The 243,090-nt window shown below is 36.6% G+C and overlaps 3 protein-coding genes across 4 annotated transcripts in view; 2 read left to right on the forward strand and 1 right to left on the reverse strand.

The window, feature by feature from the left end:
• The window catches only part of LOC121370664, a 25,256-nt gene extending 24,928 nt beyond the window's left edge, over window positions 1-328 (forward strand). Inside the window, exon 9 of the mRNA XM_041496051.1 lies at window positions 1-328. This exon is cut by the window's left edge and continues 1,791 nt beyond it. The gene's annotated coding sequence lies outside the window, so the exon portion shown is untranslated.
• A 550-nt stretch (window positions 329-878) lies between these two features.
• LOC121370665 (LYR motif-containing protein 2-like) lies at window positions 879-4,071 on the reverse strand. Its single transcript, XM_041496052.1, has 3 exons — window positions 3,997-4,071; window positions 3,341-3,481; window positions 879-1,238 (listed from the first exon to the last, which is right to left on the reverse strand). Exons 1-3 carry the CDS (start codon window positions 4,033-4,035, stop codon window positions 1,161-1,163), a joined length of 258 nt encoding a protein of 85 aa, XP_041351986.1. The 5' UTR covers window positions 4,036-4,071; the 3' UTR covers window positions 879-1,160.
• Window positions 4,072-18,251: 14,180 nt separating this feature from the next.
• Window positions 18,252-164,667, forward strand: LOC121370666 (inactive tyrosine-protein kinase 7-like). Of its 2 annotated transcripts, none has more exons than XM_041496053.1 (17): window positions 18,252-18,414; window positions 36,642-36,944; window positions 85,372-85,507; window positions 109,187-109,341; window positions 118,611-118,758; window positions 120,103-120,233; window positions 141,709-141,838; window positions 148,153-148,319; window positions 148,578-148,717; window positions 149,537-149,684; window positions 150,464-150,730; window positions 151,461-151,612; window positions 153,856-153,976; window positions 154,813-154,959; window positions 155,588-155,818; window positions 156,759-156,991; window positions 163,939-164,667. In XM_041496053.1, the coding sequence occupies exons 1-17, from the start codon at window positions 18,381-18,383 to the stop codon at window positions 164,518-164,520; spliced, it is 3,225 nt and encodes a 1,074-aa protein (XP_041351987.1). In that variant the 5' UTR covers window positions 18,252-18,380; the 3' UTR covers window positions 164,521-164,667. The 2 variants fall into 2 exon arrangements, with proteins under 2 accessions (XP_041351987.1, XP_041351989.1); XM_041496055.1 differs by having other exon boundaries at window positions 155,609-155,818.
• Window positions 164,668-243,090: the final 78,423 nt, after the last annotated feature.

The following is a 243,090-nucleotide window of genomic DNA, read 5'->3' on the forward strand; positions in this document are numbered from 1 at the left end:
GGGGGGGGGGGGGGGCTGTTGACAGCAAAACACAAAATGCGTTGTAAACTTATGAGCATGTTGTCAATAATTGTACACACCTCATTAATAATCGGGATCGTGTTGAACAACAAAACAAAAAGTATTAACTGCATTTAGTATTTTACAGGGTATTTCAGAAATAATCACAGAAGGAACTCTGCTTTATTTGTTTAACTGTTGGGGTTCTGCTGATTTATTTATTATTATTATTATTATTTTTTATTTTAGGAACTCTATTAACGTGCATGTATCCAGCCAATATTCAGACACATCCATATTACTGAATAAACATTTTTGAAACACCAAACTACATGTTATTATTAATTTATATTTAGGAACTCTATTAACGTGCATGTATCCAGCCAATATTCAGACACATCCATTCCAGGCAGTCTTTGACTGTGTGTGTGACGCGTAATATAACCCAGCACTCTGCCGTGACAATTTCTGGAAGTCCTAATTGCAACTGGATTAACAACGGGTTATTTTTATATGTACCTTCTTGTACATGTAATACATCCATCCATGCATTTGATCATTGTAGTCCATATTAATGTAGCATGATCTCTAAGCACATATTACTGAATAAACATTTTTGAAACACCAAACTACATGTTATTTATGAAAAGGTTCAGCTGTTTTTCGTTTATTAAACAGTGCTACATATTTTCGAAGCTATCTTAGCGCTAGGATATCGTAAAACTGTCGCAAGCTATGACGTCACCACGATTCATGCCATACCCTACGTCGATTTTACGATGCCGTAGCGCTAAGATAGTTTCATAAATTTGGGCCCTGGACTCTCCGGGGTCAGACTCGATGAACGGGTCCATGAAGGAGCAACAACAAGTATCCACTATTTTTAAGATGCAAAACACTACGTGTTTTTTTATTTATTACACCTATACATTGCATACACTTTATATCAGTCGTGCAAGCGAACTCGGTACAGCAATGGTAAAGTATTTGGCTTTTAGGTGTTGTATTGCCTCGTATCCCAGTACCGGCTCTTTGCAACTCCCGAGTGCATACATTCAATGGAACGTCCTGTCTTCACTTAATAATGTTGGAGGAAATGTCTCTGTGTGCAAGACATTGTCTGTTGTTTACACAGTGTCAAAGCTATCAGATGTTCAAATCTACCTGGACAGTTGGAGAGTTCGTGTTAGTTCCTTCAGCTGCATTCTGCCCTTAGTAAGTAGCATCTTGATAGCTTCCTAAAACAAAAAATCAACTTCAGTGATATGTTGGAGACTGGCATCAAAATGAGTGGCGATGGGTGGTTGTCTCAACTCTCCAATATAAGACTGTAATGTAGTCAAACCTTTATATGGCCATACAAATAACACCAGAACCGTTAACATACATGCACAATAAGACAACAAAGTGTGGTAAATGTTATTAAATAAAAAGAAAACTCGTTATTTTCAAAGCCGAAAACAGACACTCGATTTAATTGATGCATCATTTGTCAGTATAATTGACAAGATATTTTCAATACAAAATTAAATGCATATCTGTCACGTCACTGAACGAAGCTTGTATTTTAAAGTAATGTGCAGTACAATCTAATTAAAATTATCTCCACTAGTTAATTACTATTACATGTGGTAGACCAGTAGAGCTAATTGTAATCAGATTGTGTGCAGTAGTACCAAATATCAGCTACGAAACTTGTTTCGGTGAGTGATACGTTTAGTGGAATAGCTTACAGCAAAAACTTTCCAACACAAAATTGTTCAGTGTTTTATCAAAACATGTATGTTGTTCAATAAAACATGCACTTATAATAATTTATTTTAAAAAAACATATTTTAAAGATTTTAAGGGAAATTAAAAAATGGGTCCTCGAGAACCAATGTTAACATTTTAGGAAAACGAATATAATAATTTTGATGTCTTGCAATCGTGTTATAAGTTGAGCAAATGAATGGTTAAAATGATAAATTGTTTGGTTTAAAAATATAAGCTGCATTCTGAGTTTTAATAAATATAAAAACAGATATCCAGAAAGATATTTATATTAAAACATATAAGTACCATATATTTTTGGCAAGTAACTGTAAAGAGTTTTACCAGCAGACGCCGTGACAATCATGTGTCTTCAATAACCAGATACCAGTACAGCGGAGAACACGCAGAAATAGTTTTTAAAATTAAGTTTTCTTTCAAATTACAGTGTTTGAAAATCATAGAAAAAAGGTATTAAGAATTGTGCCGTGTTTATGAGTGGGTAAAATTCAATCTTGTTTTCTTTGCTCGTTTTAACTTTATTTTTACGAACATGTTTGTGAATATGACAGACATGTTTACTTTCCCCGTGCAAAAGTCATATTCGTCAAAACTATTCAAAAGGTATGTAACGTTGCGCACAAACGACGCAACCACCGAAACAGGAACCTCACCAAAACAGGACAACGGACGATACTGGCTATTGCTTTTTTACTGCCCACTTCAGGAGATCTTTTAGACTAGATGGGACACTGACACTAATGAAAAACCATACATGTTTCAAATCATTAGTTATCGTTAATGCTAAGGATGGAAGAGCTAGCTGCAGGTATAATCACCCCACCCCATCTTTATTAACCACAAAATTGTTGTTTGCTATTACAGTCGGACCTCGTTACAACGACCGTCGTTACGGCGACATTTACACCATCCGACCACAAATTGTCGGGAACAAACGTACATCAGTGTTATTCTGTTCATTACATCGGAATTCACACCTTCCAACTCCGACAGGGCAAATTAGGAACAAACGGGCATCAGACGTCTGAAAACAACTCTTTACAACGGCATTACATAATCACAGATACAGTAGCATGTTGGCAGTACACACACAGCCACTTAGAATCCTTGATCTGGTAGTGAGCCGACTGTGTCGCATGCTGTCCGAGCTACCGATGTCTGCGAAATCTGTAGACCTGTATTGCTTTTGCAAATAAGCCTTTAGTTAACCAATTAAAGGATTAACTTCGAACAATAAAATCTTCTATTTTCATGATATTTTGTAAACGAAACAGGTACCAATCGTAGATGTCTGTAACCAAGCAATGATTAGACTGACGATATTTAATGCCTTGTTTAATATAATTAATGATGTTTTTAAAAAACATATTTAATGTATGTACGTGTATTTGTTGTTTTTAATAATAATTGCAATACATTAATTAGTTAAATGCTATCCAGTCATCAGTTAATATTAATTAGTATTTTTTGTTACGTTATTTTGATATACGGTAACGAAAAAGCGACCTAGGGACGAATATGGCCGTAACGAGGTCTGACTATATTTTGTTATCCAATGTAGACCGACCTCGTCATCTTGATGTCTGCTATTTTCAAAATCGCGTCTCGCCCATTTCTTCAGTTCCTGGCGGTATTCCTCGTTGGAGACCTGTTTGAGAGTTCTCAGAATATCTCTGTAGAGTTTTAAAACCTCTGACCGTCGAATAAACTGCCAAATAGATACAGGGCAAAATCTATACATGGTCGTTCTGAACTTGTTCCAGGTATAAACTTGTTCAAATGTTCAAATATACGCATACATTTTCCAACATATTTATATAATACATATTAATAACTTTGGCTTTTAAAACATTTTTAATATGCCAACTTCATTACATTATTCGCTTTCGAAAACTTGAGAGGTCGAATTTACAAAGCTTGTTTTAATCTTCCACGCGTATAACTACATACGTTTACAATGCTTAAAGACCTACGTTTAAGAAAAACAGGCTTCGTAAATTCAGCCCGGTGTGATTGTCAAAAAAGGTATATTGCCGTCCGTCCTTTAGATGCAACCACAAAAGAGTTATCTTTCTTAGGCATTCTACGAAATCGCATTGACCGATATTACTTTTTCAAGTTAATTTGTTACAGTTTATCTTAATAGTAAAATGAATGCCGTTTTAGTTTTATAATAATTAATTTAAAGTCATTATAAAGTGCCATAATAACAGCCAAACTTACCCGTTTTAAACTCATCGACCGAAATTTCCCTGCCGACATTTCTAAGGAAGAACGAGAAAGATTTGCATTGGACTCGCCCCGTAAAGACTTTTTGATTGGATAAAAGTAATTGATAGTTAATATGGAGAGCTTTTTTTTTTCACCACTGTTCTTGGTATTATAAAAATAAAAATAGTATATTTTAAAACAAATAAACATTAAAATAACGTGACTGATTTAGCAAATTACCAACAGGATAAATTTGTCATAAATAAAGCCACAAGTGCAAGTTAAATGTTCAGGGGAAATTACTTTTGCTGAATTATTTTTGATGACTTCAGAGTTGTTCCCAATGGAATATGCACACTTTTTAACAAAGACTTCAATACTGCTATCTAGTTATTGAAGTCACATGAGTGTCATGGTGTCTGCTGGCAAAACTACAGATACTTGCCAAAAATATATGGTCCTTATATGTTTTAACATAAATATCTTTCTGGATATCTGTTTATATATTTATTAGAACTCAGAATTGTTATATTTGTTTTCCTAAAATGTCTGTTAACATTGGTTCTTGAAGACATCCATTTTGTAATTTGCCTTAAAAAAATTAATAAATTATTATTAGTTCATGTTTTGTTGAACAACATATATGTTTTGATAGAACACTGAAAAGTTTTTGTTAGAAAGTTTTTGCTATAAGCTATACCACTAAACGTTTCACTCACCGAAATAGGTTTACATACTTAACAGTATTTACTGCTGATGTATACTACAGTTTTTAACGCATGTGCGGTAAACTTTGCTGCACAGCAGCCAGTTTAGTGCTACTTTGAAGCGTAATAATACTAATAAAAAGGTAGCTATTGGGATAACAACTGTCTGTTTATAATTTTGATATGCTTTAGACCGAATGCTTATGCTCACCGAAACTGAAGAAGGTGGAATGTTTTATATAACGACACACTCAGCACATTTTATTTACGGTTATATGGCGTTGAACATATGGTTTAGGACTACACAGGTATTGAGGGAGGAAATCCGCTGTCGCCACTTCATTGGCTACTTTTTTCGATTAACAGCAAGGGATCTTTTATATGCACCATCTCACAGACAGGGTAGCACATACCACGGCCTTTGATATACCAGTCGTGGTGCACTGGCTGGAACTAGAAATAGCCCAATGGGTCCACCGATGGGGATCGATCCCAAATCGACTGCGCATCAGGCGAACACTTTACCACTAGGCTACGCTATGACAATGACAGCAGTTCCATTGATTTATCAATCAACGTTAGAAATAAAAGGTTAACAACAGAAAGTAATCCTGTTAGGTCAGGTCTCATTCAGAACAAGCTGCTGTAGCACATGCACGTCATGGGGACAGGTGTCAACATTCGCCGACTCCTTCGTCCAGGATAGGAAAAGGTTTGGATTGGCTGGGAGAGGGGGCTGCTCGTGCTGCCATGTGTAATGGAGCACAAGCAGCCCGATAAGGGTCGGTAGTGAGCGAGGGTTGGTTTCGGTGCTCTTGAATTTGCAAATGTCCCGTAGGATTAAGGCCAATTACAAAAAGTTGCGTACTTTCTTGAAGGTAATTTTCAAGTATTTCAAAATGTTTTATGGCCAACATGTAGATGCCAATTTGATGATATGACGCATCAGTGACAAAAATGAAATGGGATGCAATCCTTATGCAATACCTTTTGCTGAAAACGTTTGAGGACTACACCTGTACTCTTGACAGGGGCTGCATGTGTTGGCAGTGATTGGTGATGATACAATTTTTATGAACGTAATGTGTTTCGTTTTTTTTTAATATAAATATGTTCATTATTAAAGGAACTGATCATAGTTCTGAGGCAAGCGCGAAAAGGTTTTTCCAAACGCATATGCTTGAACGCAATTAGAAACTAACACGCTTTCCTGTTTACTGGAAGGTGTTACACTTTTGTTTATTAGAATCGATTCGTTTTACATACACGTTGTTAACATTTTTGAATTAATTGATTGAAATATATTTTATGTCGTATATCGTAACTGAAAAAAAAAATAGAACAGTGGCGTAGGAAGGTGCCAAAAAGTGAGTGTGGGGGGGGGGGGAGGGGGCACACACATATATTATATAATAAATATCGCTGCTGCTACTAGATCAAGAAAAGTGGAGGGCACATGCCCACCCTTGCCCCCCTCCCCCTCCCCCCTCGCTTCCAACGCCAGTATAGAATATTATACATGTAGTATAGTATTCGTGTGTTTTCGTTAGCCGAACGCAGTTTGGGACGTCGATTATAGATGAATATGTGTTACGTTTGGGCGGGACATAGCCCAGTGGTAAAGCGCTCGCTTGATGCGCGATCGGTTTGGGATCGATCCCCATCGGTGAGCCCATTGGGCTATTTCTCGTTCCAGCCAGTGCACCATGACTGGTATATCAAAGGCTGTGGTATGTATTATCATGTCTGTGGGATGGTGCATATAAAAGAGCCCTTGCTACTAATGAAAAACAGTAGCGGGTTTCCTCTCTATGACAGGCGCATCCTGGACTTTGCTTAAATTTCAGTAAACAGTATAATGTACTATGTAACACGTACTACGCTCGGGGCAGCTTAAATGGGGCGCAGTGGTCTTTCTCTCAAAATATTAGCCAGCAGCCCTCATTAGCCAAGGCTTAATAAACGGCCGCCGTGTATATAGCCACGTTTGTGTTAAGTAACACAGATGGCGACCTCCATTACGGTTTTATTTATGAAATCCATCTTTGTACGCAATATTTAGCACGATATGGGTTCAATATTCGACTGGACCTGTGTGCAAAAAGATCCTTGCGAAATGTGGTGTCGAGTAAGTACAAATAAAAAGGGGAGAAGCGGTCAGAAGGATGGAAATCGAAATTAATACTGTTAAAAAGGTCTTGCATATTATATATTATTATAGAGTATATAATTATGCTTTTAAAAAAAAAAAAAACCCATACCACCATACTACCACCCATACACCAGGGTTCAAGCAAGGCTAGAAAAAACAGGTAGAAGTGACTTCTCTTTCTAGACACATTAGGGAGAAGTCAGACCATGCACTTCCACTTGAACAAAGCCATCTTTGAAAAAACCCATATAACCAAGCCGTTGTCACGAACAAAATTTTAAACATCTATAGTCCTTCCCACAGGCAACGCCTTTTTTCATACTATGAAATTTACTAAGGTTATTTATTTTTGTGCCACTTGTTTTTATTTCCAAAACGCTTTTACTTTTCTTTTTACGGCAAACCAAACTAAAAATATTTACAATAAAAACATTTTGGTAGGAAGATGGGACGAACTATACATCGATATTCAGTTTGTAATAAAACAGCGTCTTTAACAAAATATGTCTTTCTGGTGTATTCAGCTTGATATGTCTACAACAGTGTAATATTTGGTGATTATACATGCGATGGCGGGCCTTGCGTCTGTTCATTCACCATTTCTGAAAATATAAAACAAAATGTTATTGGAATGATATAAACCCGTCAACCTACATCATAGAGGTTGATTTAATACACGGAATATAGATTTATTTTAATATACAGTTTTTCTGAATTATTGCGTACTTCACTATCATGCAAGAACACTTCAAGTGCCGTCAAAGTTTAATTCATCGTATGGTTCGATTTACGCACTGTTAAAATGTTATTAAACGCTACATCAACAACACGGAAAAACGACCACTAGACCGCTTTAAATGCTGCAGTCCCTGGAATATTTTTTATTATTTAAGCATATAGATTAGATGATTCAGTTCTGTTTGGTACATACAAGGTCCACCACATCGCTATAGTTTCGCAAATGCTCGCTTATCTACATTATCTAGGTCAACTACAAACGCAATGGCCAGCTTTGTTTTTCTTCGTTTAGCGGGACGCCAGTAGGAATGGGACTTTACGTGATTTGCGCAGGCGCTGAGCTTCTCGCGTGATTTTGAACAAATTTAGCTGTCTTGATTGAGGGGTCGTCTCATATCTCAAAAAAAAAATTGTATCCATAGAGGTATGGTACAACACTTTCCCAGGGGTCGGTGGGGGGTTTGCCTTGAAATTTCGACAGTGGCCGGCGGTTGGCATACGCATTACATATAAGGGGGTGTTAATAATTACGTTCATTGTCTACTTTAGTATATTTTATTTAAAAAAAAATATACATGATCAATGTATTACTAGTATACAAACTAAACTTTGAAAGTTCTACTAACACTTTATAAAATATTAATTCTAAAATAGGAAGGTACGATTGTCGACAATGCGTTGTCAAGATCAAACCGGTTTTAACGAAAAACTCTAGTACCGTATCCTCAACCGAACGTTCTTCGTACAGCGCAAGATTTCTCATTTAATTTTTTGAGACGAACCCTACAATTTGACATCGGCAAACGCACGTGTTAACTGAAAATGACAACAGACTGACTGTCGTTTGTGCTTTGCCGAGTAATGGCGGCACAGCCGACGAATCGAGCGTATACTTTTGACGATCTCCGTTCATAGCGAACACACAAAAGTTTTTTAAAAGTGTATTTGAGATTGTATTTCACATTTGTACATGATGTTATAATATGGTAACCAGAGACTGTAACTTTAAGCTCTTCACGTTAAACCAAATGGCCACGTCGGGAACCAATCAAATAGTTCGCCAACGTTAGCGAAACGATCGCTGACTGAACTTAGGGCAGGCATCGGAAGCGAGAGGGTGGGAATGGGCATTCCCTACCAACTCTGAAAACCGAAGTGGTCAGAATACGTGTCATCCTCAATTTAAAAGGCGATTTAATCATTACCCCCCACCCCCCACCCCCCCACCCCACCCCACCCCTCCCCCCTCAGCTGCTGGCATTTTCCTATGATTATGATTCTCTAATGTAAAATGCTTCTATTAATCTGTGTAGTTGTGTGAGTGTGCCCTACTCCACTTTCCGTTACTACTATTTGGAAACACTGAGTAAAACTACTAAGTATTTCCTTGGACCAATTTTAACACACACTCACAGGTAATGATAATGTGTGTTTGATCTATTTATTTTTAATATTGTGCGCACTCCAGTTCCCACATTTTCACAACTATCTGGGGTTGAGTAAATCAAGGGCGGATACAGGACATATTTTAGGGAGGAGACCAAAGCAAGAGACTGTTTTAACCAGATACGTTATAAACGAGTTACCAGGTACACATGTATATCCCGAATGACATAATGTTCTTTTGTCACGAGCCCATTGGGCTATTTCTCGTTCCAGCCAGTGCACCACGACTGGTATACCAAAGGCCGTGGTATGTACTACCCTGTCTGTGGGATGGTGCATATAAACGATCCCTTGCTGCTAATCGAAAAGAGTAGCCCATGAAGTGGCGACAGCGGGTTTCCTATCTCAATCTGTGTGGTCCATAACCATATGTCTGACGCCATATAACCGTAAATAAAATGTGTTGAGTGCGTCGTTAAATAAAACATTTCCTTCCTTCCTTCCTTCTTGTCACGAGCTTTAGCTATAACTTAGTATTTTAGTCACGTTCACAGCATAGAAAGGCTCCGGACTGAAGGGGGTTGGGGGAACCAACACCATGAGTGTCATCTGGGTGATTGGCTCATAGATCATTTCAAAAACCAAAGTTATGTTTATTGTGTTTAAAAAATCTACAGAGACTTATAATAAAGTAACATTTTATGACAAAAATTAATCATAAAAACAGAGAGGTGTAATGTTGTTGGTTTGTAGGCGCACACATCGCCCAATAATGTCACTGATGTATAATAATTTCGCAGTTAGAAATTATGATTTTTATTTCCCCGGTTATGAGTGCCAGCTGGGGTAATAATAGACATTACTATAGTCCTGTTTAAAAAAAAAAAAGGACTATAGTTATAGTTTTGATTTGTGATAATACTTTATCACTGAAATACACTCCTTTTTGACATTAACGTAACATAATCGTTTAAATCCTTTCCCAAAGCCGAGTTAACATTTTCATTTAATGACACACCGCAGAGCTGTGTTGGCAGACTTAAATGTCACAAAATACCAAGAACTTGATATGTTTATTCATTAGAGATTAAATGTCAAAGAATACAAAATTTATACTAAATAGTTATTTTCTACAAATACTTGTTTACCCTGATGTTTCCATATTCCATATAAAAGACATTACGCGCGAGTGCTGTCCAAGTACACGTGAAGTATTCTCGTAGATGAAGGGAAAAGTATGTTTGACGACGCCTCAGTACATTGTTTAATCAGAAGCTATTAGGGTTGTATCATATGGCAATTGTGATATTTGCCCAGGAGAATTGAAGGAGAAACCGACTGCTGCCACATGATTGCTTTTGTTATTGTTTAGCAGAACGGGTAGGCGCATGTAAAGGGGGAGTTTTTCGGGGGTCGAAACCCCTCCCCTGCTCAAGAAATGTGTCTCTCCCCCCCCCCCCCCCCCCCCCAAATATACTTGGATTGACACAGGGTAGACCCTCAATGCTAAAAGTCCTGCACATGCACCAGATGGGACCTTTTTCAGGACAGAACATAGTACGGCCTTTAATATATCATTCGTGGAAAACTGATTGCAACTGGAAAAACCTGAGTGTTCACTGACGGGTTTTGATCCTACTACCCGTCGTTCTTCACGCCAGTGTCTAATGTTGAGCTAAACCTCCCTCCCTCTAGATAAGAATATGTATACAGCATTATGGAAAAATACTACGTATTTTGACAAGTTGATTATTCCATTGCCGTCACCGATCGTTCTCATTAGGATTAGTCGAAATTAAATTAAATTCTAAAGAAAAACAAGAAATCGACCTTTCACAACTTAATTCTAATTAGGACAAAGTTCATTTACAACATATATCGTAACGGATCTGATTCAAGCGCGTAACATTAATAGGAAGCACGTTGACTTGGTATTCGTGCGCCACTCTGAATCAACAGTGTACAACAGCAATGAAGCTATCAGTATCCAGTATTGGTGATACAGCTGTCTGCCAGTGACAGGCCCAGTAGGGGAGTTTGTTGAAAACTTCCTCATGTACATGTTTAAGAAATTACACCATAATGATGAAATGCAAAGGGTGTTTTATAACTGTTACTGTGGTCGCGACTATATCCCACAATAACTGGTGGTAATCGTAACTTGGCATTGCTGATGTTGGTGAAGGTATCTCACCTCGCTGGCTTTGTGCTGCTAGGTTCTGGGTAATTGCATGGAACTTTGATAATTTATTCAGTACACTTAGACCGTCATGGGACAGTATATGAGGAAATATTATAGCGTACACGTATCACTGGCGTAGGAAGCGGCGTGTGTGTGTTGGGGGGGGGGGGGGGGGGGCAGAGCGATAGACAAACCTAACCTAACCAAAAGGTACAAAGACTTATTACAAATTAAGAAATTAAAAAGAAAAGTATATATAATTCATGGCGTTATGAAAAGAATGTCTATCCAATCAAAATATGCTCCCTAGATAAGAAACCAGAGAGAAGATCAAATTTTTATAGCCTAAAGGAGAAGGACTATGAAAAAAGACAAAAAGTTAAAAATTAGTACAATCATCGTCAAAAACTAATAACAATATTTGTAACAATTTTAAATATATTTTTGTCTCGTATAAAAAAGAAACCCTGCATGTACCTACAAATAAAACAGGTAATTAATATTTATAATTCGTACATCTTTACATATTTTTCTTCATGTTGGTGTAATATTCGTGTTGATAATCGTGTGCTGCAACATTTGACATTACATCATCATATGCATGCACCATCCCACAGACAAGATAGCACAACCCACGGCCTTTGATATACCAGTCGTAGTGCACTGGCTGGAACGAGAAATAGCCCAATGGGGCCCACCGACATGGAGAGATCGGTCCCAAGTCCCCAGGAACGATTTTTTATAGGATGGGGCATAAGCACTTTATATGTATAAACATTACGACATTTTGTTTTATTTAAATTATAATGTTTCGGGAGCACAAGACTCCGCACTCCTACTTCCATATCCCCCACCCCGGTTTTTACGGGCTTGGTAACATATATCCATATATAGGTGCATGGATGTTACACGAGGTAATGTGGACTGTTCGAACGTATGGTTTTGGTTTTAAAGTGGCAACGGAGGTATTAAATTAAGCAACAGAATTTTATGTGCGAAACATATTAGTGGCATTGATGTATTTGCCCCCGGGGAGGTGTTCAACATGATCTAAAACACTTTTCTGCCTGTGTGCAGATTACCGCAGTAAATGTATATCTTTTCCGAGAGTTCTGGGGGGCTTAAATGGTAGTTGCTCGTTTCGCTGATCATTACCATAACGTCTAGACTCCGTATTGACTAGTCTATCACAAGGCTTGATATAGTAGTGCAATACACTTCATGTTATCGTTTGTCGCTATCTCTTGTTGTTATTTGTATTCCAGTGTGCAGATTCAGGGCTGGTCCGGATATCATCACAAGGAGTTATGGCGGGTGTGTGGGGGCAGGGGGGGGGGGGGGGGGCGGCAGTAGTGGGATTAAAGTAACGATATTTTGTGTGTACTTTTAAAAACAGTTACAAATATTTATGGTTTCACTGGATTTTGTTTTAATACAAATATTTGTGCCCATTTCCAATTAAAGTTCAAACACGTTGTCCTGGGCATGAAGAATCAGCGATCTGGACAGTCTGCTTGTGTTATAATGTCCTGGGTTAGTTTGACAGACAGAAGATCCCCGCTATAGCTACTTGTACCCTACTCTTGTTACATGTTATCAGTGAGGGAACGTCGCGTTCCTACAAACCATGGCTTAAAATTAAAATTTAAAAAACCCCAGCAAACTAAACAAACAAAACAAAAACACGACCAAAGTAATGTTTTATATACATCCATGCATGCATCCGTCCATCCAGCCATGCATGCATCCGTCCATGCATCCGTCCATCCATCCATTCATCTATCCATGCATGCATCCGTCCATCCATCCATCCATATATACATTCATAATTATATAAATGCGTTGATTATATGTAGAGGACTGCCACTACATAGAGTAATATTTCAAGAAAGAAACTAAGTATTTTACAAAAATATTGCTTTAATACAATGTAGTTAGGTAGCGTTAATAAACACGATTCCTCACTTTATACAAACGCCAAATTAATTACAAAAATTGCTTCTGGTTTGGGTTTTTTTTGTGGGGGTTTTGTTTTAGATTTTAACAAGTTGCTGGGGATATTAAAACGGGCACCGCTCGTCCGGAGCATAACTCCAAAGCTTTTCAAGATCAGTTCATGAAACTGTGTACACATACTAATCTAGTGGTATAGTACTGCCTTTTGCTATTCATGAGGGAGTTTTCATTTTCAGTATTTTTTGTTACCATAGAAACAAGTAAAATAACCAATTTCACCTTTTCCGGAGAACACCTCCAAAATCGTTGAAGATCATTTAATGTAACTTTGTACTCAGCATAGTTTTCATTTTCCATATTTTTTCAGTTACCATGGAAACAAATAGCCAGAATGACCAAATCCATTCAAGATAACTTTACATAATGAAACTTTGTACACATATCAATCTATAGTCTTTCCCACGGGGAACGTCTTTTTCATGCTATAGAATTTACTACAAATTATTTATTTCTTAGCCGATATTTATCTAAATTGGTCACAAAAATAGTATTGTTTTTGTTCTTGTCAAAACACATTTACTTTTCTTCTTACGTCAAACCAAACTGAAATTATTTACAAAAAAAACCAACAACAAACAAACCAAAAACCCACACACACATTGTAGATGATGTGACGGACTATATTTGTTTAGTAGTGCCTTTTGCTATAGAGAGTTTTCATTTTGTATTTTTCTTTCTCTTATACCGTGAAAACAAATAGCCATAATGACCAAATTCACTGTTTCCAAATTCATTCAAGATCACTTTGTACACGTATCAGTCTAGTGGTCTAACAGTGCCGTTTGCTATGAGGGAGTTTTCGTTTTCGATATGTATCAGTTATCACGGAAACAAATAGTCAAATTAATATTTTCATTCACTGTTTCCGGAGCCAAAACTCCAAAACCGTTCACGATAACCCCCCGGAGCTTTGCCGTCAGTCTCGTGGTCTAATAATATGAGGGAGTTTTTATTTTAAGTGTTTTTCTGTTACGACCCAAATCAGTGTGGTTTCCAAATTCCATTTCATTAGTAACGATTTTTGTTTCTTTGTGTAAACTTTGTTAGTTATATTTTATTTTATCTTCTAACACATTTAAAATTACTAATAAAAAATACAAACGTGTTTTATCGCTACCAACAGTAATTGTCAACTTCTTTCAAACAACACAATTATTATTATTATTATTTTAATATTATGTAACACGAAACAGTTTCTGAATGTTAAAATGGAGCACATAATTATTTGCTACACTTTTGTGACTATAACCAAAGGATATCGAAGAACGGCGAATGAAGGTAATAAAAACAGCTTGGACGTTGTGTTCTAAATGATTAAATAATCAACATATACTCGAGATTGCAGCTTTAAAAAACCCCAAAAACATACGAGTAATGAAAATAAATGATCTTGGAATGCTCCCTTGCCCCCATTATGCGTATTTTCATAGTACTATCATTCTGAATGTTGCGGATGCGTGAAATCTGCGCCAGGAAAAAGATTACCGTTCGGAATATCAGCCATGTTGGAACTCGGCGTACCTATGTTTCATGTCATATCATAATATTTACTCAGTCAGGCGAACTGTCTGCCAAACACTGGCTGCGCTATGTTACTTACACGCATAATCAATGAGCAATGTGCAACAGGAGAAGACGCGATTACATTTTATGCTTTGTTTGTTGAATGGTTTAGGTTTACGGAGCACTTGTTCTTGATCAATAACTACTTACCAAGTGGAATTACTTATAGAAAATCATATTGCAGCGCCTAGAGCTGACTTTTCTTGTTAAGCAGTCGCTGAGCAGAAAATCTTAAACACCCTGTGAACTTAAAACTGGATTTGAGTTCTAATTCCCAGGGCCGTACCTACCCGAAACATAAGCGGGGTTATTTTTTGTAGTAGGGCAGGCTAGTTTTTTCCCGAATTAAACGAAAATGCCCGAATCTGAATAACAACATTTATTCGTTTTAGCATTGCTACTAAATAGCTATATAGGGCTGCAAACGAATCACTACGCAGTTTTACATGGATTACAACTAATTTTGAGGGTAGAATTATGAAAATACATGGTAAAAAGGTCTCAGGTTAGCACATTTTTCTCCCGAATATATATTTTTTTTTTTGGCGGAATTTGAGGTTTTGCTCCAGCACTAGGGGGAAGTTGCCCCACTCCAACCCTGCCCCCTGCCCCCTGTCTCGTACGCTTATGAACGGGGTGGGTACAACAAGAATTAAGACATGACAATAGAGGACACTTTTAAACTACACCTTTTCGTATTTTTCGGGGGGGGGGGGGTGGTTACAGCTGACACCCATTCACCTTTCCCAATCTAGGCACGTCTCTGGTTTTCCATACTCACAAAGTGAAATTGTGATTTGACTGTACAATACGAGAGAAGGAAAAGTGAAATGAGGTGGTGGATCAATTTATGACGGATAAATATAATGAATTTGTCTCTTTTTAGTGGTGTAATATATTGTTCGGTACCAAACGTTTGACATCCAATGGCCGATGATTATTAAGTCAATGTGCTTTAATGGTGTTGTTAAACAAAACTAATTTAGTTTATATTGTTCGGCTGTGTGCTTCTCGAAAACAGTGTCTGGGTGTAAAATGTGTGTTAAATGTACTGTGGAATACTGTAGGTGTCATTTAAAAAAAATTCACCGTCATTAAATTAATTCTTACATCCATCCCAAAGCGCGGATCCAATGGAGGCCACCGGGGGACTTGTCATTCCCCCTCAAAACAAGTTCAAGTGACCCCTTTTTGGAACAATTTGTTTTCAATTTTCGTTTCACAAATGCCAAACTTTATAAAGTGCCTTTTTTCAGGAGTTGATCTATTTATCTTTTACCCCTGGCACCATCCCTAAAATATTTTCTGGGTCCGTTCTTGACCCCAGCAAAAACACCAAGCATCAACATGTACAAAGGCAGACACACACATAGTACTAAGTAGGATAGTATACAACTTTAAATTTTGCAGTAGGATTCATATACCTGTAGAGGTTGTTTTAATGCTATTTATCAAATATAATGTTTGTCAATAAGAGCTGTATAAAGATCAATAATGAAACAGTGAGTCAAAGTACTGGTTTTTTTTTTTTTTATTCACACACGTCGAGTAGACATAGAAAATATATAATCTTCTTGCAATACATTTATTAAAATATGGCCGTAACTAGCGGGAGAGGGTGGTAGGGATAAGCAACTTTGTTTTAAAATGTGTGCTTTTGTCTTATATTAATTGTGATTTATTTTATTTTATTTTATTTTATTTTATTTTATTTTATTTTTTTTATTATTATTATTATTATTATTATTATTATTATTACTATTACTACTACTGACCCTGTAGTTATTTTAGGCTAGGTACAGACCTGTAAATGCATGTTCCTTAACTGTTGCTTAGAACGTTCGCCGAAATAAAATTAGTAATTTTTGTATTATGTTGATATGCGTCATTGTGTCTTTCATGAACATGACTCATTCGCAGCTGTCTACCCTGTGCTTTACTAATAATTAAAATTTACTTATTGATGTTGATAGTCATTTACATCTGGTTAACACTCCATTATCGACGTATCTTTGGTGCTGGGGAGTCGTTACATATTTATTCATTCATTCATTTTTTTTCTATATTGTGAAACGTTGCTCGTCATAAACGTCATAAAGATGTAACAGGGACAAGCATTTATTTATTTATTTATTTATTTATTTTACCAGATGGTGAAGCTGCAGTATTTTCTCTTCGGTATGTGACTTATTGAGAGTGCCGTAGCTCCACGTTTACAATCATCTGAGCTACCTCGGTATTATTACCCAAACCCCGGGTATAACTAAATATTATCACCTCGAGGTAATATACTTGAGACTTTTCATGATGCGAGTGAAACTGAAAATAAGGGTAGTGGGGAAATGTGTCAGACTGTTGATCATTAGTAACGTTATGTGCTAGTTTGCAGGGCTCGGTAGTGGGTAAATGTGTCAGACTGTTGATCATTAGTAACGTTATGTGCTAGTTTGCAGGGCTCGGTAGTGGGTAAATGTGTCAGACTGTTGATCATTAGTAACGTTATGTGCTAGTTTGCAGGGCTCGGTAGTGGGGAAACATGAGTCTGTGACTTTGGAATGGTGAAATACCCTCTAAAAATAGACTAAAACTCGACTCCATAACTGTTATTTATTAGACGCATGTGCGTTTTTAAAAATATGAGAAATGCATTTTGTGATATTAAAAACGCAAGGATGACCAAAAACACTTCGAATGTACTGAAATTGATAATCTAAACTATAAAATCTAAGTAAAGTATGATTTCAGTTATCAAAAACGGTTCTAATAGTCAAAAATATGCCTTAGTGTTTAAAAACTAGGGTATGTCATTTTAATAATACCTGAATAAATACTAGTATTGAAGGTTTTACAAATATATACATATATAATGAATTTTTTGACGATTACACAAAATAAATTAAAATACCACACAATTGAAAAGTGATAATAGAACAAGCTTACATATTATGTAGGCCTAATAAAAACATGATTTACTATTAAGTTACCTTTGTGTTTTGGAACAGATTTTGTGACTTCAAAATTCACAATATCTAAATCTGATAGGGTCTGTTTCATGTCTGTTATTGAAAAATGCTAAGTAAGCAATCACCATTAATGTATATTTTCAATGTGCTGTCTCAGCTTGTATGGTGCTAGATTAATCATCTTGTTCTGCTTTGCAATCAGTCCAAACCACAATTCTATTTTTAACTATCTTGTAGGTAATCAAGCTTTTCATTAATAAGTCGTAGTCCTTCCCACGAAGCGCCTGAGGCAACCTTCTGATTGGCTAGGACTGTATGAAGGGACGACCCCGATTGACAGGTGTTATCATGCAATTGTGACGCATATTAATTGTCACAACACTTGTGATAAGCCAATATAATAACAATATACTGTAATTATGTAAATAATATACGTTTGAACTGATTAGATCGAATAAGCTTAAAAGCAACCGACGCATCACGGACTATATTTTAGCGTGCGCAACGTGGTAGCAAATCGGCACGTTGAGGCGGCCAGTTTGACAGCCGGAGAGAAACTGTTTATCTGTGTGGTGTGCAAGTGTTTGGGAGTCTTTTGCTCGACGGAAACCAATAACTGATAATAAGGTTATGAATTCCGGCGATATCGGACACGTGAAATTTTCTTGAAAAAATAAGACAAGCGCAAAATGGTGCCGTACCTGAGGTTATTCATTCTGACCGGTAAGTTTTATAACTGAATGGGATTGGAAAGTTCAACAAACGTCTCGTACTGTGTGTGTAAGGCTTTGGGCCGCAGTTGGGTGTCAAATGATAGGTTTGAAACAGTCGAGTACCTGGGGGAGCCCTTTTACACAGATACTTAACCGTCTGTTGAGAGCCGGGCTGCCATTAACTCCCTCCATGTGGCGTATCTGTTACATGAGAGACTAAATGCTAGCTTTTCTCACCAAGAAGACGTTGAAATACCTTATTCGATGCAAATACAAAGACATGTATTACAGTATTAATTATGCACATATTTAATCAATGCAAGATGTAATGTACATGTTAAGTAAATTAATAATAGATAAAAAATTAGTCGGACTAGAAAGAAAAGTATTGATTTAAGGTGGCCCGTGCACTAATAAAAAAAATATGCCATGTAATATTTAGTTAATATATTAATGTAAAACTTAATTTGAAACAAGTATTACTATTTTTTTTTCTGTTAAACAGTGTTAAACAATATTTTACTTTTAAACCAAAAATAGGAATATAGATATAATGTAATCAATAGATTTTCTAAATGTTTTTGAAGTATAATGTTACAATGATTTAATTTCATTGGACTATGAAGATATAGTGTGGTGAAATATATATATATATATATATATATATATATATATATATATATATGTTTTACTGCATAACAATTATATACATTGTTTAAAACATTGGATAATAATAATATCAAACTTGCTACTATTTCATATCAAGTTATTTCATTTGGAACATAAATTTGATACAGTGCTTGTTTAATATCCTATAATATATATATATATATATATATATATATATTATTTCATTAGAAAATCTCTTTATTGATAATCATAATGTCAAGTTTGTTATACTGTATAGTTTTCATTACCTCTGATTTTAGTAGACATATATCTTACAAATGTATTGAATTTGGATTTGAGTGTCTTAATCCTTTTCATATACAGCTATTTTTCACCACACATAAAATGTAAGCCAAAGCAAAAATTGATATGTATTGAAAATGACATACACAGTAATCAGTGAACATTTTGTTTTCAAAATCTCGATTAGCCAAATTTCTAGAGAATTGAAAATTGATTAGCTACTACTGTTTAATGTTTTAAAATTGTGCAGTGATATCTGAAACTTGCATGCGAATCGTGACTCGATAATGAACAAAATGGTCCCTGCATGGTTTAATGTTTTAAAATTGTGTAGCAATCTCTTAACTTGCATCGCAAAAATGTAGTATTAATAAATTCCCTGGTAAATACAGATGCTCAACAACTTTACCATTGTTGAACACTACAGTCCATATATACATATATATACATTCATATACCATTAATGTAATATTGTAGCAGTTGAAATTTAGTAACAAAAGTAACAACACAACATAAAACCAAAGCAACATGTATGTAGCATAATATACATGTTCATATTAGAACATGCATGAATATTAAAAATATAGATATTCTGTCTGTAGAGGAATACAATTTCCTATCACTGATTGCAGTTTCTACTTCTAAAGTTACATCTTCCCGATGCTCCATAAATAACATTTCTTGGATGTTAAAATATGTTATTTATTTTATTATTAATATTATTATTCAAACTTTGATATTTCATTGGTCCACCAGTTGAAAGTTAAATTAATATATAGCTGGTCCCGCTAGTTTCTGGCATCTTCTAGATTTCCTGTCATAAAAATACAACCATTCATGTCTTTATTAGATGCAAAACTTATATTTATAAATATATATGTTTGCATGTAACAAGATCTAATTTAATAGTACTATTTAAACAAAGTTATAATAATTTGTCCTGACAGTAAGTACAAAGTGTGTGTGCAGTTATACATATTACATAATATATATTACAAGCATAAAAATGGAATGCTTACCATTGTTCTGAAATTAAAATGCTGGAAAACAGATGTAACAACTGATCATGGTAAATGTAACTGTCATGAACAAACCTTCTTGTATTTGCCATTACAGCTACAGATGTATATATTGATACCATTTTGAACATGGTATACACTCCACCTAAAACTACATATTATTTTTTAAATGTTCCCCAGCTTCCCCCTCCTCTCCCCAAGCACTTAAATATGTTGACCACTAAATTCCAGTTTAATTAAAGTAATAAGAAAAATACTTAAGAAAACATAAGTAATACTTATTCTCTGACATTTTGATCTACTAACTTGAACATGTATATGAAATTAGTTGGAATTTGAGTATTTATATATATGTATGCACCTGCATGCCTAGTTAACTAAATACTTCACACCAACCATCGTACTGGTTATGCAATTTTAAAATCACACAAACTGCCAGTCATTTGCATGGTTAACCATTATACACACTCAGAAACTAAAATTTGTAAACTTCAGAAGATAACTAGTTTCAATGTAAGTTTGAGGTAATTGATTAGGTTACACATGTAAAACTTGCACAACCAAACAATCGGTTATCTAGATAACAATCATGTGAACCACCTTCTGGTTAACAAAAGTTTTGAAATATTGTCCCCTATTTATGCATTCAAAGGTTGATGAGATGGTGCAACTGATAACTAGTAGAACCATTGATTAATACTGAATTTCCAACTTACTAAATATACATTAATTATAATTATGATATTATAATGTAGATGTTCACACATGTATATATAATTATGTACATGTCATTGCCCGTTACAGATTGTAAACTTTTTTCTCTATTTGTTAGATCTATAATTCATATCTTTTTAATTAACATAATGTACATATGATAATATTTGTTCCTGTGGTGACACTCTAATGCCTGATGTGAGGACAACAGGACATCCATTCAAATCAAAGCCCAGTGAGCTGATACTAATGACATATGTAGTTTAATGTGAAATTATTAAACATGATACATTGTATTGATGTGTGTGTATTATCTGTCACAGGCATGTGTTTTACACCATACAAAGACTGACTTGGAAGTGTTTTAAAATCGGCTAAACAGTTTGTTTTGTTTAATGACACTGCTAGAACACATTGGTTATTTAATCAGTCTAATGGATATATCAAACAGTCTTCAAAGGATACCCATAGTCTTAACTCTTCGGAAAAAAACCTACAGTTAGCAGTAAGAAATCTGTTATATACACTTTTTCACATTCATGGCAGCACATACCATGACCTTTGACAAATCATGGAATCAGCTAGTACAGTAAATGATTTCTTTTCTTTAAAGTTTCTAGTTAGAGGTGGGTAATTAGACCACTTTAAGTCATTTGTAATTAGACCACTTTAAGTCATTTCTAATTAGACCACTTTAAGTCATTTGTTTTCATTGTTCAGGATCCCATCTGCTTTTCTTTAATAAAAAAAATCTATTGTAAAATGTATACACATGTAGGTACTTAATTAAGCTTATGAAACATACACATGGAATATTAATGTGAAACATTTCTTTAAAAATAAATACCGGTATTCACAGTACATTACATTAGTGACTAACCTTTCTTGTTTTTACAAATGAATTTTATTTGCATGGATGTCATGATTTTCATTTGTTTAAACAGTAAACAATGTATAATTTTTTTTAAAGGAAAAGGATATAAATTTGTTTATTGATACCTCATCACATTTAAAAATACAGCTTGGTCTTACACTTCTTCACTATTAAACTGGGTTATGGGATATGCATGTAGCTCGGTGGTAAATACAGCTTGGTCTTACACTTCTTCACTGTTAAACTGGGGTATGGGATATACATGTAGCTCGGTGGTAAATACAGCTTGGTCGTACACTTCTTCACTGTTAAACTGGGGTATGGGATATACATGTAGCTCGGTGGTAAATACAGCTTGGTCTTACACTTCTTCACTGTTAAACTGGGGTATGGGATATACATGTAGCTCTGTGGTAAATACAGCTTGGTCTTACACTTCTTCACTGTTAAACTGGGGTATGGGATATACATGTAGCTCGGTGGTAAATACAGCTTGGTCGTACACTTCACTGTTAAACTGGGGTATGGGATATACATGTAGCTCGGTGGTAAATACAGCTTGGTCTTACACTTCTTCACTGTTAAACTGGGGTATGGGATATACATGTAGCTCGGTGGTAAATACAGCTTGGTCGTACACTTCACTGTTAAACTGGGGTATGGGATATGCATGTAGCTCGGTGGTAAATACAGCTTGGTCTTACACTTCTTTACTGTTAAACTGGGGTATGGGATATACATGTAGCTCGGTGGTAAATACAGCTTGGTCTTACACATCTTTACTGTTAAACTGGGGTATGGGATATGCATGTAGCTCGGTGGTAAATACAGCTTGGTCTTACACTTCTTCACTGTTAAACTGGGGTATGGGATATGCATGTAGCTCGGTGGTAAATACAGCTTGGTCTTACACTTCTTCACTGTTAAACTGGGGTATGGGATATGCATGTAGCTCGGTGGTAAATACAGCTTGGTCGTACACTTCTTCACTGTTAAACTGGGGTATGGGATATGCATGTAGCTCGGTGGTAAATACAGCTTGGTCTTACACTTCTTCACTGTTAAACTGGGGTATGGGATATACATGTATCTCGGTGGTAAATACAGCTTGGTCTTACACTTCTTCACTGTTAAACTGGGGTATGGGATATACATGTAGCTCGGTGGTAAATACAGCTTGGTCTTACACTTCTTCACTGTTAAACTGGGGTATGGGATATACATGTAGCTCGGTGGTAAATACAGCTTGGTCTTACACTTCTTCACTGTTAAACTGGGGTATGGGATATACATGTAGCTCGGTGGTAAATACAGCTTGGTCTTACACTTCTTCACTGTTAAACTGGGGTATGGGATATACATGTAGCTCGGTGGTAAATACAGCTTGGTCTTACACTTCTTCACTGTTAAACTGGGGTATGGGATATACATGTAGCTCGGTGGTAAATACAGCTTGGTCTTACACTTCTTCACTGTTAAACTGGGGTATGGGATATACATGTAGCTCGGTGGTAAATACAGCTTGGTCTTACACATCTTTACTGTTAAACTGGGGTATGGGATATACATGTAGCTCGGTGGTAAATACAGCTTGGTCGTACACTTCTTCACTGTTAAACTGGGGTATGGGATATGCATGTAGCTCGGTGGTAAATACAGCTTGGTCGTACACTTCTTCACTGTTAAACGGGTATGGGATATACATGTAGCTCGGTGGTAAATACAGCTTGGTCTTACACTTCTTCACTGTTAAACTGGGGTATGGGATATACATGTAGCTCGGTGGTAAATACAGCTTGGTCTTACACTTCTTCACTGTTAAACTGGGGTATGAGATATACATGTACATGTAGCTTGGTGGTAAATACAGCTTGGTCTTACACTTCTTCACTGTTAAACTGGGGTATGGGATATACATGTAGCTCGGTGGTAAATACAGCTTGGTCTTACACTTCTTCACTGTTAAATTGGGGTATGGGATATACATGTAGCTCGGTGGTAAATACAGCTTGGTCGTACACTTCTTCACTGTTAAACTGGGGTATGGGATATACATGTAGCTCGGTGGTAAATACAGCTTGGTCTTACACTTCTTCACTGTTAAACTGGGGTATGGGATATACATGTAGCTCGGTGGTAAATACAGCTTGGTCTTACACATCTTTACTATCTTGGGTATGGGATATTATAGCTCGGTGATAAAGCATTTTCCTAAGGCACAAAAGGTCACAGGATCAACTGCCCTTAGATGATTCAGTCTTTTGTGTTCCCACCAATGAACACTGACTGGTATGTGTGGTGTGGAAAAGTGGATATACAAATATTCTTTGTTGTTTCCCTGTTTCTCAAGACCACATTTTAATAGAACTATATATAATTTGTTTAGACACCAAATAGATATAGAACTATATATAATATGTTTAGACACCAAATAGATATAGAACTTTATATAATATGTTTAGACACCAAATAGATATAGAGCTATATATAATATGTTTAGACACCAAACAGATATAGAACTATATATATGTTTAGACACCAAACAGATATAGAACTATATATAATATGTTTAGACACCAAACAGATATAGAACTATATATAATATGTTTAGACACCAAACAGATATAGAACTATATATAATATGTAGACACCAAATAGATATAGAGCTATATATAATATGTTTAGACCACAAATAGATATAGAACTATATATAATATGTTTAGACACCAAATAGATATAGAACTATATATAATATGTAGACACCAAATAGATATAGAGCTATATATAATATGTTTAGACACCAAATAGATATAGAACTATATATAATATGTAGACACCAAATAGATATAGAACTATATATAATATGTTTAGACACCAAATAGATATAGAACTATATATAATATGTTTAGACACCAAATAGATATAGAACTATATATAATATGTTTAGACACCAAATAGATATAGAACTATATATAATATGTAGACACCAAATAGATATAGAACTATATATAATATGTTTAGACACCAAATAGATATAGAACTATATATAATATGTTTAGACCACAAATAGATATAGAACTATATATAATATGTTTAGACACCAAATAGATATAGAACTATATATAATATGTAGACACCAAATAGATATAGAGCTATATATAATATGTTTAGACACCAAATAGATATAGAACTATATATAATATGTTTAGACACCAAATATATAGAACTATATATAATATGTAGACACCAAATAGATATAGAACTATATATAATATGTTTAGACACCAAATAGATATAGAACTATATATAATATGTTTAGACACCAAATAGATATAGAACTTTTAAAATGTGCTGAGGTATTATTAAATAAATATTCCTTTCCTTTCTCTGAATTATGCACATTCACTGGGTGTATAAAACTGCTACTGTAATGTGAATCCCAAGGATCTTTATGTACATGTACCAGCTTGAAACCCATTGAATTTAACCAAGTGCTGTGCTGCCATTAAGAAGAGTCCAAAATTGAAGGTGCCGGTTCCATTTTATGAAGTGTCAATTAGAATTTTAATTAATCATAAACCCAAACGTTTAAATCATAGTTAATTTCTCTGCAGTATATACACACTGGGTTCTGCAGTGTACGTGTCATTGTTGCCGACTGTTTGACTGTTGGTTTATTGGTTTCTTGTGTAAACAGATGAATGCAGTCTCTCAGATGAAGAGGAATGCAGAGCTTCCAACGAGTCAAGAAGGCGGTTGAAAGTCTCTTGTACTTTGTGGATCCCGTTTCATAATACACACAAGTTAGCAATGTAATGTTAATTGGTTTCAGATGGTGCACCATGCCATTTTGTTCTGCAGCTGATCGTTCACATATTGAACACATTACAGGCTTCTCTGTGGCACGGGTATTGGTTACCGGGTTTATATCTATCATGTCTTTGCAAGATCATTGCGAAAAGCATGTTTTCTCTTTGCAGTATGAATGGAAAGATCAAAGGCAATGAGTCTGTCTTAACTGTTTGGCTTCTGATCACTTATCTTACTAGGCTCATTTCACGCTAGTATGAACCTAAGTTAAAATTTACAAAGTGTAATACCAGGTTGCTGTTATTATAGGAAATATTACAAAACAAATAATGCATGTCCATTTGAATGTTAGTATTGTTATATTATTTATGTTCTTAATAAGTAATAAATTTTATATTAAAAGTTGTTATAGTGCATGTACCATATACAATGTATGCAAAAAGGTATATCAGTGTGTTATAAAATTACTACATTCATATTATTAATGTTCGTAAATTATGCCTATGCATTTACAAAAATATTTCATGTTTATATTGGTGGCTATTAGGGATGTAACAAATATACGTGGTGGCGAATATGATACACATCACAAATAGGAGGTAATGAATACAAAAATGAAAAGGTTTTGCAGAAAGACAGAACAGTCTTTGTTTTGTTTTTAAAGTAAAAGTAATTAAATTTTCTTTGCGTCTATACACTTTACGGCAATCTGATTGGTCCAGAGGTGCTTTTATTTTTCGTTCATATCTCGATGAACCCCCAAAAATTAAGCCATGCCTACTACCCCCCACCCCCCCGACTCGCACTACTTTAGTGCAACAAGCCAGATTATTCTGGCAATCATATTTAGATATTTTGAAGAAAACGTGTGAAAGCCACAAAAAATGTATACGATAAATTAATGGAAAATGCTATAGCAGAGTAGACATATGGATCTATATGCATTGATTAAAAAAAAACACAACAAAAAAACCTCTTCGCTAATCATGACATGAGACTGTCGTTGGCCAAAGAAATCATGTAGGAAACTTCACGTCTGTAACTTACTTGTAAGCGATGTTCAACAGCTGTTGGCAAAAATTAAATGGTTCCACCGACAGCATAAATGTTAGACACGTTCCCTTCATTCACTTTCATAAAAGATATACTAAACACGAATAGGACAATTCCTTCCAATATAGGCCTAACTATATGATCTGTAAAAATGCACAGCAGCTAGAGAAAATGACATCATTTACAAAAAAAATCTCCTGATTCAAATAATAGTGAATGAACGTTCGCATTCTTACGCAACATAAGTATCAATGAAGTTTACACAAACAATACTACAGGCATATTTAAAGCTAAACAAAATAAATTCAGTTATGTATTGTTAAAGTTTGCATATAAATTTAATTATAAGATTATAACCACAATTATTTTTTGGTTCATGCAAGTATGAACCGAAAAAACGATGTGCACACTTTTGTATGACCCTCTACGCAGGATCATTACAGTGTGCAAATCGTTTTTCGGTTCATACTTGCATGAACCAAAAAATAATTACGGTCAATTCTTAAATGATTAATAATAATAATTTAAAACAAATTGACAGAAGTGAAATCAAGGTACAAGGCATTGAATAAAAAAAGGATGGGTCTATGCACTTGATCTACTACAAAATCGGTCCGCACATTTATCAAAACAATCTACAAACATAAATTGTACAGTTAGCATTACATATTATGTATTCGTGTATTCGGTTCAGCTAGTGACGAATATACAAATACAACTATGATATAGATAATTGTTTGCACCAAATATTCGAGTATATCGTTATACCCCTAGTGGCAATTACTACAGATGTACACATATAAATAGATTTTTCTGTTTTAATAAACAGTATTGTATTTAATAATAAACTTATTACTAAATATTTTCATTTCATTCATTGCTCTGTATCTATTAAAATATGTGCTATCATGTCTCTGGAAAAGTACATGAATATGTATATATATGAAATACACAATGCTGTCATTAAGGAGAAGCATGTACATACACCTGTATGCAATAGGTTTAGAAGTTTTCAAACAACAATTCATTTGTGTTAAAAAAACAAAACAACTTATTTGCTACTTTTACATGTAAATTTATACATGCAATTGGAGTGTGAAGGAGATTTAAGTATAAATACATTTAATTAGATAAAAAGAAGCAAAATGCAAGTATTTCATCTAGCTTTCAGAAAAGAAAGTTACTGAGATGTTTTGCCGAGATATTATATTTAGCATTGCAGTGAGTGTTGCTAAAAATACTTACATAGGAAGTATCCACTAAATCTATTAACACATTGTTCTGGAAAGAAGATTTGTGTGTGTTACTGGCTCCATTGTGTAAAACATCTACTGCAGTAACCCTTCACAGTGAATACATAATTGTATGTACTAGTTATTCCAAAACTTGAGTGATCTTTGTCTATCATTTCCTCAAAATTGACAAATACAATGTACGGCATTGTGCTGGACTCTGAGGTTAGGATACTGCTACTTTGGATCTACCATAGGTGTGGTGTTTTTGTTATGCACTAGTTAGTCCAGGGAAGCCAGGCATTTGATATTAGGCGAAACAATAACTTATTTGGACCTCCATTTTTATATATAATGACATTCTAGTATTAGTGATAACATTTATTTAGTGTTTATTGATAACAACAAAACATAAATGAAAGTAACCCTACTATACATACATATATGTGTTATTGTGTCAGTTTTCTAAGAGGTGGGATCTAGCTCAGTTGTCGCCTGAGGTGCTTTGATCATAGGTATGTGCTGTCCTCTATGTTGGTAAATGCATTTAAAATACCTCTTTCTGGAAAAACATAGCAGGTTTAATTCCTCTAAGACTACATGTATGTGCCATAATTATCAAATGTTCAATTAAAAATCATTTTGAACTAGTGGTGTAGTTAAACACACTATACTTTAGCTTGTTCTGTCAGTGTGGAGGTGAGAAGAGTAGCCCAGTAGTAGAGGACTTGCCTGCATCAGCTTTGATGTTTCATAGGGTCAGTTCGTCATCCTCCCTCAGGGCATTTTTCTGGTTTTCCTCAATCCTAACAAGTGCTCCATACACTGATACATCAAAAACTGGTATGTGTTGCCCTGTCTGTGGGAAAGTAATAATAAAGGATCCCTTTCAGCGTTTTGGTTTGAATAGCCTTAGCCATGGAAGAAGAGGTTTTTCTCACTATATCACTTTCTATAAACCAATTGTCAAAATAACCATATGTTAGACACCAAATAGGCGTATAGTTTAAAATGTGCCAGATGAAGTGTCATTAAAACAAATATTCCTTTCCTCTCCTGTCAGTTTCCATTACCACCAGCCTCATCAGAACTACTTTTTTTATCTTCTTTGTTTGAATTCCATACTGGCCAAAGAGCAAAATGTTTGCCTTCTTTTTGACATTTGTGAAAGCTTGGAGGCCAGTGTTCCTCCGATTAATTGGACAAGACGGTTTACACCTGATTATCTGTGTACAAGATTAGATGCTCTCCTCAGATAGTCTGCAAGGCAACTGGAGCTGCTGTCAGTATTTTTAGACAAACAACATCTTCCTGTTTGTGTACATGGGATTCTCCTGGAAACCCACACTGCTTGTGCAATAGCCATGATTATTTTTGTACTCTTTGCTTTCAAGAAGTCTTCTTTGATTTTTGACATTAAACAAGAACTGTGTTTGTTATATAAGATTATTTGCTAGTTTTTTCTTTCCGGAATAGAAATAAATATGTATTTTGCAGAATGTTGATGCTTTGTGAGGGTTTATTTTGTGTGTATCTGATGTGATGCACATTAACAGTTTTGTTATGTTTTAGGGCACCATTTATAATGGAATGTTTTCCTTTGTAAAGTCTAAAACCAGTAACATTTAAAACAATATTACAACACTGGTGACAAATTTCTCCTGAAACAAAAACAGATGTTGCACAGAGAAAGAAAAAACCCAGATACATGAATTAATAATTGTTCACTAATGTTTATGTTTATGACTGAAATAAAATGTAAAAAATGTGACATATTCATTGGAATTGCTGGGGGGAGGGAAATATTGTTAATGATGACCAGGTAAGATGAAATCAACTACCAATAAAATATGATTAAATAATTTGGTAATTAAAATAATGCTCTAAAGGAACACTACCCATAAATGGGTTGTCTTGTACTTCAATTCATGAACCCCCATCCATTTGTACTTTAATTTTGTGTGCTCAGCTAAATGGATTTACCTTCTATCACTCATCCCTTGATACTTGTTTGGGGCAGTATAGGTAGACGCATCTTTACTTGTTACACCTACAGGTAAATGGATTTACCTTCTATCACTCATCCCTTGATACTTGTTTGGGGCAGTATAGGTAGACGCATCTTTACTTGTTACACCTACAGGTAAATGGATTTACCTTCTATCACTCATCCCTTGATACTTGTTTGGGGCAGTATAGGTAGACGCATCTTTACTTGTTACACCTACAGGTAAATGATGGATACTGTCATGATGTCTGGACAGTTGCACTTTACCATTTGATTTAGAGTTTCAAATATTTACTTTGTCTGGATCAACTGAGCTGTTTTGTGAGTGGGCTGAGACACATGTTCATGGATTGTCAAATATTTAGTATAATAGGTACACTTGGTGTATTTGAGATGTAGCCCTGTGGTAAAATGCTTGCCTGATGGGTGTTTCGTCTAGGGACAATCGCCGTTTGTGGGTCCATTAGGCTATATCTCGTTCCAGCCAGTACATCACAATTGGTTTATCAAAGGTCATGGTATGTGGAGTTCCTGTGATGGTGCATTTAAAAGATCCCTTGCTACCAATGGAAAAATGTAGCAGGTTTCTTCTCTAAGACTATATGTCAAAATTGTCAAATGTTTAACATCCAATAGCAGATGATTAATAAAATAATATGCTCTAGTGGTGTCGTTAAACAAAACAAAACTTTTGTTCATGTTCTGATGGATTTATTTCCAGGGAATTATGTTATGACTGTTAGAGAATTAAACAAGATGGTTCCATTGTTTTTAACCCAGCTTTAAATTCAATAAAGATTACTACATCAGTCAGTATTTTCATTGTTCAGAAAAGTGCTAAAATATGTTAGCATTGTTACCAAAAACTCCCACAACAAATGTATTATATATGTCATGTACCATTGATCGATTGTGCTGCACCATTAGTAAAAAGGTATTTAAGCTTTTTTTTAAAATAAATTGTAAAAATTATTTATTTATGAATTTATATAATAAATAAAAATAATGTACCAAACCATTATTAAATATCTGCAATATACATATAATAAATCTTGTAATTATAAAAATTTGGGCTATTTAATAGATGCTTACAAATATTTATTGTATCTTTTAAATATTTTAACAATAGAAGCATAATGGCAGTGGTCATGAAGCATAATGGTAGGCATCATGAAGCATAATGGTAGTGATCATGAAGCATAATGGTAGTGGTCATGAAGCATAATGGTAGTGATCATGAAGCATAATGGTAGGCATCATGAAGCATAATGGTAGTGATCATGAAGCATAATGGTAGTGGTCATGAAGCATAATGGTAGGCATCATGAAGCATAATGGTAGGCATCATGAAGCATAATGGTAGTGGTCATGAAGCATAATGGTAGGCATCATGAAGCATAATGGTAGTGATCATGAAGCATAATGGTAGTGGTCATGAAGCATAATGGTAGGCATCATGAAGCATAATGGTAGTGATCGTTGACTTCATAATGGCTGGGACAGGTACCAGCAGTTTCAACCAGCTGAAGACAAGATTGCTACATCCGGGTTCTGCACTTGCATCACTGAACTGCCACAGCAATGAACACTGCTGGATGCATATCTGGTTTGAGAAGGGTGTCTGCACAAATCATTCAGAACCGACTTCGAGAAGCTGGTTTACGGGCTAGGAGACCGTATGTTGGCCCCGTCCTGCGATGTCAACATAGACATTTACGTGTTCACTGGTGCACGAATGTACAGGGGTGGAACTTGGGGAGACTGGTGGCAAGTATGGTTCAGCGACGAGTCACGTTTCCTTCTACAGCGACGTGATAGATGACAACGTGTTTACAGATGCCGCAATGAATGTTTTGCCAACAACTGCATTGCCCAAGTTGACAGATTCGGTGGAGGGAGTGTCATGATGTGGGGAGCCATCTCATACACCAGCAGAAGTGAACTTGTGTTCGTACATGGCAACCTGACAGCTGTACGCTACCGGGATGAAATTCTTCGCCGTCACATGCTTCCCATTTTAGATTAACAGAGAATTCTTTCAGCAGGACAATGCCAGGCCGCATATGGCACGTGTAACAATGGATTTCCTACAGAATGAGAACATTAATGTGCTGTCATGGCCATCAAGATTGCCAGATCTCAACCCCATTGAACATCTATGGGACGAACTGGACAGATGTGGTGCCAGCATGACCCAGAGCCTCACTCTTCTGCAACTGTCAAATGCACTGCAGGAAGAATGGGCTAGGATTCCACGTGTCCGGATTCAGAGACGCATTCAGTCTATGCCAAGTAGATGTCGCCTAGTGATTGCTGCTGCTGGTGGCCACAAAAGGTACTGATTTCAGCGTCCTCATGCAACGCTGTTTGGTGACCGAAAATGCCTCCACTGCCGTCATTTCATAGCAAGAACATTGTCACATACTCGTGTCAAATTTGACTGTGATATGATCATAAATAACAAAATTATGCCACTTTGTATTAAAAAGATAATTCCATGAATATTTCGCCAATGCGTTTCTTTTTTGACAGAGTATACATTGATCTAATGATGTAGGTACATTCATAGCATGTGTGTTTGCATGCACATCTGTGTATGTGTGCATCTGTATATATATATATTATGTATGTGCTGTAATAAGGTCATGCATTTGTATGTTTGGTTTGTTATCAGAGATAAAAATTGGAATTCAAGAGTTCAGTGGAACATCTATGTACATTGTAACCTTTCAAGACCTGCACATTTTTCATGATTTTTTTACCCAATGTCAGTTTTTTAACTGTTGCATATACATGTACATAGCATCATCAAGAAGACATGGGAAACTAGTACCTGATAGACTTGTGGCATGTTGTTTGCTTCATCTACAAACCTTCCATTGCAGTGGCTGCTGATGAGAGCCCTGTTCATTTACATTCTTGTGGTGGTGTGTTTGTAAATAGGCTTGCCTATCAATGCAATATATTGAGGTGATGACTGATTGACCAGCAACAAACTGTAAATGTGGAATCCATCATTCACTTGTGTCTGCAATCATCTGGCACAAGCTACTATAATTAGGCCTCATTTCTGGTTTTCATACATTCTGAAGTTACAACTGATTGAGAAAGAGCTTGCTTCTCCTTGGATTTGAGGAAACCTGCTGCCCTCCTCCTTTGTTTTGTCTGTCTAAAAGTACACATTTATGTATGTGGTACTGTCTGGCATACCTGAAACTGTAGTGTGTTCCATGCAATTGACTTTTGGCACATTATTTAATCACATCGTTCTTGCTGGTGCACCACGACTGGTATATCAAAGGCTGTGGTATGTGCTGTCCTGTTTGTGGGATGGTGAATATAAAATATCCCTTGCTACTAATGGAAAAATATTGTGGGTTTCCTCCCAAGACTGTCGAAATGACCAAATGTTTGACCTCCAATAGCTGATGATTAATAAATCAATGTGTTGTAGTGTCATGAAACAAAACACTTATTTAATCACAGGCTATTAGGTGCCTTAAATAGTCTTATCTAATTTGAATAATGACCAAACGTATATATTAATTTTTGTTCTGAAATGTGAAGATTATACCTTGAACTACATGTTTATATGCACATAAAATATAATTATCAAATAATTAACTTTACTAGTATAGTGAAACCTCTCTAAACTGGACACCAAGTATAAAGTTTGGTTTTAAGTGGTTTGCAGTTTAAAGAGATATGTTCAGTTTTGGGGAAATGCCGGTTTCAGAGAGTCCAGTTTTGGGTGGTTTCACTGTACTTTATTCAAAAAAGGCATAGGTCTACAGGCTGGTAGGTACTGGGTTCGGATCCACGTCGAGGCATGGGATTTTTCGATCCAGATACCGACTCCAAACCCTGAGTGAGTGCTCCGCAAGTCTCAATGGGTAGGTGTAAACCACTTGCACCGACCAGTGAACTATAACTGGTTCAACAAAGGCCATGGTTTGTGCTATCCTGCCTGTGGGAAGCGCAAATAAAAGATTCCTTGCTGCTAATTGGAAAGAGTAGCCCATGTAGTGGTGACAGCGGGTTTCCTCTAAAAATCAGTGGGGTCCTTAACCATATGTCTGACGCCATATAACCGTAAATAAATGTGTTGAGTGCATCGTTAAATAAAACATTTCTTTCTTTATTCAAAAAGAAAAAGTTGATCTGAAAAGTCAAGTTTGTTTTGTTTAACAACACCACTAGAGTACATTGATACAGGTATATTAATAATCAGCTGCTAGATTTCAAACATTTGATAATTGTGACATGTAGGTTAAATGCCTAATGCCACAGATTGGTTCCACCAAGTTACATATATGAAGTAGTGCTTCCCCACATGTTAATGACCAACCACTCTTCAATACCGTTGCCTTAGTTTGTACTCCGTCACCCTATGTATTCTTGGTTAACTTTTTCATTTATTTATAAGACACTGAATTGTGCATCTAAAGACTATATAGCAAATTTCTTTATATATATTATCTTACAATTTTTATACTGAATTGTAGAATATCATTTTTATCAGCTGCATTTTACATGTGATTCAAGTTGTTTAATATAACCCTGTGTTTAATTTTGTATCCAATATATACTTATCTGTCATTGGTGTAGCATTAATGTCATGATTTTCAAAAGACAAAATCTAACGATAATAATCTGCTAATAGTGTTAAAAACTAATATATTTCAAACACAGAAGTTAAGCCAAATTGCAGTCATGTGGTTTTCCAGTGGTACATCTTTGTTAATTCCATTTTATTTTTAGTGGTAAATTTTGTAAGCTAATATTTGATTGTAATAAAAATAAAAGGAAAAAAATGTTTATGAAATATTTTATTGAAATATATATTATTTACGTGTATATTTTCTATTTTCCTTTTTTGTTTGAAAGTATTTTTACATGTATAAATTTATTGTTCTATATTTGATTTGTTTGAACATTTTGTTTTACATGTATAAATTTGCATATCTATTGCACTCGTGTGTCTTTAATATTTATGATTTGACATTTGTCTCATTTGAAATTATACCCTAGAGTAAAATTGCATCATAGAAGATGAATAAATAAACTGCACTGTTCTGTCATGCAAGGATTGTTCATGAATATGTTCAGTTGAAGAAACTAGATGTACATTCGTGACTGGCATACAGGGTTCAGATAGTTTACACATGTTTATTTTCATACTGTTCAAAACACTCCAAACCCAATGCATAATGCAGGAATGTGTGCCAAATGCTGATGAGCGTATCTAATTGGTGATTTCAAAAGTGCTTCTCCTGACAGGAACAAAAAATAAAAACATGAATTATTGTTACTTGCAAGTTGCAGTGGACCAATAAAGATGAGAAAAAGCTGTTGAATTGCTCACAATAGCACATATTGTGGTATATTAGGCAACTTTTAGAACCTGCTAAAGTACGATGGCTTTACATGTTAATTTATGTGCTCAGAGTAGGATATGCTATGGTTTGAAACATGTTTTAGAACATCTTGCATCAATTAGTAAAATATACACAACAAAAGATACATTTTAGTTCAAAAGAATCATTAATGCAATGCTTTCCATTTTTAAACGATATTGATAAATGAAATAACAAATGTGCAGTTTTTTGTTTTGTGTTTCATATTTGTGCTTATTAGTATCAAACTCTTTACACTAAGGTTAAGGGATATTTGTTATGGGTACTTGGGTACAGACTTTGGTCTTTTAATACATAAGTTCCTAAATTGTGGTTTTGTTATGGAATACATTTTATGTAATTTAATATTAAATAATTTGCATATATCCCATGGTATATTAGTTACAGCACTGATTAGTTGTATTAGACGTAGCATTAATGGCACTACAGTCTATAAAGTTTTTAAGTAACTTTATGTCTTATATATTATTTATATCCCATAAATACATTCCAGCATTAAATTTAAAATATTGACAAATTCACCAAGACCATAAGATAATTATTTTTGTCATTTTGCTAAGAACAAAATGCTAAAGGAATCCATACAACAGAACAATACTTTGACATGGTTATATATTTAGTTTAAAATGTACTGCATTTTCCTTTTCCTTTGTGTTTTTTACATTCCTTTTATACATTGAGATCTTTTGCAGTCTTCAACAAATGTTTAAGAAAGTCACTAGCCCTCAAAGATGCTTTTCCTAGTGCCCTATGTATAATACAGTTGATAATATCCACTAGAACAAAAATTCACTAGCCGAGACCGAGGGTTAGTGGATTTGTCAAACCCTGTCTTTTCACTACTTCAGTAAGTCATGTTTCATTTTCTTTCAGTGTTTATCACTTGCCATTTTCAGGACACGTTTTACTTCAGTAAGTCCTGTTTCATTCTCTTTCAGTGTTTATCACGTGCCGTGCTCAGGACACGTTTTACTTCAGTAAGTCCTGTTTCATTCTCTTTCAGTGTTTATCACGTGCCGTGCTCAGGACACGTTTTACTTCAGTAAATCATGTTTCATTCTGTTTCAGTGTTTATCACGTGCCATTCTCAGGACACGTTTTACTTTAGTAAGTCCTGTTTTATTCTCTTTCAGTGTTTATCACGTGCCGTGCTCGGAACACGTTTTACTTCAGTAAGTCATGTTTCATTCTCTTTCAGTGTTTTTCACATGCCATGCTCAGGACACGTTTTACTTCAGCACGAAGCCAGCGGACATGGATGTGGTGGATGGGACTGAGACGAAGCTCCGCTGTGATGTGTCGAACCGCCGCCACATCATCTTCCAGTGGGTGCAGCACGGCAAGCCCGTGGAGAACACCACACGCAGGTTCCAGGAGGACAGCAACCTAAGGATTTTACGCGTATCCCGCGACGACGACCAGGGACCATTCCAGTGCATCGCTACCAATGTCACAACGGGATTCTCACTGCAGAGCTTCGAAGCAAGACTGAACATACAATGTAAGTGTGGTTCTAGTTGCCTTGTATTAGTGTATGCTAGTTTAATAATTCACATTTCAGATGTATTTGAGTCCTGATGTTCAACAGCAGTGGTTATCTTTCAAACTTTAGATTGCAGATCTATGCTTATCACAAAAGAACCATTTTTTGCAAAGGAGAAGGAAAAGAAGATGTTTTGTGGATTACCATTGCTCGAGTCAGTTTGAAAGATATAATGTTATGTTAACCTCCCCCATCCCTGTATACCACCATACACAGACCAAGTCAGAATCTAATTAATATATCTGTTCCATTGGCTAATATATGTATTTGTACACTTCCTCTTTTTCTCTCACACAGATACAAACAGGTGAATCGAGTTGTAAGACATTTAACAAACCATTTCTTGAATATCAAGTTTTATTGCTGTATCTGTATTTTTCGGCATTCACCTGTTCATGCAACAATTTAAACAGATATATAACACTGATAACAAACTCCACAGTGACATTCACTAGAATATAGTTGCTGAATTGCATCCCATGCAGCTGTGCAATTGAGTCATGTTAGCACTGATCAACATGTTCTTTTATGACTGCCAAATGTATGTTCTTCTAAATGCGATTGTACACACATGTACATTTACTACTTCCTTCAAGTGGCTTAGCATCCACCATTGCTTCGGTGTCTGCTGGAAATCCATGGTCATAATATTATCGCTGCTGTTTTCTGTTGTTGCCATCACACATTTTCATTTTTTGTTGACAAACCTGAAGGCAGATTTAGTCGATTTATGGTGTAATTTGTGTTGCAGAGCGGCATTAGCAAGCTGTAAGGTTGTGGAACATCTGGTAGGAGCATAGAGAGCTAGTTAGGAGGTCTATTCAGTTCATGTGTTACAACCGGCAAGTCTTCTCTTGCAGTCATCCACAGTTTCTTTTGATCTGGAAAATGAGTTTCCTATCATTTTAGGACAATTGTCATCATTAATGGTTTGTTATGCCTCTACACAATTCCGTTCAAAGCAACTGTTCTGGCAGAGTTGTTATTGTTGACTTTGTGGTATTTGTTTTTGCTAGAGACTAATTTAATACAGCATCCATGGTTGTTTTCTTTCTCTAGTCCATCTCACAGGGTTTCTCTTATTCCGCTGTTAATTAAATTGAATTTAAACACTGCTGTCTAGGAATTTCTTCAGATTATTTTAACACATTTTTAAAAAATATGGAATATATAACAAATAAATTCATGACTGACAAATTGAGTTTAAAGTGGAAGAGCTACAGATATACATTTAGGATTTATAACACAAGTTATACAGTTTGTTTTAAGTATCTATCATTGCACATACTATATGTAGCATATCTGACCTAGAAGCACTGATGGCTTTAGGAGTGGGGTGTCCACTGCACATGTAGTTCAGTTACTGAGCTCCTTGGCCTTTCTTCCACCTTTGGCAGGCAGTCACACTCACAGGATCAATTCTCCTCAGCAGATCTACTGGATTATGTCCCGTTATAACCAGTACTTAATGGCTGGTAAATAAAAAGTTAAAGTGTATACTATTCTGTCTGAAAAATGTATACATGTATGTGGTGTACCTGTATACCTGTATGTGGTGTACTTGTATACCTATATGTGGTGTACCTGTATACCTGTATGTGGTGTACCTGTATACCTATATATGATGTACCTGTTAAAGTGTATACCTGTATGTGGTGAACCTGTATACCTATATGTGGTGTACCTGTTACAGTGTATACCTGCATGTGGTGTATCTGTATACATGTATGTGGTGTACTTGTATACATGTATGTGGTGTACTTGTATATTTGTATGTGGTGTACCTGTATGTGGTGTACCTGTATACAACATACATGTATGTGGTGTACCTGTATATATGTATGCCATGTACCTGTATACATGTATGTGGTGTACCTGTATACATGTATGTGGTGTACCTGTTTGTATACCTGTATGTGGTGTACCTGTATACATGTCTGAGGTGTATGTGGGTTTCATTTCTCAGTTTATGAACCATGGGATTGTCATTTAGACAGCTAGTAATTAACCACTGATTAAACAATGTGCTGGGGTGCTGTTGAATAAATAGTTGTGTCCATTTTGTTTTTAACCATAAGGATTTCACTCTGAAAGTTTTTTCTTGTTTTTTAATGATCAGTCATGTTAAAGCATTCATATATATATATATGACCGGCCTCGGTGGTGTCATGGTTAGGCCATCGGTCTACAGACTGGTAGGTACTGGGATTGGATCCCTAGTATAGTGAAACCTCTCTAAACTGGACACCAAGTATAAAGTTTGCTTTTAAGTGGTATCCAGTTTAAAGAGATATGTTCAGTTTGGGGGAAATGCCGGTTTCACTGTACTTTATTCAAAAAAGGCATCGGTCTACAGGCTGGTAGGTACTGGGTTCGGATCCCAGTCGAGGCATGGGATTTTTAATCCTGATACCAATTCCAAACCCTGAGTGAGTGCCCCGCAAGGCTCAGTGGGTAGGTGTAAACCACTTGCACCGACCAGTGATCCATAACTGGTTCAACAAAGGCATTGGTTTGTATTATCCTGCCTGTGGGAAATGCAAATAAAAGATCCCTTGCTGCCTGTCATAAAAAGAGTAGCCTATGTGGCGACAGCGGGTTTCCTCTAAAAAACAGTGTCAGAATAACCATATGTTTGACGTTCAATAGCCGATGATAAGATAAAAAATCAATGTGCTCTAGTGACGTCGTTAAATAAAACAAACATTACTTTCATATATATATGACACTTGCATACCATTTGTCTAGAATATGATTGGCTTACTTTAAAACTTCCTAAACTCATTTTATTTCTATAAAACAAAATGTAATACCCACTGCCCTATTTACAGATTGTTGTACATGTATGCCAGATAAAATGCCACGTCCTAAATATGACTACAATTTCAACTGTATGTCTTATAGCAGGCATGTACATCATCCCAGCTATTAGGACATTGTTTACGATTGATCTGGAATTGAACAACTTGAGCTATGTAATCATATAGTACCTAAATAAACTAAAATCATGCATCGGTATGTTATGCTAGTTAAAAACAAGTTTTTTCCCTCTTGTTTGGATTCTATTTAATTTCCCCCAGTCTGATTGTATTGAGGTAAGATTACCATCCTTTGTAAAATATTGGTTTATGGTATGTAAACTTAATTATAACTGTCAAGTGTCAACATGACCACAAAGGCCTAGCTCCTCGTGATACAAATAAGACATATATCCTTTAACAATCTGGATAACTGGTTTTTCAACAATAAAAGGTAGCAGCAGTATATTGAATGCCATGGATTGCTCTAGCCCACCAGATAAGGTCTCTTTCCCCATCCAGTCTTGTTTAGTGTTTTTATGTAACCAGTAAATATTGTTTGATTGCCAAAGGGCTCGTGTTTTGTTCACAGTGTTATGAAACTGGTTAAATGAACTGAGTTCTATTATTGCATCTAATTCAATGGAAGAAGATGTATTGGCCTTAATACGAAACTCAAACACATGGAGCCCTGTGGTAATGTCTCAGACCTCATGATCCTGTCCCGACTTCCTGGACAAGTCTGCAGTCCTTTGTCTGTGTGAAAGCTGGTGTTTACACCGGTCAGGTGGATTGTGTGAGTGTGCTCTACCGTGGCTGATTGCTTCCTACACGTCTCCATCTCCTGCCAAAACAAGTGTGTCTACCCTACACAACTGATGCTGGCATCTTACTAACTCTGTATAATGGGTTAATTATTTCAGTAATCCATCGCTTAATTTGTTTTTCAACCTCAAACCACATTGAGAACCACCATTGTGATTTCTGCATGGTGCGTTCTGGTTCTATAGTACTTAAGAAGATTTTGTTTTTATTAAGCTCATGTTTGCATGATGATGTTAATTCAGAAGGAGTACTGACTGATGTGCTGAATTAAAGGCTGAATGAGACTGTATTCATTAAATACAGGTATTAAAATACATGTTCACGTTCATTTGGGGTGTTTTGGTACAATACATTTTGTCTGATTGATTGTATGACAGAGCACAATATTTCACATGCACAATTATTATGTTCGCATGTTGTTTACCCAAATGTAAATTCATGTGAACCAGTAATCGGTTACATGATGAATTGTTAAATGTTCTAACAGTTAGTTAATCCAGTAATAAAAACATTATGTATTAAAGATTTGCACCAAATTATTTGTATCATTAGGAAATGCTCATCAATGCAAGTTTTGAGGTAATTGCCAAATATGTTATACAAATATAATTCACGTAACCGAACAAGTGGTTACCTGGGTAAAAGTCATGTGAACTGAGTTCTGGTTAACTAAGACCTGGAAATATTGTCTGCAGCGTGATACTGCTGTTACTAGGTATGTTTTTGTATGTTTTCCATTCCATACATGTACATGATTAATTATGTACAAGTCAGAACTCTGCAGATGCATGGAACCCTCTTTTTCAACTGTCCAGTTACCTGCGTGAGACACTTCCAGTGTACTAGTATCACAATTTATAGTTAATCAGAGGTCATCTTCAGATTGGTGAATGTATTTTAGGCATATACATGTACCTGGGGCTGGTGGTGATAGGTGCATATAGGTGTTCATTAAGAAAATCCATGTTGTCTAGATACAGTAATTTTATTAATATTCACTCAGGAGTGTTCTTCATATCTGAAACTAGTTTTGATGGCAAATGGCCAAATGAATGAATGAATGAATGATTCAATGTTTAACAGCATGCGGCACAAAGAAAGAAAAGCCAGTTGGCTGTCAAACAAAGTTATATGAGTTGATGAATAAATTATATTTACTAGTATACAGTGTGCATGGAGTTGTGGTGAATAAAAGTATCATTGTCTTATACTTGAAAACAAATAGCCAATGACACATGTATGCAAACATAAAACAATTTTTAAAATTAAACTAAAACAGTTACGGTCAAACCGGGAAAACAGTTTACATAGCTGTGGTAAACAAAACATTAAACTATAATTAAGTAATACAAGCATCTGTACAGGATGGAACAAATTATCACATATCAGTATATTAAATCTAACAGATACTTTTGTGGTGTATTTGTCATTCCCATGGAAACAGCTCCTGAGAATGTTGGCTCCACTGCAAGGAAGAGCACTCAGGTAGGTTGAACAGATGTATGATTCCATGAATGTATGAATCTGAAAATATTTTGATTAGATATGTACTCGCTCATTCACTTGACATGTTGCAGTGTTTCCTATCAGCAGCTGATAATGTTTTCATCATTGAAATTGCATACAAGTCTCTTCCTGTTGAGTGCGGCTTGTTGCTATCATCTTACTACAAAACTCAAGGAGAGTGCAGTCATATATATGATTTACATGTGCGGGTACCTGTAATAATATATTCTCTACCTACAGTAAGAAACCACCTGTTAATATTGGGGGCAGTCTCTGTCCTAAATAAATGAAACTTGATTCTTGAATAAATCAAACAAGATTGGCCATATTAAGCACATTCACACTGTTATTCATGTTAAACTTACAAATATTACATACACCTACTCAGTTAAGATATATATCAGTGGGTGCATGTGGAGTGCAAATAGACCTCCTTTTGGCCAGTTTATTTTTTAAATTATTTCATTTATACATTGGTTGATGGTGATTGATGTTCATGAATCAAACTAAACTGAAGTATATGCATTTTTCTCATCAAGGTGTGCATGCATATACCTGTACATGCATGATTTTTCAAGGGACTTCAAAATATTTAAGAAACAATGAAAAACCAAAACCAGATGAGAAATCTAAAAATTACTGTAATGTTGTATGGTCATTATACTATTTATAGTACAATTTCATTGGGTAAACTGGTATGCAGGGTATATAAAAGAGTCGTTGTTGATCAGAGGACAGGCGAACTTCTAGCAGCCTATATACATGTACATATAGTATACATGCATATTTGTCTAAAATGTCTGTGGGCTCCCAAAGTGTCACCAGATCATAGCTTCCTGCTGTAGGACTCTTTAAAAATGGGTTTTCATCGGTGGGTGAACTCATTGTGTAGAGGTGTTGGGTGTCCTGTCATTTCTCACCATTGTCAGATACTCCCAGCTTTTGTGCACTTTGATCTTTACCTGTAAATAGAATTATGGTGCAGTGAAAGGTAAAATGGCTGTGATATTCGCATCAATAAAGATGTTTTTATATGGGAGGAATGACACTCTGATTTATTGTAGAATGATATGCTTTGTAGCCAAAGGCTGTGCTTCCATGTATAGTGTTTGTGAACAGCGTGTTGAATAGCTTGCATTACTTCGATGATAGGCTCTGATGATTGACTGCTTATGTAGGTGATAATCATAGCTTTAAACGTTCTTCAAAAGCCACCAGGCTTTGGTGACAGGTGGTGATTTTTAAATCTTCATAACATTGAAAATGTATCCAGCATACATATTACAGAGACATTTAACATGCACAATACACATTATGATCTCTACTGCACATACCAGATACATACATGTAATATATCAGTGTCACTGCATATGGTATTGCAGGAGTATGTGCTGCAATTTATGCATGGTGAGTCTAGACTGATGAACAAAGTTTCTAGAGAGAGTTTGATATATGATGCCATGGAAAATTTGTTTTAAAAAGAAAATTTGCTACAGTTTAACCTGCCAGCACACACATCTGTATTGAAAACTTTGTCTAGCATACTATTAATAGAAGAATTTAACATTAAAAAATTCTGCTGCATTTGCACATTGAATATGAACATTGAAAACGGGGGAAACTTTGTCAGTAATATTTCAATTCTTTAACCAGCTCTACTGTATCAATGGCCATTGGTCATGCTGCTGTGAGAAGTACTTATAAAAGGCATCATGCTGTTTGTAGCATAACTTTCCTGTCCTGGATGGAGGAGCCGGCTGAGGCAGGCACCAGTGCTCATGACAGGCGTGCACTAAAACAGCTTACTCTGAATGTGCACGTTAATCCCTATAACCATACAGTGTTCAAAATAAGCACCTGTCCATAGTGAAAATGTATTCAGACAAACAAAATGTGCCTCTGTGGTTGTTCATTGGACAGGTATAAATGTTCAGTGCAGTTTCATTTTTAGCAATCACAAACATCATCTGGATACTTGAATAAAATAAACCATTTATTTGGACAAGTGGAAAATATTGGCGGACAAGTAGATTTTTAGATGTATTTGTCTGATGGACTAGTAAAAAATTCTGCTTATTTCTATCAGTGCCATACCATAGTATTGTAGCATAAATGTAATTGGCAGTAACTAGTTTCTTTTCTCCCTCTCTCATCAGGTGTTGCAATAAACCTGCATTACATACTGTACAGCCATTGACTAAAACTATGGCAGGCTGTCAGTAAACAAATACATTCCTGTCTGGTCTTCTGTCACTGCTGAACTGATTACCACTTGTTGGGGAGTTAACAAATCACTGAATCTGATAATCAAAGCCACTGGCCTCATGGTCAAGCCACCAGCCTGTAAGACTAGTAGGTATACTGGGTTTGCATCCCAGTACCGGCTCCCACCCAGAACAGCTCAATAGGGACATTTGAGGTTCTTTCTCAAGAACCATTAACACAACTAATCAATAACCACTACCACAATTAACCATTAACCCACTGTCCTGAAAAGACGCTCAGGTAGGTGTAGATGACATATTTATTTTTTCATTTTGAGCACCTCTGGACAAGCCAAGTTCCCCATTTATTTCAGTTTGTTCCTAGCTATTTACAGTAACCAGGTTCTCAATGTGAAAAAAATATATATGCATGCACATTTAAAAGTTTCATTGCTTGTACATGTAATATGTGGTCTTTGTTATCTTTTAAAATTTAGTGTATGCATTTAAAATTAATTTAAAAATCCTAACTCATTTGGCAGGCCTGGCCTCCCAAGCTGATCAAAGTGAGTATGCTTGAACCTTAATTGGATTTATAAGTATGAAAATGCGATTAAAATGATAATGAATCTCTGTTGCAGTCATTCATTTTAATAAGTGACCCTGATCATTTCTGACTTTCATGGACTGCAGGAGGGGGAGATTTAGCTAGGTTGGTTGAGTGCTTACTTGAAGTGCTTGCATCGCAGGATCGAACCACCTCAGTGGATCCATTCAGCTGATTGGGTTTTTACTCATTCCAACCAGTGCATCACATTGGTCAACGGTCGTGGTGTGTGCTTTCCTGTCTGTTGGAAAGTGCATGTAAAAGACCCCTTGCTGCAATAGGAAAAATGTAGCGGGTTTCCTCTGATGACTACGCGTTAGAATTACCATATATTTGACATCCAGTAGCCGATGATTAATTAATCAATGTGCTCTAATGGTGGTGTTAAGCAAAACAACCTTTTTTTCATGGACTGTTAAAACAGAATAATATTTTACATTGTAAACAACATACATACAGTACAATTTGCCATACTGCTAATTCAAACCGGCATAAGTCTGCTAAATTAAGTCTTAACAAGCTGTAAATAATTACTGATTTATTTCCCCTCACCAAATGTCTTCTGAAGAGATTTATAAAATTACTATTTCACTATAGAACAATTAGTACATGTCTATCACAGTCATTGCTAAAGATTCTCCCATTCAGTAACAGATTACACATTTATTTGAACCATGCAACAATGGAAGTCGTAGTAATAGTGATACAGTCTTGGTTTCCTAGTTCACAGTGGCAGTGTCAAAGTACATATTAACCTTAAAGGGACATACCCTAGTTTTTAAACACTAAGGCATATGTTTTACTATTAGAGCCATTTTTGATAACTGAAATCATACTTTACTTAGATTTTATTGTTTGGAGTATTCATTTCTGTACATTCGAAGTGTTTTGGTCATCGTGATGTTTTTAATATCACAAAATGCATTTCTCATATTTTTAAAAACGCACGTGCATCTGAGAAGTAACAGTTATGGAGTCGAGTTTTAGTCTATTTTTAAGAGGATATTTCACAATTTCAAAGTCACAGACTCATGTTTCACTCAAATGCAACTTTATCCAAAGGTGTTACAAGTTTGTAGATTAACCAAACTTAGTGTGCATTTTCATGGTCTGTCCCTTTAATTGTGTTTTTTTTGTGTGTCAGGTAATCAGCGAACCAGTGACACTAAAGGCAATGTCACATGATATACAAGTGTACAAGAATAGCCAAATGTGACAAGACAAGATTTCATTTCATCTAAATCATCAGTTGCTATGCAATCGACTATTTTCATATCGTGTGGTATTACTTTAATCTGACTTTAATTGCAGATGTATTTACCGTTTTCTTAATATTAAAACAATGAAATGTTACTGAAACATTTTCTGCATACTGATATATAAATAGACCTGTATAAAACAGCCACCTGTGTTAAGGTGACTGTACTACCAAATAATGTAATATGTACATCATTCAGTACACAATTTTGTGATCATTCATAACACTTTGACCAAACAAATGTTGAACAATTATCTCTTGTGCCTTACTATCAGTGTATAAATGGCAGGACTATTTCAGTGTGTTAAATGTCAAGTATGTAATTACCATAAACAACCACTGCAATTACCATTGACAATCGGCAATGCCGTGGAGATTGCCATGTAAAATATTTTATCCTCCATGATACATGTACCTACTGTAGCTTTTTGCTGTGGACTATATATATATTTTTTTTCCACAGGATGTTTTTTGCCATAGACATTTTCTTAATTGCAGGACTTGATAAAGCAAATGTAAGACACATCAGACATGAATGTTAAACAAATAAGAGAATCTGGAATCATTTTTGTGAGTAGGAAGATTGTTTAAATATTAGTAGTTATTGACCTGAATTAAGCATCCACTTTAAAATACTGCCACGGAAACTGTGGTCAGTATATAAAGTGGTACAAAGCAGCTACCTAAGATTTTTTTCCCTTTTAGTGTACTTATTTACTGTAACAGTTCTTAGGATTCTTCTTTCATTACCTGCATGTTTTCGAGGTTGTTCATCATGTGCAGAAGAGACAGTTGCACTGTCCATGCCACCAGATGTCATCACCTTTCCATTAGCTGTGCACTCTCGCTCTCCCTGTTTAAGACAGAAAGTGTATCTTTTCATCTGAAATATTTGCAGAGGTACTTCAGTTTATTTACACTCCCTACCTTGGAAGTAAAGGCTACAAATATCAAGCTGATAGCACCACAATCTGCAGAGTGGCTTCTAATGCAACCAACTCCAGGTTGAAGAGTTCAAATCTTGCTGTATCCTTGCATACATACATGTCCACCGACAGGTTCGGAAACATGTGATATAATTCACTGTTAGAAAGGACCTGAAGTATGATGGGTTGCAGGATCAATTGCCCGTGGTGAACTTGTTGCTATAGTCAGGGGGTGAAATTGACTGAAATTTCTTCTGGACATTAGGTTCAGCAAAGCTACAAAATTTGACTCTCCGAATCTAAACCTGTTAGACCAAACGTGATCATAAACTGTAACCACAAAATAATTGCCGGTCCGATGGGATGGCAGGCAGAGAAACCTCTCAGCCTGTGGTGATGTTGGCAGTATTTCGACCACTGCTAGTATATCAAAAGCTGTGGCATATGTACCTTTTCGTATAGCATATAGTTATCTTGCATATAAAAGATCTCTTGTTGCTATTTGGTAAGAATATGCTTATGTGGTAGCAGTTGGTTTCCTCTTTCACTATCTAGACTGATGGTCAAACTAATCAAGTATAGGCACCTATATAGTCCATCCCATTCTCCTACAAAAAAAAATTGGGGTAAATAATTTCAGTCTGGTTTGACGTAAAAAGAAAAGTAAAAGTATTTTGGAAATAACAAAAATATACATGTACTATTTTTGTGTGCAATTTAGAAAACATTCAGCTCAGAAATCAATAACTTAGTTTTGAAATGTGCTAAGCTGTTATTAAACAAAAAAATTATTTTCCTTTTCTCAGAGGTTGTGAGATACCTAGCCCAATTTCAGCTGTTAAGACCCCCAACTATAATAAGAAATAGTTGTGAAATTTAACAATTCTTTATTTGTTTGTTTTATTTAACAAATTGATTTATTAATCATTGGCTGTTGGATGTCAAACATTTGGTAATTTTGACATTTAGTCTTAGAAAGGAAACCTGGTACATTTTTTCATTAGTAGCAAGAGATTTGTTATACGCACCATGTGTGGGATCACAGACAGGATAGCACATACTACAGCCTTTGATATACCAGTTGTGGTGCACTGACTGCAGTGAGAAATAACCTAATGGGCGAACGTTTTACCACTGGGCTATGTCCCGACCCCTGAAACTTAACAAGTGCCAGTTGTTTTATGTGTGTGTTTCAATCTGAGACACAGTTTGACTTGATGGTCCTGTACACAAGTCGTTTTCCTCACAACCCCTGCTCACTGTATTCATGTCTGACCAATCCTTTTGTATAAGTTGTACAATTTTCACATTCTTTTCACGGGATATTTATCCATAGCTTTAAAGGACAAGTGAAACATGATTCAGTTTTTATTTATTGTAGATTTCATGGATTTTATATAGTAAAACAAAAAAACATAATAGAAACTGTCTGGTAAATACCAAAAACCGTGATAAAATCAGTTATGTCTGCTACTTTCTAAATTCACCAGTTGTCAGTTTTGCTAAAATATTTACAAAAAAATATCGTATGTGAAAAAAGTTAGAAGTAATAATGATCCCTTTTGGTTTTACTTATTTGTTAAATGTAACATCCTTTATGAAATATTTAAACAATAAAATGTTGGCCAGTATTGCTCAGAACCAATAATCATCATTCTGGGCCTATGATACACAATGTATCATAGGTATAAGCTATTAGTCTTTGTATACAGTTTACTCATGAATTCCCATGAATTTCAAAATGTTATTTAGTCTTGAAGGAAGGAATGAGTATAACAGATGCACGTGAAGTACATGCACTTTTGACTTGGACTTAATAAAATATATTCATCATTTTTCTTTTTTTATTATAAAGGAATACTTTACCTGGAGGTAGTAAACAGATGTTCAATTATTTAAAAAGAAATATCCATCCATCCATCCATCCATCCATCCATCCATCCATCCATCCATCCATCCAGTCACCCTTTGGTTTCCTTTCACATTAACCCTACCCCTCCCCCACCAGTTTTCAGTACTCTACAATGAAAGTTTAAATTTATTCTTCCCTGGTCAGTACAGAATAATATTTAGTAGCCAGACAAACTAAACTAGTATACTTCATATTATGTATTTGTCTAAACAAAAATAGGTTTAAAAAAAATAAAATAAACACCATTAGCTGTTCTCTATTCTTGTCTTTATTTATTATGTTTATATCTATACATTAATCAATGTTGTTATTAGTATCAGAACCATGTTCGAATGAATGGGGAAACAAGACATAGCAATATAGTGTTCTAGAGGTATTTATTACAATACAAACTTTAATATTTTCTATTTCAAAGTCTTATCTTAACATTCCTTCCTTCCTTCCTTCCTTCCTTTCTTCTTTCTTAACCTCACCGTGGTGCAGGGGTGTAACATTCTCTTTGAGAATGGCCAGTGCAGCACAAAATTGAAGTTTTGAGTAAAATTCAGTATCCGTAAAATTCTGTGATATTTGTGTTTTTGCAGTTCTTTACACTGTTTTTGTTTAAACCTTGAATTTTTATATTGATGTTGATCATCACTTTATTTATTTTCATTACCATTGTATGACACCCAATAGCCGATATATTATTTGTGCTGGGGTGTCGTTAAACATCCATTCAATTCATTCAATTCAATTCTTTCTTTCTTTCTATTTTTCCTCAAAACCTTTTTCTTTCTTTACTTCAAAATCCACTGTTAACCCCATATATTACATAATTATTTTATGTATCCCTGTTTAATTATACTGTTGTAATGTACCATATGTATTGATATTTTGTTTATATTAGTGCAACTGTAAGGTAGTGATATCGGGGTCCTGACACTACCATTATGTTTCTGGGGTTAATAAACTATTTTAAAAAACACACACAAAAAACAAAAAACCCCTCTTAATAACGACTTGTTTTGAAAATTGTAAAACAATTGATGTTCATGCAGCTATGAATATTGTTTGTATTCATTTTTAAAGTCACTTGATATCATTGGACCTATATCCAAGCATTTATCACAAAATAGTATTTACAGACTGGAATTATAATAAATTGTTGTTCCATTATGTAATATGTTGAAACTCAAATCTAGGAAAGTTATGCCTCGGTCTTCTGATGCCATGTCCAGTTTTGTTCACTTTACAGATTAAAGGAAAAATATCATACAGTTGCCAACACTGATTTTATATTTTATATATCTGAGAAAATAATGTTGTTGCCATGGTGAGTAGTTTACTTGAATTGTAGAGTACTGGTTTTAAAATGATCTAAAATCTCATTCAGGCACCTAACATCCTTTCATTATCATCATCACCTGATGATCATTCTGTCTTGGATGGGTTTTAACTTGTAGCTGCTTAATAAAGATGGCTGTTAAGACAAGGTTGACTGTAAATTCTGATTTCCATGAATTTAAAGCGAAGGCATCAACACTTTGGAGTGGTTGTTTTTTGCTGTGTGGCTAATGTGAGTTTAGTAACTTTGAAACATTTCATGTGTGTTTGGAGCTGCCAAGTGGCTCTTCACTCCTCTCAACAGGAACTGTAAACTTGATCTTGTCCTGTCTGTTTTCATTTACCAAGATCAGAGGACAGAGAAACTATTTTATGTGTACTGCTTCCAGTAGGGAGGCACTTCCAGCACATGGGCCATACAGGAACTACACCAAGAAGACAGGAGATCAAAGGCCCTCATTCTTGCTGGCTTAAAACATGTCCTTATAAAATAATAGAATACTTGCTTCTTTATCGGCCAGGCACCATCACTGTTAGATAAACGCTAGTCTTCCTGTTTAACCCTCAAGCAGTACGGCAAGCATATTTCCCCCTGCATATGTTTATTTATGGAAGTGCTTATAGAGGAAGAGAATTTCATGTATTACATGTATAACAGGAACCTGTTCAGTGGGTTGATGGAAGTGCTGACATATCAGATGATTCCCCCACTTGAGCCTGATAGTACAATCATCATTTATTGATTTTATTTTTAAGAACCAATGGTTTTAAGCTGATCTCAGAATGAATTTATGGACTTGGTCGGGAGATGGATGTGGCATATACATGTACATGTAGTGGAATCATCATTTATTGATTTTATTTTTAAGAACAATGGTTTTAAGCTGATCTCAGAATAAATTTATGGACTTGGTCGGGAGATGGATGTGGCATATACATGTACATGTAGTGGATGGAGAATTTGCCTGAAGTATGACAGATTGTTGGGTTGATCCACAGAATGCATTTCTACCGGTATTCATTTCTGCTCCATGGCCAATATATCAAATGCTAACGTATCCTCTCTATATGATTAAAATGTGCTTAGATGTTGTTAAATATTCCATTTCCTTCATGTGAGAAAGTGCATATACATGTACATTTGCTGACAATGGTAATAAAAATACATTACCGATATATAGTGGTAACAGGTTTCTTCTTTTGTTTGTAGATCATATATTGCAATTACCAAATATTACATGCCCAATTGCCACTAAGGCCAAATATTTGTATTCTATATTTCGATGATCCACTAACATCAATTTTCTCAAGTTAAAATAAATTTGAAAAAAGTGTTGACGACAACACCTTCAATTCATCAACTACACATGTTAAATAAAATTGTTTAATAAGTATAAATTATTTCAACTCTTATATTATGTGACATTGCTATTTCATTGTTTTTTAATTTAATTTTTATTTTGATTCCCAACAATGTTTTGTATAAGAATTAGCCCATAAAACTTAAAATAGAAACCATCTGGCCTAACTAAACATTCGTTTCATACATAAATATGTGTGGTTTGCACAAACTTGCATGATAATGCATTCAAGATGAAACTCATTGTACTATCTTTTGTGGTGCAGTTAATTACCTACAACTGTGATTGTCAGTTTGACATATCTGTCAATATTGCATGCACCAAGTGAATTGAAACTGCCTTCAACGCTGATGCATGAGCAGCTCACAGTGAGCATGCCGGTTCTCATGCAGTCTGTATGCTCATGTGATTGATGGCACCTCAAAACAAGAAGCAGCATTGTACAGTCATGCAAGAAAGCTGGTCTCCCTACATGAGAGACAGAGAGAGATAGAGAGAGAGAGAGAGAGAGAGAGAGAGACAGACAGACAGACAGACAGACAGAGAGATAGACAGATAGACAGAGCGATAGACAGACAGACACACACACACACACAGAGAGAGGCACACACACAGAGAGATGGACAGAGATAGAGAGAGAGTGAGTGGGAGGGAGGGAGGTGGGAGACAGAAAGAGAGATGGGGATAGGGAACACAGAGAATCATATAAGATACAATGAGAATACTATATGAGTGGCTGTTGGATACCAGTTATCTTATAATGAGTTGTGTCAAAACGTATCTTAAGAAACAAAAACAAGTTGGATATGTTTCAAACAATCTGTTGTAACATAGATGCTATCTAAAGGACATGAATATAATATTCTGCATCGTCAAAAACCAGGTTTAAAAAAAAAAAAAAAATCTTTATTTACATTAACCTACTTGTGCATATATTATGCGTCACAGAGTAATCGGTTTCAGGTTAACCTATACATGTATGTCACAAAGCTATCAATTTCAACTATTCTTATCAGACTGACTGTGACAGCTGGATCATCACCTAGGAACAGCCAGTTATTTGTCTTTAAATTGTCCTGTTGGTATGTATTATCATAAAGAACAAATGATGTTCTCACCTCTTCAATTCAATTCAATTTATTGCCAAATACCAAACAATCTGGTGTCAACAAAGATAGGAATTATATAACATCTACATGTGTAACAACAACAACAAACATTTAATAATAATAACAATATGAATGTACGAAAAAAATGTAATGGGCTTATTAAATATGCTAATTCTCTAATTAGCTACTTGGTGATTTCACTAGATAAAGATAAGATAAAATCTATTGCATTTAAACATTCCACGTGGGAACAGAGTGCACAAAATAACATTAGAAAGTTGCAATATCAACAAACAATTAATGACTATATTTTTACATACATATATACACATACATGTATGTCACTACTACAGTCTATTCATTATATTGGAAAACTAACTTGCAAATAACTATGAAATGTATATGTGAGTAATTCAGATTTGTATTGCAGTACAAGCTCTAACCTAGAGCCATTTCACAGCTTGGTGAGAAAGAGTTATTTAGTCACTTCTCTTCCATTAACAGCAGAGGTATCTGCTGAGGACAAAATGCTTGAACCTCAATTGGATATAAGAATAAAAATAGCTTAAAACAAAGACTGAAAAGAAAGAACATGGATAAATAGCATATGTGGTGGCAGTGATGGATTTTTTTAGATGTGGTGTAAAAGATGTTTACTATACAATGTACATGTATGTTCTTGACACCTAATGTACATGTATATATTTCCTGTTTGATTGATAGGGCTAGACATGCATGAAGCAGCTTTTTATAACCCACACAGTTATATTTGTACATGTAAAGCAGACACAGATGGCTGCACGGGGACAAGTTACAAAGACACTATAATGATTTCATTACAGTATCGGTTTCTCAACATTTGTCATCCTTTTGTTTTGAAAGTTGAATGTTTCTTTTCTCCAGGAGATTGCTGGATTTATGTTTTATGTTTCAACAAGGCACGTGTTGTATTTCTCTTGAAATACTAACCAAGATATAGGCTTGAAAATTAAGTTGTTTGGTTTTTTCAGTCAGTGGGTCTAAGGTTAATCCCACTTGTGATGGGTTCTGCTTGTCACCTGCAACAATGACACACGCTACTGCAAACCCATTATATGGCACAACCAACAAGGTTCTTCGGTTGTAATTTAATCAGTGTGTGCCTCACTGGGCTTAACAACATATAATAACTGCTAGAAGCCATAGTTGACCTTTGACCATACGGTTGGGCCAGAGAGAGACAGCTATTTGGTATTGCACCAAAGGCACTATGTTGCTGTCAAAGAATCTGATGAGTTTGTGTCAAGAAATGCTTACATATATTTTTCTGCTGTTCTCAGTATGGTCTCCTGCTGGGACCCTAATATACTGTTTTGTCAGTTGTAAGCGATACTGCACCTCATAGAGCAAAGCAACCAGTGAAAACTTTAGCTGTGCAGGTCTGAGGGATGTGTGGTGAGACTCCACACTAACTAATAGAGGACTTCCCAGTCAGGAATAGTTGTTTAATCACATATACACCCCCAGCACATTCTTTTCCTGGGTGTCAAACACCAGGGAACATTTTGTTCAGTACACCGCTTCATGATTCGCTGTGCAAGTTTCACAGATTGCCAAAATGTTAAACAGTAGTTGCCAATTGATTTTCAATCAATTAACAACTGTTGCTAATCAAAGTTTTGAACATATGGTGTTTGTAATAAATGTTCTCAAGCAGTGTTTTGCAACTGGTGTGCTGTACAATAGCTTTTTAAAGATGAAATTGTTTTACAATACTGTAACACATTTAAATTACAGTTAAATTTGTGTTAACATGATTATTGCAACACTAGTGAGAAAAGAGAGAGACAGAAAGAGAGACACACAGACAGACGGAGAATGAGAAAGGAGAAAAGAGAGAGGCAGAGGGGAGTGAGTGAGGGAAAAGAGGGAAAGGGAGAGGGGGTAAATCTGCTGTTGTCCACATAAGTTACTACTATCAAATAGCAGCAAGTGAAGTTTGATATGCATGTAACCGAGACAAAAAGCACTAGCAATGGCCTTTGATATACCAGTTTTCCCCATGCATGGTGCTAATGATGATTTATATTTTGTGTTTATATTAAATATTTCTTTATGTTTTAAGTATGAAGTCCTGGACATACTGCCTGCCCAGGACAGATGTTAGTGGGTTAATTAGTCCAAGAGAAAACCTGCTGCTGCTACCAGATGAGCAGCAAGGGATCTTTATAATGTGCAGTAACAGGAGAGCTGGCTTGTACTCCCCCTGATATGCATTATATCACATACTTTGATACTATACTACAATGTACTGGCTACAGTAAATATATATATATATATATATATGTGTGTATGTCCCCAATGTTCACACATCTAAGTTTAAAATACTAGTAAACCTAAGTAAAGGTAAACAGGTAGACATCAGTATATTTTTTCACATCACCTGAAATGTTTTGCAGTTACCTATACTATACCTATACATTTAGATATTATGCATATTAAAAGAAATGGATAGTTTATATATGTTTAAAAAAAAAGTGATGGAAACTCCTGAGAGTATTGTTTAAACCGGTTCTAAAAAAGTGTACTGCAATATATTGTTTTGAGACTTATATTGCAATAAGTCGGTAAACTGGTATTAATAATTATTGCCTACCCCTACCAAGTGCTAATTGAACTCGGTGTTTTATAACTGTTAACATCAGAGAGATATCCAGTTTGATCACTGTTTAGCTGTAGTAATTATTATTGGGGCTTATAGTACTTTTATTTCAGTGTATTTGTCTGTTTACATCTACTTAAGGTTCAAGGATGCTCACATGGGTACACATATCAGCCTTTTTGGGCAAAGGTTAATGATCAGTCTGTTAGTGATTAGTGAGAGAGAAGTCTGTGTAGTGGTCTTAATTACATCTGCCCAGTGAGCTATTAAAACATATTCAAGGTTGGAGCTGGGATGTGAAGCCAACACCTGCCAGCCTGAAGGCTAATGGGCCAACCACCACACCACTGAGACCAGGAACAAGGAAGGAAGGAAGGGATCTTTTATTTAAAGACACACTCAGTGCATGTTAGGAAGAAGGAAGAAATGTTTCTTTAACAACATACTCAACACATTTTAATTATTAGGTAATATGGCATGGGATTATGGTTAAGGACCATACAGATAATGCGGCTATGCCATGGGCTATTCTTTTCAATTAGCATCAAATAGTATTTTATGTGCAGTGTACATCCCACAGACAGGACAGTATTTGTTACATCAGTTGTGGAGCACTGGCTTGAATGAGAAATAGCCCAACAGGCCCATCAATGGGGTTCGATCCAAGACTGATCACACATCAGTTAACCACTTTACCACTGGGATAAGTCCTACCCCTCCACTGAGAACACGAGTTTTGACGACTTAAGAACATATTTGTCTTCTTTGCACATTTCTATTTCAATTAGTGGCTCTGTTTTCCACATTTAAAATATATATATATTTTTTTTTAACTTGAAATGTTTTTTAATATTTAAGAGTTTACTTACATGTATACATGTATGACACCAAAACTGGTGACTGGTTTTCTTTAATAACACCAATTCAGGGCACAATATTTCACAAGAACCGTTGTTCTGTTTGCGTGTTGGTTATGATAGTTTAAATTCATGAGAACCGCCAATCAGTTATGTGGTGAAATAACTACATTCTAAAATTAAAAGTACCATATATCAGTAATGAAAGAGAAAATCAGTTTATGTTTTTAAACACATTTGAACCACCAGTGTAGCACAGAATCCTAGTTCAAATGTTTTAGGATTAGGTAGGCCTAACTCATCGTTTACGAGAACTATATTCACTAAACCGAGCAATCGGTTACCCAAGTAAATTTCATGTGAACTGACTTCAGTTACCTTAGATTTTGAAATATTGTCCCCTGCAATTGACATTCTACTTTAAAAACAGTATACATATGTTAGCCTGAAACCAGCCAGTGTGATATTCAGACAGTCGGCTCTTTAATAATCACATGAAAGCAAAAAACATGGAAACACGCGTTTAGTAAATCAGGTCTCAACAAACGACTTTGATTGTATCAGCAAACAGCGAAAACTGACATTCTTTACATGCATGAACATAAATTAAATGTGGACATTAATTGGAAGTACTATCAAAGGTAAATGAAATGCATTAATCTTCTGATTCTTTGTTGCAGTACAACCATGCTGCTTGACAAATGACAATAACATTATTTGCAGTGTACTCACTTGAAAATGTTTACCACACATTGGCCATAAATTGCCAAAATTGCTTGTTCACAGGCTTTGATCTAATCTTAAAACACAGAGACTTGAATGAAGTGTATAAATTTGCCAATAATGGAAATTAAGATTGCAAATCATTCAGTGTCTTTATAATAGTAATATATAGTGCTAAAGCAGGTTGTTAGGCTACCATGAAATCCAGCTAGTGCTTAATGTTAAATATTTTCTTTTTCCTTGACTGACATTGCATGCTCTAAAAATAGATGTACTGTACTGTCTGAATTAGTGCCCTTTTAAAATACTTTATGGATGGTTTTACATTCATCTTCTACCATATACATGTATATACAACATTAAATTGCCATGAAAATACATCTCTGAGCATCTTTATTTAAAACTTTTGGGGGGACATTCCTCCAAACCCCACAACAGATCACGTTCCCTTTGGGATCTCAGCACATTTGCCTTTGACAAACTTAAATTACCCTTTTCAGAATTTTATAACCCCCCACCCCTGCACCCCACTTTACAACATGCTGGATCCACACCATGTGCTTGCTTGTGACTGCAGTGGGTTTCATCTCTATAATTGGAGACCAAGTTTGACAACTGCAGTGTTTGACAAGTGATAATTTCTGATCAAAGATCTGCTCCTTATTTTCATCAGAATATATGTTTGTTTTTGCATGTTGCAGGTGTATAAATTTATATCATTCTTTAAACTACAACGTCACTCCAAATTTTCAATGTTGCTTTACGGACCTGTTAACCTCCTTTTTCATGATTATCAATAAAATTTCAAAGTTGAAAAAGTTAAAAAGGCAGAGTTTATTTATAATGAACAAATAATTTTAACACTGGTGGCAAACAAAAGGATAAATAAAACGTTTGTTTTATATGCAAATTATTTGTGTACCTTTCATGTTAAAAAATAAGACAGGTCAGTACAAGACAATAATATATATTTTTTTTTTTTCAGCTTGTTATTTTCTTAGTAAAAAAGAAAACATTGAATAGCGTACACCCACCCAAAAATATGGGATGGGGAACAGTATATCTGTACCCGTTTGTTAAATAAACTCTGACACCCTTTACAAACGTTGACCTGAATGAAGACCTATCTTTTTTTTTATCCATATACACTGTTTTTCAGATTCTACGTGATTAGTGTTTGTTTAAACTGCAGTTCATCCTTTACATTTCACCGGACACTCACTGTCTACACAGCCGTGATATGACTGTTGTTGAAACATTTTTATCTCCCATTCATGCGCATTTAGTGGCAATGATGCATACTGTTTATGATAATGCATTTCTAAAAAAAAAGGTGAAGTAATAGCAGCTATGATTCATTCGTGAGCAGGCAATTAGAAATTGATATGCCGTAGTATTTATACTATCAGTGGGTCACACATTTCGCATGTCACATCCTTAGCCACCAAATAAAATGTTTATACTGGTTAAGTACAATTAAAGGCACACAGTCCTTTAAACATTGTATAGCATTTGTGTTTATAATACTCAGTTTATTGCTTGAAATAGTGAAAACAATGTCAGAATTTGTAAGTATTTTTGAATGTTAAAGTTTGTTTTGTTTAATGACACGACTAGACCACATTGATTTATTAATGATCAGTTCTAGGATGTCAAACATTTGGTAATTCTGACAATTAGTCTTAGCGTTAAAGTTTGTTTTGTTTAGAGACACCACTAGAGCACATTGATTTATTAATGATCAGCTATTGGATATCAAATATTTTGTAATTGTAACAATTAGTCTTAGGGGGTGGGATGTAGCCCAGTGGTAAAGTGCTCACTAGATGCGCGGTCAGTCTGGGATTGATCCCCATCAGTGGGCCCATTGGGCTATTTCTTGCTTCATCCAGTGCACCACGACTGGTACACCAGTGGCCATGGTATCCTGTCTGTGGGATGGTGCATATAAAAGATCCCTTGCTGCTAATCGAAAAGAGTAGCCCATGAAGTGGCGACAGTGGGTTTCTTCTCTCAATATATGTGTGGTCCATAACCATATGTCTGACACCATATAACCATAAATAAAATGTGTTGAGTGCGTCATTAAGTAAAACATTTCCAATTAGTCTTAGAGAGCAAACCTGCTCCAATTTTCCATTAGTAGCAAGGGATTCTTTATATGCACCATTCCACAGACAGGACAGCCTTTGATATACATGTACCAGTCTGGTTCTCTGCTTGGAATGAGAAATAGTCCAATGGGCCTACCAATCGGGATCGATCCTAGACTGATCATGCATCAGGCGAGTGCTTTACTACTGGGCTAAGCCCTTCCCTAGTTTTGAGTTTATAATTAGTTTAGCAAGGCACAACCCTAAGTTTCAAGTGTTTTCTGAAAGTCATTTGAAAACCTGATTTGTCAGACACTGACAGTTTGTTATAGAGGATGCATTTGTAAAAGATACAAAACCTACAGGTAACATGTAGTATTAACAAAATTGTGGTATGCACCAAACACCCATTGGGCTTTTTCTCGTTCCAGCCAGTGCACCACGACTGGTATATCAAAGGCCATGGTATGTGCTATCCTGTCTATAGGATGGTGCATATAAAAGATCCCTTGCTACTAATGGAAAAATGTAGCAGGTTTCCTCTCTAAGACTATATGTCAAAATTACCAAATGTTTGACATCCAATAGCCGATGATTAATATTTCAGTGTGCTTTAGTGGTGTCGTTAAACAAAACAAACTCCTTTGTTTTTGCATCAAACACTCACTTTAAGACACTGTCCTGAGCTGCTGTAGACATTGTACATCATGTAAGACAACCAATAACAAATGCAGGGAACATTTTGTTTTTAACAATTTTGATTATTAACAGTTTGTGATCAGTTGAAAATTGAGTAGCAGGAACTATTTGAAAATTGAGTAGCAGGAACTATTAAATGTTGAAAGTTGCGTGGTGATCTGTAAAATTAGCGTAACGAATCATGAAGCAATACTGAGCAAAATATTCTCCGACCAGATGCACAGAAATGAATATAGTATCCAAGAAACTGTAGAAGTATGTTTTTAGAAGACTATTTACCTTTACTGAATTGATACTATTTACAGTCGCCCACAGATCTGTACAAACGTTAATAAATATTTGTTATGTAAGTTATATTCCTTGATGCATGAGAAACAAATCCATCAAAATGACAATCTTTTATTCTTTTATTTTCCTTTTCAGGCACTTTTATATAGTGATACTGAGATATTATTAGAATTATGACCAACCTGAATATGTACTAAATAGTGTAATAAAATAGTCAATAAGTAGATATGTATTAGAGATGTTTTGATCGCACATGGTTTGAGTGATAACTACAAAAAGATGCTATATGTATTTTGTTTATTTGATCATTATAATAATTCTATAAAGCTCCTAAAAAGATATATTCAGTCTTTTGTTACAAAATTGATACAGTGATAAGTTTCTTTTCTTTTTTCTTCTTCTTTGTTTTCAGTTATTTTTTATTTTTATCTTTGGAAAAGCATGGATTGGACAGAATATGTGTGTGTGTGTGTGTGTGTGTGTGTGTGTGTGTGTGTGTGTGTATATATATATATATATATAAAAAATATATATATATATATATATATATATATACTAAACAAAAAAAGAAACTTCCGATTTGTACATATAGTATTTGTTGTGTTAAAGAATTCATTGTGTAATGAAATTATATAGGTAGTATTAGCCTTGAGCTATATTATCAGGATTCGTGAATTTTATAGATTATTTTTGCACTGTTCATCGTCGACAACGTGAAATTCAATTTGCACGTGCATGCATGGTTCAACAAGTCCCGTGTAGTATTCGGTCAATTTGTTTTACTTGTCTTACTGACATTGTTGTCAAGTGAACGAAAACGCTTCAAAATTTGTAAAAAAAAACGTTTTTTTACATTGTAGCATTTTTAGTATACCAAGAATACCCAATGATTTACGTGAACGGGCGATTGGCATGCTTGATGCTGGCATGTTGACAGAAGACATTGCAAGGCAAGTTGGGAGTTCTAGTCGAGCGATACGAAATCTTCGCGTAAGATTTCGAACAACAGGAAGCACCAACGACTGTCCACGTCGTGGATGTCCACGTGTTACAATGCATGGTCAAGACTGCTATATCATGAACACGCATTTGCGCAATCGATTCCAAACTGCCACTGCTACTGCTGCTTACACACCTGGGCTTCATAATAACCGAATCAGTGGGCAAACTGTTCGTAATTGTCTGCGGGAGAACGGTTTACATACACGACCTCCTTATGTCGGATGCGTTTTAACGCAACGTCATCATCTTAATTGGGCACGTGTACACACTTGTTGGATACGGCGACGCTGGAAGACCGTTCTTTTTTCAGATGAATCAAAATTTTCTTTACAACGTGGTGATGGCAGAGTGCGTGTCTACCGTACGAGAAATGAACGCTATGCTGACTGTTGTGTTCTTGAACGAGATCATTTTGGGGGTGGGGGTTGTGTCATGGTCTGGGCAGCCATTGCCCATGGTTATCGTTCACCACTAGTCGTCATTGATGGCAATTTAAATGCTCAACGTTACCGCGATGACATTCTCGCTCATCACGTCATTCCTCTGTTCCATAACAACGCCAACATCTCGATTTTTCAGCATGATAATGCCACCTCTCATACAGCTAGAGACACTGTAAATTTTCCTAGGACAAATAACATTGATTTCATTGATGACTGGCCCGCTAAAAGTCCTGATCTCAACCCTATCGAGCATGTCTGGGATAGTCTGGACAGATGATTGAGGCGTCGCCCCAACCCACCCGCTAACGTCAACGAACTTCGTCAAGCGCTCATTCAGGAATGGAACAATATTCCACAGGCAGAAATCAACACTTTAGTCAATTCTATGTGCCTGCGATGCACTGCAGTGGTCAATTCAAGAGGTGGTCATACCCGTTATTAAGTGGGTTTTTTTTTTTTTAACCCCTACCACACTTGGTCAAAATTTCTCCAGTTTCTGTTAACCTATGGCCATGATTTTTGCACCAAACGATGCATCATGGAACACTCTTTAAACGCATATATAACAATTATTCCCCTGGTTTGTTTTCATCAAGTTATGTTCAAGCAAAGTTAGCGGAACTTTCTTATTTTGTTCAGTATATATATATATATATATATATATATATATATATATATATATATATATATATATATATATATATATATATATATATATATATATATACTCTTCAAAAGAAGAAACGCAAAACCACATTGTCGTAACATTTGGAGAATTGATTTAATTATTGAATGGTGAGTCCGATAATTACCAAATGTTGGAGGATTGTTCACAATTCACTCTAGTCCATTGTGAGTAAGTGATAGGACACACCACCAAGGTCAAGGTCATCTGGAGTCAATACCGGGTGTGGCCTCCGCGTGTGTTGACAACTGCCTGGCACCGCCTGCCCATTGAAGCAACCAGAGTACGGATGACATCCCGGGGGATGGTGGCCCACTCGGTCTGCAAGGCTGCTGCCAGCTCGGGCAGGGTCTGGGGCTGTGGTTGTCGCTGTCGGAGGCGTCGGTCCAACTCGTCCCATAGATGCTCAATTGGGTTCAAATCCGGTGATATCGATGGCCAAGGAAGGACATTAATGTTGTTGTTCTGTAGGAAAGCCGTTGTGAGACGTGCTGTGTGAGGCCTGGCGTTGTCATGTTGGAACACTGCATTGGCGTTGGCCATAACTGGAACGATGTGTGGCCGGAGGATCTGGTCAATGTAGCCCTGTGCATTCAGGTTGCCCTGCACGTGGACCAGGTCAGTTCTGCCAGTGTGTGAGATGGCTGCCCACACCATGACACTACCCCCGCCGAATCTGTCCACTTCCTGCACGCAGTTTGCCGCATAACGTTCACCACGATGCCTATACACGCGACATCTTCCATCATGACGTCGGAGCAGAAATCGGGACTTGTCACTGAACCACACCTGTCTCCATTGCAGTTGAGGCCATTGTCGATGAATCTGGCACCACTGCAGTCGGAGTCGACGGTGTTGTGGTGTTAAGATGACACCTCGAACTGGACGTCTGGCACGAATTCCTACCTCACGTAGGCGGTTCCGTACGGTCTGGTCGGATATCCTGTGAAAACCTGGTATTGCTGCGGCTGTGGAGGTGGCAGTAGTCAATCGTTCCCGAAGGTGGCGTACCCGGATGTAGCGGTCCTGCCCGGGGGTAGTGACCCGTGGTCGACCGGATCTAGGGAGGTCACGTGTTGATCCATGTTGCTGGTAACGGTCCCACAGTCTGGAGATGGTGCTTGGGGACACATGGAATGCCCTGGCAACGGCCGTTCTGGATTCGCCTGCGTCTAGTCGGCCGATGGCATTGTTTCTCTGCGGTTCACTGAGCTGTGGCATGTCCTGGATTGTCAACTGTCGGCCAGATACAGAGGCCAGGCAAGCGAACACCCTGCACTTTTATACTGTCGGTGTTCATGTGTGGTGACATGGTTTGCACGTGGCTGCGTTTTTGCGAATATTCACATTTTGGAACTTTATTGTACAGTAGCTGCGTTTTATCGAATGTAACCGTGGGAATGTGTTTGGGACATGCAATGACCTTATATTCACAAAGCATGAACCGGTAGGAAACATAAAATCGGAGTTATAACCCATTTGTACCCTTTTGCGTTTCTTTTTTTGAAGAGTATATATATATATATATTATTTTTTTAATTTTATTTTTTATGTCGTCTTCATCTGCCTTGGTACCCTAAATGTTTTCCATCACATCACCATATAGCCAAGGCAACTTTAATGATTTTGACCTCATTTAAAGACCCAAAATGTCATGGTGCTTCACATTGTTATTAGTTAGGCAGCCCAGCATTATTGCTGGTATTTATGGCAGTTATAACTACCACATTAAATATGACTCCTCCCACTCCCCAAAAAAAAAAAAAAAAAAAAACAACGACGAACAAAGAAATCAACAAAAAACCCACAACCAAACAACAACAAGATGCATGCACACATGCGCGCACACACACACACACCTACACAGAGTAAAACAAACAACACACATACAAATGTATATCCCTGATAATTACTTCTAATGTTGAAATCAGCAGTAATTACCCAATAGGTCTATTGGGGGTGGAGGGATGTTTAAAAAATGAGAGGAGAAACATGCACTGTTTGTGACACCACTAATTTTGTGTATGCACTTTCTCATGCAGGGACAGGAAAACCCCAAGTGGTGTGTTCAGTGAGATAAATATTCTGTGTGTGATGTATCAGCAATTTTGTATGCAAATTTCTTGCTTACAATTATTTGATTGTTTACGGTATTTGAGAAGCGGTGTAACTTGCAGTGTCATACTAATTTGTAAAGTGGTTACTGGGGTAGGCCATCCATATAATTGATATGATTTGTAAGTTGCGGATTGTGAACGCCTATAAACAGGTTTGTCACGCATGGGCTTTCCGGCAGTATGCGAGATCATGTGATGATTAGCACTTGATGACAATAAATAGATCAAACTGACTTAATTGTAAAACAATCCTTCAAAATTTCAGCAGAGGTGGATCCAAGTAGGGGCTCCAGGGGTCCTGTCTCATCCTAAAAAATTTCAAATGCCCCTTTTCTCCTCTTAATTTTTTTTTGCATTTGATGCATATATGTGCCCTTTACTCCATTAATAGTCCACTCAAAAATAGTTCCTGGATCAGCCCCTACTAGCTGTTACAGTGTACCCATATACAGGTAAATATGTACTAGCAGGATCATGTGCCTTTTAAATCTATAAAATCTCTATAAGACATTCCCTTTTATTTTAAAAAGGTGACATTCTGATTGAGCTAACAAAGTGTATACTGTATGTACATCATGCTGGACCTTCATGTAGCTCGTGTGTATGGACCTTCGTGTAGCTCGTGTGTATGGACCTTCGTGTAGCTCGTGTGTATGGACCTTCGTGTAGCTCGTGTGTATGGACCTTCGTGTAGCTCGTGTGTATGGACCTTCGTGTAGCTCGTGTGTATGGACCTTCGTGTATCTTGTGTGTATGGACCTTCATGTAGCTCGTGTGTATGGACCTTCATGTATCTTGTGTGTATGGACCTTCATGTATCCTTCATGTATCTTGTGTGTATGGACCTTCGTGTAGCTCGTGTGTATGGACCTTCATGTATCTTGTGTGTATGTACCTTCATGTAGCTCGTGTGTATGGACCTTCATGTAACTCGTGTGTATGGACCTTCATGTAGCTCGTGTGTATGGACCTTCATGTAGCTCGTGTGTATGGACCTTCATGTAACTCGTGTGTATGGACCTTCATGTAACTCGTGTGTATGGACCTTCATGTAGCTTTGTGTATGGACCTTCATGTAACTCGTGTGTATGGACCTTCATGTAGCTCGTGTGTATGGACCTTCATGTAACTCGTGTGTATGGACCTTCATGTAGCTCGTGTGTATCGACCTTCATGTAGCTCGTGTGTATGGACCTTCGTGTAGCTCGTGTGTATTTGGACCTTCATGTAGCTCGTGTGTATGGACCTTCGTGTAGCTCGTGTGTATTTGGACCTTCATGTAGCTCGTGTGTATGGACCTTCGTGTAGCTCGTGTGTATGGACCTTCATGTAGCTCGTGTGTATGGACCTTCATGTAGCTCATGTGTATGGACTTTCATGTAGCTCGTGTGTATGGACCTTCATGTAACTCGTGTGTATGGACCTTCATGTAGCTCGTGTGTATGGACCTTTATGCAGCCTGTGTGTATGGACCTTTATGCAGCCTGTGTGTATGGACCTTCATGCATCTTGTGTATGGACCTTCATGTACCTCGTGTGTATGGACCTTCATGTACCTCGTGTGTATGGACCTTCGTGTTGCTCATGTGTATGGACTTTCATGTAGCTTGTGTGTATGGACCTTCATGTAGCTCGTGTGTATGGACCTTCATGTAACTCGTGTGTATGGACCTTCATGTAGCTTGTGTGTATGGACCTTCATGTAGCTCGTGTGTATGGACCTTCATGTAACTCGTGTGTATGGACCTTCATGTAGCTCGTGTGTGTGGACCTTCATGTAGCTTGTGTGTATGGACCTTCATGTATCTTGTGTGTATGGACCTTCATGTAGCTTGTGTGTATGGACCTTCATGTATCTTGTGTGTATGGACCTTCATGTAGCTTGTGTGTATGGACCTTCATGTATCTTGTGTGTATGGACCTTCATGTAGCTTGTGTGTATGGACCTTCATGCAGCCTGTATGTATGGACCTTCATGCAGCCTGTGTGTATAGACCTTCATGCAGCCTGTGTGTATAGACCTTCATGTAGCTTCATGTACGTATCTGTTGATTAATCAAACTCAAGATGCGAAAGAAACCAATATTTATAAGTGTGCAATCTTTAGGCGAGACCAGGAGCCTGCTACTCACAAAAATTACATCGGCCTCGCTTTTATTGCACTGGAGTCCGACAGTCTCCTGTATAATGTCTGATGGAAATATGTATTTAATCATTTTAATGTGTTATTTTTTAAAGATGCTCTCATTGAAATAATGGAGTGAAAAACACAGGCAGTAGAGAACATTATTGTTTTACAAGATTATATTATGTCATTTTAAATTTTTGAGGTTTGAATGAAAGACAATATAATGATTGATATATATATTTAATGGGTTTTTTTTGGGTTTTTTTAAAGATGCTCTCTTTTAAATAACAGATGGAAAAACACAGACAGTATATAGAGAACTTTGTTTTACCAGATTATATTATGTCATTTTTAATTTTTGAGGTTTGAATGAAAGACATTTTGTAACTTTAGTTTATCACTATCTTATTACATGTTGACATGATAAAAATGCAAGATTTGTGATAAAATTACTAAATCGATGACAGTAATATGAGGAACTTTAAAACTGAAAATATCAATGGCATATGGTTGGTCTCGCTAGATTGGTGCTTCACTTTCTATATCTACCAACAATGTCCAAATATAGCATTTTTTTTGTACACCTCAACATATTTTAAACTGTTATTTTGACACTTAGTAGAGAGAGAAAAATAGGGGGAGCTACTGCAAGGAATCTTTTTATATGCACTTTCATGGTAGACACTGGCTGAGATAGGTGAAAAAAAGAGTTTTCCTGATTTCAGTTTCTAGCCCTCCAGCCTAATGCTGCCAGTGATTGTCTGACATATATTTTACAAAATGTAAGTTAATGTTTTTGTATGATTGATATATGAAAACTAAGTGATTGATTAGTTGATTGATTGTGCCACCTGTAAGGCAGTGGGGATGTTTCCTCCAGTATCTAGCTGCTCCAGCCAAATGCTGCCTGGGAGGGACGACCAATTAGAGAGTAAGATTGATCACTATCGGGAACAAAAAACATTATTTTGCATTCTAAATATATGTACATGAAATGTGCAGACATTACACTAAGTTTGACTTTCATATAGCTTATAGACTTTTTCTGTCACATGAATCACAGAAGTACCCACACAGACTTTAAAAAGTAAAGTATTGTAAAGTATATATTTTAAAACTTTATAACTACTCTATTGATTTTTGGCAGTGAAGCATATTCAACATTTTTGTGAAAGTTAGATCGATTGATTAAAAGTCGATGATGAAAAGGTGCACCATTAAAATATGATGTTTATGACTAATTACTGTTATGGAATGTGGCTATGTGTGCATGTGGTTCAATATAGCCAATTAAACATTAGGATCAATATACCTTTTGCATTATTGGGGGTGTGGGTTTTTTCAAAACATAATGAATAGGTCATTAGTTGAAGTACATGTATATCCATATCTCATTATAAAAAAACTCTGAAATGTTTGTTTATTTTTACTTCTGTTTTTTTCTTTCTTAGTGTGTTTGTAATTAGTGTGATTTTTTTTGGGTGTATAATTGTCTGGCAGACGAGAGGAAAACTGATATAACATGTGCACCTGATCCGGAGTTCCATCTAATAAATTACTTGTAATTTGTTTAGCAGATCGGCTGCCACATATTTCCGACTGCTAGCAAAATTGCTGCTGTACCTATCATTCCAATCTTTTTGTCTTGCATAGAGTATTTCTTTGTCAGGTGAAGAAGCCATTGCAGCAAATTCCCCATCCATCACACATCTAACCCAACTCCAAAGACGCAGCCAAAATGTGTCTTGTCTTTGGAGCATGACACGAGAAGCTTGTATACACAGCCGAAAACAAGCCACACCGTGACTAACACATAAATTGTGATTTTGATTTGCCTGCCATAACACCACAGAGTTAATGTAAAAACAGTTGTGTGCCTGTGAAAAAAAAAGACAAGAAAAGCGAAACAAAAAACGAAGTTGATCTGTCTGAAAAAAAGGGTTAAATTATTAGCTATGTCATCAGCTGAAGGGAGTCCACATTTTCCTGGAGGTTATCATTACAGCTTGTATTCGGCAGCGGCAGGGGGTCTCGCTTAATGACCCATGCAAGCCAGGCAAAAGATGGATGTTGTTTTGAAGTTTACATTGCTAGAGTTTCAGATTGATAGTGTCTTGTTGTGCTGTATGTGTTCACAGGTTCACACAATTCAGCTTCCAAGTCTGTAGGGAGTTGTCAGAATTCATGCTTAAGGCAAAGAGAGTAATGTCTTCTTTGCATGTGAATATGTATCATCTATCAACAACTTGGTGTGATGTTCAAAATTAAACTACAAAATATATTGCTTACAAAACGATCAGACCGGTTATATGTTTTGAATAATCGTATATACATGTATAGTACTTCAGGTCAAACACACATCCCCAAACAAAAAACCCATCTCAAATCAATTGCCAATCCTCTTCTGCCAGAATTAGGTGTATCAAATTCAAAATAATTCATTGTTAATTTTCCCAACCGGTAAGTTAAAGCTTTTGTTAATTAAAAATTATTTCATTCATGATATAAAAGTGAAAATAACTAATTTATTATCCTCTGTTAATTGTCATGAATTTGCAGACTTGTACAGGTACTGTATATGCAAACATCAAATACATCTTATGGTCTAAAATGTATCCTGCCTTTTACATGGTATGTTCTGTAATCCTAGGTGTGTTTGGAAGACTGTATTTTAATCAGTGTCACAGGAGTAGAGAATATGAACACAGATGTACACATGTACATCTACCTGTATATTGCAGTCTGTAGGAGTAATACCATACATACATGTATGTACACATGTACATCTACCTGTATATTGCAGTCTGTAGGAGTAATACCATACATACATGTATGTACACATGTACATCTACTTGTATATTGCAGTCTGTAGGAGTAATACCATACATACATGTATGTACACATGTACATCTACCTGTATATTGCAGTCTGTAGGAGTAATACCATACATGTATGTACACATGTACATCTACTTGTATATTGCAGTCTGTAGGAGTAATACCATACATACATGTATGTACACATGTACATCTACTTGTATATTGCAGTCTGTAGGAGTAATACCATACATACATGTATGTACACATGTACATCTACTTGTATATTGCAGTCTGTAGGAGTAATACCATACATACATGTATGTACACATGTACATCTCCCTGTATATTGCAGTCTGTAGGTGTAATACCATACATGTATGTACACATGTACATCTACTTGTATATTGCAGTCTGTAGGAGTAATACCATACATGTATGTACACATGTACATCTACTTGTATATTGCAGTCTGTAGGAGTAATACCATACATACATGTATGTACACATGTACATCTACCTGTATATTGCAGTCTGTAGGAGTAATACCATACATGTATGTACACATGTACATCTCCCTGTATATTGCAGTCTGTAGGAGTAATACCATACGTGTATGTACACATGTACATCTACTTGTATATTGCAGTCTGTAGGAGTAATACCATACATACATGTATGTACACATGTACATCTACCTGTATATTGCAGTCTGTAGGAGTAATACCATACATGTATGTACACATGTACATCTACTTGTATATTGCAGTCTGTAGGAGTAATACCATACATGTATGTACACATGTACATCTCCCTGTATATTGCAGTCTGTAGGAGTAATACCATACATGTATGTACACATGTACATCTACTTGTATATTGCAGTCTGTAGGAGTAATACCATACATACATGTATGTATCTTGTAAAGTTATAAGCGTCTTTGGAAGACTGTATTTTAATCAGTGTCACAGGATCAGAAAATAACACAGCAGCCTGTATGATTAATATTTCTACTCATGTTTTGACAAACACTTTTTGCCTAGAACATATAGCTGTTCCTGTGTATATACTTAATGTGATAAGAAGAGAAAAACCCCACAGATTTGGCCAAAGGATCAAATATCTGATGATATTTCCATCCACACATACAAATATTCACAACTTTTTTTCAAATAAACTATTTGCATGTAAGAGTGATGTGGCAATATATACTTGCCGGTTTTGAAAGAAAAGAAAAATTTAACAGGAAAATGTACAAGTCTATAAGTGGATTGAAGTTTTTCTTGGCCTGTTATTATTCACACTTTTCATTGTTAGGATCAAGTCACTACTGACTCACAGTAGTTTAATAAAATCAAACAGTTAGTTCATTTTCACCGACTTTTAATTGAATTGTAATTAGGCTTACAAAAACAAAGGCACACAATAAACATCCACTTGTTAAAAATGTATAATTTTTTATTGATCAGTCAAATGTTATTTGATTTTTCACCGCTTTCATTTTACTAAAGCAAAAAAAAGAAACCCTGATTATTATATTGTCCAAGAACATCAACCTATTAACAGTTACTCAGCACTTTGCATTTTAATAGAATATTCAGCTGTTTTAATATAATATTCAATGACAAAATTTTACGACAGACTGAATATGCAATTCAGAAAATTTCCGAATGAACATAGAACCTGACAACAAAATAATGATGCTGACGACTGAACTATATTACCATATTAATACTACAAAATGTTTTTAATAGTTATTATTCCAAAACTTAAAGCAATAAATAATGTATATATATATACAAATGATTAATTATTGAATTTTGTTCTTAAAGCCGCACACCCTAGTTCCATCCAGCGAAAATAAATTATAATTTGGTTAATCTGCAAACCTGTAACACACTTAGATCACGTTTTTATCAAATGGAGTGAAAAAGCAGGTTTTATATCAATAAATACCATGGGAATCCCCATGTCCCAATTGCTTGAAATAATTTTGAAAGTTTGTATTCTGATGTCACCGGTAGATTTCGCTTGAAGCACAACAATGCCTACGTCACGACAAATTTCACAGACTTGGGGTGCGTTCTTTTCACCTCTCCTGGACATGTTCCAACTGTTCTGTCCTGGTTGTATCCCCTCTCCAAATATCGTAGGACTTAGCAAAATTATTGCTTTTAAGGGTTTGTAATGTTTTGTATTGAGATACTTACTTGTCTGAACTTTATTGTTACTGAAAATGTTCACGAACTGTGAAGAAAAATCTCACAAATGAACAACAACAAATCAGATGTTGATTGTGCGAACCGTGCACGAGAAAACAAACCGAACCAAAATGATAACGGTCACGTGGTATACCAACGTCTGTGACATTGAAATGGAAATATCCCCTCTAAAAATAGATTAGACCTTGTCTGCTCAACATTTTTTTTCTCAGACGCGCGTGAGTTTTTCAGAAATACGAAAAATGCATTTTGTGGTATTACAAACACCAGGATTACCAAAAAACACTTCAGGTGAATGGAAATATATATTCTAAATAATAAACGGTAAGTAAAGTACAATTTTATTTGTGAAAAAATGAGTTTAATAGCGAAAAACAACGCCGTAATGGTTAACAACTAGCCGTAACTAGGGTGTGTCCCTTTAATATAAACTATTAAAATGCACATTTGGCTTGAAGTCATTGCATAATGATCTTTGTCATTTTGTTCGCTCTAAATTGCAGTTTAAATTATTACGTTTAATAAAATGCCACAACACTGACACCTTATAAAGGGTGAAGATCATGCATGTATTTATTAAATTAAGTAATTTTGTTGAAATAAAAATTTATTTATTCATTTTAATTTTATATTTTATTATTATATTAATTTTTCATTATTAAACCACATAAAAAAGAGTTGGTATTGAGTTCATTATAACACATTTCTTTCTTTCCTTATTTAATTTTTGAACCAGTTTTGAATTATGAAAATCACAGAGCTCAAACCATGATCATATACATATTATTTTGGCCTTTATTTTCTTGAATATACATGTACAGGTATATTTGCAATAACACTTAGTTATGATAATCAAGAAGTCTTTTTCATTTTTGGTTACAAATTACTCATTGGAAATATTGATGTGTTACAACTACACATTATCCAGTTCACATTACTTAATCATGTCAAATCTTGATAATTGTGTCAGAGAAAGCTGACTACATTTTCCCATTAGCAGCAAGTGATCTTATACATGCAGTTTCCCACATAGAGGATAGCACATACCACAGCCTTTGATATACAAATTTGTGTTCTATTCCATTTAAGAGTTTTTGATTTTTTAATATATAAATGTACATGTATTTGGATTTAATTAAACATTATTATAATTACAAATGTCTGCCTAAGTTTACATATTAATATTAGTTTGGGGGAGAATTTAAATAATTTATGAAATTATTACAAATTAAACATTTCTGACTGGCACATCCTAATTAAACTATATTAATCCTTGTTTTGTTAGGTGTGGATACATTTAACTAATTTTCATTAACCCTCAAATCTTTGAATATCCCAGGTACATAGTTTAAAATTCAACCTTACTTTGCTGCAGTTTTATACCTGATCCAAAAATTTATCTCCTGGAGCAAAAATTGATTTTTCAATCATGCCAGGCTGCTTTATTTTGGGATCTGTAACTATAAAAAAAAATTCCTTCACATTATGTAACTACATGCAGTTTACTTTGCTATGCTATACCAAGTATACAGTTATAAAATGAAAAATTAAGTTTTTATTGTAATTCTGTAAGTGTGTACAATGAATTCTGTTAATTAACGGTTACACTTCCAGACTTGTTCACGTTGTTACGAGTGTTGGTTTAGCCTGTTGCATAAAAATGTCAGTCATCTTAATTACCACGGAGCGCTCATATTGCTAGTAAATTATGGCTGTATAAATCTTGTTATTGAGACATAAAAAGTGACCCATTGCCCTAACGGATTTTCAGCTTGATCATCCCAGTGTGAAATTTGCCCCATGTTGACTGACTGTATCTGTAAATCTTGTTTTTTCTTCCCTTGATTCACGTTTAACTATACTTACTGTAGCAGATCAGATAAGGGTATATGAAAACCTTTACTCTCTTGACTGGTATTAAGTAGTGGGAGGAAAAGAAAGAGGGGGAAACGTGTTGAGGAAATAATAAATGTTTGAGGTTGCGGTGCAAGTAGTGTTTTATTTGCTCACCGTTGTGCTTACTGCCTGGGAAATGGCTTTCCCTCTGTATCACATTCAGCAAGCCAGACCTCTTAGCAGCTTTCCCCGAACATTTATTACCTTGGATTTACAATTATATCACCATAACATATGGTTTTATGGCATTATGATCATAGTGGATAGCCCTTCACACTTACTGTTACCGTCGACAACATGCGGCTTGAATTATGACAATTGCTCAGCCGAGTGACAATATAGCTGTTACCTGTTGACAGAAATAGACCATTATTTAACTATTACAAACAAGGCTTCATTTAGGGCTTATATCTGTATTGTGCATAAGTGCCTTTAACTGTTAAGGTAGTTAACAGCAATTTAACAGAAATAGAAAATCTATGCATTCTTTTCAGTACTATAGTTTGTATATGACATTTCCATGATATGTTGTTTAATAAATTTTGACCAATAATTAACTCCATTCCCATTCATTTTTGGTTTCTGTACTGTGGTATTTATTTCTCATTTCTCTCTTCTCTTTTCCTTTCTTTCTTTCTTTCTTTCATTGATCCATTCATTCATCCATTTCTGCTTTTAAATATTAACTTCTGAATCCCATAATTGTCAATCCATCTTTAACCCTTCCAATTTATTTGTCTAATCATACAACCCTGTAAACAAGAAATAATAGACATTCAATGTAATTAGATTTTTTTTGTTATTAACACAATTTGTATATATTTAGATTCTTAGAATGCTTTTTTTGGGGTGAAGATCATAATGAAGAGATTATGAGTAAAATATTATCCCCCAAAATTAATTTTTGTCAAAAAATGTTTATTCATACTCATCAATTATATGTGACATATAACGCTTTTTAAATTATGTTCATATTAATCTTAAATTCAAGAGTTGTTCAGTTTTTAGCTTCTGTAATGATATGATAAAATAGAAATTTAACTATGTACTGATCAGTATTTAACTAGAAATTTTAACAAATACCATCCAAATGAAATTCTGTTTTAAATTTCAACAAATTACAAAATGGCATCAACAAGCACACATGCATACATACAGTTTGAAACTAAGTGTTATGAAATAACCATTAATTACAAACCATGGCAGCTGTCTGGACCATTGGAGAAGACAGAGAGAGAGAGAGAGAAAGTAAACATGGCTAAGTGAGAGTGTGGCTGGCTGATGGAGGAATAATGAGTGCTGTCAAGTGCAGGTTATTTCAGTGACACACCTGAGCCCGCCATCATCACCGGGGCCTGCCGCGACTACCACATCACAGCGCCTGCACCATGCTGTGCCGCTGCCCAGTCTGATGGCAGTACCACAGATGTGCACTCGGGTTGGGTAACGCAACACCAAGCTGCACAAGTAGTCACATAAATAATCCACTTTGATTGCATACACAGGCATGACTTATTCCATCCTGGAGAAATTTCCACTGAATTAAATTATTTATTTCATAAACAGGCAAATAGGTCTTCAATATCTTTATTCAAGATGACAAGTACATACAGTGGAATACATCCCTCCCAGGACCTGAAACTGCCAGTCGCCAGATCGCCATGTCACCATATGTGACCAGAATCCCGTTTAAGTGACTTTAAATATTAAAATTTAATAGCATTAGTCACTAAAAAAATATTATTTGGGTGATCTTCTTTCTATAACATATGAGCCACTATAATAATTGTATTGCATATATTTATTTCACATTAAACTCTTGCTCGTGGTTCGCAAAACTGAATGCATCGGCTTACCATAATTTGCCAACATCCATTATTTATAAACATGGATTTTGTAGACTGTATGTAGTTGGGTGTAGTCATGATAAAACAAAGACTTCCTTGTCCAGTTTGTAACCATGCATTCAGAACATCTCATTTCAATATCATGTATATTGATATCTTTGCCATCTAGAAGTGGTTCTTCAAATCAATATTACTTTATTGAAGCATATTTCATATGCTTACTTTAAAAAATTGATAATTAAATGTTTTTAATTATTTTAAAACCCCCTGAAATATGAATTTTTTGTGTTTGGGTTACCTAAAACATATTAAGAAGGAAGGCTGCTTTAATAGAGGTGTCCTTTTGAAGAGGTTTGACTAAATGTACATGTTGATGTATGTTTGTATACTAGTACTCGTATATGTACTAGTAGAACATTTTGTCAGCCCATCCAGGAGACTACCTTTTGAGGACCAATTGGTTGTATATATAATGCACTAGCTTGTGCTTAAGGATATGATATTTTATAGGCAGGTGGTTTTTATACAAGGTGCCCTTTAAGGGAATTAGTTGGTCAGTTTCTGAGGTAAAGAACAGCAAGAGATCTTTTGACACCAGCAGTACCAGTGGTAATTAGGAAGGGCACAGTGACATGATCATGGGGAAACCATTCAAGCTGCGAGTTGCCATACTCATATGATTTGAATACATTTTATTTAGAATGCAATTGATTCTATAAATGCTGTCAAGTTTTTGTATTTTATAATAAATTATTTCAACTTGGTGGTTTTATTTGAATTGAAGAACTACACAGGAAGACGTTTGAAAGCTTAATGACAATGGCATTTGACAAATCATTTCATAAAAATCTTGTATAGGGACCATTCCCAATAGAAGGTGAATTTTTATATGTTAAAAATAAACACTTTCTAATACAAGTGATGAATAATTTTGTCATTTGGAGTCGGCTTGCATAATAACTTATACAGTTGTAATCGTAAATGTGAGATGGTGAAAGGAAATTGTGGAGAATGCTATTGAGACCGATGATCACTTTTCAAAAGGTAGATTGATTTATTTTCTGCAGATTTGGCATATCTGAAGCCATTTTCTCATGGATGCCAGTTTTACACAAAAGTCTTATTTTGCTAGATTATGCTAACGGCTCATTACACATGCAGCTGCACAATGGTGCCCAAAAAGAATTCTATCTTTTTTTGCCACTGTCATATGGGTCAGAAAGTGAATATTTGTTTTCAGCTGATGGCATATAATCAATTGTTATTTGCCAAAGTTAATGACTCGTGTTGAAATCGTTGAGCACCTGAATTATAATGACAATCTACAGGCTTGATCATCTAAAGAATGGATAGCATAATATGTTTTGTCTGCTTATTAAATGTACATTATAAACACATTATATAACACTGGCTTTTCTTCACAAGAACTGGTTCACAGTATAAAGCCATGCTTAAAAGACAGAGTTCGCTGTAATTTGGCCTGTATATAAAAGCAGTGAATCCAATGGTGGAAAGAACCGGTGATGTGATGTGGTTCGCATCCCAGTACTGGCTGTCACGAAAAGAGCCAGGAAGATAAAATTAAAACCCCAAAATACGGCTTCAAACAAGAAAGTATATTGGGTTAATGTATACCAGACAGAACAGGGGTTTCAGGAAGTAATGTTTTTGCTGTGTTTTTCTCAATCACTATTGATTAAACAGTCCTTAAACAGACATTCCTTGTCTTTCCAGTGACCTAAGTACTGAATATGGTTATCTGTGCAAAACTGACACAAAGTGTTCACAAAGAAAAAACTTTACCTTTATGTCCCTCCAAAACATAAATTGAATTTACTTTGTCATCAATGAACATTTCATCAGTCAGAATATATGACATAGTATGACTAAAAATGATGACTTTGTATATAATACAACACTAAACAAAACAAAATTAAAAAACCACAACCCCCCCCCCCCCACCCAACCCTATGGTACCATACTGTTTTATTGATTTCAAAACAATATACATCAGCATTCAACATGCCTTTGCCACCTCTCCAACCCCCCCCCCCCCTCCCCCCAAGAAAAAACATGTTTCTAAAATCATACAAGCCCTAACACATGTAGGATTGTTTTAAAAATTATAAAAATAGAAAATAACCATTTGAACTCTGCCCTAAACATTGAAGTTCAGACTCTAATACAGTGATTGGTAACATGTAAATTGTATATTTAGCCATATCCAAAACGAAACTAGTAACATTGCCAGGTGTCAAGATGTATCAAGTGAAATTTTGTTTTAGCAAGCCCAAAATTTTAACTCTATTTTTACATTAATTTAAATTTAGTTTTTCTTACCAGTTTATTTTGGATATATTTTTGACATGAGTCTTGATTATCTATATATCCACAGTGGTTCATTAATTCTTATTCATCACTGATGACCGGGTCTGTTTCTGTATAGACTACAGATGTAAATAAAACAATAATTAAATGACTTGGCCAGTCAATACAGGCCCTGCTTCGTTGATGGATTACACACCCCTCGAGGGCTTGGCTGAGTCCAGACCTGGAATATTGTACAACTTTACAGTTTGAGGCTGTCCCACGAATGATTACCTTGGGCTTGTGAGAGACACTAACATTTTTTTATCACTGTTTAGGCCAAATTAAAACAACTTTTTAATTATTAGTTTATCATAAGCAGATCCATTGCCCTTTTATCTTTTTTTGTACAAGATATGTGTAGGCCTACGTTTTTGGGTTATAAACAAATAAATAAATAAATAAATATAAAAATAAATAAATTAATTAATAAAGAGGTTACAAAACACCCTCCCCCCCCCCCCCAAAAAAAAAACCCAAACAAACAACAACAACAACCACAAAAAAACCCTAAAATCACTGCTTGTTATACAGACATTTAGATGTTGGTGAGTTAGGCTATATTCCAAAATACAAAAGCATTTGGGTCAAGTGGTTGATGGGTTTACTGCCCTGAGCTAGCAGTGGCAGGTGCTATAGATGTGTACTGTTGAAAAGATTACCATCCATAATACTACTTGTACAGGATTCGAATATTTACTGCTCAAGGGAAAGACAAAATGAAAGGTTTAAGTATGCCTGTCTTGGGCATGTCTGTGGGAAAGTGCATATAACAGATCCCTTGGCAATGGAAAAATGTAGCAGGGGTCCTTTGAAAGCTATGTGTTAGAATTACAAAATATTTGATATCCAACTAATGATGATTAACATGCACAAGTGGTGTGTTAAACCAAACAAACTGTTTAACTTATCTGTAGCCCATTAAAATGCAGGTCATCAGATTGTGCCTGGGAAAAAATAGTTAAAGTTTTTATAATCACCAATCATTAAACTGTTTACAGTATAACCATCTGTTGACTGACTGACCTCAGTCAGTGACTACATTCAGAACATGAATGTATGCACGTGTGTGCATGTACACACATATACCACACATTAAATAATTGTCATTTGTCTCTTAAACACATGACATTTTAATTGGCACAATCACTTGATCACTGTAGATGGGTGGATGGATGGGTAGATAGGTGGATGGATGTATAGCTGGATGCCTGATGGACATTTAATCGACACCCCAATGCAAATCACTGATTCAAATATAAATTTATACATGTAAAAATACAGTAAACATAACATAAAATTATTTTATCAATAATTGTCATTTTCCATTACATGTACTATTTTGTCTTTATTTAATAGCAAATGTGTTCATTACCAATCTTGATATCCCCGCCGCTAGTTTCAGTATCTGTCATCATTAATGCTTGTGGGGTAAAGCAGTAACTGGCACCTGCTGATTATCACACATAAACTCTGACATTACTTACTTGTTAGTGCGACTTGTTAGTGCAATTTGAACAACAGGCCATAATTAGTTTGGCTGTTGGTTCAGTAACCTGTGTGTTTTCTGCATTATTTCAAAGTTTCACCAGTCAGTGACGGCAGTCAGAAGCAACCTAATGATACCACATAAAGGGTTTGTGGCCTGTTACAAACTTTCCCCATTAAAAGTGATTTCAATTCAGGTTGTTAGCAGTAGAAAAGCTCACAAGAACCTGATTTATAGGCATTGTGGCATCCTGTCTGTCAGAGGCCACGACTTAGTAATAGGAGGAGCAAAGTTAACAGTGCACCGTGGGTAGACTGGAGCTTATCAAACAAGCAACTGGCAGCACAGGGGCCCGCAGCAGACATGACCTTTTTAACATTAGGCAACGTTTGGTCACCAGGAGTGTTGGCCCGAACGGCGAAGTTAATATGTCCCAAAGTGAACATTATGTCTGGTCATGTTTGTTGCCAGTCCAGGATGGTGGTTTGGCTGACATGGGATGGTGATTTATGGTGGAGTCTGGCGGGCATGTTGCATTAGCAATCATGAGCTGTGTCAGCAGACCGGCATAATGTATGGCCAGACATGAAAGGCAGGTGAACCAACACCAAATACCACATGTCAGGTTAGCATGTACATGTCTCAAATGCATGCTCACATACAAGAGAAACATTTGTACTGGGCATAGTTTTACTTGTAATGTGACTTGTCGTCCCTGCCACCTCTGTGGCTCTTCTGAAGGCTTCTCTTGGTGTTCTCTGACTGTGTGTACACCAATCTCCATGTAAACTCCAGGATACATCATACCTCATTGGATAACAAGTTTAGAATAGACTTTTATCTTATGAAAAAAAGATGTGTTTTATTTAACAGTGCATTCAACACATTGTAATTGCGGTTAAATGGCGTTGGACATATGGTTAAGGACCACAGAGATGATTAGAGAGGAAACTCACTAACACCACTCCATTGGCTACTCTTTTTGATAAATTAGCTGCAAGGGATCTTTTATGTATGCATTATCCCACCATTAGGATGGTACATAGCATGACCTTTGTTACACCAGCTGTGGAATACTGGCCGAAATGAGAAATAGCCCGATGGGGATCGATCCTAAACCAAGTGAGCAGCAGGTGAGCACGTTACTACTGGGCTATGTCCCACCCACCCTGTTTATGGTATAAAGTGACTACTACCTTTACTACTGGGCTATGTCCCACCCTGTTTATGGTATAAAGTGACTACTACCTTTACTACTGGGCTATATCCCACCCTGTTTATGGTATAAAGTGACTACTACCTTTACTACTGGGCTATGTTCCCCACCCTGTTTATGGTATAAAGTGACTACTACCTTTACTACTGGGCTATATCCCACCCTGTTTATGGTATAAAGTGACTACTACCTTTACTACTGGGCTATGTCCCACCCACCCTGTTTATGGTATAAAGTGACTACTACCTTTACTACTGGGCTATGTCCCACCCACCCTGTTTATGGTATAAAGTGACTACTACCTTTACTACTGGGCTATATCCCACCCTGTTTATGGTATAAAGTGACTACTACCTTTACTACTGGGCTATGTCCCACCCACCCTGTTTATGGTATAAAGTGACTACTACCTTTACAACTGGGCTATGTCCCACCCTGTTTATGGTATAAAGTGACTACTACCTTTACTACTGGGCTATGTCCCACCCTGTTTATGGTATAAAGTGACTACTACTGTTACTACTGGGCTATGTCCCACCCACCCTGTTTATGGTATAAAGTGACTACTACCTTTACAACTGGGCTATGTCCCACCCTGTTTATGGTATAAAGTGACTACTACCTTTACTACTGGGCTATATCCCACCCTGTTTATGGTATAAAGTGACTACTACCTTTACTACTGGGCTATATCCCACCCTGTTTATGGTATAAAGTGACTACTACCTTTACTACTGGGCTATGTTCCCCACCCTGTTTATGGTATAAAGTGACTACCACCTTTACTACTGGGCTATATCCCACCCTGTTTATGGTATAAAGTGACTACTAACTTTACGACTGGGCTATGTCCCACCCTGTTTATGGTATAAAGTGACTACTACCTTTACTACTGGGCTATGTCCCACCCTGTTTATGGTATAAAGTGACTACTACCTTTACTACTGGGCTATGTCCCACCCACCCTGTTTATGGTATAAAGTGACTACTACCTTTACAACTGGGCTATGTCCCACCCTGTTTATGGTATAAAGTGACTACTACCTTTACTACTGGGCTATATCCCACCCTGTTTATGGTATAAAGTGACTACTACCTTTACTACTGGGCTATGTTCCCCACCCTGTTTATGGTATAAAGTGACTACCACCTTTACTACTGGGCTATATCCCACCCTGTTTATGGTATAAAGTGACTACTACCTTTACTACTGGGCTATATCCCACCCTGTTTATGGTATAAAGTGACTACTACCTTTACTACTGGGCTATGTCCCACCCACCCTGTTTATGGTATAAAGTGACTACTACCTTTACTACTGGGCTATGTCCCACCCACCCTGTTTATGGTATAAAGTGACTACTACCTTTACTACTGGGCTATATCCCACCCTGTTTATGGTATAAAGTGACTACTACCTTTACTACTGGGCTATGTCCCACCCACCCTGTTTATGGTATAAAGTGACTACTACCTTTACAACTGGGCTATGTCCCACCCTGTTTATGGTATAAAGTGACTACTACCTTTACTACTGGGCTATGTCCCACCCACCCTGTTTATGGTATAAAGTGACTACTACCTTTACAACTGGGCTATGTCCCACCCTGTTTATGGTATAAAGTGACTACTACCGTTACTACTGGGCTATGTCCCACCCACCCTGTTTATGGTATAAAGTGACTACTACCTTTACAACTAGGCTATGTCCCACCCTGTTTATGGTATAAAGTGACTACTACCTTTACTACTGGGCTATATCCCACCCTGTTTATGGTATAAAGTGACTACTACCTTTACTACTGGGCTATATCCCACCCTGTTTATGGTATAAAGTGACTACTACCTTTACTACTGGGCTATGTTCCCCACCCTGTTTATGGTATAAAGTGACTACCACCTTTACTACTGGGCTATATCCCACCCTGTTTATGGTATAAAGTGACTACTACCTTTACTACTGGGCTATGTCCCACCCTGTTTATGGTATAAAGTGACTACTACCTTTACTACTGGGCTATGTCCCACCCACCCTGTTTATGGTATAAAGTGACTACTACCTTTACAACTGGGCTATGTCCCACCCTGTTTATGGTATAAAGTGACTACTACCTTTACTACTGGGCTATATCCCACCCTGTTTATGGTATAAAGTGACTACTACCTTTACTACTGGGCTATGTCCCACCCTGTTTATGGTATAAAGTGACTACTACCTTTACTACTGGGCTATGTTCCCCACCCTGTTTATGGTATAAAATGACTACCACCTTTACTACTGGGCTATATCCCACCCTGTTTATGGTATAAAGTGGCTACTACCTTTACTACTGGGCTATGTCCCACCCACCCTGTTTATGGTATAAAGTGACTACTACCTTTACTACTGGGCTATATCCCACCCTGTTTATGGTATAAAGTGACTACTACCTTTACTACTGGGCTATGTCCCACCCACCCTGTTTATGGTATAAAGTGACTACTACCTTTACTACTGGGCTATATCCCACCCTGTTTATGGTATAAAGTGACTACTACCTTTACTACTGGGCTATGTCCCACCCACCCTGTTTATGGTATAAAGTGACTACTACCTTTACTACTGGGCTATATCCCACCCTGTTTATGGTATAAAGTGACTACTACCTTTACTACTGGGCTATATCCCACCCTGTTTATGGTATAAAGTGACTACTACCTTTACTACTGGGCTATGTCCCACCCACCCTGTTTATGGTATAAAGTGACTACTACCTTTACTACTGGGCTATATCCCACCCTGTTTATGGTATAAAGTGACTACTACCTTTACTACTGGGCTATGTCCCCCCCCCCCCCCCCCCTGTTTATGGTATAAAGTGACTACCCTGTTTATGGTATAAAGTGACTACCACCTTTACTACTGGGCTATATCCCACCCTGTTTATGGTATAAAGTGACTACTACCGTTACTACTGGGCTATGTCCCACCCACCCTGTTTATGGTATAAAGTGACTACTACCATTACTACTGGGCTATATCCCACCCTGTTTATGGTATAAAGTGACTACTACCTTTACAACTGGGCTATGTCCCACCCTGTTTATGGTATAAAGTGTCTACTACCTTTACAACTGGGCTATGTCCCACCCTGTTTATGGTATAAAGTGACTACCACCTTTACTACTGGGCTATGTCCCACCCTGTTTATGGTATAAAGTGACTACTACCGTTACTACTGGGCTATGTCCCACCCACCCTGTTTATGGTATAAAGTGACTACTACTTTTACTACTGGGCTATATCCCACCCACCCTGTTTATGGTATAAAGTGACTACTACCTTTACTACTGGGCTATGTCCCACCCACCCTGTTTATGGTATAAAGTGACTACTACCTTTACAACTGGGCTATGTCCCACCCTGTTTATGGTATAAAGTGTCTACTACCTTTACAACTGGGCTATGTCCCACCCTGTTTATGGTATAAAGTGTCTACTACCTTTACAACTGGGCTATGTCCCACCCTGTTTATGGTATAAAGTGACTACCACCTTTACAACTGGGCTATGTCCCACCCTGTTTATGGTATAAAGTGTCTACTACCTTTACAACTGGGCTATGTCCCACCCTGTTTATGGTATAAAGTGACTACTACCTTTACTACTGGGCTATGTCCCACCCTGTTTATGGTATAAAGTGTCTACTACCTTTACAACTGGGCTATGTCCCACCCACCCTGTTTATGGTATAAAGTGACTACTACCTTTACTACTGGGCTATGTCCCACCCTGTTTATGGTATAAAGTGACTACTAACTTTACAACTGGGCTATGTCCCACCCTGTTTATGGTATAAAGTGACTACTACCTTTACAACTGGGCTATGTCCCACCCTGTTTATGGTATAAAGTGACTACTACCTTTACTACTGGGCTATGTCCCACCCACCCTGTTTATGGTATAAAGTGACTACTACCTTTACTACTGGGCTATGTCCCACCCACCCTGTTTATGGTATAAAGTGACTACTACCTTTACTACTGGGCTATGTCCCACCCACCCTGTTTATGGTATAAAGTGACTACTACCTGTCAAACAAATGTAGAAACCTTCACACAGCAAATGTGTGAGCTAGCTATATGCTGAGTTGATAATTCCATCCATCCATCCATCCATCCATCCATGATTAATTCATTTGAAAAGGTGTGGTTCATTCAGTCACAGATATTCAGTATACCGTGACTTATTATATTTATTCTATAACCTATAACACATGGCCATCCTAAATATCACCTTCCATTGAAATATATTCTTTATCTGGTGGTCATTATTACAGGTTGTTTATCTGATTTGTAGTTGTAGCATCATTATACCTCCTCACAGAATACAGATCTAGCTATAATGCAAATCATTTTCCTATAAATCCTGTGGTAAATGATATATTATACAACCTGTGAAATAAGTGTCAAGTAACATAACCTTACATTTATTAACTTCAGTTATGTGTATCATAGTCAGCAGTGAACATGTTGACATTTGTTCAGTATGGTGTTATATTAATTAATTTTAGCTGATAATTAAAATTAAAAGTTCTCTTAGTAGATTACATATGTAAATGTTTTAAGTAGTTTTAAGTATAGCTACTGAATGTAAATTGTAATACTGTGAAATCACTTTTGTTTGGTGGTCTAAAGTTTGTGTATTCGTGGACTATATTGCACTCAACAAATCTAAGATATAATACATGTATACATATAAAACAAATTTATAGTACTACCTTTTAGATCCATGAATTTAAATACATAACCAAATGTCTTTTGACAAAACCATGAAGGGTTTTTTGACAAAAATAAATTGTATTTTAACTTTAATACAACATAAGGGAAGTTGCTAATAAGCAGAACTAAAAGTTGTACTTACTGTGAAGGTCTTTGTAACTATAATATATTGTGATTGCTACAGTCAGCATATGTTTTAATAATCTGTATTACTAAACTGTACACATGAAGTTTAATACTAAAGTTTGTTCTCAATTTGACAGGGATTGAAGATGTAGCCGATGTGGAGTTGAGAAGACCTCAGCCCGAGGGTGTCACTGCTGGTGTGGACGTGACGCTCAGGTGTGAGATTACTGGCAACCCAGAACCATCCATCCTGTGGTACCACAACAAGTTCAGGTATGACCAATACACTGTATAGGTCGCAATCACCAGTAACATGTACCACAACAACTTCAGGTACGACCAGTAACATGTACCACAACAAGTTCAGGTACGACCAGTAAACTGTATAGGTCGCAATCACCAGTAACATGTACCACAACAAGTTCAGGTACGACCAGTACACTGTATAGGTCGCAATCACCAGTAACATGGACCACAACCAGTTCAGGTACGACCAGCACACTGTATAGGTCGCAATCACCAGTAACATGTACCACAACAAGTTCAGGTCCGACCAGCACACTGTATAGGTCACAATCACTGGTAACATGTACCACAACAAGTTCAGGTACGACTAGCAACTGTATAGGTCACAATCACCAGTAACATGTACCACAACAAGTTCAGGTACGACCAGCAACAAGTTCAGGTACGACCAGTACACTGTATAGCTCTCATTCACCAGTAACATGTACCACAACAAGTTCAGGTACGACCAGTAAACTGTATAGGTCGCAATCACCAGTAACATGTACCACAACAAGTTAGGTACGACCAGTACACTGTATAGGTCACAATCACCAGTAACATGTACCACAACAAGTTCAGGTACGACCAGTACACTGTATAGGTCGCAATCACCAGTAACATGGACCACAACAAGTTAGGTACGACCAGTACACGGTATAGGTCGCAATCACCAGTAACATGTACCACAACAAGTTAGGTACGACCAGTACACTGTATAGGTCGCAATCACCAGTAACATGTACCACAACAAGTTGAGGTACGACCAGTAAACTGTATAGGTCGCAATCACCAGTAACATGTACCACAACAAGTTAGGTACGACCAGTACACTGTATAGGTCGCAATCACCAGTAACATGTACCATAACAAGTTCAGGTACGACCAGCAACTGTATAGGTCACAATCACCAGTAACATGTACCACAACAAGTTCAGGTACGACCAGCAACAAGTTCAGGTATGACCAGTACACTGTATAGCTCTCAATCACCAGTAACATGTACCACAACAAGTTCAGGTACGACCAGTAAACTGTATAGGTCGCAATCACCAGTAACATGTACCACAACAAGTTAGGTACGACCAGTACACTGTATAGGTCGCAATCACCAGTAACATGTACCACAACAAGTTCAGGTACGACCAGTAAACTGTATAGGTCGCAATCACCAGTAAAATGTACCACAACAAGTTAGGTACGACCAGTACACTGTATAGGTCGCAATCACCAGTAACATGTGTTATAACAAGTTCAGGTACGACCAGTACACTGTATAGGTCACAATCACCAGTAACATGTACCACAACAAGTCCAGGTATGACCAGTACACTGTATAGGTCGCAATCACCAGTAACATGTACCACAACAAGTTAAGGTACGACAAGTAACATGTACCACAACAAGTTCAGGTACGACCAGTAACATGTACCACAACAAGTTCAGGTACGACCAGTACACTGTATAGGTGGCAATCACCAGTAACATGTACCACAACAAGTTCAGGTACGACCAGTACACTGTATAGGTGGCAATCACCAGTAACATGTACCACAACAAGTTCAGGTACGACAAGTAACATGTACCACAACAAGTTCAGGTACGACCAGTAACATGTACCACAACAAGTTCAGGTACGACCAGTACACTGTATAGGTGGCAATCACCAGTAACATGTACCACAACAAGTTCAGGTACGACCAGTACACTGTATAGGTGGCAATCACCAGTAACATGTACCACAACAAGTTCAGGTACGACCAGTAACATGTACCACAACAAGTTCAGGTACGACCAGTACACTGTATAGGTGGCAATCACCAGTAACATGTACCACAACAAGTTCAGGTACGACCAGTACACTGTATAGGTGGCAATCACCAGTAACATGTACCACAACAAGTCCAGGTACGACCAGTACACTGTATAGGTCGCAATCACCAGTAACATGTACCACAACAAGTTAGGTACGACCAGTACACTGTATAGGTCGCAATCACCAGTAACATGTACCACAACAAGTTCAGGTACGACCAGTAAACTGTATAGGTCGCAATCACCAGTAACATGTACCACAACAAGTTCAGGTACGACCAGTACACTGTATAGGTCGCAATCACCAGTAACATGTACCACAACAAGTTCAGGTACGACCAGTACACTGTATAGGTTGCAATCACCAGTAACATGTACCATAACAAGTTCAGGTATGACCAGTACACTGTATAGGTCGCAATCACCAGTAACATGTACCACAACAAGTTCAGGTACGACAAGTAACATGTACCACAACAAGTTCAGGTACGACCAGTAACATGCACCACAACAAGTTCAGGTACGACCAGTACACTGTATAGGTGGCAATCACCAGTAACATGTACCACAACAAGTTCAGGTACGACCAGTACACTGTATAGGGCACAATCACCAGTAACATGTACCACAACAAGTTCAGGTACGACCAGTACACTGTATAGGGCGCAATCACCAGTAACATGTACCACAACAAGTACAGGTACGACCAGTACACTGTATAGGGTGCAATCACCAGTAACATTTACCACAACAAGTCCAGGTACGACCAGTACACTGTATAGGTTGCAATCACCAGTAACATGTACCACAACAAGTTAGGTACGACCAGTACACTGTATAGGTTGCATTCACCAGTAACATGTACCACAACAAGTTCAGGTACGACCAGTAAACTGTATAGGTCGCAATCACCAGTAACATGTACCACAACAAGTCCAGGTACGACCAGTACACTGTATAGGTCAGAATCACCAGTAACATGTACCACAACAAGTTCAGGTACGACCAGTACACTGTATAGGTCGCAATCACCAGTAACATGTACCACAACAAGTTCAGGTACGACAAGTAACATGTACCACAACAAGTTCAGGTACAACCAGTAACATGTACCACAACAAGTTCAGGTACGACCAGTAACATGTACCACAACAAGTTCAGGTACGACCAGTACACTGTATAGGTGGCAATCACCAGTAACATGTACCACAACAAGTTCAGGTACGACCAGTACACTGTATAGGTGGCAATCACCAGTAACATGTACCACAAGTTCAGGTACGACCAGTACACTGTATAGGTGGCAATCACCAGTAACATGTACCACAACAAGTTCAGGTACGACCAGTACACTGTATAGGTCGCAATCACCAGTAACATGTACCACAACAAGTTCAGGTACGACCAGTACACTGTATAGGTCGCAATCACCAGTAACATGTACCACAACAAGTTCAGGTACGACAAGTAACATGTACCACAACAAGTACAGGTATGACCAGTAACATGTACCACAACAAGTTCAGGTACGACCAGTACACTGTATAGGTCGCAATCACCAGTAACATGTACCACAAGTTCAGGTACGACCAGTACACTGTATAGGGTGCAATCACCAGTAACATGTACCACAACAAGTTCAGGTACGACCAGTACACAGTACACTGTATAGGTCGCAATCACCGGTAACATGGACCACAACAAGTACAGGTCCGACCAGCACACTGTATAGGTCGCAATCACCGGTAACATGTACCACAACAAGTTCAGGTCCGACCAGCACACTGTATAGGTCGCAATCACCGGTAACATGTACTACAACAAGTTCAGGTATGACCAGCACACTGTATAGGTCGCAATGACCGGTAACATGTACCACAACAAGTTCAGGTACGACCAGTACACTGTATAGTTCGCAATCACCGGTAACATGTACCACAACAAGTTCAGATACGACCAGTAACATGTACCACAACAAGTTCAGGTACGACCAGTACACTGTATAGGTCGCAATCACCAGTAACATGTACCACAACAAGTTCAGGTATGACCAGTACACTGTATACGTAGCAATCACCAGTAACATGTACCACAACAAGTTCAGGTACGACCAGTACACTGTATAGGTCGCAATCACCAGTAACATGTACCACAACAAGTTCAGGTACGACCAGTACACTGTATAGGTCGCAATCACCAGTAACATGTACCACAACAAGTTCAGGTATGACCAGTACACTGTATAGGTCGCAATCACTGGTAACATGGACCACAACAAGTTCAGGTACGCCCAGTACACTGTATAGCTCTCAACCAGTAACATGTACCACAACAAGTTCAGGTACGACCAGTACACTGTATAGGTGTGGTATATACCATTCTGATTACGGAAAAGTGCATGTGAAAGACCCTTTAGTAGAAGTAACCTGCTCTCAATCACCAGTAACTGTGAAAGACCCTTTAGTAGAAGTAACCTGCTCTCAATCACCAGTAACATGTGAAAGACCCTTTAGTAGAACTAACCTGTGGTGACAGAGAGTTTTCTTGATTTTGTCCAAGTGTCAGTATATCCATACATATTGGACACTGGAGTTTAAAATGCGCTGAGGTGTTGTTTAAGAAATGTTCCTTTCCTTTCATGGAAAATTGTGATCAGTTCAGGTAAACATGCTACCAGTGTCTTTGCCCTTGTTACAGTCAAACCTAGAGACTATGTCTATATATAAATAAAGGTAATGTACCTTTATGCAGTACATGTACAAAAAGGGACATAAATTAAATACACTTTGTAAACAGATGATTATGCCCATTGTGAGCAGGCTGGAACGCACCTGTATGTATCTTATCTTAACACCTTGTAAATGTGTGTCCATTATCTTGAACGACTGGTAAATTTATGTCCATTATCGTGAAGAACTTGTAAATTTATGCCATAGAACTTAGCTGTGAGTTGAGTGCTCTTGTCATAGTCACCCTGGTGCTCGACTACGATAGGTAAATACTTAACATTGTCATCTTGATATCATAGGGTTGTTTGTCACACGGGAAACCGATACGTTTACAAATCGGTTATCAGCTGTGTTGTTATAGACTGAAATTTGCAGACTACCTGTAGTATCCTATCTGGTGGCATTGTGTTTTAATTGCAGCACATCAAACTAAGAGTCAAAGTTATCATATAGATAGATGTACATCAGATACCTAATACTGCTAATTAAAGGGACTGTATCCTGAGTTAGCTGCCATTGTAGCATGTTTCTGATTAAGTCTTCTTAACAACTGTAAATCTAAATACTAAACATGTTTTGTTGTTCAATATATCAGTGTACTTGTAGTCAGCCTAATGTTTGTTGTTTAGAATATCAATATCAGTATCAGTATATCAGTGTACTTGTAGTCAGCCAAATGTTTGTTGTAGCTCAAATCTAATTTTACTTCTTTGGATATATTTTTTGTTTGTATGAACTTATTTGGATGTAAAATCAAAGTTGGGATAGTAGAAACATTAGAATGACAAGACACACAGTATAGACACTGGTATTCTAAACATGAAAATGTATTTATTTGTAAGTTTAGTTGTTAAAAATACTGTTAGCTGGAAACATGTTACGATAGTTACTTTAAAACCTGCATTTCTTTTCCAAAAATAATGTGAATAGCATTTAACCAAAACCTGTATTAAATACAATACCATGTGTTATTCTTTGTATAAGAGAGTTTTTTTTCATAACATTCTGGACTATAATTATCTTATAGTTATGATGATAGCACATTTCTATTTGTATAACCCATCGTGACCGTGTACATGTAAATGATGTCTTGAATGTAATACACAAATGAAAAATGGGTTAATCAAAATTTGACTTGTACAAGTGATGCACAAATGTAACAATCATGCTTGCAATTTTTAAAAACCTGCATTTGCAACACTGCTGTAGGTAACATATATAGATATATTATGTGCCAAAGATTACACAGATTCTAAGACGATTCATTGACTTTAATGACTGTTCATCTTTGAAATATAATTTTCCTGACAACTCTTGCTCTTCATCACTCTTCTGGTTTGAAAGATATTTCTTGTTTAGCTTATTGCACAACCGATTGGTTTGACCTGGTACCTGCATGATTGGTTTGACCTGGTACCTGCATGATTGGTTTGACCTGGTACCTGCATGATGTTCCTGCTTATTGATTGGTTAGACCTAGTACCTGTACTTGCGTACCTGCTTATCGCCCTGTTGATGGGAGTGCACTTGCTGCAGAGTTAACTGGTGCTTGAGCTGTGTGATCTGACCCACAGCTATCGCACTGCCAGTGCTGTTTTGAATCACCAGTGTTTGAGTATTGGACAGCAATGCTGTGTTAACCACACAGGCACATGCAGGTACACCAGTTTTTGCGGCTGACAACCCTGAGCTAACCAGGCATGCAGATTATAGTTCATCCTCCTGTACATGTAGCTGGTTTTCTCAGATCACCTTCAAACACCGGTGGCTAGCTCAGCAGTCTGGTGTTTTTGGTTTTGTTTTCTAGCTTATATAATCCAGTCAGTAAACCTTTGGCTATTTAATAAATAACTATTCCAAGTTCAGTCACTTTTCCAACTGTAACTCCCACCCCCACTTCTGTCCTAAATAAGGTTCTTGAACTGTTTAAAAGCAAGATTAGGGATAGATGTGTCTTATCCAATGTGGATGTAGGTACAATTGATTCCATTTGATTTGATTCCAAGAGCAGTTTAATTGTATTGTAGCTTAGTGGTACAGCACTTAGACATGTGCTTGTATTTGAGGTGTAACAGTGTATGGAATTGATATCTCTAGATACATAACAACAAGGTTTATTTCCCATCTTACTAAATTCTGAGGCATTCATAGCAAAAATAAAGTTGGAAGTTTTGGGTCCTTAATTTTGTGTTTTAAAAAACCCCCACAATTTGATCAAATGTCAAAAATCACAATTTGTTATTTTAACTTTGAAACAAAGATAGTTAACCTTATTTTATATTATGAATGTTAATTAAACTGAAAATTCCTAAGTATGTAAAGTGATGGTAAAACAGTGTTTTTTTTGTTGTTGTTTTTTATGTATATGTCAAGCGATGGTAAAACATGGGCCTCAAGCCAGATTTGAGAAATACATATCCTGCCAGTCTGCTGATGAGGATTGATCCCATGACCCCTCAAATAGCTCAAGTAGGTGCTCTACCAAAGATGTACCTCCCATTTCTCACCTGCAACAGATAAACGTGTTAAAACTGCTAACTGGATTTGGCACAGAGTACATAGGGAAAGCAAGATCACCATAAATTGCCACGGTATGTTCATCAAGTCTTCATGTGGGTCTGTTTCTGGTTCGGGTGCACTCTTCTGAAATCACAGACAACATTTCTGAGCTGACCACTGGCCATGTTGTGCCATTACCAATGCACTTGCCATGACACGACATTAATAAGAATTGTGTTCCCTTTCAGCAACATTCCCCCACACTTTGTCTTCACATTGTGTTGCAGTTTTCCAGCCTCCCAGCCGCTGACAGGTCGGAACTTAGCCGACATCACTGCAATCCATTAGTACTAGCTGCCACCAGCCCAAACAAATTTCACTTTTTGCTTGCTACCCACTAGCGTGGTCCGTGTTAGATTAGTGGCTTGGCACGTTTTGCCAAGACATCCATTAGTTGCTTGCTTCCATGATGGGTTCCTAATCTGACAGGCTTTTCTCTACTTTTATTATCGTATGCAGAATTGTTTGACATGCTACATTTCATAATCTTTTAAAAGAAACAAACATTCACTGAAAACACTCGGGCCACTAATTGGTTGTCTATTAGAATGTTTTTTTTAATAATACAATATTTATATTCACAAATAACATACATATATATATACATGTAGATGGATGTAATACTAACTTATCTAATTGGTTGTACAGTAGGCCAAATTAAAATAGTTCGTGATAAAGCCTGCCCACTCAGATAAAAAAGACCCACCCAAGATTTTAAATTGAAAACATAGAAATAAATTTAATGAAACATTTCCTGTTTGGTTTGTACAGCATATTTCACTTCATTAAAAAAAATCCCTCCCATATTTGGGATAAAAAAACTTTGGTTTTAAAATTTAAAATACAAAAAAACAAACAAAAAACCCCACCCATTCCTTCAATCTAATAGGATATTAATCGACTGTATATATTTTTATGTCTTTATGTCTTGGGAAAAACTAAAAAAAATTCAACACTTGTTTTTGTTTTAAATCTAAAAAAAACCAAAGCAATCTTGTCTGAATTCCCAAATATTTTGAATCACACACAGCTAAAGTTAGATGTAAACAGTGTGTTTTTCAAACAAAACTAATTCATTAACAGAAAGTGTAGATATTTATTTAAGCTAGTTTACAAGACAAACTCAATCTGTTACCTCAAGCTCCATGTACTGATATGTGATACAGACTTTGTCATTGAGGATGAGATACAGTTCTTTATCACAGACTGGAGAAGGATTGGATATAGATTTCATAGACTGGAGCCAGATGGATGTAGACTTCACCATAGACTGAGGCAGGATGAGGTACAGTGCTTCATTATTGGCCGAGGCGAAATGAGATGCAACTTGTTCATCATTGACTGAGGCAGGATTGGATACAGTTGTCATCATTGACTGAGGCAGGATGAAATACAGTTGTCATCATTGACTGAGGCAGGATGAAATACAGTTGTCATCATTGACTGAGGCAGGATGAAATACAGTTGTCATCATTGACTGAGGCAGGATGAAATACAGTTGTCATCATTGACTGAGGCAGGATGAAATACAGTTGTCATCATTGACTGAGGCAGGATTGGATACAGACTTCATCATTGAATGAGGCAGGATGAAATACAGTTGTCATCATTGACTGAGGCAGGATGAAATACAGTTGTCATCATTGACTGAGGCAGGATGAAATACAGTTGTCATCATTGACTGAGGCAGGATTGGATACAGACTTCATCATTGACTGAGGCAGGATGAAATACAGTTGTCATCATTGACTGAGGCAGGATGAAATACAGTTGTCATCATTGACTGAGGCAGGATGAAATACAGTTGTCATCATTGACTGAGGCAGGATTGGATACAGACTTCATTGACTGAGGCAGGATGAAATACAGTTGTCATCATTGACTGAGGCAGGATGAAATACAGTTGTCATCATTGACTGAGGCAAGATTGGATACAGACTTCATCATAGACTGAGGCAGGATGAGATACATGTGTTTGTCATCAACTGAGGTAGAATATGGTACAGTTCTTTATCACCAATCAAGGAAGGATGGGATACAGTGTCTTATCACTAATTGAGGCAGGATGATTTACAGTTCTTTACCAATGGCTGACACAGTGACAGAGTGCTCACATGAGATTTTTCCAATACCCGTTGTCATTAAAATAAAATATGACTTGTGCATACTTTTTCATCTCTTTTATTTGGTAAAACTCTTGCTCATATTTTTAAAAAAATTTTTTAGATTGAGTAATGGACTTCAGTGCTGTGGTGGTAGTACTTATGTTGGTCAGGATATTCTCACCTTTCATAAAACCCTGATATCGTCTCTGTTTTGACAGTGATTCATAAGTGCTCATAATCACAACTATATTTATTCCAATGAGCTCTGTCTTGTGCTGGTTTTGATTTAGTAAACTATTCTGGAAGTGACAGTCCTCATTTGAGCGGTGCAGGAAGAGTGTATTGTCCAGTAAGGAATCTCCTTGGGAGTAGCTGTCCTTTAGACAAGGCACTAAATAGATTCATGGTATCAACCACTATTTTGCCAAACGCAGCAGGCAAGCACTTTACCACTAGGCTATGTTGCTTGCATACCTAATGGTGTGCATTTTTTGTCACATCCCCAATTGAGTGATAATTTCTGAAATGGCCTTTATCACAAAATTGTACATATCAGCTGATATTTGTATGAAGAATATGCCTGATATTTCTGTCCATAATGTTTTGATTGACAAAAAGTCTATTTACTAATAAATACAATACATACATTTAATGTGTGAATAATGTTTAACACATGGTAAAATGTTTTCACATGAGCAAATACATAGTACACATGGTGACAAAGGACAATGGGTTTCGTACTGAGAATACGTATACAGTGACCAAGTAAGTAAATGGATATACAAACAACTGGTGTTGAATATATAAACATTGCAGTAAAAGATCTTTATTTTTCTCATTTCGTGCAATGCTTTCCAGTACCTCTTACATTTCCTGTTAACAAAAGAAACATACATGGTTGTTTTTCTTTTGAAACTGGAATATGTATACTTTTGTTTTAAAAAAGTTAAAAGAAAGTGTTATTTATCTGAAAATGAATTGTGCCACATAAATATCATACAAACAGACATGCCATAATAATAAAAGCTTATTGCATGATGTATATATAATCAAGTACCTGTGAAGTAATGCAGACATCTGGCTCAGTAGCAAAGTACACTTGAGATACAAAGGTTGTGATATGTACTGAGCTAGAAAAGTGCATATATAAAGGACACCTGGCTACTTCTACCAATATGTACACATAGCCTATTTGACAGCAGTAATTTGTATCCCCTCAACTCTTTCTCCTTCCTGTCTCTTGACCAAGTGTCAAAATGTTAGATCAAATCATTATAATTTATTAGTTGCTGAGGTGTCGTTATAAACAGATTCTCCTTCCCTATCTGTCTGTTGAATGATGGGCTGCAGGATTAAACCCTGTCAGATCCAGCAACATGTTGGGTTTTATCCATTCCAACCAGTGCTTCACGACTGGTACATGATACTGAAAGGCAATGGTCCATGTTTCCCTGTCTGTGAGAAAGTGCATATAAAACATTCTTGCTAATCAAAAAACAAAAGTATTCTCATAGCCTATATGCATAATATGGAATCATTCTTTTAATCTAGATAAAGTGTCATGGTCAACATACCAAGTACTAATAGCAGGGAATGGCATATAAACAATGTTAAACATCCATGTTGTTGTTGTTGTTTTTGACATTCTACTCTAGGACCTTTTGGTCTTTGAAAGAAAGAAATGTTTTATTTAATGACACACTCAACACATTTTATTTACGGTTATATGGCGTCAGACATATGGTTAATAACCACACAGATTTTGAGAGGAAACCCGCTGTCGCCACTACATGGGCTACTCTTCCGATTAGCAGCAAGGGATCTTTTATTTGCGCTTCCCACAGGCAGGATAGCACAAACCATGGCCTTTGTTGAACCAGTTATGGATCACTGGTCGGTGCAAGTGGTTTACACCTACCCACTGAGCACTCACTCAGGGTTTGGAGTCGGTATCTGGATTAAAAATCCCATGCCTCGACTGGGATCCGAACCCAGTACCTACCAGCCTGTAGACTGATGGCCTGCCACGATGCCACTGAGGCCGGTTTTTGGTCTTTGAAGACTTTCACAGTAAAAATGTTTTTGCTCGCACATTGTTGTTCTGTGGACTATAAAAAAAAAAAGAGTCTTAAATATAAAAAAAAAAATTTGATCTCATAAGCCCCACTCATTTATACTAAAACCTGTCTCTACAAATAGATAATATTGATAACTCTTTCAAGCTCTTCCCATACATTCTTTGTTGCATAGGTAAACATTTATAATAAAATTATCATTTGTATTATGATAAAAGACATCTGTATTGTGTAGGCTAAAGTCCAAGACTCTAGGGAAATAAATAAATTGCCTTCATTCCCCTCTTTTAAAGGAAAAGTTTGTCTTGGGGTCCTAATTTCTGTTAAGGCAACACTTGTCGAACCTCTCAAAAATTAAACTTCAACCCCAATTTTATATTGTTTTCAACAATAATTTCTTTTTATTCCTTTTTTTCTATAATAAATACATTTGGGTTTTTTTTAGTATCTATATTTTAACTAGACAGAATGTTAAGGAATGGCATTTTCCGAATGATTTAATTTGTTTTATTTTTGCCAAAGTAAATTGTCACAAAAATGTTCTCTGATAGACTCAATGGGAGTTTTTTGCTGATTATTGGCTAATGTTGAGATTTGCTAGCAGCGTGGTATGTGAACCCTGGTGTTGTATTGCTGCAGAACTATCTGATAAAGCCCCACACAGCAAGATTCCACAGATTCACTGGGTGTTCTGAGCTGAAGTCGTTTCCCAACAATTTGATTCCCAAGTATTAGTTAATCTCTTATCACTTGTTGGGCCTTGTTTATGGTGAAAAAGTCATGTTGTGTTTATATGAAGTTCTGAGATTGCAGAAAATATATTACTCATGTTACATGCTTTCGTGTAACAGTGCGATCTGGGAATAGTAAAATAGCTTGTAACATATTTGACGGTATGTAGCAATTAGTGTCTAAGATATAAAAATATTTTATCAAAAGTAACTTTACACCATCAGAATTACTTTGTATTCATTTTTCTGGGTTAATGGCATTTCACTTGAAACCGTTAAAGTCTTTGGCCATTATATATCAGAGTTGCCAATTAATTTTGCTATGTACATATATATTGTAAATTAAAACACTTTGAAGAATTGGTTGCACATTTTTTGTTTGTCCTTGTATTGTTGTAAATTGATTCAACACCAGTGTTGACACCTTCATTTTTTCAACTGTTTTTGATGTAATTGGCTATACAGCGACTGACTGGTTTCCTGTTGTGGACCTTTAAATGATTTAAATAATAGCTTACAGGTTGTAAAAACTTTTATGCAAAATTACTATTAACTATCCAATTACATGTGCATGCATACTGGTAAGGCAGTTCTATTTTATTTGTTGGATTTAATACCCATAGTTTTTCCCATTCCAACTAGAGCACCTTGGCTGTTATATAAAAAGGCTGTGGTATGTGCTATCCTGCCTGTGGGAAAGTACATGTAAAAGATTCCTTGTCACTAATGGGAAAATGTAGCAGGTTTTCTCTGAAGACCAATTGTCAAAATGACCACACATATACGTTAAACACCAAGTCGCCACAATTAAATCAATTTAAAAACAAATATTCCTTATCATTGTACAATGGTTACAAATTGTATAAACTTAGTGAAGTTATTTTATACCAAATTTTTGACAGTTATACATGGATAAATTCACCAAAAATTACAAACAAATTTTATAACTATGATCTGTTTTTTGTAATGACATACCATTTGATGTGATGACATCATTGCCTGAGTTTTTTCTTAGGATAATATTCAATTTTTGTAGTGACACCACGACTGGTATATCAAAGGCTGTGGTATGTGCTACCCTGTCTGTGGGATGGTGCACATAAAAGATCCCTTGCTGCTTATCGAAAAGAGTAGCCCATGAAATGGCAACAGCGGGTTTCCTCTCTCAATATCTGTGTGGTCCTTAACCATATGTCTGATGCCATATAACCCTAAATAAAATGTGTTGAGTGCATCATTAAATAAAACATTTCCTTCCTTCATCCAATCAGAATTGGAGCACATCATATGACAGTGGAAAGTTTGTAATTATAATGAAATATATATGCACCCACATATAAAAGTAGGTTTCATTACATTGATATGTAAACGTATCCACCTACATGTAGATTTCATTATAATGAAATAAGCATTCACCAACATAGACTTCTAGATGGTAATTGCTGTGCGTTTATACTTTTCACCGCTGTAGCCATTCTATTTTTGTCTAATTTGGCTTATCGTTGTGGATTTAGAATATTTAGCTATCGTGTAAACCGAGCCACCATTATCAACCTGCTCTAACCCTACATGTGGTCAGTCAGAAGATTGAGGTAAATTTTCACATCAAACCAATGGTAAAGTGAAGAGGCAAATGTTCATAAATAGCTAAATTTAACTTCTTTTCTGATGGCAAGATCAAGTTCTGATTGAAAGATTGTCTCAAGTAGAACTAGAGCTGGATTCAAAACATTGTTGCATTATGACTCATTTTATTTGAAAATGCATGTTTAGACAAAAAAAAAATATCGGCTCAAATGTTTGGGATTTTTTTTTACCTTTTTTCAAGTTTTTCTTGTTAACAGAATAAAGGCTATTTACTCAGTGGTTCTTGAATGAGCTTATTAAAAAAAATTATAGTCAAAAATATTTAACAATTTCAACTGCAGTTAATTTTCATACCAATATTTAGTGATACATGTCACATTGTCCTGCAGTTGATGTATCTCCTTTGCTCCCAATATTTAGTGATACATGTCACATTGTCCTGCAGTTGATGTATCTCCTTTGCTCCCAATATTTAGTGATACATGTCACATTGTCCTGCAGTTGATGTATCTCCTTTGCTCCCAATATTTAGTGATACATGTCACATTGTCCTGCAGTTGATGTATCTGCTTTGCTCCCAATATTTAGTGATACATGTCACATTGTCCTGCAGTTGATGTATCTCCTTTGCTCCCAATATTTAGTGATACATGTCACATTGTCCTGCAGTTGATGTATCTCCTTTGCTCCCAATATTTAGTGATACATGTCACATTGTCCTGCAGTTGATGTATCTCCTTTGCTCCCAATATTTAGTGATACATGTCACATTGTCCTGCAGTTGATGTATCTCCTTTGCTCCCAATATTTAGTGATACATGTCACATTGTCCTGCAGTTGATGTATCTCCTTTGCTCCCAATATTTAGTGATACATGTCACATTGTCCTGCAGTTGATGTATCTCCTTTGCTCCCAATATTTAGTGATACATGTCACATTGTCCTGCAGTTGATGTATCTCCTTTGCTTCCAATATTTAGTGATACATGTCACATTGTCCTGCAGTTGATGTATCTCCTTTGCTCCCAATATTTAGTGATACATGTCACATTGTCCTGCAGTTGATGTATCTCCTTTGCTCCCAATATTTAGTGATACATGTCACATTGTCCTGCAGTTGATGTATCTCCTTTGCTCCCAATATTTAGTGATACATGTCACATTGTCCTGCAGTTGATGTATCTCCTTTGCTCCCAATATTTAGTGATACATGTCACATTGTCCTGCAGTTGATGTATCTCCTTTGCTCCCAATATTTAGTGATACATGTCACATTGTCCTGCAGTTGATGTATCTCCTTTGCTCCCAATATTTAGTGATACATGTCACATTGTCCTGCAGTTGATGTATCTCCTTTGCTCCCAATATTTAGTGATACATGTCACATTGTCCTGCAGTTGATGTATCTCCTTTGCTCCCAATATTTAGTGATACATGTCACATTGTCCTGCAGTTGATGTATCTCCTTTGCTCCCAATATTTAGTGATACATGTCACATTGTCCTGCAGTTGATGTATCTCCTTTGCTCCCAATATTTAGTGATACATGTCACATTGTCCTGCAGTTGATGTATCTCCTTTGCTCCCAAGCAAATTGAGGGGGGAGGGGGTGGCAGGATGTAGCCCAGTGGTAAAGCGCTCGCTAGATGCGCGGTTGGTCTGGGATCGATCCCTGTCAGTGGGCCCATTGCGCTATTTCTCGCTCCATCCAGTGCACCACAACTGGTACATCAAAGGCGGTGGTATGTGCTATCCTGTCTATGGGATGGTGCATATAAAAGATACCTTCCTCCCTCAATATCTGTGTGGTCCTTAACCATATGTCCGATGCCATATAACTGTAAATAAAATGTGTTGAGTGCATCGTTAAATAAAACATTTCCTTCCTTCCTTCCCAAGCAAATTTGTGTTGTGTAGATTGTTAACAAGACTGAGGCACATAGCAAGACTTACTCTGTCTGTAAACTATTAAGATGCCTATATCCAATTAAGATTTAGGCACATCCATCCCATGCTCCATCTCTGGCAATAAGTCTCAATACAAAGAATAAAATTATTAATAATATTAATTTCATAAAAAGTTTGGGATTTAAAACATTTTTTAAATCTTATTATTGGCCCATCACTGGACTCCATGGAATGATTTTTCATTATATGTGATCAAGATCATTTTGACTTTCCCGATTTTGATATATAATTTTAAGATATCATGTTATGTTGATAAACATACATGTGCATAGCTAGTACACATGGTTTAAAGGCTTGGTTTCAGACTAAGAGAAACAATGTTTCTTGAAGTTTAATTTTCTAATAAATTTTGTTTTATAATCAGTGTCAACTGATTTTGAAGATGAAGTTAGAAAATATATTTAAAGATCATTTGAGTTTTTTCAAACAAAATTTCCTGGTAATATCTTTTATTTTTTAATTTTAATACCACAAAAAAGAGCTTAAAAGAATTCATTGAGCTTTAATTTAACACGTAAAATAAAGGTTAAATCCGAGGAGTTTTGATGAGTTGTTTTTGTTATGTACCATATGTCTATAATACAAGCAGTTAAAGAAAATGGTAGCACCTATCAGTTTGTGTCTGTTAAGATATGTCGGTCCATGAAATCCAAATGGTTTGAATCATGATAAAACTACAAGTATCAGTCTTACCGTGTGGCGTATAAAAACCTGTGACCCAGCAGACCACTCTTGCTTGTACATGTATCAGCTGTATTAAAGATAGGTTTCTTTTTCATCTGAGTAACTCAATAAACATACCTCACAGATAAGTTATGACTCCCCTGTTGAGATGTTGAAACCCACAACACACATAACACGGGTTAAACACGGTTTTTCTGCATTATACTGCTTATGTATAACAGTATTAAACATGATTATACTTTATACGTTGTAGGTATATGTATTTTTCATTATTTTCTATTTAATGTGATGAAGTTTGGCGCTTATTGGAGATTTTTTTTTTATTTCATCTAAACATACAGTTATGTGATTGGCTAAAAAGGTTTCATAAACCTTAATCTTTCAGGATTGGACTTCTGTCATGAATCTTGACACAAGTCGTGTGTGCAATAAAGTGACATGTGATAATATCATCTTTTTGTACATTATGCTTAGCTGAGCTACATGTAATCAATCACATTATATAGTGGGAATTTAATGTGTGTACACAAGGCTGAATAGAGGCTGAATGGTGAAACTTTACTCTTTTGAAACATAAATTTATAATTAATTGCTGTAATATTTATAAACAATTTTAAAAAGAAGAGAAAAACCACTTAAGACTATTTCAGTGTGTATAGACATAAATGTCAAGAAGGCTGGCATGGATATGGCAAATATCATCAATTTGCATTCAATCGATTTTTCTGGAGATGTTTCATGACCGAACACACAAACCACTGTTTGCAAACTCTTCAAATAAACTACAAGTTGACAGCATTTCAGCTTCAAGGACTGTGTTTGTCTGATGATGTTCAAGTGCATTTGAATGACGGCCCTCAGATATCGGAACCACCAACCATTGTCTGTTGCTTCCATGATTGTTTTCTTTAGCCCATACAAAAACAGATTGGTGAAAAAAGAGAATCATGTTTGGCCTAAATTGAAAATACTAAGCTGGAAAGTATCTTTGTTCAGCATCTGCAAAACGCTTTGTTCATTGTAAAAAGATGTTTATGATGTTAGAACAGATGCAAAGAAAAACAGTTTATGGACAAAGAATCCGGTATTTTAGAATTAGTCGGGGTTTTTTGCAGTCCATAATCTGATGGGCTAAAACACTGAATGGTTAGATGTCTTCTGTTAGTACTGTGTTGGTCTGATCAGTGACAGCAAGCATGTTTGATCTGAAGCTATGTCTTGTTATTACTGGATTATTTGTAATAACAATTACTGTAACCTTTTAAGAACAAGTATGGGATATAGTGCTCACTGGTGGACCTCACCAGACGAGTTAGAGAGATCTTAAAGTCAATGCCCCTTATAGAACAGACTTACTATGAGGTAGTAGGATATAGTGCTTGGTGATAGACCTCTCACCAGAGGAGTTAGAGGTCTTAAGGTCAATTCCCCTTAAAAGACTGACTTACTATAAGGTTTTTAGTGATCCTGACCTGTGTGTCAATTAAAGACCATGGCATGTGTTATTAATCAGTGGGAAAAAATATTTAAACGATCCCTTCCTGGGCTTTTTCCCATAAAAATATACCTGCATGTAATGATGCCTGATGGTTTCTTCTTTTATTCTGTATATACACCTGTAGCAGTATCAGAATTAATATATATGTTGGACATGCATCACATATATAGAAAGTGAGCAATGTGCTGTGATGTCATGAGTAAACATTCCTTTCAGTTCTTAGAAAGAACAGTATTGGTTGTATTTAAAATGACCCCCCCCCCCAAAAAAAAAAAAAAAAAAAAAAAAAAAAAACAACAACAACAACAAAAAACACAAAACCCCAACCCTACTATGAAAAACATTTGTTCAGTAATAATAAGATGATTCACCTTTTCCCCAGCAAAAGAATTGAAGAACAATATATATAATATGTATATATTTTTTATTTTTTTAATTAAACAGATTAATTTCATAATTTGGTTTTCATCTATAGCAAGTGTTATTTTTGGTTGTTAATTGTCTGTAATGTTGTTATATGGTCTGTAGTGTGGTTATGGTCTGTAACCTCAAACTTGTTTTAAGACTTATAACTTGGGCATGGTCTATATGGCTTGGTCATTCTTTGTAACCATGGTGAGGTCTATAATGTGATCTGTAACTTTGACTTAGCCAGTAGCTTGGTTTTGGAGGTGAAAGGGTTGTTGATGTTTTGTTTGTTTGTTTGGGGGTTGGGGTGTGGTGGAGGGTTTTTTTGTGGGGGGTTTTTTGTTGTTGTTACTTTGTATTTGTCCATAACATGGTTCGGTCTCTGCATGTGCATACAAGTTGGTTTTAGTGTAACTTCTGCTCAAACTTGCTGACCAATTTTTGCACTTGCCAGTAGAATGAATGATGGAACAAGGTGCCAGCTGCCAAACAAACTGCAAAGATCAGTGGCACCAGCCGGTTTAGGAGGCTTGTAATTGTTTACCATTCACTTGAACAACTTGCATCAGATACATTGAGATAACTGCTTGAAATTGGCCCAGTTTACGAGATAAAGGCTTGCTGACAGGAGCTGGTGAGAACATGAGGTGTTGCAGGGCTACCTGCAGTATCTGGTCTCCTTCCCAGATGTAAACGAGCACCAAAATATTGCTGCTGTGTGGGTATGGCAGCACAGTGGCACATCCCATCAAGCACTTTAATGCAGACCTGCTGAATGATGCCTATGTGACTATTTCTGGTCAGAATTACTGTAAACAAGGAAGTCTGTTGTATACAGTGCACCTGGCATGAAGCACTTCTTCTTGAGACTACGAGCCATGTTCTGATCTGTTACTTTTACACCTGTCCAATTGAGGTAAGATTGATTCCCATCCATATCGATACCATTTCAATGCAGTAGGTATGAATCTTGCCTTGTATGCCAATAGGCCGAATGTACAAAGTCTGTTTATGTCTTAAACCTATGTAACTACATACATTTACAATGCTTAAACACATTGTGTTTAAGAAAAACAGGCTTCATAAGTTCAGCTCTTTGTGTTTTTATATATTAATTGTATATCTATTATATATATATGTATGTTTTCATATATGTATGTAGTCCTACACACCACCCCTTGGATCACAGAGGATACCTTGGTGCTAGTCAATAGCAGTATCTATCCTCATGGTGATGGTCGGTTTCTTCTCTTTGGAGAACATTTTAATGTTGAGCAAACATTCCTTTCCTTTTGATTCTCCCAGCTGGAGGATGACCTATCAATAAACCTGCTAATTAAGGCTACAGGGATATACGCTTCATACTAACCAGTTGCTATCCCTCAGTTAACTTACCACTTGATTAAGCAAGATTGGTGAAATTAAAGGTTGTGTTTCCAAACAAGCCTGCTGATAGAGGAACAGATGGTGACCGATAGCAGGGTGGAGAGCAGCAGGTGCCATGTGCAGGTGACACCCAGATAGCTGGCTCCACTGACGGCAGTGTGAGGTCTATATTATAGAGGTCTCTGGTGTATGAAGCTGTACACAGCCAGGCACTGAACTGTCAAAGTGGACCCAGGTGCCACTGACAACATGTGTGATTTATACTGTGTGTATTTAACCTGGGGGTAATTAGTCCTAGGGGTGGGGTAAGTTGGACTTTTTTAAAGAGTTTGTAAGGCATTTGTTATCAATGTTTAATATTAAAAAAGCAAGACAAAAACACAGCATTGCATCTCAAAGTGGATTAAAAAAACAAAACAAATAATTTCAATCATACATGTAGATATTTTTATATGAAAAGTATCACTTATCATGTGTGTTTATCATATGTATGTCCTTACTCAGTTACCATTAACCAATAGATTGAATATTTTTACAATAAAATAAAAATAAAATGTAAGCTTCCAGATGGGTTTTTTTCATATTTGTCTTTTTTATAGAGGACAGGAGTTGATGCCATGTTGTTGGTGATCTCAAGGATAAATACCACTATTTAGATATTTTTGTGAGCATACATACATGCATGTAGATGTATTATTGTTTTATACTCTTTTACCACCACAAACCATTTTACAAACATTTAAACAACTAAACAAATATACGACTTAAGTATATTATTTATTATTTTAGTTACAGCTTTAACGCTGTTTTTGCTATAGGTTTTATGTGCATATTTTCATTTTTGTCGACAGATTTCCCTGATGAAACCTGAGCAGGCAAAAATTAAATTAAATTTTTTGCCTATTCAGGCTTCACATCAGGGAAATCTGTTGACAAAAAATATATATATTAGGTAATCTTTTGTTTGTCATTTAGTAGGTCAGCTGTCCATGCTACTATAATTATACAATGATGTCTTTAATCCGCTATGTGAGGAAATACAAAAAGTGATATCACAAGTTTGTTGGCTGCTTACGTGCAGGTTAATTGCAATATGGTGGACCATATGTTAGATACCCACAAGATTTGACCACGAAGAATGAATTTATACACAACACTGATCCTTATAACCAGGTGAAGTACACATACAAACCACTGAACATGGATGACAGAGTACCTAGTTAGCTGTGAGTGGATTGAATGTCAACAGTGCCTAATATAGCTAGAAAGTGCACAGAGTCGAGATTAACAAAGAGAATCCATCAAAGGTACAACGGTTGGCTTTCCTTACCAATGTAATGCTCCATCACCTATAATTGGATTTAGGAACATAAACTGCAAATACTGGGTCTGCTCCTACACGTTATCTTAGAGCTGATTTATGAATTTCTCTTTTTGTCTTTGCTGTGTATGACAGCTATGTACAGGAGATAAAATTAGTGTGTTATGATCTTCTTTATGTGACTGCTGGCTGGGTTATCTCTGTTACACATACGCCAGTAGGATCAAATGGATTTTAAAAATGTGAAAGGTATCACAGGATTTTATTTACATAACTTGTACATAATTTGTTTTATATTGGAATACTTCTGTTTTTGCTCTTTGCTCATGATATACCAATATGCCGTAAAGGCTTAACATATGTCAAAGATATGTCAAGCACTTTCTGATATAGCTAATTGAATATTAAATGTATTTTATAATGGAATATTAATTAATTGGCTTTGCTCTGTTTCATCTTGTGGCAGATATCGATGTCAGTGATTAAGGTACATGTACTGCTATAGTGAAAGTCACATTACTAGTGCTTTATAGACTTGTATCATGAACCATGTATCACTGGTGTTCCCAGTAAACACTGGTCTTTGATTAACACATTTCAGCAGAAAAGAAGCACTACTTCTACTGGAAACACCACACAACTATTACAGTTGTATTTGGAAGATTTCATCTGTCTGTGGCAAAACAATAGGATGATATTCTGGCACTTAATTACCCAAATTATGTAACTGATCAGTTTTTATTTGATAATTAACATAAAGCATGAATTCAGAACAGAAACAAACCCAGGGATGCTGGGAGAAAAAAGTTGCTTAATTGCTTTGTCCAACTCATTGCACTTATTGGGTTGCTTCTCATTTCAACCAGTGCTCCACAACTTGTATATCAAAGGTTTTGCTCTGTGCTGTCCAGTCCATGGGAAAGTAAAAATAATATACACATCTTACTGCTAATTAATAAGAATAGTCCAAGCAGTGTTTTTTGCCCCTAATTATCTAAAATTAGCATGTCTTAAATTAATGATCATGTTACACATGCATGAAATTATAGCCACTGATTAAACAGATTGCTCAGGTGTAATTAAATCAACATTCCTATCGTTTTCTTCATGTGCTTGTACAATTCTGAGAATCTTGCATGCAGTCTTCCAGCTTGTTAGCTGTGGGGAGTCTATTGAATTCATCAACACAAAAAACAACTATGCCAGAGTTGTGGAATCTGTATGTTTTGCTTTTCCTCTGTGGTAAAGTTCTGATGCTGTCAATGTGGAAGGAATGAAAAACAATAACCGCTCATTAGTGGCATAAGAAGGATGAAGCTGCCAGTGGTGATGTAACGCAGACGGTGCGTAAACAGCCGAGTTAATGATGCCATTCTGATGTGTGATGTATTAACACCAGACTGTTTTCTTAAACTACACCTTCCTGGGAAGGAAAAATAAACTAATGTACACCAGTTTATCAAATAGTCTGTGGCTCAGTGTAAACAAGTGAAAATTGTCTCCAGACTTTTTTGCATTTCACTTTTAGCTTCTCCAGTTATAATTACATAACCAAACCTAGCTCTCTGGGCTTATCTTGCTTCATGGCGGTCTTTAGTCTTAAAGTGTTGTTTCTAAACTTTTGTTTCACAGTGATTGTAGAATAATGTAAATAAGTGCTGCCTGGTTAAATTCCATTATAGATTTAGATTCGATGTTTCATTATTGTTTATGACTTTTCACATAATGTTTACACATAATAATAATTATGTTAACTACACAATGTTTGCGTCATGTTAATTTGAATATTTCCTGCCAACCTGTTTTTGATTTATCGATGCATGTCAACATAGTTTGTAATCTTTAATATTGTTTGCTTATTGGCATTGTTTAATCAGCTATGCAGTGCTTCACAACTAGTGTACCAAAGGTTATGATATATGATATTCTCTCTGTGGGATGGTGCATATAAAGGATCCCTTGCTGCTAATAAATAAAAAAATAGCCCATGGAGTGGTGGCAGGTTTCTTATCTCATCTGTATGGTCCTTAGCCATATATCCAACACCATATAACTATAAATAAAATTAGTTGAGTGCATCATTAAATGAAATATTTCTTTTTTCTCTCTACTATAGATGCATATGTATTTCTAAGATTTGGTAATAATGAGTAGTTTAAAGAATGAGTGAAGAGACTGCATAGTCCAATCTGATCAAGCAGTCACATCTGTTAAACAGTTTGTTTTCTTTAACAACAACACTAAATCACTTTGATATTAATCATAGGTATATTGGAGGTCAAACATTTGGTAAATCTGACTTATAGTCTAAGAGAGAAAACCTACTACATTTTTCAATTAATAGCAAGGGATCTTTAATATTTGCCCTATCCCACAGACAGGATAGAACATATAATGATCTTTGATATACCAGTTGCTGGCTGGAATGAGAAATAGCCCAACCAACGGGGATCGATCCCAGATTGACTGCACATCAAGTGATTGCTTTACCACTGGGCTTCGCCCCGCCCTCACATCTGTTAAACAGAAACCTGTGTCAAGAAAGCTACACATTGTTTTCCCCAGTATATTACTAATTTAAACTGATCTGTATTGTCAAAATGTCCATAAGAGACTGACTTTTCTGTTGTCCCCAAACATCAAATATAATATTATAGTTCTAACTGTATTGAGGAGACAAGTTTTCACATTTCTACAGGTGGCTGCATAGCACAGGTTTGGTTCTATTCTAATTCTTGAAATGTGATCCAGTGTTAAATTTTATACATTATGGTTCAGACTTTTTTTAAAATTTCTTTCAGACTGTTTAATACGGAGCGTGTGAAGATTTTAGATGGTGGCGTACGACTGAAGCTTACGAATATCACATCATCTGATAACGGCATTTATTCATGCCGGGCCGAGAACGTGGCAGGAGCTGTGGACAGTAGAACCAATTTCTTGCTCAATGTTAGGGGTAAGTTGTTGTAGAACTCATTTCTTACTCAATGTTAGGGGTAAATTGTAGAACTCATTTCTTACTCAGTGTTAGGGGTAAGTTGTTGTAGAACTCATTTCTTACTCAATGTTAGGGGTAAGTTGTAGAACTCATTTCTTACTCAATGTTAGGGGTAAATTGTAGAACTCATTTCTTACTCAATGTTAGGGGTAAGTTGTAGAACTCATTTCTTACTCAGTGTTAGGGGTAAGTTGTTGTAGAACTTAATTTCTTACTCAATGTTAGGGTAAGTTCTAGAATTAATTTCTTTCTCATTGTTAGGGGCAAGTTGTAGAACTAATTTCTTACTCAATGTTAGGGGTAAGCTGTTATAGAACTAATGTATTACAAAATGTTAGGGGTAGTAAATTGCAGAACTACTTTCTTACTCAATGTTAGGGATAACTTTTTGTAGAACTAATTTCTTACTCAGTTTTAGGGGTAAGCTGTTGTAGAACTAATTTCTTACTCAATGTTAGGGTTAAGTTGTAGAACTAATTTCTTACTCAATGTTAGGGTTAAGTTGTAGAACTAATTTCTTACTCAATGTTTGGAAATTCATTAATTCAATCATTATTCAATCATTATTCATTCATTCATTCATTCATTCATTCATTCATTCATTCATTCCAGTCCTGGACAGACAACCCAGATAGTTTATATTTTGGGAGGACATACCCCATAGGCTGACAATAATAAGTGAAATACACATTAGCAAACTAAAAAATTGTGACTAACTATATCTAGTGATAAATAATTATATCCAGTTGTACCAGTTTCTTTTTATATTTTGTATTCTGTCAACTCTGATTAAAGTTTTGTCAGTCTTGTTGTTCCTGAATATCCCTGTAGTATTATCTCCCCGAAAGCCTGCAAGTCATCCGTGAGGTATTCGAGATGGTTTTCATGTTATGTATTGGCTGATAGTTTTTAGCTCTGTTTGATGTACTACCATTTAGAGTCAGTTAAGTCTGAAGAGGTTGGCAGCCAATCACCCAAATGAAAGTGTGTTGTTCCACTGACAATTGGAAGAATTCTGCAGTGAAAAGAAAGTGGTGGTTTTATTTGATTAGCATCAAGACGAATGGCAAATTGACTGCAACAAGCAGCACTTAATCTGTGAATGAAGGGATGTAAAGCACCGCCAAGACTGGCCGTCTCTGTGGTGTTGTCCTGACCACCTAGCAGCTGGCTGGCTGCTCTCCGACTTGCCCAGATCACTTTATGGCAGTTTAGTAGTCTAATGTCCGTATTTTATATCGGCCAGACCGAGGCCTGCCAGACTGCAAGACACAGCCAGTCTGTGTGAGTCATTCCTTGGGTAATGTTCGCACACTCGTAAAGCACACAAATTGAAAATTATCCATTTCCTAGATGATTTGGCGATAATTGAAAATATTCCTGTGTGTTTGTTGTGGTACTTCATTGGGTAGAACTAATAGATAGTTAATTGTTAAGGAAACTAATTACACGGTCCTGACAGTAATGTTGATAGAAGATTCTCGGTTGCAAATTCTATGATAAAACTCAATTTTGTCTTGTTTTTGTTGGTGACTAATTTAGTGTTTTTTAATTACAGTTTTTAAATAAAAGGATGTAAAGACTTTTTTTAAATGATCAAAATTTAAAAAAAAATCTAAATCATATGTATATTGCTGCGCATGTAGTATTTATAAATTCTGCTGGCATGAAAATAAATTGATGTCAAAATAAAATATAAGACTATACTACATCTATATGAGACATACATTGTACATACACAAGAGAGAGATTGTGTGAGTGAGTAAGTGAGAATAATAATATTTGATGATGGAAATACTGTCGATACAGTTAAGATGTTAACAAGTGTAATGTATATATACATCATGCCACACAAGTTAAGACATTCCTTTGATGTAATACTGCAAGATTTTGAAAGAGAAAAAAACCTTTAGATTTCACTGCCAAGTGTTTATAAATGAGCATGCACAAATAAACTTGCAGCCTACCCTAGTATCTCCTGCACTTGTCTCTGTTTGATATCAATCTTTGTTTTTCATTTTCAACCAATGAACTCTCATGCAGGCACCTTTTTTTCCTAAATTTACCTTCCTTATGCTAATTTATGATATTCAAGAAAGGTGTTGTGATTTCTGATAAGAGAATAAATTGGTGTTTTATTGAAGCAATTTGTGTTAATTGACTAGCAAGCACTGTGCTGGCCTTTCCTCGTTTATCTGATGTAAATAAACTGGAGATGATTATTGGTTCGCTCTGGAAGACATGAGGCGGTGCTTCTCACCGGCGCCGTGCATTGTGTGTAATCCTGCACAGGTAATCGGCACCTGGTTTCATTTCCACTCGCTCAGCTGCCTTTGATGTCCAGCTCACTCTGACGTTTGTTCACCCTTTTATGTTTTCCTTCTGCAGCTCACCATTTCACCCACTGGTGTTTAATCAGAGACCACTGTCAATTGAATTTTTCTCATTACTTTCCAACACCCATTGCTAGGCCTATAGCCTGCTCAAAGTTAGTCAAAGAGTGCATTTATGTCATTTAACTTTTTTTCTTCTTTTTCTTTTGTAAGTACAGATGACTTTTTGTCATTGTTGGGCGTCTTTACCATATTTATTTTGTAATCCCAACAGTGCAGTTTATGTAGACTGCATGTCTTGCACAGAGTTGGGTCAGTATATTGGTTTGAGTGCTTGTCTGGTAGCATTCAGTTCTTGGTCAGTATATTATCTAAGGGCTGTCCCAGACTTTTATTTAAGCCGAGTATACATAGAGAAAAAATAACAGCAGATCCACCAAACATAAAATAATTATCACGGTGTTTCATGTCTCCCACATCAGGTCTTGACATTAACTATACACTTTAAAAAACTACATTTTAGCCTCAATGGACAATAACGTTTTTGGTTTAACTCATTAAACAGAATCCGGGAGGTATTGCCAATTTATTATTAAATAGTGGATAAGTATATTTTTAAATGTACTTGTCTGGTGGACAAGTGAACAATTCTTTTTTCTATCACTGATTAATAATGTTTAGGAAGAGTTAAAACCTGATTTAAAAAAGAGATATCCAGAAATATTCAAAACTACGACATTAGTATGTGACATAATGAAGTGTCTCATATTTGGCATTTATATGGAAATCATTTATTTTATTCTTGCCAAAATATGTATGGTACAAAAAAAAAGATAATAAAAAATCCCTACCTATACCTACACACATTTCAAACTACTGGTCGGAAATGGACAAAACTAAATATTTTTAGGGATGGCCACCAGAACCCCTCCGCGAAACCTATTCTACCTGCAGTAACTTGTTTGGTACAATTCCAGAAACATACAGTAGTCCTCTTTTTCATTATTATTATTTAAAAAAAAATCTTTTGGCCTAATGTTGTAATGAAAGCTTACAAAATATTATTAAAACAGTTTTCACATATACAACTGTCTGCTAATCATACAATTCTGAAGATCAATATCACATATTTTAATACTTAAAATGGCTGTAATAATTTTTGATAGGTGTCATTTTGAAGAATCTTAACAAAATTTGCCTTTATTCCACCACAATAGCAGTTTTTATTGATGAAAATAGAATTGTAAATGCTGTAACCAATTATCCCAGCCAGGGGATCGCCATGCATGTGTGTGTTTGTGTTATCACATGACATGGTCAGATATCATTTTGAGTGAGGTTATCATGCAAAGCTATGGTAGCAGTATACAGTTAGCTCCCTTGTGTATCTGGGCACGCAGAGTTCACTTTTTGGTTTTGCACAGATCCATGTTTGAAGGCTAATTATTTGGAATAGAAAGTAAATTCTTAAGCTTAGTGATAGCCAAGGAGTTATTTTTTAAAATGACAATTGGTTTGTGACCAGCAGTGCAAACGGTTTAGCTGTAATGAGGCTTGGTATTCATACACTGGGTTTCCTTGTGAGAAAAGTGGGGCATTATCATTTTGGGTAATTTTCAAACAAGCTGATTTTGTTGATGAGAAAAGTTTCCATAAATATATGTGTGATATCCACCAACTCTCGCTTGGGTGTGGTTTGTATGGATGTGAACATAGCTAAAAATACACCCATAATCATGCAGTTTGAACACATTATGATGAAAGTAACACAAACATTTAACTAAAAGTATTGAAAATAAGTCTCCTTTATAATTATAACCCTTTTAGTAATTTTCTTGAGACTAAAAATACCTGTATCTTTTTTTTTTTTTATACCATAGTATTTAGGATGCCATGGGCTGGTATGCATCAATGTTAGCTGAAGATTCACAAATAACTGTTGTCTGCTACCTATAGTAAATGATGAGAGATTTAATAAAAAAATAATTTGTAAGAAAGAGTAACATTTTTATCATTAAAAATACTTATATTTTTATACATTTCTTTAACATAATATTAGATATTAATTTTGTAAATAATAATCTGACAATTTGCATAGGTAGCCTAGAAGGAAATAAACCATGATTGAGTTATGGTTTAGTTTAGACTTCAGCTGGCGGCAATTAGTCTTGATCATACAAGGCATTAGTTATAAGTAGGTGTCAAAACGGGCCATGTTGTTGATTGTCATAAATGACTGAATAGATAACCCATGACCCAAATGAAAATTCCATGACTTTCCATGACCCTTACGAACCCTGTATATCTGGCCACTGAATTACATCAAATTACATCAAATTATTTGTATTAATCCGCTATGTTAAAAAAATCATACCACTGGCAAATATACTCCTTTATTTCACTAAATCATATTGCACAATCACCACTTGTAGGTCAGACAAGGGGACAAGACAATTAATAGTTACAGCGACTCGTGGCAACAGAAAGGTGCAGTTGCACATGGAAGGTGGAATTTCACACACCCATGAATTAAATGTCTTGTTGAAAATCAATCAGATTGTAGAGTAACTGGACATGCCAAATAATTTAGGAGCTCGGCGGACTACTGGGTTTAGACAACTGGTAGTCGGAGTGAGAAATCGATAGCCAAAACACCCTGGGCTATCGCTAAGGTCAAGCCCTGCCCATGGAAGAACCCAGAGTATTGTACAGTACAACCGAGTTGCGTATCTTTCAGTACTGTTCAGTATCACTGGATTGTGATTCAGTATGTTATTTGATGGGGGGGTTTTCAATATCAGTAAGTTGTAGCTTATTTATAGCATTTGAGTATTGAGTTGTATGGTTCATATATATATATATATATATTACTGTTACGATTTATGATATCAAAATGTGGTGGGAATCACTGAGATAGAGTTAAAATTAAGTTAAGTTTATGGTGCACATGCAGTTTAAAACTAATTTATATTATATGTGGAACAGTCAATGCAAAACAAAAGTTTATTTATTTATTTATTTATTTTTATTTTATTTTAATTTTTTTTAATTTTTATTATAATTATTTTATTTTTTGTGTGGTAGGCATTGTTCCATGGACTTCATGATTTCCTTTGAAATACAATATATATAATAAACTACAATGCTGGGTTTGAGCTTACGAAAACCAAACATTTCTCAGCATGGCCTGCAGTGTTTTCTGGTTGGCTGTGGCTTCTTCCATTTATATTAAACCATATAGTATCGCCGAGTTAATGACCAACATGTCACAAGATGAGCAGCTCTTTACATATGTGAATAATGGTTGTGTGGTTAGTGGATAATACACATGCCATACAAAAGGGACAGTGGATTCCACATCTTTTAGCATTACATATTTATAGTTTAAGATGTATATCACTTTGCTAACAATTTGAATAACTGAAATCAGACTAATACAAATTTAATCGTTTTAGAGCACTGGTGCTGGACTATATTAGCCATTTTGTCAGCTACACATACTTGTAGGTTCACAAAGCCAATGTAGTATTTGTAGTGATATCAAGGGCTGTTTGAGAACAAAAACTCTTTGTGCAAGAGAAACTTAACGTCTACTTGAACTAGTGTTTCAAACAATATTGTTTGTATTCATTATTTTGATGTACAGGATAGCTCAACATGAACACCAAATAGCTAAAAACATATTTCCATATTTTTCTCTTAGTGTGCTTTTTATCATTCCATTTGAGAAACATATAACTATTTTCCTGTTCTAGTGACAATGCCAGCATTTGATTTTTGAATTGTGTTTTCATAGTTTGATATTGGTCTGTGGTTTCTCATTTTAATCAATGCTTTTCAGCTGGTAGATCTTTTTCTTTGATCATCATGAAATGTCTATTTTATCTTGTAGTCTTCCAAACAGTGACAGGAATATGTGTCATGAAATGTCTATTTTATCGTATAGTCTTCCAAACAGTGACAGGAATATGTGTCATGAAATGTCTATTTTACCTTGTAGTCTACCAAACAGTGACAGGAATATGTGTCATGAAATGTCTATTTTACCGTATAGTCTTCCAAACAGTGACAGGAATATATGTCATGAAATGTCTATTTTACCTTATAGTCTTCCAAACAGTGACAGGAATATGTGTCATGAAATGTTTATTTTACCTTGTAGTCTTCCAAACAGTGACAGGAATATGTGTCATGAAATGTCTATTTTACCATATAGTCTTCCAAACAGTGACAGGAATGTGTGAAGCAAACTGATATGAAACAGTTTCTCTAATGTTGGTAAATGCAGCCCCTGTCAGATCTTTTCTACTGTAACTCTTAACTGTTGTCCCTAGTGAACTGTGTGAAAGTTTATGAAAACAGTTTGGACACATTACGTATTAGCAGTATGTAGCTACATGCTGTTGAGTGTCGGTCCATGCGTGTAATTCGAGAAATAAGTTAATGGTGCAGAAAAATGATTAAATGTAATCTGCAAATGGCTGGCGAGGTGATCTCTCCCAAGCGTTGGGACTAATTCTTAAACAGAGGCAAATGCATTCATATGAATCGAGCTCGTGTGTCTGTCCGTGTCTATAGCAAGGCGAGCAGTTTGAAACATATTGATTCAGAATGGGTTCTACTGCCTAGTTGGTCCTCGCGAAGCAATTGAGAATTTGACAAAAGTGATTTGTAGGGTTATGAGTTTACACTCGGATGGTTGATTCTGAGGTGGTGGTAAATAGTCGAATCACGCAAGGCGAAATTGATCTGGAGAGATTCGTCCTCAAGATTCTTCCCACCATCAGACACATGTCAGAACAGCGAGATTGGACCAAGTTTTTATGGCTAAATAAGACAATTTTCATTCTGACCTTGACGATAAGTTGAATATAACTTACAAAGTGTGTGCAGTCTGCAAGCCATAAACACCTCCCATCGGATGAATCATGTGCTGTGTTGTACATTGCCACATCCAGTGCAATCAAAGGGTCCCTCTTGTGGCTGATAGATGCTTGTTACATGCTTTATAGCAGTGACACTTTTAGAATATTCATTGAAGCTTGATGCAGTTTTTCTCAGTTTTGTTGCATTATTCATGTAGTAAAGGGCCTGTTAACAAAAATAGATATGATTTATAATTCTTTTTTCCACCCTTGTAGTGGATATTGGCACAAATATGAATTTAGAATGAAATGAAATGGAATTTATATTCATTTTCTCATAGCACTAAATGTAACACCATCAATGTCAGTTAGGACAAGTAATCTGCATAAGCCTTGTTTTAGATCCACTTTGGACCAGTTGGTCACTTTGTATATTGTTGGATATATGACTGAATATTTATAATGTAAAACCCACTGCATCATACATGTATATGATATGGTTCCAAAATTAGGCACAAATTAATACATTTATTTTGGGGTGGGGTGGGGGATCTTTCATTGTTTATATACATTTTTCACCAAATGTTATGGGTTTGTTGTTTTTTATCACAATTGGGGTTAATTTTTTTGAAAGGAAAGCAAACAATTACTGAAGAAAAACCCTATAATATATATATTTTTTAATAATTAGATTTTTCTGCACTGAAAAAGTTGGCAGGAATAGATTAAATGTAGAAGGTGCCTATTTCAAAATGGGTATCAGGTGTAATTCTGTCATAAACATGGAGCACTTCAAAGAAGACAGTCTTACTTCAGAGATTCTTAACCATAATATGAGTAAGCAAACAGCTAGGAAAAAAAAACAAGTAGAAAGCTAATCACCCTCAACAGAGCAATATCAAAAAATTTTGTTTGTTGTACAGAATCTTGTATGTTTATCGGTGAAAAACTCCCAAGTTAAATTAATACTTGCATGTTTAACATGTATTTGTTGTGTTTGCTGAGATTCATGTAATTAAGCACAGTAGAACATCAACTGATATGCTTTCAAAAGTAGGAAATCCCTCTACCCTATCATTGCATGTTCATTAAGTTACATATCACAGGCAACATTTTGTTCAGTATTGTCGTGATTTGCTACACAAAATTCAGAGATTGCTACACAATTTTAAAATGTTAAATAGTATAGTTGTTACTTTTTTTTTTTTTTTTTACACAAATTGTTCCCCGTTTTAAGTAATGCCTCTCCATTTTGAAATGGAGATAGCAGTTCAATGCATAATAATTCCAGATTAATAAATTTAACTATAAAGAGAACATTTCCATATTTCTTAAAGCAGAACAATGAAAGGCAAGAGTGAAAACTTCTACAGGAAAGACTAGAAAGGAATAGTTGTTAAGTTATCACCTGCACACCATTAATTAGGTGTCGAACATGCCATATATCACACTATGGAACATGTTGTTTTAAAATTGATTAGCAACAGTAAGTGATCAGTTGAAAATTGATTAGCATCTAAGCGCTCGCTTGATGTGCGGTCAGTTTAGGATCGATCCTTATCGGTGGCCCTATTGGGCTATTTTTCATTCCAGCCAGTGCCCCATAACTGGTGTACGTAACAAAGGCCGTGGTAAATAAAATGTGTTGAGCGCATTGTTAAATAAAACTTTTCTTTCTTTTTTGATTAGCAACTACTATTTAACATTTCAAAATTGTGAGTGATCTCTGAAATTTGCTTAGCACATCGTGATGCGATATTGAACAAAATGTTCCCTGTACATGGTAATTATGACAGTTTGAAGTTTTAATTTAAAAACCCTGCCACATACATGTATGATAAACAGGTGCATGCAGACATCAGTGATAAAGAAAACAGGTCTGTGAGACAATGCATCGCATACTTCCTCATCACCATCTCCATTTCCAATAAATGTTGTCATCCTCATTTGCATGCCTCTTTAACACCAATTTCCATTTATTTTGTACAGAAGTGTTTTAATTGTGAATATGTAAATTTGTGTTTTTAAGCTCCTAACACCCCACACTTGAGAGAGGACAGATTCACTGCTCACAAGTTGGTGTTAAAGAACTCCCCAGCTCGACTAGACTGCTACTTCGTTGGTGCTGCCAGGATTGACTGGTTTTCAAACTACGAGAAGCTGTCCAATACTTCCAGGTGGATGTTGTTTTATAATCTTGATGATATCTTAGTCCAATAAGGACAAACAGTTACAACATATAAAGTTGAAATTATTAACTGAGCCAAATACTGTCAAATTCAACAATGTACTTGCCCATGCAGATGACTTAAAAGGTAGCTCATTGGTAAACTATTTGAGTGAGGTGTGATTGCTTGTAAGTATATATAAGCTTGATCCATTTCTTTATTTGGGCAGGACATAGCTCAGTGGTAAAGCACTTGCCTGATGCATGGTCGGTAAGGGATCGTTCCCCATCTGTGAGCCCATTGGCCTATTTCTTATTCCAGCCAATGCATCATGACTGGTGTATCAAAGGCTGTGGTATGTGCTGTCATGTCTGTGGGATAGTGCATATTATAAAAAGATCCCTTGCTACTAATGAAAAAATGTAGCGAGTTTCTTCTTTAAGACTATATTTCAAAATTACCAAACGTGTGTCATCCAATAGCTGAATAAATCAATGTGCTCTAGTGGTGTTGTTAAACAAAATAAACTTTAACTCTTTTTTTTTTCTTCATAGTTTTTCTCCTTTGTGAATAAAGCCATTGGGTTTCTCTTACTCCAGCCAGTGCTTTAAGGCTGGTATATTAAGAAATACTGGAATGTCATGCAATCTGCAAATACCACTTTCCATGAAAATCATGGAATTTTTAGTTTATCCTGCAAACTGAAAAATGGTTCAGATTTAATAATTGTTCTTATTAAAAATAACACTAGAAAAGATTAGCAATTCATTTCAAGACGTAGTAATATTATTAAATTAATTATGCCAATATTATTTGAAACTGAATATTCTTTAAAAGGTCATAGAAAATGTATCTTTAAAAAGTCGAGTAAAATACCTTAAAATGTCATAGGAAATAACTTTAAAAAGTCATGGAGAATACCTTAAAAAGCCATGAAAAATTATTTGAAAAAGTAATTGAATTTGGTTGATAACAGTGTGAATTCAGTATAATATCAAAGTGTGTGAATCCAATATAATATCAAAGTGTGTGAATCCAATATAATATCAAAGTGTGTGATATGCAGCATATTTTCACACAGTAGTTATGTGGATAAAAGTATGGAAACAAGGCTCATCATTATAATTTCATCGTCAAACAATATGTGTAACAGTATTTGATAAAGTTGCCTTTGAATTATTGTGTATTTTGTGGAATGGTTGTTTTTACACATTTACAAAGCAATTAATTAAAACCACTTACAACAGTGAGTGTAAGAGATGTTAACCGTGATGTCATAAAGCAATCAATTAAAACGGGGTACAGCAGTGAGTGTGAGAGTTGTTAAATGTGATGTTGTCACTCTCCCAACAGGCACACTATATTTGCCAATGGTTCTCTGTACTTCCCACGGGTGAGATCAGCTGACGAGGGAAGCTACAGGTGTGAAGGTCTCAGTGAAAACAGCCCGGCCCAGACCTTTACCTCCGAGCTTGAGTTAGTCAGTGAGTATTACACACATACACAGTCAAACCTCATGGAATGGCCACTCTCATCAGGCATCTAGAGTCTTTAACATTGAGTTAGTCAGTGAGTATTACACACATACACAGTCAAACCTCATGGAATGGCCACTCTCATCAGGCATCTAGAGTCTTTAACATTGAGTTAGTCAGTGAGTATTACACACATACACAGTCAAACCTCATGGAATGGCCACTCTCATCAGGCGTCTAGAGTCTTTAACATTGAGTTAGTCAGTGAGTATTACACACATACACAGTCAAACCTCATGGAATGGCCACTCTCATCAGGCGTCTAGAGTCTTTAACATTGAGTTAGTCAGTGAGTATTACACACATACACAGTCAAACCTCATGGAATGGCCACTCTCATCAGGCGTCTAGAGTCTTTAACATTGAGTTAGTCAGTGAGTATTACAAACATACACAGTCAAACCTCATGGAATGGCCACTCTCATCAGGCATCTAGAGTCTTTAACATTGAGTTAGTCAGTGAGTATTACACACATACACAGTCAAACCTCATGGAATGGCCACTCATCAGGCGTCTAGAGTCTTTAACATTGAGTTAGTCAGTGAGTATTACACACATACACAGTCAAACCTCATGGAATGGCCACTCTCATCGGGCATCTAGAGTCTTTAACATTGAGTTAGTCAGTGAGTATTACACACATACACAGTCAAACCTCATGGAATGGCCACTCTCATTAGGCGTCTAGAGTCTTTAACATTGAGTTAGTCAGTGAGTATTACACACATACACAGTCAAACCTCATGGAATGGCCACTCTCATCGGGCATCTAGAGTCTTTAACATTGAGAATGTCCAAATTTGTCATTGTATTCAGAAAAATCAAGTATTAACATGTAAAAAATTCAGAAAAATTGTAAAAAGATATTTTTTTCTCTTAAATTTACATGATTCCTATCATATGTATGTGCCCCGAAAAAAACACCCATTTCAAAATAAAAGTAGAAGTCTCCTCATTTTCACAAAGAGTTGGTATAACTAGTCTAACCGTCATCTCTCCATACCTGTATATCATACAAGTAGACCAGAACTGTAGCCTCCATGTCCCGCTTAGCTACAGGTTTGAAGTGGACCTGTATATAGCGACCATCCTTCTCCCAGTTATCTACATGTAAATACATGCTGTGTTTGTATACTACTCAAAAGAATTTAAGGGTCAGACGATATTTTCGACATTATTTTCTGAATGTCAATTATATTAGCTAGACCATAATGCCACGCATGGTATTGTTCCATTTTGACGAAAGTGGGTCTAAGCAACCCATAAATGAATTAAAATCCACTGTCATTGACACTGTCGACTAGTTCTAATGGCGAAAACATGCTTACATTTGCAAGTAAATTAGGGCGAAAGCAAAAGGTCTGCTAAGTGCCCATAACTTGCATTTTCACAAAGCGCTTCATTTGCACGCTTTGCACGTGTATTCCATGTTCCCAATGCTGAATTTCCGTATAATTGGAGCTTGCGTTCGTGTATGGTGCACACTCCAAATTCGACAATGGTACGACTTCTACTGACTATCGAAGATCGAGGAAGGGCCATTGCTTGGCTTCAGGATGACAATACGCAAAGAAATGTTGCTCTGAGACTTGGTGTCAGTCAGAGTGTCGTTGGCCGACTGTGGCAACGGTACCAAGCAACGAATTCTGTTCGAAATCGTCCACGTTCGGGAAGACCCCGAAGCACTACAAATAGAGAGGACCGCTACATCACCAATATGGCTCTACGTCAACGCACAACCACTGCACGCCAATTACGTGACAATCTGCGGACTGCGACTGGAACTCGAGTGTCTGATTAAACCATATGCAATCGTCTGAGAGCCAATAATCTACGCTGCCGTCGCCAGGCTGTTCGACCACCACTCCTACCACGTCACAGAATGGCCAGACGTCACTGGTGCACGCTTCATCTGCAGTGGCAACGTGTTCAGTGGGGTCGAGTGATGTTCACTGATGAGTCCAGGTTTAGTCTCCAGTTCAACGACTGTCGGGTTCGTGTCTACAGACGTCCTGGGGAGCGCTTCGCTGACGTTAACGTTAGACAACGTCACCGGTTCGGTGGTGGCAGCGTCATGGTGTGGGGCGGCATCTCTATCCACCACAGGACCCCCCTCTATGTGGTGGATGGCAATCTGAATGGAATCTGCTATCTGAATGAGATTATCCGGCCGTTGGTTCTCCCAGGCCTTCAGCAGATTGGCGGCGGGGCAGTTCTGCAGGATGACAATGCCAGACCCCACCGCGCCAGGGTGGTAACAGACTTTCTCAGACAACAAGGTATCGCCAGGATGGATTGGCCAGCATATTCGCCTGACTTGGCCCCAATAGAGTACGCCTGGGACGAATTAGGCAGGAGAGTTCGGGATAACCATGCCCCTCCGGCCAACCTTCATGATCTGGGTCAACTTCTTATGGCAGAGTGGCAGGCCATTCTCCAAGAGTTCTTCAGACGTCTGATCAACAGCATGAGGCAACGATGTGTCGAGTGTATTCACGCCAGGGGTGGATTCACACACTATTAAACGAATGTTCTAATGTGTAAAATCCATGTTTGACAACCTTCAACTTTGACAGCATGTCATGTGACTTTCTTGTATACAGTGACGTTTATTTGTGTTTTTTTGTAAATATGGAACAATAAATATAAATGTTGGTGTAGTTTACATCATCAATCTAATACACTCTGAAACTTATTTGGTTATAAATGTTTGACCCTTAAATTCTTTTGAGTAGTATATGTTAAGCAGCCTGATTTTAAGAATTTAACAGTCCACCTTACTGTTCTTGCAAATTTTCTATAATATACTCGGAGGGTACTATAAGTTTCTGTCTGTCTGTCTGTACATCTGTCCCACATATAGTTTTCTGGATATTTTCTCACAATTACTCAACATATCGAGCTGAAATTTTGTGTAGCCTATATAACTTTATCATTCATGAATGTTTACAGATCATGTTTGAGTTTCATTGCAATTTACTCATGGCTCTTGAAATTAGGAGATACAAAAATTTGTTTTTCAGGACACCCCCCCCCCCCCCCCCCCCAATGCCTCAAGATATGGATCTGAAATTTTGTGTATAGCTTTATCATATTCTGTTACAGATCAAGTTCGACTTTCATAGCAATTGACCCAGTTTTCACAGAGTTATGTCCCTTGAACTTAGAAGATATGAACATATTTTTTTCCCTCAATACCTGAAGATATTGAGATGAAATATTGTATATAGCTTTATCAGGTACTTTATCTGGCAATTTACCCATTTGGAAATACAAAAGTCTGATGGGCCCAGTAAGGGACATGCATGCATTGCTTTAACAGTACTCTCAGAATGCTTGTTACTATAAAATTCCTTCAAAGACACATTGATACATACACAATTGCAATATATATACACAACTGCGCCAAGTCTCTCCTGGGTTGTCATGCCACGATCAGAAGTGAGCAGGCCCTTTCTAAGGCCCTATGGGCAACCAAGTGAGACACTTCATTATCCACAGATCTTAACTAAGAGCTACTCTTGGCCTACTAAATTCCAAACCCATACGTAGCTCCCTACCTTTTATTTTTTAGAACGACCATCAAAATTGCGCAAAACTTCCTTTATTAAAATGCACACCATTTCCCTTTGGCTTAATCCTATGGGACATTCTAAATTATACTACTCAAAAGAATTTAAGGGTCAGACGATATTTTCGACATTATTTTCTGAATGTCAATTATATTAGCTAGACCATAATGTCACGCATGGTATTGTTCCATTTTGACGAAAGTGGGTCTAAGCAACCCATAAATGAATTAAAATCCACTGTCATTGACACTGTCGACTAGTTCTAATGGCGAAAACATGCTTACATTTGCAAGTAAATTAGGGCGAAAGCAAAAGGTCTGCTAAGTGCCCATAACTTGCTTTTTCACAAAGCGCTTCATTTGCACGCTTTGCACGTGTATTCCATGTTCCCAATGCTGAATTTCCGTATAATTGGAGCTTGCGTTCGTGTACGGTGCACACTCCAAATTCAACAATGGTACAACTTCAACTGACTATCGAAGATCAAGGAAGGGCTATTGCTTGGCTTCAGGATGGCAATACGCAAAGAAATGTTGCTCTGAGACTTGGTGTCAGTCAGAGTGTCGTTGGCCGACTGTGGCAACGGTACCAAGCAACGAATTCTGTTCGAAATCGTCCACGTTCGGGAAGACCCCGAAGCACTACAAATAGAGAGGACCGCTACATCACCAATATGGCTCTACGTCAACGCACAACCACTGCACGCCGATTATGTGACAATCTGCGGACTGCGACTGGAACTCGAGTGTCTGATTAAACCATATGCAATCGTCTGAGAGCCAATAATCTACGCTGCCATCGCCATGCTGTTCGACCACCACTCCTACCACGTCACAGAATGGCCAGACGTCACTGGTGCACGCTTCATCTGCGGTGGCAACGTGTTCAGTGGGGTCGAGTGATGTTCACTGATGAGTCCAGGTTTAGTCTCCAGTTCAACGACGGTCAGGTTCGTGTCTACAGACGTCCTGGGGAGCGCTACACTCATGTTAACGTTAGACAACGTCACCGGTTCGGTGGTGGCAGCGTCATGATGTGGGGGGGCATCTCTATCCACCACAGGACCCCCCTCTATGTGGTGGATGGCAATCTGAATGGAATCTGCTATCTGAATGAGATTATCCGGCCGTTGGTTCTCCCAGGCCTTCAGCAGATTGGCGGCGGGGCAGTTCTGCAGGATGACAATGCCAGACCCCACCGCGCCAGGGTGGTAACAGACTTTCTCAGACAACAAGGTATTGCCAGGATGGATTGGCCAGCATATTCGCCTGACTTGGCCCCAATAGAGAACGCCTGGGACGAATTAGGCAGGAGAGTTCGGGATAACCATGCCCCTCCGGCCAACCTTCATGATCTGGGTCAACTTCTTATGGCAGAGTGGCAGGCCATTCCCCAAGAGTTCTTCAGACGTCTGATCAACAGCATGAGGCAACGATGTGTCGAGTGTATTCGTGCCAGGGGTGGATTCACACACTATTAGCTTGCTCTGAATGTGCACGTTAAACAATTTTCCATTCCTATTCCATTGATACTTGACTAGATTAATTCATATAATTATTCCTGTTGTAATGTTTCTTGTGTGCATCTTATATTAAGATAGCACTAAGTTTAGGTAGTGGTGATTTTGTTTTCTAAGACTTGTGGAGAATAAACTATCATTCTCAACTTTCTTGGCATGTGGTAACCTCCTGGTTTTCTGAATGACTCATATAGCCTTGTTTTGATGTCATTTTGTTGTAACCATGGGAACTAATAATTGAAATCTGTTATACATATATGACCATCATGCAGGTGTCCACGTTTCATTTCATATGCAAAGACCAAGTCATGGTTATTTTTGTCATGGCAGTGAAGCGTGAAAAATGGCTATCCTAATGAATTTTGTCATGAATGACTGGTATACATAATAATATATAGTTTATGTATTACAAAACCTTAAAATGACTGGTATACATAATAATATATAGTTTATGTATTACAAAACCGTAAAATGACTGGTATACATAATAATATATAGTTTATGTATTACAAAACCTTAAAATGACTGGTATACATAATAATATATAGTTTATGTATTACAAAACCTTAAAATGACTGGTATACATAATAATATAGTTTATGTATTACAAAACCTTAAAATGACTGGTATACATAATAATATATAGTTTATGTATTACAAAACTGTAAAATTTCTTTAAAACAAAACATATGATGCACAAGAAATTTCAGAAATGTAAAACAAATTTAATTCAATAATCTATGAATTGTGTGTGTAAGTTGTTTTAGAGATTATCACCATAGAAAACAAGTTAATTAAAAAGTATTTCTTCTATAGCAAGTTAAAAAAATAATTTCTATACCAAATTTGTTTGTACCATAATTTATTTTCTTTTTCTTCTTCACCTTTTTTCAATATAATATTTAAAACAGAACAATATGCTGATTGTCTGTAATTAAACTTTACAGCAAATCTATATAGTTATTTATATCTTCTTTTTTCCATAATTCCATAAATTCCTAGGTGCAAAATAAGTTTGTACTACAAATATAGTATGTATTTTTGAAGATTTACAAACATATGGTTAATGTTTTTGACACTGGAAGAAGTGGTGATCCAGGAAAGTGGTTGCTATCAGTTTTCACCCCACCTTCTGGTCCCATTGTGTTTGTTATGCATGTGGTGGGCTGTTCTCTGCTAAATCTGCCTGACTTTGAAAACCTTTAATTACACTGACATGTTTGAGCCCCACACTGAATCCATTCTGCTATCTAATAGTTAAAATGATTAGTGGTAATCTCTTATTTCTATCTATTTTGTAAGTGGGATTTACCGGGATCTCCAAGTGGGACAAACCTGGGTGAAATGACACCCAATTGGCAACTGTCTGTCAGTCTGGCTAATCTTCACATACTGGGGTCTGAAATGTGAGCCCTATGAATGTTGAGCACCTTGGAGTTTCTTTGATTCTTTTTATTCACCAATATGGCAACTTACACAATAGAGTATTTTTGAAACACAATATCCATGAATGCTTAAAAAGCTGTAAATAACATAGATTAAGTGATGAGAAGTAATATTAAAATTGATTTTTCTTTTCTTTTCTTTTTTTTCTTCTTTTGGCCCCATTATTATGCATATTGGGATTATTTCTGTGTGCTATTATGTTACAAAGCTTGAAGCTGCTTGTCTTTAGTTATAAATGGTAATATTCATTAGATTTGTACAAATATAGTGCAGTGCCTCCAAAAAGTGTGTGTCTGTGTGTGTGTGTGTGTGTGTGTGTGTGTGTGTGTGTGTGTGTGTGTGTGTGTGTGTGTGTGTGTGTGTGTGTGTGTGTGTTTATAATTTAAAAAACCCAATTTATTGTAAAAATTGGCTGTTTATTGCTGGATAGGTTTTACATCAGTATGTTTTCTTTTTGAAAACAGTTGACATATGGTCAACCTGAATGGACTTTGATAGTATCTGTTTCCATATGGTATATCTGTAGTGTCTGGTTACTAGCTGCTAGCTCATTGTATCAGGTTTATAAAGTGCAAATGTAAATCTATTTGCAAATATTTTAGCCTTGTGGATATATACAAATGTAAAAAAAACTTTTTTGGCTTGAAAACCATATACAATGTACTTTTAAAAAAACAAGTCAAATTTACTTCGATTTCAAATCACAATTGTCAACATTTTATTAAGTGTACTAAAGTTCTCTTTGTTGTTACACCCATTTCCCTAAATGGGTATATTAAAAATGTAGATTTTGTGAAGACTATATATAATAATAATTATATATATTTTAAATGTATTTCAAAAACATTTACCAACAACAGGATATGGTTTATATATTCCTGAGAATTGTGAATGTCTCGTATAATTATATTGATTTCATGTACATGTACGTATGTTCAGCTACATACAGATACCATTAAATATATTATTATTAAATATATAAAGCAAAGATGGAATAGAACAATACTGATGGTTCATTCCAGAGGTGAAGCTATTATTACTGCAGATATTCAACAAATGGAATGGAACATTATTATTGCTGACCATTGTTTGGTTTCTCCAGAGTAACATATATCTTTATTACTAAAGAGTATTGATTTGGGGATATAAAGGTCACAATAACATCATTAAGAAATAGTTTTCATGTGATAACCTTACTTTCATATCACTTACCTACCTTTGCCAAACATTATAGCTAAATCTTGGATAGATAACTTGAACCATACTGATTTAGGGGTGAAAAGGTCAAATACATGTTTCAATGCCAGTTTTGGAAACTTTATGCATTATGACTAGTTTATTCATAATCCAGGTTATATTCCATAGCCCAGGTTATATTGTGTACATCCAGTCAAAATGTCTTATAGAAGTTGATCATTATAGGCAATGAAATCAAGAGAAGGGTGACTTGAAAATTCGATTTTTGTAAAATAATGACAATTCAGCATCAAATACTTTTCTTAAAACTTGTTGATCTGAGGTGGTTAAAAGTCAAAACTACTTTGTATGTTTTAAAGAATATGGTTTAATCATAGTAACAAGCATAATTATATGAATAGTTTATTTAGTAATTTTACACATCTAGACATTAAAGTCAAGATCCATTTCACGTCATCTTAGCTAGTGCCCTATCAGTCAAACCAGAGGGGACTGTAGGTTTTGTCTCTGCCCTTTGATCTGTCTGTCTGTCTGTCTGTCTGTCCATCTATCATATAATTAGTTTTCCGGGCTTTTTTTTTTGCAATGCCTCAAAATATTGAGCTGAAATTTTGTGTATAGCTGAACTTATCAATTTACCAATTTTTCATTGAGTTATGGCCCTTGATCTTAGGAGATATGAATGTTTGAGTTTTTTAAACTTTTTTTTTTTTTGCAATACCTCAAGATATGGAGCTGAAATTTTTGGTATATAGCTTTAACATGTACTGTTACTGATCAGGTTTGACTTAATGGCGATTTATCCATTTTTCAGAGAGTTATTTCCCTTGAACTTAGGAGATGCAGGAAATATTTTGGGCCTGGTAGGGGACATGTATTGCTTTAGCAGTTACTCTCAGAATTCTTGTTTTCTCTACCTAACTGACAGCAGGAATCTTAGCTTAACTTTTGCTAAATATCAATAACAATGGAAATTAAAAACAAATTTTAATGAGCAGACTAACATAATGATATGCATTGCATATAATGACAGAGAACAAAATAATCTTAACATAAAGAATGAGGTTAAAGTTGTTATAATTGAGCTGTTTTTTATGACAACATGCATGAAAGCAAGATTTCATTTTATCAGGGAAGATTAAGGTGAGAGCATTAAAGTGGCTAGACTACACAGGTTGTGGCCGTCACACATTTACACTAACCACATGATCAAAGTGTATTGTTGTTTGAAACACTTCACAGGAAAGCATCACCAATAAACAGTGAGATAACGTGGTGGCCGGATATGACCTGCCAGGTATTAAAAGTATGGGGTCAGTGCAATTTGCCTCCATGGAAAGCTGAATCTGATAACAGTACTGTGGGATCTAGAATACTAGTGTCCTGGGCTATATCAGCATATCAAACATGTACATGTACTTGTTGACATTAAATTTGAACCAAAGGATATATATCTCATTCAACTATTGTAGCTGTTATGGTAAATTGTATATGTCCTTTTTTTACTGTGATGTTTTTTTTAAACCTTATTATATAAAAATGTTTCAGTCTGTGTGTCAGTAAAAAAAAGTTTTTTTGTCTATTTTATTTTAAAGGAGTTATTGTGGCAATTTGTGTAGATATTGTCCACCATACTTATTTTCTTTAACCATTAAAGATGCACTTTATATGATTCTCATAGTTGTTTTCATCATGTAATATAACATTTTAAACTTTAAAGAAAATACATTTAAAAATTATAAATTAAAATATGTTTTTATATTTTACAGTAATACTGAGTACAATAAAACTATTTTCTAACCCAGATTAAGCCACCCAATTGCCTCTATAGCTTCTATGAAAGTGCCTTGCATGCAATATAGGAAAACTGCATCACATCAGATGACTATATAATTATAATAACATCTCCGAGCATATAAAAAGCCAAGAGTCAAGTGCAAAAACGAACAGGAAAAATAAAGCATAAAAATATGAATAACACACCAGCACATTGTTTACACAGTGACTTTAAGTCAAAGGTCTAATGTGACATTTGGTCTAGCATGTTGCAGACATGAACTGTGACTCGTCAGTTGGAAAGCAGGTCAGGTCAGGTCATAGGGTTTTACGTGCACATTCAGAGCAAGCTGTTGTAGTGCATACCTGTCATGGGCACAAGAGCTGGCCTTGGCCGGCTCCTCCGTCCATGACAGGAAAGGTGGAGGGAGGGGAGAGGAGGGACCGCCTGCACTGGCAGGTGCAAGGGAGCACCAGCAGCCCAATCCAATTGGTAGCAGGCGGGTGGGGTGGTGGTGGTGCTAAGGAATTTTGAATGGAGCCGTTAATGAAAAGGTGCGCAATTTTGATTGAGGAAGTTTGGTGCAATTTTGAATGGTCGGTCGAAAGATAAATGGCCGAGCTAATATAGGTTTTGATATTAGTGAATCGAGAGTAGCTCGTTAATTATAGACCTCTATGATGCTGGGTGTCTCCCTAGGTTGCCCATAGGGCCCTTATAAGGGCCGGACCACTTCTGGTCGTGGAATGACAACCCAGGGGAGACTCGTGCAATTGTGTGGAAAGCAGCAGGAGATATTTTATTTATATCCACATTTCCCAGACAGGACAGCACATTCCACAGCCTGGAACGATAAACAGATCAAAGTCTTACATGAAATCATTGAAAATCAGATAATGCTAATTATTTTGCTTTCACTTGTTCTTAATATAGAAACAAACAGTTAAAGATATATAAGTAAAAGCTACCAAAAACCCCCAGTAAGTTGATTCTCTACATCACTAAATGGGTTGTCAGTAAAGCATACAGATAGCAAATTCTCAACTTGCAAATTGTTCCATGTCTTGAGTCTGGCAACCGCAAATATCTAGGTTAATTGGAACAGTTTATTTTTTTATCGGTGAAGTTTTTATTCTTAAACTGAGCAACAGGCTTTTTTCTAACATGTCCATCATTACTGGTTTTATTTAGGCAGTGGTTGAAGGACAGGGATGGATCTGGGAGGGTGTAAACCCTTGTGTTGATTCTGGTTTGATATGGTTCGTGGTAGCATCAAGCTGGAACAGGCGTGGATTTGAATGTGTTCAAACCATATGCAGAAGGATTTAAACCTTGTTGATTTAATTTTGACACCAGAATCCTATTGATGATTCTTGTTTCATTTATGTAGTGGTGTAACAAAACTGGATTAATCTAAGTTTTAGATTTATTTGAAAACCTGCTTCAGAATTAAAATGTGGCTTTTGATCAGTCATAAATGTTCCAAATGTAAAGCATAACATTGTAAACACTACTAGATTTATTACATAAATTGTGAAGCTAACGATAAGCACAGCACAGTGTGGGACTGATGGAATCAGGTGGAATATTCATGGCTATTGAATAACCATACTGCATTGTAATAGTGAAGTAAATCCCTCCCAAGTTAAAAACTCATTACAGTTTATTAATTAAGCTATCTGCCTTGGCAATCTAATTTGCTTGTGGAGAGACAGGTTGGTCTTGGGTTTCTGCCTCAAAATGAATATCATTAGCGGCTCTGTTTTGTTTCTGCTGGCTGGCTTGGCTTCTTCTGGTTATGTAGCTTGTTGATGTATGTTTCCGGATAACTGATCGACAGTGTCTGATTTCACAGGTTTAGCTTTGCTCCCTGGCAGGTAGGGATGTTCAAAGCTTGTTTCTGCTCTTGGTGATAAATCTGTGTCAGATATATCTCGTGAAAACATGTTTCTCTCTCTCTCTTTTTTCCAGTAGCAATCAATTTGAAAACTTTTAAACAAAAAAATACATTTTTTTAGTACATGCCAGTCAGCCAAGATTTCTTCTGTTTTTTCCAGTAGCAATCAATTTGAAAACTTTAACAAAATAAAAAGCTCACCTTTTTTCAGTACCTGCCATTCATCCATGATGGGTATTTTTTTCTATTAGTGTTAACATACTGATTTAAAAAAAAAGCCAGATATATAGTTTTTCTTCAAAGAATTTTCTTATGAATATTTTTGCCCAGAATGATGCGTATGTAAGGGTGCTAATTGTCTCCAAAGACATGCTGTGTGACTAGCATTCCTTGCCATGTGTCAACATTACTCATTCTTACTTGTCACTGAGCCCTGAAATTTGGATGTCAAAAGCAAGACAAATGCTGTGGTGCCGTACATGTATATGGCCTAATTTCTATTATTAAACCAAAGCCAACACATACATGTACCTTGCCACCCAAAATTTAAGTTTGACCTCTGCACTGAGCCATGTCTGTATCCACTAAAGATGACCACCATGGACCAGAATTCTGACTTCACAAGGAATTTGGTCTAGGGCAGGGCAGAGGGTTTTGGGGTGGGTTTTTAGGTCGATATATGATGGGTCCAATTTTAGATAAACTCAATGTATTTCTTAGCTTCACTTGTTTCAAAAAGATGGAATATCAACAGCAACAAGGAGTCTTTATATATTGCCTATTCTACAAACGGGACATTGCATATAGTTTGACAGTTTGATCCACTTAGCAGGGGGAAGGGATGTGTGTCTGTAGGTGTGTGTGGTTAATTGTTAGTCCCCCACACTGTAAACAAATGCTCTACCATGATCTGAGCCAGTGCTATTAAACTCTATACCAAGAGGTCATCGTGTTAGTTTGTAAATACAGAGCAACTCTGGGATGGCCGGAAATTACACTGTAATTTATAGTGTTTTTATTTAATTAGCAAATCGGATTTCACATTTATGTAGCGATCAAATTAGAATCATTAGTGTAATTTGTATTGTAGCATATAACTCATTCCCAGTTGTAAATTTACATTATCTCCTTGTGTGGTATGTTACTATACAGAAATAGATGCGGTGGGGTGAGGGATTGTGTGTTGGGGTGTGTGTGCTTTAGCCCACTCCCAATAATTCTGATAATTCTGAATAAAAAAAATTATTGGCATTTACCAGCATTTGTTTTGATGAATTTACTTGTAATATGCAAGAAATCTAGGGAGCATGCCCCTGAAACCCCTAAAAAAAGTCATTACACCCAGCCCCCTTTAGTGTTTACCAGACTTGCTGTGTTTCATGTATCTAATATATGACATCATTTTCTTCTAGTTGGGTTTAGGATTTCTCCATATCTGGTGTAACAAAGGCCATGGTATGATCTCTTGTGTCTCTGATGGGGCATATTAAAGATCCCTTGCTGTTAATCAAAAAGAGTAGCCCAATGGAGTGGTGACATTGTGTCTCCTTTTTCATTATCTGTGTGGTCCTTAATTGTATAACCATATAACCATAGATAAAATATGCCATTAAATAAAACATTTCTTTCTTTCAATCTTAGTTGGATTTAAAGAAATAAAAATTTTTTTATGAAGCTGTGTCATAAAAATATTGTGTGTTGACTGATTTTATGCTTGATTGTGTTTATTTTAAAACTGAAAATTAAATAAGAATTAATTTGTCTGTCATATAGGCATATTCCTGTTTATTCTGCCATGAAAATAAGCCTCCCCTCTCTGCGCTCCCCTATGCTGCAGCATTAATATGGTGTCTTTTACGACAGGAAAATAATGGGCAAGAGGCAAGAAGCTGTAGTAAAACACGTGTTTTGTGGCTGCAGGATACATCACATCTGGCAGAATCCTTCATCACCACCATTACAAGCCTTTCCCATGTAAACATTATTCTACAGAAGCATTTATTATCTGCAGTATGGGCCCACTATTAAGTTCCCTTCATGGTGAGGACATTTAATGTCCCTGTCTTCATTTCCCCTCCCAGTGTTTCTAAAGTATTTGCTGTATAGGTTGATGGGTAATCAGGACTTGCTGTTGAAAGGACATTTTGGGCATTATTTACTGGACCTAAATTTAGCAGCACCTGTAGGCTGATAACATTTCCCAATTTTATAGCTGATTCACCAGAGGCTATGGTATATGCTGTCCTGTCAGGAAAAAATGCATATAAAAGACACATTTAACATTAAATATTTGTGTTTGATTTGTTATCATTTCCACTTTATAATCATTTGGAGCAGTTTTAATTTTAACTTGTTGAATAATTCCACTGGCATGCATGAGGACACAGGACACAAACAAGTGACTCTTTAACCAGCAAATATGTTGGTGATATAGATAATAAGTGTATTAACAATTATAGGACTGCAGTCACTAGAGCACATTGATTATTGGATATTGGATGTTAAATATTTGGTAATTCTGACATGTCTAGTATTCAGAAGAAACCCTCTACATTTTTTCATTAGCAGCAAGGTATCTTTTATATGCACTTTCCCACAGACAGGACAGCACATATTGCAGTCTTTGTTATACCAGTACCTCAGGCGAGCACACTACTAACTGAGCTAAATCCCATCTGACTCCAATCATGACACTAATTATCAATATATTCAATGACATATATGTTGTATATTCAGTTAATTTAGCCGATGAATATCAAACATTATTTCCAGGCTTTAAATGCCTAACATACTGTGATACCATTTTTTTCCTACTTTTTAATGTAGAAATTGTTTCTAAAACTCATGCAAGCTGTATCAATGTAGACTTAAGGTAATGTATGTATTACTGTTTATTTAATCCTTCATAGCCAGATCATCCTCAGTGAACTCATTCCTTATTTTTCCATCCCAACAACTGCTCTGCGACTGGCATCTCAAACACGATGTTATTATTAAAAAAATGTATTTAAAAGACCCCTTGCTGCTTGCTCTTTAGTAGAAGTAGCCTATGTGGAGGAAGTGGGCTTCTCTTACTCTCTCTATAGACGAAGTGTCCAAAATAACCAAAAGGCCAACGGTGCCATACTAATGAAGTATTCCTTGTGTTTTTTGTAATCATACATAGTTTAACGAGCTACATCCAACACTATTTGGAAAAGGAAAAGAAAAAGAATGTTTTAAGTATTCCTCAGCACATTTTAAAATGGATGTTTGGTAATATGCAGTGGTTGCTTTAATAGAAAATGCATTTGTGCACAGAGAGGATAACACAACACAGCCTATTACATGTATAAACCACTCTCAGAGTACTAGCTGGAACGGGAATTAATCAAAAAGGATCACGGAGGGGAGGGGATCCTACCACTCCATTTGGATGTAATCCTGTTACTGACCTATTTTCATACACTAGCTGGCAAAAACCAAAGTTGTACCATTTTGTGATGGCTGAACTGGCCCTCTGGGCTGGAAGCACATTTTAAAAAGAAGTGGTTTTTTGGTTGGATTACAATCAAATTTTCTCTGTCTATTTCCCTTGAGTCAACGGAGAAGTCTATTGATAATGAAAAATTGCTAGCACAGTATTGATATTTGATTGGCTGATGTGATTAAGTCAGAATTTACTCCAGTTAGTATCTTTTATCAAAACAGTGTTGTGTTCATCTTGCTAGTAAAGTCCTCAACTCTGTGTATTCAGGTTGTCCTGTTGTCCTTTGTTTTGCTTTTTAATGTACCAGGTAATTTTAAAGTAGGGCCTAATTTAATTTTGTTTGTAAGTTGGGGGTTTTTGTTTTGTTTTTTGTTCTGCATTCTGTTTTTAATAATATAATATGGAAATGGAAGAGAGAAAAAAACAACCTTTGTCAGTATAAAAAAACATGAATGTAATGAAATTTTATTTTTGTTCATGAATACTAGCATTTAGATTTTTATTTATGAATCCATTTGTCAGGCTTGACAGATCCGTTTTATTAGAAATTCATTTGTCAATCTTGGCAGATGATTCTCTACATGGAAGTGCATTTCATGTTGGTGTTTTTTTCATTGCACACAAAGTAAAGAATTACAGGGATTCATCCCAGTTTGATTGCTTGTCATCTGGCCAATTCATTACTTGTTTACATGATGGACAGCTCTGGGATTTTCTTTCTGCAAAACACTTACAGATCAATAGATCTCTATGCCACTATCACATGCCCGCATTGGTAATGTAAATTACAAATGACTGCTGTAGCATAGGTTTAATTGGAATGCTATCCATCAAAACAAATGAAATTTTCATTTTCTGACTTGCTTGACCTAACAAGTTGGTGGTATCACTGGTTGCTATTGATTCTTCACAATGCTGAAGGGCCCAGTTAACCTGATCTGACAGTATTGGAGGATTTTAAAATGAGCTGGATCTGATAGAAGTCTTTTAATCATATACTACTGTAATCTTACACTGATAACTACAGTAATGTAGACTGCAAGAAGATTGCCATCTCCAATTAGGCTATCTTGGAGGTTCAGATAGACATGGGCCACTCTCACATGTTGATGTCTATGGCCAAAAGTAGTTTTAAAAGTCACATGAAAATAAACTATGGTATGTCAGTATCATTACTTTGAAAATAAGGACCAAACTTAAAAATGCTCAAAACCTACAAATTTGAATTTGTGTTTGATACTAATTGACCCCTCTGATTCCCCCATCACCCATCCATCATCCCATTTGGCACCATTTAGAATAGGGGCAGGGTGTAGCCCAAAGATAAAGCAGTCAATCCCCATTAGTTGGCTCTATGAATGCATTAGACTATTTCTTGTTAAAAACTGGTGTAACAAAGTCTATGCATGGTATGCACTATCCTTTCTGTGGGTTGGTGCATATAAAAGACCTCTTGCTGCTAACTGAAAAGAGTAGCCTAGCTATTGAGTAGCAGCAGCTTTCCTGTCATTTTCTGTGTGACCCTTAATCATTTGTCTGACATTATATGTATATACTGTAAGTATAAAAATTAATACTTTATTAATTGTTCCAATCAACTGGTTTTGAATGTCCAGTGTAGGAAATATGTACATACACAATATCCATTGTATGTCTTCTGTCGAAGTGTTCTATGTGGTGACAGTGGGAACTCTCAGCAGACCATCTGTTGCAGTAATTGTATGTAATACACCATACTTTAAAAATGTGCTGAATAGTTCTTAAATAAACATTCCTTTCATTTTCCCTTAACAGCAGTTTGCTGCAGTGCAGACCATTTATAGATTATTATCTGATTTGAGAGACTATTAAAGCAAGTCCTTAAGACAGTTGGCTGCTTAATATGTGTCAATTAGTCTTGTATTAGATGAAGTGGGAGAATAAAATGGCCCATTAAGATAGGTGGCTGTTTTGCAGAGGTAGCCACATGCACTGATCTGATTGCATGCTGCACCAATTAAACAGTCTGGACCTCATAATTATTTGGCTACTGCGATATGCACAAACATTAATGTCCAATTAACAAATGTAAATTGGAGCTAGACATACAAATGTAGGAGCTAGCAAGATGTGCACAGCTACACATCTAGAAATCTTGTTTAATAACACCTGTCTGTTTTCACCTTTCAAGGTCATATATTGTCTAGTTGATAGTTGATATCACCTTGAAAAATTAAAAACAAAACGGTGATATTCATTGTAAAATCCACTTTTTTTGTTTGTTTATTTGTTCACCTATGTAATGTTAATGAAATAAACTAGTACAAGTTACTTTGTTACATTTCATTAATTCTTTCTAGGGGAGATAAGGTAGGTTAATTTTATAAAAATAACAGAAAAAACCCAATTTGTATTACTGCTGAAATTAAAAAAATTAAATTTATTTAATAAATAAACATAAGAACAATACATTTTAACAAAACATATTATCAGTGAATTTGTTATTAATACAATGTTTTTATCAGAAGAAACTGTGAACATATTTATTAGTTTTAACGTAATACATGTATGTTCTGTCAAAATCAAGTGAAAATGTTATTCCTTCATTATATATTTGACAAAGAAGTTTTACTGCATGGTACATTTAACTTTTGTCTTTGTATAGCTTTGAAAACAGTGAAAATACTTGATTCACCACAGATATGTTTAATCGGGTGTATGTATTAGATGTATGTCTTAATATATATGGTATCATTTGGTTTAGGGCATAAGAGGAGAAACCTGCTGTCACCACATACACATGTAGATGTTTTACATTATTGACTACAAGTATTTGCAAGGGATCTTTTTTCCCAGACTGAACATAGCACATACCATGTTCCTTGACATTACAGTTATGGAACACTTACATTTGTGTTAGAAGAAAAATGATATCTCATGCATGTAGTCATTATATACAGGTGGTTGTTATATAAACGGTGTCCATCAATTGCATGTTATACTTTTGGTGGCACTTACTGACAGATTAACACAAGCTTAACACAGCTTGTGTTTACCTCCTGTGCAGTGGTTAACTCTACCACCTGTTCTCTGCAGTGCAAACACTGCCATTATTATTTTCCTCACAATTATAAAGATTATATTTGTACATACCACACGCTTGGTATGTGGGCTCCAACATGATCACCTGTTCTGTTTTGCTACTGATGACAGTTTCCCTGTGTTCTTCCAAGTTGCCTTTCAAGACAGAAGTATGGTAGTTACGTTTTGGTATGCAGTATGCAGTATGCATCTGTGGTATGCATCATTCAGATTTGTACACAAAAAATCAACAATGGTTTTGTGAGAAACATTTTTAAAATACACATTATGTGCGTTAACACTGAACAAGTGTTGCAAAACACCAGATAACATCTAATAGCCACTGTGTTAAGCTGTGTTAAGCTGTGTTACACAATCTTTTCCTTTCCTTATTCTACACAGAATGAAATTCAACAAAGTAAGTCCTCTTTCTATGTGTATTGGAAGTCAGGGAGGAGGGCACGTCTTCCAACTGAAGACTATATGCATTGCTCCCACTCCACCGTGGTGTATTTTTGTGCTGGAGTGTCAAGAAACATTTATTCATGCTCCACCACCCATTGAAATACAATTTTATATATAACTGACACCTATGCATGCTAATCTGCATTAAAAGGAAATTTTATATATAACTGCCCCTCACCCCCACGTTGCTGGCATTTTTCGACACCTGTGGTATGGTCCATATTCTGTATGACACTGGCATGAAATACGTATATTCTATTTGCACATGTCACATATTTTTTTAACTTCCATGCATTTGGAACAAAATATTTATTTTATTTGAAAACATCTCTGGCTGACATGGAATGAAGAGAATTTAAGAACAGGTTTGAGCACAATATTTACAACTACTTTGACTTTTTAAGCAGTGTGCATGGAAATAGTTATCTAAGGTTTTGCCCTTCTTCCCATTCCAGTACACACATGAGAGCGGCAGGTTTTGTTGTTTTTTGAGCAAAAAATGTTACAATTGATCTGTAGAAGACGGCACAAGTATTTTGATCAGGAAATACATAAATAAACACTCGCGAGACCCACGCCAGCGAGCATTCGCAACATGTAGTCACTGGTTTCTCAGACTTGAACTCATTTTCCACACCTGTCTGCAGACCGAGTGCAGCAATTCTGAGAATTTTCTTAAAGTTTAGCACCCAGTCATAGACTCTTGCAGCAAATCATGTCCACCTGTCAACCTTATGGTGTTCTGGCGTTACCCTAGAAATACAAAAACTAAAATCCTATCTTGCCTTCACATCAGGGTTTTGCTAAATTGTCAGATGCAAAGTAAAGTTGAATTCAGTGAATACATGGTTATTATATAATAAATTCACTGGAAGATGGGTTTTGTTATAGTTTATTTGGATAAGAAAAACAGGTTTTCAAAATGTTTACACATGTACTCTTTCTGACAACATAAAAAATATACTCTTCAAAAGAAGAAACGCAAAACCACATTGTCGTAACATTTGGAGAATTGATTTAATTATTGAATGGTGAGTCCGATAATTACCAAATGTTGCAGGATTGTTCACAATTCACTCTAGTCCATTGTGAGTAAGTGATAGGACACACCACCAAGGTCAAGGTCATCTGGAGTCAATACCGGGTGTGGCCTCCGCGTGTGTTGACAACTGCCTGGCACCGCCTGCCCATTGAAGCAACCAGAGTACGGATGACGTCCCGGGGGATGGTGGCCCACTCGGCCTGCAAGGCTGCTGCCAGCTCGGGCAGGGTCTGGGGTTGTGGTTGTCGCTGTCGGAGGCGTCGGTCCAACTCGTCCCATAGATGCTCAATTGGGTTCAAATCCGGTGATATCGATGGCCAGGGAAGGACATTAATGTTGTTGTTCTGTAGGAAAGCCGTTGGGAGACGTGCTGTGAGGCCTGGCGTTGTCATGTTGGAACACTGCGTTGGCGTTGGCCATAACTGGAACGATGTGTGGCCGGAGGATCTGGTCAATGTAGCCCTGTGCATTCAGGTTGCCCTGCACGTGGACCAGGTCAGTTCTGCCAGTGTGTGAGATGGCTGCCCACACCATGACACTACCCCCGCCGAATCTGTCCACTTCCTGCACGCAGTTTGCCGCATAACGTTCACCACGACGCCTATACACGCGACATCTTCCATCATGACGTCGGAGCAGAAATCGGGACTCGTCACTGAACCACACCTGTCTCCATCGCAGTTGAGGCCATTGTCGATGAATCTGGCACCACTGCAGTCGGAGTCGACGGTGTTGTGGTGTTAATATGACACCTCGAACTGGACGTCTGGCACGAATTCCTACCTCACGTAGGCGGTTCCGTACGGTCTGGTCGGATATCCTGTGCAAACCTGGTATTGCTGCGGCTGTGGAGGTGGCAGTAGTCAATTGTTCCCGAAGGTGGCGTACCCGGATGTAGCGGTCCTGCCCGGGGGTAGTGACCCGTGGTCGACCGGATCTAGGGAGGTCACGTGTTGATCCATGTTGCTGTTAACGGTCCCACAGTCTGGAGATGGTGCTTGGGGACACATGGAATGCCCTGGCAACGGCCGTTCTGGATTCGCCTGCGTCTAGTCGGCCGATGGCATTGTTTCTCTGCGGTTCACTGAGACGTGGCATGTCCTGGATTGTCAACTGTCGGCCAGATACAGAGGCCAGGCAAGCGAACACCCTGCACTTTTATACTGTCGGTGTTCATGTTGCACGTGCAGACAACGCACGTGCAGTGGTGACATGGTTTGCACGTGGCTGCGTTTTTGCGAATATTCACATTTTGGAACTTTATTGTACAGTAGCTGCGTTTTATCGAATGTAACCGTGGGAATGTGTTTGGGACATGCAATGACCTTATATTCACAAAGCATGAACCGGTAGGAAACATAAAATCGGAGTTATAACCCATTTGTACCCTTTTGCGTTTCGTTTTTTTGAAGAGTATATATATCAAGAGGCATAAATAACAAAATGGGTATTTTACTGAATATTTTCTAAATAGAAATGTCATAACATATATACGAAACAAGCGGACAGATGACATATTGGTATCAACTGTAACTGTAAATGCTCACCTTACTTAATATACCTTAGTGTTAAAATACATGTAATAGAAAACATATTCAGGTTAGGTTATTCACGTGTTGTATTGTGACTGTTAAAATAACACTGTCCTGTAAGTACAATATAGTCATGCAGTAGTTTAATAGAGGTCTACTTAAATGTGATTAGGGCCAGTAAACTTTAGTTTTAAATGGCCTGCAGCATGACCACCATGATTTCAAAGTTCCATTTAAACCTGTAAGTAGTTTACAATCTTCTGTTTTCAGTTTTCAGGTTTTTTTATATATATGGACATTATCCTCCTGTTCCTAGTCCAAAATTCACTCAGATGGGCCTATACATACATATATATTGTTCTGTAACAGCTGATTATACCTATAGAATATCAAAGTGATTGTTTTAGTATAGTCTTACTTTATATTTTGTGGGGGTTTTTTCTTCAGGTCTTGATGACATAACAGCTGACACGTTTGAACCAAGACTGAGATCCAACTTTCCCATTGTTCTACCTGTTCATGAACCATTTGAAATCAAGGTTTTTCCTCCCAAAGGCAACCCAAAGCCATCTTTCAGGTGAGTCCTAACTCATATCAGTATACATACATGTAGGTGCATTCTCATGTTGTCACATATTTAACACATAATTTAACATATAAAATCTGTCTTTGTGCAGTTTGTAGTCATAATAGCTGTTCATGCATGGTATTGTGGTCTGTTAGAGGTTGGACTATACCAATTCAAATCCCATAGGTGACCATGTTAACGGTTGTGTTTAAAAACACTATATGCAATATATCAACCAAACTATGACCCATAAATATCAGTACTACAACCCCTACCTCAAAGTATTAACTGCAGAAAATGGTACCTTTCATGGCTCATTTTCGGTATAACCAGATGTTTTTACAACACCCCTAGTTTCGCACAAAATTTTAGTACTTGTTTTTTACATGTACCCCGTACATGTTCCAAGCACAAGGCTACTTGACACAGTGGTACTAGATGAATTAAAATTGTATACATTTTTAGCCCAGATGAAACTAATTTTTTTTACAACCAACACACTCACATTTATAACCAATCACAGGACTTGTGGTGTTAACTTCTCTATCAAAAGTTTGGTGCACCTCAAACTTCGACCCAGCTGGAAATTAATTGGTATAGTTCTACCTATACTGATAACATACATGTTTCAAAAGGTGGCGAATCATGTGTTTTTATAACAACCAGGATCTGGTGTCTTCTAACATAAACTAACAACTTCACTGAAACTGTTGTTTCTACAGTGCAACCTAATATAATGTACACTCACAAGGCACATGTATTTTGGACAGTTTTGTACAAATGCAATATGTCATATTTGAAAAAAATAATTAAAAAATAATAATACTCCTGAAGATATTTACTGTCAGATGTGTGTGTGTTCTCAGCTATATGTGTAGAGACAACATGGATATTCAGAGTATCAACTCCTTAAACCTATTCCATGGAAACACATGTACTTGACTGACCCGTAGATTATGAAGACCTTAATAGGCACATCAAAGAAATATCAGTATTAAAAAAATGCAATGTCTGAGGAAGGAAAGATCAACATGACTGCATCTGTATGAAGTAATGACTTCATGTCCTGCACATCACTGTTGGAGGGAAATCCTGTATACTGACTGTCTTCAAGTTACCATGTGCGGGGATTTCAAATCCATCAGCTATGCAGATTTTAAAAATGGACCATCAAAACCACTGGCAGCCACCAATATTCCTGACTATATTTTATGTATACCCTACTGTAGTTGGAGGTTTTAAATATTTGTAATATTTGGAATTATCATGCAGCTTTCACATATTTATTTTTGATTCATTACTAAAAAAACATGTTTTTAAATGACATAATTACCCAAACATCTATTTTATTGCATTTTTTTCTAATCCAGATAAATACAATATGTATATTGGATGTATTCCTACAATCTGTAATCCAGCATATTATTTAGCTATTAACATTGGATAATACAGCTTTAACAATAAAATAAATTATCAACTTACACCAAGGTAGATAATCAAATCTGGAAAAATTGGTTCTAAATCTAGTATACACTTAAAATGCACTTCATGGGAGTAAACGAAGTGATTATTTTTAAAAAAGATTTGATCTGGAGACCTAAAGATATGTTTAACAAGCTTATTGTTATGTATAAATGAGAACAGAAGGCACAATAGTGACCAAAAATTTAATTATGGCTTTGGTAAAGTTTTTCTTCAAATTAATTTTTTTATGTGCATAAAACTACAAATTTGTCTAAAATATGACTTAGCACCCTATAAGTATGTCAAAAGGACAATAAAAATCAAGGTCTTTAAAACGTTAAGCTTTCAGAAGTACATACATGAAACATTAACTATGTTTATGGAAATTAAAGACATTAACCCAATATTGGCACATGTTATTTTTAATATAAAAATAAATTGCTATTAAAATCTTAAGTTCAGATTGCCTAGATATATTACCATATTTAAGAGTAATTGTATATGGCAAGTCAAACACCATGTAAATAAAAATATTCAAATCTTTATAGTAAATATAGGCCAAAACCAACTTTTCCTCAGTGCTAATTTTTATTCAAACTCCATTGAGAGCCATGTACAGTAATTATTGTCAAGGTCAAGGTCATTGTGAACTTACATGGCCCAGTGACGGCTAATTAATCAAATAGTATAGTTTAATTTAATTAAATGACACAAATCATAATCTTTTTTATTATGCACTGAATATGTGCTATAGGTTGGACTATACCAATTCAAATCCCATAGGCGACCATGTTAACGTTTGTGTTTAAAAACACTATATGCAATATATCAACCAAACTATGACCCATAAATATCAGTACTACAACCCCTACCTCAAAGTATTAACTGCAGAAAATGGTACCTTTCATGGCTCATTTTCGGTATAACCAGATGTTTTTACAACACCCCTAGTTTCGCACAAAAGTTTAGTGCTTGTTTTTTTACATGTACCCCATACATGTTCCAAGCACAAGGCTACTTGACACAGTGGTACTAGATGAATTAAAATTGTATACATTTTTAGCCCAGATGAAACTAATTTTTTTTACAACCAACACACTCACATTTATAACCAATCACAGGACTTGTGGTGTTAACTAACTTCTCTATCAAAAGTTCGGTGCACCTCGAACTTCGACCCAGCCGGAAATTAATTGGTATAGTGCTACCTATAGTGCGCCGTGCGGCCCAATACCTCTGACTTCAGCACTTGAGGTTTCTGTTAGGGTTACCTCACCCTTAGTCCATATCAGTCTAGCCTCTACCCACTGACCAGTCCAGCCAAAGCTCCTGCTGGCATAGCTCTCTGGGTCACTGAGACATACAAACCCCCTCACCATGTCAAGGAATGGACTATGAAGGGGTTTGTGCAGTTTGATTGGTTGAAAATTTACACTTGAAGTAGAAGACTTCAGTACTAACTCACAAACACCGCCTAGTTTTTAACTGAATTATATAGTAATAACGTGTGCAAAATCATTTCTACCAGTGTCTACAGTAAAATTATTATTCCTGACATCACCTATGTACTTTTTCCCCAGTTAAATTTTATTATAAGATCCATCACATTTCCCCCATTTAATACATGCCATATTTGACTTGACAGATGTATATCATTTAGCAGTAATGTGAAAGCAAACCATCATCAGTTTGACACAGTTTAGTCATGAGGTGATATGAAACCAATAACACTATGAGAGTTAAAAACCATATGTTTGTGAGATTATTTTCAGCTACTTATGTATAATCAAACACAACTGTATTGACATAAACCCAAGTGAAGCTGCAGCAGTTCGCCTATGGGGAACTGATCTCCATAACCTTTGTAAATGTTTGTTTCCTTCCATAGCACAAAAATACACCACCTTCATCTTGGAGCTGTGTTCATGGTCCTGCTGCGAAGTGGTAGGGATTCTTGTAATTGCCCTGTCCATCTGTATAATTGTGCAAAATACTCATCTTTTTATCTGTGGGGTGGATGGTAGGAAAGGACAGGAAGGTTTGTTTACTGACACCTCAGAACATAGTTTAATCAGCGGTTATTAGGTATCGGAACTATGGTAATGGTGACTGCAGGATTAATGTAAAGCTACAAGGGCAAGACAGGCAAAATGTATTTCTTCCTTAACTAATTTTAGAATGAGTAAGAGATTTAAGGAGAAGCTATACAATAACTTTCATTTTGTACTTTTAATGTGGACTTCAGTTTGTAAATCAAATCACCAAAGAGTGAAAAATTGCTCTTATAATGCATAGGAGTTATTTTATAAGCTTTAAATTTAATGTTATTTGTTTTCAAAACAATTACTAATAACTCGGATTAAACTGACCATCTGGAACTATTGAACCTCTCAAAAACAGTCTGCATGATAGTAACAGAGTAACAGTTGTGTTTGTTAGCTATGATTCTGTAACTGGTAGCACTCTCAGGAGACTTTGGTACCTCATATCTTTCTCTGAATAGCTTTAGCTTACATTGTTTGGTAACCTTAAGCTCAGAAATGTTTTACAATTATATAATGGTCTTACATTTTGTAGCTGGATAATTATGGATAGTTCAGAGTATTTCAGAATTAATGATTTTAGTGCTATCTGAAACATGTTTCTGTACTACTACTTTTTAAAATCTTGCAAAATTTACCTGGATTTTTTTTCCCAGTGAATTTTTATTCCAAGATAAAGTCACTTAAAACAAATCAAAAGTAACACTGTACATGCCGCTGTAATGTAAATCTATCTGAATAGTCCTTTGTTCGGTGGCCGTCATAAACTTATTGATAAGCAGCAATATGTGAAGCATTTAACCAACAGGGCCTTAAATCACCACAGCAAGAATCTGTTGTTTATGGCATGCCCAGTTGTGAATTGTTCCCTTGCCAGTCTTTGCATGTAAAATTCCACATATATAAAAGCTGCTAAGACACACCGTACCACACATGTTTGAGAAAGCCAAACTCTTGTACCACAGGGAGTCATTACTGGACCCAGTCTGCAGGGCCTAATTCCTCCATCTATTTGGGCTATGGGAATCATTCCTCTCTGGAAACATATGTCACATGTTATCAGTGGGAATCACTTGTCTTCATTCTGTAGGCTAGCAAAAGTATTGTTTTTTGGCTGTTACAAGACAGTCTGTTCTGAATGCTTTTTATTTGTCTTCTAACCTGAAAGAAATGTTTGCACCTAAAACATGTACTGCTGTCAATTTGGTTTGAGAGGTCTGCATAGAACAAGAATGTGCCAAATTTTGTGACTTTTTTGCTGAAGAAGAATAGACATTTTATTTCGCAGTTGTGTCTTCAAACTAGACAGCTACATTCTGTAATGTTTCAGTTATCTTGTTTTTGAACATTAACTACACATGGTATGTACATGGAAAAGGCACTTATAATAAACCTTTCAGTTGGGTTTTTGTTGTTGAGAATTCCAACATTTTATATGAAACAGTTGATTTCTTCATTAAACTTTAAATTATTTTAAACCGTCACATTTAAAACAAGTTTTCCTTTGACAATGAAATATATCAAAACATTTTATTTTTCTACTTGAAGTAATTTTTTTTTATATTTATAAGGTTTTAGCCATTTTAATAACAAGAAAGAAATGGTTTATTTAACGATGCACTCAACACATTTTATTTGCGGTTATATGGCGTCAGACATATGGTTAAGGACTACACAGATTTTGAGAGGAAACGTGCTGTCGCCACTACATGGGCTACTCTTTCTTATTAGCAGCAAGAGATCTTTTATTTGTGCTTCCCACAGGCAGGATAGCACAAACCATGGCCTTTGTTGAACCAGTTATGGATCACTGGTCGGTGCAAGTGGTTTACACCTACCCATTGAGCCTTGCGGAGCACTCACTCAGGGTTTGGAGTCGGTATCTGGATTAAAAATCCCATGCCTCGACTGGGATCTGAACCCAGTACCTACCATCCTGTAGACTGATGGCCTAACCACGACGCCACCGAGGCCGGTTTTTAATAACAATGGCAGCTTAAACCAGTTGAACCAAATGTGCACATATTCTTTATAGTTTAAATCATTTAAATATTTTAGAGAAAACTAGTCATCATCACTGATAACATCTCAGCAGAAAATAACACAAGACAATAACAGTAATTTCTGCATAACAGTACAGGGACACATACTTTAAAGGGACATTCCCAAGTTTGCTGCAATTTTAAAGATGTTATCGACAAACAGACTTTTTAACGATTGTAATTACATATCAAATATATTTTTCTGCATAAAACATTAATGGCTGTATATTAAATGGTTAATACTAGGTTAAATTTAATTTTATTTCCTAAAATACATTTTTTTTGTATGTACGAAATTATTTGAAGACAAAATCCAAATTGGACTTCTTACAAATATTAATTCGACCAGAAACACATTGAATATACAGACATTGATATTCTAAACAAAAAAATATATTTAATATGTAAGTTTAATCGTAGAAATATTTTATTAGTTGGAAACATCTTACAATGCAGCAAACTCAGGAATGTTCCTTTAAAGGTTTTGGATATACCAAGGATATGTTTTGTGACTGTCTTTCCATGGTTTATAATACTGTACTGAACCATGGTAAAAAGGCTTCCCTCATTTTCAGGAATGAATGGCATATTAATAAACTTTTATATAATAAAAATTCACAATTGCAGTGTCAAGGCACAGGGAAAGAAAATTACATGATCTATTTTAAAATGTAATAGTAAAATAATGTTCTAAATACTCTAGAATTGCAACTGTAATATACCGATGTGAAATTTAGCAACCAATAGTAAATCCAACCTTTTTATTTTGTTTCAGGTGGCTAGATAGAAATGATATGCTGATTGGTGATACGGGTCGAATACATGTCCAGGACAACCGGCTGGTGTTTGAAAACCCACAAGAGATTGAATCTGGCAATTACACATTTATTGTTAACAATACTGCTGGTGAAAAACGACACAAAGTCTGGATTACAGTTTCAGGTAATTTTACTGCTGGGACATGATCACCTTTCAAATATATTGTTTGTTTTGTAACATAGTTAATAAATTAAAAAAATTGTTCCCAGTCATAAAATAGATTTAAAAACAAACTGACTAAATCCATTACTGAAACAGTGTTTTTTTCTCTCAAAAACTATATACATGTATATATAATATAGTAACAAATTATAGTGTTTTTCAGTTCATGTTTCTCCCTCCATAATTTTTTGGAATTATTATTATTATTTCTTTTTGCAGTTCCACCCTTTATCAGCAGAGCACCACAGCCTAAAGAAGTAGAAGAAGGGGAGAAGGTGGAGTTCAGTTGTCAGGTTGTTGGCACCTACTACCCAGTTACAACCATTGTGTGGCTGAAAGATAACAGTTTCATCCACATTGTAAGTGTAAGAATACAGTACAGTTTTTACAGGGATTATGATGAATGACATGTATAAAAGTTAACAGTATTTATTGATGTCATTGTCTTGCCTTTACCTTTCCAGTGGAGGTGGCAGCAACAGCGATGGCATCAACTTTTACATAACTTTAAAGTTTTGCGTTTAGATGAGTTTCTCACAAACTATAAGTCCTAGGTCAGTGAAACTTGGTTTATAGTTGCATCTATGGATGTTCATCACAGTGAGCTGAAACTTGGTTTATAGTTGCATCTATGGATGTTCATCACACTGAGCTGAAACTTGGTTTATAGTTGCATCTATGGATGTTCATCACAGTGAGCTGAAACTTGGTTTATAGTTGCATCTATGGATGTTCATCACAGTGAGCTGAAACTTGGTTTATAGTTGCATCTATGGATGTTCATCACAGTGAGCTGAAACTTGGTTTATAGTTGCATCTATGGATGTTCATCACAGCTAGTCTAGCGGAAAAACATTTGTTAGCCAAGATATTTTATTCTGAGGAATTCTTGTATTATATTACCAGGTACAGGATGGGTTTTGGGGGTCACGCCCCTCCCCCTACTCCATGCAAATCTTCTTTTTAAAATATATTTTTAAAAACTTCACTCTCCCACAATACAAAGTCCCCTTGCACAATTTCCTATACATGCACATGGTTATATGTATAAATGTTAACGTTATTTATTAATATGTTACAGGGTCTTATATTAAATCATAAATTATGGATCTGATACTGCTGTCATATTGGAATATGACCCATATAAAAGTGAACAATATTTATTGGATGTATTACAGGGCTCGTCTCGACACCGTATGAATTTGGAAACGGGTGTCCTGCACATAGAACCAGTGCTGTTGAGTGATGCTGGAGAGTATGCATGTGTTGCCAACACAACAGGTCACCCCATGGTGGATTCCAGTCGAGCCTACTTGAGAGTAACAAGTAAGGTTTATACTTGCTGCTTTCTATGTCATCATTCACAAAAGTTAAACATAACCTTCTAACTATAAAATTATCATTTCTAGTTGTGTGTTATATTTTTATATTGGTTCTCCCCATTGAGTTGGTCTGAGTTACAGTCCTGTCATAGAGCATGCACTCATCCGAGTGTGATGAGTTATAGTATTGGTCATCTTTGAGATCCCACCGCTCCCCCCCCCCCCCCCCCCCCCCCCCACTCATTCCAACCAATACCATGCTGCTGCTATATTTATAGCTGTTTGTAAAAGATCCCTAGCTACTAATCGGTATCTGTGGCAGAAGAATGTTTTGTTTCACTATTTAGACCAAGGGTTAAAATTGTCCTTTCTCCACAATGGGCATCATTTGACAAGCTAAAAAGAACCATTGGTCATTTAATGTATTTTGTAAAAACCTTAAATTTTGTCATAAATATCTCTTGGGAGTATTGAAATGTAACTGTATCATTTGACAAGCAAAGAATAGCCTAGGTCAATAAATATATATGTATTTTGTAAAAACCTTAAAATTCTCTTACAAATATCTCTTGGCAGTGTTGATATGTGGCTGGATATAATTTGTTTGGTTTCATTTATTTATTTATTTAGTTCAACCTGTACCCACAGTATGGACTATTTCCACTTCCGTATTGTTATGTTTTCTGTGTTGTTGTTGCCATGGAAGCTGAAGTTCAGTCCGTATCCACAGGATGGACTATTTCCACTTCCGTATTGTTATGTTTTCTGTGTTGTTGTTGCCAGGGAAGCTGAAGTTCAACCCTTACCCGCAAGATGCGTACCTGGAGCTGAACCTGCATGGTAAGGTGGAGTGCCATGCGGAGGCGGAGACACGGCCGGTGATCACGTGGATCAAACACGGCAACCACCTCGACGGGCTCGACCACGTCTACCAGGAGCGCGGCATGCTGCTCTTCCAGACAGTGCGGCGCAGCGATGAGGGGTACTACTCATGTATTGCATCACTACGCCAACGCTACATCAACTCAACCATCTTCATCAAGATTATTGGTGAATCTCTTCTCTCTTTTTTGTCCTTTAGTGTTCCATTTTGTGCCTTTCACTTATTTAAATTGGTGTGTCCCCACTATCATACTAACAATTAAAATAATTGAAAGATACTCTACAAAAAACATTTAAATACCGAACCCCCCAGCCTATGCCCCTGTAAAATATTCATGACTTGTAATAAATGCAGAATAATACAAGTGTAATCATTTCCATGTGACTGATAACTGATGGCTGCTGTAGTTAAACAATGTGGTGACACGTTGATAAATAAAATACCTTTCCCCGTAACCCCCAATAGAGTTTATTTAATGTCACTACATACTTGGTCAGTTATTTTCTTGTTAAGGCACAGAATCTAGTTTACCTATCCCTGCTAGTATCACCAGATTTAAAAAAAAAAAAATCAAATACAAATTTACAATAATATTGTTTCATATCAGCTGAAGTATTCAAAATCATCAATGACTATTGGCATTTTACCAACTGTTTAAATTTATATTCATTTTTGAAAATGTAAAACATGTTTTGATTTGCTACAGACATTAAACTAACCAGAAACATGATGTGCAGATGTAAATGTTCAAAATACGAAATATTGATACTTCAAGTGTCATGTTAAATTAATATGTTGTATTACACAAAAATATTTTACCATGGTTAAAACTGGAATTTGTATTTTGAATTGCAAGATTCTTCTGTATAATACTTTGTTTTTCTGTATTTCATTTAGAGGGTCCACGGTTTGCCATTCGGCCAGAGAACACCACAGCGTTTGAAGGCCATGCTGTGATGCTGCACTGTGTCACATCGGGTGTGCCAAAACCATCCGTGTCATGGGACCGGAACAGACTGTCGGTCCCATCCACTCTGCCAAGATACAAGGTATTTTCATAGTCAGTCTGATTATTATTTACAGCTTTTCAATAATCAGATATTTCTGTTTTTACTACTTATTAATATAGTTGAACTTGTGTCTAAGGTCCACCCAAAGGGATCTACTAAACCAGTTTATGAGAAAGTGGCCTTTATATAGATGCAGCACATGTGTACAAAGTATATACCTGATGTCCTCCTTCAATGGACCTGGGGTTATTTTTCTCCATCATCCCAACCAGTGCTTTTTAAATGGTTATGGTGCATGTGTTACAAAGGCAGTGCTATTTACAGTTCTATCAGTGGGAAAGTGCATACAGAAGATAAGAGTAGCCTATGTGGTAACAGCTAGTTTCCTCTGGCTATGGTGGTTAGTGATAAAGAAATCAGTGTAGTAGTCTTACCTGTACCCATTACCGTTAGAACTTGCCCTGGGTGGGAGCAGGTACGGGGATGCAACACGTACCCATTACCGTTAGAACTTCCCCTGAGTGGGAGCAGGTACGGGGATGCAACATGTACCCATTACCGTTAGAACTTGTCCTGGGTGGGAGCAGGTACGGGGATGCAACACGTACCCATTACCGTTAGAACTTGCCCTGGGTGGGAGCAGGTACGGGGATGCAACACGTACCCATTACCGTTAGAACTTGCCCTGGGTGGGAGCAGGTACGGGGATGCAACACGTACCCATTACCGTTAGAACGTCCCCTGGGTGGGAGCAGGTACGGGGATGCAACACGTACCCATTACCGTTAGAACGTCCCCTGGGTGGGAGCAGGTACGAGGATGCAACACGTACCCATTACCGTTAGAACTTGCCCAGAGTGGGAGCTGGTACGGGGATGCAACACGTACCCATTACCGTTAGAACTTGCCCTGGGTGGGAGCAGGTACGGGGATGCAACACGTACCCATTACCGTTAGAACTTGTCCTGGGTGGGAGCAGGTACGGGGATGCAACACGTACCCATTACCGTTAGAACGTCCCCTGGGTGGGAGCAGGTACGGGGATGCAACACGTACCCATTACCGTTAGAACTTGCCCTGGGTGGGAGCAGGTACGGGGATGCAACACGTACCCATTACCGTTAGAACTTGCCCTGGGTGGGAGCAGGTACGGGGATGCAACACGTACCCATTACCGTTAGAACTTGCCCTGGGTGGGAGCAGGTACGGGGATGCAACACGTACCCATTACCGTTAGAACTTGCCCTGGGTGGGAACCAGTACGAGGATGCAACACGTACCCATTACCGTTAGAACTTGCCCTGGGTGGGAGCAGGTACGGGGATGCAACACGTACCCATTACCGTTAGAACTTGTCCTGGGTGGGAGCAGGTACGGGGATGCAACACGTACCCATTACCGTTAGAACTTGTCCTGGGTGGGAGCAGGTACGGGGATGCAACACGTACCCATTACCGTTAGAACTTGCCCTGGGTGGGAGCAGGTACGGGGATGCAACACGTACCCATTACCGTTAGAACTTGCCCTGGGTGGGAGCAGGTACGGGGATGCAACACGTACCCATTACCGTTAGAACTTGTCCTGGGTGGGAGCAGGTACGGGGATGCAACACGTACCCATTACCGTTAGAACTTGCCCTGGGTGAGAACCAGTACGGGGATGCAACACGTACCCATTACCGTTAGAACTTGTCCTGGGTGGGAGCAGGTACGGGGATGCAACACGTACCCATTACCGTTAGAACTTGCCCTGGGTGGGAGCAGGTACGGGGATGCAACACGTACCCATTACCGTTAGAACTTGCCCTGGGTGGGAGCAGGTACGGGGATGCAACACGTACCCATTACCGTTAGAACTTGCCCTGGGTGGGAGCAGGTACGGGGATGCAACACGTACTCATTACCGTTAGAACTTGCCCAGAGTGGGAGCTGGTACGGGGATGCAATATGTACCCAATACCGTTAGAACTTGCCCTGAGTGGGAACCGATATACGGCGATGCAGCACGTACCCATTATCGTTAAAACGTACCCTGGGTGGAAGCAGGTACGAGGATGCAAACCCATTACCAATACCCATCAGTCTTAAGCCTGATGATGTAACCACAACACTACCAAGTCTGATGTGTTTTTATAATTATATTATTTCTATAATTTGACAGTTAAAAATGTGTATGTAGAAATTTGAAAGTGGCTCATATAAATATTTTATTTTCTTTAATGGAGAAATAAGGTTCATAAACACATAGTATTGATTATGTTGTTATTATTTTATTTGCTACAGATTTTTGACAATGGCACACTTCTGATCACTAAAGTATTTATGGAGGACAAAGGAATCTATGGATGTCTAGCAAACAACACTGCTGGTCAGATCCGAGCAGAAATCTATCTTCGAATCACAGGTACATATAATTGGTCTATAGAATATTTGTTTTATAATAGTGTTTATGACTGTTGCAAATAATACCTACTAAAAATCAAAAAAAAATTATCCAAATTTGTGGTGATTTTACCACATTTAATTGGATCTAGATTAGATGATTTGGAATAATAAAATGTCTGCCTTGAGAAAGATGACTTAATACAGAATCGTGGACCTATTGTATTATAGAACTTTAAAATCTTAAAACTCAACCCTTGTAGGTAAAAATGCCTTTCCTTTTTTTAATTTCTTTTTTATTTATTTGTTTGCAATTACAGTTTTGAGCTTATGTCGAATTGAGGCATCAGGCACACTGCTTTGGTTACACGCCAAGGCTGACTGGGCTGCCTGTCCAGTAGAAGGGTTAGGGATTAGTTATATGTGTTAAATAACTAATAGCTCTGAATAAATAATGTACTGGAGTGTCATTATGAAAAACATTCCAGAGACGGGATCTAGCTGTCAGTAGAGCACTTTCATGGGGTGCATGGTTCAAAGATCGAAGCCCTTCGGTGGACCCATTCTCTGGTTGGGTTTTCCCCGGTTCCAACTAGTGCCCCACAACTGATATATAAAAATGTGGTATGTACTGTCCTGTCTGTGGGAAAATGTATATAAAAGATCCCTAGCTGCTAATGGAAAGATGTAGCAGGTTTCCTTTGAAGACAACATGTCACACTTACCAAATGTTTGACATCCATTAACAATGATTAACTAATCAATGTGCTGAAGTAGTTTTTGACTTCAAAACAAAACTAATGATATATTCCTTTCCCTGGGTTTCTGAGTAAACTGACAGTTTTGTTTGTTTGACAGATGCACTGGATGACAACGAGAGTTTTGATATGATGAAGACCATCATCATTGCAGTGTGCTGTGCTGGAGCCTACTTGGCTCTCGTCATTGGACTAACAGCTTTCTGCAGCTACAAGAGGCTCTCCCGCCGCAAGAGAAATGGTCTCAGTAAGCAGTTAATCTTCTGTAGCATATTGTTTAAAACCCCGGGTGGTGTCACGTGACTATAGAAATAACCCACCTTTTCTTCCATCTCAGTAGTAATCAAGGTTACTTTTATTTATAATCCTTTGTAAGACCTGGGGTTGTGAACAGATTTGTAAAGTTGCCCATGGGAATATGCCTTTTAAGATTTGGAATCATGGAATTCATTATTGGTCTGTCATCTTGTGTAAACCTGAATTACATTTTCAAATTGTAGGGAGAGGCCTTGATGTAGGCATTTTGCCTGTTGGCCAATCCCCAACCAGTATTATAATTAGGAATACATATTGTTTAAACAATATTGTTTAAAAGAGAAATGGTCTCATTAAGCAATTTATCCTTATACAGTATTGTTATTTGAAAGACAAATTTATTTTTAAAAAAGAAGAAAAATCCAAAATGATGGATAGCTATTAAATTAAGTTAGTGCAATCTAATATCTTTAAGGAATTACCTTCTTTCTAAATACATTCATAATTGTTTTGGAAATCTAGGTTTTGATATCGTTAAAATACGATAAGAAATGGTTTTTTAATTTTTATTTCTTGTGATATGGAGTAACAGTGTGAATTGTTTACTGATAAACTTTCAGTGTCCATTCCATTAAAAACAGAAAATGGTAGTGTGAATCGGGAACAACATGAGCTGCTGATGAAGGATCGAGAGTCGGGAACTCAGTTCCGCAGTGACAGTGACAACCGTTCCCACGCGTCCGGGCTGAGCTCACACCAATCCTCACAATCCCAGCACTCACGCAGTCGCAGGAGCAGCTTCGACCGCTTCCAGTTCCCCAGACAGGATCTACATACACTGGCAATAATAGGTGAGCGTGCAGAGTCAAAGTTCAGTTCATAATATTGTAAACAATTTATACAATTTATGGTAGATCTTTGAGTGAATGAGTAACTCGTTTAATGTGTACATATACCACAAAGGTTTCGCACACACCTGACTCAGGTTAAAACTCTGACGTCGCCAGTGACTAAGTCAGGGCCAGGAGTGGTGGGGGGGGGGGGGGGGGGGGGGAGTTTGAAATGGAAGGAATTTGGAATAAGAATTTAGTGGTTAGGTCAGATACCTAAAGCCAAAATGAGAAGCTGGCAAAAAAAAGTTAAGGTCCAAAAATAAAGTGCGTCGGACTGTTTACAAAAAAATAAACATAAAATTTAAAGTCCGACTAAACCCATACCTGGAGACAAAGGTTCTTGAAGAGGTTGGTACCTATGGAGACGAGATGAAGTGCTTGCCATTGAATTGTGTCACAGGTTTCCTCCACCTGTGACCTAGCAGAGCTTTAGCTAGCTCGACGTAATGGGTGCCGGCGATGATCTTGAGAAGTCTGTGGATGGTGGTGTTGTCCATTTCCTAGAACATTAAAAGTTGTTGGTAAATTATGCTTTCCTAGGTATAAATATTCCACAATGACAGAATAGTATACTTATATACATTGGGGGGGGGGGGAGTCCAAAGGGTCAAATAAACAGCAATGCTCGAACCAAGAACGAAGTCCTGAGTTAAAATTACACATTGTTGACAAAGTGGTTAGTTTGAACTACACTATGGGTGGAATCATTTTGTCGAGCACCGACGGGGTTCGAGCCAATGGGATTCAACTGTATATATATATATATATATATATATATATATATATACTGTTCTAATTATATATAATTATATATAATTATGTGTATATGTATATATATCCATAATGCAATAAATACAAAATAAATATTGAACAAAGCTTATTAAATTTGTTGTTTCAGGCAAATGTCAGTATGGAGATGTGTTTTTAGCTAAAGCGAGAAGTATCCGACCCACAGAACTGGAAACCCTGGTGGTTGTTAAGTCGCTGTTGTCAAAAGAAGAGAATATATTCTTCAATTTCCGCCAGGAAATGGAGATGTACAGCAAGCTGGATCACGTGAACATTGTGAAGCTGTTGGGCATGTGTCGCGAGATGGACCCGCAGTTCCTCATCACTGAGTACTGCGACTGGGTGAGTACATGTGGTCACCTTGCACATTCACATCACTGAGTACTGCGACTGGGTGAGTACATGTGGTCACCTCGCACATTCACATCACTGAGTACTGCGACTGGGTGAGTACATGTGGTCACCTCGCACATTCACATCACTGAGTACTGCGACTGGGTGAGTACATGTGGTCACCTCCAACATTCACATCACTGAGTACTGCGACTGGGTGAGTACATGTGGTCACCTCGCACATTCACATCACTGAGTACTGCGACTGGGTGAGTACATGTGGTCACATTGCACATTCACATCACTGAGTACTGCGACTGGGTGAGTACATGTGGTCACCTCACACATTCACATCACTGAGTACTGCGACTGGGTGAGTACATGTGGTCACCTTGCACATTCACATCACTGAGTACTGCGACTGGGTGAGTACATGTGGTCACCTCGCACATCACTGAGTACTGCGACTGGGTGAGTACATGTGGTCACCTTGCACATTCACATCACTGAGTACTGCGACTGGGTGAATACATGTGGTCACCTTGCACATTCACATCACTGAGTACTGCGACTGGGTGAGTACATGTGGTCACCTCGCACATTCACATCACTGAGTACTGCGACTGGGTGAGGGTGAGTACATGTGGTCACCTCCAACATTCACATCACTGAGTACTGCGACTGGGTGAGTACATGTGGTCATCTCGCACATTCACATCACTGAGTACTGCGACTGGGTGAGTACATGTGGTCACCTCCAACATTCACATCACTGAGTACTGCGACTGGGTGAGTACATGTGGTCACCTCGCACATTCACATCACTGAGTACTGCGACTGGGTGAGTACATGTGGTCACCTCCAACATTCACATCACTGAGTACTGTGACTGGGTGAGTACATGTGGTCACCTCCAACATTCACATCACTGAGTACTGCGACTGGGTGAGTACATGTGGTCACCTCGCACATTCACATCACTGAGTACTGCGACTGGGTGAGTACATGTGGTCACCTCCAACATTCACATCACTGAGTACTGCGACTGGGTGAGTACATGTGGTCACCTCGCACATTCACATCACTGAGTACTGCGACTGGGTGAGTACAAGTGGTCACCTCCCACATTCATACTTCTTAAAGGTGCACTATCGTCTTACAACACTGTTGGGCATGTCGCAAGATGGACCCGCAGTTCCTCATCACTGAGTACTGCGACTGGGTAAGTACGAGTGAGAAAGAAAAGGAATTGTTTTATTTAATGATGCGCTCAACACATTTTATTTTATGGTTATATGGCGTCGGACATGGTTAAGGACCACACAGATATTGAGAGGAAACCCACTGTCGCTACTTCATGGGCTACTCTTTTCGATTAGCAGCAAGGGATCTTTTATATGCACTATCCCACAAACAGGATAGCACATACCACAGCCTTTGATATACCAGTCATGGTGCACTAGCTGGAATGAAAAATAGCTCAATGGGCCCACCAACGGGGATCGATCCCAGACCAACCGCGCATCAAGCGAGCGCTGTACCACTGAGCTACGTCCCGCCCAGAGAACGAGTGGGTCACCTCACACATTCATACCAATTAAAGGTACACTATCTTCTTACTACACTGTCAGACGATGGCCAGTCAACATAGCAAGAGGTCTGTAAAAGACGTTTTTATGGCATCTTTTGCTAGAAATGGGTACCACTATAGAATTTTCCTTAAACAATATTTATTTCCAGTAGTAGGAACATGATATTAGTCACTAGATTTCTGCTTTTATTAATACCTATCCCTTGCAGTGATAATACACATTTGTAAAGCAACACTTAATAATGTCTGTTTTGAGTAAACTTTATGGTAAGAATTAATACCTGTGTGATTTGGCCATTAAAATTTATTTTGGGGTCAGAATAGGTAAAAAAAGAAGAAGAAGAAGATTTAAATAGATCTTCAAGGCTAGGGTTGTCTAAAAGTTAATTTTTTGCTTGAAATAGTACAAATAAATTATACATCTAGTCATATGAAATTTTAATTCTGAATGTAAAATCAACTACAAATTTGCCCAGGTCTCTACATGTATAACCCCCAAATTTTAAATCTTAACAGATGTGTAAATGCTTATAATTATTGAATGTATGCTGACATTATACAACCTATTGATTCAATACCTGTAGGTTGTGTTTCTAAAATGCTTATAATTATTGAATGTATGCTGACATCATACAACCTATTGATTCAATACCTGTAGGTTGTGTTTCTAAAATGCTTATAATTATTGAATGTATGCTGACATCATACAACCTATTGATTCAATACCTGTAGGTTCTATTTCTAAAAGGTACTTTACTTAAAAAAAACCCAGTATCATCAAAATTTGGATGCATACCATATGGTTACACTGGTGTTATAGCAGGTTTAAGAGCAGAAAACTCCCAGATGTCTTTTATGCACTAAGTCTTATATTAACATATTAATAAATGTGAAAGGAGGTTCATTAAGTAATTAGGTGTATGGCTGCGAAGAGTTGATAATGACTGGTTTGTACTTTACCTTTATCTTTTCTAACTCATGAAACTCGACTGCATGGGCCACCTGGTCTGTCTGCTGCTGAGTTTCATATACCAGGGTTATCTCCCTTCATCTGGAGCCAATCTAATGGTGTGATAGTAACTTGTTCTTTACCACCTTTCATATGATACATCAAGTATTTAGTTTACTGTGTAATTTCTCCTGCTTATCTAAATGTTTCTTTCTGAAACTAATGTTTCAATTGTATTCCATATGTTTGCTCTCCTAACAAGTTATTTATTACATTTACAAAACAAATCAAGACATTACATGTATGTCACTGGAGAAAGACTTTTTCTGAGATTATGTCTCCTAAAATAGGTAGATTTACGAGTGGTTTGATAGACCGGTGATGTCAGGGTAACAGCACTGTGCTTGTATGTGTGTAAGCTGGTTTGTCCGGTACAGACAGTGAATGATGAGTGGAGATATTTCTGTAATTATTTATTTCGGCAGGTATCTAGTGCATCATTCTGTTCCAGGCCATTTACTGTAACGTAAGTTAAGATAATGTCTTTGATATATTGATTTGATGCAATTAAATAGCGTTGCCAGCATACATGTAGATAACATATTTGGCTAAAAGTGTGGGTGTTATTTAAATTTGCTTGTAGTTGATTTTTAGTGGATGTGATCTAGCTCTGTGATGGAATCAAACCCCCTCGGGTGCATATAAAAGCTTCCTTGCAGCTAATGGGGAAATGCAGTGAGTTTCCTCCAAAGACTGTGTGCGACATCCAATAGCCAATAATCATTAAACAAAGCAAAATGTAACTTCAATATTTGGCATATGATCAGATTACTTTGTCAGAATGCATAAATTGTATCAATTTTAGCTGTGTCAAAACATATCCGATTTGCTAACACTATTTATAATTGCTATAGCTACTGTCAAACACATTTATTGTTTTCATTGATTTACAGTTGAGGATATTCTGTTGAAATATTCTTACTGATTTTATGGAACATGTCATTATCCTGTTCAGCTAATGCTGCTGTAGTTGCTATGATATGTTTTGCACACCTTGGGTGTGATGTCGCCTAGTTGTAAAGAGCTCACCTATGAGGAGACGATTTAGGATTGATACCCATTGGGCCATTTCTCATTCTAGTGAGTTCACCACGACTGGTAATATCAAATTTTGTAGTATATGCTATCCTGTCTGTGGGTTGGTGCATATAAAAGATCCCTTGCTACTAATGGAAAAATGCAGCAGGTTTCCTCTCTAAGACTATATGTCGAAATTACCAAAAGTTTGACATCTACACGTAATAGCCGATGATTAATAAATCAGCGTCGTTAACTTTAAACAGCAGGTCCTAATTACATGTATCTAGCTGGTGAAATGGAGCCTTTTTTTTGTTGAAAAATGGCTCGTCGCCAGGTTACTAAAGGGACAGACCCTAGTTTCAGCCCATGAAAATGGCTCGTCGCCAGGTTACTAAAGGGACAGACCCTAGTTTCAGCCCATGAAAATGGCTCGTCGCCAGGTTACTAAAGGGACAGACCCTAGTTTCAGCCCATGAAAATGGCTCGTCGCCAGGTTACTAAAGGGACAGACCCTAGTTTCAGCCCATGAAAATGGCTCGTCGCCAGGTTACTAAAGGGACAGACCCTAGTTTCAGCCCATGAAAATGGCTCGTCGCCAGGTTACTAAAGGGACAGATGACCAAAACAAATTCGAATATATGGAAATGGATATAATCTAAACAATAAACCAATCTAATTAAAATTAGCTCCACTATTACATGTGGATCTAAAGACAGCCAGTTGGAGCTCATGTCCACCAATCAAAACCTTACTTGCAGAATCCTGCCAGTGATTTAAAAATAATTTGAAAACATTCCGAATTATCCTGAGGGTATACGACATTTCGTGTGAATTACGAATGCCTTAAAACATGTTTTATTTTATAAAATAATAATTTGTAATGTAAAACTGAAGACTGATTTAGTTTTTTTAAATTTTATAAATAAATAAATAATTTTTAATGTCAAATTGAAGACTGATAACCCACCCCGTACGTATTGGTATGGTTCGCTGTACTGCGGCCACTAAAATAGACTCGCCCGATATTTTTAGAATTTGTATGCTCCCAAATAACGTTATAAAAGGCGAAGTGTGATTGGTTAATATTTAAATTATTATTTACAGACGAAATGTTACCTGGACATTGGGGACTACGCAGTGTTGTTAGTTTTAAATCACTGGCAGGATTCTGCAAGTAAGGTTTTGATTGGTGGACATGAGCTCCAACTGGCTGTCTTTAGATCCACATGTAATAGCAGAGCTAATTTTAATTAGATTGACAATAAACTCAAAGTAAAGTATGAATTCACTTATCAAAAAGGGTTCTAATAGTAAAAAATAATGCATAAGTGTTTAAAACCTAGGGTATATCCCTTTAACAATAGTTTGAAGTGGCCATAATATAAAACATAATCACATGACAGACTGAGACACTGACTTGTCTAGTCTTGTAGCTCACATAACACCTTGTTGATCTTTTGTTTTACCTTGGCACCAGAATGTACATCATTACATGTCGCATCCTTTGCAGTGACCGATCAAGCATTGTTTAGTTCATGGCCATATTCATTTCAGGGCAGGATTTAGCTAGGTTGGTTGAATGCTCACTTGACGTGCTTGCGTCGCAGGATCGAACCACCTCAGTGGATCCATTCAGCTGATTGGATTTTTTCTCGTTCCAACCAGTGTACCACAACTGGACAAGGCTGTGGTATGTGCTTTCCTGTCTGGGAAAGTGCATATAAAAGATCCTTGCTGCATTAGAAAAAATGAATTATCAAATGTTTGACATCCAATAACCGATGATTAATTAATCTAGTGATGTTGTTAAACAAAACAAACTTTTATATTCATTTCGACCATGCCAGAAAATACTAATTATCACTGTTATTTCAACACAATGACACATTAATTATCTGTTACTTACTATAATGTTTTTAATGAAAATGTTCAATTACATGTATTTTGCTTAAATTTTATTACTGGAAGTAGTATTTGATAATGAAGTAGGACAATTAGAATTAAGTATATTTTTCAAAACTTTTCCAAATGAACAAAGAACATGACAAAACATGAAATTTACTGAAAAATCAGGGCTTCAAGATTATGGTAGCCCAACTTCCATGGCTAGTGATATTCAATGTTAAGCTAGTAAAAAAAAAGAAGAAGAAAAAAAGAGTCAAATGTTGCAGTTAAGTCTGTTTTGTAAATATGAATATCCTGTCCCCACCCCAACCCCCAATGTTGGTGTTTTTAAGCTCTATCTCCCTCTTTAAGTAACATATCTGATTATTATTATTATTATTTAGCAAAATTATATTAACTTAATGAAAAGTAGGGAAAGTTAATTTTTAATCGTGACTAATAAATTTAAAAAATCACTGATTCCATGGCTAGTGGATTAAAAAAACAAATCCTAGAAGCCCTGGATAAATGTTAATTTTGCCTATTTTTATAAAATGTCTCCTCTTTCTCTGGGAAGGGAGAAGTCACTTTTCCTAATTTTTCAATTCTAGACTAGGTGCTTGCAACAGTTGTTATCTTAGAATGAGGTTTCTAGTTATCCATAATTCTATTGTGTACCAAAATATCTATAAAAAGTCATAGAATATTCATTTATTATTTATTCCATGATTTCTGTAACCCTTAGAGCATTATGTAAATGTTGAACAGCCCCAACATGCAAAAGCAGATGTGGAACAATGGCACTAGATATCAACGTTTGGTTTTTGGACAACTTTGTGTCATTGTGCACATTTATGGGTACATATGTATCTCTCTTCTCTTTCACAGTCTGAAAAACTACTTTATGGGGGGGGGGGGGGTTGTGATGATTTTTTAAAATTCTGAATTAGAGTACCAGTATCAGAAGCACTAACATCATAACAAACCAAACTTACCTTATGGTATCTGTTAGCTGACTGATTGTATTTCAAGCATAATTTATCTCATTTGACAGGGCAATATTAAGCAGTCATGTCTGGACACTGGGGTTTTATTATTTCACCTTCAGGAATGTTTGAAACATGTTTTAGTGCATAAATAAACAAAAGGATTGAGCACAAGTTTGCCAACTTGCTAGGCCCTCTCTCAAGAATATTATAACTGTTCACCTTATGGGAGGGTAATAATAAATCTATTAATCCTCATTATATACATATAGGCATTCTGATACTGTTCCAAGTTGTAAGATTATTATAACTTTATTTTACAGTAACCATTGTATATGGAGGTTTAATTGTTTGAGTTTCAAGAAATGTCTACTGAGATATATATATATTTCAAAAATTAGTTTCAAGACTTCTGTAAATGTTTGTGTTTCCATTGTACTGTAATACTGAATATTTCTTTTGATAGGGTGACGTGAAGCAGTTTCTGCTGGCTACCCGAGGTGACAATGGTCAAAGGATTGCCCGAGTCCCGGCTCTGACGACCAGTCAGAAGGTTCGAATGTGTCACCAGGTCTCGATGGGGATGGAGCACATGTCCATGCACCGATTTGTTCACCGTGACCTCGCTGCAAGAAACATTCTGTTGACGTCACGTCTCGATCTAAAAATCTCGAGCCTATCACTGAGCATGGACGTGTATGCAAGCGAGTACTACCCCCATGGCGGAAGCCTCGTGCCCCTGCGCTGGTTGGCCCCCGAGGCCCTCCAGCAGGACGGCTACTGCACCAAGTCCGACGTGTGGGCGTATGGGGTGTATGTGTGGGAGGTCTTCCATCTGGCCGACCTGCCTTTCAGACTTAAGAGTGACGAGGAGCTGCTGAAGGAGCTCAAGGCAGGAGAGGTGTGTTTGGAGTGCTCTGAGCAGTGTCCGTACGAAATCGTGGACTTGATACGGCGGTGCACGGCCGAGTTGCCCCAGGACCGCCCCACATTCAGCGACATCGTCGTGTCACTGAGGATGCTCCATGACTCTATGCCAGCCTTCTGACTAGGACAGGGGCAGGAGTTATCTCCTCCTCCTAGTGCTGTCAGGGACCTAGTCTAGAGAGGGCAATCTGTCTGTTATCTGTGATTCATATCAGTCTAAGACTTGGGAGGTACTGTGTGGCCTTTTCAAACAAGGAATCTCATTACATTTGGGCCAGTGGGTGGGTGGGTGGGGTGTGTATATTTGTGTGTAAGGGCAAACTATTATGGAGTTCCACTGTGTTGGAATCTCTCACCAAGGCCAATATTCAGAGGAGTTTATACCAATATTTTAGGTCTCTTAATATTTTGGAGGCTGGTTTTTTGTTTTTGTTTTTTAATATGTGATGTCTGATGCTAGAATGTAACTAACGAGATGGACTGTCAACAGTATTTTTTATTTTTCACCACATTAAACCAATGGTTCTGTTACCAGAGTTACACAGCAATATATATAGTACATGTAGTGTGTGTTCCTATGTCAGGATGTATTTTCAAGTTCATATTTATTCTAAATCAGCTGTATATTTGCCAAAGATTATTGTGCTGACTGCTAATAATTCATTTCTGAAATCCACTTGTTATCCCTGTAGCAGGAAGAAAATGTTTATATGCTTCAAGTTTTACAGAATCATTTATATGTATAATTACTGCACAGTATTTTAGTATTTGCATACAAAGTATGTAATTGTAAAGTGATAATCAAGCTATCCTGTCAAACAGTGCTGGGTTGCATTGGTCTATAATCGCTTCTGTTTGGTCTATATTCTCTTCTCTTTTGTGTATGTTCTCTTCTATTTGATCTATATTCTCTTCTGTTTGGTCTATATTCTCTTCTCTTTTGTCTATGTTCTCTTCTATTTGATCTATATTCTCTTCTGTTTGGTATATATTCTCTTCTCTTTTGTCTATGTTCTCTTCTATTTGATCTATATTCTCTTCTGTTTGGTCTATATTCTCCTGTTTGGTCTGTTCTCTTCTATTTGATCTATGTTCTCTTCTGTTTGGTCTATGTTCTCTTCTATTTGGTCTGTTTGGTCTATGTTCTCTTCTGTTTGGTCTATGTTCTCTTCTTTTTGGTCTATGTTCTCTTCTATTTGGTCTATGTTCTCTTCTCTTTGGTATATATTCTCTTCTCTTTGGTGTATATATATGTGTCAGTGCTCAGTAGGTTCTCATTGATGTAGTGTGTGTTATGTGCAGGTTACACACCTTTCAGTTTCTCTTACCACTTACTTACCACTGGTGTGTACATTCAGGTCAGTTAGTGTTTTGCAAATAACACTTTCTTAGCAATATTTTAGAATTAGATATATATGACAAGCTGTACTCTTCTATATTTATTAAGTAACTTATATTTCCTTTGCTAGGAATAAAGAGTCACATAAGAATAACAGGCACTAGCATATAGAGACTGCAACCTATATGTATGTATAATACAGATATATCAGTCAAACCAGTTGGTAAAAGCCATCCAAAGGTCCTACTAAATATGGTTTTATGGACAGGTGTCCATTTACATAGGTACAGCATTAATGTTGTGTACTGAACATAACTTTATACACCTTAGTACTACAAAATGGCCTTTATTATAGCAATTTACAGGGAAATAATCACCTGAAAATCTAAACTCCATTAATCTCAGCCTTCATTAATAGACAAAAATAGTATGGGACATTTTATTCTCAATACCAGTTTCATTTACCAAGTGCTTATTAATGAGATACTGGAGCATGATAAACAGTTATTAAATATAAAGAAACTTAAATTGTTTTGAACATTTTAAGCTACCAATACCAAGGAAAATATATACTATAAATAAAACTATTTACAGTATGTGGATTGATTTCATTATTCAGCATGTTATGACATTCTAGTTCAGCAAAACATTATATAATGTAGGACAAGTTAATTGTTATTGGGACTATTAATTTATTATCATCCTTTAATAGCTTTATAACATAAAATACCAAATGAGGAAGAATTTAATTTAATTTAATATAGCCTTTTTACAAATATTGATTATATAAGTTTCTCCGTGTTTTTCTGAACAAATGTTGGCAGTAACTACCCGGAAACTTAATTGTATTTTAATATTACATGACAATTTTAGTGAAATATTTAATAATAATGTTGCCTGTTCAAACGAGAAAAAAAGTGCATGATAATTTTCATTGATTTCCATGTTTTTGTTTTCACTATTTAATAGAATTTTTAAAACATAAATAACATACATGTACATGTATTTGCTTCAGTTTCCACCTTGGTGCATTGACTTTTAAATACATGAGTAACATTAGAATATGAAATACAAGGGACCACTCCTGACTTTTTATATATTTCTGGCTAACATAGTTCTTTTAACAATTAAAATTACATAACTGAAACTGAAATGATAGGGGCATTGTACAACCACCACCAGTCTTCACATGACATGAGGTACTTCAGATATTCATTTTCTGCATTCAGATACTACCCGTTTTATCTCTCTCTTTCTATTTATTAAAAACACCACCAACATTTACAACCGAGACAAACAGTTTTTGGACATCACAAGCATATATGATGGATGATACTGTAAATCAGGAAATGTTAGCGAGCATAAAATGTTAGCGAATTTAGTGAGGTCATACAAGATGCTAATAAAAAGCTTTTGTGCGATTGTTTTGTCTGTGATTAACTGGCACAACAGTGGTTACATGCTATTGATTTAACCAAAAGCATAGCAAACGACAGTATTTACTTAGCATGCACATTATTACAATTTTGTACTAAATTCAAGGTGTCTGTAAGCTGCATAACATCAAGAGTTGATTACTTCAGCTGATCCTACAATTGTAATGACCTCACTAAGCTCTGTAGTTGATATCACTTATTTGGATGTTGCTACATTTTAAGATGGCTAATATTTTATGATTTACAATAATGAGATGAATGGTGCTGCTTGCAGTATTTGCATTTTGATATGAGATTGATTGATAGGGCCATGCTGCAAACACTATACTGTCAGTTAAGCTAGCTCAGTATCACCCACAGCCTGGATACACCGAATCTACAGTGTCTGCTGAGTAATAATCCTCCAAGTGGGGTCATACACTCAGGGGGAGACACCCATAAAGTGATTGAAGCTCAGTGTCTTAGGCCTTACACCTCTTCAATGAGTCTTAGGGGTACACTCATGTGGGCTGGAGCCGGTACTGAAATGGAAAATCCCCCATTGCCTCAGGTGGAACCCACCAGCCTTTGGTCCCATGGCTTAACCACTACACCATTGAGGCTGATACATTCAAATACTTCAGTTTTTACCCTTATACAAATGACACCTGCTCATCAAAGCTCATAAGCCCTTTGTGGCTTTCACATGCTGTTTAACTGTATTATTTAGTACACAATATATTATTTACCAACAATACAAATATGAATCAAATGGAACAAAATCTAAGAAATAATTCAGTGCTATATGTATACTTCATATTTAAAATGTTATCCATACTAACAGATTGCATATATTATATTAGTCAGCTGTGTGATTCTAATGGCATATTGTTAAATTTTTTTATTCAAATCTGATAGCTTGCTATATCTTGTGAATACTGTGTTTGTGTGGTCATATTTAATGTCTTTTTATTATGTTGGTGCTATGTTCAAATGTTGATCCTATGTTAGTTCTGCTCATTTGTGATAATCCATGCCGACTCGGTGTATGTATAATATATATTATAACATGATAAAAGTCCCAGATTGCCTAACTTGTATAGTGCTTTGATATACTGTCACGTCTGATGACAGTGTGAACTTGTATATTATTATTATGTGTATGTTTAGCAACCAAACCCATTGTTCCTATTTACATGTATGTTACACATCTGTGCAAAAATAATTATATTGGTTCTGTTATGTAAATAATTTAATTTATATGATAAAGAACTGCATTATTCATTATACCCATTACACCACATTATATTCCACAGACAGTTCAACTTTTATATAATATATAACCTGAGTGCCAGACTGAACCAAGTGATAAATAATCCAAGCATCAAAACAAGTTGAGAGTGATCATTCAGGTTGCTATGACAATAAGAGTCCAGAACATATTTCATACTTTGTTCTCACCAACACCAACTAATTAAAAAACAACAACCACCTCTTAGGATTTGATCAGTGTTGGTTTCACAAATGTTATAGCACTGAGAACAGTGATGTGAATGAATAACAAAGTATATTAGAGTTTATATGAATGTTTTAGTAATACAAATAAAATCCCTAAGAAACAAACCCAATGTAAACATCAGTATAGAACATAAACTCTTGAAACCAGATACTCCTTAAAGAGGACTTTTTACTAGAGCACTGGACCGAGGTGCTGGAGTCGCAGGATCAAACCGCCTCAATGGACTCGTTCTCTGACAGTTTTTTTGTTTTCTTTTCTCAACCAGTGCCCCACGACTGGTATATCAAAGGTTATGGAATGTGCTGTCCTGTCTGGGGAAAGTGCATATAACAGATCCCTTGCTTCTAATGGAAAAATGTAGCAGGTTTCTTCTAAGACTGGATATCAGAATTGCCAAATGTTTGACATCCAGTAGCTGATGATTAATAAATCAATGTGCTCTAGTGGTGTCATTAAATAAAACAAAATAAACTTTCAATGTTTGGTCCCATTGGTTTCTGGTTCAATGTATAACTTCAGGGACTTAAGTTATAGAATATCCATTGTTTGTGGTAACCTGTATGTAAACATTAACACTAGCATCATAGTACCATACCATATTTTTATACTTTTAGCAATCCATTTCAGCACACTGACCTGATTTTGCAAGCTATTTCATTTTTACCATTATTATTTAAGGTACGCATTTGTACAGATGAGATATTTTGTTTAAATTTGTGCTGATTTTCGCTTACATTATTTAGAATATATTAGTTCAGTATTTACCAGGTTGCTACTTGCCTTGCATAATTAATTGTTCTACAAGTTTTTTGCAACCCAGCAATGCATAATGTATTTCATGTTGTATTCGTGCTTGTCAGTGGAGACCAGTGCACATTTTTAGTTGTATATATTGCAGTACTTGAAATAAAATGAATATATTAGAGTGTACTTTTTTCAATTTTGTTTAAAGCTGACTAACCTTTTCAAAATTTTAATTCCAACCAGTGTTTTACAATAGATACATCAAAGGCCATAGTGTGTGCATGAAGTATTTATTGGATTACAAAATGAAAATTAAAAAACTGCTACCGTTACAAAACTGTAGCCACAAATATACAAGATAAAGATATTAAATGGATTTGGTACACACCACAGCTTTTGTTCCACCAATTGTGGCCCACTGGCTGGAATGAGAAATACATCAAGGGGCTCACCCGACAAGGATTGATCCTAGACCCACCGTGCATCAGACAAGCACTTTAACATCCTGCCTCGTCACAATGTACGTGCTTTGCCTCTTAAAATATATTTATATCACAAGAAATCCAAACAGTACGAACTCTTAATTAAAACAACATAGTGTCATCTTATTAGGCGATTATGGATAATAAATATATTTATATCACAAGAAATCCAAACACTACGAACTCTTAATTAAAACAACATAGTGTTATCTTATTAGGCTATTATGGATAATAAATATATTTATATCATAAGAAATCCAAACAGTACGAACTCTTAATTAAAACAACATATTGTCATCTTATTAGGCGATTATGAATAATAAATATATTTTTAGCTCTGCTGTGATATTCGTCAGCAAAGCTATTCTAATACCGATTTGCCTTTCCGTCTGTCTGTGAATTTTTCTTTTGAAGTCGGTTTGTCTACAATTGTGATTGAATTCCTCTGAAACTTATTACAATGATCCTCTGGGACACCCTCTACAAACTAATGAAGAAATATGTTTGAAATTTCGAGTTTTTGTTAAATGTTTATATATCTTTTAGTCTATCTTCAAGAATATTGATCAGATAGGTTTGAAACTTGGTGCTATGATTCTTTGGTGCTGTCTTCACAAACTAAATATCCAATAAGCCTAGAGATATTTTGAATTTGTCAATTGTTATTAAAGTTTTGATTGGATAGTTCAAACACACACACACACACACACACACATATATATATATATATACACACAAACACACACACACAAACACACATACATATACACATACATGTATATGACTAGCTTACCCCACATTTGACTGCGAGCCATATTGCTAGCAGACATCAGTGGTGAACATACCGTAGACATAGAGAATTATACATGAGTGGCCGTTAGATACTATTTATCTGACAACGAGTTGTTTTAAAATGTATCTAACGAGCGAAAACGAGTTTGATACGTTTTTGAACGAATTGCGAGATAAATGGTATCTAACGGACACGAATGTATTATTCAATTTTTTACATATCCTCAAAAAACCAGGTTTTAAGCAAAGTTTAACATCTTTATCCACTAAAAGATATTTACAACCCTTTGCACTCGTATCTGCTTTACGCGTCACAGACACGTAATTGCCAGGTTAACTATACGTCACAGTATGATCGATGTTTACTGGACGTATGGCATTGGTGACCAGGGCCCCGTTCCACGAAGCGATCTTAGCACTAAGATCACCTTAGTGCATAAGGTAGCTATGCACTTAAGGTGATCTTAGGGCTAAGATCGCTTTGTGGAACGGGGCCCTGGTCATCACCTAGGAGCAGCCAGTCGTATGTCTTGAAATTGTTAACACACGTACGTAAACAAATATGTATTATCAAAAATAACACATGGTGTTGTCACCAACGGGTATGTAAGAAATTGGGCTAACAAGCGTTTGACACAAGTAATGTTTTAAGACGAGTCCAGATTCACACTAGACTTCCATGATCGACGACAGCGTGTCTGGCGTTGTCCCAATGAACGCTACGTCAACGTCAACGTTCGTCCTCATGACCGATTTGGAGGAGGGTCCATTATGGTATGGGGTGGCATCACCATGACTGCCAGAACCCAGCTGCATATTGTTCATGGGAGGGTGAATGGGCAGTAGTACCGTAACAACAGCCTTGCACCGATCGTTGTGCCCTTCGCACATCAGGCTGGACGCCATTTTGTTTTTCAGGACAACACCAGTTGACCGGAGTCTACTGGTCAGTGCGTATCTGCAGCAACAGAACATCACCACACTACCGTGGCCAGCCCTAAGCCCAGGCCTTTCACCCAATGAGCACATGTGGGACATCATCGGACGACGTCTCCGAGAACGTCAGTGTCAGCCAACCAACTTGGCTGAATTAGGAGTCACTCTCCAACAGGAATGGGACACGATCCCCCAGAATGTTATTGTACGTTTAATCAGGAGCATACAACGTCGGTTTCATGCGTGCTTGGCGAACCGCGGGTTTTTTACCCGTTACTAGTGCAAATATTGAAAACGTCAACTTGACGAGCACCACCCCTGTTGCCTATCTGTGTCTCTTCCAGACCTACATCACTATCCTGGCTATAATCTTTAATGCTAATCACTTGTCACATGAGTGCTTGTGTTTTACCATTAATTAATATTGCAATAAAAATTAATAAATCTTTGTTACATAGTGTTATATTTGAATATCCCCCTATATATTTTGAACATTATATACTCAAAAGAATTTAAGGGTCAACAATTTATAATCAAATAAGTTTCAGAGTGTATTAGATTGATGATGTAAACTACACCAATTTTTTTATTTATTGTTCCATATTTACAAAAAAACACAAATAAACGTCACTGTATACAAGAAAGTCACATGACATGCTGTCAAAGTTGAAGGTTGTCAAACATGGATTTTACACATTAGAACATTCGTTTAATAGTGTGTGAATCCACCCCTGGCGCGAATACACTCGACACATCGTTGCCTCATGCTGTTGATCAGACGTCTGAAGAACTATTGGGGAATGGCCTGCCACTCTGCCATAAGAAGTTGACCCAGATCATGAAGGTTGGCCGGAGGGGCATGGTTATCCCGAACTCTCCTGCCTAATTCGTCCCAGGCGTCCTCTATTGGGGCCAAGTCAGGCGAATATGCTGGCCAATCCATCCTGGCGATACCTTGTTGTCTGAGAAAGTCCGTTACCACCCTGGCGCGGTGGGGTCTGGCATTGTCATCCTGCAGAACTGCCCCGCCGCCAATCTGCTGAAGGCCTGGGAGAACCAACGGCCGGATAATCTCATTCAGATAGCGGATTCCATTCAGATTGCCATCCACCACATAGAGCGGGTCCTGTGGTGGATAGAGATGCCGCCCCACACCATGACGCTGCCACCACCGAACCGGTGACGTTGTCTAACGTTAACGTCAGCGAAGCGCTCCCCAGGACGTCTGTAGACACGAACCCGACCTTCGTTGAACTGGAGAATAAACCTGGACTCATCAGTGAACATCACTCGACCCCAATGAACACGTTGCCACCGCAGATGAAGCGTGCACCAGTGACGTCTGGCCGTTCTGTGACGTGGTAGGAGTGGCGGTCGAACAGCCTGGCGACGGCAGCGTAGATTACTGGCTCTCAGACGATTGCGTATGGTTTGATCAGACACTCGAGTTCCAGTCACAGTCCGCAGATTGTCACGTAATCGGCGTGCAGCGGTTGTGCGTTGACGTAGAGCCGTATTGGTGATGTAGCGGCCCTCTCTATTTGTAGTGCTTCGGGGTCTTCCCGAACGTGGACGATTTCGAACAGAATTCGTTGCTTGGTACCGTTGCCACAGTCGGTCAACGACACTCTGACTGACACCAAGTCTCAGAGCAACATTTCTTTGCGTATTGCCATCCTGAAGCCAAGCAATAGCCCTTCCTCGATCTTCGATAGTCAGTTGAAGTCGTACCATTGTCGAATTTGGAGTGTGCACCGTACACGAACGCAAGCTCCAATTATACGGAAAAAACAGCATTGGTAACATGGAATACACGTGCAAAGCGTGCAAATGAAGCGCTTTGTGAAAAAGCAAGTTATGGGCACTTAGCAGACCTTTCTCTTTCGCCCTAATTTAAGCATGCAAATGTAAGCATGTTTTCGCTATTAGAACTAGTCGACAGTGTCAATGACAGTGGATTTTAATTCATTTATGGGTTGCTTAGACCCACTTTCATCAAAATGGAACAATACCATGCGTGACATTATGGTCTAGCTAATATAATTGACATTCAGAAAATAATGTCGAAAATATCGTCTGACCCTTAAATTCATTTGAGTAGTATATATCAAAATAAGTAGGGGTAATTCTTCACAAATGTTTTGAAACATTTTGAATTATTTTATTAAATATGTTTTAATTTTTTTTTTTAATGTGTCTATGGTCAAGAGTTTTGATTGGTACTGCCTTACTAGCTTCCTCAGCATCTGACCTACAACATACATTATTTTCGAATATTGTAATACCTAGAAACTCAAAAGTAAACATCGACAAAACTAAAGTATTAATATTTAATGCTAATACAAAGGATTTAAAGAACATATTTACGCTTGAAAATAGGGTAATTGATAATATAAAGGAGTACACATATTTGGGACTAACGCTAAGCAAACTTAATAAATTCAACACAACCGCACAACCAAAAAACTGCTAACACAACGAGCAACAAAAGCTATGTATTTAATTTTATCTAAATCTAAAGATAACAACCTAACAATCGAATGTAAATTAAAATTATTCTACTCTATAGTAACCCCAATCCTTCTATATGGTTGTGAAATATGGGGATATGAAAATACCAATATAATTGAAACGATACATGTAAACTTCATGAGACGCATACTACATTTAAAAAAGAGCACACAGTTATTCATGTTACATGGCGAGTTCGAATGAAATCCACTCACATTCATTATATAACAAAAAATAATTAGCTTCTGGGCTAGAATTGTAACGGGAAAACAAAGAAAGATTTCATTCTTACTACACGAATTAATGTTGCGTTATCAGTTCTTGAATGGACATAGTTATAAATGGATTAATAATATCAAAGCTATACTTTATAATCTTCGCATGTCAGATACATGGATGTACCGGAATTTCTAATCCACTAAAATATTAATAGAACAAATACAATTAAGACAGCATGACCAGTACATCCAAAACTGGAACAGTGATAAAGATATATTTTCCAAAGGAAAACGTTACAATATCTTTAAAGGTACCCGAACATATCTGGTTCTCAGGGGTAATTCTTCACAAACTAACAGGTATTTTAAAACATTTTGATTTTTTTTTTATTAAATGTGTTTAAAATAAAAAATAAAAAAAATTGTCTAGAGTTTTGATTGAATAGTTCTAAAACTTGGAGAGAGATTTTGAAATTTAAAAATTGATCTTTTCAAATTAATGAATTATCTGCTACTGACAAAATTGAAAGTTAAATAGCGTGTCTTTGTAAAGCTTTATTTAATGTTTTATATTTATTTTTATAATGATTTGCCTATTTTATATTTATATCATTGTTCTATAGCTTTTACAAAGACAAAGTAATCTATGTCAAAAGTGGATGGCTATGGACCGTATGGTCGCGGTCGATTTTCTCACCTGTTATTGCGAATTCCACAAAAAAAAAAGTACTAATCCATTCGGCAATAATTTTCGCTGTTAATGAATTAATAAAAATCACCACACGTCCCATATACGAAAGTCAACAACACATTTTAATTTTTAGTCGAGACTTTCCTTTCAAAGCAAAATTAATTTCCGGATGCCGTGTTTTTTCCTCCTGCCGTCCCAGTTGTACTGATAGCCGGAGGTCTGGGTCACAAGATTTAGAATAAATGTTTTGAATTTTTTTTTTTGCTGAGCAAATAATTATGTTATTTTTGTTTAACGTCAGGTTCTATACACCCTCATAATTATAGGTCTAGTTTCCATTACATTCATCTTTTTCATACATCACCCTCTGCCTATAATTCTCATTATCTTAATATTAAAAAAAAAACTTTCCACAAAATAAACAAAAACTGGCAAAAAATCCGAGATAATATGTTACATTATGTCCACACACCTCAGCAATAAAATTTGAAGCAGACTGCCTGAAAGTTTTAATATCACTTTGTTTATGCCAATAATGTTAATATACATAACATATTTTTAAATATACATTTTATTATCCCCAGATCAATGACAATGTCAGGCTTGGGGAGCCATGGATGACTGCCTTACAATATGCTTTTAATTACATCAAATATATTAAATTAAACAAATATATAACAGAATCAAAGCATTCATAAAGATATGTTTAGCTTTTTGAAAAATAAAATAAGAAAGTAAAACAGTGAGAGAGAAGAGGAAAAGAGAATGCAGGTAACATACTGTTTAGTATGGCGTTGTGATTTGCTAGCAAGTATCAGAGATCGCTACACAATTTTAAAACATTAAACAGTAATTGCTAATCAACTTTCAATTGACTAGAAATATCACTAATGATAATCAACATTATGAAAACAAAATGTTCCCTGGAATGATAAGATACTGAGATCATAATAATAAGATTTTTGGGGGATTTTTTTTTATTAGTAGTATAAGAGCCTGTTAAACCCCATGACCTACTTTTCGTGACCTTGACTTACGTTTGTGACCTTGACCTACTTAGACACGGGAGGGGGGCAGTGACCCAGCCTCGACCTACTGACCCGGCCTCGACCTACTTAAGACTGTCTTCAGGGTATAAAAAGGGGGTATTTTGTTAGTATCGTCATTCGCTTATTCTACACACCAGATCCATTTGACTCCAGATATGGCCTGCTCGACAAGTGGAACGACTGCTGAAACCAGATGGCAGTTAGAACTTGGAAGCAATGTCAACGTTGTGGCCAAACTGTGGAAAGGGGACATTGCCATTCATATCAGGAAATTTTACAGTGACATTGGAAAACTGTGTACGCGCACGAGACAAATAGACGAAACGATATCAGCTTTAAAACAAAGACTTGAGGGCAAGCTGTTCAGTTATGTTGGAGCCAACGTGTATTTGAGTGTGGACAAGACTATTGTGGGGGTAGACCTGCGTCAGTGATGGTGGTGTGCTGACACTGTCAAACCTTCGTGTTTATATGAATGGAGTTGTTGGGTCCAGTGAGATCCGTCAGGGTTGTAATGGATCGTCCTCCTTTCGGAACTCGAATGGTGCCGATCTGAATGCTGAAGGATACATCCAAAGGCAAGTCTTCGTAACTGCAAGACTTTTTCAATGTGCCCCAAGATGACGTCAGCATTCAATTCGGCTAAGGGCACGACGATCGGTGAATTGTGCGACTCGTAATGAAGAATTGTGTTATATACCCCCTACTCCAAGCCAGCTCAGTCACCGCCAACTCCAGCTCCACAGTTATTCACATGTATACTCCAAGATGCTGGTCATAGCAGCAGTCGGTGTCATCCTGTTTTGCAAATTGTGAATACTATGTCCAAATAAATAGTCCATAGCTATGACAGTATGCAGTAAAGAATAACAAGTGTGCCATATCTTCTCAATACATCCTAACTGGTGTGATACTATGACCTCTTTCTACAGGTGGCGTATACGGCTATAGTTGCAAACACTGGCAATCTATCCTTAATCTCGTTTGATGAAATGATTCTTGGCTAAAAGACACCTGTTCAAGTGACTTATGGACGAGATGACTGATGACAACCTCAATGTATTATTTTATCACCAAGAAAAATTTACTTTGCCTTCTTTTGCCGCGACTGTATTTTAATGAGATGTGCTCCAACGTTTGTAACTGGTAGTTTTAACCAGGTTCATAGCTAATTGCTATCACATATTTAAGACTTTGGCAGAAATGTTTACCCTGGAGAGCATGTGACAACAGTGATGCCGAAGGAGTCTGATCACTGCAAGATGTTCAAGTACTATCGATGCAAGATAAGCTAAGGTTTGCGAGCCTATGCGTGAACACAGGCTAATGTGAAATGTATCATTGTTTGTCTTCTCACTGGTTACCTAAGGAAATGTGTTAGACAACAGTGAATAAATAACTATTACCAATACTGATAAGCTTGCTGGGAAGTTTCCATGAACAGTAAACTTTGCTGTACCAGTTTCCACATTTCAAATAATACTTTTAAATTCCTATCTTTTGGACTCATAACAAATGTTACAAAAATATTCTTGTGAAACATTACCAATAACAGGAATGACAGCTTTTGCATAATAAAGTGGTGTGGAGTTGTGTCAACTTTCAGTACGTTAAAGCAGAAGCCATTCAACTTTGTGACTATTGGTAAGGGTAGAAAATCTACCCTTTTATGACTTCAAAGAAGGAAGGAAGGAAATGTTTTATTTAACGACGCACTCCACACATTTTATTTACGATTGTATGGCGTCAACCATGGTTGAGAGAGGAAACCCGGTGTCGCTACTTCATGGGCTACTCTTTTCGATTAGCAACAAAGGATCTTTTGTATGCACTATCCCACAGAGAGGATAGTACATACCACGGCCTTTGTTACACCAGTTGTAGAGCACTGGCTGGAAAGAGAAATGGCCAAATGGGACCTTAAATAAGTGCAGTAACAGAAAATAAGAACAGTGCTTAAACCCAAGATCGCAAAATAATGTGTTAATTCAATACCTTAGTATTGCCGTTTTTCTTGAGAGGCAGGCAAACTTTAATTAATTTATTTATTCCCATATTTTCTACTGAACTGTGATATAACCAACTGCCTCTATAGGGCGTGGTACAAACTTGCATATTTTGTTTTCTCTCTCTCACACACAAATAATAATAATAATCAATAATAATAATAATAATAATAATAATAATAATACACAGTAGCATGGAACTTCATTGGATCATGATTCTTAATAATTGTATTACTATATATTCAATAAGTGTGCTATAAAATTGTCAAAACTAGTGCCATACATTTGATGTTATTTAATTTTTAAAATATATGGCTAAGAACCACACAGATATTCAGGGAGGAAACCCGCTGTCGCCACTTCATAGGCTATTCTTTTCGATTAGCAGCAAGGGATCTTTTATATGCACCATCCCATAGACAGGATGGTACGTACCACGGCCTTTGTTACACCATTTGTGGAACACTGGCTGGAACGAGAAATCGCCCAATGGGCCCACCGACGGGAATCGATTCTAGATCAATGGCGCACCAGGCGAGCGCTGTACCACTGACCTACGCCCCGCCCCTGGATTCTCAAGGTATAGTAGTTATTTATTATGAATGGGGGGGGGGGGGGCTATGTTCTTATATTTACTAAAAAAAAGAAGAGGCTTATTCAAAGACATCAGCATATTTCTGGTAAAACATATTACAACAAACAACAACGTATAAAAATTGCGATATGCGAAACTACCGCGGTTCGTATAGATTTGCAATACTGCGGTACATCGGTTTATCGTTGGAGAACTAATATTAAAACTAACTGGCAAATGCATTATTATCAAGTAATTAAAAATACTTTCTAAATTCGTAAATGGACCAAGAAGGTAAAAAAAAAGATCCCGAGAATTGGCCGATGACGGCGCACTGAATGAAAAATGGCAACTCTGTTGTTTCACGTCATTTATAAGCTATATTCAAGTATGGAACATAACGACATCATAACAATTAAAACAATAGCTGACATTCGCACAGTTGAATATATCTTATACAGCAGATGATAAAAAGGGAACTCTTCTAGTAGGTATTCCTATAAATTTATCAGTCTACAGACTGCTACAAGGTGTTTAAATGCTACCTCCAAGATAAGTTGGTACAAACTTCATTTGTTTCTCCATAGCTTTGATGATTTTTATTATTATTTATATTTTACAATCTAAATAACCATCTAATATTTATTTGAATAAAACACTGAAATTTAATTCTGTATTAATAGACATATTTTGATGTGAAGCTCATTACTGATCTGCCTTTTATTTTACGGTTTTAATTTTACAGCCCTTACTGACATTACTCATTTGCATGTAAATATAAATATGCACATACATACAACAGTTTGGCATATGTTTAGGGTTTGATAGTTATAAAATACGAAAACTACAGTTTTAATGTACATACAGGTGTTGGGCTTTTAGTCAATTTAGGTTTATGTATAAAATTTAATTGCGAAAATAAAATTTAAAAACAACATAGATATACTTCAATTTTCATGGCTAGTTGTTGTCTGTAGTTCTGATTGTCCAACTGGGAAAGTAATTAAACTCTAGGTGGGTTACTTGCTACAACAATTGATGAAATCTCAAATGCCCCGATTCAATAGAGCCCGCGATTTAACAGAAAGCAGTATACATGAGTATATGGTCATATTTTTTGTTTCAATGTTTCCAGCAAAGCAGACCACCCAATTGTTTACCCTGAAAGTCTATTCTAACAAATAAATAACAAAGCAAAAGTATGTTGTGCGGAGTCAGGTCCATCCATCCCTTGGATCCCGGACTATGACCACCTACTCAGAAACTAAGCCTCTTTTATGGTTCCGTTTGCAGGACTGGACGGACTATAAGTCGTTTTTGTTTATTCCTTAAAATCACGTGTTATTTATCGTCTTTTCTACTGCATCACATGTACTAGAACATATAGTGTAGCAAAATAATTAGCACGAAAAGCTAAAGAACAAAACAATAATAAAACTTGTTGTAAGCTGTCTCCCACGACCATTTTCATCGTCATCTGTCAGGACGGTGGTTCTTCGAAAGACGTTCACGGTTCAAACTGATACGGCATTATTTGTTGTGTTGCACAAATATTAGTCCAGTCGTCATCTCTACAATATTATATTCATTATCGAAAGAAGAAGAATTGCATGATAGTTGAGCCTGGCAGTCACTGTTGGTCCCACTTTCGCTTGTGCTGGAAGTCATCTTGTGGTAGGTTTCTGTGAAGCGAGTTCCCTTCATGACGTCACAGCTATTTACATGTAAATGTTCCTACGGGAGTGATTTTTTAATACTTTTACGGGGCATTTTCGTAATTATTGATTTACATATCGGAGTAAAATATCATTGCACTGAATTAAGAAGGCACTTAATTGTAGAATTTGAATTGTTAGGTAATGTCTGGAACAGCACTTTAATGCAAATAATTATATATTGCATACTACCTATGATGAACTCGGGTCTAAATGTGAAAAGAATAATAATTGGACAGCTCATATCAAACATTAATTATGCTCCATAGGATTTTATGTGGTCAAACCAGGTTCACTAGCAAATGCTAACTTCTATTTACCCACGCTATGGCAGAGAATTATAGATTAGTGCAAGCAAACTCTTACAAGCATGTTACAAACATCGACTAAATGTTCTTATCTTTATAAATACATAGTAAGAGACATGACTTTACAGAAGTACCGTATGAAGTATATTCCAGATTTGTATAAAAGGTGCATCACAGGAATTTGATTGTCTTCACATAGTTTAGCTATGGAAAGAAAGAAAGAAATGTTTTATTTAACGACGTACGAAACACATTTTATTTACGGTTATATGGCGTCAGACATATGGTTAAGGACCACACAGATTTTGAGAGGAAACCCGCTGTCGCCACTACATGGGCTACTCTTTCCGATTAGCAGCAAGGGATCTTTTGTTTGCGCTTCCCACAGGCAGGATAGCACAAACCATTGCCTTTGTTGAACCAGTTATGGATCACTGGTCGGTGCAAGTGGTTTGAGCCTTGCGAAGCACTCACTCAGGGTTTGGAGTCGGTATCTGGATTAAAAACCCCATGCCTCGACTGGGATCCGAATTACACATGTTCTATTATATTCTCCTTTGATTATAGCTCAGTGGTACAGCACTCGCCTGATGCGCTATCGATCTAGAATCGATTCTCGTAGGTGGGCCCATTGGGCTAATTCTGGTTCCAACTAATGCTCCACAACTGGTGTAACAAAGGCCGTGATAGTTACTATCCTCTCTGTGGGATGGTGCATATAAAAGACCCTTTGCTGCTAATCGAACAGATTAGCCCATGAAGTGGAGACAGCGGGTTTTCTCTCTCAATATCAACAAGAAGGCGAAATTGTATGTACGAAAAACTACTTCACTTAGACACGCCCAGTGGAAGACGTGTGACAAACTCAAAGTCATGTGACCTGGCCAGTATTAAACGACCAGTATAAAACAGCTGACCTAATTCGAGGACTGTTCCACACGAAGAGTCTTCACCACACAACTGACATCAACTATGGAATCGCTGTTCATAGACACTAACATCCAGTATGATCTGGACTTATCGCTCTTTCCGGGCATCAACGACCCCAGACTATGTTCACAACCAGCACTGCTGATAGCGACGTCACCAAAGGCGGCGTGGATAGCCTCAGCTTTCAACTTCAACAACGATGGTATCGACATGTGTCAGAAAGACAATGTAGTGGAATCCTTAGACCCAGACGATCTATACAATTTTATCGGTGAGGATTTTTACAAATTGAATTTCTTTTAGTGAAGAATCCATACTCCTTTGACAACGTAATGTGGCTCTTTCGCCTTTTAAACAGTAATGACTATTTCTTAATGTCTTGGTGGAATCCTATACTGTTATCATGTTTTGATAATTGTAGAATAAAAAATATTCAGGTAATAATTTAAAAACAAACAAACTAATTAATTGTTTGTTTCGGACATTGTTTGCACTAAAACAACGTCACTGCCGTTTTCGCTTGGGGTGTTTTAACACGGTTCCTTTTCAGTATATCTGGAGTCCCAAGCTCCTTTATGTAAAAGATCCTAGTTATTAGGCAGTTTAAAATATTTTTGTCTATTAAAGAATGTTTACCATTAAATTACACAAACATTGAACTTGTTGCTCAAATTATCAATTTTGGTATTGTGTTTTTGGCAATTTCATTCAGTTGGGTGTTATTTTCGTGCTTATATCCAATTAAGGTTTACGCACGTTGTCCTGGGCACACACCTCAGCTATATAAGCTGTCTTTCCAGGACAGGAGTTTAGTTGTTAGTGATTACCCACCTGCCCCCTGAGTCGTTACAGTCGGTCTAGGTGGCGAACCCAGTACCTTCCAGCCTAATGTCCGATGGCTTAACCACTATACGGTACCGAACTCAGCAATTTGTATTAACTAATCACTAATATACTTTTTTATAGATTCGTTTGATCTCATCAACTCTGACGTCAACTCCAACTTGGCTGGCACAGGCGACTTGGAAAAGCTTGTTAATGACATCTTGGAATCTGCCTCCATCGACACAAATGGTGGCAGCATATTGCAGGTGACCTGCATGCAGGATTCGTACATCTCGGACTATCAGTGTGTGTTTCCAGAGTTGACGTCGAACACGTCAAAAAACAACACTTGTGTTTCTTCATCCAGCTGCGAGATCCTTCAGGGTGGTCTCGCTAATGCACACATTGACGGAAACGGAGGGGGAGGAGGGGTAGGAGGAGGACCATCCTGCCAATCGCCAGCGTCCGACTGTTTGTGTATAGAACACTTTCTGGACAGTTCGTTAATCACGGATTTGCTAAAGATGAATGATTCGAGGAAAAGGAAACGCACCGAGTACTGCTTAAACAAGAAAATCAGCAAACGGGGATGTCTTGAACCTGATTATTTTGATCAGAGGGACCTGTCGCCGCTTACCTGGGCTACAGACAACACATCTACGTCGCTACACCCGGGATGCACCGTTAGTGGCAGAGAGGCGCTTTTCCCGCGTAACTCGTGAAGAAGGGGAACAAGAGAAGAAGAAGAAGCGTTTGTTCACTAATGTACATTGCGTTCTCGAGATTAAAAACAAACATTCTATTAATTGAAATATTTTAAATTATTGTTTGTTTTTATAGCATTTTTATTAGCCAAATTCTAATTGGTTTGCTCAACCTTTATGAAAATCAGGGTTTTTACTTAAAAAGTTATTATTATTATTATTTGGAGGGTTGAGGGCTTCTAGCAGAGTGAGCTTTAATTATTAGTTTTGTTGGGAACGTGGACAAGGAAAAAAGGTATGGAATTTAACTAATTGTCTATGTGCGTGTGTTTGTAATTAACTGTGTAGCTACACATATGCTCATGTAACTACTGGAGTATGCATTTTCAGTTCCATCTACTTTGTATCTTGACAAACATCCTGTATAGGAAACTGAAAGCCAATAGCATTTATGTCTGAGGAAACTGGACAGTGGAAAACACGTATTAAAGGGACAGATCCTAGTTTTTAAACACTAAGGCATATTTTTCATTATTAAAGCCGTTTATGATAATTGAAATCAAACATTAGTTATTTTTTGTTTTGTTTATATTATCCATTTCTGTACCACCGAAGTGTTTCTGGTCATCCTGATGTTTCTAATACCCCAAAATGAATTTTTCATATGTTTAAAAACGCACGTGGGTCTGAGAAGTAAAGGTTATGGATTCGAGGTTTAGTCTAGTTTAAAGGGCATTTCACAGTGTTACTGTCACACTCTTGTTTCACACTGTTGTAACGTTATCCAAAGGTGTTACAGGTTTGTAGATTAACGAAACTTAAGTGTCCATTTTCACGGGTTGAAAGTAGGGTTTGTGACTTTAATGCCATTAAAAATATTAATTATCATTAATGGTTTAAATACACGTTGTCAAGGTCCCTAGAAAATATATGTAGATTGTTTATACAGTCAGCTTTAGGCTATGCAGAACCGTTCCTTACAACTATCCTCAACAACCTGAAAATACTTAACTGGAATGCTCTTCGTACTGTATTTGAACAATTAAAGGTACTTATCTACAAAACGTTATTATGAAACTGGTTTTATTTCACATTTTACATATACTAATAGTGATGTATGAAACTATTAATAACTTAACACCCAGGTATTTGAAATAACTCCACATGATTCGAGGAACAATGACGGATTATAAACTATTTTTGGCAGTAGTAAATTATAATTGATTTCTTCGATAATTAAATTAGGAATTCCGTAAAAAATATTCGCTGAGTTATGTAAGAATAAAGTTGTGTGCACAGAATCCGTTGTACCGAAATCCGTTACGTAAAAAAACGTTACTATTTGTAAACATCACTTAAATAATGATAGTTATAGCTATTTAAATATTGTTATTGTAATTAACACATAAGTTTAGTGAAATTATGCTGAGAATTAATTTACAATATGAAACAAAATACGTCAATTTCCACATCTGTATTTGTTTTATATATTTTTGTTTTACAACAGTATTACAACAAGCACACATCAATGAAGCTGCAGAAGAAACAATTGATCACTAGATTAGTTTTAGTACATGTATAAACGTGCCTAAGCAACACCCCAAGTCACACAGAACCTGATTTCGCCAAGACAATGTTGATGTTTATTAAATAAAATGTAATCTTTAATGCTATAAATGTTAGAACCAAATATCTATACCGTATTAAATACGCTTAATAGTAGCTTTTTATACTACTTTTATTTTGCTGCGATTTATAACTCTAAAGAGAGAAGTTCTAGCAGATACACGCAATTAATTGTTTTTAAGGTACGGTAATAAACAAAATACGATACACAACCACCTCTTTGAAAATGTGTGTGCAGATGTTTGGAAATTATTTTATGTGATGTAAATATACAATGGAATTATTGTAAATAGTGTCGCTTTGTATCGTGCTAATATAAATTGATGTCCTCCGGTTTGCTACAAATATGCAGGAGTTGAAAGTATAAACATTTAATGTAAAAAAGATTATTGAAAAAGAAAACAACTTTGAATAATAACGTTATGTATTCAACTTGTTAAAATATCCCGATGTAAACACGCCAGATGTGATTAAAATATCATATTCTTGCTAAATATATGGCAAAAACCGAGCCTGGTATCATACATTCCCAAACGATCGACATTTTATTAAAAGTAACGTATTTTGCTCTAAAAATATCCCCTTCATTAAAATAACTATGATATTTGTCGATTTATACTTGCTATATCACAATGTTTGATAAAGGACCTTCAATGCATACACAACTAAATGGACATAATTTGGAATAATTTCTGAGAAGTACGTTTTTCGAAATTTCTCTTGTATAAAATTAATAATGTCGGCGTTTTTGCCCATATATATGCTGGTTTGAATATTATTAGTCTTCCTGTTCGTCTGTTCCCACACATAATCTTCCGGACATTTTATTTTTTGTGTGTGTGTATAGCTTTGTTATACAGTTGTCAAGTTTCACTTTTAAGATAATTCCCCCATTTATGACAGAGTGATGGCCCTTGAATTTAGGAGATATGAGTATTTGTTGGGTCTGGCAGGGGATAAGTATTGCTTTAGCAGTGCTCTCAGAATGATTGGTTTGTCAGGAAATACAAACCATGAAAATGCAGTTATGGTTCCAAGCTATTCAAAATTTTATTATCGAAGTTTGGTGTATATTGTAAAATTAATTATCTCCCCACCTCCCTCTCTTTCATTGTCTGTCTGTATGTATGTATGTATGTATGTATGTATATCTAGTTCATGTAAAGTGCTTGACTGTTTATTTTAAAAAACAATAAATAATACATTGATGCATCTGTTTTGTTATATGATTTATGGAGAGGGCTTACTCAATCTAATTAAAATTAGCTCCAGTATTACATGTGGATCTAAAGACAGCCAGTTGGAGCTCATGTCCACCAATCAAAACCTTACTTGCAGAATCCTGCCAGTGATTTAAAAATAATTTGAAAACATTCCGAATTATCCTGAGGGTATACGACATGTTTCGTGTGAATTACGAATGCCTTAAAACATGTTTTATTTTATAAAATAAATAATTTGTAATGTAAAACTGAAGACTGATTTAGTTTTTTTAAATTTTATAAATAAATAAATAATTTTTAATGTAAAATTGAAGACTGATAACCCACCCCGTACGTATTGGTATGGTTCGCTGTACTGCGGCCACTAAAATAGACTCGCCCGATATTTTTTGAATTTGTATGCTCCCAAGTAACGTTATAAAAGGCGAAGTGTGATTGGTCAATATTTAAATTATTATTTACAGACGAAATGTTACCTGGACATTGGGGACTACGCAGTGTTGTTAGTTTTAAATCACTGGCAGGATTCTGCAAGTAAGGTTTTGATTGGTGGACATGAGCTCCAACTGGCTGTCTTTAGATCCACATGTAATAGTGGAGCTAATTTTAATTAGATTGGGGCTTACTATATAACTATTGACTGTTGACTGATTTGATATTGATCATAAATATATTGTGGTAATAATATGATTTAAAGTTTTTCGCATCTCTGTCCTATTAATTATATAGTTGTTACAGATTTTGTTATAAAGTATTTTTGTTGTACAAATGTATTTTTGTTTTTTATTTTCAAATTATATTTACTATCAGATCTTTAACCTTTGATACTTTCAAGGTTGTACAGCGACATTTAGATGACACTAATTACGTTTTTCATTAAAATTATAGAGTGCTTATAAACAAACATATATGTTTTATCCTTTCCTCAAAACATGATACAATATCGGAAAACAAAAACAGATGTATGTTATTAATTTTGACATATCTCCAGTACAGTACATACCAAAAAAGAAATGAAAGAAACGTTTTATTTAACGACGCACTCAACACATTTTATTTACGGTTATATGGCGTCAGACATATGGTTAAGGACCACACAGATGTTGAGAGAGAAACCCGCTTTTGTCACTTCATGGGCTACTCTTTTTGATTAGCAGCAAGGTTTTTTTATATGCACCATCCCACAGACAGGGTAGTACATACCACAGCCTTTGATATACCAGTCGTGGTGCACTGGCTGGAACGAGAAATAGCCCAATGGGCCCACCGGCGAGGATCGATCCCAGACCGACCGCGCATCGAGCGAGCGCTTTACGACTGGGCTACGTCTCGCCCTTCAGTACATACCACGACAATTGATATTCAAGTGACTGACGGAAAGTGAAATAATGAGTGCATTCGACCTGGTGAGTGAGAGGGCGGGATGTAGCTCAGTCAGTATAGCGCTCACCTGAGGTGCTTGCGTAGTACGATCGAATCAACTCATTTCTCTAATGTATTCACTCCACCCCCAGCCCGACCCAAGCAGTGCCCAACGACTGGTATACCAAGGTAATGTTCTGTCTATGGGAAAGTGAATATAAAAGATGGCTTGCTGCTAATGGGCAAATGTATCGGGTTTCCCTCTAAGACTTTATATCATCTTTAACCGACACATCACCATTCTGACCGTACATACTGTGTAGAGTACACAAACTTAACCCCTTTGATCGAACAAATAACAAAATAATAACAAAACAAAAGAGGACAGCCATTGCCCCACCACCTTAATTGTTATGCGGAACCACACTTTGACACTCAATAGCCGATGTGTTTTTGTTTTGGTGTGTCGTTTAACATTCATTCATTCATCCATTCATCCATTCATCCATTCATCCATTCATCCATCTATTCATTCATTCATTCGTGCGGTACCACCCAGATCTGCACTGATGTATTATTATTGGTATACATTGTGACATAACACACCTTGGACTAAACTGAAGAGGACTACAAATGCAATTCTCCGACAATAAAGCCTTTAATCACTCATAAGCAGTAAGTAGTCAAAAGCCTCAAAATATAATACAAATTCAGCAGCCTCTAAACATAATACACAGTGAACTGCCTGCAACAATATAGTCGAGTCAAACTAATCAAGAACCCATCACAAATTGTAACAAAAGGTTTTTCTTCAGTTTTGTTATTAAAACGGTCTCCAGAATAAAATACTAAAAGTCTAAAAATATCTATGCAGGCGAAGTTCACTTTTTCAAAGTTTGCCGCCATAATACTACATTTGACAATTTCTTGACTTGAAATTATTATTTTGTACTGATTTTAAATGTTGAACTATTGTTAATAATATTGTCGAAGAAATTAAACACCATGTGAGCTTATTTGTTTTTCTTCCCGTATTTAAGTTGAAAATGGCCAACAAACTAACCTAATTTTGAAATAATTCTGTTTTTATGTGAAGTCTTCGATTATATGAAATGCTAAGAAATATGTGTGTTTAGTTTGGGGTACAATGATGTATTATACAAAAATACAGAAAAAAGATAATTAATATAACCAGTTAAATTTATTATATTAATGAGAACTGTATATGTTTCTTGAAGGTTTTCGGTAATGAAAACTATAAGATGAGCAGAATTCTTGGAATATGCTGGATATGTTATGTAGAATTGTTCTGTTATTGCTGCCTCAACATATAGGATTTTTGAGAAACTTAGTGACATGGTATAGTTACAAAATAGTTACACGACAGACAAAAGAGCCTTTTTTAAACCATGGCACCACATGGTCTTTATAATAAAAAGGTTGTGCTAAAAAAAGTGATGACCGGAAATGTAGTATTTCGACCACTTGTCTTAGACTCTATATTGTGATATACAATTTTTTTTTATATTAACAGAACTTGTACGTATCTCGGAAATTTCGGGTCTGTAACTTGAAGATGTCACGTACCAACTGCTGCGAGTGGCAAAACAACATCTTCACAGAGTGTGAATAACAAAAGAAGCTGACAAATGTACAGGAGGAGTGGTCCGAACGGCGTGGCTTCAAAAGAAATGGAATCAAAGGAGAGACGGTTGACATGCGGCCTCGACGGCGCAGTGGTTAAACCATCGAACTACAGGCTGGTAGATACAGGGTTCGGAGCTCGGTACATGCTCCAACCTAAAGCGAGTTCTTAAGGGCTCAGTGGGTAGGTGTAAGGCCACTACACCCTCTTCTCTCTCACTAACCACTAACAAACTAACAACCAACCCACTGTCCTGAACAGATTGCCAAGATAGCTGAGGTTTGTGCCCAGGACAGTGTGCTTGAACCTTAATTGGATATAAGCACGAAAATAAGTTGAAATGAATGGCTGATGTGCACGTCGTGCGGTCATTCCAGTGATATAAAAATACAAATAAAATTAGTAATTAAACAAATTAAAGGAACATGAAAAGGAAGAAGGAAATGGGTTTTTTTATTTAACGACGCACTCAACACATTTTTATTTACGGTTATATGGCGTCGGACACATGGTTAAAGACCACACAGATATTGAGAGGAAACCTGCTGTCGCTACTTTTTCGATTAGCAGCAAGGGATCTTTTATATGCATCATCCCACAGACAGGATAACACATATCACGGCCTTTGATATACCAGTCGTAGTGCACTGGCTGGAGCGAGAAATAGCCCAATGAACCCACCGACGGGGATCGACCCCTGACCGACCACGCATCAAGCGAACGTTTTACCACTGGGCTGCGTCTCGCCCGTAAAAGAACATGAAGATCATCAGGAACTTTGTAAAGGGTTTCCTTTTGGTTGGTTTGTTTGTTTTGTTTGCGTTTTGTGTTTTGAGGGTTTATTTTTTATTTTTTGGGGTAGGTATTATTATTATTTATTTTGTTATTGGTAACGAATTGTGGCTAATATTATTTGATTTTTATGATTAGACACCCAATAGCCAATGTATTTTTTGTGCTGAGGTGTCGTTAAACATCTATTCTATTCTATTGTATGTATGACTATAAATGTTGTATGTATATCGGGTGTGATTGGTATATACAAAATTATTAATAAGGGGTGAAAATCCTTGTTGGTCTCATAAATTACCCCTCATGTCGTTGCTGGAACTTGAATCTATGGCACTAATTCACCTGTAGTTTTCAGACCACCATGACAACCATCTGGCCACTGTCGATATGCGTTTGATTTGATAACAAACACCAAAACAACCCAATCCAGCAAAACGGATGGCCAAAAAATCTTTACGTAAAATCTTCAAAAAATCTACAGCAGCAACATACGGGTTCTGATACGTAAAGATGAGTACAATAAATGTATCAGTGAAATAATCAACAATGCGGTTCTGATGCCTAACAATGAGTACAATAAAAGTATCAGTGAAATACTCGAAACCTTGCAAAAATCGAAGCAATCCACTGACCAGTACGTTGCAACTGTGCTGATACAAACTTTATCAAACCAATCATTATACATGTTTAAGGCACGGTTGGTGTGCACTTTGTGCGCTCATTCTAGTTTTCCAAGCCAAAACAAGAACTGTTGTTGAACATAATCATAATAATAATAATAATAATAATAATAATAACAATAATAATAATAGTTTATTGCAGTAGACCTACAAAATAAATTACAATTAAAAATAATAATACAGTGGTATATGAACAACAACAAAAAACTTACAAAGATTGCAAGTAATAAAATATAGGTACTAATAATTTTGTTTGACGAGACATCTAAACAAAAATCACCCAAATATATCATACACACGTAAATATCGTCGTGTTGCTGAGAAGCTTTATGTTTTACAAGTCTTCAAAATTAGAAGTTTATTTTGTTTAACGACACCACTAGAGCACATTGATTTACTTATCATAGGCTATTGGTCATCAAACATTTGTTATTCTCACATACAGCCTTAGAGGAAAGCCGCTACATTTTTCTATTAGTAGCAAGGGATCTTTTATACGCACCATCCAACACACAGGGTAGCACATACCACAGCTTTTGAAATACCAGTCGTGGTGCACTGGCTGAAACGAGAAATATCCCAAATGGACCCACCGACAGGGATAGATCCTAGACCCTTTACCACTGAGCTACGTTTGCCCCTTTCCTTATTTTGCTTGAAACACAAAGGTTACTTAACGGTGATTACGTGGGGTCCGTTTTTATTGTTGAGGCGATAAAGGTTGTGTCCAACATAAGTATGCCCAAAATAAGCAAAACCAAATTAAGTACAAACATGCCAACAACAAAACAAAAAAGAAAAGAATTGTTTTATTTAACGACGCACTCAACATTGTATTTACGATTATATGGCGTCAGACATATGGTTAAGGACCACACAGATATTGAAAGAGGAAACCCGCTGTCGCCAGTTCATGGGCTACACTTTTCGATTAGCAGCAAAGGATCTTTTATATGCACCATCCCACAGACAGGGTAGTACATACCACAGCCTTTAATATACCAGTCTTGGTGCACTGGATGGAACGAGAAATAGCCCAATGGGCCCACCGACGGGTATCGATCCCACACCGACCGCGCATCGAGCGAGCACTGTACCACTGGGCAACGTCTCGCCCTACAGCAAAACATGTCACCTCAAAATCAATGGAACGTTAAAATAACTTGAAATGCAATTGTGAATATGTACAACTCTTTGCCAGTTATTATTAACACTGCTGTACTAAAAGAACCTCAGTGTGCACAGAACAGAAAAACCCTGTTGTGCACAAATTAGTAAGATATAAAACCCTGCTTAGTTTTACTATGTGGCTGACAGAAAGATATTAAAGGCTGCCCCTGACCTATCTAAAAGGTACCCAACTGCTGATAGATGGTGGAACAAAGAATGGAAATACCCAAAAGCAAAGACATTCTTATATTTTGCTTGTATGGCTGGCATCACTATAGTCAATATATAGGTTGTCGCCATGCAATGGTCCTCACACTTTTAAGGAAGAATCATGTTCCATTTCATTAATAGAGAGCATTCGATACACAAACACAGATCATGGCTAGAATGATTTTTAGTTAATGCAGTTTTTCTACCACTGGTTTACCAGCAGTTAGATGCCAAATGTGTTATCTCATACCACTGAACAGAACAGTGGCGGTAAGCATGATGGCAGTGCATGGTGATGACGATGTACTTCATATCGGGGGTTTTCTGTGTACTCTTCGCACATTATTTTAGTTAAAACTGAATTTTTAAAACCATATAATGCCATTTCGTATTTTCTGTCTGTATTTGGCTTCATAAATTTGATTTATTCGTGAAAATTTACTGCTATTCATATTGAATACAATTCTATTACTATATTCCTATGGAAAATAACTGCTTTTGGACAAATATAGTCTAAATGCCGTAGACGCCAACCTTCTGCAAATCGTTTGCCTCCAGGCAAGGGCTTAGTCGGACTTTAAATCTTTTGGCCGCAGCTCAAATTACCTTAAACATTTCTGGCCAAGCAATCAAAAGTTTATTTTTTTACTTAAGTTTTTCGTTCCAGACATGCGTAGAATGTTATCAGGTCTCCAGTCTGGCTTTAGGTCCTTGACCTAACCTCTAAATTTGTATTCCAAATTCCGCCCACCTTAAGCTTACCCTCCCCTGTCCTGTCCCGGACTTAGTCACTGGTGAAGTTAGAGGCTAAACCCAGGATGGCGTGTTCAAAACCTTCGCGGTATATGAGCACGTTAAAATAATATCCAGGACCCAGATCGGACTTCAAACATTTAGACCTTCATTCAATTTTTTTTGTCGAAATTACTTTTTATTTTTAATATTATTAAATAGTCCGATCCTCTCTTCTTTCTCTTATTTATTTTTGGATTGTCCTTCTAAAATGCTCCAAATTATATAAATATTCGGCCGAGCAGTCAATTCTTTTTATTTTTGGCTTGTAACTTTTTATTTATTTATTATTTTAATTCTATTAACTTTTTTTTACTAAATGCTATTTTCAAAATTCTGCCCATTTTCAACTCTGCACACCCCCACCCGCCTCCCGAGTCAGGCTACCAATCTTATCGGAGGTCGGACTCTGGATGGGCGTGTTCAAAATCCTGGTGGTATATGAGCACGTTAAACTAGTTATCTATCTATCTATCACCTGTGATTCCTGATTAGCAGGTGTATATTTGGTAGGTAACCAGACTAGGCAATTAATTACCGCTGTCTAAGACACAAAAGTACGTAAATATATTATTAACATCACAGGGCATGGTGAAATAACCTGCTACCCCTAAATTGGTAATGGACATTACCAGCCGTCATGCTTTATTACTGTAAATAGTTCTGTAAAACTCTATCAAATTAAATAGACTTTCCCATCTAAAATCACAGAACTGATTATGTAGTCCCAAAGAAAAGAATATTATCACTTGGGTATCGTGAGTGGTCGTTATTGCTCCAACGTAGCTTACTAGTATGCATTTTTTGTTTGGATTTTTTTTTAAGAGAGAAAAACCCTATAATTACTGCGTTTGTTTACATTGGGTATACAGGAGTTGGTAGGAGCTGACGTCACTTCCTTCCAAACTAGATTACCCGACTCGACAAAAACGAAACAAAATGGCTGGCATTAGCAGGAATATTCACGTTTTTTTTTTTATTAACTCTAAATTTAAATTCTAAATTTACGCGTTTTTCATTTCTTAAAGTGTCAGTGTGTGTTGATGATCTTTCCAACACATAAGGCTCATATTTGTCCCCCCCCCCCCCCCCCTCTTTAATGAATATGAGAGATACTGGGGGAGAGGGCATTTCATGCAAACGGGATCTCTCACTTCCGGTCTCTGGTGCTAATAACCATCAACTTACATGTTGGACAACGAGATAGTTGAGGTGTGTCCTCGCGTCGTGTGTCTTCATCGTGTGGAACATAACAGCATTTTCAGTAGCCTACTCGTTGAAATTGCCATGGAAACACGCAAAGCACACGTCGTGTAAAATGTTACGAAAAAGCAATGGTAAAAGTTTCTTGAAGGTATTGATAGCAAAACTGAGATTCACAAAGAACGTTATAAATACAGCAATGGTAAAAATTAATTTCGTAAAGAATATAGCAAAACTGAGCTACATTTTTGAAGGGGAACTGGCTGGTTTTTGCCCGAATGAAATGAAAATGTCTGAATCTGGGTATAGTTTGGCGGGGGTATATTTTGAGCTATTACACCGGCTCTGCTCCCCCCACCCCACCCCAATCCGAAAAAAGCATAGTGAAGTAATGTTTCGCTCTGATTCTGGGATTCATGCCACGAAATCACCCACATGCACCCGATATCGTCCAATATTGTACCCTTCGTATCAAACATTTAAAATGAACAATAAAATCAACAACCAAAAAATAAAATAAACAAAACAGACACAACTTGAATATTCATAGTTCTTTCTGCCACCTAGACACTGTTTTATTTCGTTACAATGCAGGGGACAATTATGCGTCCCCACCCCTCACCCCTCCGTCAATATGATGTGCCCATGTTTGTCGACCACACGTTTCGAAATTAACTTGAAATGACATACCCCCACCGGTATCTTGGTAATGGAAGGTACATGTACAAACCATAGAAAGGCAAATAAACGGTTAGGCCTACAAAGTGTGTGTTTTAACGACACGAATAAAGTGTGCGAGCGCGATATATTTTAGTATGCTTCTACACACCATAGGAACGGTGTACGGAAGGAATTAATTGCACACCAGGAAATGCTTGATTTTTATCACTAAAGTAAGATTTCCTTTCGTTATCACCGTGACATTTTTGAAAATCTCTTAATACATAATTAACTAATCTGTATGAAATTTTAGGCTGTAAAAATATACAGTATAATTGACATCCATGCCGAAAATCGTACGTTTTAGTTTTGCCATTCACGAACATCATGAATAAACGGCACTGATTCGGTGTCCACGGTAGCATTTCAGCTCTCTTTCATAATAAAAACCATCCATTACAGCTAAAATTGAATACATAACCTTTTTCGTAGATGATCATAGAATCTTCATGTGAAATATCTAAGCTTTGCGTTTAATATTAACTGCTCACTCCGCTTCAAAAGACGAGCACCGTGAATACACCAGTGTACGACGCGCACCAGCCCGTGTATACGACGCGCACCCATTTGCCAATGTTCAGTGTACTGTGTGCGTGTGTGTGTGCGTTTTGACGAACCCAGACATTTTCATATTTATTTGCTATCAATAGCATAAACGTCATGAAATGTTCACAATTATTATGTGTGTGAAATTATGGAAAATGTAGCACTGGTTTGTGACCATGGTTTATGATATTCATGTTAGCTAACTAGAATTATTACCTTTTTCATTCGTTCCAACTTATTTTCGTGCTTATATCCAATTAAGGTTTACAGTTACAGTCTCTGGTTACCATATTATAACATCATGTACTAATATGAAATACAAACTCAAATGCACTTTTAAAAAACTCGTGTCTGTTCGCTATGAACAGATATCGTCTAAAGTATACGCTCGATTCGTCGCCTGTGCTGCCATTGCTCGGCAAAACACAAACGACAGCCTGTTGTAAATTTCAGTTAACACGTGCGTTTGCGGATTTGAAATTGTAGGGTTCGCCTCAAAAAATTAAATGAGAAATCTTACGTTGTACGAAGAACGTTCGGTTGAGGATACGGTACTAGAGTCTTTCGTTAAAACCGGTTTGATCTTCATAATGTATTATCGACAATCGTGCCTTCCTATTTCATAATTAATATTTTATAAATACGTGTTAGTAGAACTTTCAAAGTTTATTGTGTATAACACATTGATCATGTATATATTTCTTAAATAAAATATACTAAAGTGGACAATGAACGTTTTCACTTCTAAATTTTACATGTGCTAAAATCGACAAATTCAAATAAATATTCTTTCGTTTGGAAAGGGTAAATTTAGTTTATTTTGTTTAACGACATCATTGTCAGAGCATATGGATTTAATAATCATCTGCTATTGGATGTCAAACATTTGGTAATTTTGACATATAATCTTAGAGAGGAAACGGGTGCATGTGCAGGGGGGATGGTATTGGGGTGTCGAAACCCTTACCTGCCCAAGCTAAAAAAAAATGAAATATATATTCTGGGAGAGCATGACCCTTCGCTCAACACTGTTGATAACCCTCAACCCCGCTGAAATCCCTGCACATGCGCCTTGGAAACCCGCTATATTTGTTTTAGCAAGGGGTCATTTAAGACAGGATCACATACCATGGCCTTTTATATACCAGTCATGGCACACTGGCTGGAACGAGGCCGCCGATGGGGATCGATCCTAGACCAACTGCGCATTTCTAAAAAAAACCCCACCTTTTTAGGTCTAAGTAATGAATAGAAATAACATATAGTCTTGATAAATGTTACGTAAATCGAACACAACACCCTCTTCCTCTACTCCTAGAGCGTTACGTAATTAACACCTCCTAGCATGTAACGCGTATGCCAACCGCTGTCCACTGTCAAACTTTCAAGGCAAATCCCCCACCGACCCCTGGAAAGTTGTTGTACCATACATCTATGGATATAAATATGTTTTGGAGATATGAGATAACCCCTCAATCAAGACAGTTAAACTTGTTCAAAATCACGTGAGAAGCTCAGCGCCTGCGCAAATCACGTAAAGTCCCAGTTCTACTGGCGTCCCGCTAAATGAAGAAAAACAAAGTTGGCCATTGCGTTTGTAGTTGACCTAGATAATGTAGATAAGCGAGCATTACGTAACTGTAGCGATGTGGTGGACCTTTTATGTATCAAACAGAACTGGATCATCTATTCTAAATGCTTAAATAATAAAAAAATATTCCAGGGAAGTCAGCTTTAAGCACATACACCTCAGTTATCTGGGCTAGCTGTCCAGGACAGAGGGTTAGAGAGAGAGACAGAGACAGAGACAGGTAGAGAGAGAGAGAGAGAGAGAGAGAGAGAGAGAGAGAGAGAGAGAGAGAGAGAGAGAGAGAGAGAGAGAGAGAGAGAGAGAAAATCGGTGTAGTGGCTTTATACTGAGTTGTTAAACTGGGTGGGAGCCGGTACCGGAATCGGATGCGAACCCAGAACCTACCAGCCTTACGTACGATGGCTTAACCTCTACGCCACCAAGGCCGGTTGTCACGGGGATTCTATAATTCCCGTAACTGAATAAAACACGATTATCAAAATATCTCTCCTAACTGTATATCTATTAGATCTCTCTGTAACAGGCTGTTAACCCTAGTATGGCTCGTCTCTAGGTATGATCAGAGATACGATCTTATATAAGTATATATTATTATAGCACGTTAGTTCTCTAGAAACACAACAAAAACACAATACACTTTGGAATCTGTATTAATCTACGCTGACAAATGTACAGCCGTAGTAGTAAATTAATAACAGCAATAATAACAACCCAGAACTGATCACTTAATTAGTTAATCTCTAGGTGTCTAGTTACACAATATGCGAATCACTTCACCGTACACCACACCCACACGTGTGATAATTGAGAAACGCTTACAGGAGAAGTTAATTAATAAAGGAATTACAACACCATTCCTAACTGGTTAATTTTTAATTAACCCTTACTACTCGTCCAGTAACGTGTGATAATTTAGAACGCTTCTTGGGGAACTTAATTAATAAAGGAATTACAGCTCTATTCCTAACGGGTTAATTTTTAATTAACCCTTAACTACTCTTTCAGTAATCTGTAACACAAAATTAATACTGGTACCTATCACAATAAAGACAATAACCTACAGTTTACCTAGGGTCTTCTAGGATGACTGGCTAAGCTTTATATTACCAAATACTCATATAATGTTAGAACAAAAAGTCTACGATTTACTTCGTCAGATGACCGAAGACACTGTCTAAAGAATATTGGTATAATACAGTATTAAAATATTTAAAGTCACATCAATCACATCAAGGTTATACACAGAGCAGAAATGATATTTACCAAAGTCCAAACGGACTAACGTTCCCAGGAAGCTTCCTAATTTGTTCTCCTAGATATCTCTAAATCCTAGCTATTTATTATAAATTCAGGATTGGCCTGGGAGTACAAGGCGGTACCTCACGTATCATCTCATAGTCTGACTCTACTAGAGTCGGTATTATTTCTCTCTGATCGTCAGACTTACTGACGCCATCGTCGCCAAAATCACGGTTGTAAAACCGCACTCGCAGAGGTATTACGTAACTACTCGCCACATGGCCTCCACAGCGGGACTAAGTGCATATTGGAATGTCCGATCGTGCGAAGTATTACGTAACAAGTTGCCCATCTGGGCTACGGGCAATAAACTGCACACGGCCCTCTAACACAATTAAAATCGCCACAGGCGAAAACAAATTAAGAGCATGTACCGTGACACCGGTGAATATTAATTCTCTGGATGGACCATTGGACTGCTCGGTCGAATATTTATATAATTTGGAGAATTTTAGAAGGACAGTCCAAAAATAAATAAGAGAAAGAAGAGAGGATCGGACTATTTAATAATATTAAAAAAAGAAAATAATTTCGACATAAACTTTTGAACGAAGGTCTAAAAGTTTAAAGTCCGATCTGGGTCCTGGGTATTATTTCACGTGTCCACGTGAGTGGCCTCGTTAAGGCCGTTAGGGTGCACAGCTTGCAGGGATGAGATGGGTTGCATCCCGTCAAGAAAACCCCTAGATTGACAGTCAGTAGACGTTGAAGGTGTAATGCTGTGCTGAAATACAGATCTTGAGAAGCCGGATCCATCTGAACGAGAGAGAGAATCAGACTAGGGTATAGTCCAGTCGTCATGGGTTGGTATAGTGGTGCGGACGGACCCGACTCCGGAGGATACGAGATGGTATCATAATAAAACAAAGTAAAGTCTAGAAAAGAGTAGTAGGGGCCGACCCCGCTTCCTATTTCTTCTTAGAGTGGGGCAGTCAATATTCCAGTGCTGACATGTAGAGACTAAACGCGAACAACCGTGGCGTTCTGCAGAATGGCCGTTATACGAGTCACGAAAAAAACCCAAGTCAACATAGTCAGACGGAGAAATGACATGGAGGCAAGGAATCTCGCTAAAAAAGAATCCAACCTAGTGGTGCAGACTGTCGAAACAAGAAGCGTTCCAGCGTTCAATCAGTTTCAGTGGCCGCATACATCCCAGTAGAAAACTTCACTTCGCTGACAAAAACAACGAAGTGAAGGATCCCCAAGTCGAGCCGAAAAAACACGTGCAGTGTTTTCAAGCGAAACAAACACACTTACCGCGTCGAGCTCCAGACTGGGAATAGCCAATAGACGATTTCGGAGTCCAGAACTGCGCAAGCGCGACATTCCGGAAGCGGATTGTAGTGAAAACGGAACCATGCTAAAACGGCCCCAAACGAAAATGAAACCAAATTGTACGAAACGGAACCTAGCGTTGGCTGAAACGGCACCACAATCTATGGCTATATGGCTAAAATGGAACCCAAAACAATGCATGGCTAAAACGGTATCATTACACGATTATCTTAAAAAAAACCCAGCTATATTAATCATTTTTTATTATTTTTTATTTTTATGTCTATATAGCGAAGATAGAAGTATTAGCAGTTAGCTGGAAGTCAGTGAAATGCAATCAAATGACATGCTGCTACAGCTTAAAAATATATATCTTAAGCGGTCACACAAGAGAGTGGATAAAAGTGGCCGCTTAAGACAGGTAACCGCTGAGTGCAGGTTGCCACATATATAGTCTTTAAAACATTTGTTGTCGTTTCTTGTTTTACCGTCTGTACTGCTAATCAACGGATGTGTGCTTCACAGTTGACTATAAATCAAATTTTGACATGTCGCCTCTTTCAGAAATAATGCAAATGGAATGTATTAAATTAACCGTTCTCAACAAGTTTGTTTTCTTTTTCCATTTAATTATTTAATTCCTACTTCATGCGGTGTATTGTCATAGTAAGTAAATCTAAAAATGTCAAGCGTAGCCAACCCAGAGGCAATTGGAGGCATTCCAGAGTCATACTTTCTTAATTGATACACAGTAGAGATGTCGGGACTGAATGGGTACTAGTATTCCTGAAGGTGTGAAGATCGGTTATTTGCTGCACCTTATCGCTGTTGTTAAAATATCCCTTTTATATAATAGTAAAACTTTACTGTGGCCGCTTAATACAGGTATTTTAGCGATTTGGGATCCGATTTAGGTGGCCTCTGGCCGCGTTAAACAGGTGACCGCTTATTACAGGTGCATTTACATTATAAATCGTTTGGGAGGGAAAAAAGTGACCGTTAAAGGCAGGCGACCGCTAGGTACAGGTTGCCGCAAGGACAGGTTTGACTGTATATATATATATATATATATCATTCTAGCCATTACATTGAGAAGCCATTATAGCCAAATCGGTTTCGTTTTCGCCAACACAAATGGTTCCGTTTTGATTAGTGGTTCCAATTTAGCCTAATTCCCAGGAAACGGGGCCTATCAAAGGTTAGTATTTCCTAAAAATGAGTTGTTTCCGTTGAAAGTAAGTTAGCGATATGTAATTTTTTTTAATCTGTATGAAAGAAATGTGAATAACGTAGTCTTGATCAGAATATTTCAACATGTATTGATTTGTCAATCAAGGTTTGGGGTTTGATTTCGTTCTTTTGACACGTGATGTTGATAATTTACCAAGTGTCCTTAATGTTTTTGTCATTAAATATATAAATATACACATATATATTAAAATATTGCTAAACAAAAGTATATTTTTTAGGCTGGCGGACTAGTAGAAATTCTGGCTGGCTAGTACATTTTAGTTCGTTCTGGTCCGGCGGGCAAGTGAAATATTTTCCATTCGTAATTCCATTCGTAATTCACATGAAACATATCGTATACCCTCAGTATAATTCGGATTGTTTCAAATTATTTTTAAATCACTGGCAGGATTCTGCAAGTAAGGTTTTGATTGGTGGACATGAGCTCCAACTGGCTGGTGTTAGATCCACATGTAATAGTGGAGCTAATTTTAATTAGATTGATCTCTCTTCGAGCCTTAGCCCTCGCAATAAGAAATGCATCCCCAGTAGGTTCACGTTTGAACCTCTCAAGTAACCTGTTTCGTTCTTTGAATGCATCTTTGCACGTCTCATTAAACCATGGTTTATTGAAACGCTTTGGCACTGCCGAAGTCTTAGGAATAGTTCCATCTGCAATGTCCTTCAAGATGGAAGTGAACAAAGACATGGGATCATCAGCATCCGTAATGGCAATTCTTGCAGACGAGTGCTCCACAGATGCTAAAACTGACCCTAATTTGCCTTCGCCAACTTCCACCTTTGAACCCTTTCAAGTGATGGAGGTCCATCATTCTCCAAAATAATGGGAAAGTGGTCACTACTACAAGGGTCTGAACCAACTTTCCAGGAACAATCAAGAAAAAGTGAAGGACTACAAAAGGTTAAGTCTATAGAAGTGAAAGAACCACTTGCAGAGTGAAAATATGTATGACTTTTTTATCATTGAATAAACGTAAGTCATTTTTAAGAATTAAGTCTTCTAATTGTTTTCCTCTAATATTTACATCCTCGCATCCCCGCAAAGTGTGGTGACCATTAAAATCTCCCATAACAATGAAGGGAGTAGGTAGCTGGTCAAGAAGACCTTGAAGATCGCTAGGATTAAAATTAAAATGATTACGAGGTGGCAAGTGAACTGAGCACAGAGTAACAGTTTTATGAGCCGTGACTTTTATAGCCACAGCTTGTAAATTGGTATTTAATGTTACTATACTCTGAGGAATGTTTTCATTAACAAGAATGGAAACACCCCCAGATGCTCTATTTTCAGTGTCTTGAAACTGATGATAGAGGTTAAATCCTCTCATCGTAATATGATCAGTGTCCTTCAGGAAAGTTTCAAATAAGAAACAAATCACCTGATTGACCCTAGCCACCGCCTCGAGCAACAAATGCAAATGGTGATTCACACAATGTTTGTTCTTGGGTAATGTAACACAACAAAAGATTGTATGCTCTAGAGCATGGCATGACCAGCCGATTGATCAGGTCGGGCCTTCCTCACCACCCGTCTATTTGAACTCCGGGCCAAAGTGATGTATTGTCAGAAGTCATACCCGCAGGTATGCCCCAACTCAATCACCAGGATCCCATCATCCATTTTCACGGGTCGCACCTCACGGCAAACAAAGTGCTCCAAAAGAGGAGTTGTGCTGTATTGGCCATTCTCAAAGAGAATGTTAACCCCTGCACCACGGTGAGGTTACAGCACGCGCAGGGGCCGATGTAGGTAGAGTTTTATTTCTAATAATTTAACTGTAGCTGGACGGGATTTTAAGACTGTGTCGGTTTACACAGAATAGAAAATGGAATAGGAAATGTTTTATTTAACGACGCACTGAACACATTTTATTTACGGTTATATGGCGTCGGACATATGGTTAAGGACCACACAGATATTGGGGGAGGAAACCCGCTGTCGCCACTTCATGGGGTACTCTTTTCGATATTTTATATGCACCATCCCATAGACAGGATAACACATACCACTGCCTTTGATATACCAGTCGTGGTGCATTGGCTGGAGCGAGAAGTAGCCCAATGGGCCCACTGACGGGTCATCGATCCTACCACTGGGCTACGTCCCGCCCCGTTTACACAGAATGCCGATTTAGACAGACGCCGGTTTGGATAGTCCACTGTACACACACACACACACACACACACACACACACACACACACACACACATTTATTATGATATATGATAAACCTTTCTATTTTACACTTGTTTCGTAATATATTTTTATGTCTATCGATATATAATATTTTTTCTGCTCTCCAATACTATGAATATATATACTCTTCAAAAAAAGAAACGCAAAAGGGTACAAATGGGTTATAACTCCGTTTTTATGTTTCCTACCGGTTCATGCTTTGTGAATATAAGGTCATTGCATGTCCCAAACACATTCCCACGGTTACATTCGATAAAACGCAGCTACTGTACAATAAAGTTCCAAAATGTGAATATTCGCAAAAACGCAGCCACGTGCAAACCATGTCACCACACATGAACACCGACAGTATAAAAGTGCAGGGTGTTCGCTTGCCTGGCCTCTGTATCTGGCCGACAGTTGACAATCCAGGACATGCCACAGCTCAGTGAACCGCAGAGAAACAATGCCATCGGCCGACTAGACGCAGGCGCATCCAGAACGGCCGTTGCCAGGGCATTCCATGTGTCCCCAAGCACCATCTCCAGACTGTGGGACCGTTACCAGCAACATGGATCAACACGTGACCTCCCTAGATCCGGTCGACCACGGGTCACTACCCCCGGGCAGGACCGCTACATCCGGGTACGCCACCTTCGGGAACGATTGACTACTGCCACCTCCACAGCCGCAGCAATACCAGGTTTGCGCAGGATATCCGACCAGACCGTACGGAACCGCCTACGTGAGGTAGGAATTCGTGCCAGACGTCCAGTTCGAGGTGTCATCTTAACACCACAACACCGTCGACTCCGACTGCAGTGGTGCCAGATTCATCGACAATGGCCTCAACTGCGATGGAGACAGGTGTGGTTCAGTGACGAGTCCCGATTTCTGCTCCGACGTCATGATGGAAGATGTCGCGTGTATAGGCGTCGTAGTGAACGTTATGCGACAAACTGCGTACAGGAAGTGGACAGATTCGGCGGGGGTAGTGTCATGGTGTGGGCAGCCATCTCACACACTGGCAGAACTGACCTGGTCCACGTGCAGGGCAACCTGAATGCACAGGGCTACATTGACCAGATCCTCCGGCCACACATCGTTCCAGTTATGGCCAACGCCAACGCAGTGTTCCAACATGACAACGCCAGGCCTCACACAGCACGTCTCACAACGGCTTTCCTACAGAACAACAACATTAATGTCCTTCCTTGGCCATCGATATCACCGGATTTGAACCCAATTGAGCATCTATGGGACGAGTTGGACCGACGCCTCCGACAGCGACACCCACAGCCCCAGACCCTGCCCGAGCTGGCAGCAGCCTTGCAGGCCGAGTGGGCCACCATCCCCCGGGACGTCATCCGTACTCTGGTTGCTTCAATGGGCAGGCGGTGCCAGGCAGTTGTCAACACACGCGGAGGCCACACCCGGTATTGACTCCAGATGACCTTGACCTTGGTGGTGTGTCCTATCACTTACTCACAATGGACTAGAGTGAATTGTGAACAATCCTGCAACATTTGGTAATTATCGGACTCACCATTCAATAATTAAATCAATTCTCCAAATGTTACGACAATGTGGTTTTGCGTTTCTTCTTTTGAAGAGTATATATATATATAGATATATAGATATAGATATATAGATATATATATATAGATATATATATATATATATATATATATATATATGTTTAATATAGATAATTAATAATTCATTATTTTTATTCACAAAACGTATTTCAATTATTACAAATTATATCACTGGATAACATAGCAACAAGCAGAGGGTGAAAAGCAGACATAGACATACACAAATAGAGAACGAGAGAGAGTGTGTAAGAGAGAGAGAGAGAGAGAGAGAGAGAGAGAGAGAGAGAGAGAGAGAGAGAGAGAGAGAGAGAGAGAGAGAGAGAGAGAGAGACTGAAATACAGAATGATTGATTGAAAGAAAGGGAGTCAGACAGAAGATAGAGTGGGAGAGAGGCAGATCGACACATACACTAACGAGTCACATACGCCTAGGTACACGCATACACAGGCAATCTCTGGACTGAATTATATACCCCCAAACCAGTTTTGGTATGTGTATATATGGATATATGTATGTGTTGAAGGATGTGTGGATAGATGGATGGATGAATGGTCGGCTGAATGGAACCTCATCTCTGAATGTCTGTCATTGGTAATTTTCCCGCCCCAACCAATGCCTCAAAGACCGTGTTATGTACTGTTTTGTCAGAGGGAAAGGGCATTTAAAAAATAGTTTGTACAGCAGCTCGACCGGGGCCGTCGCTTCAGATTGAGAGATCGAAGGTGGATTGATCGAAACTGTATATATATATATATATATATATATATATATATATATATATATATATGTGTGTGTGTGTGTGTGTGTGTGTGTGTGTGTGTGTGTGTGTGTGTGTGTGTATTTGTTTGTTTGTAGGTATGTAGGTATGTATAATAATAATAATACGGAATGGAAGGGCGCTACGCCCCTCTACAAACACGGACCAGCCTTCTGCCCCTTTAGTTCCCGACCACTGCCTCAACTGGCTGGCGCCATGCTGACGTTAAAACACTTTTTTTTCTGCCCGACACTGACTCAGCTTTAAAACTATCCGACTCATTCCCTGCACACTTGTTCTTGTAATTAAGCATCGTTATACTTTAATATATATGTTGAGGTGATCATTTACACGAAATATAAATGACAAAATACACGCGTTTTTTGTATATTTTATTAAAATTCGTGTTTGAGAATTCTGAAATGGAACCTTGCCATTATTGATCAGCACCTTGCCTCTTAAGTTCACCACCCTGCCCCTATATTCCAGCACCCTGCCCCTCTAACCAGTCTAGGGGAAACACCAATATACATGTATATATATTATTTTTGTTTCATAAACGATATTAAAAGACTCGAAGAAGGATATTATAACTTCTGGATAAAATTGTGGTCCATTTCGGTATTTCTTCGATCCGTTTCGGTCCGTTTCGGTGTTTCGTCTGTCCATTTCGGTCCTTTTCGGTCTTTCGTCGGACTGCAAAAAGGGAGCCCTTTACAAAGTTCCTGGTATCTTTTTGTTACTTTAATTTGTTTAATTACTAATTGTATTTGTATTTTTATTTCACTGGAATGACCGCACAAAGTGCACATCAACCATTCATTTCAACTTACTTTCGTGCTTATATCCAATTAAGGTTCAAGCACGATGTCCTGGGCACACACCTCAGCTATCTGGGCAATATGTCCAGGACAGTGGGTCGAGCTACGGACCCTGTATCTATCAGCCTGTAGTCCGATGGCTTAACCACTGCGCCACCGAGGCCGCATATCAACCGTCTCTCCTTTGATTCCATTTCTTTTGCAGCCACGCCGTTCGGACCACTCTTCCTGTACATCTGTCAGCTTCTTCTGTTATTCACACTCTGTGAAGATGTTGTTTTGCCACTTGCATCAGTTGGTACAATTTAACGTGACATCTTCAAGTTACAGACCCGAAATTTCCGAGATACGTACAAGTTCTGTTATTATAATTAAAAAATTGTATATCACAATATATAGTCTAAGACAAGTGGTCGAAATACTACATTCCCGGTCATCACTGTTTTTTTAGCACAACCTTTTTATTATAAAAACCATGTGGTGCCATGGTTTAAAAAGGCTCTTTTGTCCGCCGTGTAACTATTTTGTAACTAAATTATATCACTAAGTTTCAAAAAATTTCTATATCACATCATCGATTTCTTGATTCAGAAATTTGTTTAATCCCGACCTTTTAATTAATATTAACACCATCTGCAATATTAACTGTTTGAGGTTTAATATTAACATATTCGTTTTCATTTACTACATTGTTAGCTATTGGAGTTTTAATGTTAACATCTTCATTGTCATTTACTACATTAGTTGTTGGAGTTTTTATGTTAACATCTCTGTTGACATTTACTACATTAGCTAATGGAGTTTTAATGTTAACATCTTCATTGTCATTTACTACATTAGTTGTTGGAGTTTTTATGTTAACATCTCTGTTGACATTTACTACATTAGCTATTGGAGTTTTAATGTTAATATCTTCATTGTCATTTACTACATTAGTTGTTGGAGTTTTTATGTTAACATCTCTGTTGACATTTACTATATTAGATATTGGAGTTTTAATGTTAACATCTTCATTGTCATTTACTACATTAGTTGTTGGAGTTTTTATGTTAACATCTCTGTTGACATTTATTACATTAGCTATTGGAGTTTTAATGTTAACATCTTCATTGTCATTTACTACATTAGCTATTGGAGTTTTAATGTTAACATCTCTGTTGACATTTACTACATTAGCTTGTGTCATATTGGACGCTGGAGTGGGGCGGGATTTAGCTCAGTCGGTTGAGCGCTCGACTGAGGTGCTTGCATTGCAGGATCGCACCACCTCAGTCGATCCGTTCAACTGATTGGATTTGTGCTCGTTCCAACCATTGCACCATAACTGGTCAATGGGAAAGTGCATATAAAAGATCCCTGGCTGCATTAGGAAAACTGTAGCGGGTTTCCTCTGTTGACAACGAGTCAGAATTGCCAAATGATTGTTATCCAATAGCCGATGATTCATTAATCAGTGCGCTCTATTGGTGTCGTTAAATAAAAATAAACTTTCGTGAACGCTGCTCGTTTTATACCACCTTCACTGGCTGCAAATTGTGTATTACTTAGATGTTGACTTCGTATTATATGTAGACGCAATCATTTTACTTTTATATTTAAATGATGCTGACTTTGTATTGTTTGAGGCTGCTATTTTCATGTTATGTTTAGAGGCTGCTGACTTTGTAGTGTTTGAGGTTGCTATTTCATATTATCTTTAGAGGCTGCTGACTTTGTATTATCGTTAGAGGCTGCTTACTTTGTATTACGTTTACAGGCTGTTGACTTTGTATTATCTTTAGAAGCTGCTTACTGTATTACGTTTACAGGCTGCTGACTTTGTATTATCTTTACATGCTGCTGACTATGTATTATATTTCGAGGCTGCTGGCTTTGTATTATATTTCGAGGCTGCTGGCTTTGTATTATCTTTAGAGGCTGCTGACTTTGTATTATGTTTAGAGGCTGCTGACTTTGTATTATGTTTAGAGGCTGCTGACTTTGTATTATATTTCGAGGCTGCTGGCTTTGTATTATATTTCGAGGCTGCTGGCTTTGTATTATCTTTAGAGGCTGCTGACTTTGTATTATGTTTAGAGGCTGCTGACTTTGTATTATGTTTAGAGGCTGCTGACTTTGTATTATATTTCGAGGCTGCTGGCTTTGTATTATATTTCGAGGCTGCTGGCTTTGTATTATCTTTAGAGGCTGCTGACTGTATTACGTTTACAGGCTGTTGACTTTGTATTACGTTTACAGGCTGCTGACTTTGTATTATATTTAGAGGCTGCTAACTTTGTATTATCTTTAGAGGCTGTTCACTTTGTATTGTCTGAGGCTGCTATTTTCATATTATGTTTAGAGGCTGCTTACTTTGTATTATGCTTAGAGGTTGTTGACTTTGTATTATCTTTAGAGGCTGCTGACTGTATTACGTTTACAGGCTGCTGACTTTGTATTATATTTAGAGGCTGCTGACTTTGTATTATATTTCGAGGCTGCTGGCTTTGTATTATCTTTAGAGGCTGCTGACTTTGTATTATCTTTAGAGGCTGCTGACTTTGTATTATCTTTAGAGGCTGCTGACTTTGTATTATCTTTACATGCTGCTGACTATGTATTATATTTCGAGGCTGCTGGCTTTGTATTATATTTCGAGGCTGCTGGCTTTGTATTATATTTCGAGGCTGCTGGCTTTGTATTATGTTTAGAGGCTGCTGACTTTGTATTATGTTTAGAGGCTGCTGACTTTGTATTATGTTTAGAGGCTGCTTACTTTGTACTATATTTAGAGGCTGCTGACTTTGTATTATCTTTAGAGGCTGCTAACTTTATATTATCTTTAGAGGCTGCAAACTTTGTATTATCTTTAGAGGCTGCTGACTGTATTACGTTTACAGGCTGCTGACTTTGTATTACGTTTACAGGCTGCTGACTTTGTATTATATTTAGAGGCTGCTAACTTTGTATTATCTTTAGAGGCTGTTCACTTTGTATTGTCTGAGGCTGCTATTTTCATATTATGTTTAGAGGCTGCTTACTTTGTATTATGCTTAGAGGTTGTAGACTTTGTATTATTTTTAGAGGCTTCTGACTTTGTATTATCTTTCGAGGCTATTGACTTTGTATTATCTTTAGAGGCTGCTTAATTTGTATCATCTTTAGAGGCTGCTTAATTTGTATCATCTTTAGAGGCTGCTAACTTTCTGTTATTTTTAGAGGCTGGTAACGGTTTATTAACTTTAGAGGTGGCTGACTTTACATTATCTTAAGAGTGCTGATTTTGTAATATTTTTAGAGGCAGTTCACTTTGTATTATCTTTAGAGGCTGCTGACTATGTATTATCTTTAGAGGCTGCTGACTTTGTATTATCTTTAGAGGCTGCCGACTTTGTATTATCTTTCGAGGCTGCTGACTTTGTATTATCTTTTGAGGTTGTTGACTTTGTACTGTCTTTATAGTCTAATATCTTTGTGTCATCTTTAGAGATCACTGAATTAGTATTATCTGGTGACTTTTTTTATTGTATTTTCTTTGGAGGTTGTTGACTATGTATTATCTTTAGAGGCTGTTAAATATGCATTTTCTTTAGAGGCTGTTGACTTTATATTACCTTTAGAAATTACTGACTTTGTATGATATGTAATGGCTATTGACTTTGTATTATCTTTAGAAATGATGATTTTTATATTATCTTAAGAACCTGTTGTTTTTGTATTATTGTTAGAGGCTGCTGACTATTATTTTAGAGGCTGGTCGCAGGTGAATTTGTATTATCTTTAGAGGCGTTTTTAACTTCTGATAATTGTGTACATATCAGTATCCACATTTAAATAACACTGTTTTAAAATATGCCTATAGATGGAACTCTGGTGATTATTTGTTTTAATTCGGTATGTCTCAGTAGCAATATTAATCTGAAAGAACATTTGCATACAGTAAATAAAATACAATCATTCTGCATGGTCTTGCTGTTGTTCCATTGTCTGTTACAGTTTTTATCAATAGCTATTTCCTGTGGAGTTATGCTAGCACCAACTGAAATCCTCTTCATTAAGTAACCTGTCAGGTCTGTAAACCACAATCTGTTTCACTGTGAAATGTAGGTGTTTAGCAATTGGTTCGCCAGGATTAACCGAACATAAGTCATTGAGCCAGGCTTAGATCCTTTTGGATGAACATGCTACACGAGATGATATAGTGCATGCAGGAGAAACCGTCCTAGCAAGTCTATACAATGGCACGGCAGGGCTCGAAACCTCGAAACAGTGTGATGTAACTGCAGAACGTGATGTGAAAAAAAGCTGGTCACAATTGTGGAAAGTGTTGAGGCAGCAATAAGACAGAACAATTCTACATGACATAGCCAGCATATTCCAAGAATTCTGCTCATCTTATAGCTTTTATTACCGAAAACCTTCAAGAAACATATACAGTTATCATTAATATAATAAATTTAACTGGTTTTATTCATTCTTTTTTTCTGTATTTTTGTATAATACATCATTGTACCCCAAACTAAACACACATATTTCTTAGCATTTCATATAATCGAAGACTTCACATAGAAACAGAATTATTTCAAAATTAGGTTAGTTTGTTGGCCATTTTCAACTTAAATACGGGAAGAAAAACAAATAAGCTCACATGGTGTTTAATTTCTTCGACAATATTATTAACAATAGTTCAACATTTAAAATCAGTACAAAATAATAATTTCAAGTCAAGATATTGTGAAATGTAGTATTATGGCGGCAAATCTTGAAAAAGTGAACTTTGCCTGCATAGATATTTTAAAAACAAAACTGAAGAAAAACCTTTTGTTACAATTTGTGATGGGTTCTTGATTAGTTTGACTCGACTATATTGTTGCAGGCAGTTCAGTGTGTATTATTTTTAGAGGCTGCTGAATTTGTATTATATTTTGAGGCTTTTGACTACTTACTGCTTATGAGTGATTAAAGGCTTTATTGTCGGAGAATTGCATTTGTAGTCCTCTTCAGTTTAGTCCAAGGTGTGTTATGTCACAATGTATACCAATAATAATACATCAGTGCAGATCTGGGTGGTACCGCACGAATAAAAGAATGAATGAATGGATGAATGGATGGATGAATGAATGAATATTAAACGACACACCAGAACAAAAACACATCGGCTATTGAGTGTCAAAGTGTGGTTCCGCATAACAATTAAGATGGTGGGGCAATGGCTGTCCTCTTTTGTTTTGTTATTATTTTGTTATTTGTTCGATCAAAGGGGTTAAGTTTGTGTACTCTACACAGTATGTACGGTCAGAATGGTGATGTGTCGGTTAAAGATGATATAAAGTCTTAGAGGGAAACCCGATACATTTGCCCATTAGCAGCAAGCCATCTTTTATATTCACTTTCCCATAGACAGAACATTACCTTGGTATACCAGTCGTTGGGCACTGCTTGGGTCGGGCTGGGGGTGGAGTGAATACATTAGAGAAATGAGGTGGTTCGATCGTACTACGCAAGCACCTCAGGTGAGCGCTATACTGACTGAGCTACATCCCGCCCGCTCACTCACCAGGTCGAATGCACTCATTATTTCACTTTCCGTCATATGTCAAAATTAATAACATACATCTGCGTTTTTTGTTTTCCGATATTGTATCATGTTTTGAGGAAAGGACAATAAATATATGTTTGTTTATAAGCACTCTGTAATTATAATGAAACACGTAATTAGTGTCATCTAAATGTCGTTAATACAACTTATGAAAGTATCAAACGTTAGAATGAGAATGAATGAGAATGAATGAATGTTTAACGACACCCCAGCACGAACAATACAATACATCGGCTATTGGGTGTCAAACTATGGTAATGGAAACAAATACGGTGATGATCAACATCAACAGAAAAATTCAAGATATAAATAAAAACAGTGTAAAGAACTGTGCAAAATACAAATACAAATATCACAGAGAGATACTGACTTTTACTCTAAACTTCAATGTGTGCTGTATTGGCCATTCTCAAAGAGAATGTTACACCCCTGCACCACGGTGAGGTTACAGCACGCGCAGGGGTATCAAACGTTAGAGAACGGATACTAAATCTAATTTGGAAATAAAACACAAATACATTTGTACAACAAAAATACTTTATAACAAAATCTGTAACAACTATATAATTAATAGGATAGAGATGCGAAACAGTTTAAATCATATTATTACCACAATATATTTATGATCAATATCAAATCAGTCAACAGTCAATAGCTATATAGTAAGCCCTCTCCATAAATCATATAACAAAACAGATGCATCAATGTATTATTTATTGTTTTTTAAAATAAACAGTCAAGCACTTTACATGAACTAGATATACATACATACATACATACATACATACATACATACAGACAGATAATGAAAGAGAGGGAGGAGGTGGGGAGATAATTAATTTTACAATATACACCAAACTTCGATAATAAAATTTTGAATAGCTTGGAACCATAACTGCATTTTCATGGTTTGTATTTCCTGACAAACCAATCATTCTGAGAGCACTGCTAAAGCAATACTTGTCCCCTGTCAGACCCAACAAATACTCATATCTCCTAAATTCAAGGGCCATCACTCTGTCATAAATGGGGGAATTATCTTAAAAGTCAAACTTGATAACTGTATAACAAAGCTATACACAAAAAAATAAAAATGTCCGGAAGATTATGTGTGGGAACAGACGAACAGGAAGACTAATAATATTCAAACCAGCATATAAAAAACGCCGACATTATTAATTTTATACAAGAGAAATTTCGAAAAACGTACTTCTCAGAAATTATTCCAAATTATGTCCATTTAGTTGTGTATGCATTGAAGGTCCTTTATCAAACATTGTGATATAGCAAGTATAAACCGACAAATATCATAGTTATTTTAATGAAGGGATATTTTTGGAGCAAAATACGTTACTTTTAATAAAATGTCGATCGTTTGGGAATGTATGATACCAGGCTCGGTTTTCCCCATATATTTAGCAAGAATATGATATTTTAATCACATCTGGCGTGTTTACATCGGGATATTTCAACAAGTTGAATACATAACGTTATTATTCAAAGTTGTTTTCTTTTTCAATAATCTTTTTTACATTAAATGTTTATACTTTCAACTCCTGCATATTTGTAGCAAACCGGAGGACATCGATTTATATTAGCACGATACAAAGCGACACTATTTACAATAATTCCATTGTATATTTACATCACATAAAATAATTTCCAAACATCTGCACACACATTTTCAAAGAGGTGGTTGTGTATCGTATTTTGTTTATTACCGTACCTTAAAAACAATTAATTGCGTGTATCTGCTAGAACTTCTCTCTTTAGAGTTATAAATCACAGCAAAATAAAAGTAGTATAAAAAGCTACTATTAAGCGTATTTAATACGGTATAGATATTTGGTTCTAACATTTATAGCATTAAAGATTACATTTTATTTAATAAACATCAACATTGTCTTGGCGAAATCAGGTTCTGTGTGACTTGGGGTGTTGCTTAGGCACGTTTATACATGTACTAAAACTAATCTAGTGATCAATTGTTTCTTCTGCAGCTTCATTGATGTGTGCTTGTTGTAATACTGTTGTAAAACAAAAATATATAAAACAAATGCAGATGTGGAAATTGACGTATTTTGTTTCAAATTGTAAATTAATTCTCAGCATAATTTCACTAAACTTATGTGTTAATTACAATAACAATATTTAAATAGCTATAACTACTAACGGCCTTCTTCTCATTATTTAAGTGATGTTTACAAATAGTAACGTTGGTTTTTTTGTGTAACGGATTTCGGTGCAACGGATTCTGTGCACACAACTTAATTCTTACATAACTCAGCGAATATTTTTTACGGAATTCCTAATTTAATTACCCAAATAAAAACTGCCCGAATTTCCCCCACTGTTTTGCCCGAATTTGGGGGGAGGGGCAATTGCCCCCCCCCCACCCTGCCCCCACCCCACCCCCGGGTCGTACGCCCATGATTAATAGGACAGAGATGCGAAAAAGTTTAAATCATATTATTACCACAATATATTTATGATCAATATCAAATCAGTCAACAGTCAATAGCTATATAGTAAGCCCTCTCCATAAATCATATAACAAAACAGACGCATCAATGTATTATTATTTCCTGACAAACCAAGCCTTCTGAGAGCACTGCTAAAGCAATACTTGTCCCCTGTCAGACCCAACAAATACTCATATCTCCTAAATTCAAGGGCCATCACTCTGTCATAAATGGGGGAATTATCTTAAAAGTCAAACTTGTTTACTGTATAACAAAGCTATACACAAACATTTCTGCTCAATATCTTGAGGCATTGCAAACAAACAAAAAATGTCCGGAAGATTATGTGTGGGAACAGACGTACAAGAAGACTAATAATATTCAAACCAGCATATATATGGGCAAAAACGCCGACATTGTTAATTTTTGATAAGAGAAATTTCGAAAAACGTACTTCTCAGAAATTATTCCAAATTATGTTCATTTAGTTGTGTATGCATTGAAGGTCCTTTATCAAACATTGTGATATAGCAAGTATAAATCGACAAATATCATAGTTATTTTAGTGAAGGGGATATATTTGGAGCAAAATACGTTACTTTTAATAAAATGTCGATCGTTTGGGAATGTATGATACCAGGCTCGGTTTTCCCCATATATTTAGCAAGAATATGAAATTTTAATCACATCTGGCGTGTTTACATCGGGATATTTGCAACAAGTTGAATATATAACGTTATTATTCAAAGTTTCTTGGTGGTTGTGTAACGTATTTTGTTCATTACCATACCTTAAAAACAAATTACGTACGTGTATCTGCTAGAACTTCTCTCTTTAGAGTTATAAATCGCAACAAAATTAAAGTAGTATCAAAAGCTACTATTAAGCGTATTTAATACGGTATAGATATTTGGTTCTAACATTTATAGCATTAAAGATTACATTTTATTTAATAAACATCAACATTGTCTTGGCGAAATCAGGTTCTGTGTGACTTGGGGTGTTGCTTAGGCACGTTTATACATGTACTAAAACTAATCTAGTGATCAATTGTTTCTTCTGCAGCTTCATTGATGTGTGCTTGTTGTAATACTGTTGTAAAACAAAAATATATAAAACAAATGCAGATGTGGAAATTGACGTATTTTGTTTCAAATTGTAAATTATTCTCAGCATAATTTCACTAAACTTATGTGATAATTACAATAACAATATTTAAATAGCTATAACTACTAACGGCCGTCTTCTCATTACTTAAGTGATGTTTACAAATAGTAACGTTTTTTTTGCGTAACGGATTTCGGTGCAACAGATTCTGTGCACACAATTTTATTCTCAGAAAACTCAGCGAATATTTTTTACGGACCGCGGTTTATTTTCCTTTGGTCGAAAGAAGGTCGTCTGGTAGTTATATTTATAACAAACGTCATTTGTCGTTCTATTCTATAAATAGGTGAAAATAGCGTAACATGTTTTGTTTTTTAAAAATCAATTTATGGGTTTTAAATTTGCTCTGATTATATTGACCGTTTTTGAATATAGTTGGTAAAATTTAATAATATTTAACTTAAATACGCACAGTGTAGGGTTGATAAATATTTTAAAAGCGATTAATAAATTAAGTCCTGCATGTTGTATATGCTACACAAAACTATCAAGGAATGGGCATGGAACTGAATACGGTGGTGCAATTTAGGAAAGCAAATGTGTTTTTCTGACCTCGATATGATTGCAAATAAAAAGAAGGAAAAGAAAACAAAAAGAAGAACAAAATGTGCCACCAAAACGGACTCAGTAAAAAGTTCACGAATATTTCATGAAGCTCGTGCTTTGCGTGCATGCCACTATCAGAGCACATGGTTGCATTTTGTAGAAATGTCCACGTTACTTATGACTTGCTTTAAAACCATTTGTCAAAAACTTAGCGTCGAGTGTAATACATCTCTTCTACTATCCAGGTAAACCTATTTTGAGGCATGTTAATCTTCCATTTGAAAATAATTTTACCCCAAAACCCTAAACATTTAAGTAGTTTTACTTTTTCTGATACAGGTGACCTGATAATTCCTAATTTAATTATCGAAGAAATCATATTATAATTTAGTACTGCCAAAAGTAGTTTGTAAAAAGTAGTTTGTAATCCGTCATTGTTCCTCGAATCATGTGGAGTTATTTCAAGTGCCTGGGTGTTAAGTTATTAATAGTTTCATACATCACTATTAGTATATGTAAAATGTGAAATAAAACCAGTTTCATAATAACGTTTTGTAGATAAGTACCTTTAATTGTCCAAATACAGTACGAAGAGCATTCCAGTTAAGTATTTTCAGGTTGTTGAGGATAGTTGTAAGGAACGGTTCTGCATAGCCTAAAACTGACTGTATAAACAATCTACATATATTTTCTAGGGACCTTGACAACGTGTATTTAAACCATTAATGATAATTAATATTTTTAATGGCATTAAAGTCACAAACCCTACTTTCAACCCGTGAAAATGGACACTTAAGTTTCGTTAATCTACAAACCTGTAACACCTTTGGATAACGTTACAACAGTGTGAAACAAGAGTGTGACAGTAACACTGTGAAATACCCTTTAAACTAGACTAAAACTCGAATCCATAACCGTTAGTTCTCAGACCCACGTGCGTTTTTAAATATATGAAAAATGCATTTTGTGGTATTAGAAACACCAGGATGACCAGAAACACTTCGGTGGTACAGAAATGGATAATATAAACAAAACAAAAAATAACTAATGTTTGATTTCAATGATCATAAACGGCTTTAATAATGAAAAATATGCCTTAGTGTTTAAAAACTAGGATCTGTCCCTTTAATACGTGTTTTCCACTGTCCAGTTTCCTCAGACATAAATGCTATTGGCTTTCAGTTTCCTATACAGGATGTTTTTTGTTGTTTTTTTCGGTTTGTTTTTTATCCCAGTGCCCCCTTTCGTTTCTCTCCTTTGAATTCCATCTTATTTCTTCCCGATCTGGCAACTCCTCCTATCTTTCAACTTCTTTCGCTGTCCATCTCCACATCCCAGTCCTTGTCTCTCCAACCGCGACATGTGCTTGTCTCTTGTGGCTATCTGTGCCACACACCTGTTCCCCATCAGCTTTTAGCTGTGGGCTTAGTCTGACCACTTCGGGGAGTGTTCAGTAGTTACTTCTGGCATTGTTAAGAGGTGGCACTTGTAACCACCTACTATGCACCCCTACTACCGGCGGTCGTTAGTTAGTGCCGTGGGTCAGATCAGCTTTATTAGCGGCAGAGGACGAGGATGCCAGGTGGGTGCAGGGATATACACAGTGACTGCACCCGTGGAGGAAGTTGAGACAGGTAGGCGATGGTGTGGACAGCTCAGAAGACAGAGTTGGAGCAAATTGACAGAAAGGGTCGAAACAGATTGAAATCGTGGGAGAAATTGAAAGTTTGTACTGTCACTTTTTGTAACCACATACTCAAGTAGTTACATGAGAATATGTGTAGCTACACAGTTAATTACAAACACACGCACATAGACAATTAGTTAAATTCCATACCTTTTTTCCTTGTCCACGTTCCCAACAAAACTAATAATTAAAGCTCACTCTGCTAGAAGCCCTCAACCCTCCAAATAATAATAATAATAACTTTTTAAGTAAAAACCCTGATTTTCATAAAGGTTGAGCAAACCAATTAGAATTTGGCTAATAAAAATGCTATAAAAACAAACAATAATTTAAAATATTTCAATTAATTAGAATGTTTGTTTTTAATCTCGAGAACGCAATGTACATTAGTGAACAAACGCTTCTTCTTCTTCTCTTGTTCCCCTTCTTCACGAGTTACGCGGGAAAAGCGCCTCTCTGCCACTAACGGTGCATCCCGGGTGTAGCGACGTAGATGTATTGTCTATAGCCCAGGTTAGCGGCGACAGTTCCATCAGATCAAAATAATCACGTTCAAGACATCCCCGTTTGCTGATTTTCTTGTTTAAGCAGTACTCGGTGCGTTTCCTTTTCCTCGAATCATTCATCTTTAGCAAATCCGTGATGAACGAACTGTCCAGAAAGTGTTCTATACACAAACAGTCGGACGCTGGCGATTGGCAGGATGGTCCTCCTCCTACCCCTCCTCCCCCTCCGTTTCCGTCAATGTGTGCATTAGCGAGACCACCCTGAAGGATCTCGCAGCTGGATGAAGAAACACAAGTGTTGTTTTTTGACGTGTTCGACGTCAACTCTGGAAACACACACTGATAGTCCGAGATGTACGAATCCTGCTTGCCTAGGTGCTGGAAGGTACTGGGTTCGCCACCTAGACCGACTGTAACGACTCGGTGGGCAGGTGGGTAATCACTAACAACTAAATCCCTGTCCTGAACAGACAGCCTATATAGCTGAGGTGTGTTCCCAGGACAGTCTGCGCGTAAACCTTAGTTGAATATAAGCACGAAAATAACTCCTAACTGAATGAAATTACAAATCCCAATACTGCCAAAAACACATTACCAAAATTGATTATAGACAAAAATATTTTAAACTGCCTAATAAATATGATCTTTTACATAAAGGAGCTTGGGACTCCAGATATACTGAAAAGGAATCTGCCACCATTTGTGTCGATGGAGGCAGATTCCAAGATGTCATTAACAAGCTTTTCCAAGTCGCCTGTGCCAGCCAAGTTGGAGTTGACGTCAGAGTTGATGAGATCAAACGAATCTATAAAAAAAAGAGTATATTAGTGATTAGTTTGAAGTCACTAGTCCTAGATCCCCGTGTACATACCAGTATGTACCAGTTTCGGTTTTGCATAAAATGCATTTGCAGTTAATACAAATTGCCAAGTTCGGTACCGTATAGTGGTTAAGCCATCGGACATTAGGCTGGAAGGTACTGGGTTCGCCACCTAGACCGACTGTAACGACTCGGTGGGCAGGTGGGTAATCACTAACAACTAAACCCCTGTCCTGAACAGACAGCCTATATAGCTGAGGTGTGTTCCCAGGACAGTCTGCGCGTAAACCTTAGTTGAATATAAGCACGAAAATAACTCCTAACTGAATGAAATTACAAATCCCAATACTGCCAAAAACACATTACCAAAATTGATTATAGACAAAAATATTTTAAACTGCCTAATAAATATGATCTTTTACATAAAGGAGCTTGGGACTCCAGATATACTGAAAAGGAACCGTGTTAAAACACCCCAAGCGAAAACGACAGTGACGTTGTTTTAGTGCAAACAATGTCCGAAACAAACCATTAATTAGTATGTTTGTTTTTAAATTATGAACTTAATATTTTTTATTCTACAATTATCAAAACATGATAACAGTATAGGATTACACCAAGACATTAAGAAATAGTCATTACTGTTTAAAGGGCGAAAGAGCAACATTACGTTGTCAAAGGAGTATGGATTACTTTTAAAATCTTTTCTTGGATAATTTGATTTAACTATAAAAAAACACACGTTTTATTGACCTCTACTTTTATTATTCTAACATAACATATAATAAACATATAAGCACGATGATAAACATATTTGGTTGGTAAGATTCTTCACTAAAAGAAATTGAATTTGTAAAAACATTCTCACCGATAAAATTGTATAGATCGTCTGGGTCTAAGGATTCCACGACATTGTCTTTCTGACACATGTCGATACCATCTTTGTTGAAGTTGAAAGCTGAAGCTATTCACGATGCCTTTGGCGACGTCGCTATCAGCAGTGCTGGTTGTGAACATAGTCTGAGGTCGTTGATGCCCGGAAAGAGCGATAAGTCCAGATCATATTGGATGTTAGTGTCTATGAAAAGCGATTCCATAGTTGATGTCAGTTGTGTGGTGAAGACTCTTCGTGTGCAACAGTCCTCGAATGTGGTAGGCTGTTTTATACTGGTCGTTTAATATTGGCCTGGTCACATGACTTTCAGTTTGTCACACTTGTTTTCCACTGGGTCCACTAAGTGAAGACATCTACTTGACAGTTTGTCGAGAAAATGACCAGCTTGTCAGCCTATCGAAGACTTTACGCAGGTCCGATTCAGCGCATGTATGTATGTATGTATGTATGTATTCATGTATGAATATCTATATATTGTATGTATGTCGAGGTTGACTGTTATATACATAGATATTAACGCACTGGCGCAGGGGATAATTAAATCCTTTCTGGTCTCACAAATTGTCCCATGCCGTTGCTGGGACTCGAACTTATAGCACCGAATCGCCCGCAACTTTGCAGACTTGCCACGATACCTTTTGAGCTATTGAGGCATGTATGTATGTATGTGTGTATGTATGTATGTATGTATGTATGCCCATAAAAGACTATCAGGTTAAATATGTCGAAAATTAGCGTGCGCTTATATCAAACAGAGGTTCAAGCACCCTCGAAGTGAATGCAACGTCTGACTTACGCCAGACAGTGTATAGAGCGGGTATAGTAAAAACAGAGGCATCTGCAAATTACAAGAATAATTTGATGAAAACAAAAACCAAGAGGAAGTTGTACGTAATACCAAACACATATATGTATTTATGTGCGTCGAACCAAAAAGTGAAGGAAAATCTTAAGCATATTTGACAGTTCTCTAATAATACATATTTTTATTTCGACTCTTAAAAGTGAGTGTAAATTTTTAATTTCGGTGGCATATGAAACTCTTTTATTTTTAAAATTATTTTATTCGCGGATAATGGAAAAGGATATACATGTGTGTGTGTGTGTGTGTGTGTGTGTGTGTGTATGTGTGTGTGTATATGTGTGTATATATGTATATATATATATATATATATATATATATATATATATATATATATATATCTCCTATAACTTACCCATGATATCCATGTAATAATCCCATGTGATAATTTTAGGGTATTAACCCGGTTAATAATAGTATGCAAATTTGCAAGGTCTCTAGGTAATGTGTTGCTGTGGATGGGCCATTTGCTTACAAGCCAACAAGACCTGTGTACCTGAGCGTAACGTTTTCAAATATTTAATTACAATGTGTGACGTCCAACTAATTTGTGCTAATCGTGATGACGTCATATTACCGATGGCGGCGACTTTAGTACTGTTATTTACTAAACATTGAATTAAAATGTTAATTTAGAAGTGTTGTAGGATAAATAGACTTCGCTACTCGTGGTTTTTAATATGTAAAATATCAACCTCGTCTAGTTAATGTATATATATATATATAATACAGTAATATATATATTAACCATTATATGTGCACGATAGCAATTCAATTATTTATTTCAGCCTTGAACCCGAGGTTCATCGGCACAAAACAACAGCATACTCATTTCGAACAGAATCTAATGCACGCAGGCATTAATGAACTGATGACAATATAGTAGCTAATATCAGAAGTAATTTTAGATTTAGGGGAAACTTTGTGAACAGAGCATCCACTGGACTGGAACTACGTTTACAGCAGACATAACTCTCTTGGTAATGTATCCCTTATTCACTGAAAATATTATTAAAGAAATCTCTGCACCCCTATATTCAGCTCAGAGAGATGCCCCTGTAGTGCCCTGAATTGTAATAAATTACTTGAATTGTAATACATTTCTTGAATTATAATACAAACTGCCCTGTATTGTAATACTGACTTGAATTGTAATAAAACTGCCCCGAATTGTAATAAACTAGCTGACTTGAATTGTAATGAAGAATTGCCCTGATTTGTAATAACCAGAGCTGCCTTGAAATGTAATAAGATACCGACTTTAATTGTAATAATACAAAAATGGAAAGGAACGTGTGCTTAAACGACACCGCACCGCATTTCTTCAATTTGAGGCTGTTGAGTTTATTGTATTTAAGACAATCATTACTGCCACATAGGCTTCTCCTTTCGACTATCAGAAAATAGGTTTTTTACTCGCACTAATAGCGGTATGGACCATTTGAGAATAACCTCAGGTGTTTTATGGGTTATATCTAGCCTAGTCGTAGAGCGATCAATCGAGGTTCTTTTGGGTCGTGTGATCGAGCATCCTCGGTGGACTCATTGGGGTTTTCTCGTACCAACCAGTAACTCATGCGTGTTACATATTAAATATCGTGCTAGTTGATATTATGTCTATGCATATAAAGATTATTTGCTGTTTTCCGGTAGAAATATCTAATGTATTGGGAGCAGATTTCTTCCCTCACTATCTAGACCAAGTGTCTTAACTATATTTCAGACACCAAACAGCCGTAATTTAAAATGTGCTCAGGTGTTGTAAAACAAACAATTCCAGAATGGCAGCTTCTCGTAATTTTAAAAAATCGAAATACATCTAGTGTTGCCATATCTACATGCCATGATGCTGCTAAAGTCTTCTGACCTTGCAGAAAGTCTGGAATATATGCAATGCCTTTTCCTCTTTTGTAATGGGGTTGGAGGTTTTTGTTTAACACGGGGTAAGGCCTACTGAGGGTAACATTACGTACCCTTAAATCTTGCCAGTTAATATATGTATAGCATGTGTGACATTGTAATTTTGTATAAATCGTGGTACGGAAACTGCTGTCCAAAATGTGTCAAAGTGAACAAAATGCATCGTTTAATTTCAAAATATTTCCAAACCCAATCCCTCTAGTACGGCAGCTTATGGTCTGTGATGTTTATAGTACGTACCCTCAATTTATTTTTTGCCAGAAAGCCTGAATAGCAATGTCGCAAAAAAACCTGTAAATAAATATGAAAAAAAAAACCCCGTGTAATAAGGAAGATTATAGTTTATTAATGAACAGTTTGGCGAAAATCGGATTATTAAAATATATACAGGCGCGGGATTTAAGCTCAGTCGGTATAGCTCTCACCTGAGGTGCTTGGGTGGCAGGCTAGAACCTCCTCGATTGAGCTGGCTACCACTGGACATTTTTCGTTCCAACCTGTGCAAAAAGACTGGTATATGCCAAAGTCCGTGGTATGTAGTGCCTCATCTGCGAGTAAGTGCATATAAAATACCATTTATTGCTTATTCAGTAGGAGTAGCCCATATAGTGGCGGCATCAGATTTCTCCTTTCATTATCTTTGTGGTTCTTAACCATATGTCCGACGACATAAAATGAGTTGAGTGTACCTAGCATTTCTTCTTCTTCTTAAAGTATTAACTGATTTAATTTGAGTTATATGTGTGTATGTGTGTGATTGTGTGTATCTATGTATGTATGTATGTATGTGTGTGTATGTATGTATGTATGTATGTGTGTGTATATGTGTGTATGTATGTATGTGTGTATGTATGCATGTGTGTGTATGTATGTATGTATATGTGTGTATGTATGTATTGATGTATGAATATCTATATATTGTATGTATGTCGAGGTTGACTATTACATACATAGATATTAACGCAATGGCGCAGGGGATAATTAAATCATTTCTGGCCTCACAAATTAACCCATGCCGTTGCTGGGACTCGAACCTGTGGCACCGATTCGCCCGCAAATTCCAAGACTAACCACGATACGCTCTGAGCTATCGAAGCTTCCATAAAAAGGAAGCTCTTTTAACTCAACCATATGCATGGGGCCTACAATCTACGCGGTCGATCCCGCTTACGTGCATGAAACAGTGGGCAGACCTGGCACTGGCTAGTATGTATTGATGTATGAATATCTATATATTGTATGTATGTCGAGGTTGACTATTACATACATAGATATTAACGCACTGGCGCAGGGGATAATTAAATCCTTTCTGGCCTCACAAATTGTCCCATGCCGTTGCTGGGACTCGAACCTGTGGCACCGATTCGCCCGCAAATTGCAAGACTAACCACGATACGCTCTGAGCTATCGAAGCTTCCATGTATGTATGTACATGTATGTATGTATGTATTTAAGAATGAATTAACGCACTGGCTCAGGAATTTAAAAAACTAACAAAATATTATTTTCTAATTTTGCCCGAGGAATTTGAAATTGATTTTAAATTGACCGTTGTGATATACAAAATATAACTGTTTTTCGGACAGTTTTGTTTTACATTTATTTGGCTAGTACTGTGTTTTGTTTATCAGCCGAATACGATGTATTTATTTTTAGAAGATTGTTAGGAAAAGGGATAACAAACAAACCGCTGAAAAATGTATTGGTTTAGCGGCTTAGACGCAGGCTTAGGATGCAGGTAGTCGTGTGGAGATTTTTTCTGTATGCAATAACTGGACGTGCGGTAATAGGGTTTTTCATAACAATTTACAGATTTAAAACCTCCTCCTTCATTAGTTTACCAATATCAACGCTACGTCGACTGTAAATTATTGGAAAAATTACTTTATCTCTTTCTACGGCTTTACCAGATTCAACATTGATTCCAAATGGCTGTTTTGTCTGTAATGTACGAATCCAGAAGGCCTCTCGTTCAAGTCTCAAGAGGTCTGTTTCGTCTTTGAACAAAGTATCAGGGGTTGTTCAATTGGAATTGTTTCAAAAGTTTCATCTAACGAATGGTCAGGTAGATTAAAGTGATTGGCGACAGGGGTATCAACTTCATGCCGAATATTATACTTGTGACAAACTGCTTTAATTCTCAGTTGGTTTTGCGTTTGGCCTACGTACTTTTTTTTTTTTTTTTACATAAATTACAGGTGATTAGATATACTACATTTTTTTAATCACAGTCCATGTCGTTCCGAATTTGATATTCAATTTTTGTCTGTTGACTTTTTAAAGTCGACTGCGTTTTAAGTAAATTGTGAAGTCTACACCTAGTTTTGTCACAAGTAGCAGAGGAGCCGGTGCTTATTTGAGGTGATTGGTTATGATGAAGTCTGTATGGTTTATAGTCTTCAGTTGCCCTAAGGGGATTTTTCTTAAAAACCGGTTTGAATATCCCCTAGGTTGTAAAGTACTAAATAAAAGTTAACAAGCCTCATTGAAATGCTGTTTGTTACTCGAATTTCTGTGAAATCTAATAATCTGAGATTTAACAATGCCTTTAAAGGTGTGGCGTGGGTGAAAAGACTTGCAGTGGAGAAGTTGGTGTGTGTCTGTGGGTTTGAAAAACACTTTGTAGTCTAGGTAACCTGATGTTTCAAACTGTGTACCTTTGTAAATTGGTACATCCAAAAAAGTCAACTGATTTATCTGTTATTGTGGCCTTAAGTTTGATATTGTCATCCTGTTGATTTAATAGCTCAAAAAAGCTCAAAAAGTATTGTTTAGAATGTGGCCAAATGATAAGTATATCGTCGAGATATCTGAGGTACAAAAGAGGTGTTTTACTAGATTTCTTTACAGCAGCCTCTTCCCATTCGGCGACATAGATACGTAGATGCAAAATTTTGACCAAAACGTTTGCCCGTAGCACAACCATACACTTGCTGATACCTTTCTTCATCAAACTCAAAATCATTTCCTTTTAGGTTTAATTCTAACAGTTCAATAATGTTTTTATCTGGTCTGTTTGGATCTGGGTACTTGCCCGCATCAATACCTATGTTGGTATACTTGGAGTCAATATCACGGGTAACCAAAAATTAATCTTTTGGGATTTTGGTTTTTGATAATTTTGATAGAAGATCTTCAGTGTGTTTCATAAAACTTTCATGCCTGTTTGCAATTGGTTTTAAGTGAAAGTCTATGTATTCTGAAATATTGTACGATTTTGATCCACAGTCTGAAATGATTGGACGACCAGGTGGTGTGTTAATATCGGTCCATGTTTCAACTGGCTTGTGGATTTTTTGGAAGTAGATAAAAGTTCCGGGTTTGTGATTGTGACCTGGCTTCTAAATATTTTACTTGTTTTTTTTTATTAATATGTCCCTGATCTTTTTAATAATTGCATTGAACTTTTTACAATTCTCAGGCCAAATAGCTTTGTCTAATTTTCGTAGTACTTTGAATTATTAAGCTTTCGATGGGTTTCCCGGATATAGTTCTCCCTTGATACAAGGACAGTGACAATTTTGCGTTTTTGCGTAGTTTGGTGAGAGCACGACGTTTCATGACAGAAAGATTTTGCTGATTTGTGTAAGCTGTCATATCACCCACTTTTTCCACTATCCTTTTATGAGCTTTAATGATTTCAGGATCTACATTAGAGTTTGGGGGTAACCAGCCGCAGTTTTCCGTGAATGGGATTTTCTCTCCAGTTGAATGCCGTCGGACAGTTTCATTTTGTGGTAAAAAAAAAAAAACTGTCGTATCCACTACACCTTTGTCAAGTTTAGCCTCTAAGCCTGTTTTTGGTTGGGGGTGGGAACAAAATTGAGACCCCTGTCCAGTAATGATTTGTCAGCGGATGTTAAAAGGTTAGTGTCACCAGTTAGGCTAACAGTGTTAGTTCCTAGTCCTAAATCAGGGTGGACTTTCCCGGCCTTGGTTTAAATGATAGTACCTCATCCAACTGCGATAACGTTTATTAGCAGTTGTTTCTGTCCAGTGAATGTTGTCCTGCCCAACCTCAAAATCACACGCGTGAAGCGCAGGTATAATTTTGATGTCCCTCGTTTTTGCAGCCAAATTTATCTGGTTTAGGCAGGTTTTTTGACTAGCCAAAAGTCTGTCCGAAAAGTTAAGCTCGATAAAAAGTACATGTATTTTTGACCTAGGGAAACGTTTCCGAATCGAGCTTATCATATTTCGCAACTGATTTATTGCAATGGTTGGATTTTGATCTTTTGAATTTATACCAATGTTAAGAACAATGGTTTCGGGTTGAGACTTGCCCTTGTAATTTGAGGCCATGGTCCGAAAGTGATTAAACTAGTTTCGCTAATTTGCGCTTCATCAGAGCCAAAATAACGAATCCGATGTAGGACTGGGCTGAGGGCCTTTTAAGCAAATATTGAGTCAAACATGTCAAATAGACCTCTTTCACATTCCTTTTGCGCATATGCGCGAAGAGTAACGCCCCTTGCCGAATTAGACGGTATCGAGGCTATATACAAATTGGGGGCATAATCGACAGTTGTCATGAGCGTCGTGAGCTGTGAATCTCTAGCGACAATCGTACGTAGTTTGTATAAGATGGTAAAATGGCTGCGAAAAACGGTCTACTAAAGTTTACATCAGAATGGTTTAAGACCAAAATCAGTGAAACATTAACTTAGACGAAGTTTCTGGAGCCTCCTGTCAAGAGTTTTTTTAACAACGCAAAATTAAAAGATCCATACAATAAAATAGACTTTAGTGGAATGTGTTTGCTACTTTTAACAATTAGAATTATAGTTAAATATTCACGCAGATTTCCAGTGATGTTTAATTCTCCACATGGATCAGTATTTAGAATTTAATAAAATATGCCTCCTCTTCCCCCTATAAAAAAAAAACTCAACTCACATACACCTTTATCACAGCTTATCGTTTCATTAAAAAAGACAGTCGTACAACTACTAATCAATGTTACATGTCTATCCACAAATTATTTATTTTATTATATTTCTTTCTTTATTTCTTTTATTTACTTTTCACTATCAGTAATATCAGTCACATACAACTTCATTTGAAATATCTGTTATTTACGAAGGTTAATTTTTTTTTTTTTTACATGTATTTATTTATTTGTTTATTTATTTATTTATTATTCAATTTATTTTCTTTGTTTATTGAATCTTTATTTATTTTCACTTCACCATCATTTATATTAGTCATATATAACAACTTCATATGAAATATCTGGTAATAACGAAGTTTTAAAAATATTTATTTATTTATTAGGCCCTATTTCTTCTTTTTCATTCACATGTTTAATTATTTTGGCTTAAATTCAGACTTGGCCTGTTTACTTTTGTTGATTGTCTGTCCTGCGAGGCATGTACTTAATATGTTTGCTTCAAACATTCAAACGAAGTACCTTATGACTGCGCATAATACACCTTCATGAGTTTATAATGAAGAGACCATCCTGAGTTTATAGCCATATTATCAAGCTGTCGGCTAGTCTAATCTGTTATAAATAAAACTTACATGTTTCTTACGCTAAATAATCTTGCTTCGAATTTAAATAGCTGTATATGCAATACAATTACATTTCTGACCATTCTCAGGTCGGTAGCAACCGAGAAGTCGGAGTGGGGTGAGGATGTAGCCCCACTTTTATAAACCCGGTTTAAAATATGGCTTTTGCCCCCCCCCCCTCCCCTACCACCACCAACTAGACTGTGTCCCTCCACTACAAATTGTGCCCCCTCCCCTCCCCCAACTCCAAATATCGTTCCCACGAGCCTGATTTTAATGCTTTATAGTACCATAGCTCAAATTTTATATGTATCATTTAATTTTATTCCAAATACCGAACAAAATTTAAAATACCTTGTTGAAAAGAAATCCCGACAAGAATCCTGAATCTATTTATCTGTATAATGCTTTATAAATATTTAAATCATGTTAAATACAATAACTATCTGCATACATACAAGCGCGCACACATTGATATTATTTCAGCCCATATCCGATATTTATTTCGTGATAAACAATAATTCACAAATGTCTCCAATAAGTCTTGTTGGATGTCGACAGAATTTTCGGGTTCCCTACTGATAGAATAATTAATCATGTAGATATTCCCATTCCTATTGCGTAGCCTCCCATTGTGTATGCCCCCAACTTGTACACAGGTCTATTTTTGCGAGATCTCGCGTCAATTCGCGGTTTGCGTCCACGAGTTACCTCGCAACGGGCACATGCGCCGTGGAATGTGAAAGAGGTCTATTGGTGAGTGGTCTGTTCACTGTGATGTTTGTAATTAATTAAGTGACCGTGTAAGTTGAATACACTGATTGTTGTCAGCAATTAACTTTACCTTCCTAGAGGCTTATTACACCAATGGTTGCTAAGGTACCTTTTCTTTTGTTTGCTTAACAGTAATTGATCAATGGTTGTATCTTTTAAATTTATGTGACTGCAATGCACAGGCATGTATGACTTGTAACTGATGATTTGGTATTCAATAATAAAACCAAAAAATATAATTGTTAAAAATATTTTTTAGAAAAAAAAATCGAAATATTAATCTAAACAATAAAACATTATTTGGAATTTGGACTTCAAAAAAGTTTAAACGATATTTACATATTTCATGAAAAAGTATTAAAAAGCGCCAAAATATTAATCTAAAAAAAACCCAAAAAAAACCCAACTCATCAGAAATATTTTTAATTAGTACTTCGAATTCGCCGACAGTGTGAAAACCCCCAGAGATATATGACACCGTACCGCATTTATTCAATTTGAGGCTGTAAAGTTTATTGTATTTAAGATAATCATTACTTAGGCTTCTCCTTTCGACTATCAGCAAATATGTTTGTGAACCCACTGGGCTATTTGTCATTCCAGTCAGTGCTACACAACTCCATTCCGAGATATGCCTTCGATGAGAAAAGACGTGTTGCTCTGCTCTCTTGAGTTGCCCCCCCCCCCCCCCCCCCACCTGGGGGGACTTATTGCAAGCTACGGCTCTTTCTTGGATTTCCGCGTCGCTTACACTGGGCCACAGGAACCGTGACTTTGGTGTATGGCGACGCGGTAACGAAGACGATGAAGAGGAAGGGAAGGGGAAACCTGCACCAGGGGCAGCTCACGGGGGACCTAAACTGGCGGCGGTCCCGTCTGCGTCGTCGCCCCCATCCCCGGGACCCGACGAACCAGTGCCAGCCAACGCAGTAATGTCTGAACAGACTGAGCTAGTGATACAAGAAATAAACTATAATGTTAAGCTAAAAGAAGTTAAAAAGTTACTTGAACAATGGTCAAAACTTTCTTTATCAACAGTAGAGAGAATTGTTGTAATTAAAAGTCTGGTTTTATCAACAACAACAAGTTTCTTTTTTCCTCACTTCCAAACCCAACAGATGCTTTCTTCAAAAACTTAGAAACATATTTCTTGCAATTTATATGGAATAAAAAGTCTGATAAAATAGCTAGAAAAAACACTAGTTAGGGATTATCAAAATGGTGGTTTAAGATGTTAAACTATTTTGCAACGCGCAAAAAGTATCGTGGACGAAAAGTGTGTATTTAAACCAAGTTGTTCCTATATTACTATATGGCTGTGAAATTTGGGGATTTGAAAATATAAATATTATAGAAAAGATTCATATTCAATTCTTACGATATTTAGCGCCTGTCAGGAAAAGTACTCCAATATATATGTTATATGGTGAATATGGAAGAACACCTCTATCTCTGAAAATACATCTAAGAATAATTTGCTTTTGGTCACGACTGTTAACGGCTAAAAGCCTAAAACCATCTGTAAAGGCTTACCAAATAATGTATTACGATTTTATTCAATTCGGTACGCATTATAAATGGATAATTAACATCAGAGATCTATTTTACCAGCTGGGATTGAATAACGTTTGGGACCAGCAGTCATTTAAATCAGTGGAGTGGTTAAAAAGAGTTGTGAAGAGAAGACTGTCTGATGAGTATCTACAAACATGGAGAAATAACATCTTTACTTATAGAATATTTAAAGAAAAATTGAAACTAGAATCATATTTTAACATTCTGAATAAAACAATGTACACAACATATTTTCGATTTAGAATTTCAAATCACTTTTTACCAGTTGAAAAGGGGAGGTGGACAAATATTTTATATGAAAATAGAAACTGTACGCTTTGTAATAGCAATATTGTTGGCGATGAATTTCATTATCTATTTATATGCAAAAACTTTAGACAAGAAAGATTAAAATATCTTAACAAATACTATGTAAATAGACCAAATATATACAAATTCCAACAACTCTTCAGCTCAAAACGTATTAGTGTTCTTAAAAAATTGTGTAAGTTTATATCAATTATTAACAAACAATTTTGTGCTTCTTGACTTACGTGTAATTTTAACTGTTTTTAATATTTAGCTGCTCATCTGTTTGTATCGTGGTATATATGTTTTTGAAATCATCTTGACAATTTGTATGTTTATTATTATTTATGTTCCTCTGATGTAGTGATATATATATATATATTTTTTTTTAAACATTTGATCATTTAGAAAGATTACAGTATTAAGAAGAATTACAATTATCAAAACTTTAATAATACCTAAAATCATATACTTACTAATAGCATTACTAAATCCATCAAAATGCATTATAGAAGATATAAATAAAATGTTTTTCAAATTTATTTGGCTAAATAAACCCGAAAACATTAAGTGATATATATTAATACATTAGAAATATGGTGGTTTAAAAATGCCAAATATACATCATGATATGACCTCTTTAAACTCGTCTTGGATGAGAAGACTATTTCTATAAACAACACAAAATGGGTGAATTTACTTAAGTCAACCACCAGTCTAACTACAAAAGATCTTATAATTCATGGATATTATTTCATTACATTAAAAACGAGAAATATCCAAAATAGGTTTTGGAAACATGTACTTATCAGCTGGCTGTTAATACAGAAAAAAATCTTGAAAATATAGAAGGTATACAAAGACTGAATATTTGGTATAATACAAAAACACTAAAAGACAATAAACTATTTGTGTATACTAATTATATAAACAAAGATATTTTTTCATAAATGATTTACTTGATGATGAAGGAAATATTTTAGATTATATAACTTTTAAAGGAAGATATGACCTAAAGACAAACTATTTAAATTATGCATCGCTTATGAATGCTATAAAATCTTTCTTACACTCATTACACAGTATTAACAATACAACATTCACCTCTACTAAAATACCTATATTAAAATGAAAATTCACAAGCAGTAAGGATTTGTACAATATTTTAAATAATAAATATTTAATACCAAAATCACAAATAAAATATGCATGTAAGGGTTTAACATATGATAGTTGTATGTGGGAAACATTTTATGCTCTACCCATCAAATTTGTAAAAGATACAACCCTGTTATGGTTTCAGTATTGATTGCTCCATAGCATTTTAGCTACAAATTCTTTCTTACAGATTATATACTATGTAGATTCAAATGAGTGTAAATTTTGTTAAACGTTTCCCGAAACCTTACAAAACATATGTTATAATTTCAATAATGTAAACGATATATAGATATTTAAAAAAAAATGGAAGTTAGAATTTCTCTGCATAAGCATATTGTTATGTTTGGTATGATAAATGGTGAAATGAACCAAATAAATAATTGGTTAATAATCAATATAAAGTATCACATTTATAGCACGAAAATATTAAACAACAGTCTTAATATTAATGTTATGAAAACCAAATTGTAAAACAAATTTCAAACAGAAAGATATATATTTTTTTTTTAAATGTGAGTATGACAAATTCCACGAATATTGGGAAAAGTGGTTTAACTTATTTGATGCTGACAGGTCTACATAAAATCCTAAATAGTTCTTTTTATAGGGTTGGTAACCTTTTCTTTCTTTATAGTTTTTTTTTTAAAAAAGATAGAAGAAAAACAACAACAACAACAACAACAAATAAACACAACAAACAACAACTTTGTAGCTTGTTTAGGAATATAACTGCTTGCCATACTTCTTTTTGAACCTCACCTATTTTTACCATACTTCATTCATATTTCTAGGATATCAAGTGTTGTTATAACTACATTAGACATCTACTTAAAACAGTTAATTTTTGTTAAAAACCGTTTGGGTGTTGATAGACAAACCTTTCCATTAAGTCCTTTCTTTCATCTCTTTCTTTCCATTTTTATCCCCTGTGTGCTCGTTTCATCTATCTTTCTTGACCCTTAGATCATTTAAAAAGAAACCAAATATGGATATGCTCGTGTAATATATGACAACAAATGAAATGAAATAGGAAATGTTTTATTTAACGACGCACTCAACACATTTTATTTACGGTTATATTGCGTCAGAACAATTTTTCATGGAAATGCAAGACAGGTACCGTGATTACATTCCTGTTTATACAGATGGATCACGGGATGGGAATTCTGTGGCTTGTGTTACAGTTTTTCCATCGGACACAATACTTTCCATGAGACTGCCAGACTCGACATTAATCTTTAGTGCTGAAGTTTGGGAAGTCATTAAAGCCTTGGAAGAAATAAAGGATTATAGTTCAACCAAATCTTATTATTTTCACAGATTCACTTTCGTGTCTCCAAGCTTTACGAAATATGAAGCTGGACCATACCTTAATTGGATTGGTGATACGAAAATGTGTCTTTTTTCCATTGCCAATAAAGATATTGTATTTTTTGGGGTGCCCAGCCATGTTGGCATCAGGGGTACTGAAAAGGCAGATTCAGCTGCCAAGTCTGCTTTGGGTTTGCCTCATGTCAGGGTTGGTGTGCCCTATACTGATTTTAAACAGTATCATCCAATTTATCTTTTTAATTTGGCAACGTGATTGGAACGGTGCGGTTGCGAACAAGCTTCATATCAAGCCAGTCTTGGGAAAGTGGCAGTCCCCCCATAGGATGAAATAGCCTTGTGTCGTGCTCGCATCGGTCATAACTACTGTACCCATTCATTTATCTTGAAAAAAGATCCTCCACCTCGGTGTGTGCACTGTCAGTGTAGTTTGACGGTACGCCACATTTTAGTGGCGTGTACTCATCTCAAGGAAACTAGAAAAGATATATTTGGCCTTTCGATTCCATCCAGAACTTTTATTACAATGTTTACGTGATACTGACTTTTATTCTAAATTTCAATATTACCTATCTGTGATATTTGTAATTTTCGCACAGTTCTTTACACTGTGTTTTTATTTAACTTTTGAATGTTTATATTGATGTAGTTCATCATTTAATGTTTACATTTACCATAGTTTGACACCCAATAGCCGATGTATTTTTCGTGCTGGGGTGTCGTTAAACATCCATTCATTCATTAAACGCATGCGTTTAAGAAAAACAGGCATCGTAATTTCCCCCCCCCCCCCACCTCTCTCTCTCTCTCTCTCTCTCTCTCTCTCTCTCTCTCTCTCTCTCTCTCTCTCTCTCTCTCTCTCTCTCTCTCTCTCTGTTGGGGCCCATTTTGTAATATACTACCCTTTTTGTAATAAATACCCATTTTGTAATAGAAAAGGACCCATTTTGTAATAAAAATAGGTACCCATTTTGTAATATACTACCCTTTTTGTATTAAATACCCATTTTGTAATAAAATTGGACCCATTTTGTAATAAAAATAGGTACCCATTTTGTAATAAAATGGGACCTATTTTGTAATAAAAAATAGATACCCATTATGCATGGACGTATAGTTAGACATGGAATACCCCTTTTGATATACTGGGGTGATATTTAGCTCGCCTGATGTCCTTAGTTCGCAGGATCGAACCTTCTCGGCGGACCTGACTACCATTAGTTTTTTCCCGTTCCAACCAGTGCCGCATGATTGGTATACCAAAGGCCGTGGCATGTATTGTGCTGTTTATAAATAGGAAAGTGCATATAAAATATTCCTTGCTGCTTTTTTTCGGTACGATTAGCCCATGAAGTGGCGGAAGCGGATTTCTTCTCTCATTATCTTTGTGGCCCGTAACCATGTGTCTAACCACATATAACAGTAATCAAACGAGTTTAGTGCGTCGTTAAATAAAACATTTTTCTTGTACCTTTGATGTATTTCGCCAATTCTGTAATATTTTCAGGATGTAAAATCTAAATAAAATTCCAATCCAAAATGCATTAAATAAAAGGGAATTGGCACACTCCAAACCCAGGTTACATATTTTTAAAGGTATACACTTGTAGGTTATATTTTAATCTCTTGTCAGCCTAAGTTAGGATGGGATCTTTATGACAACAAAACGAAAAAACAAAAACCCATTTACCTTTCTAAATTATTTGTTCTAGCATATTTAAGGTTTGGATATAATTAGCCTAACTGAAAGGATAAAGAAAGCATAATTTGTTTACAAAGTTTCCTTCAAAACAATGGTAAAATGTTGATTCTGAACAGGCAGTTAGAAACCAGCGAAACTGGGTGTGGGTGGGGTGGGGTGGGGTGGGGTGGGTGGGAGGGACAGGCTTCTTCTCTACTCCAGGAGCATATTATTTAGGTTACGTTCTCGTTGATAAGTAAAACGGGACCGTAAGTATTGTTCGGTACATGCAAGTACAAGACAAATCTAATTTTCTGATATTAATGGAGGAGTTAGTAATTGCTGTTGTCATGGGGATCCGATCCTCTGCAAGGATGGAACCAGGACCTGGTGGAAATAAAACTATAAAACAAATGTAATCAGCACATTTTGGTTTAACCAACGGACTAGTTGGTGGAGATATACAAATTGGACTCATTCATTTGTTTACCCCTTTTTTCTACCTTCCTAGAAATGCAATAATTGGAACAAAAATGTTGAACTCTGTCCAATCTGCAACAATCATAACTACAAACAAATATTCACAACTTTCTTTTATCCTTGTAATTGCGAATTATTGCGAGTTGGTATTTTCGTGGTTTTAATGTAAGACGCATGTGTAAGTAGATGAAGGTATATCGTAATAATTACTCGTTAACTATTTAATTCAATTAAAATACGTATTCGTGATATTTCGAGCTATTTCAGCCATTACTAAATGTTGTATAAAACAAAAGAAGGCTTTAAATCACAACCAATTTATTTATTAATTTAAACACTGGAAACATGTTGTCAAACTGAAAGTTGTAGGTCGAACTGGCAACTTATTCAAATGCACAGGAAAATCTTCCTTATACCAGAAAAAGAGACAATACATATTATTAATAAAGAATTCGGTTTTTTAACACAAAAGAAAGAAAGGAAAGAAACCAATTCAAAAGCCTTTCGGAAGAGCCATTGTAAAACTGATCAATGAATGTAAAAATAACGTGTATAATGTAAAAACGATTAGAGACGCATTGCATGGGCTTTCAAAACGTATTAAAGAATTTGAAATGAGAAACCAAACTTTTCATTTCCAAAAAATGTCATTTATAACAAAGTTTCCAAAGCTTAACGCGGAAATAATGAGCCAAGCACTGTACCAACGTCGGTTAAGCGAGAATAACTGTCGAATTCTTAATGCCAGTTCACTGCCTTTTCCAGCAATTCGAATAAGTTTCCGGACACTTACAAAAATTTCATGTACGCTATGTAAGCCCAATCCTTGCACTAAGCAATCATTAAGATATAATTGTGGAAGGAAAGCTTTTGTTAAGTTTTGAACTCATTGGAGACCCTATTAAAAAGCCAAGCATATGGCAGTCATCATGCATACACCATCGAATAATTTCGGATAAAATCTCGTTTGGTAATGTTTGCCTAGTATCGATATCATCTCGAATGATACTGTCGCTGATTATGCATTCTGTATCATCAGCAATGCCAAGTTCGTTAGTAGGTGGTGTGGAAGATGGTGTGGAAAATGGATACATGCTATCATCATTATTTAATACAGAACCATTGTTGTTGCCTTGGTCAAATCCTAAACGGTCTAAAGTATAACGTACCATTTCGTTTGAAATACTTAAACTGACATAATGCTCCCCGTGGCCTTCAGCAATATGGCCCAGAACCAGTGTTGGCAACTCTGGGTTTGTGCTGTTTTGTCTGTGGGAAAGTGCATATAAAAGACCCCTTGCTGCTTATCGGAAAGAGCCTATGTAGCGGCAGCGGGTTTCCTCTAAAGAAATATGTCAGAATGACCATATGTTTGACGTCCAATAGCCGATGATAAGATAAAAATCAATGTACTCTAAAGGCGTCGTTAAATAAAACAAACTTTACTTTACTTTACCTTTCCCACGTTTAGTACTTATGTTTGGGTTTGTCCAAACCCCCATTCAAGACAATCCGGGATCTGCGTTTGAAAAATACAAGGTTGAAAGGAACACACAAATATACCAAAGTAAATGTTTTATTTAAAAACGCACTAAACAATTTTGATTACGGTTATATGTGATTGGACATATAGTTATGGACCACAGAGATAATGAAAGGAACTCCGCTATCGCCATATCATGGGCTAATCGTACCGAAAAAGCAGCAAGAGATATGCTATATGTACTTTTCTATAAACAGGAGAGTACATACCACGGCCTTTGGTATACTAGTCGTGCGGCACTGGTTGGAACGGGAAAAAGTATAATAGTGGTCAGGTCCACCGAGAAGGTTCAATCCTGCGAACGAAGGACATCAGGCGAGCTAAATATCACCCCAATATATCAAAAGGGGTATATCATGTCTGTCTATACGTCCACACATAATGGGTATCTATTTTTATTACAAAATGGGTCCCACTTTATTACAAAATGGGTACCTATTTTTATTACAAAATGGGTCCAATTTTTAATATAGGCCAATGGCCTGTTTGCCAATCCATTTCTTTTGTGAAATAATTATTGTTTAAACCAGATTGACAGAAATAATGGCGGGCTCGTTCCAGCCAGTGCGCCATGACTGGTATATAAAAAAGACCATGGTATGTGATATCCTGTCTGTGGGATGGTACATATAAACGATCCCTTGTAAAAAAAAATGTAGCGAGCTTCTAAGGCGCGTGTGCACGGATTTCAGTGGGGTTGGGGGTTATAGACTGTGTTGAGCGAAGTTTATATGGGGCCATGCTCCCCCAGAAAATATATTTAATTTGCTTTAGCTTGGGCAGGTAAGGGTTTCGACCCCCAATACCCCCCCCCCCCCCCCCCCCCCCCCCTTGCACATGCACCAGGGTAGAAAATTATAATGAGAAAAAATTGGGCTTATCATTGATTTAGGTTTTGGTGAATTTTGGCTTAAACAAAAATACATTCATTGTACTTATTTGTAATCAAGCAAAGAATTTTACATCAAGCCTCGCAATATATCAGGAATGAAATTAATATTTCACCAAAGTGTACTTTATACAAATATTTCACAGATACTTATAATCTCCAGTTTTATTTACGTAAGTCAATTCCAATAGTGTATAGAAAGTATTTATCAAACTTTAGATTATCTTCTCACATGTTAGCAATTGAAACTGGCAGATACTATCACATTGAAAGGCAGAACAGATTTTGCTTATATTGGTTAAATGCTGTAGAAGATGAATTTCATTATATTTTACAATGCCTTTTATATTCTAATTTAAGAACACAATATATAAAACCCTATTATTGGAAGAAGCATTCATTTTTTAAATTGGTGCAGTTGACCAATATAGAAAATAAAAAACAATCATGTAACTTTGGAAAATTCCTCTACAAGGCAGATAAATTATGAAAATAACATATATATATATATATATTTGTTATTTATTATTTTATTATTATAATTTTTTTATTATTTGTTTAATGCATTTTCCGATTAAATGTATGTTTATGTATTGTTTGTTTGTGCTTTGTTTCTTCTGTACATGTATTTGTAATGTTCATACAGATGAGCTGTATAGCTCAATGTTAATAAACAACTGAATTGAAATCTATTGAGATGTTATCAAGAGATTCAAGAGATTTATTAAACAACACTCAGACACATTACAATGTGTAACAAGAGGACATTTTCAAATACATAATTAACATACATGACAAGAACAGGCGTCAACATAGAAGTATCTATAATTAACAGAACACAAGATATGCAAACAAAATAGCTAAAATATGCGGAGAAACGTCAGTTCACAAGACAAGACAATCTTTTAATAAATATAGCTAGGTTTTTTAATAGTGGTGCATTATATAATGACAGCATACCTTTCATTTTAAAAACGCTAGGATTAATTCTATAATATTGTTTTATATATTTTCTTCTAATATTTTCAATATTATCATTTTTACAATTAAATAAATAATGGTATTCATCTCCAATATCGGTATTACAAAGTTTGCATATTCTATTTTCTCTAGGAACGTTAAACCATCTGCCTGTTTCGATTGGTAATCTTAAATTTGACGTACGAAATTTAGTTATCCAACATCTATTTTGGTATGATAATCTCGACAAATAGGTTTCGAAATAAAATTCTGTTTTAAATAATGTATAAAATTGACCCCTAGAAGAGTTTGTAATTTCCGAGAACCACTGTTGTATAAATTGATCAGAGGTTTTGTTTTAATTCTTGTTTATACGATTTGAAATCATTATTTTGATTGGTATAGATGTACCCCATTCCCGAGTTATCGAAAATACTTTTTATGAATTTCAACCATTTAAATTGATTTCTTTCACCACTGTTTAAAGAGAACATTAATTTATATAAAATACTACTAAGTTTATTTTCGTCTTTAACCAGTTTACTCCAAAATGACACCATTAGTAACTTTACTTGTATTTCTAATTCTCCATATACCATAAAATTTGGGGTACTTTTTTTTACCTTCAAAATCCGTTTGCAAAATTGGAGATGAATTTTTTCTATTATTTGTAAATTTTCATAACCCCAAATTATCACAGGTGCTAATGCAACCCTAAGTAGTATTTACTGGTAATTAGTGTATCTGTGAGCTACAATGTAATTATCCCTGCCTATTAGAGGCCGTGCGTTAAGCTGAACATTTTAATTCATTCATTTATTAACTTTGAACATTTACAGTTCATCAGTGTTACATACAGATACATGTACATATACAAGAGATGGTATAATGGTATAATAAAAGGTGTCGACATAAAAAGGACACGGAGAATATAAATGCTTGTGTATAAAATTCTGTATTAATAGAGACTATTTAACTGTTGATTCTCGTCTTTTAAACATTTTGAATAAATATTTCCTTAATTTACATAATTCTTTGACACTGTTAGTTAATAGCAATTCTGTCAATTTAAACAGATGGATGGATTCTGTAATATTTCTTGATATATAAAACTCTAAAGTCGGTAACATAATATAGCATGAAACTCGTCCTCAATTTCTCCTAAGTTACACAAAACACACAATCTTTTAGATCTGCTTCTTCTATGATAGCGACCAACTTCAATAGCTAGGCTATGTGATGATAATCTTATTTTTGTGGTGCATTTTTTTGTATAAACTTGCGATAGGTTTCATTAGATAATTTTGTAAAATAAGCTCGTTTACTAAATATTGATACAAATATGAACATTTGATAGACGTATCTAGAAGCCCACTAAGATCTTGCTTACACTGGTCCATAATTCTGTTTTATTAATGGTAGATAAAAATTACAATTTAATGTTTCTTGATTGCACCACAGTTCATAAAAACCTAAAGAACACAGTATTAGCCTTATATGTTGTTACTAGATGTATATCAAAGTTAAAACAGGCTTTGATCATTTATATATTGTTACAACGGGAGGTCTGATTTCATGAGTGATGGCCAATATTAGGCGGCAACATTGTAACAGTTCTCATAATTAATTTTGTTCGATCGATGTGGCGTTCCCAGGGAATGACTGCTGTTATTTTTGTTTTACATTGGTGCGTCCGAGACAGGAGGGCATAAACGATACGTGTTCCAGGTTGCAACACCGTAAATGCAACACAGGTAAGTACGTGTAAATTAATTACTTAACTTTTTGCTCTGTGCACATACGATTACATCCAGGTCTTAAAATACAAGTACCATAAAAGTAAAGCCTGGGTTGAAGTAACGTTTTTTAAATATACACTCAACTTTATCAATTCTGCCTAAAACATTAATTAGAAGTACAAACTAGTTAGAAAATGTTAAATTAATTTATTAAATCTCACCCACATTTATTACATCTTTCCAACATTAATTAAATATTTCCAGCATTTACACTAACTAAACCTAAATGTTGTTTTATTAAATGTTTACCATATGTAATAAAGATGTATTTAAAGAGTTATTAAATGTGTATGGATGGATGGATGGATGTATGGATGGATGTATATTATGTTCACACAGGTATTTCTCAAGCAATATATCGTCAAGATTAGAGAAAGCCTGAATATAAATTGTGGACATGAGACACCTGCAGCTTTGACCATTTAGCAGATGCAGATACCAACCAGTCTACAGGACCCGAACATGTTCTTGGATCGTTCGTCAGGACAAGAGCCGGGCGAGGTGGATGACCGTTCGGCAGATGCAGATTCTCCAAGACCCGTGTTATATAACTGGTTTATATGCTCAATCATTACATTTGCTTGTAAATGCATTAAAGTTTACAAATGATTTGTGATGTGAAATTAGTTCATATACTTGCTATATTAGTGCTATAATTTTAGATTAATATTAATATATAACTTAAAGACTGCATAATAAATAACTTTTATTTACTTTTAAATATGATCCTTTTTATGTGTATCTATTCATATTTTGTTTATGGTTATGTTTTATGTATTTGACATTTTATAAAATAATTTACTCATGAATACAATAGATGAATATTGTGCTTATATCTATATTTTATTTTATTTACTTGTTTTTGTTTTTTCCTAAATGAAAAGGAAAATTAAACAAATGAAATATAATCAACAAAATGTGTTGTCAATTTATTTTTTAAATATGTCTTTGAATTATGTTTATTGACATAAATTGTTTTATACCTTGTACCTATCAACTTGTAGGCTAATGCAGCAATCGCAATGTAGAAAGGGTAATTTAGCAAGAGTTTAGTTACTAGCTTTGTTTTCTAAATAGTATGTCAGAATAATAGGTGTAATTGAAGAGCAATTTGAATAACAACATATCAATTAAGTACTATAATGGACACAGACAGACAATAACAAGTTGATAGTTCCACTAAAATTTATTGTTCGGTGGACGAATCGTCTGTAGACGAAACGTCCAGAGGACGAACCGTCTGAAAAGCCACATGCATGTTTCTTTACTGATCACAGTCGGAGTGCTGTAATTTCGTTTTCGTAAAAATCTATTTAACAGCACCTTAACATGTAGCCTATGCAGTACAACCAATACTTCACATGTTGATTACACGTGTGTATGCCATTGCAATTAAATCAAGCTAATCCCCGTGTATGTCCTTTACAATTAAATCTAAACTTTGATGTTAACGTCTTAGGTTGTAGGACCACTTGTTATTTGCAACATATGTTGTTGTTTGTACCATTTCAGTAATTCTGGAAATATAAAATGATGAGGCTGTTAATATTATCTACATAATAATATGTTACATATATGTTACTTGGAAACATTTGCATCGTTTGAAACTATAATACAACGCAGTTCATATAATAAACAAATATACACTTCAGTGTTCACCATGTATACATAAAGGATTATTCAAAAGATTTACATTTAAAAAAAAGCCAAAATTGCCTCGGTTCTGAAAAGCAAGACGCAGTACACTCTCGTTTCAATGAACAGTACACTACTAGACTATAATTGCAATATGCGGTACACCGTTGTTTGGAGTTTTAGACAAATATTTATAAAACTACACATTTTTATAGTATAACTTACACGATATATACTGAAGGCCAAAAGAAACTTTACCATTTTCAATTTGGAATTTAAGAAAAAATGAATTGTTTTTAAAAAGTAACTCAATCCAAAACACATAGCCCAAACACAACAATAATGTATGCAGAAAATTATACCCGCCCACTGCACGTTTTAGGGTGGAACACACAGAAAAGTGAAAAACACGTGCACTATGAACAACAGCAATTGCACATGCAATAAGGGTATAAAAACGGTTTAGACATCCACACAGATAAAAAACAAAACCCACCATAGGAATGCCACGAGTGACACCAGAACAACGCGAGAGAGCCCACATCGCCAGAACCTTCGGTTGTTCCCGTGTTACGGTTACAAACTTGATGCAACGCTACAGGAAAACAGGGCAGACATCAGACAGGCCAAGAACAGGCAGACCCAGGGTGACTTCACCCCGTGATGACCGGTACTTGCGTACCTTGCATCTACGAAATCGCTTCATGACAGTGACGTCATCAGCAATGAATGCCTTAGGTCACAGGGTTAGTAGACAGACAGTGGCCAGGCGACTCAGGACTCATGGAATAAGGGCTTACAGACCATATAGAGGACACTTACTGACACCACAACATCGTCGTTTGAGATTGACATGGCCTAGGACTGTACGACGTTGGCAGCGACGTGATTGGCTGCGGGTTCTTTTCACTGATGAAAGCCGGTTCTGTTTGTTCAGAGTTGATGGAAGACAGCGTGTGTACCGCCGTAGGGGAGAACGAGTGGCGGCTTGTTGCGTTCAGGAGGTCGTGTCATATGGTGGAGGGAGTGTCATGGTGTGGGGAGGTATCTGTGCACAGGAAAGGACACCATTGGTCATCGTTCACGAAAACTTGACAGCTCAATGTTACAGGGATGACTTT

The sequence above is a fragment of the Gigantopelta aegis genome, chromosome 4 (assembly GCF_016097555.1).
Source record: "Gigantopelta aegis isolate Gae_Host chromosome 4, Gae_host_genome, whole genome shotgun sequence".
NCBI lineage: Eukaryota > Metazoa > Mollusca > Gastropoda > Neomphalida > Peltospiridae > Gigantopelta > Gigantopelta aegis.

Excerpts from the sequence above, each read along its gene's own strand:
- LOC121370666 (XM_041496053.1), top strand. The coding sequence starts at position 18,381 with ATGGTGCCGTACCTGAGGTTATTCATTCTGACCG. Across the intron at positions 18,415-36,641 it reads GAGGTTATTCATTCTGACCG|TGTTTTTCACATGCCATGCT; the intron begins GTAAGTTTTATA and ends ATTCTCTTTCAG. Across the intron at positions 148,718-149,536 it reads ATAACAGTTTCATCCACATT|GGCTCGTCTCGACACCGTAT; the intron begins GTAAGTGTAAGA and ends GATGTATTACAG.
- LOC121370665 (XM_041496052.1), bottom strand. The coding sequence starts at position 4,035 with ATGTCGGCAGGGAAATTTCGGTCGATGAGTTTAAAACGG. Across the intron at positions 3,482-3,996 it reads GGTCGATGAGTTTAAAACGG|TTTATTCGACGGTCAGAGGT; the intron begins GTAAGTTTGGCT and ends TCTATTTGGCAG. Across the intron at positions 1,239-3,340 it reads GCAGACATCAAGATGACGAG|GAAGCTATCAAGATGCTACT; the intron begins GTCGGTCTACAT and ends TTTTTGTTTTAG.